We start from the raw sequence: 286,633 nt of genomic DNA on the forward strand, positions 1-286,633 counted from the left end.
CTTGCCTGTGTTTCATCCCCTGTACTGAAGGGTTGCATCCCAAATGGCACCATATTCCCAATATACTGCACTACTTTTGACTAGGGCCTATAGTAGTGTACTAAATAGGAAAATGGGTGCCATATGGGTCACACCCTATCTCTCCTGCTGCACAGGGATTCTGAGTCACTAATGAAAGCTGTTTCAGGCCTCAACACATGCATCAACTATAAACTCAAGGTCACCTGTGTGTTCAGCCACCTGTCTTAAAGACTGTTGCTCAAAATGTAGAATCTATTTGACGAATCCCTCCGGTATCACCATGTTTTCCTGTGTTTTTGTCCATGTTTTATTCAGAAAGGTTGGCTATAGCAGCTTCAGTCAGGCTGGAGTCCTCTAGCCGTTTTAGCATGTTAATTGGACAGTGACCTTGGTGTGTTATAGAGGTGTTAGCCTGAATCTCTCTGGCCTAATGAAATCACCTTTACTGTCCCGTTTTAGCATTTCTAGACTTCCCTCTGACACTGCCAAAGGGGGAAACAGTAGACTTTTATTTTCATGATAGACATTTTAACAATAAAAAGAAGGTTGTGGATGCGAAGGTAACCACCCCGTCTGCCCCCGTCACGCCCCCCCTGAAGATCCAGGTCACCTTCTGTCGTTTCTTTACCTCTACTTTACACAAAAACATATTGTGGTCACCCTCCCTTCACAATTCTTACTGTCAATCGTGAATGATAATTCCTCAAGGTTTACCGGTGAAACGTTTTGACAACAATTTGATCTCAATCAGTTTCATGAGAATATCTTGAGTTATGTACAGTGTTGTTTAATTGACATACAGTGAGAGAATTTTCGAGCAGATGGTGTTAACAAGCTGTACACTCTTAGAAAAAAGGTTTCTTTGGGGTTCTATATTTAAGCAATAAGTCATGAGGGGGGGTGGTATATGGCCAATATATCAGGGCCAAGGGCTGTTCTTCCACACGATGCAACAAGGAGTGCCTGGATACAGCCGTTATCTGTGGTATATTGGCCGTACACCACAAACCCCAGAGGTGCCTTATTGCTATTATAAACTGGTTACCAACGTAATTAGAACAGTAAAAATATTTTTGGGATCATAACCGTGGTATACGGTCTGATATACCACAGCTTTCAGCCAATCAGCATTGAGGGCTCAAACCACCCAGTTTATAAAGAACCTTTTGGTTCTTTGGACGAGATTAAAGAGTCCTACTAAAAAAGGTTATATATATATATATATATATATATATATACTGCTCAAAAAAATAAAGGGAACACTTAAACAACACAATGTAACTCCAAGTCAATCAGACTTCTGTGAAATCAAACTGTCCACTTAGGAAGCAACACTGATTGACAATACATTTCACATGCTGTTGTGCAAATGGAGTAGACAACAGGTGGAAATTATAGGCAATTAGCAAGACACCCCCAATAGAGGAGGTGGGGACCACAGACCACTTCTCAGTTCCTATGCTTCCTGGCTGATGTTTTGGTCACTTTTGAATGCTGGCGATGCTTTCACTCTAGTGGTAGCATGAGACGGAGTCTACAACCCACACAAGTGGCTCAGGTAGTGCAGCTCATCCAGAATGGCACATCAATGCGAGCTGTGGCAAGAAGGTTTGCTGTGTCTGTCAGCGTAGTGTCCAGAGCATGGAGGCGCTACCAGGAGACAGGCCAGTACATCAGGAGACGTGGAGGAGGCCGTAGGAGGGCAACAACCCAGCAGCAGGACCGCTACCTCCGCCTTTGTGCAAGGAGGAGCAGGAGAAGCACTGCCAGAGCCCTGCAAAATGACCTCCAGCAGGCCACAAATGTGCATGTGTCTGCTCAAACGGTCAGAAACAGACTCCATGAGGGTGGTATGAGGGCCCAATGTCCACAGGTGGGGGCTGTGCTTACAGCCCAACACCGTGGAGGACGTTTGGCATTTGCCAGAGAACACCAAGATTGGCAAATTCGCCACTGGCGCCCTGTGCTCTTCACAGATGAAAGCAGGTTCACACTGAGCACGTGACAGATGTGACAGAGTCTGGAGACGCCGTGGAGAACGTTCTGCTGCCTGCAACATCCTCCAGCATGACCGGTTTGGTGGTGGGTCAGTCATGGTGTGGGGTGGCATTTCTTTGGGGGGCCGCACAGCCCTCTATGTGCTCACCAGAGGTAGCCTGACTGCCATTAGGTACCGAGATGAGATCCTCAGACTCCTTGTGAAACCATATGCTGGTGCGGTTGGCCCTGGGTTCCTCCTAATGCAAGACAATGCTAGACCTCATGTGGCTGGAGTGTGTCAGCAGTTCCTGCAAGAGGAAGGCATTGATGCTATGGACTGGCCCGCCCGTTCCCCAGACCTGAATCCAATTGAGCACATCTGGGACATCATGTCTCGCTCCATCCACCAATGCCACGTTGCACCACAGACTGTCCAGGAGTTGGCGGATGCTTTAGTCCAGGTCTGGGAGGAGATCCCTCAGGAGACCAACCGCCACCTCATCAGGAGCATGCCCAGGCGTTGTAGGGAGGTCATACAGGCACGTGGAGGCTACACACACTACTGGGCCTCATTTTGACTTGTTTTAAGGTCATTACATCAAAGTTGGATCAGCCTGTAGTGTGGTTTTCCACATTCATTTTGAGTGTGACTCCAAATCCAGACCTCCATGGGTTGATAAATTGGATTTCCATTGATTCTTTTTGTGTGATTTTGTTGTCAGCACATTCAACTATGTAAAGAAAAAAGTATTTAATAAGATTATTTCTTTCATTCAGATCTAGGATGTGTTGTTTAAGTGTTCCCTTTATTTTTTTGAGCAGTATATATACCCAGTGAAGGCAAAGAACCTTGACGGTTCTAACCCTACCCCAGTGTAATGGGGATTTCAGAAAACAACAGCTAACAAAAGCTAACTCAGTCACATTAAACTCTGAAATGACAGCTAACATTCCCTTTTAATTTGTTTCAACTGTTTTGCAATCATGCTGCTGCATGATTTCGCCAGGGCAGAAAAATGGCTAGCTGACATCCAACACATTAGCTCTCTATGGCAGGGGGAAGATCGAATTCATATTTCGCAACATTTTTGCCAAGGTCTGAGTGGCAAATGGCAAGGTTCATATAAACCTGTGCTGTTGGAAACTACATGCTAGCTCGAAGCAAGAGGAAATAATCTGTTTAATAAAAGCATGCACTCAAAAAAAGGGTTCTATGTAGAACCTTTTGGTCTGTTCATAATGTAACTGCCATTCCAATTCAAAAACCAACTGACATTCCAGCATGACCACGCAAGACAGACAGAGGATGGTGGTTGAACCAACTTGCAAGTATCCTACCAATATGCACGTTATTTTTACATGTATAAAGGTAAGCAAAGTTTATTATTTAATTTGAATGTATGAAGCCAAAGTCATATGATAAACTATAAGCTACATTTTTAGATTTTTTTATTTAACTAGGCAAGTCCGTTAAGAACAAATTCTTATTTAGAATGACAGCCTAGGAACAGTGGGTTAACTGCCTTGTTCAGGGGCAAAACGACAGATTTTTAGCTCAGGGATTCGATCTAGCAACCTTTCGGTTACTGGCCCAACGCTCTAACCACAAAGTTGAAATGTTATTCGAATTTGAGCACATTTGTAAGCTAGCTAGGCTACTAGGAAACATCTAGGCTACTTTAATTCACCACTTTACAAGCTAGCCAGCTAACTCTTTCAAATAAACATAACTTATTATGGTATGTGCCAAATAGAGCTACAGACCCAGCCTGATATTGGCAATTAGCTAATTGTTACTTATATTTCAGTGGTGTCAACTGAGGGGACTATGTGTTATGAAGCCATTAGAAGGCTGTTGCTGACTGAGAGGAGGTATGTATAAATGATTTATAATACATAATGTATAATAAGTCTTGGTGATTCAATAGCCTAGTTAATCATTACATGACTTTTAACACACTATGTATGTTTTTCTCAGTCTTGCAGTAGGCTAACCCAAAACTATAAAAGGATCTCTCTTTCGGCTGCTGCTGATGACAACTGCATGTAAGTTGTTCTTCTACATCATAATAATTATGTCTGTATAACATTTTGTCTTAATTTTGGAAGATTAACTCATGCTTATTTCTGAAGATCAACTCATGTTTTTGCTCCTTTTTTGTTCTTCTCTGGAACAAGTCAGGCGACAACCCATACTGTACTGGCCCAGCGGCTATGTCACGACTTCTACCAAAGTTGATGCCCCTCCTTGTTCGGGTGGTGCTCGGTGATCGACGTCACCGGTCTTCTAGCCACCATTGATCAGTTTTTCATTTTCAATTGGTTTTGTCTGGTCTCCTTACACACCTGTTTCTTATCCCAGTAATTACATGTTGTGTATTTAACCCTCTGTTTCTCCTCATATCCTTGTCGGTGATCGTTTGTTATGTTATGTACGTGTTTGTCACGGATTTCTTCGTCGTCTGACGATATAGCGAAATTGTCGTCGGAGAACGTGGACCAATACGCAGCGGGTTGCGTGTTCAACATCATAATTTATTAAACGAATGAGAACACGTGAAAACAAGAAAACAAGAACAACGAAGGACAGTTTCGCAGGCTATACCTAGCAGTGCAAAAACAACTACCCACAAAACACAAAGACAAACACACCCTATTATATAGGACTCCCAATCAAAGGCAACTCAACACACCTGCCTTCAATTGGGAGTCCAACCTCAATTAACTATACATAGAAAAACAAACCTAGAACCTATACCAACAACTAACACCCCACTAAACCACACACAAAACCCCAAAATACAAAACAAATATACCTCTGCCACGCCCTGACCAAAATATAATACAAATAATACCTAAATATTGGTCAGGACGTGACATTACCCCCCCCCTAAAGGTGCATACACCGAATGCACCAACATAAAGAAAACCCAATACAAAATAAACCCCCTAAACTAAAGGGAGGGAAGGGAGGGTGGCTGCCGTCAACGACGGCACTGTGCTACACCCCCCCTCCCCAACCCACCTATATTGGAGGTGGCTCCGGTTCTGGCCGACTGCCCTCCAGACCGTAGACAGACTTGCTTGGCTTTGGACAGTAGGCAGACTCCTTCGGTTCCAGGTCGTAGGCCGACTCCTTCGGTCCCGGTCTGTAGGCAGACTCATTACAGTCACAGTTACTTAATTCAAATTTGGGATCGTAGCCAGACTCACCCGGTTCCGGGTCACAAGCAGATTCCCTCAGTCCCGGGTCGCAGGCCGACCCACTTGGTTCCGGGTCGCAGGTAGACCCCTTCAGTTCTGGGTCACAAACAGACCCCTCCGGGAAGATGGGCCACTCTGGCAGCTCCGGGCAGATGGGCCACTCTGGCTGATCCGGGCAGACGGGCCACTCTGACTGATCCGGGCAGACGGGCCACTCTGGCTGATCCGGGCAGACGGGTCACTCTGGCATCTCCGGGCAGACGGGCCACTCTGGCATCTCCGGGCAGACGGGCCACTCTGGCAGCTCCTGACTAGCGGGCGGCTCTGGCGACTCCTGACTGGCGGGTGGCTCTGGCGACTCCTGACTGGCGGGCGGCTCTGGCGACTCCTGACTGGCGGGCGGCTCTGGCGACTCCTGACTGGCGGGCGGCTCTGGCGACTCCTGACTGGCGGGCGGCTCTGGCGACTCCTGACTGGCGGGCGGCTCTGGCGACTCCTGACTGGCGGGCGGCTCTGGCGACTCCTGACTGGCGGGCAGCTCTGGCGACTCCTGACTGGCGGGCAGCTCTGGCGACTCCTGACTGGCAAGCGGCTCTGGCGGCACCAGACTGGCGAGGCTGGGCTGACGCACTAGATGCCTGATGCGTGGGGCTGGTACTGGATGTGCCAGTCTGGGAGTACTCACTTCCGGGATACTCCGAGAGGCAGGAAACAAGAAAGACTGGGCCATGGAGGCGCACAGGTGGCCGTGACCGCACCGCCTGCACAACCCGTCCTGGCTGGATGGAACTAGTAGCCCTGCACAAGCGGGGTGCTGGTACAGGGCGGACTGGGCTGTGCGTGCGTATTGGCGAGATGGTGCGCACCTCGGCGAAACACGGTGCTCTCCACCTTCTTCGCCCCTTCCTGCACTCACTGGTAGCTGGCTTATGGCTCTTCCTACGCCCGGCCAAACTACCCGTGTGCCCCCCCAATTTTTTTTATTGGGGGTGCCTCTCCGGCTTCCTAGCCAGCGCGTTCATTGCTTCATAACGTCGCCTCTCAGCCTTCGCCTCCTCGATCTCCTCCCGTGGGCGACGGTATTCCCCAGCCTGATGCCAAGGTCCAGCCCCGTCCAGAATCTCCTCCCAAGTCCATTCGTCAGCATAGTCCATATACTCAACCTGCCGCTCCTTTCTCCGCTGCTTGGTCCTGTTGTGGTGGGTAGTTCTGTCACGGATTTCTTCGTCGTCTGACGATATAGCGAAATCGTCGTCGGAGAACGTGTACCAATACGCAGCGGGTTGCGTGTTCAACATCATAATTTATTAAACGAATGAGAACACGTGAAAACAAGAAAAGAAGAACAACAAATTACAGTTTCGCAGGCTATACCTAGCAGTGCAAAAAACAACTACCCACAAAACACAAAGACAAACACACCCTATTATATAGGACTCCCAATCAAAGGCAACTCAACACACCTGCCTTCAATTGGGAGTCCAACCCCAATTAACTATACATAGAAAAACAAACCTAGAACCTATACCAACAACTAACACCCCACTACACCACACACAAAACCCCAAAATACAAAACTAATATACCTCTGCCACGTCCTGACCAAAATATAATACAAATAATACCTAAATATTGGTCAGGACGTGACAGTGTTGTTGATGTATCGGTGTGCGACGGGTTATTGTTTACCCGGATAATTTTTCTACGTTGGTTTTGGAGTTAGTTCTTTTAATAAATACTCCATTTTTTAACCACTTTGGTTTCTCCTGCGCCTGACTTCCCTGCCACCTACATTCACGGATTATGACAGGCTAGGGAGTTAGACCCGTGGTCAAAAGGTTGACGGTTTGAATCCTGGGCCAGGCGCTGGGAAAAAAACAGGCGGAATTGATCTGACAACTGGAGGGCCGCTGGGTTCACATCCTCAAAACATTCCCCTACTGTTGGGCCCTTGAGTAAGGCCCTTAACCCCACAGCGTGTTCTTCATCCAGGGGCGCTGCGCTGCAGCTTGAACCTGTGCTAATCTCAACTCTATGTTTGTGGGTGTTGCGAACAAGAAGACACATTTTTGTTGTTCGGACAACGTTGCATTGTATTGTATTGTAAAGAAGTCAGCCAGAGTTGACATGATCTATGTTTGCATATAATGACAATAAATTCTAAAAACTATGCTGGTATTGTTTTGTCCATTGTTTAATTGTTTATTAAATTATATTCTTAGCTAAGAAATATTGCTATTTAATAGTAGTAGACATAATTAATAAATGGCACCATGCAGGGTTCTATATGGAACCATTTTGTTTCAGTGAGGAACCTTCTAGGGTTCTGATCAAAGAACCCTATAAAAGGGTTCTACAGTATATAGAAAGTTTAGGGATGTCATATATGAAGCAAGCAATAGAACCCTTTTTGTTTTTATAAGGAACCTTTTTTCTAAGAGTAGCATACCTGTTTCACTCAAAGCACATATTCTGCCAAGTGGTGCGTGCTGTTGAGTTTTGGCATGAGAGAAAAATGTGACCATTTGTGCAATCATTCTTAAATCTCATAAGAAATTAGGTGCTGTTTTCAGTCTTGCAGTAAAGTAATACTATGATATTATATTCGGTTCTGTTAGGTAGAATTCTATCATTATGTGATCTTGCATTCATTCAGCTTTGATCTGATTTTATTAAACGAGCACTGCACCATTCTCCATTCATCACTGAAATTCGCCAGAGTGGCCTGTTCTCTGGACAGCCGAACAAGTAGATCAGAGACTGTGCAGAGACTGCACGTAAAGTAGAGAATCCGGCACATGCGCAGAAGCTTCAGACTTCTAGCTCTTAGGAAGAGGGTTCCAGAGAATTCGGATCCACAGCCACTCACTAAAAACTATTAGGAGAGAGTTAATTCTCAAATCAGCTGAGCTGACCTTCCTTTGTTCATTATATACTTGAATATCTAGCTCTATTCTCTTCTTCTCCTCTTGATTCATATTGCCAATTGTTTATATCGTGAGGGCAACATGTGTGAAATTACAATATATTAAATAATAGATAATAGATAATATTTTATATATCATATTTTATAGGAACTTTTCCTCTCTGTGCAGTGGAGGGATATAGCCACAAGGTGGTATATGATCTCTTCCTGTAGCACTTTGAATGGTGCCGTCTCAAATTAGACCTATTAAACACTGTTACATCAGCAATATGAAAATCATATTTTAATATGTAAAACGATTTTTTAAATACATATTATATGCTGTTTTAATTCCTAATATCAGTAAATATGGTATATTAGAGTCTTTAATACTCTTCAGAGATTAACCACCAGCCACTCATTGCCTGTGTGCTTATGCAGGGATTCAGCTTTATCAAATATTAATTCTTCTAAACTTGCTCTTTTAAGAAGATTTCTTTGATGTTACTTAATTTCGCACAGCCTGGGCAAAACTCTGCGTCTGGTGCTGGTATCCGTTGGAAAGTAGACCAAGGGGCATGATTCATTGATGAGTGGTGTAGAACCATAGACTCATATCTGTATTTTATATGCTTTAAAACTGTCATTAATACAATTCAGTTATAGAAATCAGAAAACAATTTGTTATTTTACTCACTATCTCTGCTCCTATTTCTTCCTGTCTCAGAGTTCTAAGGTATGGATGTCTGGGATCGTTCCAGGGACAACTGTCTTCCCAACGTTTGTGTAAACGTTTGTGTGCAGATAAACTCGTACACAATATCTGTTGTATCACAGCTGTGTCAAATGGGTTGTGTATCAGTTGTACAACCTGAGCGTGTACTAGGCCTTTGTTGAGGTGAGCACATACTGTACAGACTGAGCCGTACTGAAAGTTGGTATACATCGAATTTGGCAATTTATTCTGACATATAATGACACCCATTAACAAATAGGCTGCAGTATCACAGTATAATGCCAATTAACCAGTTTAAATGTGGGTACATGTTGGTTTCACTATGAAAAGGTCATATCAGTTACAGTATTTCTCAAATTTTAGTTTTTCTCAATTGCGAAAGCAACACACAAAGTGCTGTTGTCTTTTTTTGTCTCCATGGTTATGGTATGTGTCTTGAATTTAACAGTCAATTTTAAATTTAGAAAGTTCTGCAAACATTGAGAGACATAGAATTGGCAATTAACTATATTTTGCTACTTCTTTTGGCCCTGCCCAAGCAAGAGCACACAGATTCAGTTTTGATCTTCCCTGCATTGTTTGGGGAGATATATTAGAGAGGCAAAACATAAAGTTTAAGGTTATCACCCAATTAAATTATTCATCATGGACAAGATCGTGATGTTGGCCCATGGAGTTTGGGAATTTATCTTTCTGTAAACAAGTTTAAGCAAACAGGATTGAAGTAAATTGCAAAGACGAAGGAGCTCTCTTTAGAGCTGCTGTGCTCTCTCCCTTTCATGTTGCCTGACTTGGGGGGCTGAACAATGTTAATCACATTGGGAAGACCTTGGGCAGGCAACGCAGCAGCCTGATTAGTTTCACTCACTTCAGACAAGGGCCGCTTTGGAAGTCTGCAATAATATTGTTTTCTTCTTCACTGGATATCTGAGGAAGAGAAATAAACAGAATACTTTAAATATCACCGATGTGTTTGTTCTCTTCAAAAGCGAGAAACATCTTGTGATTCTGTTTTGTGTTTTTTAGAGTGGGTGTCAGATGTTGGATGCATGCACTCATTATTTCAATAAGCCCATTTGGGCCTCAGTCTCATGCATTGCTCTCTATAAAGAGAATTGTGGATGACCCACCATATTCTCCAGTTAATGCAGCATTACAAAAGAATACTAGATGGCTGTGGATAGATAGGACTGAGGCTACGGTGGGACCAGGGACCCACTGTCCCCAATCAGTCTGAATTGCAAACAAGACTTTTGCCCCAATTCCTGATGAAATGGTGTGGTTAAGTCCAAATAAATTGAGTCCTCTGGTAGATGGTGGAGCTGAGGGGGTTGAAGTAATTATACCGTTGGTATTTTTGTTTTGATATACAGTATGTTTTTGGGGCATCTTAAAAAATATCCTTGAAAATATTTGACTAAAAGGATGATTGATTGATAATCATAGAACAGGTTTGGTCAGCTTTAGTGCAGTCAGATTGTGCTATTGTGCCTGTTAAGAGCGTTTGTTTTAATTGAAAAGGATTGGGGAATCAGTAGAACATCACCATGAGTGAAGCATGATGCAATGGGGCTGTGCTAATAACTCCCCAGCGATGAGAAGTTAGACAACTGTCTCCAACGGTTTGCCTCTTTACAATACTGATGTGACCCCATTAAATAAAAAAGTGCATACAATATACACAATATGGTATATACAAAAGTATCTGGACACCCCTTCAAATTAGTGGATTTGGGTATTTCAGCCCCAACCATTGCTGACAGGTGTATAACATCGAGCACACAGCTATGCAATCTCCATAGACAAACATTGGCAGTAGAATGGCCTTACTGAAGAGCTCAGTGACTTTCAACGTGGCACCATCATAGAAGTCCACCTTTCCAACAAGTCAGTTTGTAAATATCTGCCTTGCTAGAGCTTCCCCGGTCAACTGTAAGTGCTGGTATTGTGAAGTGGAAATGTCTAGGAGCAACAACGACTCAGCCGCAAAGTGGTAGGCCACACAATCTCACAAAACAGGGCAGCCGAGTGCTGAAGCACGTAGTGCGTCAAAATCGTCTGTCCTCGGTTGCAACACTCCCTACCGAGTTCCAAACTGCCTCTGGAAGCAACGTCAGCTCTAAAACTGTTTGTCGGGAACTTCATGAAATTAGTTACCATGGCCGAGCAGCTGCACACAAGCCTAAGATCACCATGCTCGATGCCAAGCGTCGGCTGGAGTGGTGTAAAGCTCGCCGCAATTAGACTCCGGAGCAGTGGAAACGTGTTCTCTGGAGTGATGAATCACGCTTCACCATCTGACAATCCGACAGACGAATCTGGGTTTGGAGGATGCCAGGAGAAAGCTACCTGCCCCAATGCATAGAGCCAACTGTAAAGTTTGGTTGAGGAGGAATAATGGTCTGGGGCTGTTTTTCATGGTTGGGGTTTGGCCCCTTAGTTCCTGTGAAGGGAAATGTTAACGCTACAGCATACAATGACATTCTAAACAATTCTGCTTACAACTTTGTGGCAACAGTTTGGGGAAGGCCTTTCCTGTTTCAGCATGACAATGCCCCCGTGCACAAAGCGAGGTCCATACAGAAATGGTTTGTTGAAATCAGTGTGGAAGAACTTGACTGGCCTGCACAGTGCCATGACCTCAACCTCATCGAACACCTTTGGAATGAATTGGAACATCGACTGCGAGCCAGGCCTAATTGCCCAAAATCAGTGCCCAACCTCACTAATGCGCTTGCGGCCTAATGGAAGCAAGTCCCTGCAGCAATGTTCCAACCTCTTGTGGAAAACCTTCCCAGAAGAGTGGCTGTAATAGCAGCAAAGGGGGGACCAACTCCATATGATTTTGGAGTGCGATGTTCGACAAGCAGGTGTCCACTTTTGGTCATGTAGTGAAGTATTTGTGTGCTTGTTTGATTGTTTGGTGTGGTTGTCTCTGCCCAAAACTAGTGATGATGAGTAACCTTTCCTTGTGGAATGCAGGATAAGCAGGTTTGAACCTCGGTCGTAGCTTACATAAGCAGGGCTGAGTGGAAGAGAGGCCTAGAGTCGCAGAGCCATCTTGAGGACACCTTACAACATTGATGGATGAAGTGACAACATCAGGTAAAACTGAATTATAAAACACTGTGTGGAATAAGGTGGCCCACACGCAGACCTGTACTTAGGAAAAATTTGTTTCCCAGAGGTTACTGTCCACTAAGTGCTACGGTACTTCTATCCTAACGGTCTCCTCTCCCACTGCGAATAAATAGGACACACAAAACCATATGAGCCATTTCAACTGAATTGACCCCCACAGACGCAGACTACACAACTGTTGAGTGAGGGGCGCGTGTGGGGGAGTCCAGACGACTGCAGACTGCATCCACGGGCCAAAGTCTGCATTCCTATGCATTTTCCATATCAGCACACTACAGACCTGAGTAGGAGAGCACACTTACTGCTGCAGCTGGTTGTTCAGGAAGTTGCTTGGCCAAGTGTCTGTGTGGACCATGCCAGAGCAGTGGATGGGACTGGGAGGGCTCTCAGCCAGTGGAAGATAGAGTACACTGACACACTCTTACAAAACTCTTCTGCAAGAGACATTTACGCCACCACACCAGACTTCTCAAGAGCTGTTTGGTTTATGAAGAGAATAGATCCAACAGTAGTAAATTCTAGCTGACCACCATATAGAATCGATTTTCCAAATAAGGAAAAAAATATTTAAAAAGAACAAAACTGTTAAACAGATCCTTCATTTGCCTCGGTTACGTGCTAAGATAAATGTAAACAGATAAGTGTATAAGTTCTGGTACATAGTACTTAGTACAGTGCTTGAGTGCACTCTGAATTCTGAAGGCAACAACAGAAATGTGTTCCTGTTTTTGTCTGGTGATGCAAGTCAAAAATAACAGAGCCACCAAGATTCTGATGAGAGAGAGAAAGATCAATCTTGATAAACTCCCATATGTACTAGGTGAAGTATCACAGAGCGCCACCATAGCAGCAAGCTTGGAACCTAATGCCACAAGAAAAGGCCAACCAGTGGAACACAAACACCATTGTAAATAAAAACTATATTTATCTGTTTATTTATCTCCCCTTTCATACTTCAACCATTTGCACATTGTTACAACACTGTACATAGCCAATAATATAACAATTGAAATGGTTGGTATTGTAAACATATGTTTCCCATGCCAATAAAGCCAATTGTTGTACAACTGAATGCATTCAACTGAAATGTGTCATCCGCATTTAGAGAGAGAGAGAGCGAGAGAGAGAAAGACAAGAAGGGGCTTTACGTCATAAAAAGGATTAGGATCTGGCAAATTAGTATCCAATTAGGATCTGGCAAAAAATACTTGAATCATACTTGAATCAGCCCTTTATGGTTGTGAGGTCTGGGGTCCGCTCACCAACCAAGAATTCACAAAATGGGACAAACACCAAATTGAGACTCTGCATGCAGAATTCTGCAAAAATATCCTTCGTGTACAACATAAAACACTTAATAATGCATGCAGAGCAGAATTAGGCCGATACCAGCTAATTATCAAACTCCAGAAAAGAGACATTAAATTCTATAACCACCTAAAAGAAAGTGATTCCCAAACCTCCGATAACAAAGCCATCACCTACAGAGAGATGAACCTGGAGAAGAGTTCCCTAAGCAAGCTGGTCCCGGGGCTCTGTTCACAAACACAAACAGAACCCACAGAGCCCCAGGACAGCAACACAATTAGACCCAACCAAATCATGAGAAAACAAAAAGATAATTACTTGACAAATTGGAAAGAATCAACAAATAAACTGAGCAAACTAGAATGCTATTTGGCCCTAAACAGAGAGTACATAGTGGCAGAATACATGACTGCTGTGACTGACCCAACATTAAGGAAAGCTTTGACTATGTACAGACTCGGTGAGCATAGCCTTGCTACTGAGAGAGGCCACCGTAGGCAGACCTGGCTCTCAAGAGAAGACAGGCTATGTGCACACTGCCCACAAAATGAGGTGGAAACTGAGCTGCACTTCCTAACCTCCTGCCAAATGTATGACCATATTTCAATCAGATTACAAAGACCCAGAAATAATTTGAAAACAAATCAAATTTTGATAAACTCCCATGTCTATTTGGTAAAATACCACAGTATGCAATCACAGCAGCAATACTTGTGACCTGTTGCCAGAAGAAAAGGTCAACCAGTGAAGAACAAACTCCATTGTAAATACAACCCATATTTATGTTTATTTATTTTCCATTTTGTACTTTAACTATTTGCACATTGTTACAACACTGTATATAGACATAATATATGAAATGCCTCTATTATTTTGGAACGTTTGTGAGTGTAATGTTTACACTATATTATATGAATATAATTGAGAGAGTGACAGAGAGAGTGACAGAGAGAGAGAGAGAGAGAGAGAGAGGCAGAGAGAGAGAAAGAGAGAGAGAGAGAGAGAGGCAGAGAGAGAGGGAGAGAGAGAAAGAGAGAGAGAGAGAGAGAGAGAGAGAGAGAGAGAGAGAGAGAGAGAGATCTTGGTCGCTCTTGGAAGACTAAACACATCGAGGTTCTGCATCATGCTGACCATGGAGTTCTTAAGGATAACAGAAAACATATTCATTCCATATGATACAGCATGGGAGGTGATTCATCTATTGCAGGAGAGATCACTCTCTCAACCTAAATACTATCAAGCACCTAATGACAGAATGATAATTCATCTAAGAAACAACCGTTTTTCCTTTCTTTCTTACTTTCTCTCATACACATTGTAGTGAAGTGTACATGAAATCAGAGATGTTTTTGTGATCATGTAATTGTGGCATTTTGTCACCTATATCACCACAAGAGGGCGCTGTAGATGGACAAATCTTCTGGAATGGATTCTCTCTGTCCAGTCTGCAGTAAAGGGCGTCCAAGAGTTGCATGGTTAGTTACCTGGGTATATGTTGAGTGATGGACACATGCCATATCAACAGTTACTTATTTATATCCTATATGACATGTTATATGAGTTCATGTCAGTTCACTGGGGCTCCTGAGTAGCTCAGTGGTCTAAGGCACTGCATCTCAGTGCAAGAGGCGTCATTGCAGTCCCTGGTTCAAATCCAGGCTACATTTATTATATTTTCTCTTTAGGCCTACAGTAGAGTTGTGACTGATTCTCAGTACAGTGCTGTTTTGGGGGAAGGACATCTCAAGCGATTTTTTGAAAAAAATAAAGTTACCAAAATATATGTGTGTGTGTTTTGGGGCTTCTATGTGTGTGTGTGTGCGTGTGTGTGTGTGTGCGTTATATCAGTCTCAACAGCTCAATTCCAGAGAGAGAAGTAAGAAGTGAGGGTGGCTTGTATTGTCTCCCATCACAATGGGTCCTGACAGGGCTGAAAGTGAGCTCAGAGCCGTAACCTTACACACACACACACACACGCACGCATGCACACACACACACACACACACAGACCCCAACCCATTTCCCTAGATGCCAGACTGATAAAAGGAGAAATTCGACAATAGTAACCCATCCATTAAACACATTACATTCACTGTCCATCATAACAAAAACCAAGGAAAGATCCTATAAATAAACAAGTTTTTAGGAAGGGAAGACTTACTGGAAATTGTTTGCTGGGCAGTTGAAGAGGTCTCTGAAGTCTCTGTTTGTGTTCCAAATGGTACACTATTCCCCATGGGCCCTGGTCAAAAGTAGTGCACTACAGAGGGAGTGGGGTTCTATTTGGGACTATTTGGGCCTCTGACATTAAGGGAGGTTGTCTAGGTTTGGAGTTTTATCATGACCAACTGTGACCTCAGTTCAACTCAGTTAAACTTCAAATTAGGATAGTATTTAAACTAGCTTTCCCTCTGAGATCTCTCTTTCCCACTGAGACCCCTCTTTCCCTCTGAGACCCCTCTTTCCCACTGAGACCCCTCTTTCCCACTGAGACCTCTCTTTCCCCCAGAGACCTCTCTTTCCCCCAGAGACCTCTCTTTCCCACTGAGACCTCTCTTTCCCCCAGAGACCTCTCTTTCCCACTGAGACCTCTCTTTCCCCCAGAGACCTCTCTTTCCCACTGAGACCTCTCTTTCCCTCTGAGACCTCTCTTTCACACTGAGATCTCTCTTTCCCACTGAGACCTCTCTTTCCCACTGAGACCTCTCTTTCCCACTTTGACCTCTCTTTCCCACTGAGACCTCTCTTTCCCTCTGAGACTTCTCTTTCCCACTGAGACCTCTCTTTCCCACTGAGACCTCTCTTTCCCTCTGAGACCTCTCTTTCCCTCTGAGACCTTTCTTTCCCACTGAGACCCCTCTTTCCCACTGAAACCTCTCTTTCCCCCAGAGATCTCTCTTTCCCTCTGAGACCTTTCTTTCCCTCTGAGACCTCTCTTTCCCTCTGAGACCTCTCTTTCCCTCTGAGATCTCTCTTTCCCTCTGAGACCTTTCTTTCCCCCAGAGACCCCTCTTTCCCTCTGAGACCTTTATTTCCCACTGAGACCTCTCTTTCCCTCTGAGACCTCTCTTTCCCACTGAGACCCCTCTTTCCCTCTGAGATCTCTCTTTCCCACTGAGACCCCTCTTTCCCACTGAGACCTCTCTTTCCCTCTGAGACCTCTCTTTCCCTCTGAGACCTCTCTTTCCCTCTGAGACCTCTCTTTCCCACTGAGACCTCTCTTTCCCTCTGAGACCTTTCTTTCCCACTGAGACCCCTCTTTCCCACTGAAACCTCTCTTTCCCACTGAGACCCCTCTTTCCCACTGAGACCTCTCTTTCCCACTGAGACCCCTCTTTCCCCCTGAGACCTCTCTTTCCCTCTGAGACCTCTCTTTCCCACTGAGACCTCTCTTTCCCACTGAGACCCCTCTTTCCCACTGAGACCCCTCTTTTCCCTCTGAGACTCTCTTTCTCTCTGAGACCTCTCTTTCTGAGACCTCTCTTTCCCTGTGAGACCACTTTCTCTCTGAGACCTCTCTTTCCCTGTGAGACCACTTTCCCACTGAGACCCCTCTTTCCTTCTGAGACTGCTCTTTCCCTCTGGGCTGTCTTCTTCTTAGACAGGGTCTAGTGGTCTGGCTAAAACACCCCGATCCACACACACACACACACACACACACACACACACACACACACACACACACACACACACACACACACACACACACACACACACACGCACACGCACACACACACACACACACACACACACACACACACACACACACACACACACACACACACACACACATACACATCCCATAATTAACACAGAGGTGAGCTCAGATTTAGGGTTGCACAACCCTGAGTTGGCACAAGTCCATGACAAACCTCTCCCTTTACAGAGTGTGACCATGACCCTGCACCGTGCCAATCAACACATCTCAGTCTGGCGGCAGTGGAAAGACCAACTGAAATCACGGGACAGTTTCCTAGCGGAATGAGGTCTGGCCCGGAGATGAGCCCTCCTCAGTTCATTGATCTTTTTTACGGCAAATGGCATGGGTTCCCTACATGTGTTGTACTTGTAGGAAAGAAGAATGGTCCTTGCTCGCATTTTTAAGTTGTCAGTTATACGTTAAATAGATTGGTTGGAATCATGACCTATGTGAGGGAGATTTGATTATCCACATCAGTCCTGTAAGACTGAAGTATAAAATACATCAGTAAACACATATACAACCAACTCAATGGCCTTGTGGTTAGAGTGTCCTCCCTGTGATTGGAAGGTTGGGAGTTGGTCAAGTCATGCCAAAAACTGTAAAAATGGGACTCAATATTTCTCTGCTTGACACGCAGCATTAAGGAGATAGATTGTGGGCAAGGCCCTGCAAGAGATTAGTGTCTTGCGTGGGGACTTTATATCAAGCTGCCTTACGCTATAGAAGGAGGAGATAGGTTCCTGCTTCCATGAGCCAATCCGGCTTGCATAAGCCAAAGCTCATGCAAGGCTACTAACACATATATGGTTTGAGACAGTGTCCTCAACTGTCTGTCCAGTGTGTCTCTGCTAAGACATATGGCCTCATCCCAGGCTATTAAATGCTTGTCCATAAAGACCCTGCCTACTAGACTTCTATCTGAAGCCCAGATGAAACATAGGAGGGACCTACAATGTCTGCACATGTCCATGTGAGGATGAGTTATCCCCCTCTGTCCTAAGGAGACATCTCTGAGGCACCAGTGGTGTGTGTGTTCCAGCACCCTGCCAGGAGTTACATCCCCTGGGAGCCTCTTCTTCTTCCCTCTCTACACAAGGAACGTTCCATCATGTCCTATGCAGAGCGAGCCGACCGTTTGTCTATGAACCTTCATTTTATTTTTTTTCAAGTTAATGTCCCTTGCATTACTTCTCTGTGCAGCATCTGTGTCTCTGTCTCTCCCGTCCCTCCCTTCCATCTCTCTCTCCTTTTATCTCTCGCTCTCTCTCTCACTCTCTCCCTCTCTGTCTGTCTGTCTGTCGGTTGGTCGGTCTGTCTGTCTGTCGGTCGGTCGGTCTGTCTGTCGGTCTGTCTGTCTGTCTGTCGGTCTGTCTGTCTGACAGGCTAGGAAAAGGACGCCACGTAGTTAAGGTGAGCCAGGCCACATCTCAAATGTCAACACTTCAGAGAGACTGTAGAATGAAGAGCAACAACATGTAGCATTTTAACACCTGCACGGCAGATAACGATCTAAACAGGTAACGATCTAAACAGGTAACGGTCTAAAAAGGTAACGATCTAACAAGTAACGGTCTAAAAAGGTAACAATCTAAACAGGTAACGGTCTGAAAAGGTAACAATCTAAACAGGTAACGGTCTGAAAAGGTAACGATCTAAACAGGTAATGACCTAAACAGGTAACAATCTAAACAGGTAATGACCTAAACAGGTAACGATCTAAACAGGTAATGACCTAAACAGGTAACGGTCTAAAAAGGTAACGATTTAAACAGATAACATTCTTAAAAGGTAACGTTCTAAACAGGTAACGATCTAAACCTGTAATGGTCTAAAGAGGTAACGATCTAAACAGGTAACATTCTAAAAAGGTAACGATCTAAACAGGTAACATTCTAAAAAGGTAACGACCTAAACAGGTAACATTCTAAAAAGGTAACGATCTAAACAGGTAACGATCTAAACCTGTAATGGTCTAAAGAGGTAACGATCTAAACAGGTAACGATCTAAACCTGTAATGGTCTAAAGAGGTAACGATCTAAACAGGTAACGATCTAAACAGGTAACGGTCTAAAAAGGTAACGATCTAAACAGGTAACGATCTAAACAGGTAACGATCTAAACAGGTAACGGTCTAAAAAGGTAACAATCTAAACATGTAACGGTCTAAAAAGGTAACGATCTAAACAGGTAACGGTCTGAAAAGGTAACGATCTAAACAGGTAATGACCTAAACAGATAACAATCTAAACAGGTAATGACCTAAACAGGTAACGGTCTAAAAAGGTAACGATCTAAACAGGTAACGGTCTGAAAAGGTAACGATCTAAACAGGTAACGGTCTAAAAAGGTAACAATCTAAACAGGTAACGGTCTAAAAAGGTAACGATCTAACATGTAACGGTCTAAAAAGGTAACAATCTAAACAGGTAACGGTCTGAAAAGGTAACGATCTAAACAGGTAACGGTCTAAAAAGGTAACAATCTAAACAGGTAATGACCTAAACAGGTAACGGTCTAAAAAGGTAACGATTTAAACAGGTAACATTCTAAAAAGGTAACGATCTAAACAGGTAACGATCTAAACCTGTAATGGTCTAAAGAGGTAACGATCTAAACAGGTAACGGTCTAAAAAGGTAACGATCTAAACAGGTAACGATCTAAACATGTAACGGTCTAAAAAGGTAACGATCTAAACAGGTAACGGTCTAAACAGGTAACGATCTAAACAGGTAACGATCTAAACAGGTAACGGTCTAAAAAGGTAACGATCTAAACATGTAACGGTCTAAAGAGGTAACGATCTAAACAGGTAACGGTCTAAAAAGGTAACGATCTAAACAGGTAACGGTCTAAAAAGGTAACGATCTAAACAGGTAACGGTCTAAACAGGTAACGATCTCAACAGGTAACGGTCTAAACAGGTAACTGTCTAAACAGGTAACGATCTAAACAGGTAACGATCTAAAAAGGTAACGATCTAAACAGGTAACGATCTAAACAGGTAACGGTCTAAACAGGTAACGGTCTAAACAGGTAACGGTCTAAAAAGGTAACGATCTAAACAGGTAACGATCTAAACAGGTAACGGTCTAAACAGGTAACGATCTAAACAGGTAACGGTCTAACAAGTAACAGGTAACAGGTAACGCTCTAAAAAGGTAACGGTCTAAAAAGGTAACGATCTAAACAGGTAACAATCTAAAGAGGTAACGGTCTAAAAAGGTAACGATCTAAACAGGTAACGGTCTAAAAAGGTAACGATCTAAACAGGTAACGATCTAAAGAGGTAACGGTCTAAAAAGGTAACAATCTAAACAGGTAACGATCTAAACAGGTAACGGTCTAAACAGGTAACGGTCTAACAAGTAACAGGTAACAGGTAATGCTCTAAAAAGGTAATGATCTAACAAGTATCCTATTTAAAATGCTAAACATACAGTATTAGGTGAAAAAAACGGCTATTTCTCTCTGGGAACCAAGAGTATAATTGCCATTTGTGGCTAGTTTTAAAGGCCACAATATGCTTCATATGAGGGAGAGGGAGCTTTCTGTGGCATACAAACACACACACACACACACACACATACACACACACACACACACACACACACACACACACACACACACACACACACACACACACACACACACACACACACACAGACACACACACACACTCTCTCTCTCTCTTTTTCTCTCTCTCTCTCTCTCTCTCTCGCTGACTCTGTGATTACATTAGCCCTTGGGAATGGGGATTTAGAACGGCAGCCACATCTGTCATGCTACTAGCCATACTGGTGTCATTAACCATGTGGTTTAAAGCCATGCTGTAGAGCTTCCTCTAGGGTTAGTCTACGTCCCAAATGGCACCCTATTCCCTGTATAGCACACTACTGTTAGGCAGGGCCTATACGGCTCTGGTCAAAAGTAGTGCACTATATAGGGAATAGGGTGCCATTTGGGAAGTAGCCATGGTCTCTGAGCTTGCCATAAGGATGCAGTTTGAGTTGTTACACAACAAACTAGCTACATTTCTCTGGCAGGGTGGCATATCACACAGGCTAATCAACAATGTCAGACCAGATCCCAGTCCCAAAGTCTGATATGCCATAACACTAGGGCTTCCTTCCAGTTTCTTTCAACGGGTCAAAGGCATTCAGAATGGCTGGTTTATAAATTCCATCTACATGGTTCAGTTCCAGAGCTCTGTTAAAGGAAATAACAAACAAGAGAGTTATTTCTTTAGTTCTGGAATTGGTTATTGACTGATATAATCTCGCTCCTCAAAACTACTATTTTGCCTACTGAGCCTCACCACCCTAATAGGCATGCAACTATAACATCAAGATCTGTTGGGACAAATTTAATCATTATTTATACAAATCCCTGTGAGCTCTGTACAAAAGTCTTTCACTTTTGCAGAAAGGGAGTTATTTTAGGTTCACCATTGTGGTGGCGCATTCTACTAATATATTAATAGAAATGGCTATATGAATGGATATGCCTCCATATGTTGGTCTTGTAGTTCCATATGTTGGTGTGTAAGCTAAATGTTAATGGGCTTCCCGAGCCATGTGTTATGAAGTAAGACTCATAATGGTTTAATCTTACAGCAGGGTTCCCCAACTGGAAGCCCGGGTGTGATATTATCTGTCCCTCCAAAAAATTTATAAAAAATATATTTTTTATTTTCGGACATAAAAGACTGTACAAACACCAGCAAATCAGCTGTAAGTGATTTTAATTTTGCAAATCTGTTCCAAAGTATTTGCATAATAGAGAGATATATGTGATCGTATACAAACGAAAGCCAAGTTTTAAATTATTAAGTGTTAGTCAAATGTTATATCTGTTAGGGCTTCTTGCGGTCAATTTGCAGTCTGCAAATGATTTGTAATTATGTTCTGGCCCTGTGACCATCCGCTCAAGAATAAATGGGCCCATGGCTGAAGCTCGTTGATGATCCCTGTCTTACAGCAATGCCTAAAAATAAAATAGAGTTTGATAACTTTTGTAACAAAAATCGGTAAAATGCTTCTAAAAATGTCTCCTTTCCTTGTAAATAACTCATATTATTAAGCAATTATTTACAGCTAATTAACAGTCAATTCACAATGTATTTGCAGGGTTACCGCTTACAAATGGGCTATTACTAGGCTATTGCATTGTGAGGTATTATATCCATGCTTTCATCTGCTGCCTGAAGGCCTAGCAATAAAAACAATAGAATAGCTCTCTCATGACTTTGAACTATAGAGGAGAGTTTGACCTCACATACGTGTGTCATCAGCCGTAACAATGAAAGATGTCCATTATCTCATTATTTCACATATGCTATCAATTTGTCACAAGGCATTTTTAAAGGGCAATATGTTGAAAGAATAACCTGTCTTAACTATATGCGTTTATCTTATAAGTTAACTTATCTATTCCGTTTAGATAAACAAAGTGGACTGTGAGACTAAGAAACAGGCAGACATTACAATCCTCTAAGCCAATGTAAAGAAGAGAAGAGAGAAAAGAAAATAGATTCTAAATATTGATTCTGTCCCATGTAGTTTTATAATTTATTATTATTATGGAGAAACGGATGGTTGTCAGGGGAGATGGAACACAGTGGAGGATTCTGGGAGGATTGATACTCTGCATGAAAAAGAGTTTGGTCAATTTCTCACAGTTACAATGCAAAGGTTTGCTTTGATTTGAAAACTATACTTTATTCATCCGACTGAACATTAAGACAGGAGACAATACTGGTTAAATGAATATGATAAATAAAAACATACAACTTTTGAAAACTTTGATTCTGTATCTAATAATGATGCATTTGGTAAACGTTTTGCTGTAGAGGAACAGAAGAGGACATAAAATACAGCAAAGCAAACTTAGAGATATTTTGAGAGATTTGTTTGCAGTTGTTTGTAATTACAAACCATCTTGGCTCTTGAAACGGGAACTAGAAAGAAAAGGGATTATAGGCCTAAGCAGTTTATCTGAATAGCATAATGAACCCACTATGGTTGTTCCCAGGCCCAACCAGCTTGCATATCTGTGTGCAGTGCAGTCTCAAATAAAATAAACCATGGTTAGAAAATAATACAATAGATTAGATTAGAACATAATTGAATACAATACAAAACAATACAATACTATACGAAGTTCTAGACTACCATCACATCAAATTATTGTTGCAATATCCAATGGTTAAGTGGCCGTGCAGAAGAATCAGCTACAAAACAAAATGTGGACATTTTACCCACGGAAATTGACCACCATTGTCATTGTTTTCCATAATGGTTCGTTCTAGCGCCGTAGTGTACAGCTAACACACATAGTTGGAGTACTGGATTATAGCATCAACAACTATAACTACGTAAGAAATACACAGATGGATTGTGGTGGAGCAGCTGTGGAAAACATTAGTGGATCAAACCAGGCACTCACTATTCCCAAATGGCACCCTATTCCCTATATAGTGCATTACTTTTCACCATGGTTTGGTCAAAAGTAGTGCACTATATAGGGGAAAGGGTGTGTTTAGCACCACTACCCACTGCCTGCCTGTTGTAGAGCTGTGGCCGTCAGAATCACATATCCCTGTCTGATTTATCCCCTGTGCTGAGGTGTTAGTGGGCCAGTAAATCCATTTCCTTCATTATTGAAAATGAAGCACAAATGGAATACATCTGTTTGCTTATTATTAAATTGAACAACTTCAAGTATTGTGACATTGACTCGGTGAGCGGCAACATCTGCAGGAACAGTTCTCAGGGGTGAAGAAATATGCTCGGCATTTTCATGGACCTAAATTCTTTAATCCTATTTCTGTGACATTTCCATCGCTGGGGAAGTTTTTCATTTATTTCTCAGGGAAAAAAATTGAATTCAAAGCAGGACGTTTTGCAGGACAAGTTAACCCGTTGCTAAATGCAGTCGTCAACTATCACAGTTTAAGGCCAGAGTATTGAGAGGCGTGTTGCACTATAGTAACCATACAGCTGTGCTACTCCAAAGGACACCCCCAGAACCTTCACAGAAAAACATATTTAAAAAAGAACACATCCAAGACATTAACATAAACAAGAAAGTAAATTTAAATTAATTGTTTAGGGTCGTGAACCCTGAGTGTTTTTACTACATTGACCATATAGGGTGAGAAATCTCTCTTGGGCAGCCAACCATGGCTGGGTCAATAGGCTGAGGGGCTGGGGGAGAACAATTTACACTAAAGCAATCGGGATGGCTTCTTAAAAAAAACAATGGGACCGAGAGATTGAGAAACAGCTTCTATCTCAAGGCCATCAGACTGCTAAACAGCAATCACTACTTCAGAGAGGCTGCTGCCTACATTGAGACCCAATCACTGGACACTTTAAACAATGCCACTCTAAATAATGCCACTTTAATAATGTCAACATATCTTACATTACTCATATCACATGTATATACTGTATTTTACACCATCTACTGCATAATGCTAGATTACTTGTTGGATTTGTGTGTATTAGGTAGTTGTTGGGAATTGTTCGATTACTTGTTAGATATTACTGCACGTTTGGAACTAGAAGCACAAGCATTTTGCTACACTCACATTAACATCTGCTAACCATGTGCATGTGACCAATAAAACTTGACTTGATTTGATTTCTTTCTAAGCCAAACCCACCACCAGTGTTGCCAAAGTCCTCTATTTCCGTGTCATCTGACCATTGCATCGGTTCCAATCCAAGTGCCAATGCTGTTTAGCAAACTCCAGTTGTTTACAGTTGTTGGTTTCTCTCAATAAAATATTTCTATCTGGCATCTAATTGTAGATTTGGAGACTTGGTGACCCCAAGATGTGTTCAGGTTCTGTAATTCTCCAACTGCTGCTCTTTTACCTTTTGCCTACCAAACCATCTTCCTCACTATACGTGGAGACAAGATACACCTGGGTCCTCTGCGAGGCAAGTTTACTCCTTGTTCCAGTGGTTTTAAACTTTGTTAATCGTTGCCCTAATAGTGGTATATTTGTTTTATCTGTTGCTTTTTTGTACCCATTGCCTGGTTTATGAAAGTCAACAACCATTTGTCTCTTTTCATTTGTGAGTTCTTTGCCTCTCCCCATGGTGATGGATGACGAAAGGATTATTTATTTATTTATTTATTTATTTCACCTTTATTTAACCAGGTAGGCTAGTTGAGAACAAGTTGTCATTTTTTGCATGTGTTTTACCTCATTTTATTGCCCCAGTAAAACAGAAAGCCATGGAAGGCCAAAATACAGTTCCTTAAACTGAGATTTACTTAAAAAACTAGAATGTTCATACAGATTACATTTTGTTTGATTTAATTTATAAGAATCTTTAGGTGTGCCCAATAATTTTGTTTCCTATCTTTTTGAGATTTTGCATACAATATATACAATATAGATCATTAGTTGTATGATTTATTTCATACAGTATTTTTTGCTCATCTTTATCAAGGGTGCCAATAAGTTTGGACCTGACTGTAGATACTGTACATCATTAGTTCCTACAGTGTTTAAACTTTTTAAATCAAGCCCATATGCAAGAGGGAGGACTGACTTAAGTATTAAAACGGCATAGCATGCCAAGTCACTAACTGGGGTGAGCATTTATGTGATTGAGTAATTGAAATAACAAAGAGAATCATTACATTGTTACTGATATTGCCATGGTGTCATTAATCTAAACCACAAATCCCCAGTGCAGTTAAAAATGATTCTGGGGGTTTATTGATTCTGTACTGTGCCGTATTTTACTGTACTGTATTCTATACCTTCTATACTGACCTGGCTGAATGTTGTCAATTAGGAGTGAGGACAAGAAGCAGAATGGAGAGAAAATATAGCATCTGGAACTATGTGATTTGACAAATAGACGAAAAGGTCAAGAAGTCTAGGACATGAAATGAAATATTAAAGTTGACAAGGTACTTAGGTAAGATATCTTACTACACTACGTGCCTCCACTGAAAATCCACTAGAATAGAACATAAATTCTACCTGGCTTATTGGCCTGCTCACAGTTCAAAAGGAGTGCCAATAGAGACAGGCAGACTGAGACAGGCAGACTGACAGACAGACAGACAGACAGACAGACAGACAGACAGACAGACAGACAGACAGACAGACAGACAGACAGACAGACAGACAGACAGACAGACAGACAGACAGACAGACAGACAGACAGACAGACAGACAGAGAGAGAGAGAGAGAAAGAGATAGAGATAGAGAAAGAGAAAGAGAAAGAGAAAGAGAAAGAGACAGAGAAAGAGATAGAGACAGAGAAAGAGAAAGAGAAAGAGAAAGAGAGAGACAGACATACAGACACATGTCTGAGAGACAAACCATTGTCAGGTCTGACCTAACCATAACTGTGACAGAGACGAGAGGAAGAGTCTGGTTTTGAGATTGAGAAGATAAGTAGACCCATGAGGGAAGCCTTACGGTAACATGTCTGTGGAATTCAACCGTTTAGCCAACAAGAGACACTTAATCACCCATCTCATTCACAATGTAAATACAACTGCTGCCTTACAGCTGCCTCGCGCCTCCAGTCCACCTGGCTGCCAAACTACCATCTGCAAAAATCACCTCTACTCTGAATTAGCTAAACATTGTATTTTTTCATCCTTAATTTTGTAGACAGAAGCATATAAATAATGTTAGGATATCAGCGCTAGGCAAATGGCAACCACCTGAATCACCTGACCTATGTGATGACTTCATCCATACGAGATGAGACAGGATGTTGAAAGGTGCCAGAGAGGATGGTGAGTTACTGCCACAAACAACAACGGTGGTGAAATTACATTCAGAATTCGAAGCACAGACAAAAGGGGTTGGTTATCAGCATCTTTGCCGCTAGCTAGCTGATAAGTTAGTCGTACTAGCTAGCTAGCTGATAAGTTAGTAGTACTAGCTAGCTAGCCAGTGTAGCCAATGTATCAAGGTGACAGCTAAAGCACAAGCAACAGGTTGTAGTGATTTCTGGCATAAAAACTGTATCCCAAAATTATCAAAACCAAATTCATCCTGAACACATAGCGAGCAAGCTCTCCCACTTCATATATGCAGTCATTGCTCTCCCAAATTCGACCACTATGATCAGTAGTGGTGTGTGCGTAAGATCACTGGGGAAGCCAAGCCAGAAATAAAAGGCATATTACAACCTACAGTGAGGGAAAAAAGTATTTGATCCCCTGCTGATTTTGTACGTTTGCCCACTGACAAAGAAATGATCAGTCTATCATTTTAATGGTAGTTCTATTTGAATGGTGAGAGACAGAATAACAACAACAAAAATCCAGAAAAACGCATGTCAAAAATGTTATAAAATGATTTGCATTTTAATGAGGGAAATAAGTATTTGACCCTTCTGCAAAACATGACTTAGTACTTGGTGGCAAAACCCTTGTTGGCAATCACAGAGGTCAGACGTTTCTTGTAGTTGGCCACCAGGTTTGCACACATCTCAGGAGGGATTTTGTCCCACTCCTCTTTGCAGATCTTCTCCAAGTCATTAAGGTTTCGAGGCTGACGTTTGGCAACTCGAACTTTCAGCTCCCTCCACAGATTTTCTATGGGATTAAGGTCTGGAGACTGGCTAGGCCACTCCAGGACCTTAATGTGCTTCTTCTTGAGCTACTCCTTTGTTGCCTTGGCCGTGTGTTTTGGGTCATTGTCATGCTGGAATACCCATCCACGACCCATTTTCAATGCCCTGGCTGAGGGAAGAAGGTTCTCACACAAGATTTGACGGTACATGGCCCCGTCCATCGGCCCTTTGATGCGGTGAAGTTGTCCTGTCCCCTTAGCAGAAAAACACCCCCAAAGCATAATGTTTCCACCTCCATGTTTGACGGTGGGGATGGTATTCTTGGGGTCATAGGCAGCATGCCTCCTCTTTCAAACACGGCGAGTTGAGTTGATGCCAAAGAGCTCCATTTTGGTCTCATCTGACCACAACACTTTCACCCAGTTGTCCTCTGAATCATTCAGATGTTCATTGGCGAACTTCAGATGGGCATGTATATGTGCTTTCTTGAGCAGGGGGACCTTGCGGGCGCTGCAGGATTTCAGTCCTTCACGGCGTAGCGTGTTACCAATTGTTTTATTGGTGACTATGGTCCCAGCTGCCTTGAGATCATTGACAAGATCCTCCCGTGTAGTTCTGGGCTGATTCCTCACCGTTCTCATGATCATTGCAACTCCACGAGGTGAGATCTTGCATGGAGCCCCAGGCCGAGGGAGATTGACAGTTCTTTTGTGTTTCTTCCATTTGCGAATAATCGCACCAACTGTTGTCACCTTCTCACCAAGCTGCTTGGCGATGGTCTTGTAGCCCATTCCAGCCTTGTGTAGGTCTACAATCTTGTCCCTGACATCCTTGGACAGCTCTTTGGTCTTGGCCATGGTGGAGAGTTTGAAATCTGATTGATCGATTGCATCTGTGGACAGGTGTATTTTATACAGGTAACAAACTGAGATTAGGAGCACTCCCTTTAAGAGTGTGCTCCTAATCTCAGCTCGTTACCTGTATAAAAGACACCTGGGAGCCAGAAATCTTTCTGATTGAGAGGGGGTGAAATACATATTTCCCTCATTAAAATGCTAATCAATTTATAACATTTTTGACATGCGTTTTTCTGGATTTTTTTGTTGTTATTCTGTCTCTCACTGTTCAAATAAACCGACCATTAAAATTATAGACTGATCATTTCTTTGTCAGTGGGCAAATGTACAAAATCAGCAGGGGATCAAATACTTTTTTCCCTCACTGTATGTGTTGTGATAATTGTGTTGTTTGCTCTATAACCTGTTAGTTCGTATGCCTTGCCACCGTGATATATACTGTAGGCCTAAAGGCCGAGACAATAAGAATACACAGTGGCAGAATAAATTCAACCAAACCTTTTTTTCATCACAAAGCCAGAGAGCAACTTCTGTCCAGCGAAGTCCACAAAGCATATTGCATGTAAGAAACAGTTGCACGGCCAACAGCATGGTCAAGCAAGTTCATGTTTGTGACATTTTCGGACTACTAAAAAACTATTGATTCAGAACCACAGTTACCGCAAGTCGCAAAGAAAACAGGAGCTGCCTCCACTATTCCAGCACCATTTCAACTTCAACATTTCAACAACATCAAATCACCTCTGCTTAGTCTAACACAGTGACAACTAAAAGATACCAAAAACAATTTAGCCCAATTAACGTAAGCTAAATATTATGTGGCTGTCCATGGTACTGATTTATGTCTGAGTGTGTGTGTGTGTGTGTGTGTGTGTGTGTGTGTGTGTGTGTGTGTGTGTGTGTGTGTGTGTGTGGTGTGTGTGTGTGTGTGTGTGTGTGTGTGTGTGTGTGTGTGTGTGTGTGTGTGTGTGTGGTGTGTGTGTGTACATGCGTAACGGGCAAGTAGAAAAAGCATGATGACTCACCCTACTTGTAGAGAAAAGCCAATGCCCTCCTCCTCTCTTTTATGTTGACGAAACAGTCTATGACTGTCATACAGTACACGCTTTTAGTTTTTGTTGTCCTGGGCTACCTGACTAAAATTCTTGCTCGGAGAGATAAATACTTGTCTATTTATGGAAAAATTACAGTGATAAACTCTTTGGTCCTATCACAGTTTACTTTCTTACTAATGGCATTGCCTACTCCAGATGATTCGTTTTTAAAATCATATGAGCAAAAAATATTTCATTTTATTTGGAATGGTCAGCCAGACAAAATTAAACGTGCCTATTTATATAATGAATATGAGTTTGGGGGGCTAAAATTATTAAATACTAACGCTTTAAACCTCTCACTAAAAGCTTCACTCATACATAAGTTATACTTAAACCCAAAATGGTTCTCCAGTAGATTATTAAGAAAAGCTCATCCTTGGTCAAAAAGTGCTTTTTTGCTTTCATACAGAATACAACTTCTCATTTCCGTCTAATTGAAAATGAAAATTTGTTCTAAAATATAGCCCTTTCTTAAACAAGCCATACAAAGCTGGTTACAATTTCAGTTTTATCCTCCAGAAAAGATAGAACAAATATTACAACAAATGTTATGGTTAAACTCAAATATATTGATTAATAAAAAACATTCTTTATGGATTACATATTTGTTTTAAATTATATTTATTCATGATATTATAAATAGAAATGGAGGAGTTATGTCACATATGCAGTTATCGAAAATACATGGGAATATCTGCTCAATCCAAATTTACAACCAACTGATTGCAGCACTACCACAACAATGGAGGAGACAAGTGGAAAAGGGAGAAGGTAGGGAACTTGTTTGCCTGCCATATATTAAAGATACAAATTGGCTGAAAGGAATTGGCATAAATAGAAAAATATACCAGTTTCATCTGAGGACAAAACTGTTGACAGCTGCACCATACAGATTGCAAAATAAATGGGAGGAGATTTTCGATGTACCAATTCCATGGCACATGGTTTATGAACTGATACAAAACTACACTTGACTCAACACTTAGAGTTTTTCAATTTAAATTATTATATAAAAGTCTTGCCACCAACAGAATGCTATATATATGGGCATACAGCAATCTCAGCTCTGTAGACTTTGTTGCGAAGAGACAGAATCAATAGATCACTTATTCTGGTATTGCCCCTATGTAGCTTGTTTCCGGCACAGGTTCAGCAATGGTTAAAAAATGACAACATGCACTTAAAATTAACCTTACAAATAGCAGTGTTGGGCGATCTGGAAAGCCATAGCCAATCAGCAAACAATATAATAATACTCGTAGGAAAGGTTTTCATCTTTAGCTCACAATCTGTGGATAATATATGATTAGAAAGATTCAAATATTTTGGGCCTACTACATCGAGCTACGTTTTGAACTTCCATCCTCTCAGGACAGGGACACAATGTATGAATTTATGGTTGAATCAGAATCGCCATTATGGCCTCTTGAGTGGCGCAGTGGTCTAAGGCACTGCATTGCAGTGCTAGCTGTGCCACTAGAGATTCTGGTTTTGAGTCCAGACTCTGTTGCAGCCAGCTTCGACCGGGAGACCCATGGGGCGGCGCACAATTGGCCCAGCGCTGTCTGGGTTGGGGAGGGTTTGGCCGGCAGGGATGTCCTTGTCCCATCACGCACTAGCAACTCCTGTGGCAGGCCGGGTGCAGTGCACGCTGACACGGTCGCCAGATGTGCGGTGTTTCCTCCGACATGTTGGTGCGGCGGGCTTCCGGGTTAAGTGGGCATTATGTCAAGAAGCAGTGCGGCTTGGTTGGGTTGTGTTTCAGTGGATGCACAGCTCCCGACCTTCACCTCTCCTGAGTTTGTACGGGAGTTGCAGCGATGAGACAAGACTGTAACTACCAATTGGATACCATGAAAAAGGGGGTAAACATTTTTTTGCTAGCTAGCTTGCCACTGGAGGAGAACAACCCAACGAGATCCAACAATTCTATTTTTTTCTGTCAATTACGTTTTGCTCTCAATATGATGTGATTCGTCTGAAGCAATATCCAAACTGGCTTCCTTTGACACTTTTTTTTGGTGCGCCAGGACCATTCACAGTTGAGCTCACTCAGTGTAGCTCAACACTGATTGACTATTATTTTACACTTTTTTATCAAGGGAAGCCAAATGCTCACTGGCTTCCCTTGCATTCAATGCTACGGGCAGCAACAATATCATACTCTTTTTTGACCAGACAGCATCAGATAGATAGGCTACACATACAGAGGCACGCTGTTTCGCTAGCTCAGATGCTTTCTCCAGTTAGATACATTGAGCCTCTTGTGAATTGAAGGAAAATTATGAAACACAGAGAGATGAAAATATAAATTATTTTATGGTTTTTTTCTTGGTAATTTTTTGGGGGTGGAAGCCTGGCTTCCCTTGGCATCCATAAATACACGTATCTGACTACAATACTAACCCACTAATATAATGCCTTGTTCCAGCCCTAGTGTGCCGACTGGTATGCGCATAGCACACTGATGCTCTCTCGTCTAGAGTTCAGGTTACGCATGCACATACCGCACGGGCATGCACTTTGTGATTCGCAGACTAGGCGGCGTCAGCGTGCAAAATTTGCAACTGGATGCTTCTCCTTACAGAGGTGAGCCAGCGACCGGAGGGTTGCCAGTTTGAATCCCTGTTCTGACAGGAATAATCTGGAGAGAAGTGAGCTGGCAGCCGGAGGGTTGTTGGTATCAAAGCCTAGATGCCATTGCCTGACGTTGTGCCCTTGAGCAAGGCACTTAACCCCTCAAAACAACTGCTCCATGGGCGCCCAGTTTGGTAGCCCCCTGCTCTAACCTCTCCAACATGTTAATGTATGTGTGTCTTTCAGGAGTTTGAATAAAGCAAAAGTCTAGCTTAGTGAGGTTACATTTTCAAAATCATTATTAATATTGTGGAGGACAACGTGAAAAACTGACAACATCTTTTCATTAAAGGCCCACAGGCTCCCACTCTCCTACTGCTGCAGTCATTAAGCGAGGCTGTGCCCTGATCAACAATGCCACCTCTTCTTCTCTAATCACAGAACAGCTCATGCGGTTAAAGGTGGGTCAGAATAACACATACACTCACTTCTGTCCTCATGGCACATGCATGATGGTCTTAATGGGGAAAACATTTCTAAATGTACATTTAAGTAATTTAGCAGACACTCTTACCCAGAGGGATTTACAAGAGCAATTAGGATTAAGTGCCTTGCTCAAGGGCACATCGGCAGATTTTTCACCTAGTCGGCACGGGGATTTTAACTAGAGATATTTTGGTTTTTGGCCTCACTCTCTTACCCACCTGGCTACATGCCGCCAATGTTTATCTTTGAACTATGCACAGCCCTGGGTCAAACACACAAAATATCTGACCGCACACCCCCTCCAACCTTTCACAGCTCCAGACATGAGATCTGGGATAGACCCTAGATCTGACTGGATTCAGGTATTGATTAACTTGTAACCAAACTCAAATCCTAACAAAAAATATTTGAAGCTCTTGTACTAAAGATGATAGAGGATTCCCATTCAGATTGGTGATCATCATAGAGGAAAGAAGTAGCACATTTTAGAGGAAACACATCTGAAGGGTTTCAGTTGGATACACAATATCACAATCTCTTTCACACGTGTACACATGTCTACAAGTACAGGAATACAGAGGATGAGTAATCGGCTGCATAATGTGCGCATACATGTGGACATTCAATTTTCCAAGCAAACACAAACACTTTCTCCATCCCAGCGCAGGTTTGCCTTTTATTACCATGGGATTTCCTTCAAAGCCTAGCAGACAAAAGGGGTGTGTATTTCCATCACGGCATACCTTTCCCTGTAACTGCAGGTCAGGTCTGCTCCACTCACCTTTCAGTGGTGCCCCGGGCTACAGCAGAGTTTCACCACCCTCAGCACACCCTACACATTTTCTAGATAACAGCCTTCAGTGAATGACTGGGGCTTGCCATCGACCAATCAGAGCTGAGGTGTGTATTTGATGTGATTATTGGTTGAGAGGGTAGACATCTGGTTGTTTTTAAAGCCTGGTAAGTAGTGCTGCTGTTTTTTTTATTATGTTGGTGTAATGAGCACAATGGGAGACAGAGAGCTGGTTTCAAGCGCAGGGCACAGCAGGTGTTTATTGGTAAATGACCACAGGAGGAGGCAGGTAGCTGGGTCCAGGGACAGGCAGAAGGTCATACACAGGGGGTCCAAAAAGGCAACAGTACAGGCAGGGCCTAGGCTAGTAACGTCATCAGGGAGATCAGGCAATAAGTTGATAACAGGAAATCCGATAGGCTAAAGTACAGGCAGGGAATAGGCAAAAGGAGTCGTTAGTGAGGCAGGCAAAAACTATCATACACAGGAGGAGTAAATTACTGGGGAAACCATCACTCTAAATAGAAGTGTGTCACAAAACAAGCAATACCTCACAGTGATGGGGTGCAAAGAACTGAACTAAATAGTGTGTGATAATGACATACAGGTGTGTGAACAGGTGATCAGAATTCAGGTGATTAGGATCTGGAAAGTGAGCTGAGTTCATGGGATCTAGGTGTTTGAGACTGTGAGCTGGAAAGTGAGCTGCGTTCAGGGGATCTACGTGTTTGAGAGTGTGAGCTGACGTTACAGTTGGGTTGCAGTGGTGCAGAGTGGAGCAGCAGTGCTCAGAGCCCTGGCAGGGCAGCTCTTCCTCTCTCTCTCCCTTTCTCCTCTCTCTCTGTCTCCTTCCTCAGCCTCTCTCTCTCTCTCTCTCTCTCTCTCTCTCTCTCTCTCTCTCTCTCAGCCAGTTCTGGGATAGAATCTTAATACAGTGTGGCCTTCCATGTTTCCCTCCTTCCCTGCCACCCTCCTTCCCTGTTTTCCTCCTTCCCTCCTTCCCTGCTTACCTCTGCTGCTTCACTCCTTTCCTGTTTCCCTCCTTTCCTGTTTCCTTCCTACCCTGTTTCCCTCCTTCTCTTCTATCCTGTTTCCCTCCTACCCTGTTCCCCTCCTTCTCTTCTATCCTGTTTCCCTCCTACCCTGTTTACCTCTTTCCCTCCTTCCTTGTTTCCCTCCTTCCCCCCTTTCCTGTTTCTCTCCTTCCCTTCGCAGTCCTGAACGTCCCACAACATCTGTACCCTGTCTCTGGAAGGCAGGCAGACCAGGCTGACTCGGCAGGCAGTTGCTGACAGCTGGTATTGGTGTATTTTACAGCCCTCTGCCATCCTCCACAAATATGGGTTTATTTTCCAACCGGGCTTTACTTTACAGTTTGGATGAAATTAGTCTGGATGAAATTAATCCGTGGTTTAATTAAGACAGGTACTTAAAATCCACTCCAACACCAGAGCCTGAAAAATGAGCCGAGCGCCTTAATTTCAATGGCTACAATTTTCAGTACAAGCACCTATAAAAGCACAATAAATCAAATGAATGTTCATATCATTGGAATCAAATGTAGGCGTTGCATGTATCATTAATATACTTTTACAGGAATAACTTTGCCAAGATATGATGATCTATACAAACATAATTTCTGAAAAGTTGAGTATTTTCTGATAGACTTTGATGGTCTTTAAATGGTAATTGATAGCTATGTGTTTACTGTAGTGTAATTACACTGTAATTTCTGTAGTCATGATTGAGAAGAATGTTGGGTGACTCTCAGTTTGAAAGATAAGCTTGCTTCGGTGCAAAACAGAGTTGACCGTCGGTGGAAAATAAACAATGGACATCACACTCTCTGTCTATAATCTCTCCCTGCTTCACAGTTTCAAGTAATGCAAACAAAAGACCCTCAAAAAACAGTTATACCCTCTATGCAGATTACAGATGTGTTGTATGCATTCACATTTTCCATAATACTAACCAACTGTATATGTGTGCATAGCATACTGCATTGTTAAATCTTTGTCACTGTATGTTGACAATTGGCATTCCCTCTGAGTATTGTTGTATTTGTGTTTGGTTTCAGTGTGCGGGAGAGTGGGGGTATTGGCCCTAACAGACCTCTTGGTTGAAGGATAATAATGTCATGTAATAGCCAAGACCGTCATTCATCTGTCATTGCCAGCATTCATTTAGGCGCCTGCAATCCTCCATTTGATAAGCAGATTTATAAACAGTTACTGAGACAAGAACAGTTGCCAAAATAGAGAGGCCACAATGAGGAATGTATTTGTGTATAAAAACAATTCAGTGCAGTTTTGAGACACATTTCTGTGGTGTGTGTGTTTTGTTGAACTATCCTTGTGGGTATCAGAAGTCCTCACAAGGACAGGAAAACAAGGAAAAGTGGGGGACAGTTCGCCAGGCCCTACGAGGAAAATGAAGGTTAGGGTTAAGGTTAGGGTTAAGGTTAGGGGTTAAGTTTAGTGTTAGGAATTATGGTTAGATATAGTTTTAGGGTTAGGGCTTTGGAGTGAAGGTTAGGGTTATGGTTAGGGAAAAATAGAATTTTGAAAGGGAATAAATATTTTGGTCCCCACAAGGAAAGTAAAACAAAATGGTGTGTGTATGTGTGGTATATATGTACAGTATGTATGTATTTGTGTGTGTGCGTGCATGCATGCACATGTATGTGGTTTTGATTGAGCTTTTTATAATGTGCGGTGGTGTGATTCTGAGGCTATAGATATTTTATTGGAATCGCTCTAGTGTTCCAGCTTTAAAAGTGAGGCTCTTCAACCTCTCCAAGTAAATATACACACATTACCCCTGTGACACAATCAAAACACTGTCTGCAAGTCAGCACAATGGGACTGTTTTATGGACACTGGCAAGCGATATCAAATGTACCATAGTAATTTTTCTTAATGTGTGAAGCGAGTGGGGGCCAGCTGTGCTACATTAGGAGGCTAAACATAAATGGTCTACTACTATGTCAGGTGTGGTAGGAATGTATGCCTGGGGCATACTCATTAGCAGGGTAAACCTCTGGGATGAAATTATCTTGGTGTTTAAGATTTGTTTGACGTTCGTGCAAGGCTAGTATTCATATCTAATGATCACTAGCACGCAGAAATCACTGATCATTAGTTTGGAGTCTGTAAGAGGTGCTATGGTATACTGTACCTAAAGCCTACTCAGTACAAATGACTTTACACAAAAACAACATTGAATTTACATCTCTTGATCAGTATCTAAACCTCATAAGATCCCATCATAGCGTCATATTGAAAGTTCAATCTACACCCTCCCTCACTCATACACTCAACCCCCCACCTTACCCACACACACACACACACACACACACGCCTCCTCTAACCACTCCAACAAGCCCCTGGGGATTGACCAATGGCTATGAAGCAGGATGTGGTTCCCTACTCCGTGAGGAGGTGTCCCAGACCACTCTACTTGGCCACATCCCCTAACCAGGAGATAAACAAACAAAGCCCAAAACATACTGTCTTGACCTACGTCCCAAATGGCATCCTAATCTCTATGCAGTGCACCACGGGCTCTGGTCAAACGTAGTTTACTATATAGAGAACAGAATGCCAGTTCGGTCCACATTAAAACTGGCCTCCCCAATGTAGTCAGTGTCAAAAATGCTGTTGGTCAAATTGAATCCAAGGTTTCGTTCCCATATCTGTGATTCAATGGTTCTACAGTAATCCTTTCTCTGGGTTGTTGATATGATTCAATACTTTCTGACGTACAGACAGTCTGTGTCCGCTTCCCAAATAGCACCCTATTCCCTACAGTGCATGGGCCCTATGGGTCCTGGTCAAAAGTAGTGCGACACAGTATATAGGGAATAGGGTCCTATCTGCATTTTTTCTAAACTGAGTTATTGACATAGCCTTGTTCTATACTCTAAATACCCCAATTCATGTTGTTAAGTTCTGTTACAGAAAATAATCTCAGAAATCTGTCTGTGGAGGTGAATGAATGAAGGGTTGGAGAAGTGTGCAAAACAAATGAATCATCATTTAGAGAGGAGCCTGCTCAATGAGTGAGAAATCACTCTTGGACTGGTTCTGTGAGCCTTCACACAACGGAAAAGAACGTGCTTAACTCTATCCTCTTGCGTAAAACAATGCTTGAAGCTGTAACGGTCGTCGTATGTAATGGACCAAGGCGCAGCGGGTTGAGTGCTCATTTTAACTTTTATTAGAACACTGAAAAAACAAAACAAGAAAACGAACGAACGAACAGTAATGCAGGCTACACACAGCAATGCAAAAACAACTTCCCACAAATGACAGGTGAAAACAGGGATACCTAAGTATGACTCCCAATCAGCAACAACGATGTACAGCTGTTCCTGATTGAGAGCTATACCAGGCCAACACAAAGAAATACACAACATAGACAGAGCATAGAAATACAAAAACTAGAACATAACCAATAACCCCGGAATACTCTAAACAAACACCCCTCTACATGAACACATATCCCAACAAACCCCAAACCACATAAAACAAACACCCCCTGCCACGTCCTGACCAAACTATAATAACAAATAACCCCTTTACTGGTCAGGACGTGACAGAAGCGAACTGTCAATCAAATTAAAATGACGAAGGGCTGAGCACTCACTTCATTCAGTTGCAAATTAATCTTTGTTTCATTTTCTTTTATTTTACAAGCAACATGTCTTACTAGAAGCCTTTACACACAGTCATGAGGAAACGGAAGATGGCCAGGTAATCAGGTCAACAGAGGGACATCATACAGTACAGGCAGGGCCTGCATACTTTGGACACGCCAGACTGGAGACACGCACATCAGGGCTATACATAAAGTATGCAGCCAGTACTCTTTGCCTTCCAGTGGTCAGTGAGGTTTGAGAAGTGGGGCCTAGGCTAGTCAGCTCAAACATGGTTTGGGATGACATCATCATCAGATCTCCTATCCAACTCGCCCTGGGCCCATCTCTCCCTCTCACTCTCTCCCTCTTTCTCTCTCCCTCCCTCTCTCTCTCTCTCTCACAGCCTGACATCATAGTACTTTACACATTCTGTGCCATCTTCCTGATGAGGGGTCCTTGGAGTCACTGTGATCATGCATGACTCCAAGGACCCCTCATCAGGAGGATGGGCCAGATTAGCCTGTGAGGAGAAAGAGTGTGTGTGTGTGTGTGTGTGTGGACACATCTAGGTGGTCTACCCCCTCATCCCCTGTGCCAGATGGCCACATGGTCTGCATTATGTAATGGCTTCACCCAAGAGGGGACTGATGACATCATCAACACACTGCCAAACCTAACACATCATTACTACAACTCATTGTTATAAGACTAAGCCCACAGGAATAGGGATATCTACACTATTCTGAGTGAGATAATGACTAAGTAGAGTACCATGATGTTGTTACTGATGTTGTTACTTTACAAATTTTCCGCTTGATAGAGTGTATTAATCAGAGGAATAGAAAAAAACATGCCGAACAAGTTATGAACGATTATAAGATTTTATTAGGCACACAAATGTGCATTCAAAATGCCATGCCTATTTACAGCATGATTTACAAAAGCTTTGCAAATTAAAAACAACAATTTTATCAACAAATAGCTTTGAGGCCAAGGGGACTTCGACTGGCATTTGAGAAAGGACTTCTTTGGTTGTGCATAATGAAACTACAGCCAACTGACCAATGGTAGGAAGAGGCCATGTACCTTGACTGTCCAATTGTGGAAAAGCTTCAAAGATTGTAGACCTGAACATATAGAGAAAAACATAGGGCCCTTTCAACCATCACAACAGTAAATAGTAGAACACATCTGTCTCTCTTTCTCACTCTATCACACACACACACACACACACACACACACACACACACACACACACACACACACACACAGACGTTGAGAAAAGGTTAAAAAAAAAGAAAGGTTCAAACAAATAAAAAAGCTACAGAATTAGCAGAAATGTAGGGATTATTTTACTGGGCAAATGAACTGTTCAGCGCTGATATTATGTACTGTATGGAGTGGGGCCCCTCTTACAGGGTGGCTGAAACCAGCAAACCTCCCCTGATCTACTTTGCAAAATACTGTATACATGTAAGATCTACTAACAGGGATTGAATTTGAGATCTAAACTTCCAAGTATAATATCTAATTGAATCCTAATTCATAGTGTAATTTGGGGTTTAACAGGTTCATGGGTAAATGTCCCACAGTAGATAAGAAAAGCCAGTGAACTACTGGAATGTTATAAATGCAAATTATGGTAACAGACAGACTAATCTGTAGCGCTGAAGAGCCTCTTTATAGAGCGATTGACAATTAAAGGCAACATTCCTGCGGTCGTGGAGATTGCATTCAAGGGAAAGGCTCCCTATGTCGGCTCAATCGGAAATGACCTTGACATTTTTAGGTGGATCTTCCCACCCGATAATTCGCTGATATGGATTGAATCTTGCCTTAAAACTGCCATCCCACTAGAGCAGGTATTCCCAAACTGGGGTACGCGCAATGCCGTCGTGGGGTAAGGCAAATAAAAATGTGATTCACGTTTAAAAATAATAATAAAATAAAAAACATATATATAAATATATATATATATATATATATATATATTTTTTTTTTTCTTCATATTTTCAAACAGTACATGTCACAGGATCCAACGAAAGTGGCGCCCCTCCTCGGTCGGGCGGCGCTCGGCGGTCGTCGTCGCCGGCCTATTAGCTGCCACCGATCGTTGTTTCTGTGTCTTTTAGTTTTGTCTGTCTGTTCCGCACCTGTTTTGTGTATGTCATTAGTGGGGGCTTATTTAATGTGTGTTTTCAGTTGGGATTTTGTGCGGGATTGTTGATTGTCCACGTTGTGTTTTCCGACAGTTTTGTCTAAGGATTTACCGGGCTGCGCTCCTTGCTTTTGTGCCGTGGAATATATATTTTGTGTTTATGGGAAAGTGTTTCTCCCAGGCGAACTTTGTATAGCGCCCTGTGCTTTTCGGCGTTTGTGTGTGTCGGTTTATTAAAAGACACTCACCTCCAGCACCTCTGTCTCCTGCATCTGATTCCGCCTCTACGCCAGTCCAAATCAGACGTGACAGTACATTTATATTTTCCAACGGGGCTATACATTTGGGTGAGGTTTGTTTCTCGCCTGAGTAGCCTCGTTTCACTGCCATAAATAAAATTAAACCATCTAGTGTTTATAACAACGTCATAGCCTAGTCAAATAATTAACATCCAATCACATTAACCGTTACTCTCTTGCAAGAATATCTTCACTCTTGCGCAGACATTTAGAAACTAAACATGACAATTTGAAAAATAAGCCACAGGAGTTTTTTGAGTGAGAATAAAGACGATTTTCGAGTAGTAAGACATGTATAAAAGCAACAGATACCATTAATAAGAAGGGGCTAGAAGCGTCTATTATGGTGAGCTACCGAGTGGCTAGGACAGGCAAGCCCCATACTATTCTGGAGGATTTCCTTCTTCCTGCTGCCGCGGATATGGCTGGGACAATGCTGGGGGAAAAGGCCCAAAAAACTATATAGACAATGACTTCATCAAACAACACTGTTTCACGACCCATCAGTGACATGGCAGACGTTTTGAAACAATTACTGCTTCGCATACAAGCCAGTGAATTATATGCGTTACAGCTGGATGAGTCAACAGACATGGCGGGCCTGGCACAGCTCCTGGTATATATCTGTTACATTTATGGGGGCTCAGTTAAGGAAGACATCCTCTTCTGGAAACCAGGACAACATGAGAGGATATTTTTAAAGTACTGGACAGCTTTGTGACATCAAATGGACTTTGGTGGTCAAGATGTGTTGGTATCGCGTGCAAGCAGTTGCTCCCGACGCCACTTGGGTACACTGCGGCATCCACGAGAGGCTCTTGCTGCCAAGGGAATGCCTGACAGCCTGAAATACGTTTTAGACAGTACAGTAAAAATGGTTAACTTTGTTAAAGCAAGTCCCCTGAACTTTCGGGTATTTTCTGCATTATTCAATGGGCAGCAACCATGTAACGCTTTTACAACATACAGAAGTGCGCTGGTTATTAAGGGGCAAAGTATTGACATGTTTTTTGAATTGAGAGACGAGATAAAAGTTTTCTTTACTGACCATAATTTTCACTTGTCTGACCGCTTGCATGATGACTAGTTTCTCACACGACTGGCCTATATGGGTGATGTTTTTTCTCACCTGAATGATCTGAATCTAGGATTACAGGGACTCTCCGCAACTATATTCAATGTGCGGAACAAATTTGAGGCTATGACTAAGTTGGAGCTCTTTTCTGTCTGCATTAAAAAGGACAACACACAGCTCTTTCCATCATCGTATGATTTTTTGTGTGCAAATGAACTCAAGCTTATGGACAATGTCAAATGTGATTTAGTGAAGCACCTGAGTGAGCTGGGTGCGCAACTACGCAGGTACTTTCCCGAAATGCACGACACAAACAACTGGATTTGTTATCCCTTTTATGCCCTGCCTCCAGTCCACTTACCAATATCTGAACAAGAGCCTCATCGTAACTGCAACAAGCAATTCTGTGAAAATGTAATTTAATCAGAAGAAACTGCCAGATTTCTGGATAGGGCTGCGCTCAGAGTTTCTTGCCTTGGCAAATCGCGCTGTTAAGACACTGATAACCTTTGCAACCACATACCTATGTGAGAGTGGATTCTCGGCCCTCACTAGCATGACAACTAAATACAGGCACAGACTGTGTGTGGAAAATGATTTAAGACTGAGACTCTCCCCAATACAACCCAACATTGCAGAGTTATGTGCATCCTTTCAAGCACACCCTTCTCATTAACCTGTGGTGAGTTATTCACCATTTTAGATGAACAAATAAGGTTTTATATGTAAGATGGCTAAATAAAAAGCTAAATTATTGATTATTATTATTATATCATTATTTATGCCCTGGACCTATAAGAACTCTTTGTCACTTCCCACGAGCCGGGTTGTGACAAAAACTCACACTCATTCTTAATAATAAATGTATCGTACAGTGTGTGTGTGGCAGACTTACAATGATGGCAAAAAACAACATTTGAGAGTGCGCTGACCCTGGTGCTAGAGGGGGTGCGTAACTGGAGGTTGAATGTTTGAACGGGTATAAAAGGTTTGGGAACCACTGCACTAGAGAAAGCAACCTTTCAGAGAGAACTCACAATATAGCTCAAACAAAAAAGGAAAAACTTGTCTGGCACCATCACAGTACAAGACATTGAATAAGAACAGTGTTCAGAGAGTATGAATACAACTAAACCTGTAATATGACATCTGAAAATGTGAGAGGAACAGACAATACAGAAAAACCTTTCTTTTGATTCATGTAAAATACAATGAAGTACTATGTTGTACTACCATTCCATTGTGTTTATAACAATTCAGTCTTGCTTACTTACAGTGCATTCATATAGTATTCAGACCCCTTCCCTTTTTCCACATTTTGTTACGTTACAGCCTTATTGTAAAATGGATTAAATAAAAACATTTCCAATTTACACACAATACCCCATATTGACAAAGCAAAACGTTTATTTTCTTGCAAATAATAAAAAAAAAAAAACAGAAATACCTTATCTACATAATTATTCAGACCTTTGCTATGAAACTCAAAATTGAGCTCAGGTGCATCCTGTTTCCATCGATCATCCTTGAGATGTTTCTACAACTTGATTGGAGTCCACCTGTGGTAAATTCAATTGATTGGACATGATTTGGAAAGGCACACACCTGTCTATATAAGGTCCCACTGTTGACAGTGCAAAAACCAAGCCGTGAGGTCGAAGGAATTGTCCGTAGAGCTCTGAGACAGGATTGTGTCAAGGCAGAAATCTGGGGAAGGGTACCAAAACATTTCTGCAGCATTGAAGGTCCCCAAAAACACAATGGCCTCCATCAATCTTAAATGGAAGACGTTTGGAACCATCAAGACCCTTCCTAGAGCTGGCCGCCCAGCCAAACTGAGCAATCGGGGGAGAAGGGCCTTGGTCAGGGAGGTGACCAAGAACCCGATGGTCACTTTGACAGAGCACCAGAGTTTCTCTGTGGAGATGGGAGAACCTTCCAGAAGGACAACCATCTCTGCAGAACTCCACCAATCAGTACTTTATTGTAGAGTGGCCAGATGGAAGCCACTCCTCAGTAAAAGGCACATGACAGCCCGCTGGGAGTTTGCCAAAAGGCACCTAAAGAACTCTGGTCTGATGAAACCAAGACTTAACTATTTTAGCCTGAATGCCAAAGGTCACGTCTGGAGGAAACCTGGCACCATCCCCATGGTGAAGCATGGTGGTGGCATCATCATGCTGTGGGGATGTTTTTCAGCGGCGGGGACTGGGAGACTAGTCAGGATCGAGGGAAAGATCAACTGAGCAAAGTACAGAGAGATCCTTGATGAATACCTGCTACAGAGCGCTCAGGACCTCGGACTGGGACAAAGGTTTGCCTTCCAACAGGACAATGACCCTAAGCAAACAGCCAAGACAATGCAGGAGTGGCTTTGGGACAAGTCTCTGAATGTCATTGAGTGGCCCAGCCAGAGCCCAGACTTGAACCCAATCGAAAATCTCTGGAGAGACCTAGAAATAGCTGTGCAGCAACGCTCCCCATCTTGAGAGGATCTGCAGAGAACAATGGGAAACTCCCCAAATACAGGTGTATCAAGCTTGTAGCGTCATACCCAAGAAGATTCAAGGCTGTAATCACTGCCAAAGGTGCTTCAAGAAAGTACTGAGTAAAGTGTCTGAATACTTATGTAAATGTGATATTTAAATTATTTATTTATTTATAAATGTTTTTTCTTTGTCATTATGGGGTATTGTGTGTAGATTGATGAGGGGGGAAAAAATATTTAGTCCATTTTAGAATAAGGTTCTAACATAACAAAATGTGGAAAAAGTCAACAGGTCTGAATACTTTCCGAAGTCACTGTATGTTATCAATAATGTCACAATTGTATTTATTTTTAAGTTATGGGTATACAAAATATTACTTTTGTAAAGCTATATGATATCTAATTGTCTCTATGTTTACATAGGAACATTTCAGTAAAAACAGTATCATTTTAAGGTAGTCAATTGAACCAACTTCAACACTAAGTGAGAGATTTTTCTTTAATTAAAACATCACATGTGAAGAAAATTGCTAATATTTTTACATCATTTATAGAAACAGAAATACATAAAGTAATATATGCAGCTTTACAAAAAAATAGAAAGAACACAAAACAAAAAATTCACAGTACTCAGAGTCAACAATAGATTGTCTCTAGGTAAATACTTTAATATATATATATTTTTTATACACAACTATATATTTATACTCTGTTTACCTCTGTGGAGACATATATACATGTTAACATACAACTAAGACTCAAAGCTTTGAGATAACATCCCTTCTCTATCAGGATCTGCAGCAAGCAACACTTAAAATACATTACACATAAGTAGGGTCTAATGCCAATTTTCCTAATGTATTGGATTTTCTATTTCTCTTCCAAACATATTTTCCTTCCAAAAAACTTCCCTTTTCTCCTATTAAAAAAACATGTACTTCTATTCAAACCCCCCAAACACAAAAAGTAAAGACACACCAAAGAACATTCATGGATTCTATGACGGTGAGACTCTTTTGGCTTTGCATTAGCTATGCATGGCACGTGATATTACAACTGAAGCAACACAATACAACTCAACACAGTTGTTTGTCACTCACAATGAATGTACTCATTGCTAACATGCATTATATACATCTAAGTGCCCATTTGTCTATATACACAGAGAGAAACAATACATGTTTTACTTGAGATCACAAATAATCAGGATGAGTTCATTAATAAGTAGTAGAATGTTTGTCAGAACAAGTACACCATTAACATTCCAGGATGGAGCCAGTATATGGCAATGTTTAAGGTCCAATGCAGCTGTTTTTATCTCAATATCAAATCATTTCTGGGTAACAGTTAAGTACCTTACTGTGATTGTTTTAACGTAAAATGGCCAAAAAGAAACAAAAATAGCTTCTTAGCAAAGAGCAATTTCTCAACCAATAATTTTGACTGTCTGGGAGTGGTCTGAGTTGAGGGGGGAAAACTGAAAACTAGCTGTTATTGGCTGAGAGGTTTGGAACTCTTTCTTATTGGTCTATTAACTAATTTACTGCCTGGGGATGTCTCCAGGCAGGCCAAAACTCCATCCCACCAAAACAGGCTGAAATTTCAGGCGGTCTTTTCAAACAGTTCTTACACTAAAAGGGCATTATCATAATTTTCACAATTTCACAGTATTGTTCCAACCTCAAAGTGTGGAAATATATATAAAACACAGGACAATCACGTTTTTGACTGCACTGGGCCTTCAACTATTTCATTTTGATGCAAGAGCTCTGGTGAGTAAGATTGGCAATATATTTATTACATATAGAAAATAAACTTGAAACTTGATCATCTGGGTCAGATCTACTGCGTAATAAGCCAATGACTATGTTGGCTTATATTTTCATAACACAATCTCAACCATATCAGATTCACAAAAGATACACATTTTGGTATGAAATTGTGTACAATATTATTATGTACAATCAGAATACCAACAGCTGAAGTTCTAGTGGTGTCGGACCCAGATAGAAAGGCACATTGTTTTGTTTTTTAAATGTAATGCCCAATTACTGTGCCCCAAGTTCACTTTTAACTATACTGTATATTTATGATCCAACACTGCAGCATATAGCATTTTAGTTACCTCACAGTGGATACAAACATTATAATATATTTGGGAATACTGGCCAAACGTAGCCACTTAACAATGTATTGATTTAACAACATGATATTTAGAATGCTTCTAATGCACCAACCTTGCACAGTATATTTTGACTTTCGCCGTATAACATTTTAGATTATTTACAATATTCACAAAAATATACATAGCTTTACAATACAATTTGTATATAGTATAAGAGAACCCATAATGCCTAATGCCAAGCTGTGTAACACCAATCAAACGTGAGACTAAGGATTACAAAGCATACATCACTGAATATCAACAAAAACACCATTGATACTTAATTAACAATGTTGTAACAACAGTAAGTATAGACGGATGAATTGCCAACGTCCTACTATAACCGATAGCATGCAAAACTAGCTGGCTTACAAACAGGGTTATCATCAAGTGACTGTTCACATTACTTTTGTCTTTCACATTTGTCTTGGTATCTAGCTATCTATCTATTTACACCTCTGCTTGGTTATTAAGTCCCTTCACATTCCAAGTGATTAATAGCACATGATGGGATGCTTCTATCTGGTTTTGCTCTCCGATTCAACTGGTTGATTTGACCATCTCCTATCTACTGTAAATAGCATGAGGATAGGAGGTAGCATCTCTATACTGAACAAAAATATAAATGCAACATGTAAAGTGAAGGTCCAATGTTTCATGAACTGAAATAAAAGATCCCAGAAATGTCCATACGCACAAAAAGCTTATTTCTCAACCAAAAAATGCATATTATTTACCTGTTAGTGAGCATTTCTCCTTTGCCAAGATAATCCATCCACCTGACAGGTGTGGTATATCAAGAAGCTGATTAAACAGCATGATCATTACACAGGTGCACCTTGTGCTGGGGACAATAAAAGGCCACTGTAAAATGGGCAGTTTTTTCACACAACACAATGCCACAGATGTGTCAAGTTTTAAGGGGGTGTGCAATTGGCATGCTCACTGTAGGAATGTCCACCAGAGCTGTTGCCAGATGATTTAATGTTCATTTCTCTACCATAAGCAACATCGTTTGAGAATTTGGCAATACGTCCAACCGCCTCACAGCCGCAGACCACATGTAACCACGCCAACCCATGACCTCCACATCAGGCTTCTTCACCTGCGGGATCGTCTGAGACCAACCACTCAGACAGCTGATGAAACTGTGGGTTTGCATAACCGAAGAATTTTGCCACAAACTGTCAGAAGCTGTCTGAGGTAAGCTCATTTGCGTGCTCATCATCCTCACCAGGGACTTGACCTGACTAAACTTCGGCGTCGTAACTGACATCAGTGGGCAAATGCTCACCTTCATGCTGGAGGTATGTGCTCTTCACGGATTATTCCGTTTCAATTGTATCGGGAAGATGGCAGACAGCATGTATGGCGTCATGTGGGCAAGCTGTTTGCTGACGTCAACGCTGTGAACAGAGTGCTCCATGGTGGTGGTGAGGTTATGGTATGGGAAGGCATAAGTAATGGACAACAAACACAATTGCATTTTATCGATGGCAATTTGAATGCACAGAGATACCATGACGAGATCCTGAGGCCCATTGTCGTGCCATCTATCCGTCCCCATCACCTCATGTTGCAGCATGATGATGCACGGCCCCATGTTGCAAGGATCTGTACAAAAATCCTGGAAGCTGAAAATGTCCCAGCTCATCCATGGCCTGCATACTCACCAGGCATGTCACCCACTGAACATGTTTGGGATGCTCTTGATCAACGTGTACGACAGCGGGTTTCAGTTCCTGCCAATATCCAGCAACTTCGCACAGCACAGGAGTGGGACAACATTTCACAGGCCACAATCAACAGCCTGATAAACTCTATGCGAGGAGACGCGTCGCACTGCATGAGGCAAATGGTGGTTTCACCAGATACTTACTGGTTTTCTGATATATTTTTTTTAAGGTATCTGTTTCCAACAGATGCATATCTGTATTCCCAGTCATGTGAAATCCATAGACTACTGCCTAATTCATTTCAATTGACTGATTTCCTTATATGAACTGTAACTCAGTAAAATCTTTGAAATTGTTGCATGTTGCGTTTATATTTTTGTTAAGTGTACATATAATGTGGATAGGAGTTAACAGGCAGTCCTGTTGACAGTCATGTTGTTCATTTCACTAGTCCTGCTAACACTCACAGATGCTGTTTGCAGACAGGCAGCTTTGCTGTCTCCATTGTTATTGGTGTACACTAGCTTGTTTACAGCCTAAACTAGAACATTTAAGGTCCCATGAAAATGATCTGATGTGGTTGCAGAAAAAAGCAGCATTTGTATAAAAATAAATAAAAAGGCTGGTATTTCACTAACAGTTATTTTTTGCCCGTAGCTAGAGTTCTAGTACTCTATAGATGTGAGGCCTTGTTGCCGTTCTGGGTATTATAGGGTCGTTCCACGAAATGAGTGCCATTTGCGTCCCTTTGATGTTTTAAGTAGAAATTGTACACCAATATAGAATTTTAAAAGCCTGTTATATTTAATGAACTGCCCTTTAATATAGACCACATGCAGAATTCAACAAATCAGCTTTTTAGTTTGAATAAAACAACTAAAATAAATAAAGATTAGCATTTTGACATGTCCCTCCGTCAACTCTGTATCACTTCTAGGAAGATTGTAACCCACTTAACTCCAACATTTCTCTAAGTTTTCACCATCATTGTAAAACCCTAGTTATTTTATTGCTATGATAAACTAATTTCTACAGAATATTATATATTTCAGGTGATTGAGGATTCATATACAGTACCAGTCAAAGGTTTGGACACACCTACTCATTCAATGGTTTTTCTTTATTTTTTACTATTTTCTACATTGTAGAATAATAGTGAAGACATCAAAACTGAGAAATAACACATATGGAATCATATTGTAACCAAAAAGGTGTTAAACACTTAGATTCTTCAAAGTGGCCACACTTTGCCTTGATGACATCTTTGCACACTATTGGCATTCTCTCAACCAGCTTCAACTGGAATGCTTTTCCAACAGTCTTAAAGGAGTTCCCGCATATGCTGGGCACTTGTTGGCTGCTTTTCCTTCACTCTGTGGTCCAACTCATCCCAAACCATCTCAATTGGGTTGAGGTCGTATGATTGTGGAGGCCAGGTCATCTGATGCAGCACTCCATCAATCTCTTTTTTGGTCAAATAGCCCTTACACAGCCTGGAGGTGTGTTGGGTCAGTGTCCTGTTGAAAAACAAATGATAGTCCCACTAAGCGCAAACCAGATGGAATGGAGTATCGCTGCAGAATGCTGTGGTAGCCATGCTGGTTAAGTGTGTCTTCAATTCAAAATAAATCACTGACAGTGTCACCAGCAAAGCACCCTCTCACCATCACACCTCCTCCTCCATGCTTCACGGTGGGAACTACACATGTGGAGATCATCCGTTCACCTACTCTGCGTCTCACAAAGACACGGCGATTGGAACCAAAAATAAAAAATTGGGACTCATCAGACCAAAGGACAGATTTCCACTAGTCTAATGTCCATTGCTCGTGTTTCTTGGCCCAAGAAAGTCTGTTATTCTTATTGGTGTCCTTTAGTAGTGGTTTCATTGCAGCAATTTGACCATGAAGGCCTGATTCACGGAGTCTTCTCTGAACAGTTGATGTTGAGATGTGTCTGTTACTTGAACTCTGTGAAGCATTTATTTGGGCTGCAATTTCTGAGGCTGGTAACGCTAATGAACTCTGGGTCTTCCTTTCCTGTGGCGGTCCTCATGAGAGCCAGTTTCATCATAGCGCTTGATGGTTTTTGCAACTGCACTTGAAGAAACCTTCAAAGTTCTTGAGATTTTCCGCATTAACTGACCTTTATGTCTTAAAGTAATGATGGACTGTTGTTTCTCTTTGCTTTTTTGAACTGTTCTTGCCATAATATGGACTTGGTCTTTTACCAAATAGGGCTATCTTCTGTACCTTGTCACAACACAACTGATTGGCTCAAACGCATTAAGAAGGAATGAAATTCCACAAATGAACTTTTAACAAGGCACACCTGTTAATTGAAGCTGGTTGAGAGAATGCCAAAAACTGCCATCAAGGCAAAACTGCAAAACCGCCATCAAGGTAAAGAGTGGCTACTTTGAAGAATCTCAAATATAAAATACATTTTTATTTGTTTAACACTTTTTTGGTTACTGCATGATTCCATGTGTGTTATTTCATAGTTTTGATGTCTTCACTAGTATTCTACAATGTAGAAAATAGTAAAAATAAAGAAAAACCCTTGAATGAGTAGGTGTGTCCGAACTTTTGACTGGTACTGTACGTCTGTCCCTCATTTTACGTTCAACCCTGTTACGTGAACTCAACTCTCATAGTAATATGGTAAAACTACTCCTTTTAAAATATTTTTTTCAATAGAAACATTGAACATCTAATAACCAAATCATAGTGAAAAGCAAGTGAGCTGGTTCTACTCTTTTTGGATATTTTTGGTGTTTTGTGGTGGAAAACTAAGCGGGTCGAGCATAACACGTCAATCCTGTTACCGATAGATAGCGAGTCTAGAAATTTTTTCACAATTTCAATATTTTGCATTCAATTGTTGCACACAACAAGCTTCCATTCCCCTTGTCAAGGAAGGGAATTTATGCCTGATTTAAGATAAAATCGTCAACCCTGGTACGGTCAATCCTGTTACTTTATTTGGCATTTACTAGTCATTTTTTAAATTTAACCTATTGAGATTAGAAAATGTGTGTTTTATGATGTTGAACATGTGCTCTTTATGACAGAATGTTAAAATTAGGTGAAATCAACGTTTTTTTGGACCAAGTTACACTTCTCAAAAGGCACCGAATTGGTGGAACAACCCTAGTACTGTTTCACTCTCAGACCAGTCCTTGTAGTACAGCAGTTCTGTCACACAGCCTTAATGACTTGTGTTGAAATAAATTGAATTAACCAGGGACATTAACGGGTGTTATTGTTTTTTAGAATCTTACAAAATCCTTTTTTTATCCTTTTATTTTTATTTTCTTCTTTAATAAATCATCCTTCTTCTTTGTTTTCACAAAGCATCCCAAAATAATTCCTTTCATCCAGAGGGGAAACAAGTGTCAACAAACCCAGTTCCCTGTGACCCGTGTAGCCCTTCCTGTTGCCCTGCAGGGGGGTAGGGGGCTCCCCGTCGGGCTCCTTTCCAATGGCCTTGGCCTGACCTCTGGGCTATGCTGTACTGCTGCTTGAACAGGGTGTGCTTTGTGTGCTGCCAATACTGTGGGCCACACTGCTGTTCTCTGAGGGTGGGGGTTGGGGCTTCAGGGGCTGCTGTCGCCCAGCTGTATCACCTGGATAAGGAGATGAGGGGGAGAGGGAGGGAAGTGAGAGAGAAGGAGAGGGGTGTGGGAGAAAGGGGGAGGGAGAGAGAAAGACAGACAGACAGAGAGAGGGGGAGAGACACGCAGGAGGGGAGAGAATGAAAAAGACAGAGAGATAAGGTTTGATGAAATACATCACAATAATATGATTTTAGATACACTGTTTTGTACCACTGCCTTTTATTCAAGGTATCTTATTATCTAGAGGCCAATGGCTCAATCTGGTAACAGACTGATGTATAAATGAAAATCGTCAGTTCTCCAAGTGCTGCTGCTTGTCCCATGTGGTGACCGCCACTTCACTGCCATTTGTTAAGTGAACGTAACAGTCGCTTAACACACAAGGACTCAACTCCTTTGAGTCAGCCAATCAAAACACCTGATCAAGCACAGTGTCTAAAATGGAAAGACCTGAACTGAGGCTTCTCAATCCAACTCTCCACTTCCTGTTATCTGCAAGAAATTCGCATAGCTTTAGCAGAATAAACATTGAGACAGAGGCCTTTTGCTTGGACCTCAAACCACTGACTTGTTTATTGTTCTGTGTTTAAATGAGCATTCCAGTTTGTAGATTCCTGGGCTCCAAAGCTGGAGACAGAAAGTTAGGGGGCAAATAAAAATGCTTCAATTTGTTTGGAAAGCTTGTCTGACAGAGAACTGAAGGCATCTGAAAAAATCCCTGTGTTTGTTTTACATATCTGGCACACTGTGCTTTTGGTATTAAAATGCACTCCATATGTTGTTTGTTTGCAATCTGAGCTCCTGCATAGCTGAGTGAGGACCATAGAGGAATATACGTAGAGAGAGACTGGAAAAATGGGGTCTGTGATTGTGTCCCAAATTGCACCGTATTTCCTATATACTGCACTACTTTTGACCAGAGCCCTACAGGCTTTGGTGAAAAGTCGTACACTATATAGGGAATACGGTGCCATTTGGGACGCAGTCGGTGCCTACCATATTGATCTCTGTTGGTTTCTGGAGTGGTTCTGTGTTTGTGTGTGTGTTGCGCGGCTCTGGGACCACAGCCCTTCTGGTTCCCTCTTTCAGGCCCCTCGTCTCTCTCTCTGCTCTAATGTTTGCCAGAGCAGCGCTGTCAAAGAGCTCAAGCTAAACACAGTCCATATACTCACAGAACACTGCATGGGTTGTCAAACACAAAAGGCCTCGGCTCACTTTAACTCTCCTTTGTGTCCATTCTCTATCTCTAAAAAAACTTCAATAACAAAGTCAGTTTACCTCCTGGTAGGAATCTAAGGGGCAAAATCCTAAATTTAATTTAGTCATGCATTGAAATCTATGGGAGACCAAGTGAAAATTTGACGTAAATAGAAGTTAGAATTCGCCCCTAAAAGCATACTTGGCTTTCCACCATACTGTCAGCGAGTTTGACCAAACAAATGTATAAATCTCATGATAGATCCGGCCGACCAGATAGGTAGGTCCGGAAAACCGGCCAGATAGGGACTGTAGGTCAGGCCTGCCAGATAGCTAGGTCTGGCCGGCCAGACACAAATGGGCTATATCATTTAATTTAATGTTGTTGTAAACCATCTGGCCTGAATGAGAAACTTTGCGTATGGTGACATCACGTGTCATTGAAGTGAAGCAACAGTCTATTGACCCTGTTCCGGCGCCCGGGTAACTCCCACTCCTTGTCTCCAGTGGCAATCCCCTTTAACCCCTGGTGTGAGCTATCACAATGCAGGCAGCGAGATCACAGCCAATCTTCCATAACAGCATCCTTCCTCCAAAGCTGTGTCCCAAAATAGCACCCTATTCTATATTTAGTGCACTACTTTTCACCAGGGCCCATAGAGCTCTGGTCAAAAGTAGTGCACTATATAGGGAATAGCGTGCCATTCTGGACGCACACCACATTCCTAATGTGGCATATTGTAAAATAGATGGATACTAGGGATAGTATTTATCATGTCCTGTATACACAGGATACATTACTGGACTTTAATAAATAACTTCCTGATATCTGTTTCCGGTTACATGAAAATATCTCTTATTTGTATTAAATAAATGTCACTTCCCTGTGGCTGCAAACACAAGGTAATGATAAAGAATACTTCAGAGTACCCTACCGGTTTTAATTGTGACCTTCTATACCAGTCATGGGGAATATCAAAGTATGAGCTAGCTGTCCTATCTGCAGAGCCTGATAGGGGAAACCATATTGCACACTGGTACCTGATTAGAATGTGTACTCATGCCTAGTCTGTTGAAAGGTTCAGTTTTGAGCCATCAGGTGGATGCTTCAGCCATCTTGGAGTTTCTTTTTAGGATTTGGCCAAGACCACACAGACCAAGGAGAAAACTTTATGGGCTTGTTTTGTGAGTGGGTGAGTGTAGATGAGTGTGGGGTGAGTATGGTTTTGGCTTTTAATGTGAACAAACCTCTAACATTGTCCTTCGCCTCCTGAGGGAATAAGTGAGGGTACATGTTTCATCATTCACTGTTTTAAAATTATTCAGCTGTGGATATTTTAAGTTGTTTTTGAGAAAATATAAATTCTTGGGGTATTCTTGCCTATGTTTCCATGTAGGGATATGTTGGTGTTACAAGTCAATAGTTTCCAAGACTACATCAGAATAGAATAGGGATGCGTCCCAAATAGTACCCTATTCCCTATCCAAGACTACATCAGAATAGAATTGGGGTGCGTCCCAAATAGTACCCTATTCCTTATTTAGTGCACTGCTTTTGACCAGAGCCCTATGGGCCTCATTTTTTATTTTATTTTTAATTTAACATTTATTTAACTAGGCAAGTCAGTTAAGACAAATTCTTATTTACAATGATGGCCTACACCGGCCAAATCCAGACGACGCTGGGCGCCGCACTATGGGACTCCCAATCACGGCCGGATGTGATGCAGCCTGGTATCAAACCAGGGAGTGCAGTGAATCCTCTTGCACTGAGATGCAGTGCCTTAGACCACTGCACCACCTGGGAGCCCTCATCAAAAGTAGTGCACTATATAGGGAATAGGGAGCTATTTGGGACACAAGCCTAAGCCTCTCGGCCTATTATGCTCCAACAGAGGAACCACTAGCTATAACATCAATATTAGAAACACATTCCTGCAGTGTTTTTAATCACAACTTCTAAAAGGGCTTAACTCTCCTAATCTTTTCATAACTACATTCTTTACACCTGTTTCCCTAAAGAAGTTCAACTCTTGACCTCAACAATATTTTGGGCCATAGGGGAATATAAAGGCTTGTGTTTATAATGGCGGGTCTCTCTAGGAAACTCATAAAAGTCTTATGAAGGACGTTTTAAAGGGGTGCCAGTATAAACAGAGGGATAAAGATAAAAGTAAAAAATTATGTATTTGGACTGGTTAACTGAAATGCACATTAGTGGAGTTTGCTGCACTTTTCTGAGATTTCCGCATTTTAGTGAGGTTGAAATTTGCCGCCCTACTGCTTCTAAGTTATAAGTGACACACATTTTAGTAATGACATTACCTAGATTAGATCAACTTTATTAGAACCCCCTTATGCTGTAAATGAAAGGTTTCACAGTGTTTCACTGAGAACACATCAGATCGATGAAGAGGGGGGCTAACAGTGTAGTAAGCAGATAAGACAGCCAGTGGCCAAACAGGCAGAACACAGACAGGCCTTTGGTGCCATCTGTGCTGTGGTCCTTTACACCTTAGGGCAATGATCACACTTAGAACACCCTGATCTTGTTTATAAAGGATTTAATGGTTTTCTCTGAGGACACATGAAGGATCGATGACAGGGGGTCAACTCAACACCATAGCAGCCAGGCAGAACACAGACAGGCCTGTTCTGTTCTACAGTATGTGCTGTTAGAGGTCCTCTCCAGACCTTAGTGACCTCCACGCTTCCTCCCAAAGGTCAGGGGTCACCAGCCTGGGGATGCTGGTGTGGAAAGTCTTGACTTGGCATCTAATGGACAGATTGTGTCTCTCTTCCTGTGAGCCAAACGGCGAGTACCCCACAAAATGGACAGGGAGAATTCCAGCCAGCCCACTCTCTATGTCCGAGCTGAGGCCATTGTGTCTGAGAATAAAACAACCCGCAGGACACGAGACCCATTCAAAGGCAGGAAAGAGAAGAGCCGCTTAAGCTGACAAACAGGATATATTTACAGTAGAGGGGTCAATATGTTATTGCCAGGGATGTAGCCAGGGTCTGAGTTTTAGTCGGGTTGGGGGATCCAATAAATGTAAAGAAAGTTAAAGCTCATTTACTGCATTTCTATAAAATTTTAAAACTCTAAAATGCTATTTGGATAACAGAATAAACAAGCAAAATTACCTTAGCCATTACCACATTGGTTGCTGTAGGTTCATTCACCTCAGTTGATCTACTAAAACATAGCCTATTAGCGATATAATTAGCCGCTACACATTAACTCCCATTAACTGAGCACCGCAATTAAAAACTATAATTTAATCTGTACAGAGGGATCTGTTACCAGAAAAAGTATGTTATTAACAAAAGTTAAACAACTACGTAAGCTTTACAGAACTTTTTTGGCGATTGCAGTTTTACAGCTAATTTCCTGCAATTATACACATTTTGATATGCAGTACCAGTCAAAGGTTTGGACACACCTACTCATTCAAGGGATTTTCTTTATTTTTTACTATTTTCTACATTGTAGAAAAATAGTGAAGACATCAAAACTGAGAAATTACACATATGGAATCATGTTGTAACCAAAAAAGTGTTAAACAAATCAAAATATATTTGATATTTGATATTCTTCAAAGTAGCCACCCTTTTCATTGATGACAGCTTTGCACACTCTTGTCATTCTCTCAACCAGCTTCATGAGGTAGTCTCCTGGAAAGCATTTCAATTAACAGGTGTGCCTTGTTAAGTTAATTTGTGGAATTTATTTCCTTCTTAATGCGTTTGAGCCAATCAGTTGTGTTGTGACAAGGTAAGGGTGGTATACAGAAGATAGCCCTATTTGATAAAAGACCAAGTCCATATTATGGCAAGAAAAGCTCAAATAAGCAAAGAGAAACGACAGTCCATCAAAGGCAGAATTCCTCTGTCCAGTGTCTGTGTTCTTTTGCCCATCTTAATCTTTTATTTTTATTGGCCAGTCTAAGATATGGCTTTTTCTTTGCAACTCTGCCTAGAAGGCCAGCATCCCGGAGTCACCTCTTCACTGTTGACGTTGAGACTGTTGTTTTGCGGGTACTATTTAATGAAGCTGCCAGTTGAGGACTTGTGAGGCGTCTTTTTCTCAAACTAGACACTAATGTACTTGTCCTCTTGCTCAGTTGTGCACTGCGGCCTCCCACTCCTCTTTCTATTCTGGTTAGAGCCAGTTTGCGCTGTTCTGTGAAGGGAGTAGTACACAGCGTTGTACGAGATCTTCCGTTTCTTGGCAATTTCTCGCATGGAATTGCCTTCATTTCTCAGAACAAAAATAGACGGACGAGTTTCAGAAAAAAATGAGTTTTTCTGGACATTTTGAGCCTGTAATCAAACCAATAAATGCTGATGCTCCAGATACTCAACTAGTCTAAAGAAGGCCAGTTTTATTGCTTCTTTAATCAGAACAGTTTCCAGCTGTGCTAACATAATTGCAAAAGGGTTTTCTAATGATCAATTAGCCTTTTAAAATTATAAACTTGGATTAGCTAACATAACGTGCCATTGGAACACAGGAGTGATGGTTGCTGATAATTGGTCTCTGAACACCTATGTAGATATTCCATAAAAAGAATTGTCAGTTTCCAGCTACAATAGCCATTTACAACATTAACAATGTCTACACTGTATTTCTGATCAATTTGATGTTATTTTAATAGACAAAAAATGTGCTTTTCTTTCAAAAACAAGGACATTTCTAAGTGACCCCAAACTTTTGAACCCTAGGATATATATATATATATATATACACACACACACATCTATTTGAAAAAATTGCAGAGGATATGACCTCGTTGTCCTCATATGTAGCTACGGCCCTGGTTATTGTCAACTCGCCTCTATCAGCGATAAGATGTTTTCTGATTATAAAACAGCATTCTGGCACTGTGTAGTTAAGACATTCTTTAGAAGCACTTATCAGTGCAGAGAGGTCACCATCAAGATGAAACCTTCAGTCTAACATGAGGCCCAACAGGTAGGACCTCATGCAGCAGGTAAAGGGACAGTACCCAGATGTTTAAGTTCCAATGAGCGTCTACGTTCCAAACAAGCATAGCACTAATGAATGTTCCAATGTCCATACTATCATACCACTTGGAATGAAGCAATGCATTGAGCATACATTCTAAGTAGTATACAAGTGGGGATGTAACTGTATGAGACGTTCCTGTGTCTCAGGTAAAGGGACAGGTCAGAGAGATGTAACTGTATGAGACTTTCCTGTGTCTCAGGTAAATGGACAGGTCAGAGAGATGTACCTGTATGAGACGTTCCTGTGTCTCAGGTAAAGGGACAGATCAGAGAGATGTAACTGTATGAGACATTCCTGTGTCTCAGGTAAAGGGACAGGTCAGAGAGATTTAACTGTATGAGACGTTCCTGTGTCTCAGGTAAAGGGACAGGTCAGAGAGATGTACCTGTATGAGACGTTCCTGTGTCTCAGGTAAAGGGACAGGTCAGAGAGATGTAACTGTATGAGACGTTCCTGTGTCTCAGGTAAAGGGACAGGTCAGAGAGTTGTACCTGTATGAGACGTTCCTGTGTCTCAGGTAAAGGGACAGGTCAGAGAGATGTACCTGTATGAGACGTTCCTGTGTCTCAGGTAAAGGGACAGGTCAGAGAGATGTACCTGTATGAGACGTTCCTGTGTCTCAGGTAAAGGGACAGGTCAGAGAGATGTACCTGTATGAGACTTTCCTGTGTCTCAGGTAAAGGGACAGGTCAGAGAGATTTAACTGTATGAGACGTTCCTGTGTCTCAGGTAAAGGGACAGGTCAGAGAGATGTACCTGTATGAGACGTTCCTGTGTCTCAGGTAAAGGGACAGGTCAGAGAGATGTACCTGTATGAGACGTTCCTGTGTCTCAGGTAAAGGGACAGGTCAGAGAGATTTAACTGTATGAGACGTTCCTGTGTCTCAGGTAAAGGGACAGGTCAGAGAGATTTAACTGTATGAGACGTTCCTGTGTCTCAGGTAAAGAGACAGGTCAGAGAGATTTAACTGTATGAGACGTTCCTGTGTCTCAGGTAAAGGGACAGGTCAGAGAGAAGTACCTGTATGAGACGTTCCTGTGTCTCAGGTAAAGGGACAGGTCAGAGAGATTTAACTGTATGAGACGTTCCTGTGTCTCAGGTAAAGGGACAGGTCAGAGAGATGTAACTGTATGAGACGTTCCTGTGTCTCAGGTAAAGGGACAGGTCAGAGAGATGTACCTGTATGAGACTTTCCTGTGTCTCAGGTAAAGGGACAGATCAGAGAGATTTAACTGTATGAGACGTTCCTGTGTCTCAGGTAAAGGGACAGGTCAGAGAGATTTAACTGTATGAGACGTTCCTGTGTCTCAGGTAAAGGGACAGGTCAGAGAGATTTAACTGTATGAGATGTTCCTGTGTCTCAGGTAAAGGGACAGGTCAGAGAGATGTACCTGTATGAGACGTTCCTGTGTCTCAGGTAAAGGGACAGGTCAGAGAGATTTAACTGTATGAGACGTTCCTGTGTCTCAGGTAAAGGGACAGGTCAGAGAGATTTAACTGTATGAGACGTTCCTGTGTCTCAGGTAAAGGGACAGGTCAGAGAGATTTAACTGTATGAGATGTTCCTGTGTCTCAGGTAAAGGGACAGGTCAGAGAGATGTACCTGTATGAGACGTTCCTGTGTCTCAGGTAAAGGGACAGGTCAGAGAGATTTAACTGTATGAGACGTTCCTGTGTCTCAGGTAAAGGGACAGGTCAGAGAGATTTAACTGTATGAGACGTTCCTGTGTCTCAGGTAAAGGGACAGGTCAGAGCGATGTACCTGTATGAGACGTTCCTGTGTCTCAGGTAAAGGGACAGGTCAGAGCGATGTACCTGTATGAGACGTTCCTGTGTCTCAGGTAAAGGGACAGGTCAGAGAGATGTAACTGTATGAGACGTTCCTGTGTCTCAGGTAAAGGGACAGGTCAGAGAGATGTACCTGTATGAGAGTAGATGAACCACAGGGCTCCGGTCAACAGGGCACCGATCACAAATGCAGCGAAGGCGATCCCAACCACGGTTGGAGTGTCCAACACATACAAGATGGCTGAGAGAGAGAACAAGGTAGATTGTTATTCAATGACTTGACAACATGACAACACCTTGGTTTGAACGTGAGGTAGCGACAGCATGTATTTTTCTCTGGTCGTGACAGCATGAAAACAAGTTATAAGTAAATGACATAACTCCATCTGGACAACAAGTATTATGTCAAAGTGGCCTAAGATCCTGAGATATAAAAACCATTGGTTAAGAATTTCCTAGTCAATGACTGACTTACTTTCCCCTAGGGGGTCAGCAGGGTCTTGTGATGCCATGAGGGTGGGATGAACTGAAACATAAAACACAGACTGGTGTTAACATAGAACAACAACTGAACAACATTACATTTGTAGATGCATGAAAACACCGTATCACAACTATGTGTTGAAGCGTCAAGAACACTTGCTGTGACGTAAAATGACAGCACTTCTAAATCAAAGCTGAGCAACCCAATGAACCTAACTACCGTGGGATAACCAGGTCTTGACAATGGTCCCCTATGTGCCCTGGGCAAAAGTAGTGCACTACAAAGGGAACAGAGTGCAGAGATGAACTTGTTGACTCCTAACATTTCTGCTTATTCCTTCATTTGAGGTCATCTGGAGAGGATAGAGGAGAGGATAGAGGAGCCGAAGACAAGTTGAGGTCAACAATCAGAGACGCCCAACGAGTCCCAGGTCAGAGGAGAGGATAGAGGAGAGGATAGAGGAGCCGAAGACAAGTTGAGGCCAACAAAACTAGCACACCGTGGAAATTTGTTTTGCAGTACAGTTGTAGTTGTACAGTACAGTTGTATGAAAAGACTGTAGCAGAAGATCTTTCCAAGCCTGGTCAAACTTTGATTGGGAAGTTCCACCTCTGGGTTGCAGTTGGGGTTTTTGGCCGTCTGAGGTTGGGTCACAGCTCTGAGGTTCTGTGTAAGGGTCCCTGCCCTGTTCCCATCTAGCCTCGCCTGCCCATGTGCTCTAACAAAGATGGTTGAGTTAGCTATCCCTGGGTCTTCCCCCCAGACCAACTTTCCTACTAGCACATCTGCAAATAGTATGAAAGAGACCCTAAGGTTCAACCATTCTCCATGTAAGAAGCAAAGCTTTGTTCTTCATACTTATTCAGATTTCACAAAGATCTCAGCTGTGCTACGTGTGTGAGAGGAAGGGAGAGAGAAAGAGAGAGAGAGAGAGAGAGAAAGCGAGAGAGAGGGAGAGAAAGAGAGAGAAAGAGGAAACTAAAGGCAAGGCGACGTTCTCATCTCCGTATGCTCTAGACACAGTCGACCCGGAACCGATAGCACCTCAATAGAGTCAACGTCATTTGTTTGCCCAGAGTTTGCTGTTCACATAATAGAACAGAAGAACAGTCCTTTAGTGGCATGGTGCCTTGTTTCTCTTAATCTGACCCTTGGGCTCTAATCCAAAGTGTGTAGAAATGACTAATGGAGTCCATGTGAGATCCTTGACATTTGAGGCCTGTACTCAGATAAACCATATGCCAGTTGACTTGGTTGCACAATTTACAGGCAGTCAGTCAGATAACAGGAATTCAGTCAGAAAATGTTATGTGTTGTATAATTACTGTACTGTAAACAAGTCCACTTCAAAAGAAAAGCATAGGGAGATATGCAACAGGGGATTCAAAATGGCGGTGCTCTGACGAAGTTGGTTGTTGACTGAAAGCTTAGCACATTACAACTCGCATCTGAAGCTTAGCACTGAACCTGCATCTGATTCAAGTGTGCAGAGACTTCTTTTGATAGCTCAACGTTCTTACCAGTACTCAACATTACTACTGTCCCTTCTGTTAGCTTTCCTTACAGTTCACAGTTCAGTAAAAAGGGTGACAATTGATTTATGCTGTGAGGCAGTAAATCTAACTTTGATGGCTGAGCTTTGAGGCTGTTATGTTTTTCCGTGCAACAAACTGCCTACAAACGTCCCTCTTTGATTTGGAGATCAAGCTGAACTCAGTGGATACTGTCCAGTACAGGACTCAGGTTGCTTGAAAATACTGCTTGTTGTCTTTGCCATCTCAGCATAAGAGATGCCTTTGTATTAAAAGCATGGTATCTGAGCCCAGCTGTATTTTTTTCATTAGGCTTTATGTGCTTACTTAATATCCCTTTGCCACGGGAAACAAATCCACAGCCCTGCTTGGCATAAGTACTGGTATTGGCAGGAACACAACACACCACTGCCAAGGTTGGCTTGGTTACAGTAGGTTAGGTTTGGCATATACTGCATACTCAGAGCCCACTTGGGTGATGACTCCATCCTAACGGGTCTCTGATCACCAATAGCTAAAAGCAGCTGAGGTTGTTGAGGTTCTTTATTTCCAAACATCATCAATGAAAGACATCCCGTGATTACAACATCTCAGTCTGAGCCTAATATTCAGACCCGCAGAGGAGTGGTGCTCACAGTCAAATCAAGTGGCACCCTATTCCCTTAGGGCTCTGGCCAAAAGTAGTGCACTATATAGGGAATAGGGTGCCAATTCTGATGCAGCCTGAGTCTGTACCCAATGTTTAGGCCCTGCAGTGGCATGGTGCTCCTTTGTCAACATAGGCCAAATCAAGTGTAGTAAACACTCCTCAGGTGCCCACTACTGTTTGCCATGCTTCATTTACTCTGGGCACAATGCCAGCCCTTAGTGATTAATACAGTATGATTAGACATGAAAGACAAGTACTGCATCCTAAATTGCAGCCAATTCCCTTTATAGTGCACTACTTTTACCATGGCCCATAGGGAATATGGTGCCATTTGGGACGCACCTTGTGGGTCAATAGGGGTTTACTCATCACACCCACCGACAACAGTCCACTTGTTGATGTAATCACCCCATAGGGGGATGTTGATTGGAATGTGAAAACAGTCCCATCTAGATCATAATGAGTATAATGAGATGTAGGACACCCTCGGGCCTCTGTGGTCCTGGGGCCTCTCCAGTCTGCCCCACCCTCTCTCTGATCACACACTCATACACACACACACACACACACACACACACACACACACACACACACACACACACACACACACACACACACACACACACACACACACGCACACAATCCCAGCCCTCTGAGCCCCAGAGAAGAGAACAACTGACTGACTGACTGACTGAGTGAATAAGTGATTTGCTAATGCAGCGATGAGGGGGCCTCAAGCTCTGGATATTCTCCCAAACCTAGCGAGAAGACCACTTCTCCCTCCTTTCTTTACCGGGAAGGGGAGGCCACAGAGGAGGTTCTAAGTGAAAACAACTAGAGCTCTCTGCTGGATGGATGTGGATGACTCGTCTTTTTCCACTCCTTTCGCACAGTACTGCTTTGTAGAACAGTGATAGAACATGGCTGGGGCCTAATCTGGGGCCTCAGAGCTAGCAGCAAGCCACCCATAACCCAGCTATGCTCGACTGCTCCAATCAACCTCTCTCTCTCACACACACACACACACACACACACACACACACACACACACACACACACACACACACACACACACACACACACACACACGCTAATACACTCCAGATGCAGGGAGGCAGGGGGATGGAAAGATGCGCTCTGCAATGTGTCTCCTCTCCTTCTGCAGAACTGAGGTTGATTTTCCCTCGGACGTCCTTTCTGCCACCCAGACTGTTCTCTGATTTACTCTCTCTGTCTTCCTGTCCTTCTTCAATGACCTCAAAACAGTTCTGGCTCTTTACATGTGTCTTAGTTAAGCAGGCTGCACATACAGTATGTCTCAGTTAGACTAGTCTCTCTCCACAGACATTCATATAAATGTTAGCCAGACTTCCAGTACGTCTCGCGAGACTACAGTAAGATTAGACTGTCTCTGATGTATAGGGAGGGAGGGAAGAAGGGAAGGAGGGAAAGATGGAATGAGTACTTTGCAGTAGTTCTAACATGCCATCCTCCTCGTATATTTTGGATAAGCTGGTTCATCATAGAGATTATATTGGTTATGAGGACTGTACAGTAGGTTAGCGTTAGTCCACTCACCAGGTTCCTCCTCCTCTGTGTCATGTTCATCCACCACCACTAGGGTCTTGGTAGAAGTCCTGGTGTTCATCATCATGGCTAGAATGATCTCTCCGTTGACAGACGTACAAGCCTCATCCGGTTGGATACACTGCATGGAGAGAAACACAATCACAATGAGACCACTGAGAGATCAAAGATAATTCAGCCTTGGTATTCATACACCATGTGAAAATATTTCATACAGTATATTACTTTTATTAATGTTTTATGAATTTCATTAATTTCATACGTTACATAACACATGGAGTTTCCTATTAAAATAAACCGTTTTTCGTATGATTTGCTTATCAGCCATGAGACTGTTACATGCTTTTCATTCATATGACAAAAGCAGTTTATAAGACCAATCAATAATCAAATCTCTACACATTTACCCGAGACCAAGCATGCCTTTTGATCTTTGACCACACGTACCATTTTCCAAGAAATCATACCTAGTCAAAACTCATGTTCCTTCCCTTGATCCCTATCCTAACCATAATGTAAATAATCAGCTGCAACGCTGCTCTGGCGTGAGTCAGCTTGGAGCCCCAGCCTGCCTCTGACAGGACATTTTCATGTAAAATACCCTCTGAGACCCAAATAGAGGGCGGCTGGGTGAGCACTGAGCAGAAAGAACTGCTTGGAAAAGGTTATGAAAGTGGAATGACTTAGCAGAGATGGAGGGAGAGTGAGAGAGAGAATGAGAGAAAAAGAGAGGAGTGAAAAAAGGAGAGAGAGAGAGAGAGAGAGAGAGAGAGAGAGAGATACAGAGAGAGAAAGCGTGCACGTGAGAGAGAGATCAGTGAAGAACAAACACCATTGTAAATACAACCTATATTTATGTTTATTTATGTTCCCTTTTGTACTTTAACTATTTGCACATCATTACAACAAGTGTATAAAGACATAATTTGTATTATTTTGGAACTTTTGTGAGTGTAATGTTTACTGTCCATTTTTATTGTTTATTTCACTTTTGTTTATTGTCTATTTCACTTGCTTTGGCAATGTAAACATATGTTTACCATGTCAATAAAGCCCCTTAAATTGAAGCAAATTGAATTGAATTGAGAGAGACAGGACTAAATGCAAGAGAGAATGCGTGTGAGAGAGAGGGAGAGACAGAGAGAGAGAGAGAGAGAGCGAGAAAGAGAGAGAGAGAAAGAGAGAGGGGGGACTAAAGGCAAGAGAGAGAGAGAGAGAGAGAGAGAGAGAGAGAGAGAGAGAGAGAGAGAGAGAGAGAGAGAGAGAGGGATTCTGGTACAGCGAGGAGAGGGGAAAGTGAAAATGACACTTGAGTTGTTGGTTTGTTTTGGTTCTACAGATGGTTACTTAGGAAACCTGAAGTAGATGTATGCTACCTGCTCTGGTTCAGAATGGATTGAGACTGACAGACGGTGCAGCAGGCCTAGCTTGTGCCAAGTCTGCAAACTGGAGCACAGACCTTCTGAATGGCTGGACTGCCCAGTCACACTGTAAACACTACCTAACTTACGCCGAGTGCTCTTCAAACTACCATGAAATGTATGAATCATTGCATAGACCACAGATTCCGGTCATGCCAGTTAAGTCTGGGTTACTGCATGTAGGGCTTTGAAAGAGGTAGATGCTACAGTATGTACCACTGGCAATGCAGGAGTTTGGGCAGTGGCACAGCCAGGCTCTGGACTACCCATGCCCCGTGAAAGACCAGGGTTCAATCCCTGGGCCGACATCTACAACTCTTCATACTGCACCTCTTATTTGTCCACCCACCCCTATTCAACATTATCTATCCCAATAAATAATACCGAGTGAGTGAGATAGAGGTAATTCGTCAATGGCTTATGCAGTTTACTCCGAGTCGATATTTACATCATGCCCACAAACTGGGGAAAACAAAAATCTTTTCCCATTGACCCCAATTGTAAAAGAGCCAACTTCATCATTGATGTTTTGTTATGTAGAAAAAACAAAACATGCTGAAAAGCTGCTGTGTTGTTCAATGTACATGTAACCAGATCAAAAATCACAACCTACAATTTGCAATGCTCCCACGTAGCGAAATAGAACATGCGAGAAGTGCTCTGTGGCTTCAGGCTATTCAGCATGGGGAAATGTGGGGACCTGGTGTTCAAGCAGGCTACACCTAGCTACAGTGCCTTCAGAAAGTATTCATAGCCCTTGACTTGTTCCACATTTTTTGTATTACAGCCTGAATTTAAAATTGATTCAATTGAGATATTTTACTAATTAATAAAAACTGTAAAACTGAAATGTCTTGAGTCATTAAGTATTCAACTCCTTTGTTATGGCAAGCCTAAATAAGTTCAGGAGTAAACATGTGCTTAACAAGTCACATAATAAGTTGCACTCACTCTGTGTGCAATAATAGTGTTTAACATGATTAACAAAGACCAGACAGGGTTTTCCAGTGCCTCGCAAAGAAGGACACCTATTTGTAGATGGGTAAAAAATAAAAAATAAAGCAGACATTGAATATCCCTTTGAGCATGGTGAAGTTATTAATTGTACTTTGGATGGTACACCCAGTCACTACAAAGATACAGGTGTCCTTCTTAACTCAGTTGTTGGAGAGGAAGGAAACTGCTCAGGGATTTCACCATGAGGCCAATGGTGACTTTAAAACAGTTACAGAGTTGAATTGCTGTGATAGGAGAAAACTGAGGATGGATCAACATCATTGTAGTTTATCCACAATACTAACCTAAATGACAGAGTGAAATGAAGGAAGCCTGAACAGAATACAATTATTCCAAAACATCCAGTTTGCAAAAAGGCACTGAAGTAAAACTGAAAAAAAAGCAAAAATAATTGCTTTATGGACATACTCATGATTCATATCCCAAAAGAAAGAAATTATCTCACTACAATACATTACAATAGAAAGTTAGCAAAAATAGATAAGATCTTGCTATCATGGAAAGGAAAATACTTGTCTATTTGTTGAAAAATCACCCTGATGAACTCTTTAGTCATATTCCAGTTTACCTATTTGCTTATGGTCTAGCCTACACCTAGCAACCAGTTTTTCAAATTATATAAGCAAAAAATATTCCATTTTATTTGGAACGGCAAGCCAGACAAAATTAAACGGGCCGGTTTATATAATGACGATGAATCCGGAGGGCAGAAATGATTAAATATTAAAGAATTAGAGCTCTCACTAAAGGTTCCAGTCATACAAAAGTTATACTTAAATCCAAACTGGTTTCTATAGTAGGTTAGTAAGAATGTCTCATCCCCTGTTCAAGAATGGCCTTTTTCTGTTTATTCAGATTATAATCTCTCACTTTAATGTCTGCATATCTTACATTACTCATATCTCATGTATATACTGTATTGAGATCCAATCACTGGACACTTAAATAAATGGATCACTAGTCACTTTAAACAATGCCACTTTAAATAATGCCTCTTTATTCATGTCTACATATCTTACATTACTCATATCACATGTATATACTGTATTTTATACCATCTACTGCACCTTGCCTATGCCACTCGGCCATCGCTCATCCATATACTGATATGTACACATTCTCATTCACCCCTTTAGATTTGTGTGTATTACGTAGTTGTTGGGGGATTGTTAGATTACTTGTTAGATTTGTGTGTATTAGGTAGTTGTTGGGAATTGTTAGATTACTTGTTAGATATTACTGCACTGTTGGAACTAGAAGCACAAGCATTTCGCTACACTCGCATTGACATCTGCTAACCATGTGTATGTGACCAATACAAATTTGATTTGATTTATAGATTGCAAAATAGTTAGGAAGAGATTTTTTGATGTACCGATTCCATGGCACATGGTTTATGAACAGATACGCAAAATGAAGCCAAATTGAAAACGTAGAATTTTTCTATCTAAATTATTATATAAAATTCTTGCAACCAACAGAATTTTATATATATGGGGGATACAACCATCCCAGCTCTGCATATTTGGCTGCGAAGAGACAGAATCATTATATCATTTGTTTTGGTACTGTCCATATGTAGCTTGTTTTTGGTCACAGGTCCAGGAATGGCTGAAGAATTGCAACATTTACCTGAAGATAACTGTGCAAATAACACTGCTGGGTAATTTAAAAAGTCATAGTCAATCGATCAATAATATTATAATACTTTTATTTTAAAAAATATTTCATTTACAATCTGTAGAAACTATGAGAATAGAAAGGTTCAGAACTTTTGTGAAGCATCACAGCACAGTTGAAAATGGATGGTGTTAAAAGATAGATGGGAAGGGTTGAATGGAGCTGAAGGGTGCGACTAAAAACAACAAGATAACTCATGGAAAATATACTGTGTCCGTAAAATGTATATAGGTTCAGAACTTTTGTGAAACAGCACAGTTTCCCAAAATTGCATACAAAGTCTTTTGTTTGGGGCAACACATCCAACACATCACTAAGTACCACTCCTCATACTGTCAAGCATGGTGGTCGCTGCTTCATGTTATGGGTAAGCTTGTAATTGGCAAGGACTATGGAGTTTAAAAATAAAATAAAATAAATGATTTTAGCTTAGAACATGCAAAAATCCTAGAGGACAACCTGGTTCAGTCTGCTTTTCAACAGATACTGGGAGGAAAATGCACCTTTCAGCAGGACAATAACCTAAAACATAAAGCCAAATATACACTGGAGTTGCTTACCAAGACAGCATTGAATGTTCCTGAGTGGCCTAGTTACAGTTAAATCGGCTTGAACATTTAGGACCTTGAACATGGCTGTCTAGCAATGAACAACAACCAACTTGACAGAGCTTGAAGAATTTTTTAAAGAATAATGTGCAAATATTATATAACCCAGGTGTGCAAAGCTCATAGTGTCACGTCCTGGCCAGTATAACGTTAATTGTTTTTGTAGTTTGGTCAGGGCGTGGCAGAGGGTATTCGTTTTATGTGGTTCGGGGTGGTGTGTTTTGGTTAAGGGGCATTTGGTTTAAGTATTCCGGGGTTTTTGGGTACTGTTTGGTTTTCAGTTATTCTATGTCTAGTCTAGTATGTCTGTTTCTATGTTTGGTTAATTGGGGTTGGGACTCTCAGTTGAAGGCAGGTGTTGTCTATCTGCCTTTGATTGAGAGTCCCATATATGAGGGTGTGTTTGTTTGTTATTTGTGGGTGATTGTTCTGTGTTGAGCCTATGCTAGCCAGACTGTTTGTAGTTGTTCGTTCGTTCTTTTGTTTTTGTTATTTTGTACGTTCATTCAGTGGAAGTTAATAAATCTCAAAATGAGCATACACGTACCTGCTGCGTTTTGGTCCTCCTTCACCGACGACAACCGTGACAGAATCACCCACCACTCAAGGACCAAGCAGCAGAGGAAGGAGCAGACGGTTTTCGAGTTGGACTGGCGGGAGAAGTGGACTTGGGAGGAAGTTCTGGACGGGGCCGGACCTTGGCACCAGGCTGGGGAGTATCGCCGCCCGCAGTGGGAAATTGAGGCAGCCAAGGCAGAGAGGCGGTGGTACGAGGCCAGAGACGCGCTGAGGGAGAAGCACGAGAGGCACCCCCAAGAATTTTTTTGGGGGGGGCACACGGGTAGTTTGGCTAGGCGTAGGAAGAGCCGGAGGCCAGCTACCCGTGGTTATATGGAGGAGCGTATGAGGTGGGGAGCGCCATGTTTCGCTGAGAAGCGCACTATCTCACCCATACGCACGCACAGTCCGGTGCGAGTTATTCCAGCCCCTCGCAGGTGCCGTGCTAGAGCGGGCATCCAGCCTGGTAGGAGGATGCCTGCGCAGCGCATCTGGTCGTCGGTATGCCTCCGAGGACCAGGCTAACCAACTCCCGCTCTACGCACGGCTACCATCAGGCCCCTGCACAGCCCAGTCTGCCCTGTACGAGCACTCCGCTCGTACAGGGCTACTAGTTCCATCCAGCCAAGGCGGGTTGTGCAGGAGGTAAGATCTAGACCGGCTGTGCGCCTCCATAGCCCTGGGTTTCCAGCTCCTGTCTCTCTTGCGGACCCGGAAGTGCGTCAACCCAGTCCGACTCGTCCTGTTCCCGCTCCCCGCACTAGCCTGCAAGTGCGTAAACTCAGCCTTGCCAGTCAACAGTCGTCGGAGCTGCCCGCCAGTCAACAGTCGTCGGAGCTGCCCGCCAGTCAACAGTCGTCGGAGCTGCCCGCCAGTCAACAGTCGTCGGAGCTGCCCGCCAGTCAACAGTTGTCGGAGCTGCCCGCCAGTCAACAGTCGTCGGAGCTGCCCGCCAGTCAACAGTCGTCGGAGCTGCCCGCCAGTCAACAGTCGTCGGAGCTGCCCGCCAGTCAACAGTCGTCGGAGCTGCCCGCCAGTCAACAGTCGTCCGAGCTGCCCGCCAGTCAACAGTCGTCGGAGCTGCCCGCCAGTCAACAGTCGCCGGAGCGGCCAGACTGCGCTGAACTGCTGGAGCGGCCAGACATGCTGAACTGCCGGAGCGGCCAGACTGCGCTGAACTGCCGGAGCGGCCAGACTGCGCTGAACTGCCGGAGCGGCCAGACTGCGCTGAACTGCCGGAGCGGCCAGACTGCCCTGAACTGCCGGAGCGGCCAGACTGCCCTGATCTGCCGGAGCGGCCAGACTGCCCTGAACTGCCGGAGCGGCCAGACTGCCCTGAACTGCCGGAGCGGCCAGACTGCCCTGAACTGCCGGAGCGGCCAGACTGCCCTGAACTGCCGGAGCGGCCAGACTGCCCTGAACTGCCGGAGCGGCCAGACTGCCCTGAACTGCCGGAGCGGCCAGACTGCCCAGACTGTCCCGAGTTGCCAGACTGCCCAGACTGTCCCGAGCTGCCAGACTGCCCAGACTGTCCCGAGCTGCCAGACTGCCCAGACTGTCCCGAGCTGCCAGACTGCCCAGACTGTCCCGAGCTGCCAGACTGCCCTGACAGCCTGGAACGGCCTGAGCCGGAGCCACCTCCAGAAATAGGTGGGTTGGGGAGGGAGGGTGTAGCACAGTGCCGTCGTTGACGGCAGCCACCCTCCCTTCCCTCCCTTTAGAAAAGGGGAATTTCTTTTGGTGTTGCTTGGGGTTATTTTTTGTTAAGGTGCTTCCGGGGTAGCACCTTTAAGGGGGGGTACTGTCACGTCCTGGCCAGTATAAGGTTAATTGTTTTTGTAGTTTGGTCAGGGCGTGGCAGAGGGTATTCGTTTTATGTGGTTCGGGGTGGTGTGTTTTGGTGAAGGGGCATTTGGTTTAAGTATTCCGGGGTTTTTGGGTACTGTTTGGTTTTCAGTTATTCTATGTCTAGTCTAGTATGTCTGTTTCTATGTTTGGTTAATTGGGGTTGGGACTCTCAGTTGAAGGCAGGTGTTGTCTATCTGCCTTTGATTGAGAGTCCCATATATGAGGGTGTGTTTGTTTGTTATTTGTGGGTGATTGTTCTGTGTTGAGCCTATGCTAGCCAGACTGTTTGTAGTTGTTCGTTCGTTCTTTTGTTTTTGTTATTTTGTACGTTCATTCAGTGGAAGTTAATAAATCTCAAAATGAGCATACACGTGCCTGCTGCGTTTTGATCCTCCTTCACCGACGACAACCGTGACACATAGAGACTTACCCAGAAAGACTCACAGCTGTAATTACTGCCAAAGGTGATTGTAACATGCATTGTCTCTGGGGTCTGAATACAAAAATGTAATATTTCTGTATTTCATTTTCAATAAATGTGCAAAAATCTCTAAAAACACTGTCATTATAGGGTATTGTGTGTAGATGGGTGAGAAACAATATATATTTAATACATTTTGAATTCAGGCTGTAAGACAACAAAATGTGGAATAAGTCAAGGGGTATGAATACTTTCTGAAGGCACTGTATGTGTGTGGAAAACATTTAATCACAGGTAAGACATTTAACGTGTTTAGTCTGTTTGTAATTCCACTCACTACTTGTAGCTGTATAATCTGTTTGTTTGTGTTGTTGGTCTTGGCTAGCTTAATGTTCCAGTCAGTAGCTAGCTAGCACTCACTCGCTAGCTAGCACTCACACCAGCTCCTAGCACTGTCATGAAAAGGGGCACGTATTACGTTTTTCTAAGTAGTGAGAACGCTCGGGAGCAGGCAATGTTGAAAAGCAATCTTTAGATGTTGTACTTTTGTTAAATGTAGTTTTGTAATTGACTAAAACATGTAGACAACAAGAAATGTGCGTTCTGTAAGCCAATAGGGTAACCAAAGTAACCACAGGTTGTTTTCCTCACAAGTGGGCGGGGCCATGACTCTCTAGCTAATACAGACTGGGACTATAGGAGCCAAGGATGTCAAGTAACTCAAGAAATAACACAAATATGGAAAAAAACTAAAACATACCATTGCCAGTCCCTGGTTATTGTGGGGTCTCTTAGAGCAAACGGACATTTCACAGTGCAGGAAGAGCAACGATTCATTGACGTGTGAGTTGAAGGTGAAGCTGAACCTCTTCCTGTCGGTCTGGGAGTGGGAGATAGGTAGGTCTCTCTGACTGTAGTATTTGACGGTGTCGTCCGTAGGGCAGATATTCTCGATCAGGGTATAGTCTGACGCGATGTTGGGGTTTGAGTTGGCAGAGATGAAGCAGGTCTGGATCATGAAGCCAAGATATGGGTCGACTTTGAAGGCTCCAATCTGACGGGAGAAATACATTAAAAAAGAAAATCAAGATCAAAGATTTTTGTGTTAAACAAAACATTGTGTTAAACATTGTCATTTTTCACAAAAACAATCAACTCATGTGCCAAAATATTGTCCAGTTTATAATGTGTAAGCAAGGTGTGGAGGTTATATGATTGATACAGCCTCTAAAGATGTCAGAGGATTCTATTTACGAATCCTCTCATCGACGTCGTCGAATTGACAAACTATCTGTTTCGCTCTGCAAAGTTGTGTGAGGAACACCATCTTGGCAAATGTCTGTACACTCTCTGTCAGTCCAGGAGCTGACTATTTACTTTAACACAGAGAACAAGCTAAAGGAACACTATCAGAGTGCTATCAGGTCCAAGAATCACAAATCCTGTGGATTTCGGTCCCTTCAAACGTTTTAAGAGGATCTTTCCTTCGGCAGACCACAAGGCATTTCCCTGAGTTATGCGATACATCCCAAATGGCACCCTATTCCCCATATAGTGCACTACTTTCGACCAGAAACCTATGGACACTGGAATAGGGTGCCATTTGGGACGAAACATGACTTATTATCCCTCTGCTGCTTTCTCTCTCCTTTTTCTCTGAAAAATCTACATGTGTTTTACTGTTTTCTGGCTGTGCCATCGACATGCCAAGGTTGTCAAAAAGCTTGCCCAGTCAAAAGCACACATGTACGCACGCAGGCACGGACACACAAACACGCACACAGGCATGCACACACGCACGCACGCACACTGCGTTCAAAGGACAGCTCATGGTTGGCAGCGACTAGTGAAAACCCAGTGAGCACTGTACATGCAGGCTGTGACCTGACCTATGAGTAACACAAGTTATGACACACTTGTTGCACAACAGCAGTTTCCTATACAGCTTAGTTTGGGCTGTAGCCTCAGGGGCTAGGGCAGGGCATGGCAGATCTCAGCCCAGTGTGAGAGGTGTGGAGGTGGGAGAGAAAGGGCTAGAAAGGGGCTAAGGACTAGATCCCATGGCCCCACACACAGAGCTCTTTGTGACTTGTTGCTGCTGGCTCTCTGAGGCCACACTGTCAGAGCAGCCGTCCTCCTCAAATACCTCCATAAATCAACACTTCAAAGAACCTCACTGTGTGGATCTCAAACTTATCTTACACAACCTCCCGATAGGACCTTTTTAGTAATTACTTTTCAGTGCTATTAGCAAGGTACATCCTGGACTTTCCAGACAGAATAAATAGAAGATACGGTCTCGGGAGAATTCTAAATGCCATACAGTACTGTATGTGCCATGACACTTAAGACAGAGATGATGGCTGGGAAGGGTAATTAACAGCAGAAAGACGATATGTTAACTTTATATCCTACCGACCCAGACCAAATATCAACGCACCCTGTGGAAGCTAAAACACTAACAGATGAAAGTGGACCAGACCAGTGTACACACAGAACAGTCCTCACTGTTGTTTTGACAGGCCTCATATTAAGAGAAACAGAGACACAGACATATGCACACACACACAGACAATCCTGGCTCTTGTGAAATCGCTCCAACTCACATGTCCTAACATCTGGATAGTAGCCTACTAATTATATTCATCTGAGCGAATCACACACAGACTAAAAATATAACAGACACAATGTACTACTTAAATATATTTAGTACAGTTTATAGTATTTCACTGCTTCGTTTACCTCTACGAAGACCTGTTTATTTTTGGAGACGGCATGGAAGGCCTGGGTAGACGGATAACGGAAGAGATGGGTGTTGTACAGCTCCATGTTGAACATGACGTCGGTGCTGAGCGGTTCCTTTGCTGCCGGGGAAATACGGGGGAACGATCCTGATGATCCTGATCCTCCTAGAGTGTCCTGGTTCTTCCTGTAGGTGCAGTTGAACTGGAGAGAGGCGGGAGAGAGGAGAGAAAGCCAGTCAAAACAGCTGAACTGGAGGGAGAAGGAGAGAAGAGCCAATCCAAACAGTTGAACTGGGGGAGGGGTGAAGAGCCAATCTAAACAGCTGAATTGGAGGGGTGAAGCAGAGAAGAGCTAATCACAACATAATCATGATTCTAACATACCCTGGCCCTCACCCTGGCCCTTACCCTGGCCCTCACACTACCTGGCCTTCACAGCCAGGAGCGTGTCAAGTGTTTCATCACAGCAATATCACTGAGGGACACAGAGATACAGGCAGGAGGAAACAAAGATGAGAGAGGAAGAGTGTGCATGGGTAAAGAGTATGGCTATAGAGACACAGAGAGAGAAAGGAAAGAGACTTTGTAGATGAAAGGGAAAGCGTGATGGCAGATTTCCCAAAACGTTCAGGTCAGAAGAAGTTCAAGACATAAAGATAATGTGGGGAGTAGACAGTGAGAGTTGGAATCTTCCATCCTCCTAAGAAGCCAGATGAGTCTTTACTAGCACTGAGGGACTCTGGGAGATGGAGTTTCAACCATCTGGACAGGATTCAGGCGGAGGTACTATGTCATTTATTGATGATCAGTGGTCTGGTCTTGACTCCCAAAACTCTCAACCCGAGGCAGGCCCTGTCATGCAATGCTACTCTCTTAATTCCTTTTTCATTTAGGGTTCATTAACCAGGGTAAACTCCCTTGAGTTTCAAAAACCAACCTCTTGCTCGAGGGGGACCAAATGTATGAAAAACAAACAAACGGAGAGTCATGTAGCTACAGGACTGGCTCTAGCCATTTGGGGGCCCTACATGAGATCTGGTTGGGGGCCCCCCACGTCCCGGGAAAACATATTAGTGCTCCCACCCCCTTTCACGGCTGAGATAAAAATGTGAGTTTTAAAGTTAATTTCCTGCAATACTACCCATTTTGCCATTGGGTGGAGAGACATCTTTGCAGTTTTATAGAAGTCGGGAAAAAAAACAAGCGACCGCTTATGCCTGTAGCTGGCCCTGTGTAGCTAGATGTCTAACCAGAATGGAGGACCTGTGTTCATATAGAATCTATATTATCTTATATTATATTATAGATGTCTTACCAGAATGGAGGACCTGTGATCAGGCCCCGTGGTCTGCTCCAGGAAAGCAGCCCTCTCCAGCGCCTCTGTCTCCCCAGGGAAAGTCACGTCTCCGGACTCTAGATCATCGTAATCCAGGGAAACACCACTCCCATCCTTAGGTTCATCGTGACTTATCAGGATCTGGATGTCAACCACAGGGGAGTTGAACACATCAGTGAACACAGTTCAGATACAGTATGCATCCCAAATGGCACCCCAGTTATTCCCTTTATAAAGTACCAACTTTTGACCAAAGCCCTATGGGCCCTGTTCTAAAGTAGTGTACTATATAGCTAGGGTGCCATTTGGGACACACACACATTGAACAGGTTCAGCTTGACTTTTTAGAATCTGTACGTCAGCCACACAGGGGAGTTGATCATTGAATCATTGAACATAGTTCAGATATACTCACAAGGTAAACAGGACATGTTCCCAGCTGTTGGCGCCAAATCATGTTTTATGGGTGCATCTCAAATGTCACCCTACTACCTATATAGTGCACTGCTTTTGTCAGGGCTTTGGTAAAAAACAGCGCACTATATAGGGAATAGGGTGCCTTTTGAGACACACACCAGGACACTTTACCAGTGATTGGAGCCAAACTATTTTAAAAAAATGGTCTGCGTGTGAATGGTGTTGTTTCATTCAGGGGCTCAGGACTAGTGTTGCAAAGCTACCGGTAATTTAGGTAATTAACAGAAAATCTATGGCAATCTATTGTAACTTTGGTAATGTATATTTGAATAACTTAAAAACATTTATAATAATATAGAATATTCCTTTTCTATATCTGTGTCCATATTGTTCATGAGTTTCTAGTACATGGTTCAAGAGAAAATAGCCTAATTAATGAAAAAAGCATGGCATTATTTTCAATTAACTACTAACTATTGACTTTTCATAACTGCCACCAGTTTGATGGCAAAACACTGAAACAAATACATATTGACATAATAACATAAATACAAGTTTAAAAAAAAATACATATATAGGATATTTCATGCTGAAACCCTCATATTAAACACGAATTGTATGGGGTGCGTACTGGCGGCAGAGAAGTCAGACGCAGGAGAGCAAAAACTGTGTTTCCAAACGGCGCAGTTTAATAATAAAAAAACCCACTGGAAAACAGAACAATCAAATAATGGGTACATAACCCGACGCACACCAGGACAGACGTGCACAAGCACTTACAATAAACAATCACCGACAAGGGCATGAGGGGGAACAGAGGGTTAAATACACAACATGTAATTGATGGGATTGGAACCAGGTGTGATGGAAGACAAGACAAAACCAATGGAAAATGAAAAGAGGATCAGGGATGGCTAGAAGGTCGGTGACTTCGACCGCCGAACGCCGTCCGAACAAGGAGAGGGACCAACTTCGTTGGAAGTCGTGATACCAATGGTATCACTAATTTGATGGTGAATAATGTTTTGGTGAATGGGGAATAATAGTTTTTTTTAAATCATCTTATTCAATCATTTCATAAGTTTTACACGTGATAAGGCCACACAGAGGGCCAGAGATTATTACAGAACCGTACCCAAAAGGGCCACTAGATGTCTTGTGATAGATTACATAAAATCCTTCAAAGATACCAAAATTCTGGTAGTTTACTGGTAAACTTCTAAAGTTTCCAGTAATATACCCTCCCTTTGCAACCCTACTCAGGACACCAGTGATGCGGCTCTGGTCTGAATCTAGCTGCCAAAACATTCTGCAACAGATGAGCTTACATTCAAAAGGCAGGAAAGTCCAGAGATTTCAACAGTCCAGAGCTGAAAGCTCTATCAGGTAGAACCCTGTGAAGCATATATTTCATTTTCTCCACAGGAAAGAAACACTGGAAGCCCACTCTGTGTACTTCAGATGTTTACAGGGTCAGAGGTGAGTTAGGGCTAGAGGACAAGGACTAAATTAGGTCAATTATTGCCATTGACATTTACTTTATTCCTACTGGTGCTTATTTCACACGTGTTGACCCGCCAGTGTAGTCTCTAGTCTAAGGATGCATCCCAAATGGCACCCTATATTCTGCACTACTTTTGACCAAGGCTCTAATGCACTATATAGTAGTAGGCTTGGGCAGTATACCATATATCGGGGGAAAATTTTAAATAGCCACAGGATGTTTACATTTACATTTTAGTCATTTAGCAGACACTCTTATCCAGAGCAACTTACAGTAGTGAATGCATACATTTCATATAATTTCATACATTTTTTTTTTTTTCCTGTGCTGGCCCCCCGTGGGAATCGAACCCACAACCCTGGTGTTGCAAACACCATGCTCTACCAACTGAGCTACAGGGAAGGCTACTGAGCTACAGGGAAGGCTGTTTATTTTACTTTTTTTATAAATTAGAATATTTGTAGCTACTTTTTAAGTAAATTCCTGCAGTCAACTTGTGCAATACGTTAGGAGATAAAGAAGATTCCGTTCTTCATTTTACCTGCCACATTTTTCATTATGAAGCTTACTGGTAGTCCCCAGTCACGTGGTGTTTGTTTACAAGCACACAACAACGAGAGGCCAGAACCTTGTGAGTCACTAACTGTTGTGCAGTACGCGTCCGATGATCTAGTTTCAGTATGGAATTCACAACTAAATGTTTGCCAGCAAGATATTTTATAACTATTACGGTAACTGTCTAAAATGTGCTAAATGCTCTGCGGTTGTGCATTTGGTTGGCTAATTTAGTAGCTAGTTAGCTATCTAGCTAAGTGGTTAGCGTCTTCAAAAATCAAGCTTCGCTTTGTAACAGCTGAGAATCCCCTACTGGATCAAGAGCCTTGCTGTCTAATGTGTGTTTTGTGTAGCAAACTGTGAGTAGCATTTCTTAGTTACTTGTAAAAATGTATGAGCTGGGATGTCTGTCCTGCAAATAGTTTAGGTCAGAGACTGTATAAAATGTTTGCAATGCACTTGTTAACATTTAGTTAGCACTCTCTATTGGTTAGCATTGCTAACCTTTGGATTACAGCGGCTCAGTGGGGTTTGAAAATAGCTCCCCTTGTGTTCAATGCTGGTATGACCAAATATCCCGGGATGGCACAAGGTCGGTATGAAGGTAGGACAATCTGGATACCGCCCAAGCCTAATAAATGAAAATGCTTATTCGTAGGATGGAACAAACAAGGACCATACAAGGACATGGGGCTTTGATGTATTGCGAAACAGCTAAATGAAGAATATTTTATTTTGACCATAGAGAACTGAAGTTATCTTTGCATCTAAGAAGAGAAAAAAATAAGAATTATCCAGGAGTAATAAAAGCCAAGTTCACAAATTTTGCGGGGGTATTTATCAAGGGGTGGGAAGCCCCCTCAGCACCCCTACTTCCCGCGGCAATTCATATTGTTGTCCTGATTTAGCCCTAGCTGCCCCTAAATGTTCCTCCCATGCACATAGAGATAATGGATTACCATTGTTCAGAGTAACAGGATAGGGTTGGGGGTTACGGCCATAGAGATCCTATAATTGTTCTATTTAAATATGTGAATACGGTACTCATATTGCGCTAGTTTCCAGACACAGACCAAGCCAAGTCTTGGACTGAAAGTATTTTAAATGGAGATGCATTTTAGTCCAGGGGTATGCTTATTAGGGTCTGGGCACCCTCAATTTCCAGGCTTTACAAGATTTTGGAGTATGGTAACATGTGGTAGGCTAGGGTCCAGGAAACCAGCCTTCAATGAGTTGTTATAGATAATCATTTGCTAAGTGTGCTACTCACTGAGTTGATGTAGAGGACCATAGGACCGGGGTGCATGGGGTACTTGGTGGTCTGACAGCCCTCCAATGGGGTCACCAACGTGTAGTGGGTGGAGTTGACCGTTGCTTTGCATTCTGGGTCTTGAAGAGTCAGGTTGACATTAGCGTAACCGTTGGCCTGAGGAAAGAGACAATGTAATTATAAATAAATAGTCAATCATCTATAAAGTATTTTTTTAATGATATAATGTCAATATAATCTATAATCTTTGCCATAAAATGTAATCATGATCAATGATCATCTCAAAATGATCAGTAGAGCTGACTGAGACACATGGCATTAGACTAGTGAGGCATTAGACGTCACTATGCCATTCTACAGCACAGACTACTTCTCTGTGTGATGTTAAATAAAACCACAGGATAGTCCAACTCTAACCATAATTATAGCTAATTGCAGTGTGTGGGTTTTACTACACTGTGATGTTGTCTATTGTGTTGAGCCTGCTTCACAGTGCCCAATGGTAGCACACAAGTACAGACACACACACAGCAGCAAACACACTACACACTGTTGATTCAAGTCAGTGCCAGTCAGTATTAAAGAGGAATAATCATACAGTTAAATCAAGCATGAAAAATGTGAATTCCACAACTGCCTTTCCTCCATTTTTGACACAATGGAGGCAGACATTTATTCACAGTGATAAACCAGTTGGCTGACTACTAAAGTATCTCCTCACCAGCAGACTCTCTCGGTCAATGCAGACCACTATCCTGCTCTCCTCACACTGAACACTGAGACCAACACTGAGGGTCCCCTGCTGCTCCTCAGGCTCCCCACCCAGCTCCCCTCCCAGCCAAGGCCGGTCATCCAGGGAGGGGTGCAGGGACAGGTAGGGCAGGCCCTGCTCCATGAGCGGGGGCAAGGGGAAGGTGAAGGGCAGGCCACCGGAGTGTGGGCCAGCACCCCCCTGACCACCAGAGAGGATGGGGTTGGTGTCCCGTAAGATGGAGAGTTCTGGAGGGAACATGGAATCCAGGGGATCCACCACATCTGTAAGTGAAGTGTGTGTGACACATTTTAGTCACACCCACAGATGCACAGATACACAAGCACGAATGCACAAGCACGAATGCACAAGCACAAATGCACACGCACATGCACACACACCTTCACACACACACACACTTTCACACACACACTTACACACACACAGGCCTCATCTGGTGATTTTAAAGGCATGGAGATTGCACAGAGCACAAACAGAACAATGAAACTAAATTGGCTCAGAGTTAGCAGACTTGAGTTTCAGACTATTGTCTTTATAAGGACAGTTAAAATTGGATGTCGATGGTTTGTGGTTGTAAAATCAATGATTTATAATAGTTTATACTTTTATAACAAGCGCTTACAAATAAAATGTATTATTATTATTATTAGCATCATTTATTTACACAGTAGATATCTTTCTTAAATTTAGTGAACCTATGTCTATTTGTCATGCATTATCTGTTATTTTCATTATAGTAAACATACACTTTCAATGACCACTTCATTAGTTACACCCATCTAGTACCGGGTCGGACCGCCCTTTGCATCCAGAACAGCCTGAATTCTTCAGGGAATGGATTCTACAAGGTGTGGCATTCAAACGTAGCTCAATTGCTATCAAGGGACCTAATATCTGTCAGGAAAATTTTCCTCACACCATTACACCACCGCCACCAGCCTGTACCATTGACACCAGGCAGGATGGTGCCATGGACTCATGCTGTTTACGCCAAATCCTGGCTATCATCAGCGTGACGCAACAGGAACCGGGATTCGTCGGACCAGGTGATGTTTTTCCACTCCTCAATTGTCCAGTGTTGGTGATCGCGTGCCCACTGGAGCCGCTTCTTCTTGTTTTTAGCTGATACAAGTGGAACCCGGTGTGGTTGTCTGCTGCAATAGCCCATCCATGACAAGGACTGATGAGTTGTGTGTTCCGAGATGCCATTCTGCACACCACCGTTATTTGCCTGTTTGTGGCCCGCCTGTTAGCTTACACGATTCTTGCCAATCTCCTTCGAGCTTTCTCATCAACAAGCTCTTTTTGCCCACAAGACTGCTGCTGACTGGATCTTTTTTGTTTGTCGCACCATTCTCTGTAAACCCTAGACACTGTCATGCATGAAAAGCCCAGGAGGCCGGCTGTTTCTGAGATACTGGAACCGGCGTGCCTGGCACCGACGATCATACCACGCTCAAAGTCGCTTAGGTCACTTGTAGGGTTGGGCGTAAATCCCAGGATTTACGGTATTACTAGCTTGGTACACAAGGGGGCGCCAAAATAAACTCAAAAAAGCCCTATGGGCGTCTATTACCAGAATGCTGACAAAATTAGAATAAGAAATAACACATTTCCATGGAGGCTGCTAGCTAAATATGCTAACGAGCGCAAACAAAAACAAACGTATTGCAAAGACAGGCAATCCAGCTCATAAAGTTATACATATATAGGTAGGAGCTACCGAATGTCATTTTTGGTGAGTTTGGACATTTACAAGCAAATGTGAATGAGAGACTCAAAGTTTGGACGCATGCTTGTCTGAACACTACTCTGGAGCAGTGTGTGCAGGCTGTGTCTGTGTGGAATCTGGAGTCACTAGGGCAACTGGCCTGCCTGCTCTGCTTGGAGAAGATGGGGTAGGAGCAGACGGGCTGAGAACAGAGAGGATAAAAAAGCAAGGAAATCAAGACAGCCTACAGAATACTCATCCAAAGGGCTTTGACTTCTCAAACACAGCAGAAAGCTAACCCAATATTGTTAATTCAGCCACTTACTTAGATAACTAATAAGTTAAATTCAGGGTTGTGTTAATGCAGAATTCTGTGTTTTTTCATGCAGGAAAAAAATATGCTGCGTTTTGGAAAAGCAGATCTAAAATGCTTCTTACTGGAATTTCTGCTCGACACCAGACTAATTTTGTGCTTCAAGTTGCACTTCTCCATTTGGATGACACTTCACGAATGGGCATTCTATCAGCAGACAGTGCTTTGAGATGAACTTCAAGCAAAACATTAGGAAATTTAGCAGGCTACATTCTTTCTATGATAAACATTAGAAATATGATGGCCATGCATCGTTTTTGCAAAAAAGACCTTGCTTTTTCATTGTAAACTCATTTACTTTTGTGGTTGCCAGCCAAGTAGTGTTGCGCTTCTGTTGTCATCTGATGAAAATGAAGCTATTTTCTGCCGAATTTGTTGCACAAATGTTTTTTCTGTGAAGGAGAACTATAGCTGCACATCCCTGATCACTAGTGAAGCCAAAGACAATATAAAACGTGACCCCTGTCAATACACAGCTGGACTAACCTGCTCCCGCTTTCTCCCGTTGTGCTATTTACAAACAAACACTTGGCTGGCTCAACTGTTCTGGGGAAGTAAGGTAAGATTCTTAATGTAAAATAATGTGACAGGTGAAATGAAGAATGCAATCTGCTTTATCTCCTAATATATTGCACAATTTGACTGCAGGTATTTACTCAAAAATAAGCTACAAATATGAACATTTATTGAAAAACTTAAAATAAGTAGTTTCAATGGTGACGGTATTGAAAAAACATCTAGTGGCTACTTCCAAATACCCCGGTATACGGTATACCGCCCAAGCCTAGTGGAAGCCCGACTGGAATTCTTCAAATAAGTTATTCATACTCAAATAAGCCACCAATTGCTTGAAAACTACTTCTAAAAATCTTGGATAAAAAAGGACGTTTAGAGGTCTATAATTACTCAGAGAGGAGGGGTCTAGATTGTGCTTTTTAAAGAGAGGTTGGATCAGAGCTGTTTTTGGAAAGGTGCCAGAGTTCATGGCGCAATTTACAATAGACATAATGTTGAGGCCAACATTAGGCATAACTTATTTTAGTACTCTAGTAGGGATCACTTCTAAGGGGCAGGAGTAGGTCTTCATGTGAGCTACAGTATCAAGGAGGGAATTAAAGGATATTTTCTCAAAGGAGCAAAAGGAAGCAGTAGACAGTTTCAGAGCGTTTGCCTTTAGTGCCTCCTGACCAGAAATGCTGTTATGGTGTCGGCTACTGTCAATCTGGGAATCGTAAAAACTGTTTGCAGAGATCAGGAGGGGGGTTGGAGGGGGGGACACCAACAACACAATCAGTTGTCTAGAAACAGAATTATAGAAGCCTGGGTGTTTCTCACCTGGCTCCCTGAGCCTCAGATTAAAGGTGTTAGCTACAGGTGTGTGGGTGTAGGTGGTGACCGGTCCGTAACCATGATTCTCTGCCCACTTGATCAGGGCCTGAGAGCCAGACGGGAGGTGGTGCTTAGGGGTCCTAGACACCTCCATCAGCCTCTCTGTGTTGGGGCTCAGACTGATGGTATCTGGCGTCTGAAAGAAAGGTAAATACAGGTTTATATTAGTCATATGGAATATTAAATATGACATACAGTATACAGTCATTTTCTTCCGACAGATGGAGTCACTCCTATGTGATGCTCGTCGCTCAGTACAGACAGAGCAATCTGACCATATTTTAAACCAGTCTGTGTCATGAAAGTCATTTTATAGAGATGAAAGTGGGTGCTTTTTCTCTTCTAGTCAGCAGCATTTACAGTAATCTCTACCTCTGCTAAAGTTTCATTTCCTTTGTCTGACTATATGGAACAGTAAAAACGACCCTGTCAGCTTCAAAAGCCAGCGCGACCACAACCCACAATGAAAGTGTGAGAGTATTTCACATACTTTCATATCTTGACAGAGTAAAAGTCGAAGAACCATTTTACATTTGTCAGGTTTCTTCATGGAAGGAAAACCCATGAAAAATGTACTACTGCCCATAGCGGTGAAGGGTCATATGCACGCTCGATCAAACACACACACGATCACACACACACATCGAAGGCCTGATCAATGGTGGGACTTAGTCTAATGTGTCAGATTTCTACCAGAATTCCTCATTAGTCCCGCAGTGTTCCGTGCTGTATAATGTGAGGGAGCTAATCCCTTCTCACAGATCCACTCTGTCACAAATGGCATCCTATTCCCTATTTAGTGTACTACATATGGCCAAGTCTCATGTACTCTATGTCAGCCTGGCCTGTACTTTCCCAGACACCCTGGAACCACTCCAATTCGCATTCCGCCTTAACAGATCCACAGATGACGCAATCTAGTTGCACTTCACACTGCCCTCTCCCACCTGGACAAGAGGGGAAATAGCTATGTAAGAATGCTGTTCATAGACTACAGCTCAGTGTTCAACACCATAGTCCCCTACAAGCTCATCTTCAAGCTGGGGACCATGGGACTGAACACCAACCTCTGTAACTGGATCCTGGACTTCCTGGCGGGACAGCCCCAGGTGGTAGGGAGGCAACAACACCTACACCAGGCTGACCCTCAACACGGGGGCCCCTCAAGGGAGTGTGCTTAGCTCCCTGCTGTACTCCTTGTTCACCCATGAATGCATGGCCACGCACAACTCCAACAACATCAAGTTTGGTGACAACACGATGGTGGTAGGCCTGATCGCCAACGGCGATGAGACAGCCTACAGGGAGGAGGTCAGAGACTTGGAAGTGTGGTGCCATGACAACAACCTTTCCCTCAATGTCAATAAGACCAAGGAGCTGACCGTGGAGTACAGGAGAAGGAGGGGAGAACACGTCCCTGTCCACATAGACAGGGCTGTTGTGGAGCTGGTTCAGAGCTTCAAATTCCTTGGCATCCACATCACTAAGGACTTAACATGGTTCACACACAACCCGGACAGTTGTGAAGAGGGCACAACAGTCCTCTTTCTCCTCGGGAGGCTGAAAAGATTTGGCATGGGCTCTCGGATCCTCAGAAAGTTGTACAGCTGCACCATCGAAAGCATCTTGACTGGGTGCATCCCGGCTTGGTATGGCAATGCACCACCATCGACCGCAAAGCGATACAGAGGGTGGTGCGGACAGTCCAGTACATCACTTGGGCCGAGCTCCCTGCCATCCAGGACCTCTATATCAGGCCAGAAAAATTGCCAAGGACTCCAGCCTCCCAAGTCATTGACTGTTCACTCTGCTACCATCCGGCAAATGGTACCGGAGCATCGTCTGTCAGACTAACAGGCTCCAAGACAGCTTCTACCCCCAAGCCATAAGACTGCTAAATAGCCATAAGAATGCTTAAATGGATATTTCGGTTTTTAACATGTTAGACCTCATTTTCCACTTACTTTTAGTGTTGAAGCCTCACCCAGGCAATTATTTTGGTCAAACTTCCATTCCTGAGATTTCTTTGGCTGTCTTAGTTGCTTGCAAGAGTCATATCGTGGTAGTGGCCAGACTCACCCCAAAAAGACGTGCTTCAAAACATCTGGGCTATACAGGAATGTCAATATCGAAACTTTTTTTCCACAATTACGAGCATAAATGTATATATCCTGAACTGTGTTTACTGTTTTGCCCTTGTATTGGAACTCATTTCTACATCACTACTACATCCGCGTGCTGCTAGTCTTGCTTAGCCACACCTCCAAATTCTAAGGAGCCTGCTTCTCGAGGATAGCGCAGTACAGACACATCTTTCAAGCACTACACTGCCCAAAACCATTACATCAAAATCAAAACATGTCTGAGTCGGACAGCTACGAGCCTGAAGAGGATGCATACTTTGCAGAACCATATTTATATGGGCCAGAATATACTTATGAAGAGCTTGGACAGATAGAAGCCGAGACAGAATGGGGGAAATGGCAACAGGTGATCCGGCAGACCAGCAACCAGTGGCAACGCCCAGAGAGAGAGTCAAGGGGAACTGGTGGTGTAAATGTGAAAAATCTGAGAAAAATGGAAGGCAATGCAGACCGAAATTCAGTGTCTGTGCTGTTCCGATGGGACTTGATATTGCCAACACTTGAAGAACTACATTTGTCTGCTGGAGACACTGATGATGTCGGTAACAGCACAACAGTCTGTGTGACAGACCATGCAGATTTCACAGCCCTTATCAACCCAGGAGTAATTTAAATGTTTTTCCATGTCCCTAAGATCAACTGAACAAAGTGACCACGTCCAGCGGGAGCAAACGGGCAGCTGTCCATAGATTCAGTAAACATTTGAAGTTGAAGTTATCAATAATGTATACATAACAATGAATGTATTATCTGTTTCCTATAATGATCCCTTAATGATACACTATATATACAAAAGTATGTGGACACCCATTCAAATTAGTGGATTCAGTTATTTTAGCCGCACACATTGCTGACAGGTGTATACAATTGAGCACACAGCCATGCAATCTCCATAGACAAACTAGAATGGCCTTAATGTAGAGCTCAGTCAATGTGGCACCGTCACAGGATGCCACCTTTCCAACAAGTCAGTTCGTCAAATTTCTGCCCTGATACAGCTGCCCCGGTCAACTATAAGTGTTGTTATTGTGAAGTGGAAATGTCTAGGAGTAACAACGGCTCAGCCGCAAAGTGGTAGGCCAAACAAGCTCACAGAATGGGACCGTCGAGTGCTGAAGCATGTAGCACTTAAAACTTGTCTGTCCTCAGTTGCAACACTCACTATCGAGATCCAAACTGCCTCTGGAAGCAAAGTCAGCACAAGAACTGTTCGTCGGGAGTTTCATGAAATGGGTTTCCATGGCCAAGCAGCCGCACACAAGCATAAGATCACCATGCGCCAAGTGTCGGCTAGAGCGGTGTAAAGCTCGCAGACACTGGACTTTGGAGCAGTGGAAACATCTTCTCTTGAGTGATGAATCACGCTTCACCATCTGGCAGTCCAACCTGCCCCAAAACATAGTGCCAAATGTAAAGTTTGGTGGAGGAGGAATAATGGTTAGGGCTAGGCCCCTTTGTTCCAGTGAAGGGAAATGTTAATGCTACAGCCTACAATGACATTCTAGACGATTCAGTGCTTCCAACTTTGTGACAACCGTTTGGGGAAGGCCCTTTCCTGTTTCAGCATGACAATGCCTCCGTGCACAAAGCAAGGTTCATACAGAAATGGTTTGTCGAGATCTGCAAGCATTTCACAGTTAAGTATTCGGAGCATGTGACAAATAATATTTGATTTGGTTATTAACTGTCATGTTAAACAGATATTTACATTTTAGTAATTTATCCAAAGCAAATAGGGTTAAGTGCCTTGCTCAAGGGCACATCAGCACATGTTTTCTCTCCACGTAGCCAGCTTGGGGATTTGAACCAGCGACCTTTCAATTACTGGCCCAACGCTCTTAACTGCAAGGCCACCTGCCAACCCATATAGGACCAAGCTGGTACTGTCCTAGAACAGTAAACTGTAGGTCAGGAGCACAGCACATCGCTACCATGTGTCCTCAGTTTCCAGTCACCTCCTCCCCCTAATGTTTCTCTTAGCGTAACCTACTACTGTAGCCAACCGTAGACCTGCTCTGTTGGCCTGATTGATTCAGTGCAGTGACAGCCTAAAATGTAGCTGTACAAACAGGCAGAAGGTGGCTGGGGCTGGGGAGTGTAGGTTTGTGTTCCAAATGGCACCTTAATTCCTATATAGTGCACTACTTGTGACCAGAGATCCATGGACCCTGGTCAAAAGCAGTACACTACATACGGAATAAGGTGCCATTTGGGATGCAACCTGGGCCTAAACAGAGCTGGCTGCCTAGCAGAGGCACACACCCACCCTGCCTGCATGAGGGTGACTGTTACATAATGTGGGAACCAACCCAGAGCCCATAAGACAACACAAGACACCTCCACTGAGGTCAGCACTTAGCATAGGGACCATGGAATGGAGCTACGCAGCATTCATAAAGATGATAGGATAGGAGGGCAGGCCAGTTTGGTTTGGGCCACAGAGATGGTCTTTTTTCCTTTAGTCCAGGTCATCATTGTAAATTACAATTGGCTCTCAAATGACCCACCTTTAACTAAAAAAACAACAACATCTTATTAATAGATAAAACACATTTTATATCCATTAGGTATCTGATGTCTATGTGCCAAAGGTGTAAGAGCCATCCATCATTATGACTTCAGATATAAGTAAATGGTTTATTTGTTGTTGTTTTTTTTATACATACATTGCATTGTCAACCTTAAACCAAATAATTATCCCTTGGTGTAAGCCTTGTAAATGTGTGTATGTATGTCTTTCAATGACAATAAAAGTGTATAAACGACCACAGTGTGTGGGTGTCAATGTTAACAAGAATGAAACAATATTTAAATTCTACAGACAGTCATGAATGTATTTATTACACAGGATTTTAACCTGGTCTCAAGAGTATTTCGTATGATTCTGTATGTAGATCCGAGACACTCCAGTTAGCATGATATGTTACGTTTAGTATGGCATATATTCATTTGTGGATGTCCATCACCCATTTCGTATGATATGTTACAAATTACAATTCATATTATATCAGTCAGCAGCGCTCATAACTCACATTATCATGGATGACAAACAGGTCAGGCTGTGTGAGGCTGTGAGCACAAATACTGTCTGTGATGAGCCTAGCCTATGAAAATGTCTTGCCCCCCTCCTCTCTTCCCCCTTTCTCCTCCCCTTTCCCCTCCTTATTTGATGCGATGACAACCCTTAGTGCTGTCAGGGTGATATTTCACGGTTCATACATCCCCCTCCCTCCTTCCATCCCTCCATCCCCTGCAGGCAGGTTGAAACCAGGTGCCACTTCAACACTCCTCAGATTGTGACAAATGTATTGGTCAACAACAAAAAGTGGTGACATGGCTGTCTGTCTGCTGTGCCCGTCTAGTCATGTGTTGTGACATGGTTCTTCTGCCTGTATCCCCTCACACAATCGGTGCCATTGTGATGTGCTACTGAGACAGTGAACAAAATATCTGAAAGTTGAACTACTCAATTTGAAAAACAACTCAACAACAGTGCCGCCACTTGGTTTGCTATAAAGCTGAGGGATGGAGTCTTGGGTCTCTGGAGATGGCCTTTAAATAAAATGCTACTACTGAAAATCAAATAATTTGTATTTAGGTCAAAACAGCTCTTCCCAAAAGGAGAGGCTGTGTTTGTTACGTTCAGAGTGACGTTCTGAGTCACGTACCACTACATCCAGTTTCCCGCTGACGCTGTGAGCCTTGATGACCCAGTTGACAGACTTCTGACACTTCAGCAGCAGCACGATGTCACGATGCAACAGAACATCTGCCCCCAACGGCCTCAGATCAACAATCACATCCACCTGGAACGCACTGCTCAGAGAGAGAGAGAGAGAGAGAGAGAAGGGAATAGAGAGCCAGCCAGGAGAGAGCCATAAGAATTATGGAAGGCCCAAAACACTCTGTATTTACATGCCTTCTCTCAGTCTGGCCAATTGATTAAGAAACTGGAAGTATTCCCAGAAAGAAGAGGACATGTGTGTAACAGACCAGACCACATAGCAGCAGTATGGTGAAATACATGTATTTCTGGGCTCTTCATGCATATACAAAGTAATCACACCACTGGAAGAGTGAGGCGATTATCTGGCAGACTGGAGATACAGACTAGAGTCTGAGATAGGTTGCATCCCAAATGGCGAATAGTGAATAGGGTGCCATTTTGGGACAACCCCATAGACTCTGAGCCTGAGATATAGTTCTTTACAGAACGTCATAAGGTCAATATTACCCCCCTCTTCCTTCGTATCCAACACAAACTACCAGAGACCAGAGAGAGAGACCATTCTGGCCTCTTGTAATGGGGAAATAACACTGAGATCATTAAGGTTCATGTTAAGAGTTACTGTGATCGACATAATGTGTATCATATTGACATAAAGGGCCAGTTTCCCAGTGACAGATTAAGCCTGCTCCTCGACTTAAAGCAAGCTCAATAGAGAATCTCCATTGAAAGTGTTCTTTAGTCCAGAACTAGGCTTAATCTGAGTCCAGAAAACCAGCCCAAACTAGATAAACGTGCACCCTATTTGGGTCAGACTATGTTTTGGTTCTGGTCGTGGGCTACAGTACTGACCAGCTGGAGTTATGTTTATGTTACTGTTGTGTTATGGTTGTGTTATGGTTATGGTGGATTACAGTACTGACCTACTAGAGTTGGGTGCTTGCAGCTCGATGATGTGGACCTCTTGGTCCTGGTCTGGTCCAGACAGGACACAGCCTTTAGAGGCCTGGGACTCTATGTAGCCAGCAAGGTAGTTCAGAGAGAGGAACTTGTTGTCGATCTTGCAAGTATCGGAGAACACTGGGTCTGGAAGAGGAAAGGAGAAGGTGGGTGGATGAGATTATGAGATGAGATCATGACTCAATGTATAATTCGAACGCTGGATGTGATGTGATTATACATGATTAATCGTCAAGAGGAATAAGCTCTGACGAAGGCAGAGAGGACGATACGTAAGCTTAATATACTGAAGTGATACTGGGAATCACTGTGTGCAAGTTTTTCTTTACTTTCAAGTTGATTCCTCATGAGCAAATGGGTGAGGTATTTAGTTTGAGTATTTACACTACAGTGTGTTCAGCCAACGTTTTGAGATATCTAAACACTTTGGGATTTCTGGTAAAAGACAGGGACAGACAGACAGACAGACAGACAGACAGACAGACAGACAGGTTTTGTATTGAACACTATTATTCAAGTTCTGACAAAATTAAGGCCAAGATGTTTTGAAAATATATTTTGAACAATATCAGTCATAAACACGTCCAACCTAGATGTCAGGTTTCCCACCATTTTAACTTGTTATCATTTATTTACTCAAATATTATTATACTCCATCCAACTGCCCAGGCATGCAATTCTCTTCTCCATCTTTTCAGAGGAATCACAAGACAGATGCTTCCTTATTTGGCAAACAAGGTCTTGGACAGTAGTGAGGTTTAGAGAATATAAAGTAAAGGGTTGACACCTTCCTCCCCGAACCTCCTCATGGCACTTTGAAGAGCGGAGGAAGAGAGTGTGTGTGTGTGTGTGTGTGTGTGTGTGTGTGTGTGTGTGTGTGTGTGTGTGTGTGTGTGTGTGTGTGTGTGTGTGTGTGTGTGTGTGTGTGTGTGTGTGTGTTAATGACCTGAGACAACAAAGTGGAAATCTGTCCCACCTAATGAAAAGGTACCAGAGAGGAAAAGACATTGGGAGACGGACTGGAAAGTAGCGCTCTCTCTCTGTGGTAAACATGGCATGTTGGACATTTGCCAAACCACAGGATCTAATGACAGAGAGAGGGGCTGAATGGATGACTGCTTCAAGGCTAAGCAATCACACACTCTCTGTTCTCTCTGCTCTCCTCCAAGTGACTGAGAACATGGAGAGCACAGAACATGGAGAGCATAAAAGAAAGGCCTGAGGTGTATGTTTCATGATTAACTACTCATGGTGTGATTCTGATAACGTACAGAAATGCAAGTCCTTTTGTTCACTTGACCTAGAATACTGACCTCACAATCAAATGCAGACCGTATTACCTCCCAAGAGATTTATCTTCAGTTATAGTACCAGCCGTGTATATTCCCCCTCAAACCGATACCACGACAGCCCTCAAGGAACTACACTGGACTTTGTGCAAACTGAAAACCTCAAATCCTGAAGGCGCATTTATTGTAGTTGGGGGCTTTACAAAAGCAAATCTGAAGAAAAAGCTACTGAAGTTCTGTTAACACATTGCCTGTACAACTCGTGCTTCAAAAACTATTGACCATTGTTTCTCTCCCTTCTGGGATGGCTACAAAGCCCTCCCCCGCCCTCCGTTCGGCAAATCAGATCACGACTCCATTCTGCTCCTCCCTTCCTATAGGCAGATGCTCAAACAGGAAGTACCCATGCTAAGGTCTATTCAACGCTGGTCTGACCAATCAGAATCCATGCTTCAACATTGTTTTGATCATGTGTACTGGGATATGTTCCGGGTTGCTTCTGAGAATAACATTGACGTATACACTGACACAGTGACTGAGTCAATCAGGAAGTGTATAGGGGATGTTGTTCCCACTGACTGTTAAAACCTTCCCAAACCAAAAAGCATGGCTAGATGGCAGTATTCACGCAAAACTGAAACCATGAACCACCGCATTTAACCATGGCAAGGTGACCAGGAATATGGTTGAATACAAACAGTGCAGTTATGCCCTCCGTAAGGCAATCAAACAAGCAAAACGTCAGTACAGAGACAAAGTGGAGTCGCAATTCAACACCAGATCTATGTGGCAGGGACACCAGACAATCACGGACTACAAAGGGAAAACCAGCCACGTTGCGGACACCGACATCTTGCTCCTGGACAAGCTAAACACCTTCTTCACCCGTTTTGATGATAACACAGTGCGACCGACACAGGCCACTCCCAAGGACTGTGGGCTCTCATTCTCTGAGTAAGACATTTAAGTGTGTTAACCCTTGCAAGGGTGCCGGCCCAGATTGCATCCCTAGCCGTATCCTGGCTGGAGTGTTTACGGACATATTAAATCTCTCTCTATCCCAGTCAGCTATCCCCACTTGCTTCAAGATGTCCACCATTGTTCCTGTATCCAAGAAAGCAAAGGCAACTCAACTAAATGACTAATCGCCCGTAGCACTCACTTCTGTCATCATGAAGTGCCTTGAAAGGCTAGTTAAGGATCATATCACCTCCACCTTACCTGACACCCTAGACCCATTTCCATTTGCATACCGACCCAAAAGACCCACAGACGATGCAATCGTCATCACACTGCGCACTGCTCTATCCCATCTGGACAAGAGGAATACCTATGTAAGAATGCTGTTCATTGATTTCAGCTCAGCCTTCAACACCATAGTACCCTCCAAGGTCATCATTAAGCTAGGGACCCTGGGTCTGAACCCCGTCCTGTGCAACTGGGTCCTGGACTTCCTGAGGGGCCGGTCCCTGGTGGTGAAGGTAGGAAACCTCACCTCCACTACACTGATCCTCAACACAGGGGCCCCACAGCCCCCTCCTGTACTCCCTGTTCACCCTGCCTCCAACTCAATCATCAAGTTTGCAGACGACACAACAGTAGTAGGCCTGATTACCAACAATGACGAGACAGCCTACAGGGAGGACGTGAGGGACCTTGCGGAGTGGTTCCAGGAAAATAACCTCTCCCTCAACTTCAACAAAACAAAAAGCTGATTGTGGACTCCAGGAGACAGCAGGGGGAGCACGCCCCCATCCACATCGAAATGGTCCACCCACACAGATAGTGTGGTGAAGAAGGCACAACAGCGCCTCTTCAACCTCAGGAGGCTGAAGGAATTTTGCTTGGCCCCTAAGACTCTCACAAATTTTGACAGATGGCCATTGAGAGCATCCTATCAGGCTGTATCACTGCCTGGTATCCCTCTCTCAAGAGGGTGGTGCGGTCTGCCCAACGCATCACCGGGGGCAAAGTACCTGCCCTCCAGGACACCTACAGCACCCGATGTCACAGGAAGGCCAAAAATATGATCAAGGACATCAACCACCTGAGCCAAGGCCTGTTCCCCCCGCTATCATCCAGTAGGCGAGGTCATAACAGGTGCATCAAAGCTCAGACCGAGACACTAAAAAACAGCTTCTATCTCAAGGCCATCAGACAGTTAAATAGCCATCACTCGCCAGCCTCCACCCAGTACTCTGCCCTGAACTTAGTCACTGTCACAAGCCAGCTACCACCTGGTTACTCAACCCTGCACCTTAGAGGCTGCTGCCTTATGTACATAGACATGGAATCACTGGTCACTTTAATAATGTTAACACTGGTAACTTTAATAATATTTGTTTTACTCATTTGATATGTATATACTGTATTCTACTCAATGCCATCCCTCAACTATTGTTGTATATATACTAATCTATTCTAGGTATTCCACAGATATACTAAATATTCTATCTGCATACTGTCCATAATGTCTATACATCCTATCACATGTACACATACATACAGTACCAGTCAAAGGTTTGGACACACCTACTAATACATGGGTTTTTCTTTATTTTTACTCTTTTCTACAGTGCCTTGCAAACGTATTCATCCCCCTTGGCGTTTTTCCTATTTTGTTGCATTGAAACCTGTAATTTAAATTGATCTTTATTTGGATTTCATGTAATAGACATACAAAAAATAGTCCAAATTGGTGAAGTGAAATGAAAAAAAAATACTAAAAATGTGAGAAAAAAAACATGGAAAAGTGGGGCATATGTATTCACCCGCTTTGCTATGAAGCCCCTCAATAAGATCTGGTCCAACCAATTACCTTCAGAAGTCACATAATTAGTTAAATAAAGTCCACCTGTGTGCAATCTAAGTGTCACATGATCTGTCACATAATCTCAGTACATATACACCTGTTCTGAAAGGCCCCAGAGTCTGCAACACCACTAAGTAAGGGTTACCACCAAGCAAGCGACACCATAAAGACTAAGGAGCTTTCCAAACAGGTCAGGGACAAAGTTGTAGAGAAGTACAGATCAGGGTTGGGTTATAAAAAAATATCCTAAACTTTGAACATCCCACGGAGCACCATTAGATCAATTGTAAAAAAAATTGAAAGAATATGGCACCACAACCAACCTGCCAAGAGAAGGCCACCCACCAATACTCATGGACAAGGCAAGGAGGGCATTAATCAGAGAGGCAACAAAGAGACCAAAGATAACCCTGAAGGAGCTGCAAAGCTCCACAGCGGAGATTGGAGTATCTGTCCATAGGACCACTTGAAGCCGTACACTCCACAGAGCTGGGCTTTACGGAAGGGGGCCAGAAAAAAGCCATTGCTTAAAGAAAAAAATAAGCAAACACGTTTGGTGTTCACCAAAAGGCATGTGGGAGACTCCCCAAACATATGGAAGAAGGTACTCTGGTCAGATGAGACTAAAATTGAGCTTTTGGCCATCAAGGAAAACGGTATCTCTGGCGCAAACCCAACACCTCTCATTATGTTTTTTCATCGGCAGGGTTTTGGGAAACTGGTCAGAACTGAAGAAATTATGAATGGCGCTAAATAGAGGGAAATTCTTGAGGGAAACCTGTTTCAGTCTTCCAGAGATTTGAGACTGGGACGGAGGTTCACCTTCCAGCAGGACAATGACCCTAAGCATACTGCTAAAGTAACACTCGAGTGGTTTAAGGGGAAACATTTACACGTCTAGGAATGGCCTAGTCAAAGCCCAGACCTCAATCCAATTGAGAATCTGGTATGACTTAAAGATTGCTGTACACCAGTGGAACCCATCCAACTTGAAGGAGCTGGAGCAGTTTTGCCTTGAAGAATGGGCAAAAATCTCAGTGGCTAGATGTGCCTAGCTTGTAGAGACTTACCCCAAGACACTTGCAGCTGTAATTGCTGAAAAAGGTGGCTCTACAAATTATTGACTTTGGGGGGGTGAATAGTTATGCACGCTCAAGTTTTCAGTTTTTTTGTTTTATTTCTTGTTCTTTTCACAAGAAAAAATATTTTGCATCTTCAAAGTGGTAGGCATGTTGTGTAAATGAAATGATACAAACCCCCCAAACATCACTTTTAATTCCAGGTTGTAAGGCAACAAAATAGGAAAGAATGCCAACGGGGGTGAATACTTTTGTAGAATAATAGTGAAGAGATCAGAACTCTGAAATAACACATATGGAATCATGTAGTGACCAAAAAGTGTTAAACAAATCTAAATATATTTTATACTTGAGATTCTTCAAAGAGCCACCCTTGATGACAGCTTTGCACACTCTTGGCATTCTCTCAGCCAGCTTCACGAGGTAGTCACCTGGAATGCATTTCAATTAACAGGTGTGCCTTGTTAAAAGTTAATTTGTGGAATTTTGACCAAGAAAGAGAGTGATGGAGTGCTGCATCAGATGACCTGGCCTCCACAATCATATGACCTCAACCCAATTGAGATGGTTTGGGATGAGCTGGGCCGCAGAGTGAAGGAAAAGCAGCCAACAAGTGCTCAGCATATGTGGGAACTTCTTCAAGACTGTTGGAAAAGCATTCCAGGTGAAGCTGGTTGAGAGAATGCCAATAGTGTGCAAAGATGTCATCAAGGCAAAGGTTAGCTACTTTGAAGAATCTAAAATATAAAGTATTTTTCAATTTGTTTTACACTTTTTTGGTTACTACATGATTCCATATGTGTTATTTCATAGTTTTGATGTCTTAACTATTATTCTACGATGTAGAAAATAGTAAAAAAATAAATAAATAAAAACCCTGGAATGAGTAGGTGTGTCCAAACTTTTGACTGGGACTGTAAATATATATAACAATACACAAATCTAAAATTTAAATAATGGAATTAAAAAATATATAAATATTAAGATGAGCAATGTCGGAGTCCTAATATTTCTATATTTGTTCATTCCATTATTTTACTTTCAGATGTGTGTATTGTTGTGAATTGTTAGATATTACTGCACTGTTGGAGATAGGAACACAAGCATTTTGCTACACCCGAAATAACATCTGCTAAATATGTGTACGCGACCAATAGAATTTGATTTGATTTTGACATAATGCTGTAATGTGTAATGGAGCCATTACTCCCCTCCACTCCTGGCAGTAACTGTGATATTGTCTTGCAGTGAAAGATAGGAGACCTTTTAACGACTATCTATCTGGATGTTGATGTAGGATGAAGTTGAACATGCTGTCGGTTCGGTTTACCAGTGGGGAGTGAAACAGTGAAGGAAGGAGTGAAGCATGGCTTCAATGGATCAATCACACAACATCCCTGGAGGAGCCCTGGACTTCCAACAGCCAGCCTCCCTACTACAGTAACTCTACTGACTGGTGGAGAGGAGATGAGGCCCCCACTGTCATCTCATAGTTATCAAGGAACATCTCACATTCCCTAAACCCATTAATGCCTTCGACAGTTTAGTTTACTACAAACTTTGCTGCTCAGAAGAGATCTTCCTATAGACACAAGTTGAGGAGCAAGGCCCCTATCATCTTACTTAACAGCAGCTTGAGGAGTTAAGGAGGAGATAATATGATAAATAGATCCCTCTCGTGTATTTGACTAAACCTGCTTGAATACTTGAATAGCAAGAAACAGTCCCATGTTTGATCTCTCAGTCTACAGATTTTGTTCTTGTTTCATGAACTTCGGTACAACTCTGCCACTTCCCTCTTTTTCTCATAGTGCACAGGACTAGTCTATCAGGCCTCAAATCTGGCAGCAGGCCTACACACAAGCTAGCAATCAGAGCAGCGATCCCTCACAAACCTACTACGCATTTCCATCAGTCACTTCTTCCTCACTGCACTGACTCTGAGCTCATGGTCAAATAAGAAAAGTGACAAGCAAGGAAAGCAAGGGGCCAGATTACAAAAGAAAGAAAGTCTATGTGCAACTGGTCAAGTCTATGTGCACCTGAAGGTTGGCTAGTGGAACTGAGAAGTCAGAACACAGAGAGTGTTCACTCTGCTACTCTAGGGTCCAGTAATCCCAGGACTGTCAATGGCCTCCATTAAGGAATGACTGAGTAGGAACCCCTTAATTAAGGTTTAGTGGGGATGAAAAGGCCTGTCACAAGGCAAAGACAATATACAGTTAGCAAAATTAGGTGTAAAAGTCTCCCCAGGCATTCTAAACGAGAATGTGGCACACCTTCTCCCACTTTGATGTATGGTTTCACCTGAAACCAATGGTTATCCTACAGAAAGGACAGCCAAAGAATCCTTTATGGTTCTAGGTACCACCTTTTTCGATACTGTCCCTCTAACAGTGAAACACACCTTCTCCCACTTTGATGTAGATGTCCAGGGTAATCTTGAGTTCGGAGAAGGAGGTAACGGCTCTGTACTTCTTGGTGGCCCAGTTGAGGAGGTGCTCGTTGCCATGGGGAAGTACCTCCTTCTGAACATGACAGTGGAGGGAGAAGTTCCCTGGAGGGAAGTGGACATCAGATCCCCCAGATACCTGGAGGAAGGAGAGATACAACAATGTTATAGACAGTCAGTAAGAGAGACACCATGGCTTTACAGACAGACATACAGTACACTTTTCATCAAGAGACATAGCCCTGAGACATGGCTGTAGTGTGTTAGGAGTCATAATGTAGGAGTCTACAGCTATGTATCAGCGCTACACAAGACACAGGGAGTTGGACCACTGAGGTTTCAGATAGCTGGAGGGTTGAGAGACACAATGAGGTTACAGACAGACACTGTACATCAGAAGACATAGCCCCGAGACATGGCTGTAGGCTGCTATGGCATTACAGTAGGTGTAATAAGACTCGTAGTCAGTTATAGGAGTCTGCAGCCTTGTCTCAGGGCTAAAGGAACCACAGAGGGACATCACTTTGCCGGTGAGAGAAAAGAGCTGAAGGTAAGGATTCCACAGAATGACTGTGATACAGTAGGTTTCTGTATGACAGTATGGTCCGGTTTTCCAGCCACAGATAAAACCTAGTCCTGGACTAAAAAGCAAGCTCAATGGAGAATCTCCATTGGAAATTATTTTTAGTCTAGAACAAGGCTTAATTAGTGTCGAAAAAACCCGACCCTAGCTGGAACATTTGAAAATGATGGGAGGCAACCCAGCTGACTAGAGAGACTAAGCCTTAATCCGTGTGTGGGAAACCGGCGCTAAGAGACTACCTAAAGCATTATGGACCTAGGGTGAAGAAACACAGAGACCATAGGAACAGTAATATGGGGTGGGGATTTACAGTATCGGTATATCTTGTCCAGAGAGCAATAAGCATTGATTTAATATCATAGGAAATGATTTTTGATAGTCTAATCTACATCAAATAACTTTTGATTACTTTTAGCAGTCTCCATTTCAGCTACTGAAGGAAATACATGTATAGAGTTACTGAGGACATAATATGGTAAGCTACAAAAAGGTAGCTGTGATTTACTGTTCAGAAGCCCTATTTTCTATTGGGCTCATGGAGTTAGTTTTCAAGACTTTCACTCACAACGACTTCTTCGTTGATAAAGATATGGACATAAAACTAAATTCTGTATTGATATGTTCATCCACTTTATGGGAAAATAACAAACTCGAGACAATGAAAGTAAAGGCCTGCCTAGAGGCAAACAGAAAAAAAGAGATGAGCAGACCTTTCCAACGTTAAAACCTCCATCTAAACTTCGCGCAAACACATCTTTCACACTCCATCCCCATTCATTATTTTAAGACTTCTCGCAATGTCCTCTCCTTATCTTCACACAAGGTCCCCTTGCACAATAAGGTGTATGGTTTCTACTGTTTATATAACCTGTTATTGTGCGTAAGCAGTGTGCAGGGATTTTTCAAAATGGCAGCAAACAGCTGGAGTAGTATGGAGCTGTCTGTCATGAATGTAGCTAGTAGATACACACACGCACGTGATCGCATATGCACAAACACTTATCTGTCTTCGTCATAGGTAACACATATGCAAGATGCGCGTGTCTGTATATGCATGCTCACACACACACACACACACACACACACACACACACACACACACACACACACACACACAATAACTCAGAGGTACAAAAGAAAGAGACAACTTTTATCAATGCAGTATGTTTGTTTGGCGTTGCCATTGGGGATCATCTCAAAGTAGATCATTTTGTCATATTAGAGCCGGCTGAGAGTGGGGTGATACAATGAGACGCAGCCTAAGCCTAGGTAGGTAAAAACGTGTGATTCACAAAACCCAGCTGTAATATGCAGAGTGAAAAAAAGAAGACGAAAATGTGAGCGGAGCCCTGAGCCCACAATGAAATGCTGGTTTGTCTTCTGGCAGGAAGGGAAGGAGGGATTGAGGAAGGGATGGAGGGAAAGAGAGAAACTTGGCTGAGCTTGGCATGTGTGAGTGCATGTGCATAGAACAGGGAGCAGAGAAAGAGAGAGAGAACGAGAGAGAAGTAGAGAGAAAGCGAGACCACCCTTTTGGATCTTAATGGACCTCGACCCATATGCTTCATTTCAGAGGGATAAACATTCACATGCGCTGAAAAACCTACTACTGACTGTAGTACAACTGTGAGCAGGGCTGAGCATCCCAGGCCAGTCGGCAGCCCCAACACACAGTCTGGTCTAGATAGCCTACCTCATTATATTTCCATACTTGTTATTCTTAATACCAAGGCCTCCAATGTAAAGTGGGGGGCAGCTGACAGCGCGCTGCCTGGCAGGCCAAATGAAAACATTAACTCATAACACTAAACTGATAGAGCGTAGTGCTGAATGGACCATTTCCCTAAAGCGGAGGTGGACATATAGGATCATTAGGATCATTCACACTTTGTTGCCTTCCCCATATTTTGGTTAATAGGAATTTTCCAACGAGGGGGAAGAGGAAAGCAAAAACACAAGAATCTACTGCAACGTTGGTTCATTTTTCAGATCATGGTGTCCGTTTGTTTGTGTGAAAATTAGTCACATTATCTCGGTTGGGTATTTGGAGCTCCAGACAGAGAGGTTCTCCATTCCCCCCAAACACACACACACACACACACACACATGCACGTACACAAACACACACACACTAGCCAACACTATGTGCAACATCTGCCTGACCCGTGGCCTCTCCTCTCTATGTTCCTGGCATTGTCACCACAGATAATAAATTCCAAGACCAGGGAGACGGACACTGTCGAAGAATTCACCGCTACTTATTCACCGCTACCGATATTTATTTTTAGCGATAACGTTTACGAAGACTATGGCAGGAAGGAAAGGAAAACGATGGAGCACCGTGCCATTGCCTGACTGCCTCACCTAAGCTATCAAATATGAAATAGAGCAATGGAGGAGCGCTGAGCAAAGAGAGGAAAGGAGGAAGAGGAGGGGGAAGATGAAGAGGAGGAGGAAGGGGTTTACTTTGGAAAACCTTCCCAAGCTCAGCAGAGTTTATCAATTTAATTGTGGCAATATGACTGTAATTAGTCTGAAAGAATTAGAGGGGGAAGCCTGAAAACCCAAATTAGCTCCAGGCCTTTCCAGGGTGATTTGAAACCTCAGTAATATGTAATGGGAATATGAAAGAAGAGACTCAGAGAGACCCACTTTGGGACTCGACCAGTTAGCTGAGGGAGAGAGACAGAGAAAGAAAGAAAGAAAGGGAGAGGGAGAGAGAGAGAGGGGAGGGCTTTTGAGATTTAAAAAAAAAGAAATATATGAGTAATGTTTTTATCAAAGACTTGAAAGTTTGAAGAAAGTAATTGCCTCTAGCATCCACTTTTACAAGAACACATAAACTGTGAAGCCAGCACTTGCATGAGAACTGCTTTAAAATGTAAAAGCAATGCTATTCTTCATTTTTCCACTCCTAGAGTATCAACAATACTTCAACGTAGTGCTGTATGCATAGACATCAATGACTGACACAATGGGACGATTAACTCAATGATCCATACAATACACAGAACATACATTTTTGTCTTTTATATTGTCCCTACTGTCATAGGCATGTACGCTACTCGTTGCCTTGTGCTTCTTATCACCCCGTTCTCCCTGAAAAGAGAAGAGGAGGATATGACTAAACGTGCAGAGAGAGAAAGGGCCTTATTCCTAAACTTTATCCCTGAACACATAAATCATTGTTGTTTATATGTCCTCTGCTCACAAACAGACCCAGACAGACAGACAGACAGACAGACAGACAGACAGACAGACAGACAGACAGACAGACAGACAGACAGACAGACAGACAGACAGACAGACAGACAGACAGACAGACAGACAGACAGACAGACAGACAGACAGACAGACAGACAGACAGACAGACAGACAGACAGACAGACAGACTAGCTTAGTCCTGGGCTCGCTGTATCATATGACTTAACACCTAACGCACCCAAGCATGGCCTGTCTGTCTGTCTGGCCTCTTTCTGTCGGTCTGGAATCAGCTCAGGTCTGCACTCAGAGGTGAGCGCCGTGGAACTTTGCAAAGCCAAAACTTTACCTCATTCTACCTAACTGAGCATGGAGCTAATCTCCAATGAGGAGTTCTTGGGCAGTTCAAAGCCAAATATAAGGGTACTTGAGTATAACCAGGGATGGAACTCTAGTCTGGAACATTTTCTACAAGCCCAATATGAAACATACTAGCCTCTGGCAAGCGGGCTAGCCTAATTTCCATGGGTATAACACAATTAGAAGGGTCATATCTGTTGAAAAAGCATTTGGCATCCTCAACTGTTCAGCAGAACATGCAATGTGACACAATTAAATATTACCCATACTTTCGTAGAGATTTGTCGACAATCAAGTCTACCTAACAGCCATAGAGAGCTAAGCCTCCTTACTGTAACATTGGTCCCTTGCTTCTCTCTACAAAGTTTAAAACCCAACAATAACATGTGCATGCTGCCCAGTACCCTGCATGGTCTGTGGCGTTTTAAAAGCATATTTGCCTGTGGTTGGTTTCCTGGCCTCTCTGCCTATGTGTGTGAGTCTACATATTACTTCCATATGTGCCAGTCGTGGTGAGGGGAGAGGAGAGACGCCATGCCAAATGTTTTATATTCATTGTCAGAGTGCTGCAATTCTACTACCTAAGAAATACTAAGCAACACCCACAGTAAAGCACAACCTGAGAAAACACCATGTCTGTTTGGAGAGACAGAGAGAGGATGTGAGATAATAGGAGCGTGCTCTAATGCAGATGATATAAATGTGATAAATGCTTTTGTGGGTGATTTGATCTGCTCTCTCAAGACTGGCTCCAGGATAGCTAATCAAGCTCCTGGGGTGTGTGTGTGTGTGTGTGTGTGTGTGTGTGTGTGTGTGTGTGTGTGTGTGTGTGTGTGTGTGTGTGTGTGTGTGTGTGTGTGTGTGTGTGTGTGTGTGTGTGTGTGTGTGTGTGTGTGTGTGTGTGTGTGTGTGTGTACTGGCAGGGAGAGCTGTTGTGTAGATAACAACACCATCTGTCTCTACATCAAAGCCAATATTGGGCTGGCCATGGTTCCAATTAAGAGAGTGAGCGAGAGAGAGAGAGAGAGAGGGAGAGAGAGAGAGAGGGAGAGAGAGAGAGAGAGAGAGAGAGAGAGAGAGAGAGATGAAAGAAAGAGATACAGAGAAAGAAAGACAGAGACAGAGTAATACAAAGAGAGAAGAGAGAGAAAAGAAAGAGAGAGAGCGAGAACAAGACAGAGAACAAGACAGGGAGAAGAAGATAGATAGACAGAGAGAGAGACAGAGAGAGAGAGAGAGAGAGAGAGAGAGAGAGAGAGAGAGAGAGAGAGAGATGAAAGAAAGAGATACAGAGAAAGAAAGACAGAGACAGAGTAATACAAAGAGAGAAGAGAGAGAAAAGAAAGAGAGAGAGCGAGAACAAGACAGAGAACAAGACAGGGAGAAGAAGATAGATAGACAGAGAGAGAGACAGAGAGAGAGAGAGAGAGAGAGAGAGAGAGAGACAGAGAGAAAAACAGAGAGAGCGAGAGAAAAAGAAAGAAAAGAAAGAAACGAAAGTGAGCGAAATTTGCACATCATAACCATAATATGACATTTGAAATGTGTCTATTCCTTTGAAACTTGTGAGTACAATGTTTACTGTTAATATTTGATTGTTTATTTCACTTTTGTTTATTATTTATTTCACTTGCTTTGGCAATGTAAACATATTTCCCACGCCAATAAAGCCCTTTGAATTGAATTGAATGAGAGAAAGAGAGAGAGAGAGGGGGGGGGGGGGGGGGAAAGAGAGAGGGATTTAAAGAGAGACAAAAAGGAAAAAGATAGAAATTTAAATCAAATTTTATTTATCACATTCGCCGAATACAACATGTGTAGACCTTACAGTGAAATGCTTACTTACAAGCCATTAACCAATAATGCAGTTAAAAAAAAAAAGTGTTAAGAAAGTGTTTACTAAATAAACTGAAGTAAACAATAAATAAATAAAAAGGAAAAAAGGAAAAAAATTAAGGAAATAGAAAAATAACTAATAATTAAAGAGCAACAATAAAATAACAGTAACAAGGCTATATACAGGGGGAAAGGGTACAGAGTCTATGTGCGGGGCCACAGGTTAGTCGAGGTAATATATACATGTAGGTAGAGGTAAAGTGACTATGCATTGATAATAAACAGAGAGCAGCAGCAATGTAAAAATGGGGGGGGGGGGGGTCAATGCAAATAGTCTGGGTAGCCATTTGGTTAGCTGTTCAGGAGTCTTATGGCTTGGGGGTCGAAGTTAAGAAGCCTTTTGGACCTAGAATAGAAGCTCCGGTACTGCTCCTGTACCGCATGACACTAGGGTGGCGAAGTTATGGCAATTTTTAGGGCCTTCCTCTGACACTGCCTGGTATAGAGGTCCTACCCTCTGTAGTGCCTTGAGGTCGGAGGCCGAGCAGTTGCCATACCAGGCGATGATGCAACCAGTCAGGATGCTCTCGATGGTGCAGCTGTATAATTTTTTGAGGGTCTGAGGACCCATGCCAAATCTTTTCAGTCTTCTGAGGGGGAAAAGGCGTTGTCGTGCCCTCTTCACGACAGCCCCATTGATGAGAATGGGGGAGTGCTCGGCCTTCCTTGCTCACATTGAGGGAGAGGTTGTTGTCCTGGCACCACACTGTCGGGTCTCTGACCTCCTCTCTATAGGCTGTCTCATCTTTGTCCGTAATCAGGCCTACCACTGTTGTGTCATCGGCAAACTTAATGATGGTGTTGGAGTCATGCTTGGCCATGCAGTCATGGGTGAACAGAGAGTACAGGTGGGGACTGAGCACGCACCCCTTAGGGGCCCCCGCGTTGAGGATCAGCGTGTCAGATGTGTTGTTACCTACCCTTACCACCTGGGGGGCGGCCCGTCAGTAAGTCCAGGATCCAGGTGCAGAGGGAGGTGTGTAGTCCCAGGGTCCTTAGCTTAGTGATGAGCTTTGTGGGCACTATGGTGTTGAACGCTGAACTGTAGTCAATGAATAGCATTCTCACATAGGTGTTCCTTTTGTCCAGGTGGGAAAGGGCAGTGTGGAGTGCAATAGAGGTTGCGTCATCTATGGATCTGTTGGTGTGGTATGCAAATTGGGGTGGGTCTAGGGTGTCTGGGAGGATGCTGTTGATGTGAGCCATGACCACCTTTTCAAAGCTCTTTATGACTACAGACGTGAGGGCTATGGGTCGGTAGTCATTTAGGCAGGTTACCTTGGTGTTCTTGGGCACAGGGACTATGGTGGTCTGCTTGAAACATGTTGGTATTACAGACTCGGTCAGGGACAGGTTGAAAATGTCAGTGAAGACACTTGCCAGTTGGTCAGTGCATGCTCGGAGTACACGTCCTGGTAATCCGTCTGGCCCTGGGCCTTATGAATGTTGACCTCTACGGAGAGGGTGATCACACAGTTGTCCGGAACTGCTGGTGCGCTCATTCAGTGTTGCATGCCTCGAAGCATGCATAGAAGTAATTTAGCTCGTCTGGTAGGCTTGTGTCACTGGGCAGCTCACAGCTGTGCTTCCCTTTGTAGTCTGTAATAGTTTGCAAGCCTTGCCACATCCAGCGAGCATTGGAGCTGGTGTAGTAGGTTTCAGTCTTAGTCCTGTATTGACGCTTTGCCTGTTTGATGGTTCGTAGGAAGGCATAGCGGGATTTCTAATAAGCTTCCGGGTCAGAGTCCCGCCCCTTGAAATTGGCAGCTCTAGCCTTTAGCTCAGTGCGGATGTTGCCTGTAATCCATGGCACTTATTGATGAAGCCAGTGACTAATGTGGTGTACTCCTCAATGCCATCGGAATAATCCCGGAACATATTCCAGTGTGTGCTAGAAAAACAGTCCTGTAGCTTATTATCTGCGTCATCTGACCACTTCCGTATTGAGCAAATCACTGGTACTTCGTGCTTTAGTTGTTTCTTGTCAATAGGAATCAGGAGGATAGAGTTATGCTCAGATTTGCCAAATGGAGGGCAAGGGAGAGCTTTGTATGCATCTCTGTGTGTGGAGTAAAGGTGGTCTATAGTTTTTTTTCCTCTTGTTGCACATGTAACATGCTGGTAGAAATTAGGTAAAATGGATTTAAGTTTGCCTGCATTAAAGTCCCAGGCCACTAGGAGTGCCGCCTCTGCATGAGCATTGTCTTGTTTGCTTATGGCCTTATAAAGCTTGTTGAGTGTGGTCTTAGTGCCAGCATCGGTTTGTGGTGGTAAATAGACAGCTACGAAAAGTATAGATGAAAAATAGTAAATAGTGTGGTCTACAGCTTATCATGAGATACTCTACCTCAGGCGAGCAAAACCTCAAGACTTCATTAATATTAGATTTCGTGCACCAGCTGTTATTGACAAATAGACACAGACTGCCACCCCTTGTCTTACCGAGGCAGCTGTTCTATCTTGCCGATGCACAGAGAACCGTATGAGAGAGAGCTGTATGTTATCCATGACGTTGTCCATGACGTTGTTCAGCCACGACTCAGTGAAACATAAGATATTAGAGTTTTAATGTCCCATTGGTAGGATAGGCTTAAATCGGAGCTCATCCAGTTTATTATCCAATGATTGCACGTTGGCTAATAGGACTGATGATAGAGGCGGGTTACCCACTCGCCGTCTGATTCTTACAAGGCACCCTGACCTATGACCCCTATATCTCCCTGTGGCTCAGTTGGTAGAGCATGGTGTTTGCAATGCCAGCATGGTGTGTGCAACGCCAGGGTTGTGGGTTTGATTCCCACGGGGGGCCAGTACAAAAAACAAAACAAAAATCCATGAAATGTATGTATTCACAACTGTAAGTCGCTCTGGATAAGAGCGTGTGCTAAATGACTAAAATGTAAAAATGATATCTCTGTCTCTTATTCATGCGAATGACGGGGATTTGGGCCTTGTCCGGTGTCTGATGTAAATCCTTCGCATCCGACTCATTAAAGAAAAAATCTTTGTTCAGAACGAGGTGAGTAATCGCTGTTCTGATATCCAGAAGCTTTACACATAACGTGGAAAAAACACACACAATAGCACAATTGGTTACGAGCCCATAAAATGGCAGCCATCTCCTCCAGCGTCATTAATCAATTCACACATCAAGTTCAAATAATGTAATAAAAGAAAGAAAAGAGAGGGAAAACGAGGAAGACTTGGAAAACACAGAAAGAGCAACACATTCCAACAGCTAAACTTTACAGTGTTGCTCCATCAAAAGGCCAGAGAGAACAGAGAAGTGTTTCAGATCAAACTAGTCAAACAAAGAGGCACGATAACACCATATGCAATAGAGACACAGACAAAGTCATACAGCCAACTTCCCTAAAGACATGGAAACATGCCCTCTTTCGGATTGTAATTGTCCCCTGCTGAAATTACATTGGCTTGATTTGCTGTGTCCATCTTTCATTCCATGTTAGAATTGGTATTCTTTCATTACTCAGTACTTCTGATTGACAGGGAGTGTTGCGGAGCATGTTTACCAACAGAATGTCTGGATTTTAAAAGGCTGGAGGTTAGGAGGGTGCAGTGGGCCAACAGCAACAGTGTGTTTACCAGGCAGAGCAGGGCTGAACTGCAACAGTTCCAGAACCCATCCGTGTCTGTCTGTGGACCCTAGAATGGGGGACCAGGAAACGAGGCCTTGGCAGAGCTGATTCAGGGCTGATCAAGTGTGTGTTTGTATGTGTGTGTGTGTGTGTGTGTGTGTGTGTGTGTGTGTGTGTGTGTGTGTGTGTGTGTGTGTGTGTGTGTGTGTGTGTGTGTGTGTGTCTAGCAGGGCTGATGCATGGCCCATTAGCCCCAGGAAACAAGCTCTCTAATGGGGGAACAGCGTAAAGAAGGTTTGGGTCGAGGTGTTACTATTGTCTCTGTTACTCCATAAATCCACCACACAGCACCTTCTCTCCAACTCTCTGGAAGCTGCACTGTCTGTCTCCACTAGCTCAGCCCTCACAGTGTCATAGTGTTTGTCAGACAGACAGTCAGACCAGTCATGAGGATGGTGCTTTAAGCAGGGGAGATGTGGCTGCATGCAGTGTGATGGGGTTTCTCCTCCTCCTCCTTCTCCTTTTCCTCCTCCTCCTCCACATCCTCCTACAGGGCAAACAGGCAGAGGGAAGCACCGATAGTGTGCGGGACAGGAAGAGTGAGTGTACATCCTTTCTTTCACCCTGTCCCGTCTCGTTGTCCAGTCATTGTGTGTCTGGGTTCCATGGTGGCATGTTAACAAGGCGTCCCGGTGGAGCTAACCTGAACCTGAGGAGAGCAGAAGCTCCAGGGTACCTGAAACTGAGGCGAGCAGAGGCTCCTGGGAATCTGGTTCTGGCTAAGTGCAGACAGGCTGACAGAGAGGATGTACAAGGCAACTCGATTTGCGCACAGTCAGAGGGCCTGGAGCTGTCACTCAAACACACAACCAAACACTTACCTTACTTTGCCATAGCTAAGGACAGAGTGGCACTCCACAGACAGACAGCTTATCTGGTACAGTCACTTTACTGTTAGAATGAATGTGTCTGAATAGGACTCACATATGACTCACGTGTATATGTGTAGCTTGCCAGGGCCATAAAGAAAATCTCATGTAAACTATTTAGATGAAAATGACAAAATCTGTTTATGTGAATATATGATACTGCGGGTACATTAAAGTATCCCTGAACAGTAAAACTCTCACCAGCGAGGAGTCCTATCCCCTTCCCTCTTCACAGTTGGAAAGCAGACACAGGGCCCCATGTCAGATCCCATGTCTAACAAATCAAATCAAATCAAATTTTATCACATACACATGGTTAGCAGATGTTAATGCGAGTGTAGCGAAATGCTTGTGCTTCTAGTTCCGACCGTGCAGTAATATCTAACAAGTAATCTAACAATTTCACAAAGGAATGATTAAGAATATGTACATATAAATATATGAATGAGCGATGGCCGAACAGCATAGGCAAGATGCAGTAGATGGTATAGAGTACAGTATATACATATGAGATGAGTAATGTAGGGTATGTAAACATTATATAAAGTGGCATTGTTTAAGTGACTAGTGATACATTTATTACATCCAATTATTAATTATTAAGGTGGCTAGAGATTGAGTCTGTATGTTGGCAGAAGCCACTCAATGTTAGTGATGACTTTTTAACAGTCTGATGGCCTTGAGATAGAAGCTGTTTTTCAGTCTCTCGGTCCCAGCTTTGATGCACCTGTACAGACCTCGCCTTCTGGATGATAGCGGGGTGAACAGGCAGTGGCTCGGGTGGTTGTTGTCCTTGATGATATTTTTGGCCTTCCTGTGACATCGGGTGGTGTAGGTGTCCTGGAGGGCAGGTAGTTTACCCTCAGGGATGCGTTGTGCAGGCCTCACTACCCTCTGGAGAGCCTTACGGTTGTGGGCGGAGCACTTGCCGTACCAGGCGGTGATACAGCCCGACAGGATGCTCTCGATTGTGCATCTGTAAAAGTTTGTGAGTGTTTTTGGTGACAAGCCAAATTTCTTCAGCCTCCTGAGGTTGATATGCCAAGGAACTTAAAACTTTACACCTTCTCCACTACTGTCCCGTCGATGTGGATACAGGGGTGCTCCCTCTGCTGTTTCCTGAAGTCCCCGATCATGTCCTTTGTTTTGTTGACATTGAGTGTGAGGTTATCTTCCTGACACCACACTCCGAGGGCCCTCACCTCCTCCCTGTAGGCCGTCTCGTCGTTGTTGGTAATCAAGCCTACCACTGTAGTGTCGTCTGCAAACTTGATGATTGAGTTGGAGGCGTGCATGGCCACGCAGTCATGGGTGAACAGGGAGTACAGGAGAGGGCTGAGAACACACCCTTGTGGGGCCCCAGTGTTGAGGATCAGCGGGGTAGAAATGTTGTTTCCTACCCTCACCAAATGGGGGCGGCCGTCTGGGCCGGCAGCCTTGCGAGGGTTAACACGTTTAAATGTTTTATTCACATTGGCTGCGGTGAAGGAGAGCCCGCAGGTTTTGGTAGAGGGCCGTGTCAGTGGCACTGTATTGTCCTCAAAGCGAGCAAAGAAGTTGTTTAGTTTGTCTGGGAGCAAGACATTGGTGTCCACGACGGGGCTGGTTTTCTTTTTGTAGTCCATGATTGACTGTAGACGCTGCCACATACGTCTCGTGTCTGAGCTGTTGAATTGCGACTCTACTTTGTCTCTATACTGACGCTTAGCTTGTTTGATTGCCTTGCAGAGGGAATAGCTACACTGTTTGTATTCGGTCATGTTTCCGGTCCCCCTTCCATGATTAAAAGCAGTGGTTTGCACTTTCAGTTTTGCGCGAATGCTGCCATCAATCCACGGTTTCTGGTTGGGGAAGGATTTAATGGTCACTGTGGGTACCACATCACCGATGCACTTGCTAATAAACTCGCTCACCGGATCAGCGTATACATCAATGCTATTGTCCGATGCTATCCGGAAAACATATCCCAGTCCACGTGATCCAAGCAATCTTGAAGCGTGGAATCAGATTGGTCGGACCAGCGTCGAACAGACCTGAGCATGGCCGTTTCCTGTTTTAGTTTCTGTCTATAGGCTGGGAGCAACAAAATGGAGTCGTGGTCAGATTTGCCGAAAGGAGGGCAAGGGAGGCTTTGTATGCATCGCGGAAATTAGAGTAGCAATAATCCAATGATCCATGATGCCAGCCCGGGTCGCGCATTCGATATGCTGATAAAATTTAGGGAGCCTTGTTTTCAGATTAGCCTTGTTAAAATCCCCAGCTACAATAAATGCAGGTTTCCATTTCCTCTATGTAAACTGGAAACCAGTTTACATAGAAGGAGTCCAATGAAATTCTTTCAGGGCAGTCAAGGTGTCTGCTTGGGGGGGATATACACGGCTGTGATTATAATTCAAGAGAATTCTCTTGGTAGATAATGCGGTCGGCATTTGATCGTAAGGAATTCTAGGTCAGGTGAACAAAAGGACTTGAGTTCCTGTATGTTGTTATGATCACACCACGACTCGTTAATCATAAGGCATACACCCCCGCCCTTCTTCTTACCAGAGAGATGTTTGTTTCTGTCGGCGCGATGCGTGAAGAAACCGGGTGGCTGTACCGACTCTGATAACGTATCCCGAGTGAGCCATGTTTCCGTGAAACAAAGAATGTTACAATCTCTGATCTCTCTCTGGAAGGCAACTCTTGCTCAAATTTTGTCTACCTTGTTGTCAAGAGACTGGACATTGGCGAGTAGTATACTCGGGAGCGGTGGGCGGTGTGCCCGTCTACGGAGCCTGACCAGAAGATCGCTCCTTCTGCCCCTTCTGCGGCGCCGTTGTTTTGGGTCGCCTACTGGGATCCGATCCATTGTCCTGGGTGGTGGTCCAAACAGAGGATCCGCTTCGGGAAAGTCGTATTCCTTGTCGTAATGTTGGTAAGTTGACGTTACTCCAATAGTTCCTCCCGGCTGTATGTAATAACTCTTAAGATTTCCTGGGGTAACAGTGTAAGATATACACGTTAGATACACTACAGCATAAAGCCTAGTACTGTACTGTAGGCTGTGGGTTGGGCTTCATGGCTTCATGACTGTTGTCAGCTGTTATATATCTGATGAGGAGACTCTGTTGACCTGCTAATGGCTCCCTCCGAGACGCGTCCCAAATGACACCTTATTCCCATGTAGTGTACTACTTTTGATCAGAGCCCACACTACATATAGGGAATATGTTTCCATTTGGGACATAGCCCCCGAGAAGACTGGCTCTAACTGCATTTGGAATTACAGCTCTAAAAACAGAAGCAGCCTGGATGCACATTCATCTGAATAAACTACGTCAATTTGACATGGAAATATTTCCACTTAGTACAGGAAATAACTCAATTAAAAAGGGAGCCTGGTATGTAGGTTGTTATGCTGTGTGATGTATTCACTAGGGGTGTCCGAGTGAAACCGGAGTCTGTGGTTAAGACAGATGGGTCTGTTGTAGAATTGGGTTCAAATACTATTTCAAATATTTCTAATTATTTTAGCATTTGCTTTCGCCTGCCTGGAGCGACAGATGGGAAGGGTTTTCACTTTTGCACCTATTCTATTGGTTCCATTGTGCCTGGCAAACTCAATCAAGCCCAGCTGATGTATTTCAAATAATTTCAAATAGTATAGTGTGTGAACCCAGGTCTGGTCTGTGATATGGCTATATAATGGTTTCTCTGCTCAAAGTGGATGGATGTTAGCACGTCAGCTACGTAGCTTCACATGACCACAGTAATCCCACTCAACACAGAGGTGATGACGGACATCTCGCTCTTCTCATTGCCGAAGGAGACCAAGGACTTTTCACTGCCGAAGGTCGGATTTCAGGCAAGCCTCTCTCTGAGAGACTGAATTTGGCTATATCTGTTATAAATGTAAAATGTGTTAGCCGTAAAGGATTTAGGTCGTGGCTTTATTGCTGAAGCTCAGCTCTCTCAGTGATCAAAATAAAAATGGCTTAATATATTTTTGAAAGACCCTGTGCGTGTGTGGTGTGGGTCAATGAGTGTGTGTTTGTGTGTGTGTTCGTGCATGAATGCGTGCGTGTGTGTTGTGTGTACATTTATGTGGGTGTGCTGATGCATCTGTATGGGCTCTGGTTTTCATGGTAGGATATTTTGCATGCAATGAGAACACATAACCACCACATCTGGAAATAATATGGAGTATGAATGCCATTCTTGCAGAATGCTATGGTGTTAACTCACATTTGACAATGATTATTTCAGAAGAACCGCAAGCTACATGAAAGTTTTCACAACATATATGGAAATGTAGGTGTTGAGTGTACAGATCCAGACAGGCTTACAGTGTAGAGCAGCATGTTGAGTTAAACCATGTACATGAAGGCCTGTTGCTCTCATTTCGCTCAGATGTTGTCATGTGATACCCCACTGTAAGGTGGTGTATCATGCCCCACTGTAAGGTGGTGTATCATGCCCCACTGTAAGGTGGTGTATCATGCCCCACTGTAAGGTGGTGTATCATGCCCCACTGTAAGGTGGTGTATCATGCCCCACTGTAAGGTGGGGTATCATGCCCCACTGTAAGGTGGTGTATCATGCCCCACTGTAAGGTTGGGTATCATGCCCCACTGTAAGGTGGTGTATCATGCCCCACTGTAAGGTGGTGTATCATGCCACACTGTAAGGTGGTGTATCATGCCCCACTGTAAGGTGGTGTATCATGCCCCACTGTAAGGTGGTGTATCATGCCCCACTGTAAGGTGGTGTATCATGCCCCACTGTAAGGTGGTGTATCATGCCCCACTGTAAGGTGGTGTATCATACCCCACTGTAAGGTGGTGTATCATGCCCCACTGTAAGGTTGGGTATCATGCCCCACTGTAAGGTGGGGTATCATGCCCCACTGTAAGGTGGTGTATCATGCCCCACTGTAAGGTGGGGTATCATGCCCCACTGTAAGGTGGTGTATCATGCCCCACTGTAAGGTGGGGTATCATGCCCCACTGTAAGGTGGTGTATCATGCCCCACTGTAAGGTGGTGTATCATGCCCCACTGTAAGGTGGTGTATCATGCCCCACTGTAAGGTGGGGTATCATGCCCCACTGTAAGTTGGTGTATCATGCCCCACTGTAAGGTGGGGTATCATGCCCCGCTGTAAGGTGGTGTATCATGCCCCACTGTAAGCTGGGGTATCATGCCCCACTGTAAGGTGGTGTATCATGCCCCACTGTAAGGTGGTGTATCATGCCCCACTGTAAGGTGGGGTATCATGCCCCACTGTAAGGTGGTGTATCATGCCCCACTGTAAGGTGGGGTATCATGCCCCACTGTAAGGTGGTGTATCATGCCCCACTGTAAGGTGTGTGTGTTTTCGTGATGGAAGGGAGGATGGGAGGGGAGGGAGGGAGGGAAGATGGGAGGGGAGGGAGGGAGGGATTACCAGTCAGACTGGAAAACAATAACGTTGTTAGGGACTCCAGTGCCAACCGAGCTCACCGACCCTGGTGTGACTATGACCGTAGCTGTTGGCAAGACAGCACAAACAAATCTGGGACCAGGCTAAGCATAAAGTACATGCCAACCTATATCCCATCATTTGGCAGGTAAACCAGTCCCCTAATCACTTGAGGGTTGATATCAATGATGTCCTAAAGGAGTGGTGCGTTAGTCATCAAAGTGGTATAAGTTTGTCACTGATTATTAGAGTTTACTGCGAGAGGATGTGGAAAGTGTGAGTGTTTGCACAGTGTAAAGAAGAGCCTGTACCCATGGGTAAACCACTGCTGCACATTACACACAAACTACTGCCATACAGACATCAATGTCTCACCACAGGACATGTGGGAGGGTGCGTGTCTGTGTGCGTGTCTGTGTCTGTGTGTGCCTGTGTGCCTGTGTCAAATCAAATCAAATCGTATTTGTCACATACACATGGTTAGCAGATGTTAATGCGAGTGTAGCGAAATGCTTGTGCTTCTAGTTCCGACCATGCAGTAATATCTAACAAGTAATCTAACAATTTCACAACAACTACTTTATACACACAAGTGTAAAGGAATGAATAAGAATATGTACATATAAATATATGGATGAGCGATGGCCAAACGGCATAGGCAAGATGCAGTAGATGGTATAGAGAACAGTATATACATATGAGATGAGTAGTGTAGGGTATGTAAACATTATATAAAGTGGCATAGTTTAAAGTGACTAGTGATACATTTATTACATCCAATTTTGTATTATTAAAGTGGCTAGAGATTGAGTCTGTATGATGGCAGAAGCCACTCAATGTTAGTGATGGCTGTTTAACAGTCTGATGGCCTTGAGATAGAAGCTGTTTTTCAGTCTCTCGGTCCCAGCTTTGATGCACCTGTACAGACCTCGCCTTCTGGATGATAGCGGGGTGAACAGGCAGTGGCTCGGGTGGTTGTTGTCCTTGATGATCATTTTGGCCATCCTGTGACTTCGGGTGGTGTAGGTGTCCTGGAGAGCAGTTAGTTTGCCCCCAGTGATGCGTTGTGCAGACCTCACTACCCTCTGGAGAGCCTTATGGTTGTGGGCGGAGCAGTTGCCGTACCAGGCGGTGATACAGCCCGACAGGATGCTCTCGATTGTGCATCTGTAAAAGTTTGTGAGTGTTTTTGGTGACAAGCCAAATTTCTTCAGCCTCCTGAGGTTGAAGAGGCGCTGTTGTGCCTTCTTCACCATGCTGTCTGTGTGGGTGAACCATTTCAGTTAGTCCGTGATGTGTACGCCGAGGAACTTAAAACTTTACACCTTCTCCACTACTGTCCCGTCGATGTGGATACGGGGGTGCTCCCTCTGCTGTTTCCTGAAGTCCCCGATCATGTCCTTTGTTTTGTTGTCGTTGAGTGTGACGTTGTTTTCCTGACACCACACTCCGAGGGCCCTCACCTCCTCCCTGTAGGCCGTCTCGTCGTTGTTGGTAATCAAGCCTACCACTGTAGTGTCGTCTGCAAACTTGATGATTGAGTTGGAGGCGTGCATGGCCACGCAGTCATGGGTGAACAGGGAGTACAGGAGAGGGCTGAGAACACACCCTTGTGGGGCCCCAGTGTTGAGGATCAGCGGGGTGGAGATGTTGTTTCCTACCTTCACCAACTGGGGGCGGCCAGTCAGAAAGTCCAGGACCTAGTTGCACAGGGCGGGGTCGAGACCTAGGGTCTCGAGCTCAATGACAAGTTTGGAGGGTACTATCGTATTAAATGCTGAGCTGTAATCGATGAACAGCATTCTTACATAGGTATTCCTCTTGTCCAGATGGGTTAGGGCAGTGTGCAGTGTGGTTGCGATTGCATCGTCTGTGGACCTATTGGGGCGGTAAGCAAATTGGAGTGGGTCTAGTGTGTCAGGTAGGGTGGAGGTGATATGATCCTTGACTAGTCTCTCAAAGCACTTCATGATGACGGAGGTGAGAGCAGACTGGAATAAGGATTGATTGAATATGTCCGTAAACACACCAGCCAGCTGGTCTGCGCATGCTCTGAGAACGCGGCTAGGGATGCCGTCTGGGCCGGCAGCCTTGCGAGAGTTAACACGTTTAAATGCTTTACTCACGTTGGCTGCGGTGTGTGTGTGTGTGGGGGGGTGCATGTGTGCATGTTTGGTTGTTGTTGTCCACAGACTGTATGCTATCATGATTCATCTGTAACCAATAGCTGAAAACTCTTTTCATCTAGACTGTAACATAGCACAGGTTTACTCTGCAAAAGGATCGGTTTCCAAACATCTCACGCCTGAATGTTAATAAAGAATGGTATGAGGGAAATGAAGACATGGGAGTAAGTAAAGTAAGACAAAGGGACTTCGTGGAGAGAGACAGAGAGACAGAGAGACAGAGAGAGAGAGACAGACAGAGAGAGAGAGACAGAGAGAGAGAGACCGAGAGACAGAGAGACAGAGAGCGAGAGACAGCGAGCGAGAGAGACAGAGAGACAGAGAGAGAGATACATAGAGACAGAGAAAGAAAGAGACAGAGAGAGAGAGAGAGAGAAAGAGAGGTCATGAGCAGATGAGCTCCTGCATTTTTCAGCATGTTCTTGGAGAAATATAGATTTGGAGTTAGATAAACTTGGATTTTTTGGCAGAGACATGTACAGGATTCTACCCTCCACAGCATAACCTTCGCTCCAGATCAAAACATACAACCTAATTTTGGACGGAATTACCTGGAAGGCCCAAGCTATACAGCAAATGCTCTGGCAAACAAACTGAAAACACCATCCAACCTGGAACTGAGTGAGTAATGCTTAGTCTGAAGCTATATTTTATATTGAAAAGCCAAGAAGAAAAATAAATTACAATGATATATTTTACTTTATGAGGACTGAATGCTGAGTTGGACTAGCAAGCTTGCTGGGACAAGGAGATACAAATTGACGTGTCAAGTGAGAGGTGTCAGAGTCCTTTAGCCCAACAATGGCAAGAGAATCAAACAGGCTACCCCAACCAAATGCAGAGGGATCTGAAGCTGCCTCCCGCTGTTCAGAGGTAATTAAAATACAGTACACTCTGTATGTAAAAAATGATAAGGCAAGAAAAGAGTACAAAATGGAGCTCCTTGTGGAAAATCAAAAGACACTTTTTGTTGACTGTTATAAAAATGGGAACATAAGCAACTTAATCTTCCACACAGACCATCCAATGGCATGGCACAGTGCTATATTAACACCTCCGTTAAGAGTGTTACCGAGGGGTGGAAACTCAGGATATTACACAATCAGTCAGCTAATATAAATCTCTATAAGTCTGGAACAGTATTGGTACAGGATAACCCCAAACAGTTTCAGCTTGACTTTCACCTAATCAAAGAATTAGCTCAGCAGGAGAAACTCTCCCTTGAGAAAGATACCCCAAGCGGGTCAGACCAGACCTCTTCATTATATACCGTAATTTCCGGACTATTAAGCGCACCTGAATATAAGCCGCACCAACTGAATTTAAAAAAATATTATACTTTGAAAATAAATAAGCCGCACATGTCTATAAGCCGCAGGTGCCTACCGGTACATTGAAACAAATGAACTTTACACAGGCTTTAACGAAACACGGCTTGTAACAAAAATTAATAGGCTTTAACGAAACACGGCTTGTAACAAAAATAAATAGGCTTTAACGAAACACGGCTTGTAACAAAAAATTCAAAATTAGTAGTAAGCTTTGGTTGTCTTTTTGCACTGAGTCAATTCCTCACGCTGCTGTTTCCAACGTCTTATCATCGACTCATTAAGACCAAGCTCCCGTGCAGCAGCTCTATTTCCTTTTCCAACAGCCAGATCAATCGCCTTCAACTTGAAAGCTGCATCATATGCATTTCTCCGTGTCTTTGCCATGATGAGGGTGACAAAATGACTACCGTAATCAGAATGATGGGAAGTTTGAGAGTGCTCGATTTAATCTAAACAGTAAACCAAAAAGTTGTTTGACCTTAACCCGTTCGGCAATTTCATTGGTCTAATGAAAGCTTCATGCCGCCAAAAAACTGAGCACGTCACAGAATGTGTTTTTTTGGAGAAAGAAAAATTGAAAGCGGGAAAAATCCATATATTAGCCGCGTCATTGTTTAAGCCGCGAGGTTCAAAGCGTGGTAAAAAAGTTGCGGCTTATAGTCTGGAATTTACGGTACCCCACAGACGAGCAACCCCAAGCGGAAAGTCAACCTCCCAGCACAGAGTACTACTCCCTCATTGAAATGAAGGATACATTCACCCAGCTGGAGGTAAGGCAGGTGGAGCTGGAACAGCAGGTGATTACACTCCAGTCAGCACAGACCCAGACAACAGTCCAGCACAACAACACCCCCTTAACTAGACCTGGAGAGCTGGAGGTGGAGAGAGGCATATCTGCACTCTGGACTGTAGTGGGACAACACAAACAGGAGAAAGAGCAGGAGCAAGAGAAAAACAGAGCACTAGAGGAGAGGATCAGACTGCTGGAGGAGAGGTTGAGGGGGATGGGTTGTGCCGTGGCGGAGATCTTTGTGGGCTATACTCGGCCTTGTCCCGGGATGGTATGTTGGTGGTTGGAGATATCCCTCCAGTGGTGTGGGGGCTGTGCTTTGGCAAAGTGGGTGGGGTTATATCCTACCTGTTTGGCCCTGTCCGGGGGTTTCATCGGATGGGGCCACAGTGTCTCCTGACCCCTCCTGTCTCAGCCTCCAGTATTTATGCTGCAGTAGTTTATGTGTCGGGGGGCTAGGGTCAGTCTGTCACATCTGAGTATTTCTCTTGTCTTTTCCGGTGTCCTGTGTGAATTTAAATACGCTCTCTAATTCTCTTTTTCTCTTTTTCTTTCTTTCTCTCTCTCGGAGGACCTGAGCCCTAGGACCATGCCTCAGGACTACCTGGCTTGATGACTCCTTGCTGTCCCCAGTTCACCTGGCCGTGCTGCTGCTCCAGTTCCAACTGTTCTGCCTGCAGCTATGGAACCCTGACCTGTTCACCGGACGTGCTACCTGTCCCAGACCTGCTGTTTTCAACTCTCTAGAGACAGCAGGAGCGGTAGAGATACTCTCAAACATCGGCTATGAAAAAGCCAACTGACACTTACTCTTGTGTTACTGACTTGTTGCACCCTCGACAACTACTATGATTATTATTATTTGACAATGCTGGTCATTTATGAACATTTGAACATCTTGGCCATGTGCTGTTATAATCTCCACCCGGCACAGCCAGAAGAGGACTGGCCACCCCTCATAGCCTTGTTCCTCTCTAGGTTTCTTCCTAGGTTTTGGCCTTTCTAGGGAGTTTTTCCTAGCCACCGTGCTTCTACACCTGCATTGCTTGCTGTTTGGGGTTTTAGCCTAGGGGATCTCACCCCCTCTGAGCACACCCCCCCTGCCAGCCACCCTAATAGCCCTCCTGCCCCCCCCCCCCCCCCCCCCCCCCCCCCACACACACACACACACACACACACACACACACACACACACACACACACAAGACACAGATTGTACTCCTCAGACGGGAAATATATACATTGAAAAAAAACTTCCCAAACACAGAGTGTCTGACCTCTGGTGTCCAAACACCCAGCGTGCCCTAGATCTTCTGTCTGAGGACCAACTAGGGTCACCCAGCCACATAATAATACACACAGGCACAAACGACCTGAGAACACAGCAGGAAAGGGTGGCCACAGCACTGAAGGGAGTGATTGAAAAAGCTTCTTCTACTTTCTCCAATGCACAAGTGGTTATCTCCACCCTGCTACCACAAAAAGACTTCCACCCTGCTACCATAAACGCAAGTATTTCCTGTGACTGTGCCTCAAAAACAAATATTTTCCTGGCCCATCACTCCACCCTGGACTTGAACAGCCTTTACGACCAGGCACACCTATACAAGGCAGCAGTGCCCACCATCGCCCGGACTCTAAAGGACATCTCTCTCAAACGCAGCCCCAACACTTCACACAGGAGCATCAGATCAATAGACACCCCACCCAGACCAGCGAGACTCTCTCCCAGACCTGCGGGACCCCCCCCCCCCGGACCTACACAGAGGACCCACGCCGAAAGGACCTACATCCAGACCACAACACCCCCAGCCACATCCAAACCCCAACCAATCAACACCTCCCCAAGTCAAACATGCCCACACCCCATTTAGGCCCCCTCAGATCAGACCTATGCCCCTCCTGCCCACCCCATGCCCCCCACTCCCGCAAAGAGGGCCTCAACATGGAAGTCACACATACACCCAGGCCGTGAGCGGGCAAACAGGCCCAACTCCCACTCTTACACTAGCCCAAGCCAATGGAATGTACCAGGTGCTCAGCAGGTTCTGCTTACACTTACTGGCCTGAGGCCAAACCACACAACCAACAATATTGGACTCTTTATGGAACACAAAGCCTTCACTATATCATCATGGAATATCCAAGGCCTTAGGTCATCTGCCTTTGGCCTAAAGAGCAGGAACCTGGACTTCAGACATTGTCATCCTACAAGAAACATGGTATAGAGGAGACGGACCCACTGATTGCCCTCTAGGTTACAGAGAGCTAGTAATCCCATCCACCAAACTACCAGGTGTGAAACAGGGAAGGGACTCAAGGGGTATGCTAATTTGGTATAGAGCAGACCTAACTCACTCCATTAAATTAATCAAAACAGGAATTTTTTACATTTGGCTAGAAATTCAAAAGGAAATTATCTTAACAGAGGAAAATGTCATCCTGTGTGCTACCTATATCCCCCCACTAGAATCCCCATACTTTTATGAAGACAGCTTCTCCATCCTGGAGGGGGAAATCAATCATTTCCAGGCCCAGGGACATGTTCTAGTCTGTGGCGACCTAAATGCCAGAACTGGACAAGAACCTGACACCCTCAGCACACAGGGGGACAAACACCTTCCTGGAGGTGACAGCATTCCCTGCCCCATATGCCCCCCTAGGCACAACTATGACAACAGAACCAACAAAAACGGGTCACAACTCCTGCAGCTCTGTTGGATGCTGGGTATGTACATAGTCAATGGTAGGCTTCGAGGAGACTCCTATGGTAGGTACACCAATAGCTCATCTCTTGGCAGTAGTACTGTAGACTACTTTATCACTGACCTCAACCCAGAGTCCCTCAGAGCAATCACAGTCAGCCCACAAAATCAAAATCATAGCCTACTTGAACAGAGCAATACTCAATCATGAGGCATCAAAGCCAAAGGAACTGAGTAATATTAAGAAATGCTATAGATGGAAAGAATGTAGTGTGGTAACCTACCAAAAAAACAATTAGGCAACAATAAATTCAAACCTTTTTAGACAACTTCCTGGACAAACGTTCCACTGTAACAGTAAAGGTGTAAACTTGTCATTAGAAAATCTTAATAGTATATCTGACCTCTCAGCTCCCTATCAATTCAAAAAAATTCTAACAGAAAACTAAAGAAAATGAACAACAATAACAAATGGTTTGATGAAGAATTCAAAAACCTAAGAAAGAAATTGAGAAACCTGTCCAAACAAAAACATAGAGACCCAGAAAACCTACACCTTCACTATGGTGAATCACTAAAACAATACAGAAATACACTACGGAAAAAGAAGGAACAGCACGTCAGAAATCAGCTCAATGTAATTGAAGAATCCATGGACTCTAATCCATAGACTCTAACAACACTAATAATTATCTATCCAAAATGGAGATGTATGGGTAAACCACTTCTCCAATCTTTTTGGCCCTATAACAAAGAACAAACAGCAAAAACATATACATGATCAAAAACAATTCTTAGAGTCAACTATTAAAGACTACCAAAACCCACTGGATTCTCCAATTACCTTGAATGAACTAAAGGACAAAATAAAAACACTCCAACACAAAAAGGCCTGTGGTGTTGATGGTATCCTCAATGAAATTATAAAATATACAGACAACAAATTCCAATTGGCTATACTAAAACTCTTTAACATCATCCTTATGTCTGGCATCTTCCACAATATTTGGAACCAAGGACTGATCACCCCAATCCACAAAAGTGGAGACAGATTTGACCCCAATAACTACTGAGGGATATGCGTCAACAGCGACCTTGGGAAAATGTTATCAATAACAGCAGACTCGTACATTTCCTCAGTGAAAACAATGTACTGAGCAAATGTCAAAATGGCTTTTTACCAAATTATCATACGACAGACCACATCATGAGAAACCAAATCATGAGAAAACAAAAAGATAATTACTTGACACATTGGAAAGAATTAACAAAAAAACAGAGCAAACTAGAATGCTATTTGGCCCTAAACAGAGAGTACATAGTGGCAGAATACCTGACCACTGTGACTGACCCAAACTTAAGGAAAGCTTTGACTATGTACAGACTCAGTGAGCATAGCCTTGCTATTGAGAAAGGCCGCTGTAGGCAGACCTGGCTCTCAAGAGAAGAAAGGCTATGTGCACACTGCCCACAAAATGAGGTGGAAACTGATGTATGGCCATATTAGAGACACGTATTTCCCTCAGATTACACAGATCCACAAAGAATTCGAAAACAAACCCGATTTTGATAAACTCCCATATCTACTGGGTGAAATACCACAGTGTGCCATCACAGCAGCAAGATGTGTGACCTGTTGCCAGAAGAAAAGGGCAACCAGTGAAGAACAAACGCCATTGTAAATACAACCCATATTTATGTTTATTTATTTTCCCTTCTGTACTTTAACCATTTGCACATCGTTACAACACTGTATATATACATAATATGACATTTGTAATGTCTTTATTCTTTTGGAACTTCTGTGAGTGTAATGTTTACTGTTAATTTGTTTTGTTTATTTCACTTTTGTATATTATCTACTTCACTTGCTTTGGTAATGTTAACATATGTTTCCCATGCCAGTATAGCCCCTTGAATTGAATTGAATTGGAGAGAGAGAGAGAGGAGAGAGAGAGAGAGAGAGAGAGAGAGAGAGAGAGAGGGAGAGAGAGAGAGAGAGAGAGAGAGAGAGAGAGAGAGAGATTAGAAGGGAAATGAGTTAGATCTGGACCCAGATGGAAGATATGTTTGATAGGAGTAATAGGGGAGTGTTTGTAAGGAACTAAGTTGGAGCTGGACTCACATGGAAGGTGTGTTTAATGCCTAGGGCTAGTTTCTCTGTCCTGATGTCCCAGACCACAGGCTGGGGGGAGTTTAGCACAAACACCAGGGGCTTCTGGTGAACCAGCAGGGACTGGATGGGCTTCAGATGCAGCTCCACCTGGGAACAGGGTAACAACACAGAAGGTTAGAGGTCTATAATTAAGCAATAAGGCCTGAGGAGGTGTGGTGTATGGCCAATATACCACGGCTAAGGTCTGTTCTTAAGCACGACACAACGTGTTGGTAACCAGTTTATAATAGCGATAAGGCTTCTCGGGGGTTTGTGGTATATAGCCAATATACCCCAGCTAAGGTCTGTATCCAGGTACTCCTTGTTGCGTCTTGCGTAAGAACAGCCCATAGTCGGGATATATTAGCCATATACAGGGTTGGGTAGGTTACTTTCTAAATGTAATTAGTAATGTAACTTTAGAATTACCCAAACTCATTAACGTAATCGGATTACATCCCATTACTTTTAGATTACTTTCCCCTTAAGAGGCATTAGAAGAAGACAAAATGTATATTACCAATTGAACGACATCTATTGCAGGATAAATCAATGTTAAAGTTTACATACTGTAGCTGGCCATATATGGATGTTCAATTTTACTATATGGGTTGGTTATGTAGTCTTCTTCTAAACCATTGCTTTCTACTACATATAATAATACCATTAAATTATATCTTTACATTAAAAACCAAAGTCTATCAGAATTCTAGTCATTCCAATAAATGTTATACCCCTTGATCTTCAAGAATAGGACTTGGAAATGTGTTTTATTTTATCTTTATTTAACTAGGCAAGTCAGTTAAGAACAAATTCTTATTTACAATGGCCAAACCCGGACGATGCTGGGCCAATTGTGCGCCACCCTATGGGACTCCCAATCACGGCTGGTTGTGATACAGCCTGAATTTGAGCCAGGATGTCTGTAGTGACGCCTCTAGCACTGAGATGCAGTGCCTTAGAGCACTGTGCCACTCAGGAGCCCCGAGTATAGATTAGCCAAATTGTTTTACCTGAGCATGACCCCAAAACTAAGGACTTATTAGCCAGCCCTACTCTGTTGTTTATGATTTTGTTGTCATGGAGGCCTGATTGGACTCATTGATTCTAGTTCAAAAATAAATGCTGCGCTCATGGAATGCCATGCTTTGAGCACTACTGAAAAGTGCTATTTACATGTGAAAAATGAATGCCATATGCTGCATTTGATATAGGCCTATTGTTAACCTTTTTGTTGGTGACACTTTAATATCTTGATAATATGCAGCTGTTTAAAGGGCAAATTCACAGATGAAAGAATAACACAATGGACACCCCGCCTCTGTTTTGGTAAAAAGCTGAGGGATGGGCCTGGAGAAATGTAACCACTCTCAGATTAATAGACAGAGCTATGGATGCAAGGACTGACCATCAATGATATCAAAATTATTGTTTTAACCACATGTGGATATAAAGTGTTTGTTTACATTCACAATGTTTACAAACATTGGAGAAAAACAAGCTTATATTTTGGGTTCTCATGGAGTGTGACAGTTGAACTAAGCTCATGAGGCATTTGTAAGTTATATTCTTAAAGAATCAATGGATATATACATACACTACCCTTCAAAAGTTTGGGGTCACTTAGAAATGTCCTTGTGTTTCAAAGACAAGCTTTTTTTTTTGTCCAGGCCAGCATCCCGGAGTCGCCTCTTCACTGTTGACGTTGAGACTGGTGTTTTGCGGGTACTATTTAATAAAGCTGCAGTTGAGGACTTGTGAGGCATCTGTTTCTCAAACTAGACACTCTCATGTACTGTCCTCTTGCTCAGTTGTGCACTGCGGCCTCCCACTCCTCTTTCTATTCTGGTTAGGGCCAGTTTGCGCTGTTCTGTGAAGGGAGTAGTACACAGCGTTGTACGAGATCTTCCGTTTCTTGGCAATTTCTCGCATGGAATAGCCTTCATTTCTCAGAACAAAAATAGACGGACGAGTTTCAGAAAAAAATGAGTTTTTCTGGACATTTTGAGCCTGTAATCAAACCAATAAATGCTGATGCTCCAGATACTCAACTAGTCTAAAGAAGGCCAGTTTTATTGCTTCTTTAATCAGAACAACAGTTTTCAGCTGTGCTAACATAATTGCAAAAGGGTTTTCTAATGATCATTTAGCCTTTTAAAATTATGAACTTGGATTAGCTAACACAATGTGTCATTGGAACACAGGAGTGATGGTTGCTGATAATGGGCCTCTGTACGCCTATGTAGATATTCCATAAAAAATTCAGCAGTTTCCAGCTACAAAAGTAATTTACAACAATAACAATGTCTACACTGTATTTCTGATCATTTTGATGTTACTTTAATGGACAAAAAATGTGCTTTTCTTTCAAAACAAGGACATTTCTAAGTGACCCCAAACTTTTCAACAGCAGTTGCACCATTGAAAGACATAGATTAGACTGTAGCCTACAAAAACCTATTCCTGCTCTTTTCCCACGATCCATCACACACATTTGGTGTGTCATCATAGTGGTCTCTGACTTGTGGTGGAACAAACTTAAACTTGCACCTTTTTTCAATGCTGATTTGAATGTCATTGAGAAAACAGAGAAGTGTTCAAAGATTTTTTGTGCAAACCTCCTTTCTGAATTTAAAAGTAATCCTCGAAGTAATCATCTAGTTTTTCAAAAGTACCTGTAATCTGATTGCAATATTTGTGCTGACAACGTAACGGATTACAGTTACCGTTTTTTTGTAATCCCTTACATGTAATCCCTTACTCCCCAACCCCAACCCTAGCCATATACCACAAACTCCCGAGGTGCCTTATTGCTATTATAAACTGGTTACCATCGTAATTAGAACAGTACAAATATTTTTGGTCGTCATACCCATGATATATGGTCTGATATACCATGGCTTTCAGCCAATCAGCATCATAAGACCTGTCATAACCATGTATGGCCCACTTAATAGTTTTCCTATTTTGTTGCATTACAACCTTTAATTTAAATGGAATTTTATTTTGATTTCATGTAATGGACATACACAAAATAGTCCAAATTGGTGAACTGAAATGATTGCTTTAAATAAAAAACGGAAAAGATGTGTGCGTGCATATGTATTCACCTTTTGCTACGAAGCCCCTAAATAAGATCTGGTGCAACCAATTACCTTCAGAAGTCACATAATTAGTTAAATCTAAGTGTCACATGGTCTGTCACATGATCTCAGTATATATACACCTGTTCTGAAAGGCCCCAGAGTCTGCAACACCACCAAGCAAGCGGTACCATGAAGACCAAGGAGCTCTCCAAACAGGTCAGGGACAAAGTTTTGGAGAAGTACAGATCAGGGTTGGGTTATAAAAAACTATCCGGAACGTTGAACATCCCACGGCGCACCATTAAATCCATTATTAAAAAAATTGAAAGAATATGGCACCACAACAAACCTGCCAAGAGAGGGCCACCCACCAAAACTCACGGACCAGGCAAGGAGGGCATTAATCAGAGGCAACAAAGAGACCAAAGATAACCCTGAAGGAGCTGCTAAGATCCACAGCGGAGATTGGAGTATCTGTCCATAGGATCACTTTAAGCCGTACACTCCACAGAGCTGGGCTTTACGGAAGAGGAGCCAGAAAAAAGCCATTGCTTAAAGAAAAAAAATAAGCAAACACGTTTGGTGTTCACCAAAAGGCATGTGGGAGACTCCCCAAACATATGAAAGAAGGAACTCTGGTCAGATGAGACTAAAATGTTGCTTTTTGGCCATCAAGGAAAACGCTATGTCTGGCGCAAACCCAACACCTCTCATCACCCCGAGAACACCATCCCCACAGTGAAGCAGGGTGGTGGCAGCATCATGCTGTGGGGGTGTTTTTCATCGGCAGGGACTGGGAAACTGGTCAGAATTGAAGGAATGATGAATGGCGCTAAATACAGGAAAACTCTTGAGGGAAACCTGTTTCAGTCTTCAAGAGATTTGAGACTCACCTTCCAGCAGGACAATGACCCTAAGCATACTGCTAAAGCAACACTCAAGTGATTTAAGGTGAAACATTTAAATGTCTAGGAATGGCCTAGTCAAAGCCCAGACCTCAATCCAATTTAGAATCTGTGGTATGACTTAAAGATTGCTGTACACCAGTGGAACCCATCCAACTTGAAGGAGCTGGAGCAGTTTTGCCTTGAAGAATGGGCATAAATCCCAGTGGCTAGATGTGCCAAGCTTATAGAGACATACCCCAAGAGACTTGCAGCTGTAATTGCTGCAAAAGGTGGCTCTACAAAGTATTGACTTTGGGGGGTGAATAGTTATGCACACTCAAGTTTTCAGTTTTTTTGTCTTATTTCTTGTTTGTTTCACAATAAAAAATATTTTGCGTCTTCAAGGTGGTAGGCATGTGGTGTAAATCAAATGATACAAACCCCCAAAAAATCTATTTTAATTCCAGGTTGTAAGGCAACAAAATAGGAAAAATTCCAAGGGGGGTGAATACTTTCGTAAGCCACTGTATGTCTTATAATGATGTCATAATATGATCTATAATGATCCTGTCTTCCTGAGAAGACAGAGGGTTTGAAAGGTACCTACATAAGGGCTGCATAACATTTTCAAACCCTATACTGTACATAACACATTCATAATCAGTACATAAGCATTATATACGTGCTTATGTCAACAACTGCAAGTTGATAAATGCAGGATTAGTGAAATGACTGTGACATTTATGAATATATCAACTTGCGGTTGTTGACATTAGCATTGTTATGATTGGAGCCATTTCCACCAGGTGTGGGAGCAACACAGTGTAACACACAGCATTAGAAACCTGAACCTTTACGGGGGCGGGGGGGGGGGGGGGGGGGGGTCACCATATGGTCAGCTACAGTCAGCATAGGGTCAGCTACAGTCAGCATAGAGTCAGCTACAGTCAGCATAGGGTCAGCTACAGTCAGCATAGGGTCAGCTACAGTCAGCATAGGGTCAGCTACGGTCAGCATAGGGTCAGCTACGGTCAGCATAGAGTCAGCATAGGGTCAGCTACAGTTAGCATAGGGTCAGCTACAGTTAGCATAGGGTCAGCTACAGTTAGCATAGGGTCAGCTACAGTCAGCATAGAGTCAGCTACAGTTAGCATAGGGTCAGCTACAGTCAGCATAGGGTCAGCTACAGTTAGCATAGGGTCAGCTACGGTCAGCATAGGGTCAGCTACAGTCAGCATAGAGTCAGCTACAGTTAGCATAGGGTCAGCTACGGTCAGCATAGGGTCAGCTACAGTCAGCATAGAGTCAGCTACAGTTAGCATAGGGTCAGCTACGGTCAGCATAGGGTCAGCTACAGTCAGCATATGGTCAGCTACGGTCAGCATAGGGTCAGCTACAGTTAGCATAGGGTCAGCTACAGTCAGCATATGGTCAGCATAGGGTCAGCTACAGTTAGCATAGGGTCAGCTACAGTCAGCATAGGGTCAGCTACGGTCAGCATATGGTCAGCTACAGTCAGCATAGGGTCAGCATAGGGTCAGCTACAGTCAGCATAGAGTCAGCTACAGTCAGCATATGGTCAGCTACAGTCAGCATAGGGTCAGCTACAGCCAGCATATGGTCAGCTACAGTCAGCATAGGGTCAGCTACAGTCAGCATAGGGTCAGCTACAGTCAGCATAGGGTCAGCTACGGTCAGCATATGGTCAGCTACAGTCAGCATAGGGTCAGCATAGGGTCAGCTACAGTCAGCATAGGGTCAGCTACGGTCAGCATAGGGTCAGCTACAGTCAGCATAGGGTCAGCTACAGTCAGCATAGGGTCAGCTACAGTCAGCATAGGGTCAGCTACAGTCAGCATAAGGTCAGCTACAGTCAGCATAGGGTCAGCTACAGTCAGCATAAGGTCAGCTACAGTCAGCATAGGGTCAGCTACAGTCAGCATATGGTCAGCTACAGTCAGCATAGAGTCAGCATAGGGTCAGCTACAGTCAGCATAGGGTCAGCTACGGTCAGCATAGGGTCAGCTACAGTCAGCATAGGGTCAGCTACAGTGCATTAACACCACCACCACCTTTCATTTCACTCAGTTGCTTCACTAGGTAAATATCGGAGCATTTTCTCATCAAAACATTGCAGATCACTCTGTTGACTGTTCCTGCACAATTACCGAGCTATAATGTTTCTGATTGTGTCTTTTATCAGGGTTTTAGTTGTTTATCCGCTCACTGTGCTGATAATCCCACTAAGTCTAACTATGAGCTTTCTCCCTTTGGAAAGCAGTAACTCTGCTCTGATATGTAGTCTCTCTCAGGTTGCTGCTATCTGAACTAGCCTAATTGAACTCTCATACACTGGAGGCTTTGTTAGGAGCGCTGAGGATTTTCTTAACGAGCGACGGAGCGAGCCTCTGTTACCCATAACCTCACAGCATGAAGCTATGACCAAGCTATGTCTTCCCTACTGTCATTATCACTGTCAGAGGGAGAGGAGTGATTCAGCTAACTCAACACTGTTGGGACCTGTGTTGTTGTACGCTGCCCTGCACTGGTGGCGCAGGCTGGGCCCCCAGGACCAAATTTAGCCTTGAGATTTAGAAGCCTGTAGGCCTCACTGAAACAAGACTCTACCTCAGACATGTTAGGATTTGGCCCCTCCATCAGCAGTTTGACAAATAGGCCAAAACTTTATCACAATCAAGGTTTTTTAATTTTTTATTTAACCTTTATTTAAGTAGGCAAGTCAATTAAGAACAAATTCTTATTTACAATGACGGCCTAGGAACAGCGCCTTGTTCAGGGGCAAAATGACAGATTTTGATCTTGTCAGCTCAGGATTTGATCTAGCAATCTTTCGGTTACTGGCCCAACACTCTAACCACTAGGCTACCTGCCGCCCCAGCTGAGCTGAGCTCCACTATCAGATGGGAAGAGGTGCTCTGTTACCTGGAGGGGAAATACACCCAGAGAAGTTTTCACATGGATACCTGACATACTGTACAGACCTAGTTTTGATGGATACTAATATAGGTGGAGAGGGGGGTTAGGGGGAACTATAGTTTAACGTATCAGTTTGTTGAACCTACCTTCAATCTCTCTCTCCCTCTAACCCCCCCTCTCTCTACCCCCCACCACCCATGTCTCCCTCTCTGTCTCTCTCGCCATTCAGACTGGTTTTAACTCTATTCGCAGGCTCATCATATTAAGCTCTTCCTGCGTGTGAATGACCAAAGCTTGTAAATCACAGTAAATCACTAACTCAATCCACAACAAGTTCTGTCAGTGTCATATTATTTACATTTACTGGCTTTAAATCAATTCTAACTCAATTAGTCAAGGCAGGTTCAGATGAGAAAAAGAGAGAACAGAGACTTCTAGCTACTGTCTTCAATAGTGACTGGCGTCAGCACATTTTCAGTTCCAAAGTCTGTCAAAAATGATAAACACAGCAAATGCACAAACAGTACGATATTGTGTCTGAGAGTGACATTTCAGATGTACACTAGAGCCAAGAAAATGTTCAGAGCAAATATGCACAAACAAGTTGTTTGTTCACGACCTTACATAGTTCAAACCTCAGATCGTTATCTTCAGAAGAAACTCACTTGCTGTGTTTATATGTTCTGTTACATTAACAGATAGGCTCTTAACATGTAATGCTTGATATACTATATTTCAAGGTTAACCATAGTTAAACATCAGCAATAATTGAATTCCTCAGACTTTGTTATGAGGCAGACATCTTCAAAATAGCCGGTAAATTGCTTAAGCAGAAAGATCTGTTAGTCCGGACACCAAAAAATCCATTGAACCAGACTGAACTACAGTATTGGACAGAATAAATGTTATTTGGTTGTGCCTCTGACACTCCCACACACTTTCTCTCTCATGTTTGGCTTTTTCATACTGTCAGTGAGACATGATATGAAGAGCACACACACACATGCAGGCACACACTCAACCACACCTCACACTGTCAGACCCAATCTCCTCACACTATCTCTCCCACTGACCATCTCTAAAACACTCCAAACTCCATGCCTCAACAGAGCTATCCAGGAAATAGTGGCATGTTTATCCACTGTCTGTGACAGGCAGTTGGTATTCAAAATTGACCTGTTGTTATTAAAAAAGCTGAAGCCGCTCTTTGACATGCACTTTAAGGCCAGAGGAAAGAGACACAGCATAGAGAATATATTAGAGACACAGCAGAGAGAATATATTAGAGACACAGCAGAGAGAATATATTAGAGAGACACAGCAGGGAGAATATATTAAACAGAGACACAGCAGAGAGAATATATTAGAGAGACACAGCAGAGAGAATATATTAGAGAGACACAGCAGAGAGAATATATTAAACAGAGACACAGCAGAGAGAATATATTAGAGAGACACAGCAGAGAATATATTAGAGCAACACAGCAGAGATAATATATTAGAGAGAGACACAGCAGGGAGAATTTATTAAACAGAGACACAGCAGAGAGAATATATTAGAGAGACACAGCAGAGAGAATATATTAGAGCAACACAGCAGAGATAATATATTAGAGAGAGACACAGCAGAGAGAATATATTAGAGAGACACAGCAGAGAGAATATATTAGAGAGACACAGCAGAGAATATATTAGAGCAACACAGCAGAGATAATATATTAAACAGAGACACAGCAGAGAGAATATATTAGAGAGACACAGCAGAGAGAATATATTAGAGAGGGACACAGCAGGGAGAATATATTAGAGAGACACAGCAGAGAGAATATATTAAACAGAGACACAGCAGAGAGAATATATTAGAGAGACACAGCAGAGATAATATATTAGAGAGAGACACAGCAGAGAGAATATATTAGAGAGACACAGCAGAGAGAATATATTAGAGAGAGACACAGCAGGGAGAATATATTAAACAGAGACACAGCAGAGAGAATATATTAGAGAAACACAGCAGAGATAATATATTAGAAAGAGACACAGCAGGGAGAATATATTAAACAGAGACACAGCAGAGAAAATATATTAGAGAGACACAGCAGAGAGAATATATTAGAGAAACACAGCAGAGAATATATTAGAGAAACACAGCAGAGATAATATATTAGAGAGAGACACAGCAGGGAGAATTTATTAAACAGAGACACAGCAGAGAGAATATATTAGAGAGACACAGCAGAGAGAATATATTAGAGAGACACAGCAGAGATAATATATTAGAGAGAGACACAGCAGAAAATATATTAGAGAAACACAGCAGAGATAATATATTAGGGAGACTCAGCAGAAAATATATTAGACAGACACAGCAGAGAGAATATATTTGTCAGAAGGTGGGTGTAGCTGGTGCATGAAGTCAGGCGCAGGAGAGCAGAATGAGTGAGCAACGTACTTTACTCAAAATAAAGGCACAAGGTAACAATACACTTGACCTAATACAAAAGGTAAATATACTGCTCAAAAAAATAAAGGGAACACTTAAACAACACAATGTAACTCCAAGTCAATCACACTTCTGTGAAATCAAACTGTCCACTTAGGAAGCAACACTGATTGACAATACATTTCACATGCTGTTGTGCAAATGGAATAGACAACAGGTGGAAATTATAGGCAATTAGTAAGACACCCCCAATAAAGGAGTGGTTCTGCAGGTGGTGACCACAGACCACTTCTCAGTTCCTATGCTTTCTGGCTGATGTTTTGGTCACTTTTGAATGCTGGCGGTGCTTTCACTCTAGTGGTAGCATGAGACGGAGTCTACAACCCACACAAGTGGCTCAGGTAGTGCAGCTCATCCAGGATGGCACATCAATGCGAGCTGTGGCAAGAAGGTTTGCTGTGTCTGTCAGCGTAGTGTCCAGAGCATGGAGGCGCTACCAGGAGACAGGCCAGTACATCAGGAGACGTGGAGGAGGCCGTAGGAGGGCAACAACCCAGCAGCAGGACCGCTACCTCCGCCTTTGTGCAAGGAGGAGCAGGAGGAGCACTGCCAGAGCCCTGCAAAATGACCTCCAGCAGGCCACAAATGTGCATGTGTCTGCTCAAATGGTCAGAAACAGACTCCATGAGGGTGGTATGAGGGCCCGACGTCCACAGGTGGGGGTTGTGCTTACAGCCCAACACCGTGCAGGACGTTTGGCATTTGCCAGAGAACACCAAGATTGGCAAATTCGCCACTGGCGCCCCGTGCTCTTAACAGATGAAAGCAGGTTCACACTGAGCACATGTGACAGATGTGACAGAATCTGGAGACGCCGTGGAGAACGTTCTGCTGCCTGCAACATCCCCCAGCATGACCCATTTGGCGTGGGTCAGTCATGGTGTGGGGTGGCATTTCTTTGGGGGGCCGCACAGCCCTCCATGTGCTCGCCAGAGGTAGCCTGACTGCCATTAGGTACCGAGATGAGATCCTCAGACCCCTTGTGAGACCATATGCTGGTGCGGTTGGCCCTGGGTTCCTCCTAATGCAAGACAATGCTAGACCTCATGTGGCTGGAGTGTGTCAGCAGTTCTTGCAAGAGGAAGGCATTGATGCTATGGACTGGCCCGCCCGTTCCCCAGACCTGAATCCAATTGAGCACATCTGGGACATCATGTCTCGCTCCATCCACTAACGCCACATTGCACCACAGACTGTCCAGGAGTTGGCGGATGCTTTAGTCCAGGTCTGGGAAGAGATCCCTCAGGAGACCATCCGCCACCTCATCAGGAGCATGCCCAGGCGTTGTAGGGAGGTCATACAGGCACGTGGAGGCCACACACACTACTGAGCCTCATTTTGACTTGTTTTAAGGACATTACATCAAAGTTGGATCAGCCTGTAGTGAGGTTTTCCACTTTAATTTTGAGTGTGACTCCAAATCCAGACCTCCATGGGTTGATAAATTGGATTTCCATTGATTCTTTTTGTGTGATTTTGTTGTCAGCACATTCAACTATGTAAAGAAAAAAGTATTTAATAAGATTATTTCATTCATTCAGATCTAGGATGTGGTATGTTAGTGTTCCCTTTATTTTTTTGAGCAGTGTATATTACGCACGGGTGAACACAGCACCCGTGGAAAACCAGCCATCATGAACCCGAAATGAACATTGAAACAATCACGCACAACAAACATGGGGGAAACAGAGGGTTAAATACATGAACATGGAATTGGATAATGAAAAACCAGGTGTGTAGAAAATAAATACAAAACCAATGGAAAATGAAAGGTGGATCAGCGATGGCTAGAAGACCGGTGACGTCGACCGCCGAACACCGCCCAAACAAGGAGAGGGACCAACTTCGGAGGAAGTCGTGACAATATTAGAGAGAGACACACAACTGAAAGAATATACTAGAGAAAGACACAGCAGAGAGAATATTTTAGAGAGAGAGAAACAGAGATAATATATTAGACAGACACAACAGAGAGAATATATTAGATGGACACACAACGAAGAGAATATATTAGAGACACACCAGAGATAATATATTAGAGATGCACAGTAGAGAGAATATATTAGAGAGAGAGCAGCGAGAATATATTAGAGACAGAGATAATATATCAGAGACAGACACAGCAGAGATAATATATTAGAGAGATACACAGCAGAGGATATATTACAGACACAGCAGAGAGAATATATTAGAGAGATACACAGCAGAGGATATATTACAGACACAGCAGAGAGAATATATTAGTGTCACAGGTGTCGTAGTGAAGAGACCAAGGCGCAGCGTGGATAGTGCTCATTCTTAATTTATTTTATGAGAACACTTAAACAGCAAAATAACAACGACCAACAGTTCCGTCAGGTAAAACAACTAAACGGAAAATAACCACCCACAAAACCCAAAGGAAAACAGGTTGCCTAAGTATGGCTTCCAATCAGAGACAACGAAAGACACCTGCCTCTGATTGGAAACCATACTCGGCCACATATGGAAAATGAAACATAGAAACAGAAAACTAGAACAAATTCCCCTTGAACCAAAAAACCCCAAAACACACAAAACAACCCCCCTGCCACGCCCTGACCATTCTACTATGGCAGATGACCCTTTCACTGGTCAGGACGTGACAATTAGAGCGAGACACAACAGAGAGACTATATTTGAGACAGACACAGCAGAGAATATATTAGAGCGAGAGAGACAGCAGAGATACTATGTTAGAGAGAGACACAGCAGAGAATATATTAGAGAGAGACACAGCAGAGAAAGAATATATCAGAGAGAGACACAGAGATAATATATTAGAGAGACACAGCAGAGAATATATTAGAGCGAGAGAGACAGCAGAGATACTATGTTAGAGAGACACAGAGATAATATATTAGAGAGACACAGCAGAGAATATATTAGAGACACAGCAGGTATAATATATTAGACAGAGACACAACAGAGATAATATATTAAAGAGACACAGCAGAGAGAATATATTAGGAAGACACAGCAGAGATAATATATTAAAGAGACACAGCAGAGAGAATATATTAGGAAGACACAACAGAGAGAATAAATTAGATACAGATAATATATTAGAGACAGACACAGCAGATATAATATATTAGAGAGAGACACAGCAGAGAATATATTAGAGACACAGCAGAGAGAATATATTAGAGAAACAGAGAGAATATATTAGAGAGAGACACAACAGAGAGAATATATTAGAGAGAGACACAGCAGAGAATATATTAGAGAGCGACACAGCAGAGAGAATATATTAGAGAGAGACACACAACTGAGAGAATATATTAGAGACACACAACAGAGAGAATATATTAGAGACAGACATATTAGAATATATTAGAGACAGAGGATATAGTACTAAAGAAAGTATAGGCATGGCTTCAAAGCCTCTTGATCATAGTCTCCCACAGATCTAAAGGAATAAGGCCCTGGGGAAGAGAGGGAGAGTAGGAGAGCAAATTTGAGTATTTAGCGATATGGGCCATAAAAATGCTGCAATAATCATAATAAAAAGGCCCTCTGAGAGAGACGAATGGAAGAAATTACAGAACGCTTATCTTCAAGGGGGCTTGGCTCAGAGACGTTCTGAGCCAGACACACACACTCAATTACACACACACACACACACACACACACACACGCAGTCACACAACAAGTGAGACGAAAGCCCCACAAGTACGTCTCGCATAGCTTCTCTCCCTCTTTTTTTCTCACCCCTTTCTTCATGTTTGTCCTCGTGGAAAATTGTAGATGAGCATCTAATCTACTTAAACCTCCCCCTCTGTCCAGACTCTGGAAAAAGCCTCTCCATCCCTCCTGGGAGAATAAACTAACGCAAGGCAACTCAGATACAATCATACCTGCTCTCATATACAGCTGGCTCCAGGGGCCTTGGCTTTGAGCAGAGAGAGAGAGAGAGAGAGAGAGAGAGAGAGAGAGAGAGAGAGAGAAATAAAGAGAGAAAGAGAAAGAGAGAGAGTTGTGGAATTTTAGAAGCAGACAGAATCAATTCCAAAAGAAGTGAGTCACCTGAAAGCAAAGGCATAAACATAGTTGCGGGGAAACAAAATGGCAAAGGTTAAGAGAAAGTAGTGCCAGAGAGTGTAAAATAATAAGATTAACAGTGTTGTGATACACTCTTTCACGTCAGACTGAATGCGCCCATGGGAGGGTCACTGACGTAGAAATACCTGGAGAAAACCTGTGAGGCCATTTAGCCAGTCAACTTCCAGACATTATAGATCAACTGAGGAATGCATCAACTCATGATCTTTCACACTTATAATGTGGGAAGGGGGAGATAATGTGATATCAATCTATCAGCTGTGGAAGCACTGGAACTCACAGACACTTTCCCATTCCCACTCCCAGTCCCCACTCCCACTGCCAGTCCCCACTCCCACTCCCACTCCCACTGCCAGTCCCAGTCCCCACTCCCACTGCCAGTCCCCACTCCCACTCCCATTCCCACTCCCAGTCCCCACTCCCACTGCCAGTCCCCACTCCCACTCCCACTGCCAGTCCCCACTCCCACTGCCAGTCCCCACTCCAACTGCCAGTCCCAGTCCCCACTCCCATTGCCAGTCCCCACTCCCACTGCCAGTCCCAGTCCCCACTCCAACTGCCAGTCCCAGTCCACATTCCCAGTCCCCACTCCCACTGCCAGTCCCCACTCCCACTGCCAGTCCCAGTCCCCACTCCCACTGCCAGTCCCCACTCCCACTGCCAGTCCCAGTCCCCACTCCAACTGCCAGTCCCAGTCCACATTCCCAGTCCCCACTCCCACTGCCAGTCCCCACTCCCACTCCCACTGCCAGTCCCAGTCCCCACTCCCACTGCCAGTCCCCACCCCCACTGCCAGTCCCAGTCCACACTCCCAGTCCCCACTCCCACTGCCAGTCCCAGCTCCCCATCCCCTCTCCTACTCCTACCAGCCAGATGTGTAGAGGACAGAGGAGAGCTGAGCAGCAGATACTATGTGTCTCTATCTGCCCACAGAGAGACTGAGATGCAATCCATCCAGATTCCATCCGGAACCATTGTCACTCTGCACTCCTCAGCCAGCGGTAATGTGATTTAGACGTCACAGCAGGCAGGGCCCAGGGCCCGGAACCCGTGGAGGATGTGAAGAGAAAAGGACCAGAGGCCCCAGTGATCAAAGCCCAGATAGTAGTGCTAAGTAATTAGTGATTTTTGAGGTTTTGGTCAGATTATTAGAAGATAATAACATGAAATGCACTATGCATTATGTGGGTTAAATGATGTAACAACACAGAATAAAGCTATTAATAAAGTCCCATGATGGTAGTGACTGCCAATTACACCTTATCACTTTTTAACCATTATTTATTCACATTACTTTACTTTAATAAAATATTTCAGTTATTTTGAATATTAGATTTGTTTAATTTGATGACTTTATTATTTCATTCCAAGTCATCATCTCATCTGTATAGAGCTGCTGCCTATGCTGTCTGACAAAAATCTACATTTTGTAGTTCTTTAAAGTAAATAAGGCACACTTTTATGACTGCCGAATAACAACTATCAATCACTTAGATCATGTATTTTCAGGTAGAGACACCTCGCGAAGCAACAGCTGCTCTCTATGTCACCTCACAATGACACATTATTCTCTCTTCTGTAGCAGGCGTAAAAGAAACACAGACCGGACAAGTAGATGACAATGACCATAATCCGTTGCGCATGAATTACTATGTAGAATATTGGCCTGTTGGAAAATACAACTCCCTACTAGATCGCACATTTCAGGCTGGATCTGATTTATCTCTAGAGAAACTGCGCAATGTGCGCATTGATCTCACAGAAAAAAACCCGAAAGAAATGGAATTCAAATAATTGAACCCATGTTGGTCAATTAGTTGTAAAAAAAAAAAAATTTTAAACTACATTTATGATAATTGTTCAGCACTACCAGCTATTATCAGGTGGCCCTGGACCTGGGAGCTGGGACTGCCACGCACCTCCAGAGGAACCTGTGCAGACTAGAGGCCCTATGGAGAGCCCCGGCAGGAGCCTGGAAGCCCAGCCTGATTGATGATGGGGAGGTTGGTGCAGGGATTTGGGGGACCAGGGTCCATTACAGTCATAGCCAGGCCCAGGACACATGGGCTGTGTCCCAAATGGCACGCTATTCCCTATATAGTGTACACATTTTGACCAGAGCCTAGGTGGTCCTGGGCTCTTGTCAAAACTAGTGTGCTATGTAGGAAATAGAGAATAGTGTGTCATTTGAGACGTAGCCATGCTAGTGACTGGCCAGGGACAGGGAGGGACGGGGGCTTGTCTGGACCTATCACGTTACGGTAACATCAAACCCCTCACACAACCCTCACATGATCACAGCTGCTGCCAGCCTCGGCACGCTAGGCCAGTCCCAGGCGGCATACCGTGACTGGTCAGAGCATACGGACGTAAACAAGGAAAAGATCCCATTAAATACAAAACTCTCAGTTAATTACTACATAAGCAACGAATGCCAATACAACACGCAAAAAGAGGAGGATCCAACTGCTGTAAACAGACACCAGGCTGTGGATATCTGCAGTATTAAGGTATGATGAAAACATATTCCAAGTGAGACATACCACACCGTCAGACAATAATAACTACACCATGATTCAAGGCATTTGGCCAGCCGCCTGCGTCAAGCATTCTGAACACAATTGCATGACCTTTCAGGCCCAAGTAAATGATGTTTCGCGTCCAAGCATTCATAATACCTCAGCATAGTAGAGTGAAATGTTCATAACCAATGTATGCACAGCCCGTTGTTAATAAGCTGCCTGTACCCCAGTACTACAACACAGCTGTCAGAGACCTCTCTCTCTACACCTCCATCCAGTCAGTCAGACCTGACACTATCACACACACAGGGACCCACTTACACACACACATACAACTCCAGCTTTCAGCAGCCCTGGCTGCAACAACCAGGAACAGGGTGTTTTCCTTTATTGACAGAACTAATTATGCGTCTGACAGTCCACAGTGACTCAGTGCTAACTGAAAACATCCTTTCGATTAGCCGGCCAGTAATACTAATCTATCAAAATATTCTACATCCCTCCCTCCCCTGGCAAATGATAATAATGGTCAATCCACTTCAGCATGAAATCAGCAGGCACTTTGTTACAACAGAAACACAGTTGGTTGGAGCAGCTGCCTACATGATGGATAATGACTTTTTATACAGTACCACTTGGTAGCCCTTTGTAACTGGGTTGATATACTGTATAAAGTCACAACTGGAATTATTGGCACCCTTCATTAAGATAAGCAAAAAAGACTGTATAAAATAAATAATTCAAATTCTGAGCTACAGTTGAAGTCGGAAGTTTACATACACTTAGATTGGAGTCATTAAAACTTGTTTTCCAACCTCTCCACAAATGTCTTGTTAACAAACTATAGTTTTGGTAAGTCGGTTAGGACATCTACTTTGTGCATGACAAATTGACAAATTGTTTACAGACAGATTATTTCACTTATAATTCACTGTATCACAATTCCAGTGGGTCAGGAGTTTACATACACTAAGTTGACTGTGCCTTTAAACAGCTTGGAAAATTCCAGAAAATGATGTAATGGCTTTAGAAGCTTTTTATAGGCTAATTGTCATCATTTGAGTCAATTGGAGGTGTACCTATGGATGTATTTCAAGGCCTACCTTCAAACTCAGTGCCTCTTTGCTTTACATCATGGGAAAATCAAAAGAAATCAGCCAAGACCTCAGAAAATACATTGTAGACCACCACAAGTCCACAAAATTCCCTGTCTTAGGTCAGTTAGGATCACCACTATATGTTAAGAATGTGAAATGTCAGAATAATAGTAGAGAGAATGATTTATTTCAGCTTTTATTTCTTTCATTACAATCCATTACTCCAACCTAAATGTATGTAAACTTCCGACTTCAACTGTATATACAGTGGGGGAAAAAAGTATTTGGTCCCCTGCTGATTTTGTACATTTGCCCATTGACAAAGAAATGATCAATCTATAATTTTAATGGTAGGTTTATTTGAACAGTGAGAGACAGAATAACAACCAAAAAATCCAGAAAAACGCATGTCAAAAATGTTATAAAATGATTTGAATTTTAATGAGGGAAATAAGTATTTGACCCCCTCTCAATCAGAAAGATTCCTGGCTCCCGGGTGTCTTTTATACAGGTAAGGAGCTGAGATTAGGAGCACACTCTTAAAGGGAGTGCTCCTAATCTCAGTTTGTTACCTGTATAAAAGACACCTGTCCACAGAAGCAATCAATAAATCAGATTCCAAACTCTCCACCATGGCAAAGACCAAAGAGCTCTCCAAGGATGTCAGGGACAAGATTGTAGACCTACACATGGCTGGAATGGGCTACAAGACCATCGCCAAGCAGCTTGGTGAGAAGGTGACAACAGTTGGTGTGATTATTCGCAAATGGAAGAAACACAAAAGAACTGTCAATCTCCCTCGGCCTGGGGCTCCATGCAAGATCTCACCTCGTGGAGTTGCAATGATCATGAGAACAGTGAGGAATCAGCCCAGAACTACACGGGAGGATCTTGTCAATGATCTCAAGGCAGCTGGGACCATAGTCACCAAGAAAACAATTGGTAACACACTATGCCGTGAAGGACTGAAATCCTGCAGCGCCCGCAAGGTCCCCCTGCTCAAGAAAGCACATGTACATGGCCGTCTGAAGTTTGCCAATGAACATCTGAATGATTCAGCGGACAACTGGGTGAAAGTGTTGTGGTCAGATGAGACCAAAATGGAGCTCTTTGGCATCAACTCAACTCGCCGTGTTTGGAGGAGGAGGAATGCTGCCTATGACCCCAAGAACACCATCCCCACCGTCAAACATGGAGGTGGAAACATTATGCTTTTGGGGTATTTTTCTGCTAAGGGGAAAGGACAACTTCACCGCATCAAAGGGACGATGGACGGGGCCATGTACCGTCAAATCTTGGGTGAGAACCTCCTTCCCTCAGCCAGGGCATTGAAAATGGGTCGTGGATGGGTATTCCAGCATTACAATGACCCAAAACACACGGCCAAGGCAACAAAGGAGTGTCTCAAGGAGAAGCACATTAAGGTCCTGGAGTGGCCTAGCCAGTCTCCAGACCTTAATCCCATAGAAAATCTGTGGAGGGAGCTGAAGGTTCGAATTGCCAAACGTCAGCCTCGAAACCTTAATGACTTGGAGAAGATCTGCAAAGAGGAGTGGGACAAAATCCCTCCTGAGATGTGTGCAAACCTGGTGGCCAACTACAAGAAACGTCTGACCTCTGTGATTGCCAACAAGGGTTTTGCCACCAAGTACTAAGTCATGTTTTGCAGAGGGGTCAAATACTTATTTCCCTCATTAAAATGCAAATCAATTTATAACATTTTTGACATGCGTTTTTCTGTATTTGTTTGTTGTTATTCTGTCTCTCACTGTTCATATAAACCTACCATTAAAATTATAGACCGATCATTTCTTTGTCAGTGGGCAAACCTACAAAATCAGCAGGGGATCAAATACTTTTTCCCTCACTGTATATATACACACTACTGTTCAAAAGTTTGGGGTCACTTAGAAATGTCCTTGTTTTTGAAAGAAAATCACAATTTTTGTCCATTAAAATAACATCAAATTGATCAGAAATACAGTGTATATTATTATTTTATACTAATACAATTGCTCAGAGAAACATTTAAATAGAGCTTTTTGGCCACGTAAACGACCCAAATTATTGGCACCCTTGATAAAGAATGGGCAAAAAAAGAGGTTCGGCGTCTGCATATGCAGAAAAGTACCTCATACCTACTGTAAAATATGGTGGTGGATCTTTGATGTTATGGGGCTATTTTGCCTCCACTGGTCCTGGGGCCCTTGTTAAGGTCAACGGCATCATGAATTGTACTCAGTAGCAGGATATTTTAGCAAAAAACCTGGTTGCCTCTGCAAGGAGGCTGAAACTTCGCCAGAAGTGGATCTTCCAGCAAGACAATAACCCCAAGCACATATAAAAATCCACAAAGAAATGGTAAATTGACCACAAAATCAACATTTTGCAATGGCCGTCTCAGTCTCCAGACTTAAACCCATACTGAAAACCTGTGGTTTGAATTGAAGAGAGCAGTCCATAACAACAGACAAAGAATATCAAGGATCCAGAAAGATTATGTATCGAGGAATAGTCTATGATCCCTCCCAACGTGTTCTCCAATCATATTACCTGTAGCTCAGTTGGTAGAGCATGGTGTTTGCAACACCAGGGTTGTGGGTTCAATTCCCACGGGGGGCCAGCACAGGAAAAAAAAAAAAAAAAAAAAATGTATGATATGTATGAAATTGTATGAAATGTATGCATTCACCACTGTAAGTCGCTCTGGATAAGAGCGTCTGCTAAATGACAAAAAAAATATATATATATATATATTTTTAAAAGGCTCAGTGCTGTTATCCTTGCAAGGGGAGGGTGCCAGAGTATTGAAAACAAAATATTTTTATTTGAGCAATTGTATTACTATAAAATAATATAATTTTGTATTTTTTTTGCATACAATACAGCTCATTATTTGAATTATTTATTTTATAGTGTTTTTTTGCTCATCTTTATCAAGGATGCCAATAATTCTGGTCGTGACTACAGTATATCACCATACGGTGACTTGCCATATTCGATAACTAGGCCTGGGGAAACGTTGCGGCATGCTCAAAACAGGATGTTCAGCAACACAATCATCACTCCTCTACAGCAGACAGACAGCACTAGATGAGAGCCCGAAAAGACAAGGCTGTTGGAAAAGCCTTGTATTTCCTGGAACTTATCAATGAACATTAAGCTCTAGCTTTATCAGATAGGTGTGTGTGTGCATGCGTGTGTTTGTGTTGTCTGTATCTTGGTTCTTTCTGGATCACTGCTCAGAAAGTGTCACGAGTGTCGTGTGTGGAGGACCAAGACGCAGCGGGTATATGTACACTCATCTTCTTTTATTAGGACAAAGAAGGAAAACCAAAACGTATACAAAAACACAATGACGATAAACAGTCCTGTAAGGCATAAAGCTAAACACGGAAATAACCTCCCACAAAGTGACAGGTGAAAACAGGCTCCCTAAGTATGTCTCTCAATCAGCAACAACGATGTACAGCTGTTCTTGATTGAGAGTCATACCAGGCCAACACAGAAATACAAAACTAGAACAGCCCCTTAGAAATACAAACACAAGAACATACCCAACACCCCGGAACACATAAATCAAATACCCCTCTACGATACACACACCCCGAACCACCTAAATCAGCTACCCCCTCTACATCGACACTTACACCAATATACCCCAGAAACACTCTACACAAAATATCCCTCTATCTAAACACATACACAAAACCATGAAAACAAATACCCTCTGCCACGTCCTGACCAAACTACAATAACAAATAGACCCCTTTACTGGTCAGGACGTGACAGAGAGGGCAGAACTCTCTGTGGGGGTAGATAGCAGTTAGGCCAGGCTAGAGGAGAGGAGTAGCTCACAGGGCTGCCAGGGCAAGGGATCCTGTTGACTGATCTTATCAGCACCCCACCGGCCGTCCCCCTGCTGATCTGAGGGCCGATGGGGCCACTATCTGGAGCCTCTCCACTACACAGCGATGCTAATCAGTCTGCTTCCAACCTCAGGTCACACACACACACACAGATCTCAAATGGGCCCAGCAGGCAGATAAGACGTCAGGGGTAGATATTTCTTCATGGGATGATAGTAATCAGGTTGTGATTATGTAGGCTGGCAGGGAAATGAGGGGATGATAGTAATCAGGCTGTGATTATGTCGGCTGGCAGGGGAATGAGGGGATGATAGTAATCAGGCTGTGATTATGTTGGCTGGCAGGGGAATGAGGGGATGATAGTAATCAGGCTGTGATAAGGTAGGCTGGCAGGGGAATGAGGGGATGATAGTAATCAGGCTGTGATTATGTTGGCTGGCAGGGGAATGAGGGGATGATAGTAATCAGGCTGTGATTATGTTGGCTGGCAGGGGAATGAGGGGATGATAGTAATCAGGCTGTGATTATGTTGGCTTGCAGGGGAATGAGGGGATGATAGTAATCAGGTTGTGATTATGTAGGCTGGCAGGGGAATGAGGGGATGATAGTAATCAGGTTGTGATAAGGTAGGCTGGCAGGGGAATGAGGGGATGATAGTAATCAGGTTGTGATAAGGTAGGCTGGCAGGGGAATGAGGGGATGATAGTAATCAGGTTGTGATAAGGTAGGCTGGCAGGGGAATGAGGGGATGATAGTAATCAGGTTGTGATTATGTAGGCTGGCAGGGGAATGAGGGGATGATAGTAATCAGGTTGTGATAAGGTAGGCTGGCAGGGGAATGAGGGGATGCAGAGGAAAACAACGCTCCATCAAGGAGGGAATGATGCAGACCCAGAACTCAGACCCAAATCTCAGACCCAGATCTCTGTCAGATTTGTTTAAGTGGATGGGGTACTCCCAACTCCCCGATTCTATCGCTGAATGCTCTATCGACTCTGCGGCTTTAGCATGCTTTTGGTGCACTGTCGATAATGCGCTGGACTTCAGGCAAAAAGGTTGAGGGTTCAAAACCTGCTCCCTGCTTGCTTCATTTGAAGTTGTGCACAATTATCAGTTTATTATTTGGTTTATATTGCCCATTCATTGTCAGTTAAAGACAGTAAAGCATTGGGACCCAAAAGCATAATCAGTGCATTGGTCGTTAAGGCAAATCTGGTCTGTGATAGGACAGGGGTTTTTCACACCTAGCTCAGCTATTAGACTACTAAAGAATAAAGGTTGAATAGTCTATTGTTCAGCTATTAGCCCCCCTCCCCGACTGGCAACAAATGGATGTATTTTTGTCAAGAGCAAAACTTTTTTATTTTCAAGTCAAATAATTGTTCTGAAGCAACTTTTATATTTTCAATCAAAAATAATTGTTCTGAAAGCCAAAATGAGGCTTCAAAGGAAAACTAAATGTTTTGCAATCAAATATTTTGTAATAGAGCGTAAAACTATGCATTTATTCCCCGAAAATATTTTGAGAACAAAAAATGTATTTGAAAACAAAACTCGTTATCAACCACCCTCCATTTTGGCAATTTTTTGAGTGTCAGTTTGGCTACAATCAATATTGTTCAGCCTTTCTTTCCGACAAAAAGGAAGTCATAGCGGACACCTACGAAGGACTGTGTGATGATGTCATCTCAGGTAAGCAGCACTGGGCGTTCTTCCGTCCAACTTTTACATAGCTAGTTGTTAGCTCCTACGATTCAGTGTCGGTTCATAACATTCTACTATATTACATAGATACATACATACCGTAGAATGATAAATCATGCAATTATTATTCTCAAGCTAACCAAAAGCATTCAGCTTCGAACACCTGTTCTCGCCATTTTCAGTTCAATTAATCTAACTTTCTTTCAACTCATAAGCAGGCCATGTCCTATTTGTTTCATAGTCGATATATAATCATATTTCATGACAGTGTAACAGTTAACTTCGTTTACAGAAAGATGAAAGAACACAATATGTCTGTCAGGGAATGATATTCTGATATGTCAGATTCTTCATTCTTCTTCATATTGTGTTACACCAGAAAGTCAGCGTCATTAAGGCAAGGATGCCCCATGCGGGCTTTAGAATGGTCAAAGGAAGTCTCAGAGCAATGGGCCATCGTGTACAATGGCGAAGAGTCTGCAGCGTGTAGATGGTGCAGGTATCATTGCCAGAATGATCCAGCTTCGTTGCATTGCTCGGCAAAAATACTCTGTTCCTGCACCCCTGTCTCGTCCACATTGATACAAATCATAAATTGATAAGGTACTAAGATGTAGAATGTCTCCATCAAATCTAAGAAGTTATTTTAACTTTAACTTACTTATTCCTAAACAAATTTCAATGATGTATGAAATTGGAGTTGTTCTTCATCAACTGGTAATACATAAATAATGAAGCAGGTTAATAGGTTAAACATTTCACTTTTAATTCCAATGCTTTTTTTCAAGATACAACAGGTAAGTATATTATTTTGTATACATATTGCATATTTCCCATCACCTAATGAACAACCACAATACCAGTCTGGTGTTAAGCTTTCTGTGCTGTATTGACGTATCCTGAAAATTATATCTTCTGCTTTAGATTGAACGGTCATATCTCAGTTATTGTTTTCATATCAACAAAAAATAAGCTACTTTCTTTACTTTCAGAGTGCGAGCTGATCAAAGGGTCGAAAATGTAGATATTGCCAGATGTTCACTGTCCGAGGAACAGGCTGTGGAAGCTTTATTGCTGGCAAAAGTGTCCACAACCAGAGGTAATTAAAGTGTTCTGTGTTATTTTTCTCTCTTCCGCTCTGCCTGTCTTGTTGTACATGGAACCTGTCTCCCATGCACAGTTTGGAGGAAGAAGGATACATTGACCTGTCAAATATTATCCACCTCTTCTGTGTGGGATATGTGTTCCTACCTCGTCTGCGGGCAGATCTGCAGCATTTCACAGAGAGTTGGAATAATCACTCTTTAAGTACAGAGGCAAACCTGACACCTCACCAGCTGTGGCATATCGGAATGCTCCAAACACCTGTGCACATTTTTGTTTTTGCCTTAGCACCACACAGCTGATTCAAATGATCAAGTCATCATCAAGCTTCAAGTGGTATTATGTCTAATAATGACATTATCTTCTATTGTTTGTCCTCATGTGTCTGTTTTTCAGCATAAAGTACTCTTTGGCCACTTAGTGTGGACACCAAGTGAGACCACACACACACACACACACACACACACTAACAGTCTCTCTCCTTCACTTCATCCCTCTCCCCCTTCTCCCTAAATCCTCTAGGTTATATAAGCTGTGTCGGTGAACCCCTCCCGCATCTGAACTGGCTGACACAGAGGGCACAGCATGATCATAGGTGAGAGGTCAGGTCAACAGGAAGTATTATTAATGAGGTCAGTTTTGCATTTCACCTCCTGATGATTATGATGACTGACCGTGTTAGAATAAAAAAAAAAGCGTGCCCTTGGTAAACTGCCTGCTACTCAGGCTCAGAAGGTAGGATATGCATATTAGTAGATTTGGATAGAAAACACTCTGAAGTTTCTAAAACTGTTTGAATGATGTCTGTGAGTATAACAGAACTCATATGGCAGGCAAAAACCTGAGAAAAATCCAACCAGGAAGTGTGAAAATATGAGGTTGTAGTTTTTCAAGTGATTGCCTATACAGTATACAGTGACTTAGGGTTCATTTTGCACTTCCTAAGGCTTCCACTAGATGTCAACAGTCTTTAGCATCCCACATACCCCAGAGAGGTTAAGATAACCTTCTGGCCAACTAGGGGTCCAAGGCTGGTTAGGAGACACCGCTAGAGACACTGTAATTGTGATGAACTGACAGAATATTAGGGTAGCACTGTAATTCATTAATCATATGCTGCCTGCCTCTGTTCTTACCTCTTTCCCTTTGTCTTCTACACCTCTCTCCCCACCTCATCTTTCTTCCTCGCTTTTATAATGCACACCATATGTGCATTGAAGTACAGATTGAACTTGTATTTATAATATAATATTACAATTATTCTAATTATAATGCATGTATTATGTATTTATAACACCTGGATAATGAACTTCTTTCAATAAAGCGTTTCACATTCTCCACTGGTTGAAATTAAGTATCTCTATCATGAGTCCTCAGATTAATGCAGATGAAGGGAGTTAGATATGCATCGTTTTTTGAAGTGTATAATTGTAATACATACATGCAGACACAGCATCATTCAAAGAATGGAGTTTGACACACCTGGTATTGGATATGACTGAAAAAGAATGTCTCAGAGATTCATACCTAAACCACACCTTTATTTGATCAGTGCATATATTCAATGTACAGGCTACAATGTGGGGCTCTCATGTGTGGTAATAAGTACAGTACATGTATATAGGACTTGCATCCTTGGCACAATAAAGTTATTATAGTCTACTCAATCCATAGGCTTCATTAATGCCATTCAAACTTGAAGTTGATACAACAACTATGATAGCTGAGGTTCATAGATTGGTATGAATATTAGTTCATCAACGTTTTAGGGTCCATACACAGATCGGCTACATACTGTAGCTAGCTACACATCCATAGGCATACAGTTATTTTTAAGCAACACGAATTACAATGTCATACTGTACTTATGTCATAACACCAGCTAGCTAGTTGGCTAACGTTAGCTAGTCAGTTAACTTGCAAAATCGCGATTTTTGTAAATTAACTTTATGACAAAAAAATATGCACTGTCTCTAGATTAACTAACTTATTCCTCTCAATTGTACATTTTAGCTTGACTCATTATGATGTTATAATTACTTACATTTGCTTCCCCTGTAATGTTTTGTCAGCCATCTTTGTTGAAGAAAGCTACCAGGGACGGGTGGCTCGCGTCATATTCGACATTGGAACCACTTGATATGATTGGTCATATAAAAACCTTGGGAACCAAATATTTTCTCTTGTAAGTAAATATTTAACTCTTGTAAGTAAGCATTTCATTGTAAATTCTACACTTGTTGTATTCGGCGCATGTGACAGATAAAGTTTGATTTGATTTGATTTATTTATAACTTGTCAGACATGTCCAGATCAACTAGCCCATGTCAGCTAACGTTTTTTTAATTTAGGTTTATTAGCCCATAGATATTGTTGTAATTTTTTGGTCTCAAATTTCACATGAATACACATTAGACATGGCAAAATGTATAGAATTGCAATAAAATTAGCTTCTTTCCATCAACAAGAGGGATGTGAACAGTTTTTGTCATGGACAGTGCGGGGGGGGGGGGGGGTGCGGGATGTTCCTGAATGCTGGAAGGGGGGCCCGAGTGAAAAAGTTTCAGAACCCCTGCTCTAGATAACATGAAAACAGCCTAACCAGCTCTGCTAGGGTGAGTAAAATGGTCAGAGTAAGGTGTTCTCTCATTTGTGTCTGAAAGTAGCTAGCAAGTTAGTCAACTTTAGCCAGTTAGCTTGCATGCTTGACTGCCGTTGTGAGGTCAGAACGCTCGGATCAACTCTACTCAGCCAGAGCGTCCAGTATGCGCTCTGAACGCTCTGAGAGCGAAACGTTCTATTAACTGACAATCTGACAACACTCTGAATTTACAAACGCCCAGAGCACACTCTGAGGCACTCTGGCACTCCAGAGTGAATTTACAAACACACTCTACAATTACCCTTGTCCAAGAGCACCTGTAGAGGTTTGCAATAGTATTTTCTTATAGTTAAAATTAGTTCTCTAATAACTCTGTCGCCAGAGAGAGAGAGTAGTGGTGGAATTGTGCCTATTTACAGTACACTAGTTAGCTTGACCTGCCTCTTGCCCTTTGTAGTGTCACTCAGTTCCACTCCAATCTTCGCATACAGAAGCTGTATTCTCTGCAATCAACTCTTAGTGCCTGAAGAGATATTACACCACAACTCTGTCCTTTAGGAGCTGTGCTATCTGCTATCGTCTATTTGTGCCTGGGGAGCTGTACCGTAAGTCATCCTCCAGGCAGATCTCATAGCAGCTACAGTATCTATGAATTCCAACTGATAAAACAATCTGCTGAGCCTCACTCTGATCCGTGGCAATAAGACTCTCGTTTGATGTTTGCCTTTGTGTGTGTGTGTGTGTGTGTGTGTGTGTGTGTGTGTGTGTGTGTGTGTGTGTGTGTGTGTGTGTGTGTGTGTGTGTGTGTGTGTGTGTGTGTGTGTGTGTGTGTGTGTGTGTGTGTGTGTGTGTGTGTGAGTAAGTGAGTGAAATGTGTGAGAGAGTGAGAGACAGTTGAGTACCACTTGGTAAAAAATAAAATAATAATTGTGTCAGCGCAGTACATGTTGAGTGTCCTTCTCTATAAGCATGATGAAAGTGTTGTTAATTGGTTTACAGAAAGATACAGTGCATTCGGAAAGTATTCAGACTCCTTGATTTTTTCCACATGTTGTTACATTATAGTCTTATTCTAATATTTGTATCTTTTTATTTTTTATTTCACCTTTATTTAACCAGGTAGGCCAGTTGAGAACAAGTTCTCATTTACAACTGCGACCTGGCCAAGATAAAGCAAAGCAGTGTGACACAAACAACACAGAGTTACACATGGAATAAACAAACATACAGTCAATAACACGAAAGAAAAATCTATATACAGTTTGTGCAAATGTAGCAAGATTAAGGAGGTAAGGATATAAATAGGCCATAGTGGCGAAATAATTACAATTTAGCATTAACACTGGAGTGATAGATGTGCAGAAGATGATGTGCAAGTAGAGATTCCGGGGTGCAAAGGAGCAAAAAAAAAGATAACAATATGGTGATGAGGTAGTTGGATGGGCTATTTACAGATGGGCTGTGTACAAGTGCAATGATCGGTAAGCTGCTCTGACAGCTGATGCTTAAAGTTAGTGAGGGAGATATAAGTCTCCAGCTTCAGTGATGTTTGCAATTCGTTCCAGTCATTGGCAGCAGAGAACTGGAAGGAAAGGCGACAAATGAGGAGTTGGCTTTAGTGATGACCAGTGAAATATACCTGCTGGAGCACGTGCTACGGGTGGGTGTTGCTTTGGTGACCAGTGAGCTGATAAGGTGGGGCGTTACCTAGCAAAGACTTATAGATGACCTGGAGCCAGTGGGTTTGGTGACAAATATGAAGCGAGGGCCAGCCAACGAGAGCATACAGGTCGCAGTGGTGGGTAGTATATGGGGCTTTGGTGACAAAACGGATGGCACTGTGATAGACTACATCCAATTTGCTGAGTAGAGTGTTGGAGGCTATTTTGTAGATGACATCGCTGAAGTCGAGGATCGGTAGGATAGTCAGTTTTACGAGGGTATGTTTAGCAGCATACGTGAAGAAGGCTTTGTTGTGAAAAAGGAAGACGATTCTAGATTTAATTTTGGATTGGAGATGTGAGTCTGGAAGGAGAGTTTACAGTTTAACCAGACACCTAGGTATTTGTAGTTGTCCACATATTCTAAGTCAGAACTGTCCAGAGTAGTGATGCTAGACGGGCGGGCGGGTGCGGGCAGCAATCGGTTGAAGAGCATGCATTTAGTTTTACTTGCATTTAAGAGCAGTTGGAGGCCACATAAGGAGTGTTGTATGGCATTGCAGCTCGTCTGGAGGTTTGTTAACAAAGTGTCCAAAGAAGGGCCAGAAGTATTCAGAATGGTGTCGTATGCGTAGAGGTGGATCAGAGAATCACCAGCAGCAAGAGCGACATCATTGATATATACAGAGAAAAGAGTTGGCCCGAGAATTGAACCCTGTGACACCCCCATAGAGACTGCCAGAGGTCCGGACAACAGGCCCTCCGATTTGACACACTGAACTCTATCTGAGAAGTAGTTGGTGAACCAGGCGAGGCAGTCATTTGAGAAACCAAGGCGGTTGAGTCTGCCGATAAGAATGCGGTGATTGACAGAGTCAAAAGCCTTGGCCAGGTCGATGAAGACGGCTACACAGTATTGTCTTTTATCGATGGAGGTGATGATATCGTTTAGGTATTGATTAAATAATTTATTTTCCTCATCAATCTGCACACAATATCCCATAATGACAAAGCAAAAACAATTTTTTTTTTTTTTTTTACATAAGTATTCATACCCTTTACTCAGTACTTTGTTGAAACACCTATGGCAGCGATTACAGCCTTTAGTCTTCTTGGGTATGACACTACAAGCTTGGCACACCTGTATTTGGGGAGTTTCTCCCATTCTTCTCTGTAGATCCTCTCAAGCTCTGTCAGGTTGGATGGGGAGCATCGCTGCACAGCTATTTTCAGGTCTCTCCAGACATGTTCGATCGGGTTCAAGTCCGGGCTCTGGCTGGGCCACTCAATAATATTCAGAGACTTGTCCCGAAGCCACTCCTGCGTTGTCTTGGCTGTGTGCTTAAGGTCGTTGTCCTGTTGGAAGGTGAACCTTCGATCCAGTCTGAGATCCTGAGCACTCTGGAGCAGGTTTTCATCAAGGATCTCCCTTTGCTTTGCTCTGTTAATTTGTCCCTTGATCCTGACTAGTCTCCCAGTCCCTGCCACTGAAAAACATACCAACAGCATGATGCTGTTACCACCATGCTTCACCGTAGGGATGGTGCCAGGTTTCCTCCAGATGTGAAGCTTTGCATTCAGGCCAAAGAGTTCAATTTTGGTTTTATCAGACCAGAGAATCTTGTTTCTTATTGTATGAGAGTCTTTTGGTGCCTTTTGGCAAACTCCAAGCGGGCCGTCAGGTGCCTTTTACTGAGGAATGTCTTCCGTGTGGCAGCTCTACCATAAAGGCCTGATTGGTGGAGTGCTGCAGAGATGGTTGTCCTTCTGGAAGGTTCTCCCATCTCCACAGAGGAACTCTGGAGCTCTGTAAGAGTGACCATTGGGTTCTTGGTCACCTCCCTAACCAAGACTCTTCTCCCCTGATTGCTCAGTTTGGCCGGGTGGCCAGCTCTAGGAAGAGTCTTGGTGTTTCCAAACTTCTTCCATTTAAGAATGATGGAGGCCACTGTGTTCTTGGGGACCTTCAATGCTGCAGAGATTTGTTGGTACCCTTCCCCAGATCTGTGGCTAGACACAATCCTGTCTCTGAGCTCTACGGACAATTCCTTCAACCTCATGGCTTGGTTTTGCTCTGACATGCACTGTCAACTGTGGGACCTTATATAGACAGGTGTGTGCCTTTCCAAATAATGTCCAATCAATTTAATTTGCCACAGGTGGACTCAAATCATATATCAATGATGATCAATGGAAACAGGATTCACCTGAGCTCAATTTCGAGTCTCATAGCAAAGAGTCTGAATAATTATGTAAGGTATTTCTGTTTTTGCCACTTTGCCAATGAAGTAATCATTCATATACTTGGCAACATCAAATGGTTTTGTAATCATTCAAATAATTGGCAACATCAAATGGTTTTGTGATGAAAAAGCCATCTGACTCAATGAAAGATTTAGTCTTTCTGCCGACATTTTTTTCCATTCTTTATATCATTGATCTAAGCTTCATAATTCAGTTTCTTCTTATTTTTGTGGAGTTTAGTCACATAATTCATCAATTTGCAGTAAGTCAGCCAGTCAGTTTCTTAACAAGTGCAGCATATGGATGCTCCTTATTAATCACATTAGACCAACAAATATTTTTACCATCATCCACATAAGAGTCACAGCAAACTCTTTTGTATGATCTCTTATATACTATTATAGGCCCAGCTTTTAGAACTTTGGCTTTCCTGGATATATAGTGATCACTGGATCCAATAGGTACGGATACAGCTTTATTAGTAAATATTAGTAAAAATATGATCAATACATGTGAATGATCTTGTTCCTGTAGTGTTTGTAAACACACTGTTAGGTTGATTAATAACCTGAACCAGATTACAGGCACTGATTACAGTGAGAAGCTCCTGAGCGGATAGCTTGATGAAAACCAGTTAATATTCAGGTCCACAAGAAAGTAGATCTCGTGGTGTGTTCCATCAGAAATAATTTGTTTTTGTTTGAACATTGAGAGAGAGGTATAAATGTAAGCTTATCACTGTCAGAGTTAGACCCGTATGCACAGTATTAGACAGCAGCCAGGAGGCTGCATATTGTGAAGCAGGCAAATGCAGCTGTGCATTTCTCTCTGTTATTAGAAGGATTAGGGCCCAGACCCTCTGACAGTATCCCAAATGGCACCATATCCCTACATAGTGCACTACTTTTGATTGGCTCTGCTCAAAAGTAGTGCACTATACAGGGAAATGGGAGCTATTTAGTGATGCAGCCTTTGACTGGTGTATGTCCATACAAAATGGGCTCACTGGGAGCATGGCAGGAAACTATTAATTCCTCTCACTTCTGAAGTGAAAACGTGGAAGAACTCAAAAAGCGTTTGAGGGTTTCACACGTAGATGTGGAGAGGATATAGAGCAGGCCTGACAGAATGCAGCTGGTGTGTGTGTGTTGTGTATGTGTGTACATCAATGTCAATGTTGCATTGATTAAATAGTAGCTGGGAGCTTGTGGTGTCTGTACTTGTGAGATTTGTTTATGACAGTTTGTGATGGAACACATGAAAATTGCATGTCCTTTAGAATTGTTTGGCAAGCTAATCATAGGTGGGCTGCGAGCTACTGGTAGCTCGCGATCGTCCTGTTGGAGACCCCTGGTGTACATCCTGTTCTTCTTCCTGTTCCCTATCCTCCTTCCTCTTAGCCTCTCCCTGTAACCATGGAAACCAGATGCATGTCTCTGCATGCTTATCAGGATAGAGATATCATGGACCACATCCTGGTAACAAGACTGACTCATGCAACTAAACCTATTAACAGTAATATTTTGAACTATACCAATGTCCAATTAGAATAATACTTTTGAGAAACAGTTACAAATAGGCCTGACTGTATGGAAGACCATGGTTTTATATGGATCTTATGTTCCACCAATTCCCCTGTGTAGACAGTGGAACTTGAAGGTGCACCTTGGAGGTGTACTGTCTATACAGACAAGGTGTTACTAATGGGTGGAAGTTGGGTTTGGAGGGAACTCTGTACGTAGACATAGCTGTGCACTTGACTTGATAGGTCAGTTCAATTGAAAAAGCAGTCCCTGGCTGCTGCACAGTCAGTTCAAAACAGAAAAGGGCATGTTCCACATCGGCCCCTGAGCCCAAACAGCCCAGCCAGAGAAGACAGTCCCAGCCAGAGCAGGCCACAGACCCCTGCTTGTGCTGCAGGCCAATCCACTGTAAACATCAAAACACACCACACACACAATCCGTTCTATGGGCCAGTCGCCACTCCCTCTTCCAGCATGAGGCAGAGAAGAGACTGGGGAAAACAACTCTCCATAATTACTGACTGCCCTGGCTGACCAGCTACCTCTGTACTGACTCTGACAACAACACGCATCCAACACACACTCCTAAGCAAACAGAGGAAAAACCTCATTATATAGAGTGGAGGGTAATAAATTAGCATGCCCCGTGAAAGGACTGAATGAAATGGATTTGAATGTCGGTATTAGCAATCTTTCCCTCGTGTTTGTCTCAATACGGAGGCCAGTAGGCCATCTTACCTCAAGAAGACAGGAGATGCCTGACTACAGTTATTTTGTTCAGGCAACTTTCCATCCCCCTCTAGGCTTATAGAGTGGATGTTGGTAACAGGAGCAGAGGCAGACTAGGCAGAGTTAGCAAATCAGGTGTCCAGTGAAATGTTTGTGTGTCTAACTATCCCCTCCATCTGCCACTGAAGGTCATGATTACAGGCAAGTTGTGTACGTGTCATGGTCACCCTGTGTACTTGTCATGGTCAGCCTGTGTACGTGTCATGGTCAGCCTGTGTACTTGTCATGGTCAGCCTGTGTACGTGTCATGGTCAGTCTGTGTACGTGTCATGGTCAGCCTGTGTACGTGTCATGGTCAGCCTGTGTACGTGTCATGGGCAGCCTGTGTACTTGTCATGGTCAGCCTGTGTACTTGTCATGGTCAGCCTGTGTACGTGTCATGGTCAGCCTGTGTACTTGTCATGGTCAGCCTGTGTACTTGTCATGGTCAGCCTGTGTACTTGTCATGGTCAGCCTGTGTACGTGTCATGGTCAGCCTGTGTACTTGTCATGGTCAGCCTGTGTACTTGTCATGGTCAGCCTGTGTAGGTGTCATGGGCAGCCTGTGTAGGTGTCATGGGCAGCCTGTGTACGTGTCATGGTCAGTCTGTGTACTTGTCATGGTCAGCCTGTGTACTTGTCATGGTCAGCCTGTGTACTTGTCATGGTCAGCCTGTGTACTTGTCATGGTCAGCCTGTGTAGGTGTCATGGGCAGCCTGTGTACGTGTCATGGTCAGTCTGTGTACGTGTCATGGTCAGCCTGTGTACGTGTCATGGTCAGCCTGTGTACTTGTCATGGTCAGCCTGTGCACTTGTCATGGTCAGCCTGTGTAGGCGTCATGGGCAGCCTGTGTACGTGTCATGGTCAGCCTGTGTACGTGTCATGGGCAGCCTGTGTACTTGTCATGGTCAGCCTGTGTACATGTCATGGCAGGTAGTGTACGTGTCATGGGCAGCCTTGTGTACGTGTCATGGGTAGCCTGTGTACGTTTCATGGGCAGCCTGTGTATGTGTCAATGACAGGCATTGTATGTGGTGAAGCCAAACCCTGGTCTCTGCCTGGGTGTAAGACTGAAGGACAAGGGATGAGGGAAGGCTACACAGAGGCAGAACCTGTGTCCCAAATGGCACCTTAATCCCTAGGCCTATATAGTACACTACTTTTGACCAGGGTCCATATGCTATGGTCAAAATTAGTCCACTTCAAAAGGAATAGGCTGGCATTCAGACTGAGACTACTGAATATCCATATGGGCACATCTGGACCCCCGTCTCAGGTACTGTAGGAAGGTCAGCCGTTATAATGTCAAGGATCAGGATTGGTTAAGTTAGGAAGCTTATCTCCACAGAGACACCCACCTACGGTCACAGGGAGAACCGGTACAGGGCCAACTTATATCTATCTCAGATTGTAAATAACCTTGGTCATTTGTCCACCAAGGTAAAGCCTACGGCCAGAAAGCTTGGTGCCTTTTTGACCCTGACCTAAACCTCAAGCTGCATGTAAAGAAGGTTGTCCTGCTTTTATCGTTAAAAAATATATAGCTAAAGTCACTGATCTGGAGAAACGTACACATGCTTTTATTTCCTCAGACCTAGATTACTGTAACTGTTTGTATTCCTGTCTCAGTCAGAAATCCCTCCATCATCAGTTAGTACAGTTAGTTCAAAATGCTGCAGCTCGGCTTTTAACAGGCACCAGGAAATGTAACCATCACACCTGTTTTAGCTATACTGGCTACCATTCACTTTTAGAATAGATATTAAAATTTTATTAATCACGTTTAAGGCTAGGATTGGTTTAGCACCATCCTATATCTTTGATCTTTAATCTCCCTATGAACCAGGATGCAGCCTGAGATCCTTTGGCAGGGCACTGTCGACCATTCAAAATCTAGGGTGAAAACAAAGGAGACCAGGCATTTGCCATTAGGGCCCCTGGACTTTGGAATGGTCTGCCAGAGGAGATCAGACTTGCAGATTCAGTGCCTCTTTTTAAATCCCTGCCGAAGACACACTTTTATAAAGACGCTTTTAATGTATCATTTCAACGTATGCTTTTAATTATCTATCCAATTTAATTATCATTCCTCCTTTGTTAATTCTTTTACTTTATTGTTTTATGGTGTGAAACACTTTCTTACCTGTATTGAAAAGCACTATACAGTAGTAGTAGTAGTAGTAGTAGTAGTATGCATCTCTCTCTCTGCCTGAGACGGAGTGGCTTTCTGCAGCCAAGGACAGGGTTTGGAGGGGTGGGTGGAGAAGGCCAGGTAAATAGACAGATAATAGTTATGTTACACAGACAATCTAGGATGTTTCTAACAAACAGGAATATTCTAGAACAGTTCAGCACTTTCCATTCTATCTGGTAAGTAACCCACCAATTGTTCATTGGCAGAACGGAGTGTGCAAATCATCATCCTCCATACATATGTTGTTGGGACACATCTTTGAACTGGCCCAAAACAACCTGCTTAGGGGGATTCATGTGACATTCGCAATGATGTGAAATGAAACTCATGAAATGAAATGCACTCTTTGCAATTATGACAAGCGTTTCCCATGACATTTGAGCATGTCCTTCCTCCCTCCCTCAGTGGAAGACATCACTTATATAAAATACCATCTATTAGTCTGATTTACAGTCCAACTAATGTAGTCAGAAGATGACACAAAGTCAGAAGAACATTAACACTGGCCAAAATGACAAACAAAACTTGAGATATATTACATATGAGAATTTCACAAGCAAAACAAGCCCACTCTCAAATGTCAACATAAGCCATGACAGTTATCCTTAGGGAACAGAGTGTGTGCTTTGGACTATGTGCTCGTGGACTCTGTACCTCCCAAGCAGAATTAGATGACAGTAATTGAAGTTGTTATTTGGGTGGTAACACCAAGCAGGAGAGGTCTATAAAGAGAAAATAATTGCAGGATTTTGGACAGCTAAACTCTCATGGGTTTATTCTGATTGCTCAGCATGAAGAGCACCATGAGAGGCCTTGGTTTCCCTATTATGGGTCCCAAATGGCACCCTATCCCTACATAGTGCACTACTTTGCTCCAGGGGTGCTGTACTACTAAATGGCTGACCCTGTAAAACAACAGACAAATGTATCATTAGGCTGGTGATTAGAGTGCCGCAGTGGTCTAAGGCACTACATGGCAGTGCTAGAGGTGTCACTACAGACCCTGGTTCAATCCCGGGCTGTATTACAACCGGCCGTGATCGGGAGTCCCATAGGGCGGTGCACAATTGGCCCAGTGTCATCCGGGTTAGGGGAGGGTTTGGCTGGGGTAGGCAGTCATTGTAAATAAGAATTTGTTCTTAACTGACTTGCCTAGTTAAATAAAGGATAAATATACAAATTAATTACTTGGCTTCAGGTGTTTTCTGTGGTCTCATGTACTGTCTGAATACACTACAGAAACAAACCCTCTCTCTCATTTTTGACTCTCCCTCTCTCTCTTGTGTGTGTGTGTTCCTAAGGTTTTGTACACTCAGTGTATATGTTGCAGCTCTTATTCAAAAGCGGCAGGATATCTCCGTTCTTGGCAAGGTTATTCTTCTACAGAACAAAGATATGTAAGCCAAAGAGAGCAATCAGAACAGCACATGTTTTGGATGTAGAGTAATGACAGGTATGGCATCACTCAGACTTAACTTTGCTGCATGCATTCCTTTTCAGTGTGACAATTACTTCAATGTGTTCTGTTAGATTGTGTTCATACTATGGTATTGTCCAACATCGCTCTCGATCCTTCTTGGGAAATTTGTTGATACTATATGTTTCAAAGGAGACCTTTCATTAAATCATTTACCTCAAGCTCGTCCTTTAGAATATGTTTTCGGCATAGGCAAAAGTACAAGTCCTATCTACATCTGTGATGTTTTATTGTGCTTCCCATGACAGTGTTTTTGTATTTTAATGTGTGTATATACAGTACCAGTCAAAAGTTTGGACACACCTACTCATTCCAACACACCTCCAGGCTGTGTAAAGGCTATATGACCAAGAAGGAGAGTGATGGAGTGCTGCATCGGATGACCTGGCCTCCACAATCACCCGACCTCAACCCAATTGAGATGGTTTGGGATGAGTTGGACCGCAGAATGAAGGAAAAGCAACCAACAAGTGCTCAGCATATGTGGGAACAACTTCAAGACTGTTAGAAAAGCATTCCAGGTGAAGCTGGTTGAGAGAATGGCAAGAGTCTGCAAAGCTGGGTGGCTAATTTGAAGAATCTCAAATATAAAACACTTTTTTGGTTACTACATGATTCCATATGTATTATTTCATAGTTTGATGTCTTCTCTATTATTATACAACATAGAAAATAGTAAAATAAAGAAAAACCCTGGAATGAGTAGGTGTATCCAAACTTTTGACTGGTATTGTATACAGGTTGGGTATAATGTGTATATTTATGTTGTATATACAGGGCGCATTTGTAATATGTCTTCCCTGTTAAAATAAAGGTTAAGTATAAACATCTCTGCAAGGCGCACTAAGGTGTTATGATACAATCACCAGAGTGATGTCTTTATTTGCATACTGACTCAACATAACACACCCTGCCTTACACCCAGTTTCTGTTCTTGTCTATGCATCAGGCCTTAGCAACATTTATGTCTGCCTAACTCAGCAGTGAAATCCCCAGTGCAGGCCGAGACATGCTGCTTTTCACACTACCATGACTGATGGGGTAGGGAGTGGGACACTTAAATATCCTGACACAGCACAAGCACATCCTTGAGTCCGCAGTCTAGACATTTGACACCCATGACTTATGGTAGAGAAAATGTTAATGCATACAGAGGTTCTTGCCATTCAATAGTCTGATATACAGATGTTGGATCTTAATTTGATCACACTTTTTGTTGCGATCAAACAACATTATGGACTAAACGTTAAAATCCTGTTGCTGCAGGATTATTTTGCTACGACAATACTGGTCAAATGAAGATCCAACACCTGTACTGTAACCCTTGAAAGAGAGAAGGGTTCAGGCCTATAGGCAGCTAGCACACACTACAACTATCAGGATTCAGGTGCAACAGTATTCAGTGTCTTCTTTACTTGACGTTATTAAAACAATTATTTACTGCTAAGCCTCTCTTGAATATGCTGGGATGTCATTTTGAGCAATAAAAGAATGTGATGACAGCCTACTTTTCTCTCTCCTCACAGTGTGAAGAAGTGCAGAGGCCAGGGTAAAGGGTTTGTTGACTGCACAGCCATTAATATAGCTGGGGGAGATAACCTTTTCTTTGCTTTTGTTTTACTGTATGTTGCTGAGCTCTCCAACAACAATGGCCATGTCCCAAATGACATCCTATTTCCTATATAGTGCACTACTAAGCAGTGCAATAAAAAGGGGAATAGGGTGTAATTGGGACGCAGAGGTAGAGCCCTCCAACAACAATCTGATCTCCCACGGATGTTTACAATCTTCTGCTGTGTTGTTTTGGCCATCAAGCCTTTCTTTGGCTTCCTGTCGGCACCAGGAAGGAAGGAACGGACGCCATTTGCTGGGCCCCTGATTATAATGGGGGCAGAAGAGGGCAGGGGATAGATGCTACAGATACCGTGCTATCTACTATACTCTACAGATAGTGTTCTCTACTGTACTCTACAGATACAGTGTTCTCTACTGTACTCTATAGATACAGTGTTCTCTACTGTACTCTACAGATACAGTGTTCTCTACTGTACTCTACAGATAATGTTCTCTACTATACTCTACAGATACAGTGTTCTCTACTGTACTCTACAGATAATGTTCTCTACTATACTCTACAGATACAGTGTTCTCTACTGTACTCTACAGATACAGTGTTCTCTACTGTACTCTACAGATACAGTGTTCTCTACTGTACTCTTCAGAAAATGTTCTCTACTATACTCTACAGATACAGTGTTCTCTACTGTACTCTACAGATACAGTGTTCTCTACTGTACTCTACAGATACAGTGTTCTCTACTGTACTCTACAGATAATGTTCTCTACTATACTCTACAGATACAGTGTTCTCTACTGTACTCTACAGATAATGTTCTCTACTATACTCTACAGATAGTGTTCTCTACTGTACTCTACAGATACAGTGTTATCTACTGTACTCTACAGATAATGTTCTCTACTGTACTCTACAGATAGTGCAATCTACTATACTCTACAGATACAGTGTTCTCTACTGCACTCTACAGATAATGTTCTCTACTGTACTCTACAGACAGTGTTCTCTACTATACTCCACATACACAGTGTTCTCTACTATACTCCACAGATAATGTTCTCTGCTATACTCTACAGATAGTGCTCTCTACTATACTCTACAGACACAGTGTTCTTTACTATACTCTACAGATACAGTGCAATCTCCTATACTCTACAGATAGTGTTCTCTACTGTACTCTACAGATAATGTTCTCTACTGTACTCTACAGATACAATGTTCTCTACTCTACTCTACAAACACAGTGTTCTCTACTATCACATTTTATCGGTCACATAAAGTTATTTAGCAGATGTTATTGCGGGTGTAGCGAAATGCTTGTGTTCCTAGTTCCAAAATTGCATTAATATCTAACAATTCACAGCAATACACACAAATCTAAAAGTAAAATAATGGAATTAAGAAATATATAAATATTGGAAGAGCAATGTCGGAGTGGCATTTACTAAAATACAGTAGAATAGAATACAGTATATACATATGATATGAGTAAAGCAGTAAGTAAACATTATTCATGTGACTAGTGTTCCATTATTAAAGTGGCCAGTGATTCATTGTCTATGAATATAGGGCAGAAGCCTTTGAGGTGCAGGGTTGAGTAATCGGGTGGTAGCCGGTTAGTGATGGCTATTTAACAGTCTGAGGGCTTTGAGATAGAAGCTGTTTTTCAGTCTCTCGGTCCCAACTTTGATGCACCTGTACTGACCTCGCTTTCTGGATGATAGCGGGGTGAACAGGGCGTGGCTCGGGTGGTTGATGTCCTTGATATTTTTGGCCTTCCTCCGGGTGCTGTAGGTGTCCTGAAGGGCAGACAGTGTGCCCCCGGTGATGCGTTGGGCAGACCGCACCACCCTCTGGAGAGCCCTGTGGTTGTGGGCAGTGCAGTTGCCGTACCAGGCAGTGATACAGCCCGACAGGATGCTCTCAATTGTGCATCTGTAAAAATTTGTGAGGGTCTTAGGGGCCAAGCCAAATTTCTTCAGCCTCCTGAGGTTGAAGAGGCACTGTTACGCCTTCTTCACCACACTATCTGTGTGGGTGGACCATTTCAAATTGTCAGGGGTGTGTATGCTGAGGAACTTGAAGCTCTCCACCTTCTCCACTGTGGTCCCGTCAATATGGATAGGGGCGTGCTCCCTCTACTTTTTCCTGAAGTCCACGATCAGCTCCTTCATTTTGTTGACGTTGGGTGAGAGGTTATTTTCCTGGCACCACTCCGCCAGGGCCCTCACCTACTCCTTGTAGGCTGTCTCGTCCTTGTTGGTAATCAGGCCTACTATGGTTGTGTCGTCTGCAAACTTGATGATTGAGTTGGAGACGTGTGTGGCCACGCAGTCATGGGTGAACAGGGAGTGCAGGAGGGGGCTGAGCACGCACCCTTGTGGGGCACCAGTGTTGAGGATCAGTGACGTAGAGGTGTTGTTTCTTACCTTCACCACCTGGGGTGCAACTGGGGTGAAAGTCCAGGACCCAGTTGCACAGGGCGGTGTTCAGACCCAGGGCCCCGAGCTTGATGATGAGCTTGGAGGGTACTATGGCGTTGAAGGCTGAGCTATAGTCAATGAACAGCATTCTTACACAGGTATCCCTCTTGTCCGGATGGGATAGGGCAGTGTGCAGTGCAATGGCAATTGCATCGTCTATGAATCTATTGGGGTGTAAGCAAATTGAAGTGGGTCTAGGGTGTCAGGTAAGGTAAAGGTGATATGATCCTTAACTAGCCTCTCAAAGCACTTCATAATGACAGAAGTGAGTGCTACGGGCGATAGTCATTTAGTTCTATTACCTTTGCTTTCTTGGGTAGAGGAACAATGGTGGACATCTTGAAACAAGTGGGGACAGCAGACTGGGATAGGAAGAGATTGAATATGTCCGTAAACACTCTAGCCAACTGGTCTGCGCATGCTCTGAGGACTGGGCCGGCAGCCTTGCGAGGGTTAACACGCTTAAATGTCTTACTCACGTCGGCCACAGAGAACGAGAGCCCACAGTCCTTGGGAGCGGGTCGCATTGATGGCAATGTGTTATCCTCAAAGCGGGCGAAGAAGGTGCTTAGCTTGTCCGGGAGCAAGACGTCAGTGTCCGCGACTTGGCTGGTTTTCCCTTTGTAGTCCGCGATTGTCTGTAGACCCTGCCACATGTCTCGTGTCTGAGCCATTGAATTGCGACTCCACTTTGTCTCTGTACTAACGTTTTGCCTGTTTGATTGCCTTACGGAGGGAATAACTACACTGTTTGTATTTTGACCATATTCCCAGTCACCTTGCCATGGTTAAATGCAGTGGTTTGTGCTTTTAGTTTAGCGCAAATTCTGCCATCTATCCACGGTTTCTATTTCGGGAAGGTATTAACAGTCACAATGGGAACAACATCCCCTATACACTTCCTGATGAACTCCATCACTGTGCCCGTGTATACATCAATGTCATTCTCCGAGGCGACCCAGAACATATCCCAGTCCGAGTGATCAAAACAATCTTGAAGCATGAATTCCTATTGAGCAGAATAGCGTTGAATATACCTTAACACAGGTGCTTCCTGTTTGAGTTTCTGTCTATAGTAAGGGAGTAGCAAAATGGAGTTGGGATCTGATTTGCCAAAGGGAGGGTGGGGGAGGACCTTGTAGGGATCCCGGAAGAGAGAATAGCAGTGGTTGAGTGTTTTCTCAACATGAGTACTACAGTCAATGTGTTGATAGAACTTCGGTAGCGTTTTCCTCAAATTTGCTAAATACAGCCTCAGGATATGTGGTTTCCAGTTTGCATAAAGTCCAGGGCCGTCGTGGTATCGGCTTGAGGATGAATATACATGGCTGTGACTATAACTGAAGAGAATTCTCTTGGGAGGTAATATGATCAGCATTTCATTGTGAGGTATTCTAGGTCGGGTGAACAAAAGGACTTGAGTTTTTATATGTTATCACAATCACACCATGAATGGTTAATCATGAAACATACACCACCGCCCTTCTTCTTCCTGGAGAGTTCTTTATTCCTGTCTGCGCGATGCACTGAGAACCCAGATGGCTGTATGGACGGGGACAGTATATCCGGAGAGAGCCATGATTCCGTGAAACAGAGTATGTTACTGTCCCTGATGTCTCTCTAGAAGGAGATCCTCGCCCTGAGCTCATCAACTTTATTGTCCAGAGATTGAACATTAGCGAGTAACATACTCGGAAGCGGAAGATGGTGTGCCCGCCTCCTGAGTCGGAATAGAAGTCCACTCCAAATACCTCTTCTCCGCCGGCAGGTTTTGGAGCAGCCTCTGGGATAAGTTCAATTGCCCTGGGGGTTGCGAACAAAGGATCCAATTCAGGAAAGTCGTATTCCTGGTCATATTGCTGGTGAGTTACCGCCACTCTGATATCCAAAAGTTCTTTATAGCATCCAGTATAAAATAACACAAAAACTGTTCTGGGCTAATAATGTAAGAAATAACACAAAAAAATGACACACTGCAAAGTTGCTTAAGAGCTAGAAGAGCTGCCATGTCTGTCAGTGCCATCATACTATACTCTACAGACACAGTGTTCTCTACTGTACTCTACAGATACACCATGGAAGGAGCTGCTCACAGGGAGAGGGGGCCTGTGTGCAGAGTGGTGAGAGACAGGAGAGCCATCCATCTTTACACAAATAACCAAAGCCTGGGTAGTGTTCAATCAATAGGCACACAAAAATAAGAAAATGGAGTGAAACCGGGAGGTACCACCTATCCTATAAAAAATGATTGTTTATGTTTTTTTTTTTAAATTACAAGAAAGGTCATGTAAGGTTCTCTGGTCTATTGTCTTTAATGACTCAGGGTCAAGAACAGCATTCAGATTTGTTGCCTGCAGCCTAAGATCTGCATGGCTGATAACATCTAACTAGTGTGTATGGTAATATCTCCCCAACATTGAGCAACAACCGCCCACCACCACCTCCTCAGTTAAAGCTGCTGTTATTCTGGGATGAGTACAATTTGATAAGAGGGGGTCCACTATTTTTCGTTAACAACATTACTCGCCAGCCCTGCTGCTCAGCAATGACAAAAAAAAAAATGTCATTATGCAGCTCTCCCCAGAAAGTGCTTGAGTCTCCCCAGCTCACAGCCAGAGAGGCCTACCAGTAATTATAGCATCCATTAACTTGGTATGGAGCTGTTGAAAGGTGAAAGCCAACCCACACTGTTATGTACTTTCTTAGGATGGCACACTGCCCATGGAACGATACTGACTGAGTTATCACCTGGAGGAGGTGACATTTCTTTTTTACGTGCTCATCTGCTGAGGCCACTTAACTCAAAATGACACCAGCATTTTTGTTGACATCAATGTTTATGTTATGGTAGAAACAATATGCTGGGAGCATGTTGGATATTTAGCTGTCTGACAGAGTTGTGCACTGTGGGTTACAGTTACTGTATAACAGTATATACAGGTGTGGATAGAGTGAGACTCTACAGTCAACAGCAGGGTTTCTCAAAGTGGGGTCTGCCGAGGTACTGCAGGGGGTCTGCGGCCAGATCGAAAATAAATAAATATAGCTCTGTCTATGAATTTGAGCGTGGTTACATTTCTCCAGGCCCTCAGCTTTTTGCCCAAACAGAGGTGTGTAGAATTGCAGGAAATAGGCTTGAAGACTGCAAAATGTTGTCGTTGATGCCGTTCCTTCCCAGGGCCTGAGACTTGGTTTGTCCAGCCATGCACTGCTGAAGTCATAGTAAAACTCCTGGTATGCTACTTCTATCTCACACCAATTCATATTCTCTAGTAGTTTTTACACTACTGAGCCATGCCGAGCTGTACTGCACTGGCCTAGTTATGCATCCACCATAGTTGCTGGTACCATGCTGGATTGGACATATCTGAGCCTGCACAGTGCGGTTGAGTTTGGCATGATAGTGTGAAACAGTATATGAGGTGTGGGTGTTCTGGGCTGGCTCAGCCAGGTGAGTGACTGACCTCTGGTCAGGTGTGTCCTGTGGTCCATCATATTATATACAGTATATCGTTATACATTGTATTATATATAGGTGGTTATATTATATGCAGGTGACTGACCTCTGGAGGTGTGCCGTTTGACCCCTCAGGGCTGCTGCCCCTCAGGTTGATGATGTGAACCTCCTGTGGTAGACCCGTGGTTCCACGGGAGGCACAGCCTGACAGGGCCGTGAAGCTCTTCAGCAGAGCCTGCACCGGGTGGCCTACACCTACAGGCAGCAGCTCACACGGGCTACGAGACAACGGACCTGGGGGGGGAGGGGGGAGAAAAATTAGATGAGTGGAACCCATGAAATGTTTTTTTGAGAATCCAAGATCCACAGTGTGGAGCTAAAGAATCTTCATTTTAAAAGTCAACAGCACAGATGGAAGAAGTGTTCCACACTGCAGCTTCAGTCCAACAAACTGGAGAACACTTTATATGAATTTTCTGTAAATCATTTATAGACTGTCCATAAATAGATAGCGTATGAATCGGCAATTCTCTGATGAACAAGTTATGAATGATGAGGGTAAATAAAGTGTCAGCATGCAACTGTAATGAGTGACATAATCATTATTTAAATTGGGAATAGCAAAATAAAACAGTGACTGCGCACATTGTCTGGGCCCAAAGCTCACTACTTCTCAAAGTAGGCCATTCTCTCCAGTCCACAGCCTACTAACACAGCAGACTGGCCTCTCAACAAAGAGCAGCACCACGCTTTCTGACCCTCAACAGGCCACTAACACTGGCCTTGCCTCTGAACAAAGAAGTGTCTAGCTGACCCTCTACAGGATGTTATGGTGCCAGATGTATAATCAAGATGACCCAAAGAGACCTCCATTATAATCCCCTTTATGTCACTTTTACCTCTTTCTCTTTTCCCGTAAATGTTCAGATCTGACCTTCCCTTAATTCCCTAATCCCTACAGGGGGTGGCCCACACTTCACACTTTAGTGCTCTTGTCTCTGGACAGCCCATAGTTAGCCATTATGACTGTGGTCAGTTAAAGAAGTTGCTGTGGAGATGTGGCGCTGGAGGTGTTCCTGTGAGAAGCCTGTTAGATTGGTCTACAGTATGTGTGTGTGTGTGTTTCACTCCCACTGGTGCCCTGCTGCACAGAGAGACTGGTGAACTTGGACTTGGAGTACAACAAGAACGGATGGACTATAACAGGGATCAAGCAGTTGAACATAACGAGCACACTTGTTAACAAAACTTCCTTGAAGGGCTATCCTAACAAGGTCATATTATGTTGGAGGTTGTGGGATTCCCTTTTCTCTCTCTCTGGATCAGAATCTCGCTTTTTCTATCTTTCATTTTACTCTACACTGATTAGCCTAATAGTGGTGCAGGTAACATTGTGAGGTCCTGTATATTACTAAAAACTGAAGATAATGCTTTAGGTAGCTAAAGTCAATCATAATAAATTATAATAAATAGGCAACAACTAAATCTCAAGACTGCCATAGATTATAGTTAGTCTGAGGGCAGTGGTCCAAAAATAGGGCCGTCTGCCCCTTTCCTCTCACTGCTGTCCATCCATCCATCCATCCATGGCTGTCATGGAGAGGAACAGTAGGACCAGTGAGACCTGTCAGTCATGCAGAGCCAAGCCCCAGCGTGGTCAGACCAGGGTTACGTCCCGAATGGCATCATATTCCCTATATAGTGCACTATAAAAGTAGTATAAAAGCAGTGCAATATATAGGAAATAGAGTGCTATTTGGCATGCAACCTGGGAGAGGACACTAAGACCCAGTCTGTCAGGGAGGCCTGGTAGGGGGCTGGGGGGCCGGCTGGGTTTCTGGGTTTGGTCTGCTGGCCTGGAAAAGCACATTTGTCCCTCACTTACAGAGCAGGCTGCAGTGAGCGTTTGGAGAGCTTGGATTTAAACTCAGATCATACCATGCTTATAAACTCATCAGCACATCATCATGGTCACAATGGTAAGCTCATCAGCACATCAACATGGTCACAATGGTAAGCTCATCAGCACATCAACATGGTCACAATGGTAAGCTCATCAGCACATCATCATGGTCACAATGGTAAGCTCATCAGCACATCATCATGGTCACAATGGTAAGCTCATCAGCACATCATCATGGTCACAATGGTAAGCGCATCAGCACATCATCATGGTCACAATGGTAAGCTCATCAACCCATCATCATGGTCACAATGGTAAGCTCATCAGCACATCAACATGGTCACAATGGTAAGCTCATCAGCACATCATCATGGTCACAATGGTAAGCTCATCAGCACATCATCATGGTCACAATGGTAAGCTCATCAGCACATCATCATGGTCACAATGGTAAGCGCATCAGCACATCATCATGGTCACAATGGTAAGCTCATCAACCCATCATCATGGTCACAATGGTAAACTCATCAGCACATCATCATAGTCACAATAGTAAGCTCATCAGCACATGGTAATGTGCACATGGTAAGCTAATCACATTGCTCTGTGGACCGCTATTACATCAGGGCATAGGCTTAGCCATGTGCACAAGGAACGCATGCCACTTGCCACAAGCTTTCAGGTGGGCTACAAGGTTAAACTGCCACTATCTGACATGTATCTACAGCGTAAACATTATTTTACTTTAACATTAGTAATTTTACACACTTAAACACACACACACTCTTACACTGACACACACATACACACACATCCTTACACTGACACACACACACACACACACACACTGTTAAACTGACACACACACATACACACACAGCCCTGATGTTTTGTGCAAGGTGTTGGACAGGCCTTTTCCATTAGAGAAACTGTGTCTCAGTGGACAAGCTGTGGCCAGACTTTCCTCTTGCAGGTCAGTCCCTACACTCTACTCTGCCCAACGGCCTCACAGACATTTCTTGGGCCAACCAGCCAGCGTAGGCCCCGCTCAGGTTTCAAACACTGCATGATAAACACGCTATAGTTGCCGATAGCGATCAGGGGGAACATTTGGAAATAATTAAAAGAGAAATTGAAAGACAGGGGAGATAACAACTTTAAAACTCCCCCGTCTCTGACAAAAATACTGTACCTCACCAGTGGGTTGCTAGAGGTAGGTTTCTCTCTGAGAACAGACTGTTATTGTTTTGCAGTACTGTACACACACACACACACACACACACGTGTGATCCGCACAAAGCCTGAGACATGACATACCTTCCTATCTGTGTGTTGTGAGGACAGAAATGCTTTACTATTGTCTCTCTTGTCTCTCCTGAGAGAGACCCTGAGAGCCTCTGACAGATGTCTTTAACCTATTCTCTCTTCCTACAGCTGCTGTCTCCTGGTGCTAGTGAATCCCTTCCCCATACAACCCATATGAGATCTACTTTGATGTGATTGATGGGAACATACATTCAAAAACACAGTGACGGATGGCTGGAGTCAAGGAAAAAAAAACTGCAAAACCTTAATGGCAAAACCTTGTTGTGGTACTCCTCCCCAAGGAGTACACGCCGGTCCCTCTCTCTCAAGTCATCACGCCTAACCCTTCAGTCCTAATCTCACAGCACTCAAACTCACTTTTCCCTCCACACCACACATTGTGAAATAACAATCACCCCACCTGTCAGACAGACAAATCATTTGTCCTTTTTAGAAGACAGCTAAGAAATGACGGTACTTGTCGGGCAGTGATGTTGTTTCTTTATTTAACTTCCTGGAAAAAAGGGCTATACAGAGAAAATAAAAGTTTGTTGGAAAAAAATAATACAGAAGATTTCGAAAATAATGGAAGGAAACCAAACATTTGTTTTATAACCCTGAAACACAAATGGAGCTGTGGGTAATAAACAAAGACAGTGTTTCCATCCCAAAGAATAATGGAATCATCGGTATCGAGTTCAAAATCATATCAGGACAAAATGGTTTTGACTGAGATGGGATTAAGCAACAATAGGGCCATACTTTCCCCCAAACTAAACTCAGACAACAACTCTGATTATTTGTGTATTATATATTCATTTATGGGCCTGCCATATTTACAACATTATTACAACAATGATGTCTATTGGACATTTACAATATGGAACTTAGTTTATATATTTACACAAAGGAACTTTAATAGACATATACAATGCACCCAGTCACTACAAGGATCATTCCTAACTCAGTTGCCGGAGAGGAAGGAAACTGCTCAGAGATTAAACAGCTACAGAGTTTAATGGCTGTGATAGGAGAAAACTGAGGATGGATCAACAACATTGTAGTTACTTCACAAACCTAGCCTGTGCAAAAATATTCCAAAACATGCATCTTGTTTGCAATAAGGCACTAAAGTAAAAGTGCAAAAAATGTGGCGAAGAAATTAACTTTATGCTAAGAGCTAAGCACAATCCTAGAGGAAAACCTGGTTCAGAGACAAATTCCCCTTTCAGCAGGACAATAACCTAAAAACAGAAGACCAAATATACACTGGAGTTGCTTACCAAGACGACATTGAATGTTCCTATGTGGCCTATTTACAGTTTTTACTTAAATTGTCTTGAATTGGCAAGACCTTGAAAATTTAAATTTTACATTTACATTTAAGTCATTTAGCAGACGCTCTTATCCAGAGCGACTTACAAATTGGTGCATTCACCTTATTTTTTGGGGGGGTGGGGGGGTAGGGGGGGGTTAGAAGGATTACTTAATTCTATCCCAGGTAATCCTTAAAGAGGTGGGGTTTCAGGTGTCTCCGAAGGTGGTGATTGATGGCTGTCTAGCAATGATCAACAACCAGCTTGACAGAGCTTGAAGACGTTTTTAAAGAATATTGTGCAATTATTGTACAATCCATGTATGCAAAGCTCTTAGAGACTTACCCAGAAAGACTTACAGCTGTAATCACTGCCAATGGTGATTCTAACATGTAATGACTCAGAGGTGTGAATACTTGTGTATATTACATATTTATGTATTTTATTTTCAATACATTTGCTATCATTTCTAAAAACATGTTTTCACTTTGCCATTATGAGGTATTGTGTGTAGATGGGTGAGAAAAAATGTATATAATACATTTTGAATTCAGGCTGTAACACAACAAAATGTGGAATAAGTCAAGGGGTATGAATCATTTCTGAAGGCACTGTACTTATACAACAATCCTCTATTATAGCCATAATATCTGGTATTATTGATATTTTTCTGTGTAGCTGAAACCAACTGGAATCTAATCCTGCACATCTGGTATGGTCATCATAGTCTGCAGCCTCCATGGAGAGGGGGGAGAGGAGAAGAAAAAGACTTGAACAGCTTTGTCTCTTCTGTCACCTCTCCCCCTGTCCATACCTCTCTCTCTCTCTCTCCCTCTATCCTTGTCTGTACCTCTCTCTCTCTCCCTGTCTCTCTTCCTCTCTCCCCCCTCTTTCCCCCTCTCTCTCTCCTCTCTGTGTTTCTTCTCTCCACAGCAGAGGGAGTACAGAGAGGTCCTGTCCAGCAGCTGCTAGGCCCTCTGGCCAGGCCGAGCCGGACTAACGCCCACAGAAGAGGAATGAGAGAAGCTGTTGTTCGCTCTGCATGAAAAATCAGCCCGGCTTAGAGAGCCCACCAGACACTTTACTAGACAGACTATACACACTGCAGAGCAGACACCTCCAAGACCTAAGCCCAGCAGATCCAGTCATATCTGATAGTAACAAGTGATATTCCATCTGTGATGTCTACCTTCACAGCAAAATATTTATCTTGGATTTTGATTGGGAGAATAAGGTCATGGTTAATCGTCTTCTGGTGGAAAATAAGGTCAAGGACCTGTGAATCTCAGCGTGAAGCCAATGTTGGTTGATCAGATTAGGTTCAAAAATGAGAACAATAACAGCAATTGAAGAAAATTCTGATTTTATTTCATGTCTAGGATATCATTATATCCATCAATGTCCAAGCACCCTTTATTCTGGGGCCTTGGGGACTAACTGCTCTCGTCAGGCAAACCGCCACACCAGGCGAGACTGGTTCCCACAGGAGTGTCTCTTCCTGTCTCAGTCTGGATCCTGAGAAAGATGAGACAGACAGAACCCTGCAAGAGTGCAGCGCATGGGATAGAGCACACCTGTGTAAGTACAGACAGCCTGGTCTGGTCCTGCATGTTCTGGACCCACAGACTCAACATCAATATCCTACTATCCTCACCACCCAGACCTAGTTACAGCCAGGATAACTAAGTAAAAATCATAATAAACGACAACAAAAACACAAAACTATCCTATAAATAAATACTCAAAAACCACAGAGGACAGTTTCTGTGTACCTCACCAGTTTGACATCAGATAGGTTTCTTTAAAACTGACTAATCTAGAATGTTTCCCCAGGCTATCATGCTAGGAAATAATGATTTGATAAATGTGTAATCAAAGTAACAGAAGGATAACATCTCAGTTCTAGACAGGATGTATTGCCAATGATGGTCGACATACTGTACAAGATGTCTTTGCCACTCGTTTCTGCTGCTACCTCAACTTTCTGGCTGGAAATGCCATGCCTTTGTCTTTCACTCCCACATGCACCTGTTTAAAGAGAGCACAGACACACCAGGCCACAACTTTTACACCTATAAGCTATTAATTAACCTACTTGTTCATATATACATCCTGTTAACCTGTATTCATAACGGTATTCTATCTTTCCTATCAAATTTTGCTGTCAATTTTTACAAATGTCAATATTTATTTATTTATTGAAAGCAGTAACTACCCTCAATGTCCTCTGGACATTTCATGACTCTAGGACCAAGAAAATGTATTCAAAATTACTTCTGAAGTTTTATAATTGTGTGTTCGTTAATGGGGAAATATGGTAATTTATCAGAAAAGTCTCTGTTTTTGGAGATAAGAAGTTTTCATCAGACAGTGACGATATGGTATCTTATCTTGTGGAAGGTTCAACTATGTATGATGGGTAACTGCAATAAACCATTCCTGAAACCATTTGCTAAAACACAAATGTTGCTCAAGGCCATTTGGCGTCATGGGGCAGTCAGTCTTGAAAAGGCATTTGTAATAAGTTTCAGCATGAGCCATAGTTTCAATTAAGTCCTTTGAGTGGAGGAAGACGAATAAGCCACCCGCACACATGCTTCGCGGCCAAATTAGATGCCAGAGAAAATGAAAAAGAGCTGATAGCCCGCTGTGCCTTTGACACACACACTGCCCTTTCTCTCTCTCCTACAGTATATATTGTAGATACCAGGGGAGGGCTGTCAGAGTGAGTCAAGGGACTCTGTGGGCCCTGGTCAAAAGCATAAAGGGGATAGGGTGCCATTTGGAAGCAGACTGAATGAATACGCTGACTGGGTTATATAGTGGTACTACTGCGAAAGGCCTCAGAGAGAGTAGATTAAGTTTAGGTTGCTGAATTTACTGGGTTCTTATAGTAATACTGGGAAAGTCCTCAAGAGCAGATGACGACGGTTTAGGTTACTGAATTTACACAGGGTAGAAACCACAGGCATTCACATTTTTACACGTCAAACTAGGAGTTTAGAGAGAGAGAGGGACAGAACAAGAAAGAAGAGAGAAACAGAGAGAGAGAGTGAGAGAGAATGAGAGAGAGAGAGAGAGAGAGAGAGAGAGAGAGAGAGATCAGGAATGGGGGAGGCACTGAAACTGAAAGATAAAATGCACTCTGACTCAGATGAGTATAACTCCTTATTACTCCACTTAACCTATCTGATGATGTGGGAGTTGAGAAGCACGGACAGCCAGTAACAGAACTGATGTACTTTTCAATCTCCCAGTCTCTATTCTGTCCCTTACCATACCTACTGAAGTCTGCAGTTCTGGTTATGCCTCTTTTGTGAATTACAGTTCAGTTTTTAAATCAGGTGGTCAAAGTATTAGCAGTCTCTACTCAGAAGCTGTATATGTGAACTAAAATAGAAATAGATTCTGTAGTAAAGGCTCATTGAGTGCTTTGATTATTACACTGATGTTGAAGGCTAGGGAACGAGGAACATGGATATACAGTATCGGGATCGCTCTCAAAAGGGTTAGTAGAGTCAGGAAGCGTATAGAAACTCAAACCGATAGTTAAATCTCAGATACTGTAGAAATAATCTCCAAGCCAACCGACTTAAGACGTATTTAAACACCCTGGAAGTGTTCCAAATAACACCCTATTCCCTAGTCCTATAGGCCCAGGTCAAAAATAGTGTACTATATAGAAAATATAATGCCATTTAAGGATGCAGCCACTGATTAGATTCCAAGAAATGCACTCTGTTGCTACAACATGCTGCTGGTGGCATTCCAAGACTTGGCTACAGGATGTGATGTCATTCCATGTGCCTGTTAGGAACATATCTGATTTTCCCACAAAGCCAATTCCGATAAGAAACAAAAAGACCCTTCCCCAATGCACTACACACACACACACACAACATGTGCATGCATAAACACACACACACTCGGAGACAGACAAGTGCACGTGTCTTATTTCCAGCATCCCTCAGCAGTAGACTATTGTATATTTTTTCAGAGGGAGATACTTTTACACAGTTTTAATTCTTACACAGTGTGTTTCACAAAATAGATGACGCTGGCTGTGCACTGCCTATATCAGAATACATCCTGTATCCTGTACACATTCCCAAATAAAGACAAACAGGTTTTAAAACATGTTTGTTCAATTACACAAAGACATCATAAGGCAGGATTGATTACATGTAATAGACAGGGGATTGGTGGGGCCACTATGTCAATATGTGTAGTTCTATCCATTAAACCTGTGGTATCTCAGTTCCCATATGGACCAAGTTATTATCTCAATCCTCCAATCATCGGTCCTTGTCTCCTAGCAGAGATTCTCAGGGTCCGCAGAACACGCAAACCAGTTTAGGGAGAGCAATATTCTGCCCTGTCATGTTTTTCTAAGGGGCTTTAGTTTGGAACTACACAATCACTAGGCCTGCAGTGCTGACACTAACAGTAACTCACTCAGCGCTGAGTTAGCCAGAGGGCACAAATACAGGAAGCGAATAAAGCCTTTCATAAGGATAGTACTAGCTTTATTCATTCTGTCTGCTAGCTATGAAATATGGATTCATCATGAACCAATATGAGCCTGTAAAATGTGGAAGCACGGGAGGCAGGACGTTGGTAAGAAGGGGGAGACATGGGGGAGGATGAGGAGAAGAGGTGGGGGAGAAGAGTGGTTGACAGGGGAGGACGGGGGTAGGAGGTGGGAGATGGGGGCGGCACTGCAGTCAGTCAGGAAAGTCATAAAACTTTTCCATCAAAGTGTGAAATCTGAGATCAAAAGTCCCACAAACCTGTCCACGGGCCAGCATCACACAAACAATCCCTCGTTTGATGAATCAATCTGATCAGACAAAATTGTATTCGCTAATACGAAGCTTGATTGCATGACTGAATAACTTGATCGCATTACTGAATAACATTTACATAAGGGGGATAAAACAGTAATCGGGAGAAAAATATTTAAATGAATCTTTGTTCCATCTCCAAGTGTGTTACCAGGTGTGGATCCTAGTCATAAATCCTACATCTGTGTCCATAAAAAGTACAGTGACAATTGAGCTATTGACCTAGGACTGAAACCGTCACTCCAAATCGGCACCCATCTTTCTATCAAGTGATAATAAACAGACAGGCCCAGTCTAGGAATGGCTTCTTGTTTTGATTTTATACACAGGCATAGCAGTTGCAGAAACGGTATGTACTGAGATGGATTAATTCAAAAGTATTCACACCCCTTGGATTTCTTCACATTGTTTTTTTTTTCAAAGTGGGATTAAAATGGTTTTAACTGTAATTTTTGGTCAACAATCGACACAAAATACTCTGTAGGGTCAAAGTGGAAGAAATACACTTTTTAAAGAAGATTTAATCAAAAATCAAATAAATAAAATATAGTCGTTGCGTAAGTATTCAGCTCCCTGCGTCAACTTAGAAACACATTTGGCAGCAATTACAGCTGTGAGTCTTGTTGGGTAAGTCTCTAAGAGCTTTGCACACCTGGATTATGTAATATTATTCTATTATTCTTTTAAAAAATTCTTCAAGCTCTGTCAAAATGTTGAGGATCACGGCAGACATCAATGTTCAAGTGTTGCCATAGTCTTGCCATAGTCTTGCCATAGTATTGTGTGATAGGCCACACAAGCTCACAGAACAGGACCGCTGAGTGCTGAAGCGCGAAGTGATAGGCCACACAAGCTCACAGAACAGGACCGCTGAGTGCTGAAGCGCGAAGTGCGTAAAAATCATCTGTCCTCGGTTGCAACACTCACTACTGAGTTCCAAACTGCCTCTGGAAGCAACGTCAGCACAAGAACTGTTCGTCGGGAGCTTCATGAAATGGGTTTCCATGGCCGAGCAGATACACGCAAGCCTAAGATCACCATGCGCAAAGCCAAGCGTCTACTAGAGTGGTGTAAAACTCGCCACCATTGGACTCTGGAGCAATGGAAACACGTTCACTATTTGGCAGCACGACAGACGAATCTGGGTTTGGTGACTGCCAAACACTACCTGCCCCAATGCTTAGTGCCAACTGTAAAGTTTGGTGGAGGAGGAATAATGGTGTGGGGCTGTTTTTTATGGTGTGGCTAGGCCCCTTAGGTCCAGAGAATGGAAATCTTAACGCTACTTTGTGGCAACAGTTTGGGGAAGGCCCTTTCCTGTTTCAGCATGATAATGCCCCAGTGCACAAAGTGAGGTCCATACAGAAATGTTTTGTCGAGATCGGTGTGGAAGAACTTGACTGGCCTGCCCAGAGCCCTGACCTCAACCCCATCAAACACCTTTGGGATGAATTGGAACGCCGACTGTGAGCCAGGTCTAATCTCCCAGCATCAGTGCCCGACCTCACTAACACTCATGGCTGAATGGAAGCAAGTCCCCGCAGCAATGTTGCAACATCTAGTGGAAAGCCTTCCCAGAAGAGTGGAGGCTGTTATAGCAGCAAAGGGGGGACCAACTCCATATTAATGCCCATGATTTTGGAATGAGAAGTTCGACGAGCTGGTGTACCCATACCTTTGGCCATGTAGTGTATCACTCACTCTGTGGCGCTAGCCGCCTAGTGTTATAGTCATATGAATACTTTTGTTATTATGTTATATACATGTACATCATTATGACTGATGGGTTAGGAGAAGCAGCTGGTTGCCGGCGAGGCCAGTATGAATAGAAAAGAAAGGCAGGTCTTTACATTTTAATGGAGCCTGAGAGGCAACTAGAGAGGGCAACTACTTTTCACACACAAACACATATATACACACACACAGCTACTTTCACATAGACCCAAATGAGGAGACCACATTCCAGTGGACCTCCTCGTCTCGTGGGCCGAGAAGAATGACATGACGTCAAATGTCTTGCCGCTTTGCCCCCACATGTATTAACACACGCAAATGACCCTGTGAGGGGAGGGACCCTGGCCTTCGACAAGACGCTGGCTAGCTAATAATGAGACTGAGTACAAAGGGGATAAAATATGCTGCTGGTGAATAAAGTCCTCTGTTTAAGGAAGACTTCAGATCAGCCTCCACTAGAACCCCATGAGAGAGGAACTACTCATCTGACTAACTGCCACTAAGCAGAACTCGCCCACCAGCTCAAGAAATATATTGTTATTTATACAGTAGAACAATTGAAATATAGTATATTTCAATTGTTGTAATAGTTCATCAAGCAGTGTGGACAACAGGTAATTTTGTCAAGAAAATGGAGGATACCATGACATGAAATGAATAAAAAGTTTAGTACGCATGTGTTTTAACACGAGAGTGTTTCTCCCACGTTCACAAAATAAAAGAAAGGCACCTTCCAACTCATACATAACAGTGCATCACATTGTGGAGGGGAAACCCTTGTGGTAAATGTGATGAGTCCCTTAATCCTCTACACAGCAGCAATGACGCTAACCACAACCAACAACAGTACTCTCTCTCCCTTCGTTAGCCAAGTCCCAACTTCCAGAGCTGAGACCCAAGGTGAAAAAACAAGCTTGAAAATATCAATATGTGACTGTGTGTGTGATCTAAGGCAAATTATATCTGTAATTTAGTGTTCAGACTGAGGAGGGCCTGTTACTTTGGAAGAATACTTTGCTGATATTTTCCAAAGAAACTTTCCGACGGTGGGGCTTAGCCAACGTGGCCTGTCAGCACAACTTATCTGAGGGGAATTGAGGGGGGAAAGGTGGGTCCCAGACTGGGGAGAGTAGGGCGGTGAGATGAGAGACACCACCTGGAAGCCTTCGGCTAACTCACTCACATCCCTGCTCCTACTTAAGATGAGGGAGGGAGAGGAAGGGAAGCTTATAGATTGTTAACTGCAGAGAAAGTGACACGTCATGTGTGGTGGTGATGATAATGAACCTGATAATGTACTTCAAAATAAAAGGATATCAAGTAACTCATATCCTTCCAGAAAACATGTGGGGACAGAGATCAGGGCTTTTAGCTAAACTTGTAGTGAATAAAGGACTCAACTCAAACCCACTCGCTTAGTTTTTTTGTTGTTTTATTTTTAGTAAGAAGAAGAGTGCCAAGTTCTGGCAACCTACAATGAAAGAGGCAAAAAACAGAGACATGCCCTACTACTCTGTCTACCTTCTTCCAATACCAGGACAAGAGAGAGTTAAACTCTAGTAATATTTGTTCCTTTCTCTTTCTTCAGTGAAGTCACACTCCACATAACTCCTTTACTGTTCCAGGACCTCTATACCAGGCGGTGTCAGAGGAAGGCCCTAAAAATTGTCAAAGACTCCAGCCACCCTAGTCATACACTGTTCTCTCTGCTACCGCACGGCAAGCGGTGCCAGAGTGCCAAGTCTAGGTCCAAAAGGCTTCTTAACAGCTTCCACCCCAAGCCATAAGACTCCTGAACAGCTAATCAAATGGCTACCCAGACTATTTGCATTGTCCCCCCCCCTCTTTCACGATGCTGCTACTCATTGTTTATTATCTATGCATAGTCACTTTAACCCTACCTACATTTACATATGACCTCAATTACCTCGACTAAACTGTACCCCCGCACATTGACTCTGTACCAGTACCCCCTGCATATAGCCACACTAATGTTATTTTACTACTGCTCTTTAATTATTTGTTATTTGTTCTTTTTATTTTTTACTTAACACTTATTTTTCTTAAAACTGCATTGTTGGTTAAGGGGTGGTAAGTAATCAATAAGGGATGATTGCTTTCACCTGGTCAGTCTATGTAATTGAAAGAGCAGGGGTTCTTAATGTTTTGTAGACTCAGTGTACATCACTAATCTCAATAATAAGTCTACACTTAATTACTAAATAATTTTCTCAAGCTGAGAGAAAGCCTGTGTCTTTCTCTCCTCCCTCCCTTATCGGCAGTGTTGTTGAGATAAAGGCTTAACCGCAGGGAAGGGCCCAGGTCTGTAAGTAGAGATGCTCAAGGCAAGCAGGGCTCCCATTGCTATGTAAACATCCCTACCACTCTCTATCCTACAGCAACACACACAGTCATATGTGCATCCCAAATGGGATGCTATTCCTTACATAGTGCATTACTTTTAACCCTATGGTCAAAAGCAGTGCACTATATAGTCACAGTCTCTGTACCGCTCTGACTGGCTGCTCTGACTGTTAGCATGAATCACACTCCAACATCTGGTTTAACATGCTGGGAGGGACCTCTCTCTCTTCGGTTTGGCTCAGTGTGTGTGTGGAGTGTGTGTGTGTGTGCATGTGTGGATGTGTGTGTGTGCGAGTGTGTGTGTTTGTGTGTGCGCGGAGTGTGTGTGTGTGTGTGTGCATGTGTGGATGTGTGTGTGTGCGAGTGTGTGTGTTTGTGTGTGCGCGGAGTGTGTCGATTTGGACTGGACTCCTCTTCCCCCTCCTCCCCCATTCTCCCCTCAGTTTACAGTGGGTTGCACAATCCATTTTGGCAGTCCCCTTGTCATGCTGCAGGCCTTAACAGCAGCATTGTGGATATACAGTAGATGGTGATTTACAGGCCATCCTTTTGTTCAACTATGGGGAAAAGGGCTAAAACTGCTTCCCTGAAGTGTGTATCTGATAGCCAAGCATGGAGCTGGAAATAAAATAAAAGAGCTAAGACAATTATATATTAAATGTGGTACACTGTGAGCACATTAAAATGAAAGCGGTAGATTGGTATCAAAGTGAAGGTTATAGGAGTATGAAGATTAATACCATATTTATTGCACTCGAGCCTTGTTTACATTGGCAGTTTGAAGTGACTCAAATCCTATTCTTTTGCATGTCTGATTTAAATCTGATCTTTTTTATGCAGTCTGAACAGTCAAAAAGCACATAGAATCGGATATTTCAAGCCACATCTCAAACCACCTTTGTTAGTTGCTTGAAATCAGATACAAATCTGATTCCTGGCCATGCGACAGTAAAATCTGATTTATTTGCCCTCAAGTGGTTTTTAGACTGTTATTTGGCTTGTTGCTTGCTAGCTACTATCTTTACAGTTTGACAAGAACATGTGGTAGCTAACTATCATGTTAATTGCTTATAAAGAAATTAGTGAATGTGCTAGGAAGCTAAACAGCTGCCTAGCTAGTTAGTTGAATGCTGTGGCTAGCCAAAATGAACTTGTTTTGAAAGATGGATCATCCTATCCTTTGAGGCTTTAAAAGTGTTCTTACACTATGATTTTGAACATGCAAAGCAACTGGGAAACATCCATGGCAGGCATTGTTTCCACCTTAGCTTGCTACATAACTTCTGAGTGATAGGAAGCACAAGCACCACCACCAATCAGCCTACACCACTGAGAACACACCCGTTGATACTATGACAGCTAGTGTAGCCATTTGGTCATTTGTAACTTTCTCTTTGGACAGTCAGTATTCCAAAATGGATTTGAAAAAAAACAACTGGTTTGAGCATTAAGGCCTGCAGTGTGAACCAGGCTTTGGAGTCATGGAATTCAGTAAATGATGACTCAGGCCAGGGTGACTGACTTAGTTTGTCATGTTACCGTTGTCTTTTATAGCTGTTAAAACTTGATATGAGTGAATTCTCAGGCCCATCTATGTGTCTGTCATCATTTAAAGTCCCTACATGTACATACAGTATCACCATGCCTTCCAATTGAAACTCAGAGACTACCCCCTTCTCCCGGCTATGTGTCACTCATCAGAAAGAGCCGCCTATGAGATAATAACATGTGAACGGCTCGAGGAGAAAAAGTGCCTCGGCACTCAACACATGAGCGTGTGCTTCTGAGAGAACCACGAGCCGTGCATTGTGCCTGCAGTATAACAAGCATCCTGCCTGAGCTGTTTTTGGCAAGTGCATCAAATTCATATCCGGCTTCACATTTATTTCACAGTGAAACCTGAGGTTGTCACAACCAGTTCATAAAATACCCTTCAGAGAATAAAGAGTTTTGTCAAGATGAGGAGAGGCACACGTGAAAAGAAAAGGTAGCAGAGTAAATGCACAAAACGTATAAACAGTCCCAGGGAAAAGGGAGAGAGAATGAGAGAGAGATAGAAACAGAGAGAGAGGCAGCAGACAGAGAGAGAGGCAGAAAGAGAAAGAGAGAGGCAGCGAAGAAGGACGGAGCAGACAGACAGATGGGAAGAGAGCCATCAAGGTACTTTGGGTAAAACTTCAGAGAGAATTATGGCTTGTATCCTGGATTGCATTACAATGAGAGAAGATGTATCACTGACCAATTTAGACATTACATAACTAAGAGCCCTCCTTCCAAGTTTACAGGGCATATGTGGCTGTTTACTCAGACACCGTAGCTTGACTGAAAGAGAGGGAGCGAGATCGCTGACCGTATTTGATGAGACTTCAGGACTGAAAGAAGCTGGAAGGTGTAACACAAACTAAGATGCAATGTCCTGTTCTCCTCTTATTAACCTCTTTTGTAATGTCATATGTTATCTTTGAATCTCTATTTTTTCATAGTCTTTTCAGTGATCTTTCAAAGTCACCTTCAAGTTTTTTGGCACACACCTCAGCACAAGGCTTGTCACATCTTAACACCACTTAATTGGTGGAATTACTGAGTAACATCTTTCATCAGTAGGATATTCACACTTACACGACTTCACAAATATTACTCATGTAACTAGGAAACACTACACCTTATGACGATGAAGACATAATCTAAGACTTACAGTGAGGGAAAAAAGTATTTGATCCCCTGCTGATTTTGTACGTTTGCCCACTGACAAAGAAATGATCAGTCTATTATTTTAATGGTAGGTTTATTTGAACAGTAAGAGACAGAATAACAACAAAAAAATCCAGAAAAACGCATGTCAAAAATGTTATAAATTGATTTGCATTTTAATGAGGGAAATAAGTATTTGACCCCCTCTCAATCAGAAAGATTTCTGGCTCCCAGGTGTTTTTTATACCGGTATCGAGCTGAGATTAGGAGCACACTCTTAAAGGGAGTGCTCCTAATCTCAGTTTGTTACCTGTATAAAAGACACCTGTCCACAGAAGCAATCAATCAATCAGATTCCAAACTCTCCACCATGTCCAAGGCCAAAGAGCTCTCCAAGGATGTCAGGGACAGGATTGTAGACCTACACAAGGCTGGAATGGGCTACAAGACCATCGCCAAGCAGCTTGGTGAGAAGGTGACAACAGTTGGTGCGATTATTCGCAAATGGAAGAAACACAAAAGAACTGTCAATCTCCCTCGGCCAGGGGCTCCATGCAAGATCTCACCTCGTGGAGTTGCAATGATCATGAGAATGGTGAGGAATCAGCCCAGAACTACACGGGAGGATCTTGTCAATGATCTCAAGGCAGCTGGGACCATAGTCACCAAGAAAACAATTGGTAACACACTACGCCGTGAAGGACTGAAATCCTGCAGAGCCCGCAAGGTCCCGCTGCTCAAGAAAGCACATATACATGCCCGTCTGAAGTTTTCCAATGAACATCTGAATGATTCAGAGGACAACTGGGTGAAAGTGTTGTGGTCAGATGAGACCAAAATGGAGCTCTTTGTCATCAACTCAACTTGCCGTGTTTGTAGGAGGAGGAATGCTGCCTATGACCCCAAGAATACCATCCCCACCGTCAAACATGGAGGTGGAAACATTATGCTTTGGGGGTGTTTTTCTGCTAAGGGGACAGGACAACTTCACCGCATTAAAGGGACGATCGACAGGGCCATGTACCGTCAAATCTTGGGTGAGAATCTCCTTCCCTCAGCCAGGGCATTGAAAATGGGTCGTGGATGGGTATTCCAGCATGAAAATGACCCAAAACACACGGCCAAGGCAACAAAGGAGTGGCTCAAGAAGAAGCACATTAAGGTCCTGGAGTGGCCTAGCCAGTCTCCAGACCTTAATCCCATAGAAAATCTGTGGAGGGAGCTGAAGGTTCGAGTTGCCAAACGTCAGCCTCGAAACCTTAATGACTTGGAGAAGATCTGCAAAGAGGAGTGGGACATAATCCCTCCTGAGATGTGTGCAAACCTGGTGGCCAACTACAAGAAACGTCTGACCTCTGTGATTGCCAACAAGGGTTTTGCCACCAAGTACTAAGTCATGTTTTGTAGAGGGGTCAAATACTTATTTCCCTCATTAAAATGCAAATCAATTTATAACATTTTTGACATGCGTTTTTCTGGATTGTTTTGTTGTTATTCTGTCTCTCACTGTTCAAATAAACCTACCATTAAAATTATAGACTGATAATTTCTTTGTCAGTGGGCAAATGTACAAAATCAGCAGGGGATCAAATACTTTTTTCCCTCACTGTACTATATACAATGTGCTGGTCATCTTTTAGATAGTGTGGTATGTTTAAACACTAAGTCAATTTGGCAGGTGTTTGTGTGTGTATGCGGAGAGGTGGAGGTGTATTGGGACATGCAGTAATGCTGACAGCAGAGTGCATGTGGAAGAATTGGAAAATATAATGCGTGAGCTCATTGTGTCAATGTAGGAGAGATAGCATTTCCACTCACAGCAGATCCAACCTGGACTGCTTTTATTTGCAGTATAGTCAACATCAAGTCTCTAGAGAGAGTGGTAACTGCCTACAGAGAATAGTGCAAAGACTGCAGCCAAAGCTGAGGTGGTAAAGATGGTCATTATCAAAACGTTCCACTTCAGGCACTCACAATGAAAGAAAAATATTTTCTATGTTGGGTCACACGTCAAGATTGTCATTTACAGCAGGGTTCCCCAACTTCGGAATTTGGTCCACGGGTGGATTTATTTGGCCCCCCAAGTTTTCTGAGCAAAAAAATACAGTATATATTCTATATATCCTAAAGCATGTGGACACCTCTTCAAATTAGTGAAGTTGGCTATTTTAGCCACACCCGTTGCTGACAGGTGTATAAAATCGAGCACACAGCCATGCAATCTCCATAGACAAACAATGGCAGTAGAATGGCCTTACTGAAGAGCTCAGAGATGTTCAACATGGCACCGTCATAGGATGCCACCATAGGATGCCACCCTGCTAGAGATGCCCCGGTCAACTATAAGTGTTGTTATTGTGAAGTGGAAACGTCTAGGAGGAACAACAGCTCAGCCGCAAAGTGGTAGACCACACAAGCTCATAGAGTGGGGCCGCCGAGTGCTGAAGCACGTAGCGTGAAAATAGTCTGTCCTCAGTTGCAACACTCACTACCGAGTTCCAAACAGCCTCTGGAAGCAACTTCAGCACAATAGCTGTTCGTCGGAGGTCTTGGTCAGGGAGGTGACAGAGCTCTAGAGTACCTCTGTAGAGATGGTTGTCCTTCCGGAAGGTTCTCACATTTCTACAGCACTCCACCAGTCAGGCTTTTATGGTAGAGTGACCAGACGGAAGCCACACCTCAGTAAAAGGCACATGACAGCCAGCTTGGAGTTTGCTATAAAAGCACCTAAAGACTCTTAGACCATGAGACACAAGATTCTCTGGTCTGATGAAACCAAGATTGAACTCTATGGCCTGAATGCCAAGCGTCACGTATGGAGGAAACCTGGTACCATCCCTACGGCGAAGCATGGTGGTGGTAGCATCATGCTGTGGGAATGTTTTTCATAGCAGGGGCTGGGAGACTAGTCAGGATCGAGGGAAAGATGAACGAAGCAAAGTACAGAGAGATCCTTGATGAAAACCTGATCAGGACCTCAGACTCCAGCGAAGGTTCACATTTCAACAGGACAACGACCCTAAGCAAACAACCAAGACAAAGCATGAGTGGCTTTGGGACAAGTCTCTGAATGTCCTTGAGTGGCCCAACCAGAGCCCGGACTTGAACCCGATCGAACATCTCTGGAGAGAACTGAAAATAGCTGTGCAGCAACGCTCCCCATCCAACCTGACAGGGCTTGAGAAGATCTGCAGAGAATGTGAGAAACTCCCCAAATACAGATGTGACAAGATTGTAGCGTCAAACCCAAGAAGGCTCGAGGCTGTAATCGCTGCCAAAGGTGCTTCAACAAAGTACTGAGTAAACGGTGATCTGGAAAGTCATAACCAATCAATAAGTAATATAATAATACTCGAAGGAATGGTTTTCATCTTTAGCTAATTATCTGTGGATAATATACGATTAGAAAGATTCAAACATTTTGTAAAACATCACAGCACAATTGAAAAATATATGGCACATGGAAACCAAACAAGGGCGGTCTATGGTGATACCTGGGATGGGCTGAGAGTGGCTGAGTGTTGGGGTTAAAGAGTTTGTTTGGTCATGTATTGTTGTTATATATAAAAGTACCATGTATGTAAAATATAAAAAAGAAACGTCCTCTCACTGTCAACTGCGTTTATTTTCAGCAAACTTAACATGTGTAAATATTTGTATGAACATAAAAAGATTCAACATCTGAGACATAAACTGAACAAGTTCCACAGACATGTGACTAACAGTCAGTATCTGGTGTGGCCACCAGCTGCATTAAGTACTGCAGTGCATCTCCTCCTCATGGCCTGCACCAGATTTGCCAGTTCTTTCTGTGAGATGTTGCCCCACTCTTCCACCAAGGCACCTTCAAGTTCCTGGACATTTCTGGGGCGAATGGCCCTAGCCCTCACCCTCCGATCCAACAGGTCCCAGACGTGCTCAATGGGATTGAGATCCTGGCTCTTTGATGGCCATGGCAGAACACTTACATTCCTGTCTTGCAGGAAATCACGCACAGAATGAGTAGTATGGCTGGTGGCATTGTCATGCTGGAAGGTCATGACAGGATTAGCCTGCAGGAAGGGTACCACATGAGGGAGGAGGATGTCTTCCCTGTAACGCACAGCGTTGCGATTGCCTGCAATGACAACAAGCTCAGTCCGATGATGCTGTGACACACCGCCCCAGACCATGACGGACCCTCCACCTCCAAATCGATCCCGTTCCAGAGTACAGGCCTCGGTGTAACGCTCATTCCTTCGACGATAAACGCGAATCCGACTATCACCTTTGGTGAGACAAAACCGCAACTCGTCAGTGAAGAGCACTTTTTGACAATCCTGTCTGGTCCAGCGACAGTGGGTTTGTGCCCATCGGCGACGTTGTTGACGGTGAGGTCTGGTGAGGACCTGCCTTACAACAAGTCTTCAAGCCCTCAGTCCAGCCTCTCTCAGCCTATTGTAGACAGTCTGAGCATTGATGGAGGGATTGTGCGTTCCTGGTGTAATTCGGGCAGTTGTTGTTGCCATCCTGTACACCGCAGGTGTGATGTTCGGATGTACCGATCCTGTGCAGGTGTTGTTACACGTGGTCTGTCACTGTGAGGACGATCAGATGTCCGTCCTGTCTCCCTGTAGCGCTGTCTTAGGCGTCTCACAGTACGGACATTGCAATTTATTTCCCTGGCCACATCTGCAGTCCTCATGCCTCCTTGCAGCATGCCTATGGCACATTCACGCAGATGAGCAGGGACCCTGGGCATCTTTATTTTGGTGTTTTTCAGAGTCAGTAGAAAGGCCTCTTTAGTGTCCTAAGTTTTCATAACTGTGACCTTATTTGCCTACCGTCTGTAAGCTGTTAGTGTCTTAACGACCGTTCCACAAGTGCATGTTCATTAATTGTTTATGGTTCATTGAACAAGCATAGGAAACAGTGTTTAAACCCTTTACAATGAAGATCTGTGAAGTTATTTGGATTTTTACGAATTATCTTTGAATGACAAGGTCCTGAAAAAGGATAGTTTCTTTTTTTGCAGAGTTTATGTGTAAAATGTATATGTAAAATGTATAGGTAAAATGTATGTAGCAAAAATATGTAGCAAAAAAGCTGTAAAAAAAACTACGATATTAGTCCTCCGAAGAGGGGTTAAAAAAAAGTAACACATTATTATTTGTCTTTTTTTTAAATGCAAAAAAATTTGAACAAAAAATATGAATAAAAATAAAAACAAAAAATATACAAATAAAAAAAATGAAGGGGCTGAATACTTTTTTATTTGTAATAAATTTGCTCAAAATTCTAAAAACCTGTTCTTGCCTTGTCATTATGGTGTATTGTATGCAGATTTATGAGGGGGGAAAACAATTTAATCCATTTTAGAATAAGGCTGTAATGTAACAAATTGTGGGAAAAGTCATGGGGTCTGAATACTTTCCAAATGCACTGTAAATGTGGTGGCAGGTAGCCTAGTGGTTAGAGCATTGGACTAGTAACCGAAAGGTTGCAAGATAAAATCCCCAAGCTGGCAAGATAGAAATCTGTTGTTCTGCCCCTGAACAAGGCAGTTAACCCACTGTTCCTAGGCCGTCATTGTAAATAAGAGTTTTGTTCTTAACTGACTTGCCTAGTTAAATAAAGGTTAAAAAAAGCATTACAAATAATTTATCATAATCATGCTCCATAAAGGGTAAAAGGTAACTACATTAATTTGCTTACGAATGACTTCTGTAGCATCTACATAGGTCTTACAAGGGGTTTATGAAGTTTATTTAAAGTGGTTGATGTTGATAAGCAGACTGAGTCTTCAACATCTGAAATGGCCTGCCACATAACCACAGGTTTTCAGCAGGCATTATCTTATTTGTTTGTTTCTGTGTTGTTGTTTTCTTCTCTCCTATCTCTGCAGTCTGTCTTACCAAGCAGCTGTAAATCACAGTGCTTCACCTGAATCTCATTCCAATCAATCTGGCAGATACGTGTGGAGGCATTATGGAGGCCTTCTAGACCTGCTATGAGATCGAAGCTGTCAGCACTTTTTTTCTGCCTCAGCCCTGCCTCAGCCCTGTTTCAACCCTGCCTCAACCCTGCCACAAACCTGCCACAAACCTGCCTCTGTCTCAGAGCTCCAACAACATTATCTCTGCTCTGGGGAGGCCTGCCTGCTGGGAGAAACAGGGGAAATTCCTAGAGTGTGGGGCGATTTGTGATTGCCTGAAAAAACAGGCAACACCAGGCTAGCCCTGACGAGGCCCGGAGTGCAAAGTGTGCTTCCAGTTCCTAAGAGTGATTCCACTGCTTGGCTGCCTTCCACAGTGAAGACTCAATATATAAGAGCATACATTGACTACTCACTCTACTCACATAGAAAACATCTAGCACTAAACATACAGTTTCCACTTCCATGTTTTGCTACTCTATTACCAAAAGCCTTTATTCTTATCTTTCTTTGAACATTTGTATTAAACAATATAGCCTATAATAATATATCATTCAAAAATCCCTATGTCTACAGATATATAAGCAGCCAAAGATGACTTACCTGCAAATGCTGAGCAGCAGAACGCCAGGAGAAACAGGGGTAGAATGGGTCTGTCTGGCATCATAATGCTGCAGTTATACTGTAGTAGAACTGGCCTACAGCTTATCCAGAAGAGGACAGGATGTATCCACTGGACGGCCTTCCTTCCTCCTGGTTCTTCACAAGGACAACCCTTCTTCCACCACACAGTCAGTCAGTAGAGAGAAACCTCACAGGAGCTCCTGCTGCAAAGAACAGGAGTAGGAGTAGAGAGAGAGAGTGAGACAGAGAAACATGGTGGCTAACCGTTTAGCATGGCCAAAGAGTAAGACCGAGTGTAAGTCCCAAATGGCACCCTATTCCCTGCATAGTGCACTACTTTTGACCATAGCCCTATGGGCCCTGATCAAAAGTAGTACACTATATAGGGTGCCATTTGGGACGCAGAAGTGGCAAGTACCAGAAGGGGCATTAGGATCTAGTTCCCTGTGGAACTGATGAGAAGAGACAGGAGAGAGGGGAGACAGCGGCTCGGAGACCAGGAGGATTAATCTCATAGGGCTAACTAAACATCATGTGAGTTTTTAGGGTTCTTGTTCTTGGTACCCATACCGGCCACCCACCTACCCCACCACAGCCCACGCACGGTCAGTCAAAAAGGGGTATCTGAGGGTTGAGGTATGGCTGGGTGGCCAGCGGGTGTGAAAACACTGTTTTCTGAACATGTTATGGGGTGGGTGGGGTAATTCACCCAGTTTAATTGAGATCGTTGGGAAAGACGGGATCCTCCAGCAGGGTCCTGGTTAAGCTGCTTAGTGCCAGTGGGGTCGATTTTGCTGCTAATCAGCATGACCATAGCTGAACCTTTTAACTTGACCAGGCTATAGACCACACCCTGTTAGCCAACCTCCAAACAGGGAATAGCACCATAAAACCCTTATGGTCTTAATTCATTCCATTCCTATTGCTTCCTCATCTTAACACAATAAAAATAAATACTCCAAAATCAATGAATGGAATCTAATAATGGATCATATAATGTCCCGATAAAACATAATGTCGTTAATTAAAAACTTCTGTCTTTTTACCATTATGTTTAATTAAATGTTTATATATTGTAGTTATTTTTCAACCTTTTACAACTCAACACTTTGACATGTCAAAAAAGGTTATAACAACGCAACAACCCACGTCAAATCAGTCTTTAAAAAAAAGCCATCAGAATTAGCCTGGTGGTCAATTCTGTTTGCGCTTTAGCCAACTGCTCTCTGTGTCCATTTGTTGGCATGCCAAAGATGTGCATGGCTTGACAACAATAGAAAAGTTGGCTACGGCACATTCACTAGGGTACCAGGAGAGATAAAAAATATGCTTTGAATGTCATTTATCTGGGACATTTTTCAACATGGTGACGGCTTTGTTATTATTCAGTTATATTTTGGTGAAACTGTTTAGATGATGGCTAGAGTTTACTTTTTAGTTTTAAAGCTGCAATATGTAACTTTTCGACTGACCTGACCAAATTCACATACAAATGTAAATTATGGATGTGTCATTCTTATTGAAAGCAAGCCTAAGAAGCGGTAGGTCTGTTCTATGTGCGCTATTGTAGGCTCGGCCCTAATTGATGTGCTCTCTGACACCTGGAGTTGCATGCCAAATGGTCAAGGAGCACAAGGAAGACAAAGGACCATGCCAAAGGACTAGTCAGCCCTTCCCCCCTCTGAGGGGCCAAAATGTATCTCTCTGTTATAGTATCTAGAGGACTGACTATTGAGTGTGATAGAATAAAACTAAATTATCCATGTTTGGTATCTATTCAAAACTTGTTCACTGAGGATAACTCTGATGCATCTATATGGATGTATGATCTCTGTGGTAACTTGTATCTGTACAGGGTGAACTCTAAATTACTCTCAAAGGGATTTTATTGTCCTCTCAGGAATTCTGTCTCATGGTCTCATTCCCTAGACAAGCCTTTAAATGCTGTGACACCCTGTGGAGATTGGGCCTTGGTGGTCAATTTACACCGTAAACTTGGTATCGTTTGATTGGTCAATGGTGGCTGGTCTTGGGTAGAAAGGTTACATTTCCATTCCATGGAGGAAGGTTGCATGATTAATTATAATTTCCTAGGCTTCTCTTTGTTCATGCTTTTTCATGTAAGGGAATCCATTCATTGTACAATGTTAATTAAATATCTGCCTTTGATATCGACAATTCTCAGACCAATTCTTTCTAGTCAACGTCAACTCATTGCCTAATGCTTGCATATATTTTAATTATCTTTATGGAGTCAGATAAACATTTTAATAGGCTAATTGCTTAGTCTTATTACGAGTCACATGTGAGGTATTTATAATATACACATATCATACATGATAAAAATTACAACCACTACACCATTTCTATGCTTCCCATTCTTAAGTTTCATTTCGTTGTCTTTTACTTTCGGTTATGTACAACAGTTTCAAACAGTTGAATGCAATATTTGTAGATGGAATAAATGGTTCTCTACACTATACTTTCTTATTTTGTCACAAACTGAAATTAAGCAAACTATTTGAATTTTAGCAACCAGGAAATGGCAACACGATTTCTACATAGTGCACCTTTAAAAGTCATATAGTGCACCTTTAAAAGACATTTAAATAATTTGTGGAATGATAAGTGAACAGTAAGCCTGCCTCAGTATCACTATCACAGCATTAGTCAGTTAGGACAGGGAAAGGGATTTTTCATAGCTCATTGAGTTGTTAGGATTACCCTACAATAGCAAAGGATTCTCTGAACAATAGAGCAGTAATGCAGCACACAGAGGAATGCACCACTGCAGCATGGCTGTTCAGATTATTACCCCAGTGCAGAGTCCTGACAGGCCAGATGCCAGCCCTATTGTGGTTTCCTCGCTCTGTATGCTCTCACATTGTTGAGGGCCAACACAGACCACAGTAATATTCTGTGCCCAGTCTTACACTATGTATTTTTTTAAATCTTTATTTAACTAGGAAAGTCAGTTAAGAACAAATTCTTATTTACAATGACGGCCTACTCCAGCCAAACCCAGACAATGCTGGGCTAATTGTGCACCACCCTATTGGACTCCCAATCAAAGCCAGATATGATACAGCCTGGATTTGAACCAGGTATGATATTGACAGCTCTTGCACTGAAGATGCAGTGCCTTAGACCGCTGCGCCGCTCAGGAACCCAAATGTATGGCCTGTCAGGAGATGACATGATGTGACTGTCAACATCAGAATTTTGTTAATTTTCATGTATGTTCCCCCTTAGACGTACCTTCCAGCCCACCTCAAAGCAACATGAGTTCCAGAATCTATCTTATAGAATAATATAATACTTGGGCCAGTGGCCAGCATTGCTGCTCTATGATCAGCGCTCATGGACCATGGCAGCCGCCAGTTGATGACAAGACTGGTGTAAGAAGACATGCTGGTGATATGGTGTGACTGACTGTCCAGTGATGAGCAAAGTGAGAGATGAGGTCATGTTACAGAAGGAGCATCTCTATCTTTTTCCTATTGCGTACCTCTTAACCTTTCCACTGCAACAGAGAGAATGCATGGGAGGAGAGATGAATGGGAGGAGAGATGTATGGGAGGAGAGATGAATGGGAGGAGAGATGTATGGACGGAGGTCAAAGTAGGGCTAAGGATACCTTTTATTTATTTTTAAAAAAAATCACCTTTATTTAACCAGGTAGGCCAGTTGAGAACAATTTCTCATTTACAACTGCGACCTGGCCAAGATAAAGCAAAGCAGTGCGACACAAACAACAACACAGTTACACATGGAATAAACAAACGTACAGTCAATAACACAATAGGAAAAAAAAGTCTATATACAGTGTGTGCAAATGGCGTGAGGTAAGGCAATAAATAGGCCATAGTAGCGAAGTAATTACAATTTAGCAAATTAACACTGGAGTGATAGATGTGCAGATGATGATGTGTAAGTAGAAATACTGATGTGCAAAAGAGCAAAAAAGTAAATAAAAACAATATGGGGATGAGGTAGGTAAGATTGGATGGGCTATTTACAGATGGGCTGTGTACAGCTGCAGCGATCCGGTAGCTGATGTTTAAAGTTAGTGAGGGAGATGTAAGTCTCCAACTTCAGCAATTTTTGTAATTCGTTCCAGTCATTGGCAGCAGAGAACTGGAAGGAAAGGAGGCCAAAGGAGCTGTTGGCTTTGGTGATGACCAGTGAGATATACCTGCTGGAGCGCGTGCTACGGGTGGGTGTTGTTATCGTGACCAGTGAGCTGAGATAAGGCGGAGCTTTACCTAGCAAAGACTTATAGATGACCTGGAGCCAGTGGGTCTGGCGACGACTATGTAGCGAGGGCCAGCCGACGAGAGCATACAGGTCGCAGTGGTGGGTGGTATATGGGGCTTTGGTGACAAAATGGATGGCACTGTGATAGACTGCATTCAGTTTGCTGAGTAGAGTGTTGGAGGCTATTTTGTAAATGACATCGCCAAAGTCGAGAATCGGTAGGATCCTCGACCTAAGGTGCTTTGCAGTGCTCTGAAGCATGGAGTGGATAGAGGCCTAAGAGATGGAAGGAGAGCTAAGGTGCATCGACAAAGGAGGGCTAAAGTGCATCAACAGAGGGAGCCGAGGGCTGATGAGAACTGAGGAGGGCTAAGGTGCATCACTGAGCTCCACAGTGCAAACAGCTGCTGGAACAAAGGGCCTTTCAGACCCTGGCAGCTGTGTGGGCTGGAAAGTCGTTTTGGATGATCACGACAAATATAACACTTCCAGGGCTAGTGCCATCTCTTTTTGATTTGTTGGCCCCTTTCCCAACGCCCCCTTCCCCTATCATAAGTGGAGGTAAACTCTGTCCCTCCATTCTCCACTATAGGCCAAATTCCATATCAACGGGAAGCTAGATGACATGATATAATTCAGAGCGTTCAGGCCAGCACTAAACTGTGTTGCGACCACACAGAGTACAGAGTGGAAACCGGTTGTGGTCTTGAGCAATAAGAGTGAAATGAGAGAAAGTGCTGAAGTGTTTTTGCTTCCTTCCGGAGTTTAGATTGATGGTTGTGACACAGTGGGTTCAGAAGCACTTTCATTAGGCCTAATTGTTTCCAGGAGACAAAAAGAACTGGCCTAGCCTATCATGAAAGAGTCAAATCAACCAGTCTAAGGGTTATTGCATGGGTCTGGACTCTGGATTCAAACCAATGACTGTATACATTATGAATGGACAAAGCCTTCGATCACGTGACACCATGAATTCCTATGTTTATTTTATTTATTTAACAAGGCAAGTCAGTTAAGAACAAATTCTTATTTACAATGACAGCCTACCAAAAGGCAAAATGCCTCCTGCGGGGACGGGATTTGGGATTAAAAAAAATCTAAAATAAAATGTAAAAAATATAGGACAAAACACATCACGACGAGAGACACCACAACACTAAATAAAGAGAGACCTAAGACAACAACATAGCATGGCAGCAACATGACAACACAACATGTTAGCAGCACAACATGGTAGCAGCACAAAACATGGTACAAACGTTATTGGGCACAGACAACAGCACAAAGGGCAAGAAGGTAGAGACAACAATACACCACACAAAGCAGCCACAACTGTTAGTAAGAGTGTCCATGATTGAGTCTTTCAATTAAGAAATTGAGATAAAACTGTCCAGTTTGAGTGTTTGTTGCAGCTCGATCCAGTTGCTAGCTGCAGCAAACTGAAAAGACGAGCGACCCAGGGATGTGTGTGCTTTGGGAACCTTTAACAGAATGTGACTGGCAGAACGGGTGTTGTATGTGGAGGATGAGGGCTGCAGTAGATATCTCAGATAGGGGGAAGTGAGACCTAAGAGGGTTTTATAAATAAGCATCAACCAGTGGGTCTTGCGATGGGTATACAGAGATAGATAGTAAAAGGGGAGTATAGAGTGCAGTGACGTGTCCTATAAGGAGCATTGGTGGCAAATCTGAAGGCAGAATGGTAAAGAACATCTAGCCGCTCGAGAGCATCCTTACCTGCTGATCTATAAATTACGTCTCCGTAATCTAGCATGGGTAGGATGGTCATCTGAATCAGGGTTAGTTTGGCAGCTGGGGTGAAAGAGGAATGTTTATGATAGAGGAAACCAAGTCTAGATTTAACTTTAGCCTGCAGCTTTGATATGTGCTGAGAGAAGGATCCCAAGTACTTGTATGAGGTGACTACCTCAAGCTCTAAACCCTCAGAGGTAGTAATCACACCTGTAGGGAGAGGGACATTCTTCCAAACCACATGACCTTTGTTTTGGAGGTGTTCCGAACAAGGTTAAGGCTATGTGAAGACTCAATAGCGCAATGAAGCCAAATTAAGTCAGTTAAGATGGCATCTCGTGGAGACATAACATGCGCAGTTTGAGCTACTCCAGGAAGTGACGTTGCAGGCTAGCTAGGAGTTGAGGAAAGACTGACTGCATCGCTTCTTGTTTTTATAAGAAACATTAATGTGTTGGAAATTCCACATTGTTTTCATAGTCAACTTACACAAAGCACTGACACACACACACACTTACCCCACCAGACATGCCACCAGTGGGCTGGACACATGAACTTTAAAAAAACGCTTTTTCTGATAAAAACGAGTTCATTGCATCCACCGTGGAGCCCTGTCTCATAATATTACCATCTGTCCCAACTGCTTGCCGTAGTTTTGAAGTAATCGCAAAAAAACTGTCTTTATTTTTAAGGCATTTTTCACCCTGCCAGCTCATATTAGTTCTATTGAGGTTTAGGTTTCAAAAAGCAAATAAAGCACTTTTGTGTGTATATACTGACATGTGTATGTACTGATTTTTCCATTCACTATAATGGAGGATCCTGTTCTCTGCTAACAATGCCTACAGTACCACAGTCGGCCTGGAACTACCAGCTTCAATGAGGGGGCAGTCGTTCTCCCCTGATTCAAACCGATGCAAGAAACTGACTTTTTGTTGCCGCAACAGTAGGATCACCTTATGTGACTTCTCTTTTAACTCTAGCCGTCCGTCCAAGCAGAGCTTCCATTTCACTCCAAGCTGGTCTGGAAAACCCATTAGAGACACTGCAGACCCCAGACTGAACATAATAAGTAGCTATGAGGTACTCTACACTATTGCAGCGTAGGAGGGACCGTAAATGCCACATGGTTACCAAAACGCAGCAGCCTTATCCTGAATCCAGGAAACCAGGCAGAATTGTTTACTTAAGCAATAAGGCACGAGGGGTGTGGTATATGGCCAATATACCACGGCTAAGGGCTGTTCTTAGGCACAACGCATCGCAGAGTGCCTGGACACAGCCCTTAGCCGTGGTATATTGGCCATATACCACAAACCCCCAAGGTGCCTTATTGCTATTATAAACTTGTTACCAACGTTATTAGAGCAGTAAAAATAAATGTTTTGTCATGGCCATGGTATACAGTCTGGTATACCACGGCTGTCAGCCAATCAGCATTCAGGGCTTAAGATAAACTGAGATTAATGAATTTAGTACTGTGGCCGTATGTAGAAAGCATCTAGGAGTAGGAGTGCTGATCTAGGATTAGTCCCCCAACCATGTAAACTTGTGTATTGTGATCTAAAAAGCAAAACTGATTCTAGATCAGCACTCCTATACTGAGACACTTGATACATATGGCCCCTAGTCACACCTAATGCAAAATTGTTACAATTATTAATCAACAGTGTTAAAAAGGGCTATTTATATAAGTCCCTCCTATCTAACAAAGGGAAAGGCTGTCTAATGAAGGATGTCCAGTGCTGGCTGCAAACCACCCAGAGACCAGTAACTTGCATGCTCTGCCACTCTTACGCCGGATCAAGCATAAATCACCTATTAAATACGGCTAATGTGTCTGAATGAGCATCTCCAACCACCTCATCTCAGTTCATTAGTCCATCTGGACATTAGTCCATCTGGACAACTACCCATCCAGAATATGAGTTCTGTTTCTGCAATAGGACATTGAGAAGCTTCATAACCTAAAATGACACTCATCTGACTGCTCTCATTTCAATAGTTCACTGAATGAAGTACACTCTTAGAAAAAAAGGTGCTATCTTGAACCTAAAACGGTTCTGCGGTTGTAATTATAAGAACACCTTTTGGTTCCAGGTAGAACCCTTTTGGTTCCAGGAATAACCCTTTTGGGTTCTATGTACATAAAACCCTTTCCACAGAGGGTTCTACATGGAACCAAAAAGGGTTATTCTATGGGGACAGCTGAAGAACACTTTTGGAAACATTTTTTCTAAGAGTGCAGGCTGGCCCCCCGAGTAGCACAGTGGTCTAGAGATCTTGGTTCGAGTCCAGGCTCTGTCACAGCCAGCCGCGACTGGGTGACCAAAGGGGTGGCGCACAATTGGCCCAGCGTCGTCCAGGTTAGGGGAGGGTTTAGCCGGCAGGGATGTCCTTGTCCCATTGCGCACTAGCGACTTGTGTGGCGGACCGGGTGCAGTGCATGCTGACACGGTCGCCAGGTGTACGGTGTTTCCTCCAACACATTGGCGTGGCTGGCTTCCGGGTTAAGTGGGCATTGTGTCAAGAAGAAGTGCGGCTTGGCTGGGTTGTGTTTCGGAGGACGCACGGCTCTCCCGAGTCAATAAGGGAGTTGCAGAGATGGGACAAGACTGTAACTACCAATTGGATACCACGAAATTGGGGAGAAAAAGGGGTAAAATAATATAAAAGAAATAATAATAATAATACATTTTAAAAAAGAGTGTAGGCTGCCTTGTTCAGTCTAAACAAAGTTGTGTTTCTCAACTGCATAAGACACCGATGATGCAGAGTAACTACCGTTGTTTATAATAAACAATGTGCTTGTCCAGAAGAGACAAATCTTCCCTCCCCACATCCCCTCTTGTGGAAGTGAGACGCCACGTGTCAATGCAAGGGATGCACACTTAGGATGCATGTATTGACTAGCTGTGTCTCTCTCTGTCTGTGTGCGTGTGTGTGTGCCTGCGTGGTGTCCTCCTGTGCGGCTCAGTTGGTAGAGCATGGCACTTGCAATGCCAGGGTTGTGGGATCAATCCCTGAGGGGAACCAGTACAAAAATGTATGTTGTCACTACTGTAAGTTGCTCTGGAATGTAACGTAAATGTGTGTGTGTGTGTGTGTGTGTGTGTGTGTGTGTGTGTGTGTGTGTGTGTGTGTGTGTGTGTGTGTGTGAACACATATTGATTACTTAATATAGTGACAGGGAGTGACCAGCTACACACTCAACCCCAAACATATGTGCACTGACCCCTGAGTAAGTCAATCCATATGCACACACAATCTCCTCAAACACACAGCCACAGACTCTCTGCTCATACACTGAATGTCATCATCCTACCTATCTTTCCGATTTGGTCCTGCCGTACATACCTACACGTACGCTACGGTCACAAGACGCAGGCCGCCTAATTGTCCCTAGAATTTCTAAGCAAACGGCTGGAGGTAGGGCTTTCTCCTATAGAGCTCCATTTCTATGGAATGGTCTGCCTACCCATGTGAGAGACGCAGACTCAGTCTCAACCTTTAAGTCTTTACTGAAGACTTATCTCTTCAGTAGGTCCTATGATTAAGTATAGTCTGGCCCAGGAGTGTGAAGGTGAACGGAAAGGCTGGAGCAACGAACCGCCCTTGCTGTCTCTGCCTTGTCGGTTCCCCTCTTCCCACTGGGATTCTCTGCCTCTAACCCTTTTACAGGGGCTGAGTCACTGACTTACTGGTGTTCTTCCATGCCGTCCATGGGAGGGGTGCGTCACTTGAGTAGGTTGAGCCACTGACGTGGTCTTCCTGTCTGGGTTGGCGCCCCCCCCCTTGGGTTGTGCCGTGGCGGACATCTTTGTGGGCTATACTCGGCCTTGTCTTCGGACGGTAAGTTGGTGGTTGTAGATATCCCTCTAGTGGTGTGGGGGCTGTGCTTTGGCAAAGTGGGTGGGGTTATATCCTGCCTGTTTGGCCCTGTCCGGGGGTATCATCGGATGGGGCCACAGTGTCTTCTGATCCCTCCTGTCTCAGCCTCCAGTATTTATGCTGCAGTAGTTTATGTGTCGGGGGGCTAGGGTCAGTCTGTTACATCTGGAGTATTCTCTTGTCTTATCCGGTGTCCTGTGTGAATGTAAATATGCTCTCTCTAATTCTCTCTTTCTTTCTTTCTCTCGGAGGACCTGAGCCCTAGGACTACCTGGCATGATGACTCCTTGCTGTCCCCAGTCCACCTGGCCATGCTGCTGCTCCAGTTTCAACTGTTCTGCCTGCGGCTACGGAACCCTGACCTGTTCACCGGACGTGCTTGTTGCACCCTCGACAATTACTATGATTATTATTATTTGACCATGCTGGTCATTTACGAACATTTTAACATCTTGACCATGTTCTGTTATAATATCCACCCGGCACAGCCAGAAGAGGACTGGCCACCCCTCATAGCCTGGTTCCTCTCTAGGTTTCTTCCTAGGTTTTTGGCCTTTCTCAGGAGTTTTTCCTAGGGAGTTTTTCCCAGCCACCGTGCTTCTTTCACATGCATTGCTTGCTGTTTGGGGTTTTAGGCTGGGTTTCTGTACAGCACTTTGAGATTTCAGCTGATGTACGAAGGGCTATATAAATAAATTTGATTTGATTTGATTTGATTTGATCAGTATGTGAGATCTATATGAGTGAGTCACAACAACTGAGTACATACACACAAGCATCAACATGCATATTCCCTGGTCCTGCTTTTCTTTCTCTCTGAGTCAGTTCAGTTATTCACTGATAGAGACTGAGGGCATGCTTAGGTTTGCTTTGATATCAGGCTCAGCCTCACCTAGTGTGTTTTATTCACCTCACCTAAGGCATGAGTTACAGGTCTCTCACCCGTCTCCCTACTTCTGACACCATGGAATAGGTACAAGCCCTTACCTCAGCTACTAAACACAGGCACAAGACCAGATATCAAATATATAGCTATTAAAAATGTGCACAACACTACAGCTGCCATCAAGCTTAACATAGCCTATCATGCCCCAGACTGCCCAACAACAATCCTCCTAGGAAATCCCTAAAGCAAGTATTTAGAAAGCAATTCAAATAGCTTTCTGACACAGAGCTCGATCTGTAATCTAAAGCTTTTTTCAGCTCATGTTTTATAACTACATTAATTATGACTTTTCCCATATCAGACATACTACTGTATAAATCTGCTATTCTTTCATCATAACAAGGCAAACAGTTATAACTACGTTTACCAAGTCAATAACAGTATTATAATGCATCAAAGGTTTCTGAAAACGTTCCTAAAACGCCAGAATTGCAGAACTAAATCAGCAAAAAGTACAGAGAACTCAAACTAAAGGGAGATAGGTGCATACTGCAAATGTATAAATCATGGTAAAAAATGCACATCCTTTCAGAAATTGCTGGAGACAGTTTGGTATCATGCTTTGCTTTCACATCAGTGATGCTTCACTGGAACACAACTTGAAGTTGTTTAAGGCAGGGATACAAAACAAAATCATACAGTAAAGTGATGTTCAGCACTAAGGTGTGATATCTGGTTATGGCAGGTCAGTTGTGTAATGTTAAAGTTCCTTCCCGCCAGTAATCCTCTGACCATGGTGTCTACATCAAAGCTTGCACAAATAAATAGCCTAATACTAATTTAGCCTAATACATAAGCCTGCGTTACTATGTTTACTATTTACAATGTTAGAATAAATTATTGAAATCAATTATCCAATGTGAATATTTATTGATTTAGTTAGTTATAAACAGTTATAAACCAGTTGCATGTTATAAGCAACCATGCTGACAGTAATTGAGGGGTGATAGGTAGTTGTAGGTGTGCGCAAGGACCATGCAACTGGCCATGCGTGTTTGGTTTTGAGAGCTTGACAGCTTCAATATACTCAGAATCTTACGTTTGCAAATAGCTTTTGGGATAGTTGTTCATTCAGGAAAGCATAGGACGTCATTAAAGTTGATAACAGGGAAAAGTTCATCACTGTTGATCTGAAGAACTATTGTGTGTGCATTGGAAGAACATGGCAAAACAAAAGCCAATGCACTTTTTGTTTGTTCTGTCACTTGGAACAATACAGCCGATCACAAAATATCAGACATATTCTGCTGGCCGGCAGGGATGTTCATATTCTGTGCCCTGTTTTGCATCCTTGCAGTGCGGGGTTGTGAGCCGGGGACACAGCAATTATTTATCCCAGAGATGTTCAGAAAAAAATGCAGATGATATTACATCATTTCTTTTCATAAAACAATTACTATGTAGGCCTAATATAACTTTTCTTTCTGTACGCTAGTATAAGATGTTTCACAACGTTTAATGCTTAAAGAAGAACTCTGACGTACCATGCAGAATATCCAGAAATCTCAAAGTAAACTTTGTTGTAAATTGTAGCTTGCTTGCCTTGCAGTGGTTCGAATGGATGCGCTATGTATCCTTTCCTGGAAAAACCCCTCCGCGTCCTTGGAAAACAACGTTAGATGTCAGGTAACAGAATTTGCCGAGTTTATGAATAGTGAGTCCACTACTATTGCGATATGTTTTAAAGTTTTAAATACCTATCTCCGTTTTCACTAGGCACTTCATTTTGGGGGTTGGTCTTGTGGTGGGAGGAGGCTGCGAGGTAAACTAGCTAGCTACATCAGTCAACAGATTGGTTTTCATTGGAGAAGAGCAGACAGTTGCTGCTGTCATTCCAGTGAAAGTATAATTATGGTCCAAACAGATTGCACATTATGACATTAAGCAAACACAATATAGGCTAATTGAACTATGAAATTAATTAAAAAGTATTGTTATAATTGGGTTTAATAATGATTAATAATGAATATTAAAATTATAATGTTTGGTTCTCTTTATAAGCAGCATTTTCCAATGTTGTTGTCGTTGTTTAATTTTTTTACACTCAACACATAATAAGTAATTAGTTGTAATGACCTCTCCCATCAGGAAGTTGAAAAGGTTTGGCATGGGCCCTCAAATCCTCAAAAAGTTATACAGCTGTGGTACCAATTTGTAAGTCGCTCTGGATAAGAGTGTCTGCTAAATGACTTAAATGTAAAATGTAAATGTATAGCAACAGCACTGCCCTCGGTTGCATGGCCCTCCATAACCCACTGTCCCAATACTTTTGGAGCTCACTGTATATTTATTTTCCCTTTTATTTAACTAGGTAAGTCAGTTAAGAACACATTCTTATTTTCAATGACGGCCTAGGAACAGTGGGTTAACTGCCTTGTTCAGGGGCAGAAAAACAGATTGTAACCTTGGGATTCGATCTTGCAACCTTTCGGTTACAAGTCCAAGTATAACCTGATGCCTAGTCACCTTACCCCTATACATTTCTACCTCTATAACTCCAGCATCCCTGCACATTGTAAATATGCTATTGGAACTGACCCTGTATATAGTCACCTTACCCCTATACATTTCTACTTCTATAACTCCAGCATCCATGCACATTGTAAATATGCTATTGGAACTGACCCTGTATATAGTCACCTTACCCCTATACATTTCTACCTCTATAACTCCAGCATCCCTGCACATTGTAAATATGCTATTGGAACTGACCCTGTATATAGTCACCTTACCCCTATACATTTCTACCTCTATAACTCCAGCATCCCTGCACATTGTAAATATGCTATTGGAACTGACCCTGTATATAGTCACCTTACCCCTATACATTTCTACCTCTATAACTCCAGCATCCCTGCACATTGTAAATATGCTATTGGAACTGACCCTGTATATAGTCACCTTACCCCTATACATTTCTACCTCTATAACTCCAGCATCCCTGCACATTGTAAATATGCTATTGGAACTGACCCTGTATATAGCTTCTTACTTTCTCATGTTCTTCTTATTTTTAGTGTGTTTTTGTTCTACTTTATGTTATTTTTAGTGCTGCATTTACAGTTGAAGTCGGAAGTTTACATACACTTAGGTTGGAGTCATTAAAATTTGTTTTTCAACCACTCCACAAATTTCTTGTTAGCAAACTATAGTTTTGGCAAGTCGGTAAGGACATCTACTTTGTGCATGACACAAGTCATTTTTCCAACAATTGTTAACAGACAGATTATTTCACTTATAACTCACTGTATCACAATTCCAGTGGGTCAGAAGTTTACATACATTAAGTTGACTGTGCCTTTAAACTGTCACGTCTGATTGGACTGGCGGATAGGCGGAATCAAATGCAGGAGACAGAGGTGCTGGAGGTGAGTGTCTTTTAATACAACTGACACACACAAACGCCGAAAAGCACAGGGCGCTATACAAAGTTCACGCATTTTTAACTGCGCCCATAAAACACAAAATATAATTCCAAGGCGCAAAAAGGCAAGGAGCGCAGCCCGGTAAATCCCTCGACAAAACTGTCGGTAACACAACGTAGACAATAAACAATCCCGCACAAAATCCCAACTGAAAACACACATTAAATAAGCCCCCACTAATGACATACACAAAACAGGTGCGGAACAGACAGACAAAACTAAACGACAGAAACAACGATCGGTGGCAGCTAATAGGCCGGCGACGACGACCGCCGAGCGCCGCCCGACCGAGGAGGGGCGCCACTTTCGTTGGATCCTGTGACATAAACAGCTTGGAAAATTCCAGAAAATTATGTCATGGTTTTAGAAGCTTCTGATAGGCTAATTGACATCATTTGAGTCAATTGGAAGTGTACCTGTGGATGTATTTCAAGGCCGACCTTCAAACTCAGTGCCTCTTTGCTTGACATCATCGGAAAATCAAAAGAAATCAGCCAAGACCTCAGAAAAAAAATTGTAGACCTCCGCAAGTCTGGTTCATCCTTGGGAGCAATTTCCAAATGCCTGAAGGTACCACGTTCATCTGTACAAACAATAGTATGCAAGTCTAAACACCAAGGGGCCACGCAGCCGTCATACTTCTCAGGAAGGAGATGCGTTCTGTCTCCTAGAGATGAACACACTTTGGTGTGAAAAGTGCAAATCAATCCCAGAACAACAGCAAAGGACCTTGTGAAGATGCTGGAGGAAACAGGTACAAAAGTATCTATATACAAAGTAAAATGAGTCCTATATCGACATAACCTGAAAGGCCGCTCAGCAAGGAAGAAGCCACTGCTCCAAAACCACCATAAAAAAGCCAGACTACGGTTTGCAACTGCACATGGGGACAAAGATCGTACTTTTTGGAGAAATGTCCTCTGGTCTGATGAAACAAAAATAGAACTGTTTGGCCATAATGACCATCATTATGTTTGGAGTTAAAAGGGGGAGGATTGCAAGCCGAAGAACACCATCCCAACCGTGAAGCACGGAGGTGGCAGCATCATATTGTTGGGGTGATTTGCTGCAGGAGGACCTGGTGCATTTCACAAAATAGATGGCCTCATGAGGAAGGAAAATTATGTGGATCTATTGAAGCAACATCTCAAGACATCAGTCAGGACGTTAAAGCTTGGTCGCAAATGGGTCTTCCAAATGGACAATGACCCCAAGCATACTTCCAAAGTTGTGTCAAAATAGCTTACGGCCAACAAAGTCAAGGTATTGGAGTGGCCATCACAAAGCCCTGACCTCAATCCCATAGAACATTTGTGGGCAGAAGTGAAAAGGCGTGTGCGAGCAAGGAGGCCTACAAACCTGACTCAGTTACACCAGCTCTGTCAGGAGGAATGGGCCAAAATTCACCCAACTTATAGTGGGAAGCTTTTGGAAGACTACCCGAAACATTTGACCCAAGTTAAACAATTTTAAGGCAACGCTACCAAATACTAATTGAGTGTATGTAAACTTCTGACCAACGGGGAATGTGATGAAAGAAATAAAAGCTGAAATAAATCATTCTCTCTTCTATTATTCTCACATTTCACATTCTTGAAATAAAGTGGTGATCCTAACTGACCTAAGACCGGGAATTTTTACTAGAATTAAATGTCAGGAATTGTGACAATCTGAGTTTAAATGCATTTGGCTAAGGTGTATGTAAACTTCCGACTTCAACTGTATGTTGATTACTGCATTGTTGGGTTTGGAGCTTGCAAGAAAGGCATTTCACTGTCCTTGTGCGAGCTCTCCCTCAAGGTGTTGTTCCTTGGTTTTCTCGCTTCATGCCATTGATGAAGCCTACCAATGTCTACATGTTTAATACATGACTGTTTTATTAGCTTTGACTGGTCTAAAAAATAGAAAGGTGGGATTAGTCAAATGTTCCATGTGCTCCCCTCCTCCCAGATAGCTATCATCTAGCAAGCATACATCACTGTGTGTATGTGTGTGTGTGTATATTGATATTATTAGCTGCATATATCTGTACCTACCTCGTCAACTCGTCTCGTATCTCTGAACAAACATATCTGTTTTGCTTTGATGTGATATCATCTCTCCACAGAGAGGGAGATGCTATATGGCAGGGTACAACACAAATGTCAGAGAGATGATTTGCCACTAATGAGCCGGTACCTGTGACAAGAGGGGAGGAAACTTTGTTTCGGAACACCTTGATGCCTTCACAACAACACTGATGTGTCGCTTCTGAGAGTTGACAAGCTAACGCTCAAAGGGCTCAAATCATTTTACGTCTCATACATATGTATGTATGTATGATGACAGTGAAAGGCCTGCTTATATTGTTGTATGTTTATTTGGTGTTCAATGTTTGGGCTGAGGGTAGGCCGACATCTCAGACAGAGAGAAAAATTAAGTGTGAATAAGAAAATAAAAATAGCATGATATCTTCTAATTTCAGGGAAGTAAAAGTAGTACTATAGTTAGTAGCCTATTAGACAGCAGTAAAAAATAAAATACATTGAGAATTGGCTAAAAAGGGGCAGAGGGGCTGGGGTGAAGTAATGAATTCTGTACATTTTAATATAAACCCGAAGAGTAAGGAAATACATAACCCCTGACCTCTGTCTCACAAAGAGTGAGTATGTATTATGTGAGTTATGTATGAGCAACATGAAAAAGGCTTCAAAAGTTGACCATTGGACAATAGCTCACAGTTTGAATATAGTGAAAAAGTGAAGGACTACACAACATAACTGCACAGCATGTTCATCTTGTGCAGAGAAAGAAAATCCCAAATAATGACAGAGACTATTGATTGTTGATAGATATATCAGAATCACTTTATTCACCAAGTACATTTAACCGGAATTTAACTCAGTGAAGTGGTGCTGCCGTCAACAGACAAAATATGCAAACAGAATATAGATGTCCACAAGTTAACAAAAACAGTAAACACACGAGCAGTGACCAAAACACTGTGGCTGCCTCACTGAGTGCCCAAATTTTGTCAAACAATTTATGGAAACTAACAGTATATTAAATGCATGGTCCTTGCACGTCAGTTCTCCAGTTAGCCTTCGGCAGAGTAGTTTCTGCACCACACATAATGTAGGTAATACTGCCCTCCTGTGGCTGTTTCCAAATAGCACTCCTCCTGATTCATATAAAGATGCAGCCCAACAATGTTTTCCTCATCCTTCTATCGTCATTTCAGTACTGTATTGTCAGACAAATGCTCATGTATTTTGTGGTTATTCAAAGCACTATTGGTAAGTTCGAATAAGTACTGTTTGTGTTTAAGAGGCACTTACAAAGAAACTTTGCTGAATGAACATTAATTACTTTCATTCCCTATGAAACGCCATTACCACATGTTGAGAGCAGTTCCTGACGTGTCCACATAGAATGGAAAGCTCAGAGTTAGATCTTTATTTGAGTGATGTTCCCATTTATTGTAGAATACAAAATACAGAGTTCCAATACAAAATATGACCTTACAAACGGGATGAGATTCATTCCATAAGCTTTCTAGTGAGACAGTTAGAACCGTGCTCTCTCCTCTTACCTTTGCTAACACTTCCTGGTAAAAATTATTATTATTTTTACACCTTTATTTAACCAGGATAGTCAATTAACACATTCATTTTTACAATATCAAAAGGCCTGGCAAGAGGCAAAATGCCTACTGTGGGGACAGGGGATAACCATTTGTGGTTTCATGGTGGGTAGAAAAGGAGTTGGATGCAGTTGAATCAGTAAAGGTAACCTGTAATGGACTTTCCCCCCCCCCTTTTTTCTTTTTTTTCTTCTGACCAGAGGGAGTGGGCGCTCTGTCACGTCACTTGGGTCAAGATCTGATTCTTGCTTTGCTCTTAGGAACAGGGCACCATTGAAAGGAGTGATTTCTGGGGTAGCGTTAAGTGTGGAGGTGGAGCATTGAAGTTGAAGATTCCTGATGTTTATGACGCCTGCCGTTTGGTGCGACGCAGACCTGGTGGTGAGCGTGGGAGTGAAACAGAGGAGTCACAAGGTCATGTTAGAATATATCAGTTATCCTGTTAGAGCTTTTGTGGTGAATCCACTGCTCTGTTTCAGGTTCCAAAGGTTTATGGTCATGTCGCAGCAGTGTGTAGGAGGGAGATTCCAATATGTGGGAAGTGTGCAGGACTCATGGGACAGATGATTGTGTAGTTTCGGTGGATAAAGTGGTGTGTGTCAATCAACTGTAGGGGTGCATATGATGCTGGGTAGTTAGAGCCAGAGTTGTGCAGAAGGTGTCGTATGCTGAGGCAGTGAAGAAAGTAGAGGATGGGTCAAGGGTGAGGAATTCTGAGAGGATCCCTGTGAATAGTAGATCTGTGCCAGCACAGAGGGATAGACCAATGAGTGATATATGCTTCAGTAAGGTTGGCTTCTTAGCGTTCATAGCAAGGGTTATCAACTGTACCGCAGAAATGGAACGTAAATGACAGAAAATACACTACAAAAGTATGTGGACACCCCTATAAATTTGTGGATTCGGCTATTTCAGCCACAACCATTGCTGACAGGTATATTTAAAAAAATAGAGCACGCATCCATGCAATCTCCATAGACAAACATTGGCAGTAGAATGGCCTGTACTGAAGAGCTCAGTAACTTTCAGCGTGTCACCATCATAGGATGCCACTTTTCCAACAAGTCAGTTCGTCAAATTTCTGCCCTGCTAGAGCTGCCCTGGTCAACTGACCTTATTTTGAAGTGGAAACATCTAGGAGCAGCAACAGCTCAGCCATGAAAGTGGTAGGCCACACAAGCTCACAGAATGGGACCGGTGAGTGCTGAAGCGAGTAAAAATCGTCTGTCCACGGGTTGCAACACTCACTACCGAGTTCCAAACTGCCTCTGGAAGGAACATCAGCACAATAACTGTTCATCGGGAGCTTCATGAAATGGGTTTCTATGGCCAAGCAGCCGCACAAAAGCCTAAGATCACCATGTGCAATGCCAAGCGTCAGCTGGAGTGGTGTAAAACTCATCGCCATTGGACTCTAGAGCAGTGGAAACGCGTTCTCTGGAGTGATGAATCCGCTTCACCATCTGGCAGTCCGACGAATGAATCTGGGTTTGGAGGATGCCAGGAGAACGCTACCTGCCCCAATGCATAGTGCCAACTTTAAAGTTTGGTGGAGGAGGAATAATGGTCTGGGTCTGTTTTTCATGTTTCGGGCTAGGCCCCTTAGTGGAGGAGGAATAATGGTCTGGGTCTGTTTTTCATGTTTCGGGCTAGGCCCCTTAGTTCCAGTGAAAGGAAATCGTAACGCTACAGCATACAATTACATTCTAGACAATTCTGTGCTTCCAATTTTGTGGTAACAGTTTTGGGAAGGCCCTTTCCTGTTTCAGCATGACAATGCCCCCGTGCACAAAACGAGGTACATACAGAAATGGTTTGTTGAGATCGATGTGGAAGAACTTGACTGGCCTGCAAGGAGCCCTGACCTCCTCAACCCCATTGAACACCATTGGGATGAATTGGAACGATGACTGCGAGCCAGGCCTAATCGCCCAACATCAGCGCCAACCTCACTAATGCTCTTGTGGCTGAATGGAAGCAAGTCCCCGCAGCAATGTTCCAACATCTAGTGGAAAGCCTTCCCAGAAAAGTGGAGGCTGTTATAGCAGCAAAGGGGGGACCAACTCCATACTAATGCCCATGATTTTCTAACATCTCATTCTAAAAACAGTACTTAGGGATAGGAGATTTGACTTCAGAAGAGTTACAGCGTGTGTTCTGTGGCAGTGTCGCGTCCACTCAGGTCGTTGGCCTGGGGTAGGGTCAGAGAGGGTTAAAGTAGTGGAATAAGGTGATGGGTTTTAATGAGTATAGGGTTAGATGGTAGGGTAATTAAAATACATGTATATTTTTTATTTGGTTTATTTTCCCGGTTCCCATTTCGTATCACAAATTGTAATGGCTCTATACTATAGTTCAGTTGGGGGCAGTAATGCAACATATGGATGTCGTCCAGGTTTGGCCATCATTGTAAATAAGAATTTGTTCTTAACTGACATGCCTAGTTAAATAAACGTAAAGAAAAAATATAATAAAATGCCAACTGCCGTTAAACCTCACCAAAGAAAACGCTGGCAACAGCATAAATACAACAGCAAACAAACAGTGAATGAGTGTGTGTGTGTGTGTGCATGCAGGCATGTGTGTGAGGTAAAACAACATGTGTACCTGAACCAGTATCTCTGAATCAGTATCTGTGCATTTAGAGACCTCTAACTCACAGAAAGATCTGATTCAAACTCCCATTCACCAGCTCTGCAAGTGTTAAAATATGTTAGTTGATCACCAAATATGGAGTGTCGCTGAGCAACTCTCTTAATTTACTCCCGTTACAGCCGGTATGTACTTCCAAAAAAGGTCAAAATAAAAATGTGCAAGTAACCAAAAAAATTGTTCTGACACCTCCAATGCTGTTGTAGACTAACGACCGATGCATGACAGTAATGAGTGATTGGAGGTGCCGAATAGGCTTTTTTTCAGTTGTTTCTACATTTCTATTTTGGAAGTACCAGTGAAAGAAAAATTACTCAACTGTCATACTTGAGTAAAAGTAAAAATACTTTTAATAGAAAATGACTCAAGTAAAAGTGAAAGTCAACCAGTAAAATACTACTTGAGTAAAAGTCAAAGTATTGTACTTATGTGTCAAAAGTCAAATGTAATTGCTAAAGCATACTTAAGTATCAAAAGTAAAAGTCTAAATAATTTACAATTCCTTATATCAAACAAACCAGATGGCACCATTTTCTTGTTTTTATCTATTTATGTGTAGCCAGGGGCACACTCCAACACTTGGACATAATTTATAAACAAATCATGTGTGTTTAGTAGGTCCGCCAGATCAGAGGCAGTAGGGATGATCCGGGATGTTCTCTTGATAAGTGGATGAATTGCACAATTATCCTTCCCTGCTAACTATTCAAAATGTAACAAGTATTTTGGGTGTCAGGGAAAATGTATGATGTATAAATGACATTATTTTCTTTGGAAATGTAGTCAAATAAAAGTTGTCAAAAATATAAATCGTAAACTAACGTACTTATACCCCCCAAAAAATATTACTTTAAAGTATTTTTACTTAAGTACTTCACACCACTTGAAGGACATACCGGCCGTAACGTGAGTAAATGAAGATAGTTGATCAGCAAACTCCATATTTGGTGATCAATTTACGTATTTTGACATAGCGCTTGCAGAGCTGATGGATGGAGTTTGAATCTGAGCTTGTTAGAGAGGTCTCTAAGCACAGATACTGGTTCACTGTGTGCCTACATGCAGAAAGGAACAGGTGAAGCGAGAGGTTTTAGTCTGCCCAAAATCTGAAAATAAGGAATTAGGAATTTTTGTATGGAGGTCAATGAGATTGTCAAATTCGGTAAACAAAAAATGAATTTCCAAATTTGATACATGAGGCTTCTTTGATTGAATAGAGCACGTGTCAAACTCATTCCAAGGAGGGCCGAGTGTTTGCGGGTTTTCGCTCCACCCTTCTTTTTCTTCTTTAAGGTTTAAGGGCAGACTACACCTATTGGTGTATTGCCGCCACATACTGTACAATCAATTAACATGACCACCCCATTCCACTATTTAACCCCATCTAATCCTACTCCTACGGTCTGGGAGGAAAGAACACTACCATTCAACACCCTCTACAATTTAGTTTCAGTAAAATCTCACATCCCAAGTACTTCTCTGCAGCTGCCTCCACGACCACGATTTTCTGTGACTTACATTCCATTTCTGCAGTACAGTTGACAACCATGGCTATGGATGCTAAGAAACTCACCTTACTGAAGCACATATTATTCCCTTTACTCTCTATTGCTCTTCACTGCTTCAGCATACGACACTTTCAGTACTACTCTGACACTGGCAACCTCAACCTGCATTTCTCTCACTGGACACGATCTCCAGCCCCTCCGATCTCCAGCCCCACAGCTAACACATACAACTTTCTCCACCGATACTACATATTCCTTCATCTCATGCCCACTTCACACATCTAGGAATCTCCCTCCTACACACTGCTGCAACATGACCATAAGCTTGGACCAAAAACGCTGTAGTATTTTTGGATAACTGACACATCCTAACTTGACCTTGTCGGTCTTCTCCATTTCACCACGCACTCCACCGGGTCCACGTCGCACCAAACGCAGGGCATCACAGATACCAGGAATCTTCCATTTCATCTGATCCTCCTCAACACTTAATGCCACCCCACATTACCACTACTTCCAACGGCGCCCTGCTCTGAAGAGCAAAGCAAGTCACAGCGCCACTCCCTCTGGACAGAAGAATCACAATAAATCATCACGAGTCCATTTGAGTTACTTTCACCGACTCAACAGTCCCCAACCTCTTCTCCACCCAATCTGACACCACATATGGATCAGCCAGAAAACAAGGATCCATTCTCTCCACAAATCCCAGAATCATCCTTGTCATTATCGGGAAGAGGCTCAAACTCAACGGTCCTCACCGCACCTGGCCCCAAGTATCCTCACTCTTGTCAGGTTACATCTCTAAGCTACTGGAGCACGTATCCCTCTTTTGGCACTTGGCGCCAACCTTCCTCACCCCACCGCTATCCTTTACACTCAGCTCCTTCTCTGCGGTCATCACTACACATTCCAGCGCAGTTAATTAATCCTCACTCTCGTCATGTTAAATTTCCTTCTGTCGCTCTTGTTAAAGTTCTGTGTAATCCTCCATTCCATATTCACTCAAAACATAATCCACTTTTCTCCTTTTTTTCTTGTCGGGGGATTTTCTCCTTCATAAAATCTTCCAGAAGGCTTGTGCAATCCCCCACTCCGTATTTACTCATAATATGTTCCACGTTCCTCCTTTCATTCCTGTCCACCATCTTACCGCCGACATCCATCTTCCTTCGAGCAGTGAGTTCTTCCCTTCTTTTTCTTTGATGAGATTTAACAGAGGTTGGCATCCAATAAATGTTGCATTACCGCCACCTACTAGACTGGAGTAACTCCCTTATACTTATACTAAACAAATACCCTACACTCACTAAAAACCTGTCACTTCACCTATTTAAATCCATCTAGTCCTACTTCAGGCCAACAGCCTGAAAGGACAGGACAGGACACCACAACTCAACACACCCTGTAACTCTTCTGACGTTAAGTCTAGCAAATACCTCTCTGTAGCTGCCGCCACATCCTCAATTTTCTGCGACTTACATTCCATCCCTGCAGTACAGTTGATAACCATAGCTATAAACGCTATAAATGTAATCTTACTGAAACATATATCACTTGTTGGCCTATCCCTCTGTACTGGTTAAGATCTACTACTCACACCACTCCTCTCAGGATCCCTCCCTCTGTACTGGTACAGATCTACTACTCACACCACTCCTCTCAGGATCCCTCCCTCTGTACTGGTACAGATCTACTACTCACACCACTCCTCTCAGGATCCCTCCCTCTGTACTGGTACAGATCTACTACTCACACCACTCCTCTCAGGATCCCTCCCTCTGTACTGGTTAAGATCTACTACTCACACCACTCCTCTCAGGATCCCTCCCTCTGTACTGGTACAGATCTACTACTCACACCACTCCTCTCAGGATCCCTCCCTCTGTACTGGTACAGATCTACTACTCACACCACTCCTCTCAGGATCCCTCCCTCTGTACTGGTACAGATCTACTACTCACACCACTCCTCTCAGGATCCCTCCCTCTGTACTGGTACAGATCTACTACTCACACCACTCCTCTCAGGATCCCTCCCTCTGTACTGGTACAGATCTACTACTCACACCACTCCTCTCAGGATCCCTCCCTCTGTACTGGTACAGATCTACTACTCACACCACTCCTCTCAGGAACCCTCCCCCTTGACCCATCTTCCTCTACTTTCTTCACTGCCTCAGCATACGACAATTTCTGCACTACTCTAACCCTGGAAGCCTCAACCTGTCCCTCTCGCACGGGACATTTCTGATCCCCAGCCCCATGGGCACCCCTACAATTAACACATACCACTACTTTCCCCAATGCTACACATTCCTTTGTCTCATGCCCTTCTGCACACTTCTCACACCTAGGAACCTCCCTCCTACACACTGCTGCCACATTAGCTTGACACCTGTAAAAACGTAATTTATTCGGCACAAAAGCTTGTACCTGATAACTTATATATCCTAACATCACTTGGTCTGGTAAAGACTCAACATCAAAACTCAAAAGAGCAGACGACTCTTCTGTTTCACCACTCACGCCACCCTGTATGCGTTGCACCAAACGACAAGCATCACAAACACCGGGAATCTTCCCCTTCAAATTGGTGAACTTTCACATTTACCGCTACCCCAGTAATCACTCCTTACATCTCTTGTCCCAATTCGTTTAACCAATTCAAGCTCACCCTCTTCTTCCCGCTCTCTCTGACCTCCTCTGCCTCTCTTTTTTCCTCCATTCTGCCACCATAATCCAAGTATATGTCTCCTCATGATAATGCTGTCCTTCTTCTGACATACATCTTGTTCTTGCCCAGCTGATTTAAATCCAAACCCTTCGTTGTGGTGTGTGCATTTTCTTTTTCCGGCCACCCTCTCAAGTTCTTCCCAGTCCACCATTGTACTTGATGGATGGTTTAAGGTCCCTAATTAGTAAGGAACTCCCATCACCTGGTTGTCTAGGTCTTAATTGAAAGGAAAAAAATGTTATTGAGGTTTTGTAATGGTTAGGTTGTTAAGAATGCACTGATATAAGTGGACGCATGTGGCATTTCTGCTACTTACCCAAAAACAACTTTATATCAGAGTTGTTCCTGTTGTCATAGAGATATATGGAGGACTCATAATGGTTATAACCTGTTTCAGCATGGACATTGCCATTGAAGGCTTCCACCATTTTAAAGTAGTCAACTGGGTCGGGATTCCATGAGATGGGAGCAATCAGCAAATGAAGAAGAAAATGTATTACTTTAAAAAGGAGATACAGTGAGGGAAAAAGTATTTGATCCCCTGCTGATTTTGTACGTTTGCCCACTGACAAAGAAATGATCGGTCTATCATTTTAATGGTAGGTTTATTTGAACAGTGGGAGACAAAATAGCAACAAAATAATCCTGAAAAACGCATGTCAAAAATGTTATAAATTGATTTGCATTTTAATGAGGGAAATAAGTATTTGACCCCCTCTCAATCAGAAAGATTTCTGGCTCCCAGGTGTCTTTTATACAGGTAACGAGCTGAGATTAGGAGCACACTCTTAAAGGGAGTGCTCCTAATCTCAGCTTGTTACCTGTATAAAAGACACCTGTCCACAGAAGCAATCAATCAATCAGATTCCAAACTCTCCACCATGGCCAAGACCAAAGAGCTCTCCAAGGATGTCAGGGACAAGATTGTAGACCTACACAAGGCTGGAATGGGCTACAAGACCATCGCCAAACAGCTTGGTGAGAAGGTGACAACAGTTGGTGCGATTATTCGCAAATGGAAGAAACACAAAAGAACTGTCAATCTCCCTCGGCCTGGGGCTCCATGCAAGATCTCACCTCGTGGAGTTGCAATGATCATGAGAATGGTGAGGAATCAGCCCAGAACTACACGGGAGGATCTTCTCAATGATCTCAAGGCAGCTGGGACCATAGTCACCAAGAAAACAATTGGTAACACACTACGCCGTGAAGGAGTGAAATCCTGCAGCGCCCGCAAGATCCCCCTGCTCAAGAAAGCACATATACATGCCCGTCTGAAGTTTGCCAATGAACATCTGAATGATTCAGAGGATAACTGGGTGAAAGTGTTGTGGTCAGATGAGACCAAAGTGGAGCTCTTTGGCATCAACTCAACTCGCCGTGTTTGGAGGAGGAGGAGGAATGCTGCCTATGACCCCAAGAACACCATCCCCACCGTCAAACATGGAGGTGGAAACATTATGCTTTGGGGGTGTTTTTCTGCTAAGGGGACAGGACAACTTCACAGCATCAAAGGGACGATGGACAGGGCCATGTACCGTCAAATCTTGGGTGAGAACCTCCTTCCCTCAGCCAGGGCATTGAAAATGGGTCGTGGATGGGTATTCCAGCATGACAATGACCCAAAACACACGGCCAAAGCAACAAAGGAGTGGCTCAAGAAGAAGCACATTAAGGTCCTGGAGTGGCCTAGCCAGTCTCCAGACCTTAATCCCATAGAAAATCTGTGGAGGGAGCTGAAGGTTCGAGTTGCCAAACGTCAGCCTCGAAACCTTAATGACTTGGAGAAGATCTGCAAAGAGGAGTGGGACAAAATCCCTCCTGAGATGTGTGCAAACCTGGTGGCCAACTACAAGAAACGTCTGACCTATGTGATTGCCAACAAGGGTTTTGCCACCAAGTACTAAGTCATGTTTTGCAGAGGGGTCAAATACTTATTTCCCTCATTAAAATGCAAATCAATTTACAACATTTTTGACATGCGTTTTCTGGATTTGTTTGTTGTTATTCTGTCTCTCACTGTTCAAATAAACCTACCATTAAAATGATAGACTGATCATTTCTTTGTCAGTGGGCAAACGTACAAAATCAGCCGGGGATCAAATACTTTTTTCCCTCATTGTATTTCAATGGCCCTGCTTATGCCACCACATACACTATAATGGCAGACACAAAGATTAGCCCTCTAACTCTATAGCCCACGAGTATTGGATGGGGCCACAGTGTCTCCTGACCCCTCCTGTCTCAGCCTCCAGTATTTATGCTGCAGTAGTTTATGTGTCGGGGGGCTAGGGTCAGTCTGTTATATCTGGAGTATTTCTCCTGTCTTATCCGGTGTCCTGTGTGAATTTAAGTATGCTATCTCTTATTCTCTCTTTCTTTCTTTCTCTCTCTCGGAGGACCTGAGCCCTAGGACCATGCCTCAGGACTACCTGGCATGATGACTCCTTGTTGTCCCCAGTCCACCTGGCCGTGCTGCTGCTCCAGTTTCAACTGTTCTGCCTGCGGCTATGGAACCCTGACCTGTTCACTGTGATTACTATTATTTGACCATGCTGGTCATTTATGAACATTTGAACATCTTGGCCATGTTCTGTTATAATCTCCACCCGGCACAGCCAGAAGAGGACTGGCCACCCCTCATAGCCTGGTTCCTCTCTAGGTTTCTTCCTAGGTTTTGGCTTTCTAGGGAGTTTTTCCTAGCCACTGTGCTTCTACACCTGCATTGCTTGCTGTTTGGGGTTTTAGGCTGGGTTTCTGTTCAGCACTTTGATATATCAGCTGATGTAAGAAGGGCTATATAAATACATTTGATTTGATTTTGATTTGATATCTAACCTCTCATTGGCTAGAATGGTCCCACCTGATCTCACCTGCCTTCCATCTTTGAGGACATGTATTTCCATTGTTAGAGCGGTCACTCAAATATCTTGTCAATATAATCAAAGAGGAAGAGGCGAAGCGAGAGGCCCAACTCGGCCAAAAATCTGTCTTCTCTAGCAGATGGCGTTTTTTCGCCAACCAAGCAAGTTTTTGTATGGAGGTCAATGAGTGAGTTTGACATTTGGTCAACAAACATTTTTATGGCTTATCATCAATCAATCAATCAATGAAATGTATTTATAAAGCCTTTTTTAACATCAGCCGATGTCACAAAGTGCTGTACAGAAACCCTGCCTAAAACCCCAAACAGCAAGCAATGCAGATGTAGGAGCACGGTGGCTAGGAAAAACTCCCAGAACAGTTGAAACTGGAGCAGCAGCATGACCTGATGGACTGGGGGCAGCAAGGAGTCATCAGGCCAGGTAGTTCTGAGGCATGGTCCTAGGGCTCAGGTCCTCCGAGAGAAGAGAGAGAGAGAAAAGTAGAGGGATCATACTTACAGTTGAAGTCCGAAGTTTACATACACCTTAGCCAAATACATTTAAACTCAGTTTTTCACAATTCCTGACATTTAATCCCAGTAAAAATTCCCTGTCTTAGGTCAGTTAGGATCACCACTTCATTCTAAGAATGTGAAATGTCAGAATAATAGAAGAGAGAATGATTTATTTCAGCTTTTATTTCTTTCATCACATTCCCAGTGGGTCAGAAGTTTACATACACTCAAATAGTATTTGGTATAGGATTGAGGTCAGGGTTTTGTGATGGCCACTCCAATACCTTGACTTTGTTGTCCAGAAGCCATTTTGCCACAACTTTGGAAGTATGCTTGGGGTCATTGTCCATTTGGAAGACCCATTTGCAATCAAGCATTAACTTCCTGACTGATGTCTTGAGATGTTGCTTCAGTATATCCACATGATTTTCCTCCCTCATGATGCCATCTATTTTGTGAAGTGCGCCAGTCCTTCCTGCAGCAAAGCACCCCCACAACATGATGCTGCCACCCCCGTGCATCACGGTTGGGATGGTGTTCTTCGGCTTGCAAGCATCCCCCTTATTCCTCCAAACATAACAATGGTCATTACGGCCAAAAAGTTATATTTTTGTTTCATTAGACCAGAGGACATTTCTCCAAAAAGTACGATCTTTGTCCCCATGTGCAGTTGCAAACCGTAGTCTGGCTTTTTTATGGTGGTTTTGGAGCAGTGGCTGCTTCCTTGCTGATATTGGACTCGTTTTACTGTGGATATAGATACTTTTGTATCTGTTTCCTCCAGCATCTTCACAAGGTCCTTTGCTGTTGTTCTGGGACTGATTTGCACTTTTCGCACCAAAGTACGTTCATCTTTAGGAGACAGAACGCGTCTCCTTCCTGAGAGGTATGACAGCTGCGTGGTCCCATGGTGTTTATACTTGCGTACTATTGTTTGTACAGATGAGCGTGGTACCTTCAGGCATTTGGAAATTGCTCCCAATGATGAACCAGACTTGGGGAGGTCTACAATTCTTTTCTGAGGTCTTGGCTGATTTCTTTTGATTTTCTCATGATGTCAAGCAAAGAGGCACTGAGTTTGAAGGCAGGCCTTGAAATACATCCACAGGTACACCTCCAATTGACTCAAATTATGTCAATTAGCCTACCAGAAGCTTCTAAAGCCATTACATAATTTTCTGGAATTTTCCAAGCTGTTTAAAGGCACAGTCAACTTAGTGTATGTAAACTTCTGACCCACTGGAATTGTGATACAGTGAATTATAAGTGAAATAATCTGTCTGTAAACAATTGTTGGAAAAATGACTTGTGTCTTGCACAAAGTAGATGTCCTAACTGACTTGCCAAAACTATAGTTTGTTAGCAAGAAATTTGTGGAGTGGTTGAAAAACAAGTTTTAATGACTACAACCTAAGTGTATGTAAACTTCCGACTTCAACTGTAAATTTACTCAGGACACCGGATAAGACAGGAGAAATACTCCAGATATAATAGACTGACCCTAGCCCCCCGACACATAAACTATTGCAGCATAAATACTGGAGGCTGAGACGATACCCCCGGACAGGGCCAAACAGGCAGGATATAACTCCACCCACTTTGCCAAAGCACAGCCCCCACACCACTAGAGGGATATCTTCAACCACCAACCTACTACCCTGAGACAAGGCTGAGTATAGCCCACGAAGATCTCCCCCACGGCACGAACCCGAGGGGGCACAAACCCGGACAGGAAGATCATGTCAGTGACTCAACCCACTCAAGTGACGCACCCCTCCTAGGGTACGGCATGGAAGAGCACCAGTAAGCCAGTGACTCAGCCCCCGTAATAGGGTTAGAGGCAGAGAATCCCAGTGGAAACAGGGGAACCGGCCAGGCAGAGACAGCAAGGGCAGTTCGTCACTCCAGTGCCTTTCCGTTCACCTTCACACCCCTGGGCCAGACTATACTCAATCATAGAACCTACTGAAGAGATGAGTCTTAAATAAAGACTTAAAGGTCGAGACAGAGTCTGCGTCTCTCACATGGATAGGCAGACCATTCCATAAAAATGGAGCTCTATAGGAGAAAGCCCTTCCTCCAGCTGTTTGCTTAGAAATTCTATGGACAGTAAGGAGGCCTGCGTCTTGTGACCGTAGCGTACATGTAGGTATGTACGGCAGGACCAAATCGGAAAGATAGGTAGGGGCAAGCCCATGTAATGTTATGTAGGTTAACAGTAAAACCTTGAAATCAGCCCTTGCCTTAACAGGAAGCGAGGCTAGCCTTGGAATAATATGATAAATGATTTGCTATGTGAAACTTATTTCATCAAATAGAAGTTTTGTAATGCTTAGGTTGTTACGAGTGTACTGATAATTAGGACACGTGACATCCCGACAACTTTGAGAAAAATAACTTTATATTAGACATGTGCATTTGTTCACACGCGTAGCTGCCTTCTCATTGGCTAGGATGGTCCCTTCCGATCTCGCCTCCTCTCGACTGCCTTTGTATTTTCATTGTTAGAGCTCCCACTTGTGTATCTGGTCAATATAATGGATAATCTGTGATATAATAGACCATCTTTGCTACATGACCCGTGGCCCAGAAGCAGGGGTAAAAGTAGAATACATTTCTTCCAGTTTTGGGACTTCCTATATCCACGTGAGCCAACCATTTTTATGGGCTTAATGATAGAATTACATATAGAATCCCTATTAATTCAATAAGATCGACGTTGGCCATGTTGTAAAGACTTGTAATTTTACTTTTAAAATGTATTACCTTTTATTATGGAATAAACACAACCAGTCATGATGTATTCAAATGATTGTCAAACAATCACTTCAAAGGGCTTCTTTACTAGACAATCTCCAAACAGTAGTGAATGGAAAGAGCCATTTGTTACACAAAACACCAAAAAGTGTCATGTCATTTGGCGATTGTCATTAGGCCAGAATTTATGCATCCACTGCTGTCTATGTGCATCTTGGTGTCTTTCAGTGTTTTCGTCAAACCACATCGCATTTTGGAGCATAGGTTATACCACCCATTTTGAAGTTAATTCTCTAATTTTGTTCATGATAAAAAGTGGTGTATAAAAGTCTAGTTTTCTAGACATTTTGTTTTAATTATTGTGATAGACTCATGTTTTACCTGTATGGCGTACCCTCACTATTTATTATTGCCAGTCCGCCATACCGCCTAACTTTCACTCCTACCTACAACCCCATGTGAGAGTGCCAGCAGGTTGTTCTTGTTAGGTGTCTGATGCCAAATCCTATCACACCATGGCAGAGATTCTCAATTGGGAAAAAGTCTGTCCTCTCCAAGACTCTTCCGTCCAGAAACTGACAAATGGTCCAGTGATCAAGGAGAGAATCAATTAGTTAGTAGACGAATGAAGGAGTCTGCTCCCCTCCTCGATTAGCTACTTCGGCAGAGGATGGAAGTGTTTTATTCTCGGGTGGAAGTGTTTTAAAACCCACCACACTTCCAATCAGGTGAAAATAAATATTTTGAGAGAAGGAGAGTGGAGAAGGAGAGTCTCATTTCATACACACGTATTTTGTTTCAATGCTTACTCTCTCACCTTCTCACCTTACTCTCTCACCTACTATGAAGGAGCAGACTCCTTCATAGTAGGTGGCAGGATGCACATTCAAATGTGTGATTGCCAGTATACCATAGAAGAAGAAGAAAAGAAGAAGAAGACTTACTCTCTCAGCTTCTCTCCTCTTCTTCTTCTTCTTCTTCTTCTTCTATGGTATACTGGCAATCACATATTTGAATGTGCATCCTGCCACCTACTATACGGGATGGAAACAGGATTCCCCCAAAACACTGAACTACCAAAAAACTACCACAAAAAGCATAAATCAAATAACTTTTCTGTTAAAAAATAAATAAAAAAAACAGATCTGATCCATACACAGGCTCAAGGGGAACCTGGGAGGGCAGGTCTTCCGGCACCAGTACCCCTTGCAAGTCTTCCGGTGTAAAATCCTTGAATCCCAAAAACTTTTCTGCTGCAGCCACAGTAAGGTCTAGTTTCTACGACTTCTTTGAGACTTATGCTGTACAGTTTATAACTGTGGCAATGAACGCAACGAAATCCACCTTTTTAACACACAGGGTATCTTTTGTCTGGCAGCAAACATTTACTACAGCCTGTGGTGTATCCACTACCATCTCTTCACTAGCATCACACATAGGAGATTCGATTGACCACTAACTTTTCCCACCTCAATTTCCTTCACCATTACAGGGCATTCCAGGAACTCAGGGTCATGATCACCACCACAATTGCAACACTGGCGTCCTTCTACACACCTTTCTTCAGTATACTCTGTTCGTCTGCACACACTTGAAACACATCCAAATCCTCCTTCCAAAATTCTTACACTGCACTGGTTTGGGGTGACGAAAGCTCTTAAGGCATATCTTACATAACCAAGCTTCACATGCGTAGGTATTTGCTCTTTATCAAAAAACAACTGGACTAACAGACTTTCTTATTTTTCTCCATTCACCCAGCGGGTCAGACGCCGGGCACCAACCACACCAGGAATTCTCTTCAGGTATTCAACCTGAACATCCGTCGTCACTCCTGAGATGACGAGTACTACAATGGCTCCGGGGAGGGATGGCTGCCGTTCTACGGGCTCCTAACCAACTGTGCTATTTTGTGTGTTTTTTCACATTGTTTTTAACTTATTTTGTACATAATGTTGCTGCTACCGTCTCTTATGACCAAAAAGAGCGTCTGGATATCAGAACAGCGATTACTCACATAGAACTGGACAAAGAGTTTTTCTTTAATGAGTCCGATGCGAAGGATATACTGCTTCTCCGAGACCAGGCCAAAATCCCCATCATTCGCATGAAGACGGATATACAGGGGGCGGAGATCCTGTGTCTTCTGAGAATTTGTTGGTGAGTGGGTAAACCCACCTATTCCATCCCTTTTATTGGTAAATGTGCAATCACTGGAGAATAAACTGGATGATCTCTGTTCGAGACTATCCTACCAACGGGACATTAAAAACGGTAATATCTTATGTTTCCCCGAGTTGTGGCTGAATTTACGACATGGATTATATACAGTTGGCTGGGTTTTCCGTGCATCGGCAGGACAAAACAGCTACGTCTGGTAAGACAAGGGGTGGGGGTGTGTGTCTGTTTGTCAATAACAGCTGGTGCGCAATGTCTAATATTAAGGAAGTCTCAAGGTATTGCTCGCCTGAGGTAGAGTACCTCAAGCTGTAGACCACACTATCTACCAAGAGAGTTTTCATCTATATTTTTCTTAGCCATCTATTTACCACCACAAACCCATGCTGGCACTAAGACCGCACTCGACGAGCTGTATAAGACCATAAGCAAACAATAAAATGCTCATTCAGAAGCTGCGCTCCTAGTGGCCGGGGATTTTAATGCAGGCAAACTTAAACCGTTTCACATCATTTCTACCAGCATGTCACATGTGCAACTAGAGGGGGAAAAAATCTAGACAACCTTTACTCCACAAACAGAGATGCATACAAAGCTCTCCTTCGCCCTGCATTTGGCAACTCTGACCATAATTCTAACCTCCTGATTCCTGCTTACAAACAAAAACTAAAGCAGGAAGTACCAGTGACTCGCTCAATACGGAAGTGGTCAAATGACGAGGACGCTACGCTATGCTACAGGACTGTTTTGCTAGCACAGACTGGAATATGTTCCCGGCATTCATCCAATGGCATTGACGAGTATACCACCTCCTTCACCGGCTTCATCAATAAGTGCATCGACGACGTCATCCCCACAGTGACCGTACTACCTATCCCAACCAGAAGCCATGGATTACTACAAAGGGAAATCCAGCCGTGACCTGCCCAGTGATGTGAGCCTACCAGACAAGCTAAATGCCTTTTATGCTCGCTTTGAGGCAAGCAACACTGAAGCATGCATGAGAGCACCAGCTGTTCTGGACGACTGTGTGATCATGCTCTCCGTAGCCAATGTTTAAAAATATATATATTTAACCTTTATTTAACTAGGCAAGTCAGATGTGAGCAATACCATTAAACAGGTCAACATTCCCATGGCCGCAGGGCCAGATGTATTACCAGGACTCTTACTCAGAGATTTTGCGGAACAACTGTCAAGTGTCTGCACTGACATTTTCAACCTCTACCTGACCGAGTCTGTAATACCGACATGTTTCAAGCAGACCACCATAGTCCTTGTGCCAAAGAAAGAGAAGGTAACCTGGCTAAATGACTACCGCCCCGTAGCACTCACGTTGGTAGCCAAGAAGTGCTTTGAAAGGCTGGTCATGGCTCACGTCAACACCATCATTCCGGAAACCCTGACCCACTCCAATTCGCATACTGCCCCAACAGATCCACAGATGACACAATCCCAATCGCACTCCACACTGCTCTTATCCTGAACACGGGGGCCCTTCAGGGGTGCGGCTTAGGCCCCTCCTGTACTCCCTGTTCACCCTCAACTGCGTGGCCAAGCACAACTTCAACACCATGATTAAGTTTGCTGACGACACAACAGTGGTTGGCCTGATCACCGACAACGATGAGACAGCCTATAGGAGGTCAGAGACCTGGCAGTGTGGTGCCAGGACAACAACCTCTCTCATTACGTGAGCAAGACAAAGGAGATGATTGTGGACTACAGGAAAAGGAGGGCCAAAAGCCCCCATTCACATCGACAGGGCTGTAGTGGAGCGGGTCGAGAGTTTCAAGTTCCGTGGTGTCCACATCACCAACAAACTATCATGGTCTAAACACACCAAGAAAGTTGTGAAGTGGGCATGACAACGCTGTTCCCCCATCAGGAGACTGAAAATATTGGCATGGGTCCCCAGATCTTCAAAAGGTTCTACAGCTGCACCATCGAGAGCATCCTGACTATTTACATTGCCCCCCCTTATTTTTACACTGCTTTTATTATCTATGCATAATCACTTTAACCCTACCTATATGTACAAATTACTTTGAAATAACCTGTATCCCCGCACATTGACTCGGTACCGGTACACCTGGTATATAGCCTTGTTAATGTTATTTTAGTGTTACTTTTTATTTTATTTTTTATTTTCATTTATTTAGTAAATATTTTCTTAACTTATTCTTGAACTGCATTGTTGGTTAAGGGCTTGTAAGTAAGTATTTTATGGTAAGGTCTACACCTTTTGCAAGTGACAAATAAAATTTGATTTGATTTTTGATGACTCCTTTGATGGGTGCTCTACTCCGAAGCTCAAAACACAAAACTTACGTTATCCGGATTCTTTTCAGGCCGACTGCAATCTTCCTTTGCTCTTCAGAAATAGAATTAATCAAAATAATACCACTCCTGGTCACTCTGACAGACTGCACTTTTCCAAGCGCATACTTCACAATTTTTGACACCTCAAACGGGTTTCCCACATATGCATCCATACTCAACAAACGCATACCAACGAGAAGTTATTCATTATCATTTACACACATATGCTCCATTCCAATTTTAGACAATTTCCTTTTTGTTCCAGTTTTTGATATTACTGTTGTCCATTCAGAACATTAGTCTTCACAAAATGTACTTGACGCGCTGCTTAATTTAAGCACAGCATCCACTTCCTCCATCTTCCCCCTCATCACTGTCTCCCGGCAGAATCAGAGCCTTCGCTCCTCAATTACCTCTGACCCTTGTCATAAAGATGTGAGGAGAGGACAGAGGAGAGGAGGCGAGCAAAACAAATTGAGATTCTCCCCATATGTTTGGCATATAATGAATTACAAGGAGTTGGAATGATAGCACAAACAGACTGGCACTCAGGCTTACCATATCCCTCCTACCATGACAGAACACTATTAGAGAAGTTTGAAACCTAATCAAGTTTGAAGTTTGAAACCTAATCATCTACTCTTCGACCACACCTTACCAGTGTTGGGGAATAGTAAAATGACTAGTTGAACTACATTTTGTAATATCTGATGGCAGTTGAACTAAATTCAAATATTGGTAATGTTACCAGTAGTTTATTATTTTTTGTCATGCAGTGGTGTAGCAAACTACTGGAACTACACAGTACTTTTTTTGCAAAAAGTAAAGAAAATATTCTCAATAAGCCGGATGTGGAGGTCCTTGGCTGGTGTGATTACACATGGTCTGTGGTTGTGAGGCCAGTTGGACGTACTCCCAAATTCTCTAAAACGACGTTGGAGGCAGCTTATGGTAGAAAAATTAACATAAAATGTTCTGACAACAGCTCTAGTGAACATTCCTGTAGTCAGCATGCCAATTCCATGCTCCCTCAACTTGAGACATGGCATTGTCTTGTGACAAAACTGCACATTAAAGAGTGGCCTTTTATTGTCCCCAGCACAAGTGGCACCTGTGTAATGATCATGCTTTTTAATATGCCACACCTGTCAGGTGGATCAATTATCTTGACAAAGGAGAAATGCTCACTAACAGGGATGTAAATACAGTGCCTTCGGAAAGTATTCAGGCCCCTTGACTTTTTCCACATTTTGTTAGGTTGCAGCCTTATTCTAAAATGTATTTTAAAAAAAGGATTCTTCTCATCAATCTACATACAATACATACCCCATAATGACAAAGAAAAAACAGGGTTTTAGACATTTTTGTACATATATTAAAAACCAAAATTTTTAAATATTACATTTACATAAGTATTCAGACCCTTTTCTCAGTACTTTGATAAAGAACCTTTGGCAATAATTACAGCCGCGTATCTTTTTGGGTATGACGCTACAAGCTTGGCAGACTTGTATTTGCGGAGTTTCTCTCATTCTTCTCTGCAGACTCTCTCAAGCTCTGTCAGGTTGGACGGGGAGTGTTGCTGCACAGCTATTTTCAGGTTCAAGCCCAGGCTCTTCCTGGGCCACTCAAGGACATTCAGAGACTTGTCCCGATGCCACTCCTGTGTTGTCTTGGCTGTGTGCTAGGGTTGTTGTCCTGTTGGAAGGTGAACCGTCGCTCCAGTCTGAGGTTCTGAGTGCTGTGGAGCAGGTTTTCATCAAGGAGCTCTTGATGTACTTTGCCCCGTTCATCTTTGCCTCGATGTTGACTAGTCTCCCAGTCCCTGCCACTGAAAAACACCCCCATAGCAGGATGCTGCCACCACCATGCTTCACCGTTGGGATGGTGCCAGGTTTCCTCCAGATTTGACGCTTGGCATTCAGGCCAAAGAGTTGAATCTTGGTTTCATCAGACCAGAAAATCTTGTTTCTCATGGTCTGAGATTCTTTAGGTGCCTTTTCACAAACTTCAAGTGGGCTGTCTTGTACCTTTTACTGAGGAGTGGCTTCCGTCTGGCCACGTTACCATAAAGGCCTGATTGGTAGAGTGCTGCAGAAATGGTTGTCCTTCTAGAAGGTTCTCCCATCTCCACAGAGGAACTCTGGAGCTCTGTCAGAGTGACCATCGGGTTCTTGGTCACCTCCATGACCAAGGTCCTTCTCCCCCGATTGCTCAGTTTGGCCGGGTGGCCAGCTCTAGGAAGAGTCTTGGCTGGTCCCAAACTTCTTCCATTTAAGAATGATGGAGTCCACTGTGTTCTTAGGGACCTTCAGTGCTGCAGACATTTTTCGGTACATTTCCCAGATCTGTGCCTCGACACAATCCTGTCTCGGAGCTCTACGGACAATTCCTTCGACCTCATGGTTTTTGCGCTGCCATGCACTGTCAACTGTGACCTTTAATAGACACGTGTGTGCCTTTTCAAATCATGTCCAATCAATTGAATTTACCACAGGTGGACTCCAATCAAGTTGTAGAAACATCTAAAGGATGATCAGTGGAAACAGGATGCACCTGAGCTCAATTTCAAGTCTCATAGCAAAGGGTCTGAACACTTACATAAATAAGGTATTTCTAAAAACCTGTTTTTCGCTTTGTCATTGTGGGGTATTTTGTGTAGATTGCTGAGGATTTAAAAAAATGTAATCCATTTTAGAATAAGGCTGTAACATAGCAAAATGTGGAAAAGTCAAGGGGTCTGAATACTTTCCGAAGGCACTGTAAATGTGTTTACAACATTTTAGATAAATAAGCTCTCGATGGTGCAGCTGTAGAACTTTTTGAGGATCTGGGGACCCATGCCAAATCTTTTCAGTCTCCTGATGGGGGAATGGCGTTGTCGTGCCCTCTTCACAACTTTCTTGGTGTATTTGGACCATGAACGTTTGTTGGTGATGTGGACACCACGGAACTTGAAACTCTCGACCCGCTCCACTACAGCCCTGTCGATGTTAATGGGGGCGTGTTTGGCCCTCCTTTTCCTGTAGTCCACGATCGTCTCCTTTGTCTTGCTCACATTGAGAGGGAGGCTGTTGTCCTGGCACCACACTCCCTATAGGCTGTCAGTGATCAGGCCTACCACCGTTGTGTCGTCAGCAAACTTAATGATGGTGTTGGAATTGTGCTTTGCCACGCAGTCGTGGGTGAACAGGGAGTACAGCTGGGGTCTAAGCATGCACCCCTGAGGGGCCCCCGTGTTGAGGATCAGCGTGACAAATGTGTTGTTTCCTACCCTTACCACCTGGGGGCGGCCCGTCAGGAAGTCCAGGATCCTGTTGCAGGTGGAGGTGTTTAGTCCCAGGGTCCTTAGCTTAGTGATGAGCTTTGTTGGCACTATGGTGTTTAACGCTGAGCTGTAGTCAATGAACAGCATTCTCATATAGGGTTTCCTTTTGTCCAAGTGGGAAAGGGCAGTGTGGAGTGCGATTGGGATTGCGTCATCTGTGGATCTGTTGGGGTGGCAGTGGTGGAGAAAGTACTCAATTGTCATACTTGAGTAAAGGTTAAGATACCTTAATAGAAAATGACTCAAGTAAAAGTGAAAGTCACGCAGTAAAATACTACTAAAAGTGTTTAGTTTTAAATATACTTAAGTATCAAAAGTAAATGGAATTGCTCAAATGTACTTAGGTATCAAAAGTAAAAGTATAAACCAATTTTCTCATTTCTGTTTCTTTTTCTGACAGATAGCCAGGGGAACACTCCAACACTCAGACATATTTACAAACAAAGCATTTGTGTTTAGTGAGTCTGTCAGATCAGAGGCAGTAGGGATGACCATAGATGTTCTTTTGATAAGTGTGTGAATTGGACAATTTTTGGGGTGTCAGGGAAAATGTATGGAGTAAAAAGTACATTATTTTCTTTAGGAATGTAGTGAAGTATAAGTAAAAGTTGGCAAAAATATAAATAATAAAGTAAAGTACAGATACCCAAAAAAACTTCTTAAGTAAAAATACTTTAAAGTACTACTTAAGTACTTTATCCCCACTGTGGCGTGGTATGCAAATTGGAGTGGGTTTAGGGTTTCCGGGATGATGGTGTTGATGTGAGCCATGACCAGCCTTTTAAAGCACTTCATGGCTACCGATGTGAGTGCTACGGGGCAGTCATTTAGGCAGTTTACCTTCGCTTTCTTGGGCACAGGGTCTATGGTGGTCTGCTTGAAACATGTAGGTATTACAGACTCAGTCAGGTGAAGACACATGCCAGTTGGCCCGCGCATGCTCTGAGTATACGTCCTGGTAATCCGTCTGGCCCCGTGGCCTTGTGAATGTTGACCTTTTTAAAGATCTTGCTCACATCGGCTACGGAGAGTGTGATCACACAGTCGTATTGAAAATCTGGGGCTCTCATGCATGCTTCAGTGTTGCTTGCCTCAAATGCATAAAAAAGCATTTAGCGTCATTGGGCATCTCGTGGCTGGGTTTCTCTTTGTAGTCCGCAATAGTTTACAAGGCCTGCCACACCGGACGAGTGTCAGAGCCGGCATAGTAGGATTCAATCTTAGTCCTGTATTGACGCTTTGCCTGTTTGATGGTTCGTCTGAGGGCATAGAGGGATTTCTTATAAGCGTCCGGATTAGTGTCCCGGATTAGTGTTTTCTTATAAGCGTTCGGATTAGTGTCCTTGAAAGCGTCAGCTCTAGCCTTTAGCTCGGTGCGGATGTTGCCTGTAATCCATAGCTTCTGGTTGGGATATGTACGTACAGTCACTGTGGGGACGACGTCGTCGGTGCACTTATTGATGAAGCCGGTGACTGAGGTGGTATACTCCTCAATGCCATTGGATGAATCCCGAAACATATTCCAGTCTGTGCTAGCAAAATAGTCCTGTAGTGTAACCGATGTGAAATAGCTAGCTAGTTAGCGGGGTGCGCGCTAATAGCGTTTCAATCGGTGACGTGACTCGCTCTAGAGACCTTGAAGTAGTTGTTCCCCTTGCTCTGCAAGGGCCGTGGCTTTTGTAGAGTGATGGGTAACGATGCTTCGTGGGAGGCAGTTGTTGATGTGTGCAGAGGGTCCCTGGTTCGAGCCCAGATAGGGGCGAGGAGAGGGACGGAAGCTACACTGTTACATTGGTGCCGTGACCCGGATCACTGGTTGCTGTGGAAAAGGGGGGTGAGTGTAACCGATGTGAAATGGCTAGCTAGTTAGCGGGGTGCGCGCTAATAGCGTTTCAATCAGTGATGTCACTCGCTCTGAGACCTTGAAGAAGTTGTTCCCCTTGCTCTGCAAGGGCCGCAGATTTTGTGGAGTGATGGGTAATGACGCTTCGTGGGAGGCAGTTGTTGATGTGTGCAGAGGGTCCCTGGTTTGAGCCCAGGTAGGGGCAAGGAGAGGGACGGAAGCTACACTGTTACAGTAGCATAGCATCCACATCATCTGAGCACTTCCTTATTGAGCGAGTCACTGGTACTTCCTGCTTTAGTTTTGCTTCTAAGCAGGAATCAGGAGGATAGAATTACGGTCAGATTTTCCAAATGGAGGGCAACGGAGAGCTTTATACGCGCCTCTGTGTGTGAAGTAAAGGTGGTCTAGAGTTTTTTTCCTCTGGTTTAACACGTGACATGCTGGTAGAAATTAGGTAAAATGGATTTAAGTTTGCCTGCATTAAAGTCCCCGGCCACTAGGAGCGCAGCTTCTGGATGAGCATTTTCTTGTTTGCTTATGGCCTTATAGAGCTCTTTGAGTGCGGTCTTAGTGTCAGCATCAGTTTGTGGTGGTAAATAGACAGCTACGAAACATATAGCTATAAACTCTCTTGGTAGATAGTGTGGTCTACAGCTTATCATGAGATACTCTGCCTCAGGCGAGCAATACCTCGAGACTGCCTTAATATTAGACATGCGCACCAGCTGTTATTGACAAATAGACACACACCCCCACCCCTCGTCTTACCAGACGTAGATGTTCTGTCCTGCCGAAGCACGGAAAATCCAGCCAACTGTATATTATGTCGTCATTCAGCCACGACTCGGTGAAACATAAGATATTACAGTTGTTAATATCCCGTTGGTAAGATAGTCTCGAACGGAGCTCATCCAGTTTATTCTCCAGTGATTGCACGTTGGCTAATAGAACCGATGGTAGAGGCGGGTTACCAACTCGCTGACGAATTCTGAAAAGGCACCCTGATCGCCGCCCCCTGTATTTCCTTATTTTCTTCATGCGAATTACTGGGATTTTGGCCTTGTCTGGGAGTAACATTATATCCTTTGCGTCCGACTCATTAAATAAATAATCCTCGTCCAGTTCGAGGTGAGTAATCTCTGTTCTGATATCCAGAAGCTCATTTCGGTCATAAGAGACAGTAGTATCAGCATTATGTACAAAATAAGTTACAAACAATGCGAAAAAAACAGGCAAAATAGCACAATTGGTTAGGTGTCCGTAAAACGTCAGCCATCCCCTCCAGCGCCATTCTTCCTGGGACCATATGTGTACACAATTGTGAGTATAGACAGTATGGACAGCACAGGAGGTTGGTGACACCTTATTTTTTGGGAGAACGCGCTCGTGGTAATGGATGGAGAGGAATAAGTGGAAAGGTATCAAATACATCAAACACATGGGTTCCATGTGTTTGATGTCATTCCATTGACTGTTCCAGCCATTATTATGAGCCGTCCTCCAGTCTGCAGCCTCCCCTGATGGACAGTATATGAATAGAAAAGTTATGTACAGCAGTAGTTATATAGGATGTGCCTTGACTAGAAAACAGTATATACATATAAAGTGGGTAAAACAGTACGTAAACATTATTAAAGTGACCAGTGTTCAATGTCTATATACATAGGGCAGCAGTCTCTAAGGTGCAGGGTAGAGTACCGTGTTGTAGCCGGCTAGTAACAGTGAATTCTTCTAGTGTAAAGTAATTGGTAAACAATATTTTCAGAGTAGCCTCACCAACACTGCACCTTACCACTGGTTGGGGTTGGGTTGCACCACTGAGCTCAAATCAATTCTGTATCAGCTGAGCCAACAACAAGGCTAGACATGACGTCAGGTAAAGCCAAATCAAAGGGACTCGTTCGATATAAAGTTGTTTTTGACGAAAATTAAAACGTGTCAGTTTGTCACTTTCACGAGGTTGGAGAAATAACATGTTCAACTATTTAAGACATTGGCACGAATATAGTTTGTGCCTTTAGATTTCGAGAAAATGTACAACTAAGGAAGAATTGTTCAATTATCTTATTGACATATCAAACGGCAAACCCCGGATTGGTCTGTTTTTCAAGAATTCCCGGAAGTCTCGCGATGTTGGCTTCGAAACTGTGATAGTTCTCAGCTGAACTACCAACACCGCTTGTCTGTACGCTTTCTTTGGGACAGGCACCATATCGATGAAACAGCGACTAGAAACACATTTGTGTATAATGTTCGCAAGAAATGTGTTGTTTAGCGGCAATTTTCATTCTTACACATCAATGGAAGGTTCTAGAATGGTCATGTGATGTCGTTTGACCAGTTATGTTGCCTTTTGAAAAATACTCTGCTTTTCCGTGTTTGTTTTTTTTACGAGTGCCTTCTCTAATTTTCAAACTATCTAGGGTACTACATCGAAAAAGAGGACGCGGATGTCAGTGAGCTCAAGGTGAACCGATGTTTGATATAACAATATCTAGGATATTTTTATTTAGTAAAACGAAATCCTCTCCCACGCTAGTGAGGAAATCAAGGACTGAATGCATCACGTGAACTGGTTTGACCAATCACCGCTTGAGTTCTGAACTGAAGTGTATAAATATGAGGCGGTTGCCCATAGAGACGTCCGCCATTGAAGACTCGTTTTCAATGTACTTGATATTGGTAAAACCGTGTGTTGTTTTTTAATATAATTTGTTAGCAAACTAAAAACAGCTACATTTTTATCCACCGCATCATCGGCGACAGTTTCATTTGGCATCCTTCAAGCAGAACACGGTCGGCAAAGAACGTCTCTCAGTTCGGCAGTAATAACAATCTTGTTGTGCCAGAGACGGAAAGGTAAACGTGAAAAGAGGTCAGGGATATATAACGTTAACACATTGCATTTAATCAACTGGTTACTTTATATGTATCTCCTTATAACGTTGATATGGAAGGCTTGTGTGTGTGTGTGGCGGAGCTGTTTCAAGTTTGAGCGGTTGGCCTCCTTTTTGTGTGGGCCCTTGACACGGAAATCGTTTCCTGTCACCATTTTGTTACGTAAAGCTAACTAGCATTGCTAACAAGCTATAACTAACGTTAGCCGACCAAGATTCGCTTGTCACATTCACTGCAAAATCTGAGCCATGTTCAGGATTCAATCTTTAGCGACAAGGTAGAATTTCATATTTGTTGGCTGGGCGAAGCTTTCGTTGTTTGGTACGAAAGTCACGTTGTAAATTATCTCACGCGCTAGCCACCACATTTCGGTCCAACCACGTTGATTGCGTCATGCAAGCATGGAGTTGACCAATAATGCTCAAAAACTATAGCTCACTAACGTTTGTTACCTTCAACAATGTAACATTTGACGAACGTTAGCTAGCTAGTCTGAAACGTGTTGTAGCTGACTAACGTTAGCTAGCTATGTACAGCAGGGGTAAAGTTCTCCGTTACTGCGACGGATTTCCGTCATTCATTCTGAAGAGGTCGTCAGTGTAGATCTGCAATAACATTATCGAGGGGGCTGGTTTGGAGATGACTGTCTAATACCGACAGGAGCACGTCTGTTCTACAAAATGTATTACAAAACGTCTCATTTGATTTAGTCTGTTACGCTGTGTGGACTGAACTGGCATGCATGATTTCTGCTGACATTCCCATATTCAGATGAAGGGAATGAATTAAATGGTCCTAACGCGCACCAACGCGGTGCTTAACTCACACAGCTGTGTGTAAGAGCCAGTAAATGCTTGGTCCGAAAATGTGGTCGGAGCACGCGGAGGCCTAACGTTAATTTAACTCAATACTGCTTTGCCGGGTGCCTCTCAAATGGTGTAACAATGCGGAGGGCTCAGTATAGCTCCGCATTGACATGATTTGGTAGGTAAGGGCGAGAGGTCCTGTATAAACACCAACTTCCTTCACAGCAGCTCTGCGAAGGCCAAGAGGTATGCTGCACAGCCAGTGCAGACGACGGAATACCCATGTAGCGCCTTGATCACACTGACAGTGTTATTGCATTCTGGAACGTCAGAAGTACATTCATTTCCAATGGTACGTTGGATTTATCGAACGTATGCATCACTGTATGGGTCGATTTCTTGACAGAAATGGAAGGATAAGGTGAATGTTGAACTTTTGTAGCGCACATCCAGATGATGCTGCGTACCACTTAGTGCAATAATGTTGTTGGTGTGATCAAGGTGTTAAACACATCTCAAATTATTTATTTTTTTGCCTTTATTTAACTAGGCAAGTCAGTTAAGAACAAATTCTTATTTTCAGTGATGGCCTAGGAACAGTGGGTTAACTGCCTTGTTCAGGGGCAGAAATACAGAATTTTACCTTGTCTGCTCAGGGATTCAATCTTGCAACCTTCCAGTTTCTAGTCCAAAGCTCTAACCACTAGGCTATCTGCTGCCCAATCTCAGTTGTTGTTGAGATCTGATATCTTGTGCAAGACGAGACGTGGGCCAGTATCATAGGCCTATCTTCAATCGCATTTCTTAAATCCTTTTGGGATACATTTCAGCTGAACTTGGACAATTAGGGCTGACTACTTACAAAAAGTGTGCTTCTGACAGAGTTACAAAAATAAATCGCCATGTTAGACTGAAGGATATAAGGTAATTTTGTCAAATTCAAGGCTCTTCATGCTCATTGGTTGCTCATTCAGCATATTTTCTGGTACTTCACTCTCCCGTTTTTAAGTCTCCCTTCCTAACTGTTTTACATTCCCTCCTGAGAGCTGAGACCAACCTGCAATGTATCCTTGGCCAAATATTCCCACATTTTCATAACATGCATGTTAACTCATGTTTCTGTGTCACCAAATGTTGCATGAGGCAAGAGTAGGCTAGGTGCGTTTCAATTTGCTTGTTTGGTTACGCAGGAGTGTAGTACTGCTGTAGCGCACCCGCCTCTTCTCACAATGGTTCTCCTTTAGTAAAGTACGATCAAAGCTGAATTAATGTCTTGGACGATCACGTAAATGATTCTACATAACAGAACCAAATATAATAGCAGTGTTACTGTTTACACCACCTAATTTCTTATAAGATTTTAGGATGGTTAGCTCAATAGTCCCCCAAAAGTTAATGTTGGCTACACTGACCTGCAAAATCATCCTGTTTTTCTGCATTTGGGTATTTTAAATGCGCAACAGAGCTCTTAAATTAGCAATGGCATCTTAAAAGTGCAATGACAAAAATAATACTTTTTAGAGTGCATAATGAATTATAATATAGACTATGCGTTGTCCAAATGATTTTATTGGTCACATATTTAGCAGATGTTATTGTCGCTGTCTGAAATGCTTGTGTTCCTAGCTCCAACAGTATAGTAGTGTCTAACAATAAACACATCTAAAATAATGGAATTAAGAAATATATAACACTTTTACCAATAAGTTATTGGGCCTGTTTCTGGAGGTGGAAATCATTATTCATTTATATATATATTAGGTCACCAGAACTGAGCTTTTTAGACATCCCAAGGATTCTGATAGCACGGACCCTGGCCTGATGCCAACTAGTTACTTCCATGTCTACCAGTAGAGGGCGGTGATGCATTGTTTCTCGTGGCTGTGGTAACTAGTGACAACCCTGGTCAGAGTAAACAGCTGCATGTTTCAATAATAAAATGCACCTATACATCCATCACTTCTCACATGTAATGCACACATTAATCTGTAACGTTAGGTCCTCCTAGTAAATAAACATGCATGATATTGTTTTTCTTTCTATTCAGTCCAAGACTTAAGTTTTGCCCCCCCCCCCCCCAAAGCAATGTTTTGTTCAGTATTAGCTGCATGTATTTTTTTTTCATAACATACTACTTAATTATATAACATTAGGTAACGTTAATTGTAAACACATTTTAGTCTTGTTATGAAGTGTATTTTCTAATGTCTATTTTTAATGTTAATTTTATGTTTTGTATGTCCTTGGGAGTGCAAATTATAGTTTCTCTGTAAAAATACAATGTATTTATTGAAAGAAAATAAACTGCCTAGAAATATCAACATAACTTGTAATGTAAATTCTTTGATTTGGGTATGGGCAAAAGTCAAATCTCATTGATTCTGTACCCTTTTTGGAAGATTGCAATATTCTTTATGGGGTAAGTGGGTAACAAAGGCATCAATCTGTGCCAGCACAAATGTTTTTTTGTGAACTGTTAGGTACCTAGTTTGGTTTTTAAGGCTGTGAATGACACTAAACGTTCCCTGCCTACAAGTCTATTGGAGGTGTTTTTCAAATTTGAGTGAAATGTTGAAAACGGTCGACTGATTGGGCATTTCCCAGAGAAATTGGGCCTATAGTTTACTGTATAATGGACAGTGTAGTTTGTTCATATGCATGTTATGTAATTCATATCTTTGGTAATGTTGAGTAATTTATGGCTTAAAGTTAGGTATTTTATGAATGTTTGGAATAACAAAGGGTTAGGTTGAATAATTATAAAGATATGATTTTCCTAGAATATTTCATTGATACTGGGATGCAGAACCTTGAACTTCGTGACTATTCCGTTTTTTTCTGTGATGTGAATAGGCCTAATGCTTTTCATAAAGTGTTGATGCCTAGAATGTTGCCACTTATGAGTGTAACTAATAGTCAAAAATGTTTGACTGAAAACATGGATGCTTACAAGTTCATCAGTTGGCATGGCGCTTTGTAGAGTCAATTGATACGCCCATACTTTTCATAAAACCATTTGGTTGGATGGTAGAGGAGAGCACTGCTTACAGAGGGGCTTTGCTGTGGTTTCCGATGGGAGAATTCATTAAAAAAATATCTGCGGTTTTATTTGTCAAGCGATGTTTCTCTGACATGAGGTAAGCAAATTTGGAGCTTTAGATGCCACATTGGACATCATAATTGTAATGTTTCCTGTAGCCCACAATGCACAGGTCCAGTAGATGGCAGTAGAAACCAGTTCTGAATATCATAGGATTAATTGGTTGTTTTTTGTAGTTATGTTTTGTGCTCAATTTTATTTAGCAAAACCCTTGTCAGTAAAACCTTTTTCCCCCCCCTGCACAAAAACGCCACATCAATCTGCCTGTATGGCACTGTCTATGGACATACTGGTGTACGATATAGCAGTGACGGGTTTACGTATTGGGCTTTCAGAGCCATCTTTGATATTTATGCAGATGGCATTTTCATGGCTGACTTTTTTAAATTGTGGCCAAGGCCTTACTATCTTAATAAAACAGTCAATCCAGCAACTTCATCTCCATGGCAGTGTGATTCTGCTCTGGATATTGTACCAGGGGATCAAAAGGGGTTTTGTCACTATTATTGTACAGTTATCTATAGAGAAATGCCCAGCCATGCTGAAAACCACCCCTCTCTTTCAGTAGTCTTGGAGGAAGATGTGTGATGAGAGCTGAGCTACGGAAAATAAGTGTCGTTCTCAACTGCTACCCCGTGTCCACCGCGCTTTGGACTGCATCGCGATGACAGACACCAAATACCCTTCTGTGTCCAGGGTGGGAGGCGTGAACCCTCCTCCGCCGAAGTTCAACAACCCAAAGAAACCCGGTCGCCAAACCAACCAGCTGCAGTACCTGGAGAAGGTGGTGGTCAAGGCCCTGTGGAGACACAACTTCTCCTGGCCTTTCAGGACGCCTGTTGATGCTGTCGGACTGCACATTCCAGTGAGTCTCACTTTTTTTGTTACTTGCAATTACTTTTATATATGGTTGTTTTTCCCTACTAAACTAAACTATACTAAACTAAACACAAATATAAACACAATAATTTCAATGAGTTATAGTTCATATAAGGAAATCAGTCAATTTAAATAAATTCATTAGGTCCTAATCTATGGATTTCACATGATTGGGTAGGGCCGAAGCCAGAGGTGGTCCTGGGATGAGCCAGGCCCACCCACTGGGCAGCCAGGGCCAGGCAATCAAAATGAGTTTTCCACACAAAAGGGCTTTATTATAGACAGAAATACTCCTCAGTTTCATCAGCTGTCCTGGTGACTGGTCTCAGACTATCCCGTAGGTGATTAAGCCAGATGTGGAGGTCCTGGGCTGGTGTGTTTACGCGTGGTCTACAGTTTTGAGGCCAGTTGGACGCACTGACAAATTCTTTTAAAATGACGTTGGAGGCTGCTTATGGTAGAGAAATTAACATTAAATTCTCTTTCGGCAGCTCTGGGGGACATTCCTGCCGTCAGTATGCCAATTGTACTCTCCCTCAAAAAGTCCCCTCAACTCTGGTGTTGTGTGACAAAACTGCACATTTTAGAGTGGCCTTTTAATGTCCCCAGCACAAGGTGCACCTGTGGAATGATCATGCTGTTTAATCATCTTCTTGATATGCCACACCTGTCAGGTGGATGGATTATCTTGGCAAAGGAGAAATGCTTACTAACAGGGATGTAACCAAATTTGTGCACTATTATTATTTTTAAAATAAGCTTTTTGTGCGTATGGAACATTTCTGGGATTTTTTTTTTTATTTCAGCTCATGAAACATACGACCACTTTACATGTTACGTTTTATATTTTTGTTAAGTATAAGTTGAATGCACTGACTGTAAGTTGCTCTAGTTAAGTGTGTGCTAAATGGCTAAAATTGTACTTGTTTATTTTTAATTTCCTCCATCCTTCCTCCACCTTAATAATCTTATCTTTTGTATTTAACGGTTTCCCATTATTTTCTATTTTAGGATTACTATACAATTATCAAGACGCCAATGGACTTGAGCACCATCAAGAAGCGTCTTCAGAATAATTATTACTGCAAGGCGTTGGAATGCATACAGGACTTCAACAAACTCTTCACCAACTGCTATGTATATAATCGGGTAAGGGAAAAAAGTTAACATTTCATAATCATATTGTATTAATTTGCCACGCACCAATAGTGTAGGCCTACATGGTCTCATATTGAATGACAGAATGCACAATAATCGGGATTACATTTTTCCAGCCTGGGGATGACATAGTTCTGATGGCCCAAGCCTTGGAGAAGATCTTCCTACAGAGAGTGGCTGAGATGCCCCAGGAAGAGACTGAGATATCTGCCATCACAACCAAGACACCAGTGAAGGGTGGGAGGAAGTCCTCCTCTGCTAGTAGGCTACACAGCTGCTCCAGCTGCTTAATCTTGCACATAAATTGTATGCGTCCCAAATGGGTGGCACCCTATTCCCTTTATAGTGACTACTTTCAACCAGGGCCATAGAGCTCCATACTATCTATTATATACTTCTAGGAGTACACGCTGCCTTCTAAATGTCCTATGTTCTTCTGTGTAGGTGTGGTGAAGCTGAGGCCCCAGTCCCCTGTGTCTGAGGTGGTGTTCCAGCAGACAGTGACAGTCATCCCTCCTGAGGCCCTCCACACTGTCCCCCCTGCTGCCCAGCTCTCCTCACACATAGCAGCCAAAGTCAGTACCTCTTCACAATTACCTCAGTGTGTACTGTGTATATATTTTGACAGCAACTTTAACCTCTATACCACTTATACATTCCACATAAACATCACTTTTGTAGTTTCCAGAATACTTTGTAACATGTATATTGTGCAACCTCTGTTTAGTCTGTAGTTTGATTGCATTTCCACCCTTCTCAGATAACACCCAGCCCTGTTATATTCATATCGTTTCAGATCAAGAAGGGTGTGAAGAGAAAAGCAGACACCACCACGCCGACAGCCTCTGCTCCGATCACCAGCTGCGAGTCGTCCCCCATCATTGATGGCTCGACGGCCTGTAAGCTGTTCTCCAGGCGGGGCAGCGGTCGGCCCATCAAACCCCCCAGGAAAGACCTGCCGGACTCTCCCCAGCACCACCAGAGCAAGAAGAGGAAGCTCTCTGATCAGCTCCGCTTCTGTAACTGCATCCTGAAGGAGATGTTCACCAAGAGGCACGTGGCCTACGCCTGGCCCTTCTATAAGCCGGTGGATACGGAGGCCCTGGGTCTACGCGACTACCACGACATCATCAAGCAGCCCATGGACCTGGGCACCATACGGGTTAGATAGCCGTGTTACACTAAACTTGTTGAACAAGAGGCTAGTTAGTATCTGCCAAGGTTACTTTGGCCTAGCTGTATCTTGTTCCTTGATCTCTCTCACTATTATGAAGATGACAGTATTTGCGTGTTTTCTCACAGAAAAAAATGGACGAACGTGAGTACATGGATGCCCAGGAGTTTGCTGCTGATTTCAGACTCATGTTTTCCAACTGTTACAAATACAACCCACCCACCCACGAAGTTGTTATTATGGCAAGAAAACTCCAGGTATGATTGCCCTTGGTTTCAGCCAGTCCAGTCCCTAGAAGTTGTCTAAATAAATTGCGATGGAATAACGAAAGTGCAACATGAATGAATATAGATGGTTGGTGAGAAGTTTTGACTAGATGACTTGTGGCCCCTACCCACCAGGATGTGTTTGAGGCACGCTGGCTGAAGCTTCCAGACGAGCCAGTGAGGAGTGCGGGTGAGCCAGGTCACCACAGGGACAAGAAAGCGAGAGGAGATGGGCCTGAGCGCTCTTCCAGCACAGGCAGCAGTGACAGCGAGAGCTCCTCTGAATCGGAGTCCTCCTCTGGCACGGAGGAAGAGGAGGAGGAAGAGGAGGCCAGAGTTCTACGGCTGGCTAAACTAGAGGAACAGGTATGTTGTGTCATCTTACCTGGCCATGCTGACATTACTATTCTGTTACCTACTGCCATGTATCTAACTCTTCTTTTCAGTTGAAAGCGGTGCACGATCAGCTGCAGAAACTCACCCAGGAGCCCCTGCTTAAACCAAAGAAGAAAGAGAAATCAAAGGAGAGAAGAAAAAAGAAGGAAACGAGTAGTAGACCGAAGCAGGAAGAAGACCTGAGGAAGATCAATCCTAAAGTACAGCAGAGGGGCATCAATAAGGGCGCGTCTGCAGTGTAAGTGGCCAATCCTTGTTGATAAATTGCTCTAATTGTTTTCTAATCCCGATCCCCAGTGTAACTCCTTTTCTTCAGCCAATACACAGGATTACTGACTATTGTTGCCAGTTGCCAATTTTACTTTGAAACTACCTTCCATTGTCCTACCAAGAGTTTCTTAATATCTTCTCACCCCTCTGTAGGCACGGCAAGAGGAGGAAGATGGCACTCCCAATGGTGCCCTACAAGTCTGATGAGGAAGAGGTGCCAGCGGTGCCCATGTCGTACGGTGAGAAGAGGCAGCTGAGCCTGGACATCAACAAGCTTCCGGGGGACAAACTGGGCAAGGTGGTGAACATCATCCAGGCCAGGGAGGCCTCGCTCAGAAATGCCAACCCTGAGGAGATCGAGATCGACTTTGAGACCCTCAAGCCCTCCACCCTCAGGGCCCTGGAGAGCTTTGCCATGACCTGCCTCAGGAAACGGCCCAAGAAACACAACCGTGAGTAGTTGTAGTACACACCTTTCTTTCTGAGCTTCCTTGCGGGTTGATCATTGCACTGTAGATCTCAGTACTGCTGACAAGGACATTACCAGGCTCAAATGTCATTGTTATTTTCCATCTTCTTTCTTCCAGTGAATAAGCTGGTGAAAACCAAAGGACCAATACAGACTGTGAAGAAGCATGATGCAGAGAAACATCTCCAGAGTATTACTGAAGAAATGAGCTCACTCGAAAAGAAGAAAAAGACAACAAGTAAGTAAACAGTGAATCTGTGGTAGCTAGGACCAGAGCCATACAGTGTGTATCTATAGAGAGTTAGGCCAATGCGGTTGAATGTTCCGAGGGCGCCACTTTCTCCTCCATTGCTAAGTGATAACTCTTTTGCGTTGTGTTTATTTCTGATAGTTTTCAAAACCTATGAAGATGTCCAGTGAAAGCAGATATGCAATTTGTTGACACTACAACACAGTAAAGACTTGAATACACATTACCCTGAATTCCCTGCTCTGTTTTGCTTGTTTACAGCGGGTCATTTCAAAGGGAACTGTTGTAGGCGCTCTAGTTTTGTTACATCACCAACATTTCAAGAATAAAGTTCTATATGGGCGCTAACATGGCGGCCGTTCTGAAAACCTGGCCTCTCGTATTTATATATGGACCTGTCAAGGACCAGTGTAGTGTGTCTGTGATCTAGGGGCCTTGTTGTCCTTAGAGTCAGGGAATATGGGTTCTTCTTCTATGTTTTCTCTCTGCTGTCCAATAGTGAATAATTCAACTTTGCAGTGCTTGCCTCAGTCTTTCTCTCTGTTGTCCTATACATAACAGTTGTCCCTCTCTGTTTTTCTCCAGATGAGCTCCCCAGGGTTCCTGCTGTCCCAGACCTGGCCCAGCCATCCCGTCTCCGTGAGGGCATCGGCTCTGACAGCTCCAGCAGCAGTAGTAGTGATTCTAGCGATTCGGATAGCAGTGACTCTGATTCAGGTTAGCTATTCTCCTCTGCACTAAGCACTTTCCTCCCTCCCCTACCTACCCACTCCCTTTCCCCACTCTCTGCACATGGATTGAGTGAAAAATATATGGCTTAAAACCCACTGGGACTCTCTAGCCTCTGTAGCACAGTAGAACTCAATCACCTTTTCACCTGCTGGCGAAACCAAAATACTTGAAGAAATATTGTTTTATTTTATTATTACGTACATTTAGTCTGTCTATATAGCCAACTCTGTCACACAAACCTCTTTCATCAGACTATTAGGGTGTTATATTTATGTTTGATAATGTTATTGTTTTGTTGTAGTTTCACAGAATTTATTTTAACCTTTTGAAAACAAACTGTAGGTTAGGTTTGAAATGAGAACAGCCAGTCTTCTGTACAAAATGTCAATTATCCAACGGGCCCCAGACTGCTGTTGCATGGGGACAAGTTCTTAAAAACTGCCCATACAGACTAGCCACTAATTATAAGCCAGATCTTATTTTCACTCCTACCGGTAGCTATACATCTTTCGATAAACATAGCAAAAATCAGATGGGTAGGGCTAGAGAAGTACCAGGCAGTGTTACCATACTCTTCGCCCCCCTTATGTCACCCTCCATACTCTGTACCATTGCAGAGTCAAAGCTGGTCCTCATCACTATGATACAGTTTTGATTGTACTTCGATTTTTGTACTTTTTGTGTTGGGTTTTTGCATGATTTAGTATAGAGCAATATTAGCATAAAACGCATACAATCTGATGTATTTAAAGTAATCAACAGCTTGTAATGTTAATACAGACCTAGATGGAGTAGGATTTCTGCTGCACTTATACATTTTGCAGCCACTGCTAATGTTTTCTTGTTCCAGTTTAACCTACGTCTTGGTGGTCAACACCTAAAGGTTCAAATAAATACATTTTCATAGACAATTTGACATTTTACTGTTAAGTTGTTTTTCTTTTCATTTTTATCACAAATCGTTAAAGCCTACTAGACACTTAAGCCTTAGCTGAGAATGTGTATGTGAGTAGTGATTCCAGAGTAGGTCAGTGGAATTGTTTTGATATTACTTGAAGGTAAGTGAAGTAGATCTTTGTTTTTATTTTCCAGTTTCCAAATTTAAATTACTATTGTACCTGTCTTTCAGTGAAGAAAACCAAGAAGAAAAGCAAAGGTTCTCCACACAAAGTCAAGACCAAGGTAAATCTGTAACATAGGCCCTGCTTCCTTTAAACTAGTGGTCTAATTCATATGGTTATACGTTAGCTTTTGTGATATTTGGATGAATATACTTGAAGGTTGGAACTACAGTGCATTTTCATTATAAATTGTAAGTCCTTTCCTTCTCATCTGAAGTCTAAAAATAAGAAATCTGAGAAGAAAGACTCATCGTCGGAGTCTTCTCTCCAGACCAGCCAGCCCCTGCCTGCCTCTCCACCCTCAGCAGCAGTCACTAAAGGCCAGTCTACACAGCAGTACCCAGCCCAGCCTCCTCTAGATCTGCTCATCTCACCCCCAGGTAATAAACGCTTGTTGCCTTCATATTCTGTGTGTTGGCTATAAAGGAGCTCAATGGACAACCATGTCAAGTTCTGTAACACTGTCCTTTAATGATTTTAAAGGTGGTTGACACTGCTCTTCCAAAGTCCTTAGTGTCAGCCCTAGCTATGGAATGCAATTTATCCTGTAAACCAGCCGGTTTTAAGCCCATTGAAAGTCTCAGGCTGGACCGAGGATTGCGTTGTTTTGGGTTAGAGATTAAACAGCTGGAGTGCCAGGTTTCTCTGGGCAGTGTTTCTGTCTCTCGTGGGGTGAAGTTTAGTTGATTTTAGCTAGGAAGTCAGATTGGGATGGAAGCCTTATCTTACTGTTACTCTTGAATCTCCCCCTCCCCACTTGTCTTCAGCCTTACACAGCCGCCTGCCTCCTCAGCCTTCAAGACCTAGTTCCAAAGCAGCACCACTACCTCGCAAAAACATGGTGGCCCCCCAGCAGCTCACTGACAGTCAGCCCCAACAAGACCCCCTATCTGAGAGCCCTACTACCCCCTCCCTCACTCCCCCTTCTGCCTCCTCCTGTGACCCCTCCCTGACTCTAACTCTGCCCACAGACCCTCTCAGCACAACACCCACCCCCACACAAGAACCTCCTTCCAGCCTACGCTGTTTGCCCCAGCCCTCTCCCCTAGCACTCCTCACCTCTCCTCAGTGTCAATCACCAGGCCAGACACAGGAGGTGAAAACTGGGCCAGTTTATCTCAATCTACCTGATAGGGCACAACAGGAAGGTAAGATCTCTTCAGTCAGCTAAGCATCCCCCCTAGCTTGTAGCTGTTAGCATGTCCACTCCCCTGTGTGCTGCCTGCTTCTCAGCCCATAGCTGATCATGTCTGTGTGTCGTCTGTAGATGGTGTGTTTTGTGTCTTTGTTTGCAGTGTGTTATAGATGCCATGTCACCATCGCTGTAGCCTAGGGTGCATGTCTCATCCCACTCTGCTCCCTATCAACTGCTGCCTGCTTACATCCACAGTGTTGGTGTCTGTCTGTGGAGAATAATGCACTGCTTTGTTTTTCTCCTGTCCATCAGGTCTGTCTGCGCTGCTGTCCCCTCTGACCTCTCCTCCTGTAGGTTTACTACAGGCTGCTGGCAGCAGATATGAGGTATGCTCTCCTCTTCCTGTTGTTGATGGATGAATTGTGACGCTGGATTAAATCCCTGTTTAAATGAATGTCTCTGTCCTTGGCATTTATTAATATTGAAAGAGTTGGTTGGTATATTTTTGGGGGAAGGAAATTGGGTTAATATCGATACAAGTCTACCGTGTTCTTTTCCTTTTTGTTGCGATTTAACTGTGTTTTTACTGGCCAAATCCTTAATGAGTGGAGACAGATTGTGTGAAATAGCATTGGCCTTAGCCCTGGGAGTGATAATGGAGGTTTAACACTGTAAATCTCACTTTGTGGTAGCAGCTGTACCCAGTGCTGTTGTCCCCTCTACAAGACAGCCCATTACAGCCTGTGAAGGATGACAGGATGCCCTCGGAAGCACTGGAGGAGACTCCCTACAGGAAGCTGCAGAAACAGACTAGTAAGCACAACTGTGTGTATGTACGCTGTACGCTGTGTAAATGTTTTCCTTCAGAATTTCTTCCAGAAATCTTTTAAATGGACTCTATTTACTCTGCCTCCCCAGATACCAGACACTCTGACAGTGTGTTTGATGGTGGCAACACCAGCCTCTCTCATCCAGCTAATAAAACCACTGCTGACGGAAAAAACACGCCTGCCAAAAAGGTACGCAAATGTGAATCGAACTTAACACTACCATCGTCATTAATTACATGAAATGCACTGTATGCATGACCATAGATGCATTCATATTATTTGTGAAACTATCCTTGGTAGGATATTGTCCTGAAGAACGCAGACTCCTGGGCTAGTCTGAGGAAGATGTCTCTTTCCACTCCCTCTACGGTGAGGTCATCGAAGGAGAGCTTTGATAAGTTTCGCAGGGCAGCCATAGAGAAGGAGGAGAGAGAGAAAGCTCTGATTCTAAGGAGGATGCAGATGAAGGAGATGGCTTCTGGGAAGAGCAGGTATTATTCATCCATCCAGTCATAAACATATTTTCTTAATTTATTCTTTAGTCTTATCAGTTTCATGTCTTGTAGGAAATGCTGCCTCACCCAAAATCCTCAAATAATGAAGTAGTTCTTTATCAATATGTGAGTGATACTTGATGAGCTAGCTGACATTGTTGTGACGTTTTCTTTTCAGCCTGACTATGCCAGTATCGGTGCCAGTATCGGTGCCACCTAGAGCAGCAGAGCCGGAGCCTCTGCCCTGTAGAACTCCAACCCCAGAGCCAGCAGAGATCCCCCTGCAGACAGAGGCCATCGCGGAGCCTCCGCCTCATAAAGCTCCAGAGGCCCTGAGAGAGGAGCCTCCAGCCACTGCCCCAACCCCACCTCCGCCCCTCACTACTCAGACCTCTGTGGACAGGGAGAGGGAGATGGCCCGCAGGAGAGAACAGGAGCGACGCAGACGGGAGGCTGTACGTTCCTTTTATTCCTCTTCCATGTGTTTTATTATGCCAGTCATTCTTCTGTTCTTTTATACAGTTGAATCCCAGACTGTGTAATCTCTTAACCTACCTCCTCTCCTTCCTCAGATGTCTGGTATCATTGACATGACCATGCAGAGTGACATCATGGCAACGTTTGAGAAGAACCTGGACTAAAATAAAATGGCAGCAGGCAGTGCAGCTTGTGACTGACTGATGTCTTCTGTTATTGGACAATAAATAAATGAGCATGGTGTTCCAGTAGACAGCACCCTAGGCTTCTTCTCTCCCTCTAGACACTGGCTGTCTGAACAGAGCGAGCTGCGTCTAAATTAAGGAAACGGGTCATTGTTGCTTCCCAAATGACATTCCTACCCCCTATATAGTGCACTACTTTGGGCTCTGGTCAAAATTATTACATTATATAGGGAATAGGGTGTCATTTGGGACAGCCTATTACTATCCTTACCAGGGGAAGCTTGTACTATACTATAGCAGCATCACATAACATAACCCCAGTACATTTTAGTATTGTCAACTGTAAGAAGATGCTGTAAGATGTAAAATATTGATATTGCAACAACAACAAAAAACACAATGGACCATATATAGATGGCATTTGACTTTCCTTTTTTTACTCATGCTGGTGGTGGTTTTGTAAATATCTGCTGCACTGAAGTAATGCTTAGCTCTTAGAGAAAAAGACTAAGTAAAAAGTTAGCAAAATGAAGAGCTGTTGAAAAAAATAAATGTTGAAAATAAGTTGTTTTTCCTCCAACACATAGAGTCCTCTGTTCCTTTTCACCTAGGTTACTTCCCAAATGGCACCCTGTTGCCTTTGTAGTGTATTACTTTTGACCAGGGCCCATAGGATCTTGTAAAAACTAGTGCACTGTATAGAGAATAGGGTGCCATTTGGGACACTACTTGGTGAGTCGTCCTCCAATGACTGCAGTACACATCAACCGGTTCACACACTTCTTAACATTCCAACTCTTTGACTTGGCTGAAATGCATAACCTGACCTTTTTGTGTTTGCTACACTCCCAAATAGTAATACTATGTATATCCATGTACTGCACTGTATAGTTTCTCCAGTTATAGTTCTTATCTTCATACTTCATTCAGAGTTACAATTCTGCACCTTTTTGTGGAAAAATCTTCAATATGATGCGCTGAGTTTTACAATGCATGTCCTATTTGATTGACTTAAGTAAAAAATGTCTTTCTGTTCCAAACATATTTTTGTTTATCTGTATGAAATCATACTTAGTATTTTGTTACACGGAGGCTGAAGATGTGTCGATCTTTGCCAAAATGTAATTTCAAATGTGGGACTTATTTAAAACCATACACTTGTGTTGAGTTTCTGCTTGAAAAGGTTTGAGTGCCATGTATAGTGGTGTGCTTATAGCAAACTTTAGGCATTGTTGATGCCTACATTGTTGGCTTTTTCTAATCAAGATCCAATCCTGACTAAATGTTTTGGGAGACATTGTTAATGTTTTTTTGATCCTATGGTTCTAGCTATTCTGCAGTTTTTTTCACTCTTTGACATGAACAGTAGCACTTTATTCTGTATCTTGTGGTATGAGTGAATGTCATACCATTTATAGAGAAAGAACTAATATACTTTTGAGAAGATCACACTCTAAAAGCTAAATCATAAAAAGATTTTCATTGAAGCACAGTTTTTTTGTATTTGTTTATTTCTACACCGCCTCTGACGCTCGTTGGCTGTGGTAAGGCTTGAAAATTATTATGGACTACAAAGTGAAAGCCAGCTGCGAGCTAAATGCCTTTTATGCTCGCTTCGAGGCAAGCAACACTGAAGCATGCATGAGAGAACCAGCTGTTCTGGATGACTGTGTGCTTACAATTTCGGTAGCCGATGTGAGCAAGACCTTTAAACAGGTCAACATTCATAAAGCCGCAGGGCCAGACGGATTTCCAGGACGTGTACTCAAACCATGCGCAGACCAACTGGCAAGTGTTTTCACTGACATTTTCAACCTCTCTCTGACGGCATCTGTAATGCCTACATGTTTCAAACAGACCACCATAGTCCCTGTGCCCAAGGAAACTAGGGTAATCTGCCTAAATGATTACTGCCTGTGATACGTCAGTAGCCATGAAGTGCTGGTCATGGCTCACATCAACAGCCTCCTCCCGGACACCCTAGACCCACCCCAATTTGCATACCGCCCCAATAGATCCACAGATGACGCAATCACATTCCACACTGCTCTTTCCTACCTGGACAAAAGGAACACCTATGTGAGAATGCTGTTCATTGACTACAGCTCAGTGTTAAACACCATAGTGCCCACGAAGCTCATCAATAAACTAAGGACCCTGGGACTAAACACCTCCCTCTGCAACTGGATTTCCTGACGGGCCGCCCCCAGGTGGTAAGGGTAGGCAACAACATGTCTGCTACGCTGATCCTCAACGCTGGGTGCGCCTCAGGGGTATGTGCTTAGTCCCCTTCTGTACTCCCTGTTCACCCATGACTGCGTGGCCAAACACGACTCCAACAGCATTAAGTTTGCTGACAACACGACAGGGCTGTAGTGGAGCAGGTCGAGAGTTTCAAGTTCCTTGGTGTCCACATCACCAACAAACTGTCATGGTCCAAACACACCAAGACAGTCGTGACGAGGGCACGACAACACCTTTACCCCCTCAGGAGACTGAAAATGTTTGTCATGGGTCCCCAGATCCTCAAAGTTCTACAGCTGCACCACCACCTGGTATAGTAACTGCTCGGCATCTGACCGTAAGGCCCTACAGAGGGAAGTGCGTAGGGCCCAGTACATCACTGGTGCCAAGCTTCCTGCCGTCCAGGACCTATATACTAGGTGGTGTCAGAGGAAAGCCCAAAAAATTGTCAAAGATTCCAGTCACCCAAGTCATTGACTTTTCTCTGCTACCGCACAGTAAGCGGTACCGGAGTGCCAAGTCTAGGACCAAAAGGCTCCTTAACAGCTTCTACCCCCAAGCCATAAGACTGCTGAACAATTAATCAAATGGCCACTGGATTATTTACATTGACCCCCCCGCCCCCGCATTTGTTTTTTTTTACTCTGCTGCTACTCGATGTTTATCAATGCATATTCACTTCATCCCTACCTACATGTACAAATTACCTCGACTAACCGGTACCCCCTGTATATAGCCTAGTTATTGTTATTCTATTGTTACATTTGTATTATTTTTACTTTAGGAAAATGTTTACCAAATAAACTAACTCTTTCTTGAACTGCACTGTTGGTTAAGGGCTTGTAAGTAAGCATTTCATGGTAAGGTCTACACATGTCAGCGCATGTGACAGTTTGATTTGATTAATGGATGATGATGATGATTTATAGAAGTGCTTGACTTGGACTGAAATAGGTTCCGGTACTCATTTTGGGTGTCGGTACTGTTTATATTTAAGTGCAGGAACTTTATAATACTTTTAAGCTAATATTTCATAAGATGTGTAGGAACTCAAGCAATATAACATTTTAGGTGCCGGTGCTTGTATTTGTATATATTAGAGATCCCAATTAGCTGCCTTCCCTGTGGCTCAGTTGGTAGTCATGGTGTGTGCAATGCCAGGGTTGTGGGTTCGATTCCCACGGGGGGCCAGTACAAAGAAAAAATGAATTAAATGAAATGTATGCATTCACTACTGTAAATCGCTCTGGATAAGAGCTTCTGCTAAATGACTAAAATGTAAAAATGTTCCGGTGAGCTCCTGCCCAAGTCAAGCACTAATGATCAGCCAGTCCACCAAGGAGGATATCCAGAAAGTTTTCATTACAATAAAACAATGACACAATACTTGAAAACAGAGTGCACATTCAGATCTACACACTTGCATTTGTTCAGTGACAGATTTGACAAGACAAGCTGGACTCAATTTAGTGTTATTCTTAGCAATTTTCCAACTGCATGCCAGTATACTGCAATAATAGCTATACACTCACAGAGAGTCAGTCCTGTACATTAACTTTTTTACATTCATACTTCCCATATCAGCATCCATCACCCTTCGATTGAGCAGTGGATTACAGCCCTGGGAGTCTCACCATTTTCTTCCCTTGAGGCGTTAACTGTCATTCACCTTTAACCCCAGAGAGCTCTTGGTCTCTCAATCATGTCCCTAGATCAGTCTGAGTCAGGCACTTGCTCATTCACCTCTCTTATTTTGCAGTCTAAACACGTAGAAAGGGTTTCAGAAAACAATCTGTTTTGAAGGTGACGTGGCGTCTCATATTTTTCTCTGTTTCATTTCTAGGCTTTTAGATTAAAATAATAGAAGCGTTAAACACCCATCTCAAACTAAACATCCAATCTGCTGTCATCACACGCACGCGTGAGTTCTGACGTACTGCTCCCCTCTTGAACATTTCATTCAGGGATCCTCCCTAGTACAGCGGCAGACCGACAGGCAGATGCGCTGTTAGCGGAGCTACCGGATAACGATGAGCGATATTTCAAGATAATTAACAAAATAATATATCAATAGGTAGGTGACGTTATCTGCGTTGTTTTACCTGAGTAATGTAAAGATGGCGAGAGTGCTCAACAACTTGCTCCTGTTTACAATCAGACTCACGCTGAAGATCCGAGTTTTAGGGTATTGGTCGTTGATATACGGTTATTGTGCCCTCTGCACTGCCGTAGCGCTGCTGAAACTTTGGTGGAGCATCATTTTAAGGCCGTCAGCCACCTTTCAGTGGGGAATTCGCGAAACTCCCCCTGCTTGCTTGAATGACACGTCCTTGGGAACCCATTGTTACGTTAGAATAAAGGTATGGCACACTTTACATTGCACGTGAGAGGAAGCCTATTGGAGTTTGGGAAATAGCCTTTTGTGTACGTGAGAGGTCTGTTTAGGTAATTCCGTATGTGTCTTAGTTTGTTTGTAGAATTGAAATCAATTCGAATAGGCCTGCAGGGTACGTGCAGATCTTGGGGCATCTGTTTTATTTTGGGGGAATTTCAGCGAAACGCCATATGCAGATATATTTGCAGTGTAGGCTTCTGTTATTATTCCAAGCTACTGTCTCTGTATATGCGCTCACGCCTCAGAGGTAGGTAGTGCTAAACGGACAGTCCCCTATAGCAGCAGCAATAGTAATTCGTGACAAATGTCACGATTTCATACGAGTACCAAGATAAAAGGTGCTATAAACTGTAGATTCACATTTAATTTGTATTTCTCGTTTAAATGTTTATTTAGCAACACATTATCCCTTATAGGATTCACATAGCATGAACGCATGCTCACAATAACAGTGTGGCAGTTCAGTTGTAAGAATAATCACCTATATTATTTGACATCCTAAGTAACCTGTGCGATTTAAGTTTGTGCCAGTAAGTAGCTACATTTGGCCAGAAAACGCTTGAGCTAGATAATGTTATAAAATCAGAAATTAGATAAGATAGGTGGGCCATGCATATAAACCAATCAAATGTATCCACACTTTACTCAACGGGTAGACCATAAGAACAACCTATTCTACATACCATTGCAACATGAATTCACAATGATTTGAATAGAATTGGCTATAAATGTTAGTGACAGATTGATTTCATAATATAAAGAATGCATCATACTGGAATGACCAGACAGAAGGCAGGCCAGGGCTGAGTTTATGGGATGGCCCTGCTCTCTCCCTGTTCTATCCCTGCTTTACAGCGCCATAAAGCACACAGCAATGTTGGAGGATGAGAGTTTTATGTCACAGAGAGCACTACGTCCCAAATGGCATCCTATTCCCTATGTAGTGCACTACTTTCAACCAGAGCCCATAGTAGTGCACTATATAGGGAATAGGGTGTCATTTGGGACACAACCAGAGACCAGCAGACAGTAAGAGCCCACGTGATGGTGATCAGGGAAGTGTTGACATATAACAGTGTGTCCCTGGTGACTGACAGATCTGTCTTCCGTCTTTATTCTCAGGAGTCTGGTCTGAGGTTTCACTATGTCGCTGCTGGAGAGAGAGGGAAACCGCTCATGCTGTTTTTGCATGGTTTCCCAGAGTTCTGGTAAGACATCTAGACTACACAGTGTGTCTGCACATTATACACACATAAAGGGCTGGTGTTTCAACCCAGACACAGATTAAGCCTAGTTCTGGACTGAAAGGCACTTTCAATTGAAATTCTCAATTTATCTTGCTTTTTAGTCGAGGACTAGGCTTAATCTGTGTCCAGGAAACAGGCCCATAGAGACTCAACAAATGTATTGGTATTGCCTGGCCAGTTAATTTTTGTATTTTTATGCTGAGAAAGCATTTTGGAAAGGAGCCCCTTTGCAAACTAACTAACCAGGACCCCCATGAAACACTGACCCCGGGGCCTCCCGAGTGGCACAGCACTTTAAGGCACTGCATCGCAGTGTTAGAGGCGTCAATACAGATCCGGGTTCGATCCCGGGCTGTGTCGCAGATGACTGCGACTGGGAGACCCATGTCCCGGCTGTGATGTCCTTGTCCCATCGGGCTCTAGCGAATCCTTGTGGCGGCCAGGCGCATGCATGCTGACTTCGGTCGCCAGCTGTACTGTGTTTCTTCCAACACATTGGTGCAGCTGGCTTCCTGCTTAAGCGAACAGTGTGTCAAGAATCAGTGCGACTTGGCGGGGTCGTGTTTCGCAGGACGCACGGCTCTCGACCTTCGCCTCTCCTGAGTCCTTACTGGAGTTGCAGCGATGAGACAAGACTGTAACTACCAATTGGATATCACGAAAAAGGGGTAATAATAATACCAACAAGAAGAAAAAACACCCCATAACTACTATATCGATCCCACACAACAGTACTGTATCAGGTAACCAACACTCTGCTGTACATTACTTCTGCATCAAAAGACCATATCTCAGTTGGGGTCTTCATACTATGTGATTCTTCAATTACAATATTCCTATTAGACTTTATTGCTTATTAGGATAGCTAAGGATCTAAAGTTCCTTGTTCCTCTTTCCACCATGTTTCATAAAAAATGATATGGAGCGTAGTAGTGAGATCGACCTCTGGAATGGGGCTAAATTAAGAGGTTGTCAAGTGCTGTAAGCTAGTCCATATCTCAGGGAACTCACAGAGCAGCAGAAAGGACAGGACCGGGCTTAATTAACAGGTCTTCTTGGGTCTATTCTGCCTCACTACCCATCTACTGCACAGGAATCCATGATGAACTCTGAATGTGTCCCAAATGGCACCCTATTCTGTATATAGTGCACTACTTTTGACCAGAGCCATATGGGTCCTGGTCAAAAGTAGTGCATTTATAGGATTAGTGTGCCATTTGGGACGTAGCGTCTCTCTCTGCAGTGCTAGCTGGACAGACAGACTCTCTTCCACTTATGAGTTTCTTCTCCCACTTAATTCAGTGTTTAAAAAGTGCTAAACCCAAGTTTCCCTTATCACTCAGAATAGAGAGAGGCTTGGTGTGTGGGTGATTGGGGTGCAAGGTGGGGGGCTGTGAAGGAACTGGAAGTGCCTGTGTTATTTTAAACCTCATCTATATTCTAAGATATTGGGTTTCTCTGCTCCAGACCTGTGTCCCAAATGGCACCGTATTCCCTGTAGTGCACTACTTTTGACCAGGGCCCAGCTCTTATCCTGACTCAACAGAACCCCAGTCAGGCCTTGTGCTCCTCCTCTGTGGGGCTTTGAGCTCTGAGGAGCCTCAGCCTACAGTCCATAGCAGATAGATCCCCAGCAGACAAGATCTTCAATTAGAGAGCTTTTGCTCTCCACTATGATGATTGAGCGGATTAGAATTGTGGAAAAGAACATCTCATATTATAAACTCAGCAAGAAAAGAAACATCCCTTTTTCAGGACCCTGTCTTTCAAAGATCATTCATAAAAATCCATATAACTTCACAGATCTTCATTATGAAGGGTTTAAACACTGTTCCCCATGCTTGTTCAACGACCTATAAACAATTAATGAACATGCACCTGTGGAACGGTCGTTCAGACACTAACAGCTTACAGACAGTAGGCAATTAAGGTCACAGTTCTGAAAACTTAGGCCTCTTTAGTGTCCTATCTACTGACTCTGAAAAACAGCAAAATAAATATGCCCAGTGTCCCTGCTCATCTGCGTGATCGTGCCTTAGGCGTGCTGCAAGGAGGCATGAGGACTGCCGATGTGGCCAGGGCAATAAATTGCAATGTCCTTACTGTGAGATGCCTAAGACAGTGCTACAGGGAGATAGGATGGACAGTTGATTGTCGTCGCAGTGTGGTCTGCACATGTAACAACACCTGCACAGGATTGGTACATCTGAACATCACACCTGCGGGACAGGTATAGGATGGCAACAACTGCCCGAGTTACACCAGGAACGCACAATCCCTCCATCAGTGCTCAGACTGTCCGCAATAGGCTGAGAGAGGCTGGACTGAGGGCTTGTAGGCCTGTTGTAAGGCAGGCCCTCACCAGACATCACTGGCAACAACGTTGCCTATGGACACAAACCCACCGTCACTGGATCAGACAGGATTGGCAAAAGTGCTCTTCACTGACGAGTAGCGGTTTTGTCTCACCAGAGGTGATAGTCGGATTCGCGTTTATCGTCGAAGGAATGAGCGTTACACCGAGGCCTGTACTCTGGAGCGGGATCGAATAGGAGGTGGAGGGTCTGTCTTGGTCTGCGGCAGTCACTAGCAGTTCTGGGGGAGGGGCCAGGGGGGGCCAGTGCCCCTGTGACAATTTTGGACCCCCCTGTGGCCCCCCTAAATGTGGAGTATGAAATAATTTTACACAGTGGCAATGCGGAACACTAATTTAACCCACACATTTTCTAGAGGGACGGCTTTAGGTGGAACACAACAGTATCGTACCACATGCAAAACGATATGACAACAATAACGTCTAATGTAACTGGCCCCTCTAACAGTACAACTGGCCCCAACTTGGCCCCCCCAGTTGAAATGGTCTAGAACCGCCACTGGCGGCAGTGTGTCACAGCATCATCGGACTGAGCTTGTTGTCATTGCATGCAATCTCAACGCTGTGCGTTACAGGGAAGACATCCTCCCTCATGTAGTACCCTTCCTGCAGGCTCATCCTGACATGACCATCCAGCATGACAATGCCACCAGCCATACTACTCGTTCTGTGCGTGATTTCCTGCAAGACAGGAATGTCAGTGTTCTGCCGTGGCCAGCGAAGAGCCCGGATCTCAATCCCATTGAGCACGTCTGGGACCTGTTGGATCGGAGGGTGAGGGCTAGGACCATTCCCCCCAGAAATGTCCGGGAACTTGAAGGTGTCTTGGTGGAAGAGTGCGGTAACATCTCACAGCAAGAACTGGCAAATCTGGTGCAGTCCATGAGGAGGAGATGCACTGCAGTACTTACTGCAGCTGGTGGCCACACCAGATACTGACTGTTACTTTTGATTTTGACCCCCCTTTTGTTCAGGGATACATTATTCCATTTCTACTCATCACATGTCTGTGGAACTTGTTCAGTTTATGTCTCAGTTGTTTAATCTTGTCATGTTCATACAAATATTGAGAGGATGTTTCTTTTTTTGTTGAGTTTACAAAGGTGACCTTCACTCCGTTTGGAAGGGAAGAAGGGAAGCCGAGTGCCAGTAGAAATCATGCAGTTTAAGATACAGCAACTTTGTAGGTATATTCAGGAGAGAGAAACACAGCGTTTTTATAGAAGAATATATGCCTAGGTAAAAGTTAGATTTTTCAGCAGGGGTTTAATAATGAAGTACTGTCTTGTGTGTGACTTTCTCCTCTCACCAAGACTAAGATGGTTCTTGTCAAATTCAAATTCAAGCTGCTTTATTGGCATGAAAAACATTGTCAAAATTGCCAAAGCAACAATGAATACAGTATACATTGTAATAAAATTATAAACAATAACAAATAATAATATAAAATGGCAGTAAATAATAATAATACAAAATTAAATATCTAAATATGCAAAATGAAACTATAACTAACTTATAACTAAATAACGGTCATCTTCATCTCTCTCACACACACTCACTGACTCACTCACTCTCTCTCGCTCTCAAATTTAAGCTGCTTTATTGGCATGAAAAACATTGTGTCAATATTGCCAAAGCAACAATGCAATATACATTGTAATACAATTATAAACAATAAAATAATAATATAGAATGGCAGTAAATAATAATACAAAATTAAATATAAAAATAATAACAATAAAATAGTAGTAAAATAATAGTATAATAAATATAAATATGGAAAATGAATCTATAACTAACTTATAACTAAATAACGGTCATCTTCACCATTACATCAGTACTACAACTACTATCGTCATTACCACTACCACTACCACCACCATCACTAAACTGCTATCATTACCATTACCACCCATACCACTACTATTTGGAATGATAAACAACAATAATAATAGTAATAACAATAATAGTAATAATAAATAAGTTACTGCTTACTATGCAGATGTTATTATCCAGTGTCCCTCAGGCTATGGCAGGCAAATACATATTTGGCTGCAAGAGGAGCCATTGCTCCTTCACCCATGAGTATTTGTCGTTTTTCCTCTGGGTTTAATAAGTTAAAATTTGGAGTAAATGTAGTCATTTCTGTGAATAAGGAATCTCTTTGTGAGGAATATTTCTCACAGTAAAGGAGAAAGTGCATGTTTGTCTCTACCTCCCCTGTCGTGCAGTGACCACATACACGCTCCTCTTTGGGTAGCCATGTCTTTTTATGTCTGCCGGTTTCTATTGCCAATCGGTGGTCACTCAGCCTGTACTTGGTAAGGATCTGTCTCTGCTTCGTATCTCTGACAGAGTAGAGATAATCAGCCAGGTGGTCACTGAGCCTGTACTTGGTAAGGATCTGTCTCTGCTTCGTATCTCTGACAGAGTAGAGATAATCAGCCAGGTGGTCACTCAGCCTGTACTTGGTAAGGATCTGTCTCTGCTTCGTATCTCTGACAGAGTAGAGATAATCAGCCAGGTGGTCACTCAGCCTGTACTTGGTAAGGATCTATCTCTGCTTCGTATCTCTGACAGAGTAGAGATAATCAGCCAGGTGGTCACTCAGCCTGTACTTGGTAAGGATCTGTCTCTGCTTCGTATCTCTGACAGAGTAGAGATAATCAGCCAGGTGGTCACTCAGCCTGTACTTGGTAAGGATCTGTCTCTGCTTCGTATCTCTGACAGAGTAGAGATAATCAGCCAGGTGGTCACTCAGCCTGTACTTGGTAAGGATCTGTCTCTGCCAGGTGGTCACTCAGCCTGTACTTGGTAAGGATCTGTCTCTGCTTCGTATCTCTGACAGAGTAGAGATAATCAGCCAGGTGGTCACTCAGCCTGTACTTGGTAAGGATCTGTCTCTGCCAGGTGGTCACTCAGCCTGTACTTGGTAAGGATCTGTCTCTGCCAGGTGGTCACTCAGCCTGTACTTGGTAAGGATCTGTCTCTGCCAGGTGGTCACTCAGCCTGTACTTGGTAAGGATCTGTCTCTGCCAGGTGGTCACTCAGCCTGTACTTGGAAAGGATCTGTCTCTGCTTCGTATCTCTGACAGAGTAGAGATAATCAGCCAATTCATATTCTCTGTTTAGGGTCAGATAGCAATTTAGTCGGCTTTGGGATTGTTGGGATTTAGTCGGTTTTTCCAATGTTGTAAATATGAGTCCTTTGATTGTCTCTCTCTCTGTCTCGGTCCGTCTCTCGTCCTCCCTCTCTCTTTCAATCTCTCCCCCCTCACTCTCTCTCTTTCTCTGTCCACCTGCCCCCAGGTTTTCCTGGCGCCACCAGCTGCGTGAGTTTAAGAGTGAGTTCCGTGTGGTGGCCGTTGACATGCGAGGCTACGGGGAGTCCGACTTGCCGTCATCCACAGAGAGCTACCGCTTTGATTACCTGGTCACAGACGTCAAGGACATTGTGGAATACCTAGGTAAGAGTGGACAAACACATATTTTTTTCTGTATTTTATATCCATGCTTATGTAGTTTATGCAGAAATACACACGGAGACAGATGTATATATGATGGAAGATGAAACAAAACATGCCCACTCTGATTCAGGGATAGACACTTTAGGGACCATGACTACCCATATTATGAAACATCACTCCGTGGGAACAAAGAGAAAGGGTGACAGTCTGGTGTCCTGAGCTGAGTCAAAGTTAAACTTGTTTCTCATTGTAATACTGTGTGGACTGGACAGCCTGTGAACACCCTGTGGGCCTACAACACAGCAGGACATGACAGGCTTACTCTGACTCATGGTGACTGACCGTGGGTCGTCGTGCTGATACACACTAACTACAGAGCCCCCAGCCAGTGAAACAGGAAGCATCCACTCAGACCTGGGGTCCTCTGTGTCTGTGTAACACCAGTATGCCTCACCTTGTGTCAGACTGATATTTCAAACAGCAGTACACCTGACAATTATTTTCTTTGCAGGCAAAATATTGACATTTTTTAAACAAACAAGATTGTTCTACTTCAGGAGGTACTGTATCTTGGCAAGGAGACTCAACTCCAAGAAGGTGAATGAATGGTGGTGGACAAATACACACACACACACACACACACACACACACACACACTCAGACTTTACTCCATCTCTCCTCAGGTTACAACAGATGTCACCTGGTCGGCCATGATTGGGGAGGAACCATCGCCTGGTTGTTCGCCATCCACTACCCCGAGATGGTCACCAAACTCATTGTCCTAAACTGCCCCCATCCATCTGTCTTCAGTGGTATGTCCTAAACTGCCCCCATCTGTCTTCAGTGGTATGTCCTAAACTGCCCCCATCTGTCTTCAGTGGTATGTCCTAAACTGCCCCCATCCATTTGTCTTCAGTGGTATGTCCTAAACTGCCCCCATCCATTTGTCTTCAGTGGTATGTCCTAAACTGCCCCCATCCATTTGTCTTCAGTGGTATGTCCTAAACTGCCCCCATCCATTTGTCTTCAGTGGTATGTCCTAAACTGCCCCCATCCATTTGTCTTCAGTCGTATGTCCTAAACGGCCCCCATCCATCTGTCTTCAGTCGTATGTCCTAAACGGCCCCCATCCATCTGTCTTCAGTAGTATGTCCTAAACGGCCCCCATCCATCTGTTTTCAGTGGTATGTCCTAAACTGCCCCCATCCATCTGTCTTCAGTGGTATGTCCTAAACTGACCCCATCCATCTGTCTTCAGTGGTATGTCCTAAACTGACCCCATCCATCTGTCTTCAGTGGTATGTCCTAAACTGCCACCACTCCTGTCTTCACTGGCACATCCTAACTTCCCTCTGTTTTCAAGTTTCACTTTTGCAAAGTAAATTAGTTTAGCATAAAATGACAAGGACTACATTGGTGAACACACTGTGGACTGAATACACCAATCGACTAGTCCCTGGAACGTCATTGTCCTGAACTGCCCCCATCCCTCTGTGTTAACTGGTACGTCATCACCATCATCCTTAGATGAACAACAGATGAAACGGCCTACTGTATGTCACAAATATACAATCATTAAATCAATCGGATGTGAGAGAAACCTCCTCTTCCTCCTTGTGCTAATTAGAGATTACCATCTTTAATTGTGAGGTATTATTACCCTCATGCAGTGTTTGCTGCATCCATCTGGTAGTTCCTCAGTCTCCTTCATTGAGGGGAAGATGGAGGAGGTAATTATACAGTAGTGCTTTAATATGAAGCTGGAGCAGCTGGCTAGACTGGAGGAGCGGAAATTAGAGGAGAGGATAGAGGGGAGGTCACTGGCAGACATCCACAGCCTCTCTCTCCCTAGCAACTGCACTACGCTGGATTCGTCTCTTGCTTAACATCCATACTTGCATGCCACTTAGAATACATGCCCAAAACATTGCTTCATTCGAAGTGGTATGCAAGTGTTTATTTTTTAACTTTTTCTCATCCTCTCTTTTTTGTCTTATTTTCCTCTTTTCCCTCTCACCCGCTCCTCTTTTCTCTCATATCCTCTTCTCCCCTCTCCCTCCCTCCCTCCACTCTCCCTCTACTCTTTTCTTCCTCTGTTCTCTCCTGTTCGCTCCCATCCTTTTCTCCCCTCTCCTCTCCCTACCTCCCTCCCATCCTTTTTCTCCCCTCTCCTCTCCTGCCCTTCTCTCTCCCTCTCTCCTCTCCTGCCCTTCTCTCTCCCTCTCCCCTTTTCTCTCCTGTTCTCCCCTGTCCTTTTCTTCCCTCCTCTCTCCCTGTGTCTTCTCTCCTCTTTCCTCCATGTTTCTAGATTATGCCCTGCGTCATCCCAGTCAGCTGCTCAAGTCCAGCTACTTCTTCTTCTTCCAGCTGTCTCGCTTCCCAGAGCTCATGCTCTCCATCAATGATTTCAAGGTGAAGCATGTCGCATGTATTTGAGTGACCTCAAGGTGAAAAATACAGAACTGCTCCAGGCAACAGGAAGTTGCCTTTGTGTGTATGTCGAAGGGGAGGGGCTTCTTGATGTGATGGTTGTGCCTCAAGGAGTCTGTGTATGGCGACAATTTATAGAGTATAGTAGTTGCAGGCAATCTATCATTGAATGGTAAATGGAGCAAAAATATGTTGGCTTTTTTGTTATTGACAGGAAGGCATGTTATTTATTTTTTAGCAATCATGAATATATATGAATAATGATTAACTATGTTACAAGAAGGCAATCAAATTGATCATGTCTCAAAAAAGCAATGCATTCCCATATGCGTTTTTTTCCAATATATACTGTAGGGGAGAGAGACGGTTGTCATCCATGATGTTATGCCTAAGTCCTTTTCAGTTGAGTGTAGGTCATCTCACAGTAATCAACACAACCGCCATGGCATTTATAGAGCCTCATACAACCTGTATTACTGTGACAGTGACATAAGCGACCTTGTCTGTGTGTGCCATCCAGTTCAAATCACACCTTGAGCACAACCGGAAACACACACACACACACACTCACCCGGTGTGTCCTTCTGTCCCCTCTGTACTGTAGGCACTGAAGGGTCTGTTCACCAGCCGTAGTACAGGGATTGGGAGGAAGGGTCGGTGGCTCACTGCAGAGGACATGGAGGCCTATCTCTACGCCTTCTCCCAGCCAGGGGCCCTCACCGGGGCCCTCAACTACTACAGGAATGTCTTCAGGTTAAGATTATGAACCAATGAAATTCTTAATTAGTGAGCTCTGTATTTAGTCTCCTGTGGGCATCCCTACTTATGTATGACATGCCCATTGAACATGTCATAGCTGACCACCATTGTTGTGTACCCTCATTTGAGATACGGTTACTTCAAGCGCCTTATGATAATGTGAATCATTAGCACACTCTTGTGTTTGAAATGCTGTTTTGATGAAAGTACATTCAAAAATAAGTTCCTCTTATGAAAACTCAATGGTTGTGTAATAGGTACAGAGGTCTTGGAATCAGACTACATGATGAGAAATAATTGGGCTTTAGAATAATGTATTCTGTTAGTTTTTTTGTATTGTTTGTCTTTGACAAGTTGACTCCTATAATGAATTAGAGAAAGCCTGGATGATTCCAATGTAATCTCTGGCACTCACTCACTCACTCACTCACTCACTCACTCACTCACTCACTCACTCAGCATCAGAGAGTACATGTGTTTTTGACATGTGAACTGTACATGCATGACTGACTTCACCATCTGCTCTTCTTCCTCAAGCAGCCAGCCAGTGTCTGTCAGAACAGAACAACATATTTTATTCTGCTCGGAATTATGTAATATGAATGTCACTGACACATTATCAATTAGCGTAAGAAACATGTTCTATAAATCTATTATTCAATTAGCCTCTCCACAAGTTTACAACACAGGTAACATACATGGATACCACGTGAATACTGGACATCAAGTCTGCATTAAACCCGTTTTCTGGTTCTCAGATGCGTTGCTTTTTAATGTGGAAATTAGAATTTTCAGTTCACTTCCATAATTGACCCCAAACCATGTCAGATCTGATCATGTTTTCTCCACAGGTAACATGGATAGCACATGAAAATATTAAACTCGTCTACATCATGATGGAACGCGAGTGTTTACTGTAACCAGTTTCCTATAAGCAACCTATCTCAGATCTGTATATCACATCATATGATTGAGTTTAACCAGTTTTAAGCAACTCATCTCAGGTCTGTTATTAATATTCTCTCCACAGTTCCCTCCCACTCAGCCAGAATGATGTCAAGTCCCCGGTGTTGTTGTTGTGGGGTGAGAGAGATGCCTTCCTGGAGCAGGAGATGGCTGAGGCGTGCCGTGTCTACATCAGGAATCACTTCCGACTCAACATCATCTCCGGGGCCAGCCACTGGCTACAGCAGGACCAGCCCGACATCGTCAACACACTCATATGGACCTTCCTCAAAGAGGGAGAGGGCCGCAAAACCTACAGGAACTGAATCTAGCTAGGTCTACATCCCAATGGCACACTTTCTTCCTACACAGTGACCTACTTTTGACCAGAGCCCTACGGGTCCTGGTCAAAAGCAGTGCACTATATAGAGAATAGGGTGCCATTTGGGACACATCCTAAAACAGGGCCTCCTCCCTCCTTCACTCCCTCCCTCCCTCCCCACCAGCCACCCCTACCATAGAACGGGGCCTCTTCCCTCCTTCACTCCCTCCCTCCGTCCCCACCAGCCACCCCTACCATAGAACGGGGCCTCTTCCCTCCTTCACTCCCTCCCTCCGTCCCCACCAGCCACCCCTACCATAGAATGGGGCCTCTTCCCTCCTTCACTCCCTCCCTCCGTCCCCACCAGCCACCCCTACCATAGAACGGGGCCTCTTCCCTCCTTCACTCCCTCCCTCCGTCCCCACCAGCCACCCCTACCATAGAACGGGGCCTCTTCCCTCCTTCACTCCCTCCCTCCGTCCCCACCAGCCACCCCTACCATAGAACGGGGCCTCTTCCCTCCTTCACTCCCTCCCTCCCTCCCCACCAGCCACCCCTACCATAGAACGGGGCCTCTTCCCTCCTTCACTCCCTCCCTCCCTCCCCACCAGCCACCCCTACCACTAGAAGCCTGGAATATTCCTGTGAAAAACCAACCAATATAATGACAATGCAATCATTCTTTAAATCTTTGCACATTTCCGATATTTTTTTTAATGTCAAAAGAAAGGGAAAGAGAAAAAAAGCACATTTTATTGAGAGGACACTGAGTAGTACAGTAGTATGTTTGACACATATTCAGTACTCTTTTGCACATGACATCCGCCTTAAAGTTTGTAGGTTACAACATTACAAATGTGTGGCAAAATCTCCTTGTGAGTTTGTATTGTGTGGTGCCTTTTAATGTAATGTTGTATAATGTTTTGCGGCGTTGTAAAATTGTGCCATGTCTTCTGAGGTTGAGCTGTGGCGTTTGTCTGCTATATGTGTAACTGGATTGCTCCTCACTATTTTAGACACAATCCTTTGGGATCCCTCTTGTCCCACACACTTGTCTTTGTCCCAAATGGCACCATATTCCCTATTTAGGGATATAGGGTGTCATTTGGGACGTAACCGCATACCCTCTCTATCAGGTAGTGTTGTCTTACAGAAAATATTGTTATTTTTGTATTTTTTTGATTATTTACTCAGATATTTGAGAATGTTGTTATTATGAGATTCCTGTATAGAACAACAGTGATGGTTCAATATTGTACACTTTTTTGAATCTCTTCCTACACACTGCATTTTGAAATCCACTGAGCCAGGTCTGCACCATTTTTGATTTTTTAAGCAAATAAACTATAATGTGAAGCCTGGGGAGCCATTGTCAATCTTTTTAACTGACCTACTGAATCGACAATTGACTGTATGGATGACAGACACAACCTGACAATTTGCATGCCTGCTGTGTCACAGAAGCAGCCCTGTCATATCAGAACATGATTAAAATTAGATTGGCCTGGTTTAGAGATGCCAATCCCTCTAGTTCAAAATAGTTTACTGTGTTTTATTTGTTTGGAGAGATCGAATGCAATCTGAGCATTTACAACACAGTATAACATTTAATACCCATTTATATTCACGCCTATTCATGCATTTATGGTAAAAGTACATCATTTTCCCTATGTCACCTGGCACAGCAAGCATGTTACTTGCAAAGAAATTCAATTGAAATGGTATTAAAATATTGGTCTTGTTCAACATTGCAGCCGACAGTGTAGGCAACTGCTGACTGACTGATTGATCTATTTACCCATGATACATTACGGATTTGAATCTCTCAAACAGCCATTTGACACGTTAGAGCGGATCAATTCTTTCAAATTCCAAAGTGTGTTGTGTTATGGGGATAACAGTTGTCCGACTTGCAACTGCATGAACTTTACAAATGTCATGAAGTTTTGACTGCACTTGACTGCAAGTTTATGCAGTTGCTCTTTACCAATTTCATCCTGCAGCCATCTCCTGCATTGTGGGAGGCTCAATTGTCACCAAATCATAAGGGTGTTTTTATTTGACCCACGTGAACGTGACCAAAGACATGACTGAAACGAACTAACTTTGCACAATTCATGTATACAGTGGACAAATTAATGGGCGCGTTTGAGTTGTAAGGCAAAAGTAGTCGACTGTAGACGGAAGTCGACAAGTACATTTGGGGGAAGTACATATGCACCGATAGCAAGTCAGACAACTTCTGCTGTTTCTAGGAAACGCGACAAAGGCAGACATGTAATTTGCCTTTGTTATTGCCGATGAAGTGGACGCTATTGAAATTCCACTTCTCATACACGAAGCTCAACATGATCAACATGGTCCAAGGAATGAATATCCTGATGATAAGGACATTAGATACCAGCCCAACTTCTTTCTAACATTCGAGACTTGTTTTGTTTTTTTGTTTGGTTATCTCAAAACATAAGCAGGTAGTGAGTGCATAGAATGAGACATAGCATGAGACATATAGGTGTTTTTGCAGCATATTGAAAAGCTATGTTTGCCATAACTTCATGCCCTTGTACCTTCCTCATTATTATGTTATTGTGCAACATGGAATTGTAACAGATGTGATTAAATGGAGCCCAGAAAGATTCTTACTGTATGGTAATTGATTGCATGTCAGCATCATTACAGCCTGTAGTGTAGGTTTATTTCTTTAATTCTCAACTTTTATGTTGCTTTTATCAGTACGCATGTGAAGAACATAATTTAATCACATGAAGGACAAAACATTCACTGTACAGAAAATAATTAAGCTATACAGTGGCAAGAAAAAGTATGTGAACCCTTTGGAATGATCTGGATTACTGCATGAATTGGTCATAAAATTTGATCTGATCTTCGTCTAAGATACAACAATAGACATACAGTTTGCTTAAACGAATAACACACAAATTATTGTATTTTTCTTGTCTATATTGAATACATAAATTAAACATTCTCAGTGTAATTATGTGAACCCCTAGGCTAATAACTTCTCCAAAAGCTAATTGGAGTCAGGAGTCAGCTAAACTGGATGGAGTCCAATCAATGAAACGAGATTGGAGATCAAATCAAATGTATTAATAAAGCCCTTCTTACATAAGCTGATATCTCAAAGTGCTGTACAGAAACTGTACTGTGGTGTACAGATGTTGGTTAGAGCTGGCCTGTTCAATAAAAAACACTCACAAAATTTGAGTTTGCTATTCACAAGATGCATTGCCTGATGTGAACCATGCATCGAACAAAATAGATCTCAGAAGACCTAAGATTAAGAATTGTTGACTTGCAAAAAGCTGGAAAGGGTTACAGAAGTCAGTGGCAGTTCTAGACCATTTCAACTGGGGGGGCCAAGCTGGGGCAAGTTGTACTGTTAACTGGCAGTACTGTTGTACTGTACTGCCAGTTACATTAGACATTATTGTTGTCATATTGTTTTCTTCACTGCATTGCAGGCATTAGCAGGCAAAAGACCATCTTTATAATCATCATCTTTGCCCCTGTCTAATAATGGATGTAAAAAAAGAACGATAGCAAAAATGTGTTATGTTAAAATGATTTCATACTCCACATTTAGGGGGACCACAAGGGGGTCCAAAATTATTGTCACAGGGACACAGCTAAATTAATACATTAGCTGTGATATCACAAGTAGAATATTTTATTTATCTATGTTATACATTTGGATCAAATGTAGGCCTATGTAATTACATTGTAAGGATACAGTATTTAAGCTCTAAATAGTAATCTACCCAGAAAAGTCAACATGCATTGATAATAACCAATGATAGGTGGTGACATCAACCATTTGTGAGCATGTAGTGCCTTTTGCTTCCAAAAAAACAGAAGGTAGTCTCCCACAATGCTTTGGTTCCAACTTCAAGTTGCAATTGGTGAGGAGCAACTGCAGACATTTGTATACCCATAATGCAACACACTTTGAAAGGCGATGACCGACGTTTGTCAACATCTTCACAAAAGTAATCTGCTCGAATGCACCCTATGTGATATTTGAAGCTTCCTCTAACTAATTGATAGTGCAATGTACAATAGTACAATATATAGTACCAGTAAAACATTTGGACACACCGACTCATTCAAGGGTTTTTCTTTATTTTTACTATTTTCTACATTGTAGAATAATAGTGAAGACATCAAAACTATGAAATAACACATATACTGTAGAATCATGTAGTAACCAAAAAGTTAAACAAACCTACATATATTTTTCATTAGAGAATCTTCAAAGAAGCCACCCTTTGCCTTGATGCAGCTTTACACACTCTTGGCATTCTCTCAACCAGCTTCACCCGGAATACTTTTCCAACAATCTTGAAGGAGTTCACACATATGCTGAGCACTTGTTGGCTGCTTTTCCTTCACTCTGCGGTCCAACTCATCCAAAACCATCTCAATTGGAATGTCAGTGGAAACGCTTTTATGCGCCAAAGTGGAAAATGTTGCCGACGGATAGGGCTTCCGTGCTTTTAGTTCTTAGGAAACTTTGCAGTATTTTGTTTTTTTATGTGTTATTTCTTACATTATTAGCCCAGGAATTATTTTGTGCAATTACATACAGCCGGGAAGAACTTTTGGATGTCAGAGCGGCAGTAACTCACCAGCATTACCAGCATTATGACCAGGAATATGACTTTCCCGAATCGGATCCTTAGCTCTTACCCCCCAGTGCAATTGAACTGATTCCAGAGGCTGTTCCAAAATACCGCCGACGGAAAAGAGGTACTCGGAGTGGACTTTTAGCCCGACTCAGGAGGCACGCACACCACCCACCGCTTCTGACCATATTACTCGCTAATGTTCAGTCTCTGGATAATAAAGTTGATGAGCTCAGGGTGAGGATTTCCTTCCGGAGAGACATCATGGGTTGTAACATGCTCTGTTTCACAGAAACATGGCTCTCTCAGGATATCCTGTCTGAGTCCGTACAGCCAGTTGGGTTCTCAGTTCATCGCGCAGACAGGAATAAATATCCCTCCGGGAAGTAGAAGGAAAGGTGTGTATGTTTCATGATTAACTACTCATGGTATACAGTAATTGTGATAACATACAGGAAGTCCTTTTGTTCAACCGACCTAGAATACCTCACAACCAAATGCCGACCGTATTACCTCCCAAAATAATTCTCTAAGGTTATAGTCACAGACGTGTAGAGTGCCTTGCAAAAGTATTCACCCCCCTTGGCATTTTTCCTATTTTGTTGCATGACAACCTGTAATTAAATAACTTTTTATTTGGATTTCATGTAATGGATATACACAAAATAGTCCAAATTGGTGAAGTGAAATTACTTGTTTTCAAATATTTCTTTTTTTAATTAAATACTGAAAAGTGGTGCATGCATCTGTATTCACCCCCTTTTCTATGAAGCCCCTAAATAAGATCTGGTGCAACCAATTACCTTCAGAAGTCACATAATTAGTTAAATAAAGTCCACCTGTGTGCAATCTAAGTGTCACATGATCTGTCACATGATCTCAGTATATATACATGTATTCTGAAAGGCCCCAGAGTCTGCAACACCACTAAGCAAGGGACACCACCAAGCAAGCGGCACCATGAAGACCAGGGAGCTCTCCAAACAGGTCAGGGACAAAGTTGTGGAGAAGTACAGATCAAGGTTGGGTTCTGAAACAATATCAGAAACTTTGAACATCCTACGGAGCACCATTAAATCCATTATTAAAAAATTGAAAGAATATGGCACCACAACAAACCTGCCAAGAGAGGGCCACCCACCAAAACTCACAGACCAAGCAAGGCGGGCATTAATCAGAGAGGCAATAAAGAGACCAAAAATAACCCTGAAGGAGCTGCAAAGATCCACAGCGGAGATTGGAGTATCTGTCCATAGGGCCACTTTAAGCCTTACACTCCACAGAGCTGGGCTTTACGCAAGTAGGGCCAGAAAAAAAGCCATTGCTTAAAGAAACAAATAAGCAAACACGTTTGGCGTTCGCCAAAAGGCATGTGGGAGACTCCCCAAATATATGGAAGAAGGTACTCTGGTCAGATGAGACTAAAATGTAGCTTTTTGGCCATCAAGGAAAACATTATCTCTGGTGCAAACCCAACACCTCTCATCACCCCGGGAACACCATCCCCACAATGAAGCATGGTGGTCATCATGTTGTGGGGATGTTTGTCAGTGGCAGGGACTTGGAAACTGGTCAGAATTGAAGGAATGATGGATGGCGCTAAATACAGGGAATTCTTGAGGGAAACCTGTTTCAGTCTTCAAGAGATTTGAGACTGGACGGAGGTTCACCTTCCAGCAGGACAATGACCCTAAGCATACTGCTAAAGCAACACTTGAGTGGTTTAAGGGGAAACATTTAAATGTCTTGGAATGGCCTAGTCAAAGTCCAGACCTCAATCCAATTGAGAATCTGTAGTATGACTTAAAGATTGCTGTAAACCAGCGGAACCCATCCAACTTGAAGGAGTTGAAGCAGTTTTTCCTTGAAGAATGGCTAGATGTGCCAAGCTTATAGAGACATACCCCAAGAGACTTGCAGCTGTAATAGCTGCAAAAGGTGGCTCTACAAAGTATTGACTGGGGGGTGAATAGTTATGCACGCTCAAGTTTTCTGTTTTTTTGTCTTAATTCTTTTTTGTTTCACAATAAAAAAATATTTTGCATCTTCAAAGTGGTATGCATATTGTGTAAATCAAATGATACAAACCCCCCAAAAATCTATTTTAATTCCAGGTTGTAAGGCAACAAAATAGGAAAAATGCCAAGAGGGGTGAATACTTTCGCAAGCCACTGTATATTCCCCCTCAAGCCAATACCACGACAGCCCTCAAAGAATTTCACTGGACTTTATGCAAACTGGAAACCACATAGCCTGAGGCCATATTTAATGTAGCTGGGGATTTTAACAAAGTAAATTTGAGAAAAATGTTACCGAAGTTCTATCAACACATTGACTGTAGTACTCGCGCTGCTAAAACACTCGACCACTACTACTCCAACTTCCGGGATGCTTACAAGGCCCTCCCCAGCCCTCCCTTCTGCAAATCTGCTCACAAATTTTCCATTTTGCTCCTCCCTTCCTATAGGCAGAAACTCAAACAGGAGGTACCCGTGCTAAGGACTGGTCTGACCAATCGTAATCCTCACTTCAAGATTGTTTTGATCACGCAGACTGGGATATGTTCCGGGCAGCGTCCGAGAACAACATAGACCAATACACTGATACGGTGGCTGAGTTCATCAGGAAGTGTATAGGAGATGTTGTTCCCACTGTGACTATTAAAACCTACTCTAACCAGAACCCGTGGATAGATGACAGCATTTGCGCAAATCTGAAAGTGCGAACCACTGCATTTAACCATGGCAAGGTGACTGGGAATATGGCCGAATACAAATAATGTAGTTATTCCCTCCGTAAGGCAATCAAACAGGCAAAACGTCAGTATAGAAACAAAGTGGAGTCGCCATTCAACGGCTCAGACATGAGATGTATGTGGCAGGGTCTACAGACGATCACGGACTACAAAGGAAAAACCAGTCACGCCACGGACACCTGACGTCTTGCTTCCGGACAAGCTAAACATCTTCTTAACCTGCTTTGAGGATAACACAGTGCCCCAGATGTGGCCCACTATTTTGAGGTCTCTCCTTCTCTGTGGCTGACGTGAGTAAGGCATTTAAGCGTGTTAACCCTCACAAAGCTGCCGGCCCAGACGGCATCCCGAGCTGCATCCTCAGAGCATGCGCAGACCGGCTGGCTGGAGTGTTTATGGACATATTCAATATCTCCCTATCCAAGTCTGTTGTCCCCACATACTTCAAGATGTTCACCATTGTTCCTGTACCGAAGGAAGCAAAGGTAACTAAACTTAATGACTATCGGCCTGCAGGACTCACTTCTGTCATCATGAAGTGCTTTGAGAGACTAGTCAAGGATCATATCACCTCCACCTTACCTGACACCCTAGACCCACTTCAATTTGCTTATTGCCCCAATATATCCACAGACAATGCAAACGCCATCACACTGCCCTATCCCATCTGGACAAGAGGAATACCCATGTAAGAATGCTGTTCATTGACTATAGCTCAGCATTCAACCCCATAGTACCCTCCAAGCTCATCATTAAGTTTGAGGCCCTGGGTCTGAACCCCACCCTGTGCAACTGGGTCCTGGGCATCCTGACGGGCCGCCCCCAGGTGGTGAAGATAGAAAGCAACATCTCCACCGCTGATCCTCAACACTGGGGCCCCACAAGGATGCGGGCTCAGCCCCGTCCTGTATTCCCTGTTCACCAATGACTGCGTGGCCATGCACGCCTCCAACTCCATCATCAAGTTTGCAGATGACACAACAGTAGTAGGCATGATTACCAACAATGACGAGACAACCTACAGGGAGGAGGTCAGGGCCCTGGGAGTGTGGTGCCAGGAAAATAACCTCTCACCCAACGTCAACAAAACAAAGGAGCTGATCGTGGACTTCAGGAAACAGCAGAGGGAGCACCCCCCTATCCACATCGATGTGACCGCAGTGGAGAAGGTGGAAAGCTTCAAGTTCCTCTGCGTACACATCACTGACAAACTAAAATGGTCCACCACACAGACAGGAGGCTGAAGAAATTTGTCCTGACACCTAGAACCCTCACAAACCTTTACAGATGCACAATTGAGAGCATCCTGTCGGGCTGTATCACCGCCTAGAATGGTAACTGCACCACCCGCAACCGCAGGGCTCTCCAGAGGGTGGTGCGGTCTGCCCAACACATCACCGGGGGCAAACTACCTGCCCTCCAGGACACCTACAGCACCCGATGTCACGGGAAGGCCAAAAATATAATCAAGGACAACAACCACCTGAGCCACTGCCTGTTCACCCTGGTATCATCTAGAAGGCGAGGTCAGTACAGGTGCATCAAAGCTGGGACCGAAAGATTGAAAAACAGCTTCTATCTCAAGGCCATCAGACTGCTAAACAACAATCAATAACTCAGAGAGGCTGCTGCCTACATGGAGACCCAATCACTGGTCACTTTAACAAATGGATCACTAGTCACTTTAAACAATGCCACTTTAAATAATGGCACTTTAATAATGTTTACATATCTTACATTACTCATATCATATGTATACACTGTATTTTATACCATCTATTGCACCTTACCTATGCCGCTCGGCCATCGCTCATCCATATGTACATATTCTCATTCACCCTTTTAGATTTGTGTGTATTAGGTTGTTGGGAATTGTTAGATTACTTGTTAGATATTACTGCACTGTCGGAACCAGAAGCACAAGCATTTCGCTACACTCGCATTAACATCTGCTAACCATGTGTATGTGACAAATAAAATTTGATTTGATTTTGATTTGATACTGTCCAATCTTCCTTATGCGTGCTTTTAGTGGCAAGCTGTATATCACTCAAACATGTATACCTAATTTTTTTTTTTTTAAGGCTAAATAAATAAATGGCACTACAGACACATCAAATGTTGTTTAACCCAAGTCATTTATGTTTCACTGTGGATTATCTGACTCTTTCGATCCATCATCATGACTGTTAAACCGGTGCTTGGATTGTAGTTGGAGTACTGTTAAATCTCTGACAGATGGCGCCAAACTCATGTTCTTTCTGGATATTACAGTATTTTGTCATGCAGGTTTTCAATAGAACAGCGTAATCTGGTTATGAACAACAAAGGAATTATGAGATTATGTGATCATGTTAGTGTTTATTCACTCCATGTATAATATCAACATCAGGGTGGTATGACTCAGAACCAGTGGTACTCTCCATCAGGAATACTGTAGACTAGAGGTAGATCTGACACCACCACCACCAGCAGCAGTATCAAACCAAATCAAATCAAATGTTATTTGTCACATGCGCCAAATACAACAGGTGTAGACCTTACCGTGAAATGCTTATTTACAAGCCCTTAACCAACCATGCAGTTTTAAGAAAATTTAGTTTACTAAATAAACTAAAGTAAAATCAATGCAAATAGTCCGGGTGGCCATTTGGTTACTATGGTCTATTGAGAGAGTAATAGAATGCTGTTTGGCCCTGAACAGAGAGTACACAGTGGCAGAATACCTGACCACTGCGACTGACCCAAACTTAAGGAAAGCTTTGACTATGTACAGACTCCGTGAGCATAGCCTTGCTATTGAGAATGGCCGCTGTAGGCAGACCTGGCTCTCAAGAGAAGACAGGCTTTGTGCACACTGCCCACAAAATGAGGTGGAAACTGAGCTGCACTTCCAAACCTGCTGCCCAATGTATGACCATATTAGCGACACATATTTCCCTCAGATTACACAGATCCACAAAGTATTTGAAAACAAACCCGATTTGGATAAACTGCCATATCTACTGGATGAAATACCACAGTGTTCCATCATATCAGCAATATTTGTGACCTGTTGCCACAAGAAAAGGTCAACCAGTGAAGAACACACACCATTGTAAATACAACCCATATGTATGCTTATTTATTTTCCCTTTTGTACTTTAACCATTTGTACATCGTTACAACACTGTATGTCAAATCAAATCAAATTTGTCACATACACATGGTTAGCAGATGTTAATGCAAGTGTAGCGAAATGCTTGTGCTTCTAGTTCCAACCATGCAGTAATATCTAACAAGTAATCTAACCTAACAATTTCACAACAACTACCTTATATACACAAGTGTAAAGGAATGAATAAGAATATGTACATAAAAATATATGAATGAGCTATGGCTGAACGTCATAGGCAAGATGCAGTAGATGTTATAGAGTACAGTATATACATATGAGATGAGTAATGTAGGGTATGTAAACATTATAGTGGCATTTTTTAAAGTGGCTAGTGATACATATATGACATACATTTTTTCATTATTAAAGTGGCTAGAGATGGGTCAGTATGTTGGCAGCAGCCACTCAATGTTAGTAATGGCTGTTTAACAGTCTGATGGACTTGAGAAAGAAGCTGTTTTTCAGTCTCTCGGCCCCAGCTTTGAAGCACCTGTACTGACCTTGCCTTCTGGATAATAGCGGGGTAAACAGGCAGTGGCTTGGGTGGTTGTTGTCCTTGATAATCTTTTTGGCCTTCCTGTGACATCGGGTGCTGTAGGTGTCCTGGAGGGCAGGTAGTTTGCCCCCGGTGATGCATTGTGCAGACCTCACTACCCTCTGGAGAGCCTTACGGTTGTGGACGGAGCAGTTGCCATACCAGGCGGTGATACAGCCCGACAGGATGCTCTCGATTGTGCATCTGTAAAAGTTTGTGAGTTTTGGTGACAAGCCAAATTTCTTCAGCCTCCTGAGGTTGAAGAGGCGCTGTTGTGCCTTCTTCACCATGCTGTCTGTGTGGGTGAACCATTTCAGTTAGTCCGTGATGTGTACGCCGAGGAACTTAAAACTTTACACCTTCTGCACTACCGTCCCGTCGATGTGGACAGGGGGCTGCTCCCTCTGCTGTTTCCTGAAGTCCACAATCATCTCCTTTGTTTTGTTGACATTGAGTGTGAGGTGGTTTTCCTGACACCACACTCCAAGGGCCCTCACCTCCCTCAAGCCTACCACTTAAGTGTCGTCTACAAACTTGATGATTGAGTTGGAGGCGTGCATGGCCACGCAGTCATGGGTGAACAGGGAGTACAGGAGAGGGCTGAGAATGCACCCTTGTGGAGCCACAGTGTTGAGGATCAGCGGGGAGGAGATGTTGTTACCTACCCTCACCACCTGGGGGCGGCCTGTTAGGAAGTCCAGGACCCAGTTGCACAGGGCGGGGTCGAGACCCAGGGTGGTGTCAGGGTGTCAGGTAGGGTGGAGGTGATATGGTCCTTGACTTGTCTCTCAAAGCACTTCATGATGACAGAAGTGAGTGCTACGGGGCGATAGTCATTTAGCTCAGTTACCTTCGCTTTCTTGGGAACAGGAACAATTGTGGCCCTCTTGAAGCATGTGGGAACAGCAAACTGGGATAAGGATTGATTGAATATGTCCGTAAACACACCAGCCAGCTGGTCTGTGCATGCTCTGAGGACGCGGCTGGGCCGGCAGCCTTGCGAGGGTTAACACATTTAAATGTTTTACTCACGTTGGCTGCAGTGAAGGAGAGCCCACAGGTTTTGGTAGCGGGCTGTGTCAGTGGCACTGTGTTGTCCTCAAAGCGAGCAAAGAAGTTGTTTAGTTTGTCTGGGAGCAAGACATCGTGGTCCGCGATGGGGCCGGTTTTGGGGCACTTGTAGTCCGTGATTGACTGTAGACCCTGCCATATACCTCTCGTGTCTGAGCCATTGAATTGCGACTCTACTTTGTCTCTATACTGACGCTTAGCTTGTTTGATTGCCTTACGGAGGGAATAGCTACACTGATTGTATTCGGTCATGTTTCCGGTCAGCTTGCCCTGATTAAAAGCAATAGTTCGGGCTTTCAGTTTTGCGCAAATGCTGCCATCAATCCAAGGTTTCTGGTTGGGGAATGTTTTAATAGACACTGTGGGTACAACATCACCGATGCACTTGCTAATAAACTCGCTCACCGAATTAGCGTATTCATCAAATCAAATCAAATTTATGTATATAGCCTTTTTTACATCAGCTGATATCTCAAAGTGCTGTACAGAAACCCAGCCTAAAACCCCAAACAGCAAGTAATGCAGGTGTAGAAGCACGGTGGCTAGGAAAAACTCCCTAGAAAGGCCAAAACCTAGGAAGAAACCTAGAGAGGAACCAGACTATGAGGGGTGGCCAGTCCTCTTCTGGCTGTGCAGGGTGGAGATTATAACAGAACATGGCCAAGATGTTCAAATGTTCATAAATGACCAGCAAGGTCAAATAATAATAATCACAGTAGTTGTCGAGGGTGCAACAAGTCAGCACCTCAAGAGTAAAAGTCAGTTGGCTTTTCATAGCCGATCATTGAGAGTATCTCTACCGCTCCTGCTGTCTCTAGAGAGTTGAAAACAGCAGGTCTGGGACAGGTAGCACGTCCGGTGAACAGGTCAGGGTTCTATAGCTGCAGGCAGAACAGTTGAAACTGGAGCAGCAGCACGGCCAGGTGGACTGGGGACAGCAAGGAGTCATCATGCCAGGTAGTCCTGAGGCATGGTCCTAGGGCTCAGGTCCTCCGAGAGAGAAAGAAAGAAAGAAAGAGAGAAAGAGAGAATTAGAGAGAGCATACTTAAATTCACACAGGACACCGAATAAGACAGGAGAAATACTCCAGATATAACAGACTGACCCTAGCCCCCCGACACATAAACTACTGCAGCATAAATACTGTAGGCTGAGACAGGAGGGGTCAGGAGACACTGTGGCCCCATCCAATGATACCCCCGGACAGGGCCAAACAGGCAGGATATAACCCCACCCACTTTGCCAAAGCACAACCCTCACACCACTAGAGGGATACCTTCAACCACCAACTTACCATCCTGAGACAAGGCCAAGTATAGCCCACAAAGATCTCCGCCAAGGCACAACCCAAGGGGGGGGGGTGCCAACCCAGGCAGGAAGACCACGTCAGTGACTCAACCCACTCAGGTGACGCACCCCTCCTAAGGACGGCATGGAAGAACACCAGTAAGCCACTGACTCAGCCCCTGTAATAGGGTTAGAGGCAGAGAATCCCAGTGGAGAGAGGGGAACCGGCCAGGCAGAGACAGCAAGGGCGGTTCGTTGCTCCAGAGCCTTTCTGTTCACCTTCACACTCTTGGGCCAGACTACACTCAATCATAGGACCTACTGAAGAGATGAGTCTTCAGTAAAGACTTAAAGGTTGAGACCGAGTCTGCGTCTCTGACATGGGTAGACAGACCATTCCATAAAAATGGAGCTCTATAGGAGAAAGCCCTGCCTCCAGCTGTTTGCTTAGAAATTCTAGGGACAATTAGGAGGCCTGCGTCTTGTGACTGTAGCGTACGTGTAGGTATGTACGGCAGGACCAAATCGGAAAGATAGGTAGGAGCAAGCCCAAGTAATGCTTTGTAGGTTAGCAGTAAAACCTTGAAATCAGCCCTTGCCTTAACAGGAAGCCAGTGTAGGGAGGCTAGCACTGGAGTAATATGATCACATTTTTTGGTTGTAGTCAGGATTCTAGCAGCTGTATTTAGCACTAACTTTATTTAGTGCTTTATTCGGGTAGCCGGAAAGTAGAGCATTGCAGTAGTCCAACCTAGAAGTAACAAAAGCATGGATGAATTTTTCGGCATCATTTTTGGACAGAAGATTTCTGATTTTTGCAATGTTACGTAGATGGAAAAAAGCTGTCCTTGAAACAGTCTTGATATGTTCTTCAAAAGAGAGATCAGGGTCCAGAGTAACGCCGAGGTCCTTCACAGTTTTATTTGAGACGACTGTACAACCATCAAGATTAATTGTCAGATTCAACAGAAGACCTCTTTGTTTCTTGGGACCTAGAACAAGCATCTCTGTTTTGTCCGAGTTTAAAAGCAGAAAGTTGGCAGCCATCCACTTCCTTATGTCTGAAACACAGGCTTCTAGCGAGGGCAATTTTGGGGCTTCACCATGTTTCATTGAAATGTACAGCTGTGTGTCATACGCATAGCAGTGAAATTTAACATTATGTTTTCGAATGACATCCCAAGAGGTAAAATATATAGTGAAAACAATAGTGGTCCTAAAACGGAACCTTGAGGAACACCGGAATTTACAGTTGATTTGTCAGAGGACAAACCCTTCACAGAGACAAACGGATATCTTTCCGACAGATAAGATCTAAACCAGGCCAGAACTTGTCCGTGTAGACCAATTTGGGTTTCCAATCTCTCCAAAAGAATGTGGTGAATGTGGTATCAAAAGCAGCACTAAGATCTAGGAGCATGAGGACAGATGCAGAGCCTCGGTCTGATGCCATTAAAAGGTAATTTACCACCTTCACAAGTGCAGTCTCAGTGCTATGATGGGGTCTAAAACCAGACTGAAGCGTTTCGTATACATTGTTTGTCTTTAGGAAGGCAGTGAGTTGCTGCGCAACAGCTTTTTCTAAAATCTTTGAGAGGAATGGAAGATTCGATATAGGCCGATAGTTTTTTATATTTTCCGGGTCAAGATTTGGCTTTTTCAAGAGAGGCTTTATCACTGCCACTTTTAGTGAGTTTGGTACACATCCGGTGGACAGAGAGCCGTTTATTATTTTCGACATAGGAGGGCCAAGCACAGGAAGCAGCTCTTTCAGTAGTTTAGTTGGAATAGGGTCCAGTATGCAGCTTGACGGTTTAGAGGCCATGATTATTTTCATCATTGTGTCAAGAGATATTGTACTAAAACACTTTAGTGTCTCCCTTGATTCTAGGTCCTGGCAGAGTTGTGCAGACTCAGGACAACGGAGCTTTGGAGGAATACGTAGATTTAAAGAGGAGTCCGTAATTTGCTTTCTAATGATCATGATCTTTTCCTCAAAGAAGTTAATGAATTTATTACTGCTGAAGTGAAAGCCATCCTCTCTTGGGGAATGCTGCTTTTTAGTTAGCTTTGCGACAGTATCAAAAATACATTTTGGATTGTTCTTATTTTCCTCAATTAAGTTGGAAAAATAGGATGATCGAGCAGCAGTGAGGGCTCTTCGATACTGCACGGTACTGTCTTTCCAAGCTAGTCGGAAGACTTCCAGTTTGGTGTGGCGCCATTTCCGTTCCAATTTTCTGGAAGCTTGCTTCAGAGCTTGTGTATTTTCTGTATACCAGGGAGCTAGCACGACATTTTATAGCACGACTTTTGATGCTCCTTGGTTGGGGTCTGAGCAGATTATTTGTTGCGATTGCAAACGTAATAAAATGGTGATCCGATAGTCCAGGATTATGGGGAAAAACATTAAGATCCACAACATTTATTCCACGGGACACTACTAGGTCCAGAGTATGACTGTGGCAGTGAGTAGGTCCAGAGACATGTTGGACAAAACCCACTGAGTCGATGATGGCTCCGAAAGCCTTTTGGAGTGGGTCTGTGGACTTTTCCATGTGAATATTAAAGTCACCAAAAATGTGAATATTATCTGCTATGACTACAATGTCCGATAGGAATTCAGGGAACTCAGTGAGGAACGCTGTATATGGCTCAGGAGGCCTGTAAACAGTAGCTATAAAAAGTGATTGAGTAGGCTGCATAGATTTCATGACTAGAAGCTCAAAAGACGAAAACGTCATAGTTTTTTTTTTTGTAAATTGAAATTTGCTATCGTACCGGGGGGGGGGGGGGGGGGGGGGGGTATTTGATCCCCGGCTGATTTTGTTTGTTTGCCCACTGGCAAAGAAATTATCAGTCTATAATTTTAATGGTAGGTTTATTTGAACAGTGGGAGACAGAATAACAACAAAAAATCCAGAAAAACGCATGTCTAAAATGTTATAAAATGATTTGCATTTTAATGAGGGAAATAAGTATTTGACCCCCTCTCAATCAGAAAGATTTATGGCTCCCAGGTGTCTTTTAGTCAGGTAACGAGCTGAGATTAGCAGCACACTCTTAAAGGGTGTGCTCCTAACTGCAGCTTGTTACCTGTATAAAAGACATCTGTCCACAGAAGCAATCAATCAATCAGATTCCAAACTCTCCACCATGGCCAAGATCAAAGAGCTCTCCAAGGATGTCAGGGACAAGATTGTAGACCTACACAAGGCTGGAATGGGCTACAAGACCATCGCCAAGCAGCTTGGTGAGAAGGTGACAACATTTGGTGCGATTATTCGCAAATGGAAGAAACACAAAAGAACTGTCAATATCCCTCGGCCTGGGGCTCCATGCAAGATCTCACCTCGTGGAGTTGCAATGAGCATGAGAACGGTGAGGAATCAGCCCAGAACTACACGGGAGGATCTTGTCAATGATCTCAAGGCAGCTGGGACCACATTCACCAAGAAAACAATTGGTAAAACACTATGCTGTGAAGGACTGAAATCCTGCTGCGCCCGCAAGGTCCCCCTGCTCAAGAATACATATACATGCCCGTCTGAAGTTTGCCAATGAACATCTGAACGATTCAGAGGACAACTGGTGAAAGTGTTGTGGTCAGATGAGACCAAAATGGAGCTCTTTGGCATCAACACAAATCGCCATGTTTGGAGGAGGAGGAATGCTGCCTATGACCCCAAGAACACCATCTTCAAACATGGAGGTGGAAACATTATGCGTTGGGGGTGTTTTTCTGCTAAGGGGACAGGACAACTTCACCGCATCATTTGATGGGGCCATGTACTGTCAAATCTTGGGTGAGAACCTCCTTCCCTCAGCCTGGGCATTGAAAATGGGTCGTGGATGGGTATTCCAGCATGACAATGACCCAAAACACATGGCTAAGGCAACAAAGGAGTGGCTCAAGAAGAAGCACATTAAGGTCCTGGAGTGGCCTAGCTAGTCTCCAGACCTTAATCCCATAGAACATCTGTGGAGGGAGCTGAAGGTTCGAGTTGCCAAACGTCAGCCTCGAAACCTTAATGACTTGGAGAAGATCTGCAAAGAGGAGTGGGACAAAATCCCTCCTGCGATGTGTGCAAACTTGGTGGCCAACTACAAGACACGTCTGACCTCAGTGATTGCCAACAAGAGTTTTGCCACCAAGTACTAAGTCATGTTTTGCAGAGGGGTCAAATACTTATTTCCCTCATTAAAATGCAAATCAATTTATAACATTTTTGACATGCGTTTATCTGGATTTTTGTTGTTGTTATTCTGTCTCTCACTGTTCAAAAAACCTACCATTAAAATTATAGACTGATCATTTCTTTGTCAGTGGGCAAATGTACAAAATCTACAGGGGATCAAATACTTTTTTTCCCTCACTGTATACAGTATCTCCCATGTTTATGTTATCATTCATTGATAAAAGCTGTACCACTCAATCCCAGTCCTCAAGGCCAGAGTGTTTCACCCAGCCATTACGCTGTGGTGAGGTCACTCAGTGGTGCAGAGATAGGCTACATAGTAGTAGCTGGCCTATAACCATGGAAACAGGTTTCTCCCTCCCTGCCTTCTTACCTGTGTTCAGGGGATCTACCCAGCCAGTCAGCCAGTCGTCAGCCAGCCAGCCAGCCAGCCAGCCAGCCAGCCAGCGAAATGCAGCACCTCTCCTTTCCTCCGTCAGATGAAAGTGGGGCAAGCCTTTTTTTTGTGTTACTGTAGCATAGCACCATGCTGTGAGAGCCTTGACTGCAGCACAGTACTGTTGAATCTGATCAGTATGGTAGCTCAGTGGTGCCTGCCTGCCTGCCTTTCCTCTCTCTCACACCCCACTTCTATCCACACCGCTCTACTGGGACTGAGCTGTGTGATCTCTTTCATCACTCCATCATCCATCCCTCTATCCCCACCTCCCTCTGTGGGGGGGAAGAGAAGAGATATTCCCCTTCTCACGGAGACTGACTGACATTCCCCACTAAGTACCTTAGTGTGGAGTACACTACTGCACCACCATGAACACGTTATGTGAAATGTCTTTAGTGTCTCCCAATAAGTGTGGCCAATGTTCTTAATATTATTGTCTGCCATTTAGCAGACGCTTTTATCCAAAGCGACTTAGTCATGTGTGCGTACATTTTCATATGATGGCCCCAGCGAGATAGCAGCCAGTGTTTAAGTAATAGTGACAGTAATCACTGAGGATCACCACACACACACACACACACACACACACACACACACACACACACACACACACACACACACACACACGCACACGCGCACGCGCACGCGCACACGCACGCACACACACACACACACACACACACACACACACACACAGCTGAGGGGATGAAATGTTAATATGGTAGGTGGAGGAAATGATGTGTCTGTGTCTGTGTTTGTGAGTGTGAGTATATGTTTCCAGGGCGATCCTGTGTGCACGGTCCCAGTATTTCCAAGTCGTGCTGTGTGGGAGTTGGATGGAGATCTCCAGACAATGCATCTCTCTACAGGGGTAGGTTCTGGCTAAGGTTAGGCTGCAGCCCTCAGTCCTCCTCCTTCTGTCATTTCTGCTGTAACATCCCTATTTGGGACACACATTTGGTATATAGTGCACTACTTTTGACCAGAGCCCTATGGGTACTGGTGCAAAGTAGTGCCCTATAAAGGGAAAAGGGTGCTATTTGAGACTCAGCCGACACCTCCACTCTGGTGTAACGATAAGAAGGCTCATTGTCTCCCAACAACAGTCTACTGCCTGATGCCTATACTATACTCATTAATAATTCATACTGTGGGTGCTGAAAATACATCAGGACACAGAGCTGACTCTGTATGGGGTTTCACACACACACACACACACACACACACACACACACACACACACACACACACACACACACACACACTCACACAATGCCAAATACAGTCAGAGAGTGTAATTTCCTGATTCCACTCACTCAGATATCCACACAGTGAGCGAGGTCATCTACTGTAGTTAAGTCCTCTCTACCATTCTTCTGATGGGAAGATCCCCCACAACCCCTTGCTGTCAGAGTAGTGTGGCAGCAGAGACAAACGAGGCAGCCCTATCTCCTCAGGGGAGACTAATGTCACTAGTTTCTGTGGCTGGCTGATCTGAGAGTAACCCGGGACGACACACTCTGTCGCCATGGAGGACTCTGGGAAAAATTCCCCATAAGACTGAGTCACAATGTTGTAACGCTACTCTTCGATTAGACTTGCATTTTATAAAAACATAATGTAGCAAAAAATAGATATGTTTACATACTGTATGTTTTATTGAACCACTATTTATAGTTTAGTCTCATTAATATAATATATATTTTGCAAGAGAAACATGTACAATTTGTACAAGTTTACAGCTTGAATAAAAGGCCTACAGCCAATACAACACCACAGGACTTAGATTAGAGGGTAGATGTGAAGTGGCATTATGGTTCTACATTGCCTAGAGAGGTAACTACAGTGTTTGTTGTGTTATTTTCAGTTTGGGTCCAGATGAGAGGGAGATTCTCCTACAGTTGATGTACACTGCCTCCCAGAGCCAGTGCCAGGCAGTACATGCCTTATATTAGTACATGCCTTTCAGGGCGGCAGGGTAGCCTAGTGGTTAGAGCGTTGGGCTAGCAACCGAAAGATTTCAAGTTCAAAATCCCCGAGCTGACGAGTTACAAGTTTGTCGTTCTGCCCCTGAAAAAGGCAGTTAACTGTTCCTAGGCCATCATTGAAAATAAGAGTTTGTTCTTAACTGACTTGCCTAGTTAAATAAAAGTCATAAATATATAGAAAAGGTAATAATTGTACTTTATTAATCCATCAGAAAGAAAGGTTAATATCCGTAACTAGAAAAGGTCAACTTCCTGACTTGTGTCTGTCTGTGTGTGCGTGCTTGAATTATTTTTATAGTAGTGGAAGTGGAATTCTACAGTACCTAGGGCTTAATGATGAATCTATAGCACCAGAACCACAACACTACACCAGTCCCTCTCTCCCTGTCAGAACCACAACACTACACCAATCCCGCTCTCCCAGTTAGAACCACAACACCACACCTGTCCCTCTCTCCCAGTTAGAACCACAACACCACACCTGTCCCTCTCTCCCAGTCAGAACCACAACACCAGACCTGTCCCTCTCTCCCAGTCAGAACCACAACACCACACCTGTCCCTCTCTCCCAGTTAGAACCACAACACCACACCTGTCCCTCTCTCCCAGTCAGAACCACAACACTAGACCTGTCCCTCTCTCCCAGTCAGAACCACAACACCACACCTGTCCCTCTCTCCCAGTCATAACCACAACACCACACCTGTCCCTCTCTCCCAGTCAGAGCCACAACACTAGACCTGTCCCTCTCTCACAGTCAGAACCACAACACCACACCTGTCCCTCCCTCCCAGTTAGAACCACAACACAACACCTGTCCCTCTCTCCCAGTCAGAACCACAACACCAGACCTGTCCCTCTCTCCCAGTCAGAGCCACAACACCACACCTGTCCCTCTCTCCCAGTCAGAGCCACAACACTAGACCTGTCCCTCTCTCCCAGTCAGAGCCACAACACTAGACCTGTCCCTCTTTCCCAGTCAGAGCCACAACACCACACCTGTCCCTCTCTCCCAGTCAGAGCCACAACACTAGACCTGTCCCTCTCTCCCAGTCAGAGCCACAACACCACACCTGTCCCGCTCTCCCAGTCAGAACCACAACACTAGACCTGTCCCTCTCTCCCAGTCAGAGCCACAACACTAGACCTGTCCCGCTCTCCCAGTAAGAACCACAACACAATACCTGTCCCGCTCTCCCAGTCAGAACCACAACACCACACCTGTCCCTCTCTCCCAGTCAGAGCCACAACACTAGACCTGTCCCTCTCTCCCAGTCAGAACCACAACACCACACCTGTCCCTCTCTCCCAGTCAGAGCCACAACACTAGACCTGTCCCTCTCTCCCAGTCAGAACCACAACACCACACCTGTCGCTCTCTCCCAGTTAGAACCACAACACCACACCTGTCCCTCTCTCCCAGTCAGAACCACAACACTAGACCTGTCCCTCCCTCCCAGTTAGAACCACAACACCCTACCTGTCCCTCTCTCCCAGTCAGAACCACAACACTAGACCTGTCCCTCTCTTACAGTCAGAACCACAACACTAGACCTGTCCCTCTCTCCCAGTCAGAACCACAACACTAGACCTGTCCCTCTCTCACAGTCAGAACCACAACACTAGACCTGTCCCTCTCTCCCAGTCAGAACCACAACACTAGACCTGTCCCTCTCTTCCAGTTAGAACCCCAACACTACACCAGTCCCCCTCTCCCAGTTAGAACCTACAACACTAGACCTGTCCCTCTCACCCAGCCCTCTCTCCCAGTCAGAACCACAACCCAACCTCACCCAGGCCTCTCTCCCAGTTAGAACCACAACCCAATCTCACCCAAGCCTCTCTCCCAGACAGAACCACAACCCAACCTCACCCAGCCCTCTCTCCCAGACAGAACCACAGCCCAACCTCACCCAGCCCTCTCTCCCAGTTGGAACCACAACCCAACCTCACCCAGCCCTCTCTCCCAGTCAGAACCACAACCCAACCTCACCCAGCCCTCTCTCCCAGCCAGAACCACAACCCAACCTCACCCAGCCCTCTCTCCCAGTCAGAACCACAACCCAACCTCACCCAGCCCTCTCTCTCAGACAGAACCACAACCCAACCTCACCCAGGCCTCTCTCCCAGTCAGGACCACAACCCAACCTCACCCAGCCCTCTCTCCCAGACAGAACCACAACCCAACCTCACCCAGCCCTCTCTCCCAGACAGAACCACAACCCAACCTCACCCAGCCCTCTCTCCCAGACAGAACCACAACCCAACCTCACCCAGCCCTCTCTCCCAGTCAGAACCACAACCCAACCTCACCCAGCCCTCTCTCCCAGTTGGAACCACAACCCAACCTCACCCAGCCCTCTCTCTCAGATAGAACCACAACCCAACTTCACCCAGCCCTCTCTCCCAGTTGGAACCACAACCCAACCTCACCCAGCCCTCTCTCCCAGACAGAACCACAACCCAACCTCACCCAGCCCTCTCTCCCAGACAGAACCACAACCCAACCTCACCCAGCCCTCTCTCCCAGTGGAACCACAACCCAACCTCACCCGGCCCTCTCTCCCAGACAGAACCACAACCCAACCTCACCTCACAGCAGGAGGGACTGAAGGACGTGATTGAGATGGGTTTGACCAGAGACTATTGCTGCTGCTTCCCTGAAGGAAGGTTGGCTAGGTTACTGAACAGGTATGTTTGGTAGCCCCCCACACACACACACCACACACATACACAAACACACAATACATGTTGTTTGTTTTGTATTTTTATATGGCTCTCTTGTGGAGTGTTTTAGGTTTCTTAACATTTCGATGCTTCTTTGATCTGCCCTAGCTTGGTCCCAGATCTGTTTGTGCTCTCTTGCCAACTTCGTAGGAATTACCTATACAGCATAAACAGATCTGGGACCAGATCTATCAATCCTACATATGCAGAAAGAGAGATCCCTGTAGTCTCAGACCAGTCTGTGTCAGGAGGAAAGCCATCTCCAAGCACAGATTTAGCTGCTCAAAACAAAAGATAGAACAGCCTGCTGTTTTGGTACCTTACCTGCCTGCCTGTACAGTTTTTTACCTCACAGACGTCCCTGCACCCATCCCTGTCCGCTGTGTTTTCAGTTCTCTGAACAGCCTCTGTTTCATCACTCCTACCTCATCATTTGCCTCTGATACAGCTGATATGGCGTGTTCTGTTCTGCCCCCTGTTCTGTTCTGCCCCCTGGTTCTGTTCTGCCCCCTGGTTCTGTTCTGCCCCCTGCGACAGACAGCTTAGATTTACCCTGCAGCAGGCACAGAGAGAACTTTGTTTTTATCTCTTTTCACTCCTATTACAAAACAATATTCCTGTGACCAGTGTCGGAGGTATTACCCATCTGTGTGTCAACTGCAAACAGTGTAACACTGTTTTTGTAACTAGTTTATTAAGGCTTTTATTCCAGATAACTGTTTTTGTAACTAGTTTATTAAGGCTTTTATTCCAGATAATTGTTTTTGTAACTAGTTTATTAAGGCTTTTATTCCAGATAACTGTTTTTGAAACTACTTTATTAAGGCTTTTATTCCAGATAATTGTTTTTGTAACTAGTTTATTAAGGCTTTTATTCCAGATAACTGTTTTTGTAACTAGTTTATTGA

At 43.3% G+C, this 286,633-nt stretch overlaps 3 protein-coding genes across 13 annotated transcripts; 2 read left to right on the forward strand and 1 right to left on the reverse strand.

Moving 5' to 3' along the window:
* Window positions 1-50,855: 50,855 nt before the first annotated feature.
* LOC115158578 (transforming growth factor beta receptor type 3) lies at window positions 50,856-202,084 on the reverse strand. Of its 4 annotated transcripts, XM_029707701.1 has the most exons (18): window positions 202,045-202,084; window positions 201,832-201,948; window positions 189,481-189,704; window positions 166,913-167,100; window positions 122,998-123,135; window positions 97,807-97,990; window positions 90,183-90,345; window positions 89,201-89,348; window positions 83,335-83,524; window positions 79,865-80,178; window positions 79,144-79,299; window positions 75,377-75,538; window positions 74,060-74,263; window positions 72,078-72,371; window positions 63,756-63,885; window positions 59,988-60,038; window positions 59,646-59,753; window positions 50,856-51,500 (listed from the first exon to the last, which is right to left on the reverse strand). In XM_029707701.1, exons 3-18 carry the CDS (start codon window positions 189,542-189,544, stop codon window positions 51,379-51,381), a joined length of 2,616 nt encoding a protein of 871 aa, XP_029563561.1. In that variant the 5' UTR covers window positions 189,545-189,704; window positions 201,832-201,948; window positions 202,045-202,084; the 3' UTR covers window positions 50,856-51,378. The 4 variants fall into 4 exon arrangements, with proteins under 4 accessions (XP_029563561.1, XP_029563562.1, XP_029563564.1 ...); XM_029707702.1 differs by having other exon boundaries at window positions 189,481-189,701; window positions 201,832-202,072; XM_029707703.1 differs by lacking the exon at window positions 50,856-51,500 and adding an exon at window positions 55,236-55,577 and having other exon boundaries at window positions 201,832-202,072.
* Window positions 202,085-232,282: 30,198 nt separating this feature from the next.
* Window positions 232,283-248,227, forward strand: LOC115158580 (bromodomain testis-specific protein). 8 transcript variants are annotated; one of them, XM_029707711.1, is made up of 21 exons: window positions 232,283-232,567; window positions 237,470-237,769; window positions 238,795-238,932; window positions 239,058-239,202; window positions 239,386-239,516; window positions 239,738-240,103; window positions 240,244-240,372; window positions 240,517-240,747; window positions 240,828-241,015; window positions 241,201-241,499; window positions 241,635-241,754; window positions 242,352-242,483; window positions 243,628-243,680; window positions 243,837-243,999; window positions 244,387-244,767; window positions 245,067-245,140; window positions 245,447-245,567; window positions 245,673-245,773; window positions 245,885-246,075; window positions 246,257-246,533; window positions 246,651-248,227. In XM_029707711.1, exons 2-21 carry the CDS (start codon window positions 237,569-237,571, stop codon window positions 246,717-246,719), a joined length of 3,510 nt encoding a protein of 1,169 aa, XP_029563571.1. In that variant the 5' UTR covers window positions 232,283-232,567; window positions 237,470-237,568; the 3' UTR covers window positions 246,720-248,227. The 8 variants fall into 8 exon arrangements, with proteins under 8 accessions (XP_029563571.1, XP_029563568.1, XP_029563567.1 ...); XM_029707708.1 differs by lacking the exon at window positions 232,283-232,567 and adding an exon at window positions 232,607-232,975; XM_029707707.1 differs by lacking the exon at window positions 232,283-232,567 and adding an exon at window positions 232,607-232,959.
* Window positions 248,228-250,881: 2,654 nt separating this feature from the next.
* On the forward strand, window positions 250,882-264,279 carry LOC115158591 (epoxide hydrolase 4). The gene is made up of 7 exons (XM_029707748.1): window positions 250,882-251,344; window positions 252,502-252,587; window positions 258,310-258,467; window positions 259,151-259,279; window positions 260,776-260,879; window positions 261,502-261,650; window positions 262,687-264,279. The coding sequence occupies exons 1-7, from the start codon at window positions 251,102-251,104 to the stop codon at window positions 262,925-262,927; spliced, it is 1,110 nt and encodes a 369-aa protein (XP_029563608.1). The 5' UTR covers window positions 250,882-251,101; the 3' UTR covers window positions 262,928-264,279.
* The last annotated feature ends 22,354 nt before the right edge of the window (window positions 264,280-286,633 follow it).

This window comes from Salmo trutta, chromosome 22 (assembly GCF_901001165.1).
Source record: "Salmo trutta chromosome 22, fSalTru1.1, whole genome shotgun sequence".
Classification (NCBI taxonomy): domain Eukaryota; kingdom Metazoa; phylum Chordata; class Actinopteri; order Salmoniformes; family Salmonidae; genus Salmo; species Salmo trutta.

What these genes read in the sequence shown, in the direction of transcription:
- LOC115158578 (XM_029707701.1), bottom strand. Translation starts at nt 189,544, where the DNA reads ATGATGCCAGACAGACCCATTCTACCCCTGTTTCTCCTGGCGTTCTGC. An exon ending in CTACATCAAAGTGGGAGAAG is followed by an intron (nt 90,346 to 97,806) that starts GTGTGTTTCACT and finishes TTCCTCTTCCAG; the next exon opens with ACCCAGTGTTCTCCGATACT. An exon ending in GCGGGAAACTGGATGTAGTG is followed by an intron (nt 83,525 to 89,200) that starts GTACGTGACTCA and finishes CCTTTCTTTCAG; the next exon opens with ACGCCAGATACCATCAGTCT.
- LOC115158580 (XM_029707711.1), top strand. Translation starts at nt 237,569, where the DNA reads ATGACAGACACCAAATACCCTTCTGTGTCCAGGGTGGGAGGCGTGAAC. An exon ending in CTGTCGGACTGCACATTCCA is followed by an intron (nt 237,770 to 238,794) that starts GTGAGTCTCACT and finishes TTTCTATTTTAG; the next exon opens with GATTACTATACAATTATCAA. An exon ending in ACGGCCCAAGAAACACAACC is followed by an intron (nt 241,500 to 241,634) that starts GTGAGTAGTTGT and finishes TCTTTCTTCCAG; the next exon opens with TGAATAAGCTGGTGAAAACC.
- LOC115158591 (XM_029707748.1), top strand. Translation starts at nt 251,102, where the DNA reads ATGGCGAGAGTGCTCAACAACTTGCTCCTGTTTACAATCAGACTCACG. An exon ending in ATTGTTACGTTAGAATAAAG is followed by an intron (nt 251,345 to 252,501) that starts GTATGGCACACT and finishes CTTTATTCTCAG; the next exon opens with GAGTCTGGTCTGAGGTTTCA. An exon ending in CATGGTTTCCCAGAGTTCTG is followed by an intron (nt 252,588 to 258,309) that starts GTAAGACATCTA and finishes ACCTGCCCCCAG; the next exon opens with GTTTTCCTGGCGCCACCAGC.